Here is a 248,501-nt window from a genome sequence, read left to right on the forward strand (position 1 = left end):
TATTCATTCGACCACTTTCATTGATCTCATCCATTCAGTGAGACATTCATTATCTCTTCATGTGGCACTCAAACTTGGAAAAAGTGAAATTTGTCATTATTGTTTTTAAAGTTCATGTGCTCAGTAATGCATGAAATTTGTGAACATAATTTGGTACCAACGGAAAGAAGAAGAGTTTTTCTTTCCTCACAATCAATATTGCACTCTCCATAGCTGACAATTATAAAATAGTAGTCCTCCAAATTGAATTACTTTTTTATGCGCACTGCATGTGGAATTCCGTACAGGAAAGTGTGACCATCAAAAGCTGTGCGTATATAATTTACTACAGGCCTAACAGATTTATAAGTGCGCATATCATTCATGATTTTATATTTCAAGTCATGAGATGACAAAAAGCCTTTGATCACAAGTTTAGCTGTCATTTTGTGTTCCTTTTTCCACGTGCAGATATCTATATATACAGTGAAGAAAAACCGATTCAAATATGTAATTTCGCATTATTCTAATCTTTTTGAACATTTACTCAATAATTACATTCAAAGAAGAATGACAGATGAAACAAACAAGTTTTATCGTGAAGGAAAAAAACGGAATTAAAAGCAGTGACTTATAGAGACATCAAAAATTGCTAAAAATGGAACATTCAGGACATGAAAGATGACGATGTTTCAGCTTAATCATTATTTGTTTTATTTTGTTTTTTATTTTGGTTGGCTAAATATCCTTATTTATAAGTCAAATTCAAATAACAAGTCATTAATGTTTATATGACAGGTATCGTGGATAATGTTTTCTACATACTATATTTTGCTTCTTTCAAATTGCTAAACAATATCGATTGGCAAAATTAATGTATACCGGTATATACTTTGTATTATTTGTGACATTTTGTTGGATGGAAATAAAGTTTAAATTGAATCGAGTTACAAGAAATAGATAAAGATTAGTGAAGATAGAACCATAAAAAAAGGAATATAAGCTCCACATGTTGCTGCATGATTCATTTTAAGAGCGTTTTGTGCTTGATTTACGCAGCTGAACGTATACAGGAGATTAACAGCCAAGTTGTCTTTTCTTATACGACGGTGATACACTAACTTGTATGTCGAAAGCTTTTTAAATTCATTTTTTATGACAAAGTTATTGACAAGAGTTAATTACTACCGTTTCCTCCCCTTTGCGTGTCTATTGAAATTAGTTCTTTCCTTCGAACGGTTGGGGTTCGGGTTCATTCCACTATTACTGCCCAAAATAATTTTCTACTTTTATATTATGTCTGTTGCTTTAACCCCCCCCCCCCACAAAAAAAGAAAGTAATAATGATGATAACAATAAATTTTTAAAAGTCTGGCATAAATGGTGTTGGCAAAAAAAAAAGTTGGTTTCGCGAGAACTATGCTGGGAGTTATATATACATCGATTATGTTCATGAAAAAATTGCAATCAATTTCGATGTGATGTGGGCAGTATAGTGGAATTGAAACAAAAATAACTAAACATCCACAATACTTTTGCAGATAAAGAGCGATGATGCAACGGGAGGTATCTATATAGTGTGTAAGTGGTTACAAAGCAACATATCGGCAATTTGATTTGCAAAGTTTTGTTTTGAGCGCGAGTTCTTTTTTTCTGGGCCTTTATACTTTTGCAAATCTTGCATTGAGTATGTAGATCGTCCTTATTTCTTTCATTGTCAACTGCCTGTCTTAAAAAAGATAACAGCATAAAAGTTCTTAAAAAGTCGATCTCAAATGCCCATCCATCACAAATAGATGCATGGCTTTTAGGCGATCATACTGCCCTTAATCAATTCAATTCAAGTCATTGATAAAAAATGATAAAAACATGCATGCATGCAGAGACAGAAAACACTACTTTCGTCACCCTCTTTTCTTTCTGAACGCATTCACTTGTGCAATCATTGATGCGTGAGTGCGCGATAAAAACATGAATGCAGAGAAGAAAATTACACACGAAATAAAGAGAAAAACAAAATGGGGAAAATAACTGTTCATTTTAGACAAACAATACCAGTCTATGGCTTACAGTCATGACAATCATGTGGTAGTTTAAATGCAGTAAAATCACAGCTGTGAAAAGAAGAGGTTTGCGAACGAATATTGCACCGTCTTTATTATGAATATTATACCAACTGTAGTAGCAAAGGAACAGGTCAAACAATTTGACATCTTGTTTCGTTTGTATTGGCAGTTGCTTTTATATCTTTCTTTTAAGTATTCATTTTGTTTTAATCCATAGCTGCTATGGGAAGATATAATATTATCTATATATACTGGTTGTATATTTCTATATAACCAGTATAGGCCTATGTAAGTGTATACGCGGTGGTGACGGGAATCCTGTTGACTGATTGGTCTTAGCGTTTGGTCATGTGGCAAAATATCACATTGCTGTATGTTGGAGACAAAACTCAGATTGAGAAAAATGTACCAGACACATCCTCACGTCATATTCATGGCATAGTGTACCATATCATGAATATAGTATTTATCGATAATATAGTGTGTATATAATGTCCTTGGCCAGACCACTGGTGTATGGAAGCACCACTTAGAAAACATATCTTCGAGAATATCAAAATGTGTAGGAGTGTTATCTAAATTGGTAGATTTTGTGCCTAGAAAATTTTTATTTTATGTATACAATGCATTAATATTACCACATTTTAATTATTGTAATGAATGGGGTAAGACATATTATAAAACTCATATTGAGAAATTAAATTTGTTGCAAAAGCGTGCGATAAGATTGATTTCTAAGAGCAATTCTCGCAGTTCAAGTTTGCCAATTTTTGTCAAGTTAAAAATTCTACCCATTTATGAATTTGTTCGATTTAATATATCAGTGTTTATGTTTAAGTATCATAAAGGTATTCTCCCAACTTTGTTTCATGATATGTTTAAATGTAATTTGTGTTTTCATGATTATTCTACTCGGGAAAGATATAGCCTGAGAATGCCATTAGCCCGTTTAACAGTTAGAACTCATTCAATTCGTTTTACAGGTGTAAATGAATGGAATTCAATAAGTCCAGATCTCAAGTCCAGCACTACACTTTCTCGCTTCAGAACATTATTCAAACAACATACTTTTAAGAAACTGTTATCCATGACTGAGTAAACTGCTTGCTACCACATTTCTTCTTCTCTTCACTTCTCTGATCCTGACATTGCTACTGAATGAGTGTGTTGGGTGTTTGCTGTGTGTGTGATAAGAACGTGGTGTGTGTGTATAGTGTAGGGCTGATAAGTTTTTTTTTTGTGTACGTTTTTTTTCTTTCTTTTCATTTTTGCACAATATGCCATTTAACAACTGTATTTTGTTATATAATCTGGTCTCCAACAACAAGCACCAGATGCTTCAAAGGGGTCCCGGCATTAATTTCCATAACATGTGCATGTATGTTTATACACATTGCTTTTGTTTTTATTGCGTACATAATGTACTTTTGATTTATTTCATGCCGAATAAATTGAATTGAATTGAATTGAATTGAATTGAATTGAATTGAATTGAACTGAATTATATTCTTCAGTTCTTACGTCCACTGCGCGCGACATGCAGCTGATTGCCTATGCTGCCTTTAAAAACAAATAACTAGAGGGATTTTAATTGTAAGCATTTTGTATTTCTTACGGTATGTTTGAGGATATGAATCAGACATCATGGACTATTTTGAGCCTCTAGTAAATTTTTTTTTGTGGATTCCTCGCTGACAGAAATTGCTTTTTTTTTCCTTCGGGGCTGCATGCGCCCCTCAGAAATATGTGCTATTCCTGTCACTTCAGAATCCATAATTTAAACTACTCAGAGGCTCTCAGTGCATGGTATACTAATTTTGTTTTACAGCCCTGCATTTTGTATGCCGTCGGTAAACATAATGACGGTCTGCACGCACGTAATATCCTTGATATCTTTAGTTGGTCTTCCCGCCGCAAGAGGGTTAATCGAGCTGATGGGGACCGCTTCCGACGGCGGAACAATATGAGCCCGAGTGGAAGTTTTTCTCCAGCCCCCAACTATTACAATGTGTCAAACATGACGTGCCCCAAACATGTACCTGTATACGTCTCATCTGAGTCATGGGCTGAATTTAGGATACGAAAAGGAAACATACAATTAGCTCTTGCAAGTTTGATCTATGGGAAAACAAGAGAAGAAGGGATTTTTTGTTAACAAAATTTATAGCTTGTATAGATAAAATGTTTCAATCGACAATATTCCATCACGACGACCATGAATCCATGGCCTAATCAATAGTGCGTGGACGTGTCCGGTGAGGATAATGATACGTCGGTTGACGGTTTCTGTTCCACAGTAATTCTTCATTTTCTTAGAACAATAATTCTGTGGTTTTCTGTACACGAATTTTGTGGTGTAACGACGGGCTAATCTTTCTTTGGAATCAGATGGTGTGTCAAAGGTTCATTACGAGAGTGCAACCATTTGTAATATTATGATTGCATCCATCTGGTAATTATCATGTGCATGTATGTACTAAAGTTTCAGTCCAGTTTTCAGTTTCGATTTATTTCATACTTCTCATAATATCAATATTACAATCATCAAGAATATTAGCACAAACGATGATTCTTGATACCATGTCAATAACAAGCGAACAAAAATACATACAATAATTAAAATGGTAGATACTGGTCGAAATCGAAATCGGGTTTGTATAAAGAGAAGACGGCACAAAATGCAAGCTTGTTTGGCCGTATAAGCCCCCAGCCAGTGTTGGTGAATGAGATACGGAGAGGGTCTAAGTTCAGACTACATGTAGATAGATTAATGATACCAAATGAAGGAAATGAGGATTGCCTATATGACAAAAACCAAACTAAATTGTGAGCCATAATTATGATCAGATTTTAATTTGTTTTCAGAATAAAACATGATTTGTGTATCATATACCTGTGATGGTATGGACAAGACTGCACGTTGTTGCATTAGAACTATATTCAGCATGAACTGCTGTATGCGGTCACTCAATAAGCGCTTATAAAGTCATCTCAAAACAAAATCATTTCAATAATAAAATACTATCTCAATAGACCCTGTTGTCGTTTTTCAGAGTTTGCCTCGTTTATCATTGCACGATCATGGATATACGTCAACGTGAAGTTCCTGTTTTGAGTTATTGTATAAATATCAAACCGAAATTGCAATGTCACGACACTTACACGGTGTATAGTCACAAAATAGGCCTTTAACATCATTAGATGATTACTATAAAAACAAAACATATTTACAAAACCAGAAGTTTAGACGTCACACTATAGATACGCAAGTGGGTCAATACTCCATCCAGGTACTATATGGTGTAATCAATAATTTCCGTGTCTTTAGTCATCGAAATGATCTTCACGATTCAATTTGAATTAAGATAATAACGTCTATGCATCACTGATGGGAATCATTTATTCTGTTATATTATAGGACCATGGGGATATCCCACGATAACATCAACTTTACAACGGAGTATAAAGAATGTATATCTTATATTGGCTAAACTTCATGTTTGCGGGAAAAAAAAAGAGATGAGGAATTTTAAGTTTATAATAGAAAGATCATCATCAAACGGTTAGAAGCCTCCGCAGTCGCGGACAGAGAGGTACAATAAATTATAAGAAAAACTCTCCCCCCCCCCCCATTGGTAAGTCCCGACGTATAGTTCAACGTATAGCTCAAGCTATATACCTATATTATAGAGGTCAAAACTACCGGCAATATATAAAACAAATTCGCCGAATAAGTTTGAAGGGGTTACAAAAACCGGGTTATACAAAGAAAAGAAGGAAACCGTATACATTTGAAGAAGCCTTGACTAATGGGGTAAAAAAAACAACAACAACCACCGCTTATATAAACTCCTGAGTAAAGTCATTAATCCGGCCACTGATCATTCTTTTAAGTAATCGTGTGACACTATAAATTTCAGATTTGGTTTGTCACTGAAGTCTGTTCGCCTATACAGCTGCAGTCTGCCGTGTGCTTTAATACGGCAGACCTCTTCATCCCCATGTATTCAGCCCCAGAAGTATATCATGACTTTCAGTTCTCCCTCATTAGGCCTGCTGTAAAAGCACCCCTTTCTTTATCTCGAGGTTTGGCTCATTACACTACAAAGAAATCAGTTAATAAAGTACTTAACAGATTAAAAGAAAATTGGTTTCAGTTTTACTCGAGGCAAACTAAATAGTATCTTCGTATATTTAGCTTGTTTCGCGCTATAGAACAGTCATGAACGTATTTTCACTGGGGGCGGGAGGGTTCTGTAAACTCATTGCTGTTCATTTATCGTTATTCAGTGTGATGGCAGGTCGGACCCCCCCCCCCCCCTCCCACGAAATGTATAAAGACGTCCAATTTTGCAAGGCCAAAAGCGTAATTTGCACATTTTTAAGATAATGGATTATTTGATAATTTAGTTTGGAGATGCTGCAGGCAATATTTGATTTAATTTCCATCTCATTCATTTTCTTATTTCCAAAAATGATGATTTTTTACAAAGTAACAATAATCATTATTATGTACAAGCAGGTAAAAGGCATATTTGGATATGTAATGCACATGTTAAAATAGACATCGAAAAGCCATAACAATTGAAATTACATTGTATTGCAAGGAATCAGGGGGGTGTTTCATAAAGCTGTTCGTAAAGTTACGAATAACTTACGAGCGACTGATGATCAGTTGCAATGTGCTATACTTACTAGAACTTCAATAATTCACCACAACAACTGATCACCAGTCGCTCGTAAGTCGTTCGTAACTCTACGAACAACTTTATGAAACAGGGCCCTTGAGGGATCTTGCCAAACAATGATCACTATACCTAGTATTTGTGCATCCTTGGTACGATAATTAGCAAGTTCACTTAATAAGGGGGAAAATTGTATTTAAAAAAAAGAAGACTGACACTGATAGATGATGTCAGTTTTTACTTTGGCATGGAGTGAAAAGTATTTTTTTTTAAATCAAAACGTCGACCTAATCAAATCGGAATTATACTTCACATACACACACAAAAAAGTTCTTGATGGAGCAGTAACCCATTGTTATCATGATTTTGTTGACATGGTAAACACATCATGATTTTGACAATATTATGTACCAATGAAGCGTATCCCCGCTCTTCAGAAGATGCATAACATTTATTGACCAACATCCCATCGAAGAGTGTGCCTGTCATGTTCGGTTGTGTTGCATCAGTAGTGTCCGTACAGACAACCACTCTTCCGTAACCGATGCACCACGGAGGTATCATTTGGCAAAGGAAGACGAGTTTCTTCTTCATGAATAGACCTAGGGTTCCCTGTATAAAGCGTAGTACCATTTGGTACCATACAAAAACCAGTGGTCATCCTTGTGCACCTGCTCCTTGTCAAAAGCTTACGGATTTCATTTTTGTGGTGGTGGAACACTACCATAGATAGAGACAGCATTAGCAGCGCAGCGCGCGTGCTGTATGGTTTATCCACTAGTTACAACAATCTTTATAGTGGGTGAAGTTCACTGGTCGTTACACACGGTGTGTTCCTACGCTGAGGATTGACCCCCGTTACACCGTCGGAATTCTGGATAAATCAAGTGTTCGAGAGGAATTAAACGTGAGTAAAAGATACTTAATTGATTAAGTGTAACGTTGTACCAATCTTTGATTTGTATATGTGAGGGACGTGCTTCCCGTTGTTGGATTGTTCAACATTTGGGGAGCGAATGGGTCGCGGGCGGCGGAACGGGTTTACTCCGAACACCCACCCCTGCACTCCTGGGGCGTAAACAGCTACGCTGTATGGTGTTGTGTACGACATCACCAGCGAGGCAGTGAGATGCTGGCTTGCGTGTGCCTTTGGATCTGGCCAACAGCCGAACCGAACGGAGGAGCCCTGGGCAACTGGCTGTAGTGTAAACTGTAGTAGCTCCACCATTCTTATGCTTTCGTTTTACGGTGTAAATGCATAAATCTGTATGTGATGTTATGATGTGCTATGTTATTGAACCTGCTTGACTCTAGTATTGATGCAAATCATCGGTGATATTGTTCAGGCACTTTTTCTGTGAAATTTGCATAGGGCAGGGGGTCTAGATGTCTATTTAATAAAATCAAGAGTTTTAGGATTTGTTCGTCTTCGTGGACTCTTGAGTCTTGGAGGCTTCTTCGACTTTGTTCTTACACTGTCTAATGTTTACTAGTGTCATCTCTTTTGGCCAAGTGATCATTCACTAACCATGCTTGTGTCCAGTTCTAACCCACTTCCCGAATTTTGTGCAAATGTGTAGAGTTTCTAGCACTCACTCAGCTATATATAGACAAAAGACTGTTGTCATTACTTTGGTACTCTATACTAGATATTACTACTAATATTTTGGCTACCAACTCTCTGCTGCATCAACTATTTCCTTGAAATCAAGATTTAGAAATATTTATATTGATATATAAATTTAGTTTGATTTTTAATTTCTTATTTAAATTCGTTTTATGTATACCGTAGTTATGGGTAAACTCGGCCTAGCGGGTAAAGTCGGCCGCCAGCGCGCACAGTACATAAAATTGTACTGTGCGCGCTGGCGGCCGACTTAACCCGCTAGGCCGAGTTTACCCATAACTACGGTACTTAACTTACCTTAACAGCACAACAAATACAATTGTATAGATACTGTGGAACACATAGATCTAGAAGTACTTAAAATACCAGCCAGCCCAGGTCAGAATTGTACAGTACACGTACACTGTACTACATAGTAGACCTACACTGTATAGGCAACAATAGTCATATTGTCTTTGAAAAAAAAGATGGAATAAACAATAACATAAGCGTTATGTGAGTAGTTCTCTATTTTGAAGCTTGTAATCAGAGTGTAGGGCCTGCTGTTTCATATTTTGGTTTTGCAAGGAAATTTGCTATGAGGTATGCATGATGTGAGTCAGTTATTGTGTAAAATGTGTTATAAAACTACCGTAATGTACTGCAACCGTTGTGAATATAGGCCTGCACTGTAATACAAAGTGCAACTGTCCATGCAAGATATCTTTCAGATGTGTATAGCATAGTTTGAGGGTGCAAGCATGTGTCAGTAGCAGTCAATTAACAGTATATATCAATTGGATATTCAGTGTATATGCCGTACATGCCTTGTGGTTGTTTTTTTGTTGTTGTGAATTTTGTGAGGTTACTGGCATGTGCAGAGTCAACAATGAATGCACCAAAACAATGCAGAGATGCAATGATTACATGTATCTTCAATATTGTACAAGGTAGGGATGTTACAAACTTTGCTTCTTGTAAACACAATTTATTATATCACTCAAAAAATAGTTTTTATAGTTGTATGAAAGACAGAAACTACTAGTTGAAAGCATCCAATCATTAAATTAAGATGTTTCATATAATGAATTATTTTTGGTGTAATCTTAAAGGAAATCTTCTACAGTACTCTTGAATGAAGTGTCATGTTTTTTTTTTTTTTTAAGTGATAATTATTTTGTATTTATTCCGATGTATTCCCATTCAAGAGATTGAGCTCCCTTTACCAATAGATTGGTAACCTCAAAACAGCAAGTGTTGCTGTTTGGATATGGAGAGCCATTTTGTATACATGTGAGAACACCATGAGAATGAGTAATGTTAAAGTTTCCTTTTCATATCACATTATACATGTAGATAACATTTTATTGTGAGATAACAAGTGCTGTCAATCAGTTGCATTGAAAACAAGTGCTGTATTTAAAGATGAGTTCAAGTACCTGTAGATGATATGAGATGACACTAGAAATATTTTTTAAAGTTTTAAAGGTAGGGAATCCCATTTGCATGCCTTAAATGAAGAGTTGTATAAATACAGTGGTATGTTGAAGAGAGTATCATTTTAGAAACTCCCATAAAGTATTGAAAGTGGAAGGTAACCTTTAGTACACTTTTAATGACCGTTAGATTTTGAATTGAATTTTTTTCGGGGCTCACCGTAAATTCCAGTACATTACTAGGCTACCTTTGCAGACCCATGCACTGCATACAGTATGTGTCCATCATGTTTATTTTGTGAAGAAAGTTCATCAAAACTTACAAACATTTCTATGTCCCTATACATTCTTGCCACACACTCTACAATGTATATGTTATTACATCAGCTCTTATACTATTAGATTTGTGTTTATAGATAAAAAATACAGAAGACTGCAACAAAAAGGCTTAAGTGTGGCTGACACACAGAACTACTGAGTAGTTGAGTTTTGTGCATTATTCAAATTGTAGATAACTGTTGACTTCCGAATTTCTCAGCAGTGGCCTAAACAAGTCCCCTGAGGTTCATATTTAATGTTTTGCTGCATTTTGGGAGGTCTGTAAAAGGGAACCCCTACCTTTAATAGACAAAATTTGAAGTGAAGTTGATACAAAATTGTTTCGACATTAGAAGAAAAACACAATGTACGATGTACTACGCTTTGAAGTCATGGACATTGCAGGTTGTCATGAATTCCTGTTTATCACTTAGAACTTCTTCTTCTTCTTTTTTTCTTCGAAATGGCATGATCAATTAATCATATAGACTGCACAGGAAATACAATCTGTAATTTTTCTGGTATTGTATTGCAATTTGCTTGGCAGTGTTATACAATTTTTTTTTGTGTGGCAGTTTTCTTCTATAGAAGGACATGTATCTAGGATACTATTTAAAGTTTTTTTTTTTCATTTCCTGAAATTGGTAATCAAATTTGAGGTAGAGGATTATTCCCAAATTTCACCAAGTTGAAGGCAGTTTCTCTTGAATCATAATACACAGGTTACAATGGTCCCTGTCAATTTAATTTTGTTGTAAACGGTCTTACAACGCACAATAGAAAAGTATAGTTTACATTCTGTGAACTGGAAAAATATTTACATTTGTAATCTAGCTTTGTGTATAATGTAGTGTTTTATAAAATCAGAAGCCAATACAGAGTGTCTCTAATCTGAAAGTCTATAGGTGAATATGTTGTACAACCTGCAACATGATGTGGAACCCATTTCCTTGCGCTGAACTGAACTGACAGATACCTACAGTGTATTATCAACCAGCTTCAAAATGTCATAATGCCCAGTTTCAGACCCTTTCCCCCATTCCTTTATACATGTTTATATCTGAATGTGACATACTTCACATTTTTGTGTCACTATTGAGATAAAATAGCTGCATGTTCTAACAATGAAATGTGAAAATATTCATAGGAAAGTTATCCCCAAGGCCCCATTGTGCATTCTAAACCCAACAAAGCCTGCAAACAAAGGATTGTAGCCCTAGTGATTTCTAATTCACCATGCACACAGAATTTTTTCTGAAGTGAGAGAGGTGGCCCTGAAAAGGGGTTACTACAATGTATGTGTAGTTTAGCATTTGATGCTCAGACAAGGTTGCCAGTGTACATGTACATTAATACACATACATTATGATGCATTAAAAATGATTTTGCTGAATTAAACTTTGATAGTTCATACACTGTACAGTACAATACATTTTAATTCATAATCAATCCTATGTGCTGATAAATTGTATGTTCTGCATGTAGATGATGATGATGTTAGAATGAGTTATTGAGTATGTCTTAATCTATGCACAAGTACCTTGTGTCTTGATTCTCTTCAGGTTGATAAATTGTAAACTTTATGTGAAATGTACAATTCAAGTGTAAAGTGCAGTGTGCATCAGGAAGTATTGTCACAAATTATGCATTCAGGGTCTTGTGAGTAATCCTGAATCAGCTTACACATGTACAGGGCCTATAGAGTGCATACATTTTGTATTGAGTAGAAGACAGCTAAAAGGCCTTTCACATTCGTGCCCTTCAGGATCTGTGCTGTTACACTGTACGTTTGTGTGAAGAGTAGGTGAAAAGCAGTTGCACTTTTTACAGTGTATCATCCCATAATGTGTGTATATACTGTATGGGTGTAAGATGAGGGTCCTATTGTGTAGATGATATCATACAATTGTATTACACTATGTACATCTTACAATAATTGTAGTGACAACAATGAAGAGCTAAAATACATGCAACTGAATGGCTGTCACTCAGTGTTTCATACAGTATGTACCATGGTAACTGTCTTGGGAACATACAAATTGCTTGCAGTTAGTATTAAATTCACCTGTGCTCTGCTCATGTTGCTCCCACATCTTCTAATGAGAGAGAAGGTGCAGGAAATGCATAATATCAACTTTCAGTGCATCATACAATGTAGCTTACAAAGTGATTGCAAAATTGTGAATTAAAAAACAGTGCTGACATGCACAATAAAGTTTAAAGGTCCTGTTTATCTTTGGGAACAGTGATTTAAAAGATTTTCAAGATATGACATTTAATGCATACTGGTTGTATCATGTGTACGTCTGTTGTCCCACAAAACATCCTATCATATAAAATTTTTGTGATAAAGCCTAAAATATAACGAGATATCTGTATTTTTCTCAATAAACCGTCTGTACATGGTTTAGTCTGGAAACATTTTTATTATGAATATTGTTCACATTTTGTATATTCAACAATACTTAACATCAATTTTACCCATTTAAATTTGTACAGTGGTTGATTCTATCCCTAGCTCACATTTTAGAACTACTATGTATTTTAAAGCACTATTGCTGGTATCTGTTTCATCTGCAAATGGTAAATTATGCCTTTAACACATTTGATGCACGCGGTATTCTGTTTGAAAGTATCCAGGACCACCTGTCATCTCAGTGGCTCCATGTGAGTTTTGTGGTACAAAGGTCACTACCAGTTTGTGGGAGTACCGTAAAGTTCCGTGTATAAGACGCACTATTTTTTCGTCGGAAAACGTTGAAAATCGGGGGTGCGTCGTATACACGGGTACAGTCGAATCGAGGAAAAAAATCCGTCATGTACACCCAATTTTATAAGGCCAACTTGGGGCCATGTATGCCCATCGACGTTTGGAAGGTAAGCAATCACTAGAACTTACGGATAAAAGAGCGATCTTTCAATCTGGACACCCACAAAAGCTGCAAATACGAGATACACTTACATCGGCCTTGTGCAGTAACGATGTATCAATCTGGCCATAGACAACAGCTGTAACAGCACTGCTGTATGCTACCGATGTCAGTCTACCAAGCTACCAACAGCCAACCTAGTAGCTGGAATACGCGATGTACAGGTATCATTACTAAATTACCGATACTGTAAAACTTATCAATGTACTAGTATCAATATGACCATAGACAAAAGCTGTAAAATACGGAGTAGGATCGACACTATGTCACCGTAAATATGAACGATGTGTGAAGCATGCATGCATATCCATGTCGTTCGTTTGCTCTTCATTTCACGAGTGCGAGACCAGCTAGGATAGCATAGCTACACTGTGCTGTAGCTAGCTAGTAGCAAGCCTTTGGCAAAGGCAGCAGCTGCAGAGAGGCTTTTGCAATGGACTCGCGTGCACACAGCGATCGGATCGAAGCGCGCTAACCCGTTGCGCGCTGTGTGTGCAAGTCCATTGCTCTCTGTGTGCGTGTGCTGAAATTATAGCGAGCTGCCTTTTGCAAAAGGCTAGCACTGTGCATACAAGCATGGTACAATAGACACACATGTTACTGGTAACAGTGCATGAGTGTAATTACCGTACGCACCGTACGTCTTGCCGTATGATCCCTCTGCTACACTTGTTGATGTTTTTCTTATTTTTCGTGATGAACCTTCCAGTCTGACATGCGTCAATATGCGAGATACCCTCTGCTATGTATGACAGCAAAGATCGTACTGTATACTCATGAGTACGATATGCATGACACATGTACCACGATTGAAAGGCGAAACAATAGCAAGTGAGTACCGAGACAAGTCTCGCATTTTGCGTCTTCCGTATTTTGTTGATACCCGATGAATACCGTTAAAAGAAAATATAAAAGGAAACGAAAAATAGAGCAAATACATGCTGCATTCTAGGGAAATATTGCGCTGAAATAACATGTATGACACACGCAATATTTGCGTGGACATTTTCGTGTGTTTTTTTTTTTTTTTTTAATTTTAGGTCCGAAATTAGGGGTGCGTCTTATATACGGGTGCGTCTTATACACGGAACTTTACGGTATCCCTTTGTGCCATTGTGTTGTAAGACTATACCGTATGTTTATCATACTCAGTCATATGACTGTGGTGCATACAAAGTGTACACATTGTACAGGGGATGTGGGTGTTATGCACGTACAAACTATCACTATCCACTGGTCATTTATAGGTACTCTTTTTGTCATCTTCTTGTATGTTTGTCTGACTCACTGAGTAAATACCACAACCTTGAACTGCTGAATCCCACTGCATCGCAGTGAATCTGGCGCAATTCTGTGCATGCCCCACTGCTGCCGCCCCTACGAATCGTTAGCATCATGGATAGTAGTACCACATGTTATGAAATGTGCTGGTTGTTCCTTTTGTGGTCTTGTCTGCGCTGCCTTCACTGGGTGTTTTTTTTAATAATGTGGCTGGGTGGGATGATGCAAACAATGCAATCAATAGATGTATTGACACAATGGGCACTATAGAACTGATGTTCAGAAGGATGTTGGAGGAGCTGAAGAGGAGATCTATCCATCCATAGGGCTCAATCCCGATGAGGGCATTCCACCTGGGGGAGGTCAACTCCTTTTGATCAAGCCTGCCTGCATTGTTTCACTAGGACACAAAGGAACAAAGGGGTCAATACATTCTTGGCCTGACACCTGGATTAATCAGATCGTATAAACACTTTATCATCATGCCCTGATGAATTAGTCTCTGAAGGCCTGAAGCTCTTTTTAAATATTTCTTCGTAAAAGATTGCTTTCAATGGTAAAGCTTCAAACAAAGAGCTTTTTCAGATTTAATCAGGAAAACAGACAATCCCTTGATATTTTGCTGGCATCAAAGCTGATGAGCCACCAACAGTCAACCAATTTTACATCGTCTCATTCTACATACAGTTTTATACATGTACTGAAATCAAGTGATCATGTTTGAAGCGGCACAAAATCAGTAGAATCTTATTAATTTGAATGGAGAAGATTCATTTATCATTTCAGAGTTGTTTTGACAAATAGTGTCTTTGATAATGATTCAAAATTATTATGACCATTGTTGTATACACACAATGTTGAATTTGCTGGGCATTTTAATAGCTGTGATGATATCAGTTACAATTTTACATTTTGATGATATGTCGTCAATGTCATGTATTGTTACTGCATGCACTATGATCCATTTTGTTGTTGTTTGTGTTCTGTGTATAATTATATGATAAATATATGCAATGTATTTTCTTTTTGGGGTGTATTTTGTGGTAATTTGTAAGCAAAATACCTTTGAAGTGTTATTGGCCTATAGTCAGTTAAATATTTAGTTGAATAGTCTTTGAGGACAAGAGAAGATAAAGAATAAGGGTAACTGCAGCAACTTGTACCCCCATGTTCTACCGTCTTTGTTTCTTTGTTGAATAGGTTACTTGGCCAAGAGCACAGTAGGGACTTGAAATGTGCCGCACTGTTCTACAGTGTAGTTTGGGCATAAAATCATGAAAAGGGCAGGTAATTTATTGTGCCTGAGCCACCAGAGAAAGATGTGATAAACTATACAGTAATTGTAAAGTTCTGCCAATATTGGCAGGATTTGGGAACTCCAAACTTGCATGATTGAGGGTGCTTCACTCTTGACAATAGATTAGCTGAGTTGAAAACAACAACAAAGAAACACAAAGTTAATAAACAGTATAGAACAAGAACAACAACAAGAGCAGCAGCAACAACAACAATTACAACAAAAAGGATGCCCTCCATTCTTTCACAGATAATTCTCAAATACATTGTATGTTGTAGGAAGATCAATAAAGATACAGCTCGTGAAGTTCTTTGTCTGATGCAGCTTAGTGCAGCTATGCCCAAAACCTGGATGTAGGCCTACTGTACAAGGCTGGTTGGCAGTAGGAGGCTGATGTTTAACTCGCCCGCAAATTTTTTGTCTATTGATTTCTTTCAGCGGTCGGGATAGGATGTGATTGGCTGATAGGGTTCGGGCCATCTGCCGAGATTTGTGTTGTGTCATTTCTGCTCCTGTTTCTTGACCCGTGTTACACATCTTTGTTTGATACTCATTCCTTCTGGTCCAGGATTGACCATTGGCCATTAATAGAGTATATTGAAGTCTACTACATATAAAGATAAATGACAAGGAATGATTTACCCTCTCAAAATCGAATAGCAATTTTAGTCAATGGGCGTAGATTTTCAAAACACTAGTGTACACTTCTACAATGTATGTAATAAAATTGCTACACAAACAATATTTTGTATAGCAGTCACACCAAAATGCATAGCTAATCGCTGTGCGATACCAGGAAAATTATTCCCTGAATGAATATGAAATTTGCAGTTCACTTTTCTGAATTTAATCTTTGAGTGCTTTAACTTTAAGTGCACCCCCCCCCCCCAAAAAAAAGAAAAGCTCAAACAAACAAACAATGTATGTTTACAGTAGTATTTTTCCTTAGAACACTGGCAGAAGATAATGTCTAATTACAGTCTATAAATGTCTCCATTTGGTAAAGATTAGCTATTGTTGCTATCCTTTGGTAGCCATATAAAATCATGCTGTGTTCACATCCATAAATAAATTAGTAACAAGGAAAGCAAGGTGTTAGACATGCTGGTATAAAATGAAATGATATTTGATATTATTCTCCATTTTCAAGTGTCATCTACACACGCATGGACACTTCACGATGACAGATCGTGTGAGAAACTGTTTAAAATAAGTTGTTGGATTTTTTTTTTTTTTTTTGGTGGTCATGTTGTATTGTACATATGCCACGTATTCCAGCAAGAAACTACTCAAGCACAATTTTTAAGATAATTTGCTGGAGACTTCTCATTCTAGAAGCTGTAAATGAGCTACCGTAGCAAACATACACTGTACTAATGTGTGCATTTTAGACTTGGTGTCATGATTGTAACCTCTGTATGTATGGATTTTTTATTTATTTTTTTTTTTTTGGGGGGGTCAATTCCTTGTAAGAAAGGTTACAACATAGGAAAGGGATGGTATATACACCTGTAGGGCATTAAAGGTCCAGTTTACCTTTGGGAGCAGTCATTTGCAAAATGTTCAAGAGATCGCCTTTCATGCATATGTGTAGGTCAGTTGTACCACAAAACACCCTTCCATGTGAAAGTTTTGCAATAAAGCCTAAGTTATAAGGAGATGTCAGCATTTTTCTTAATAAGCCGTAACGGTATACGGTTTAGTTTGGAAACATTTCTATTATAACTATTGTTCACATTTTGTATATTTAACAATACTTAGAATCGATTTTACTTATTCAAATTTTCACAGTGGTTGTTTCTATCCCTAACTCACACTTAAGAACTATTTTAAGCACTAATGCTGGGTTTTCGTTTCAGCTGCAAATGGTAAATTATGCCTTTAAGAAATATTCCTCCCACCAGTCGACTTTTTTTCAGATGCCCAATCATTTCACTTTCCTGAGAGTAAATTATGTAATTTTACTTTACCCAGGCAAGCAGGCAGGGGTGTGCAAACACTCTGATAAGGCTGTATTGTACCCCCATGAATCAAATGATACACATGTGCATGTGTGGTATATTGGAGATCCAATGTATTATCTACCAGAAATACAGTAGAAGGAAATAGATTAATGTGAAATGTCTCCCTTAAATGACACAAGTGGTATACTGCATTATAGGGATGACATGTCCATTATGGTGGTTAGTTTAATAGATAAAACATGGAGTTACATTCACTATAGCGGTGGCATTCGTGTTGATGCCTTTGGGAAAGTAACAGGATTCGAGATGACCTGATTTTTTACGAAAAAGTGTCCTGCGTTGAAGGAATTCACAAGGAATACATAGTCTCTGCTCACGCCCACCCACATTTCATTCGATATGGAGCAAGCTGTTTCTGAGTGCTGCAGGACTGAAGATGAAATCAAGTAGCAGGCAGATGCTGTGCATTGTGATGTGTTAAACCAATGGAGGTTCAAGGAGGGGGGTGGGGTGGGATGAAGATTTCATTCCTAATGTACACGTAATTCGATGCCGTGACTTTGTGTTGCTAGGGAGTGTCCCTACATTCTGCCATTGTGCAAACACAGCAGTCGAATGATAGACCAAGTGTGTGTCCGTGTGTGCTGTACGTCATGCAAGCTTGAAGCGATGTTATTTGACCAGATTAAATACCTGGGGATGTTGATGTTCTGTGTGTGTGTGTGTGTGTGTGTGTGTGTGTGTGTGTGTGTGAGTGTGTGTATGTGTAATTTAAAAAAAATTTTGTTTATAAAGATGGAATAAGCAGAATTGTCATCATTAAAGTAATAAACTAAAAAAAATGACTCTTTGCTGGTGAAGGATTTTGTGCTGATGTTTTTCTCCTGCATTTTTCTTTCATATTCAAAATTTGTCTCAACATGTTGTACATTGTATTGTGATGAATTTTTGTTTTATGATAGCAAGGCACATAACAGAAATGAAGTAGGACATTTGTTTTGTCAAAATGATGATTTTGATTTCTTAATAAAATATGACCATTTACTTTCCTATCAGTAGTAGGAAGAAAGGAACTGTAGTCTGTAGTCTGTAGTCGGCACAAAGAGTGTGGATTTGTTTTGTGTTTTATTTCATCAGTAACCCCTCCCCCCCCCCCCCCCCACCATACAATGTGTGCAGACCTGTACAGAACAGTGGCATTCACACTGACACAAATTAGTAGTATCCATATCTCAAGATTTGCATGGCAATCCATATCTTGAAATTGTTTGCCAGGGTAAACATGAAATTCACGCTAAATAGCATTATCAGCAACATGATCCAGATCCCAAGAAATCTTGCGATTATTTTGAAATTATCATGGTTATTCGAGAAATATCGCAATAATTTGCACCGCGACAAGTGTCTGAACACTGGAGCAAATAATCGTGCAGTTTCCTATCCCATAATTCAAAACACACATTGCGACAGCGCATGACTACAAGCGCAAGGGTCATCATTTCGTTAGATTTCAGGCATCTGCATGGTTTGGTCAACAAATTACGCTTTTGGCAATTGCCAGGATATTTCTGTCCATCTGAGCGGGTGTAAACATCACAGTGTTTGGATTGTGATCAACATCCTGCTATTTTGTTTGTGTGAAGAGCACTAGAGTATATTCTGTACCTGTATGAGGAAGTAGAAACTGCCCAGCGGTGATCAGATTTTGGCCAAAGCTACATGTATAATGCCGTACATGTATAAATTGTTCAGGTACAACTGTACTTTGTAGGTGTCTTGCCATCGTGCACCTTGTTTCGTGGTATACCCTATTCGCAGTCACTGGTCCATTTTTGGCGTACAGGTTTCCGATCCATGCATGATCAGGATGTGTCAGACCCGATGAGTCAGGTGCCGGCTTTTATGGCGTTGCTCGCCGCGAGAATGCGTCCATTTATCTCGGATGATGAAGATGATGAATGATGTCATGGTGGAAACTAATTTTGCTTTCGTTGTCATTATTGATCTGGGGCAGTATTTCACGGTGGTACAATTTAAAATAAGAGGGGGAAAATGTTAAAGGTAAGGGGTTCTCTGGGAGGTACAAATGTACTAGCGTTTGCTGAACTGGTGATGATGATGATAATGATGTTGTGATGGAATAGATTTTGCGTACACACGTCATCATTATTGATCTACAGTAGGACAGCATTTGACTATGATCCAGTTTGAGATACAATTGTAATAAAAGAGATGGTTAAAGGTTTTGATATTGGGCAGCATTTATGCTGTGATTTGGTAAAGGGTGCACAGTATAAGAGGTTAAGGGTCAAAGGTCATCAGATACAGGTGATAGATGATTTTTTTTGAGGAGAATTTGCTCAATGAAGGAGAGATTACAAGTCAGAATCAGTTTGACTAGGGATAATTTGAGCAATCTGAATAAGTGGGTAGAAATGAGAATAAGAAAAATAATTTTGCAGTTTGTGAGGTTTTTCATGGCGTAAACAGATGTATGATGCACATCTGCAGCATTACACTTGTGCAGTTTTGTCGGTGGTCATAATTTTGCAAATGTTTGTTTGACCTGCCCGAGGCATTAGTGATTATCTCTGATACTCATCTTCTGAAGCATACGCATCATATTTGAAACCTTTCCTTCAAAGAATGCATATCATGTACACTGGCATACTGTATGTTCCCAGCATGAAATCTGCAAAACTCATCTACACATGTGTACCTGGTGAAGTGCATGTAGTTGTTGCATAGCAGGGTCAAAAGTTCATGGTCTGTTTTTGAATGCCTGAATTGTCAGGTTCATGTTGAGCTTGCTGTTTTTGTAGTATTGGCAAATTTTCTGTGTAATATTGTGACATTATTAACAGGACTGCTGTTATAATACACTGTACATACAAGTGTACATGTAGCTTTTGTTCTTTTTCTCCCACTTTATTCCTGATCCCGTCTTGTATCACACTCGGTCACAGCCCTTTAGTTACTTTGTAAAGAATACATGTTTGTGTACTTTCTGTATGTATTGTGGTTTATTTCAGTATCCTTTCAAGTTTGCCAGATCTTGATTATTTTGATTGTAGGAGAACATAACCCAGTGTATTTGTTTAGCCAGGGCTGTACACTAACCCATGTTTTTCTACTATCCACTGGTCCAACCTTTCTGTCGGACAAGGTACCCACCTTTTTCATGTTTTACTGGTCCATTCCTGAAAAAGTTACTGGTCCAACAGAGATTTTTACTGGTGAGGGACCATTTGGACCAGTGCCAGTGTGCAGCGTTGGTTTAGCTGTTTACATGCAAATGTGCATATTCAACACTTCAGATATGATTGCTGGTGAAAAATTTTTGTTGTTCACCAGCACATCACTTTGATACAAAAACAAACAAACAAACAACTTCTTTGAATTGAATTGAAAATTCTTTGAATTTTACATAATAGGAGAATCATTTGTAGTGGTGTCCATTGTTAGGAGTCTACTGTTTGTTGGTAACTTGCCAAAAGTTGGAATTTTTTTCTGAATGTATGTAGGTTGTCATAATTAGACCTTGTTATGTGTAATGGCATGATCCCCCGTAATTTGAGCGGATAGCTAAGGGAAGAAGACGGCAGGTGCGACAAGGTGTTGCGCCGATCTAATTGATATGTCCTGCGACGACTCTGAAAAAAAAAAAAGACGGGAAAGCCATCGTCAACCGCACTGCGGTGGCCTCACGCTGTGGAAATACTGCCGGCATTACTCACGCGAGATGCGGCACAGCGTTTCCCATGCTGCTGTGAGGAATGGACGGCGACCTGCGCTTGTCGCAGTCCCTAAGCCGAGTGGCTTCTTGACATAGAGGTCGGTGGCTTGTGGTTTCCGTTCGGTACCTGCCACCTTCAATACTGTGTGTCCCATGCTTAAAGATTCCTTGTGAATTTGTAGTTGTATATTCATAACCTGGGTCATGGACATGTATGTAACTGTTTTTTAATTCTCTACTTTGTACCATCTCTCATATTCTAAGGAAACCCTAATGTCCATGATCTGATTGTTGTGCATTCTTTTGATTTTGGTCATACATGTGCCTCTCAGAGTACGTTACTCAGATGACAGATAGAAGCAGTGTTCCTCAAGACGGCCTTTGTAACATAATAGATACAATGTCAGGAGCATCATCAAATCCTTCAGTTACATTTGATATGAAGAAATCTGCTGGAATGGCAAATAGTTGGGCTAGTCACCAAATGAGCACAGTAAAGTTTAGATGCAATCCTTCAGAATAGAAACTGAGGAGAAGTACCTTGTAGGAAGGTTCAATGTGGTAATTGATAATTTTGATAAAATTTGAGGGACATTTTAATATTATCATACAATGTATGTTCCAATTCTTGCCCGTCACTGCAGATATATGATATAGTCACACAGAGAGGAAATAAACAAATCATCATGATAATGGTTCAGAACATCTGCTCAATAAATGCATTAGTTGGAACAAGAAAAGAGTCAGTTTTTAACGATGGCCTTATCATGGGGGGGGGGGGGGGGGGGGGCATGTCTTAACCCGTTGAGGACGGTTTGATTTTGCTACAACACGCATTTCCCATAGACACCTGCCCGAGTATACTCGGGACTCGTCCTCAACGGGTTAAGCAACACTACACACTGGCACTGGTCCGACGGTGCAGGGCCGGTAAAAATCTGTGTCAGGCTAGTAACTTTTTCAGGAATGGACCAGTGAAAATAAAACCCCCAAAACTGGGTCCTACTGGTCCCACAGACAGGTCAGACCAACTACATTGTAGAAAAAATGGGTTAGTGTTCAGCCCTGCAGAAGTATTCTGGTGAAACGATAATGTGTGTGCGATCCGACTGTGTGGCAAAGGTCATGCACTGTCATCAAACACAATGTTGACTTTTGTCTTTACATGTACATTATACATGTACAAATGTATGTTTGAAAGACAAGTGAGCCAAATTCATCATCATCTTCATGTACAAATCTGAGCATGGGGCCTCTCTCCCTTTTTTGTATCCTCTATACTGTCCCCATTTTGTCCTGTGCTCAGGGAGAGAAGAGTGCATTTGTATTTGAAGGGAATGTTGCGTGTACACCTATTTAACCCTTTCTTTGCCAGGGACTTTAAACAGTGTGTACAATGCTGTGTTGTTGGTTGTTGTTTTTTTTTGTGCCAGTCAGCACTCAAAGCTTGCAGGGGTCAAAATGTCAAACCTCAGTTCTCTACGCTGTCTTCAGACATAGAATTGCATCACACGATCAAGAGTGCATAGACTCAATGTGTGCCCAGTAACCCTTAGCAAATACATTACACATCATTCAAACGATAAAGTTGTGAATACAAATGTATCTCAAGTGAAGTGATAGGTGAGAAGCGAAGCCTTCCCCCCCCCCCATTAATATTTTATCCTTTGTATGACCAGTAGGACGACCTTGGGAAGTGGTTTAGATTTTGGGAGGATTAAAAAATGCAGGGAAAAGAAGGAAATGGCAGTATTTACCAGAGTCAGTTTGATATTTATAAATAGGTATCGCCCACAACTGGCCAGGAAAACATGTAGGAAGGACATGCATTCTATATTGACTGATGCGTACTTCCGTAGTTAACACTCAGATATATATGGATGTGTGAAAACAACTTCCAGGGTCAATTAACCCAGTTTGCATGTGACATATGAGCAGCAGAATTTACTACAGATCTACTGGCATTTCCATGTTTCTCTCAGATATTTTTTTCTTACAGTGTATATATTTTCAAATTTGGCAATTTGTCTTAAGTACTCTACTGCAAGTTAGTATTCACTTAATTTGGGTGTATGTGTACATAATGTATGCCATTTCCGTGTTTACCACTACATGACTTTTTTTTTCAAACTTGTATAAACAAATATCAGTCAACTTCTGTGTAATGCATTTCCACCTTTAAAGTACAAAGCATTGATTTCTTCACTAATTTTGATAATGGTCATACACTATCACTTTAATAATGGCATGCAATATACAGGGTCTGTGGAGATCAGATTATTAATCTTTTGATAGAAAGGAGATAAAGACAGAAAAAAGAAAAAGATGTAAAATTTTGTATTTAAACATCTGATTATCAAAGAACTCCCTTGTTTTTCTCTCTTGGAAAAAGCCTCTATCTAGAGTCTTTTGTTCCCCTCAAATCTATATAAAACTTGATGCAGTATGCCGAAGTAGGGAGACAAGGTCTACTTGATGTCAGAATGTGCAGCATTTGCCATAATATGTGACTGAGTACAAAGAGTACCACTCAAATGAGAATCTCAGTTAATTAAGCAGAGTGTTTTTATGATGTTTAAAACACAGTGCCTTTATATAATACCACTATACATTTTGGTCATTTAGTTTCCTCTATACCATGAATACCTTTAGAAATTTGATGTTCCCATCAGTGGCGTTGAGTGGCTTCATATTAATAGAAAATTTCAAGGTGACTGTTGTGGAAAAATATGGAAATTATGAAGGAGATATGTAAGCAAAAAGCATGTATCCATGAGAGAGAGAAAGGGAGACCCAAAATAGCATAGGCTTTGCAAGGCTAATATGAAGGCGTTTATGCCTGATACGTATCAAGCCATGCCATCATACAAGTGGGATGGAATACCCACTCATGTCTGACTCGTTCACTGAAAACATGGAATATTTTATGAATATCAGCTCCACTGTATACCTGCTTCATACAGTATGTACTGTAAAGCATGATATTTTAGTGGCGTGAAAGTTTTGCGACACAAAATTTTTGCGAATGGGAGCCGACGGCCTTATTTGCAGCATGAAATTTTTGTGAGTTGGGCATATAGTGTAGACAAGAATTATAGCATGCATTTTAATTTCTTGAATCTCAGCTCTCGCGAAATTCGTGAAATTAAAATGCATGTGAACATTCCTCGTTTTACAGTATTTGAGATGTGCCAATATTCTGTAGAAACATTGGAATATGTACAGAAATATCCTCCTCCAAGAAATTGATGACATGTGAAGTTCACGCAAATTGGCCTTGTGCAAGAATCAACTGTGTAAGAGTTTCTGCTGGTACAGAAGTATTCTGGTGAGATGATAATGTGTGTGCAATCCATGATTATGTGACAACAGTCATGCACGGTCATCAAACATGATATGAACTTTTGTCTTTTAGTACAATATGTTCAGAAAACAAGTGAGCTTGCATTGGTACTGCATATGAAAAATTCGGGGGGGGGGGGGGCTTTTTTTTTTTGTTACCCAAGCATTTTCAAAGAATGTCAGGACCCTTCTTTGGTGTAGTCACATCAAAATAAACTCTATGAAAACTTAAAAGAGAAAGTGTTGTACAACTTTGTAAGTTGAATGATTGCAGCTACAAATGTACCATACTTCTAAGCAAAACCTGGCTCTTACATGCTTTAGTACAGGTGAAATATTTATGTGACTGCTTCAAACTGACCTCTTGGAAAGGGTGGGCAATGCATGTTTGGAGGTGAAATCATTGATTTTTTGCCTCACCTCTAAGCAAACACACATGGAACATGTATTTGCTTATTTAACCACAGCACAGACATACTGTGGATTTTTTTTTTTTTTTTTTGGGGGTGGGGGGAGGTCTTTTCTATGACTTGCCAGCATAGATCTTTGAAACCACAAGAAGAAAGAATTGTACCATGACTTTTGTTTTCTGTCATGATCGTGTCGTGATAAAGAGATCAGAGAGTGTGCAAGTTGCAATAGTAGCCCAGAAGTTGTCTCTAGACCAAAACTAACTGAATTGCAGACATTTTATATTGACAATAGAAAATTGAAAAATAGTATAGTCAGGTATTCAGTTCAATGATCCTGCTAGATTGTAACTTGACCAACTGGCAAGGATTATATAAAAATATTCAATTTAAAGATTTAAGAGCGTAAGCCACTTTCCCTCAATAGTACCATTGTTGCCGAAATTCCATTATGTCGAGAACATGAACAAAAATAACTCCGGCTTTTGTGATTGCGAACATGCATTCATTTACATTGAGATAACGACATAAACGTTCCTTTCTGCCACTTATGTAGAACAGATGGTTCAGTATTTATGAAGCTATTGTAGCTTTAGGGCTCGATGTTTTCAGCAGCACACTTTGCGCTGACATATTTTCACCATACAGTATGCACCTAGCGATGAGATGTTGTATTGTTCTCATTGACTGTGGCTGAACCACTTCAGTGATTGATTTTCATTCATTTATCGTGCCCATTGTGTTGAGAGCAAAGAAAGTACATTTTGGGTGTCAAACCATTTGGTGTTGGGTGTACCTGTGTTATTGTGGCCGAGATTACTTGCGGTCAACAGAAAATTTGTTTGGATAGAGGTTAGTCATTTGGGTCACACGTACATATCTGGAATGCCACATTTAGGTTTTATTTTATACATATTTTTGCAGTGGTTTGGCATTGCTTGCAAACAGTGATTTACATGATTGTAAATAGAGTAGAACCTGAGGTCATGAAGTTCACAGTCAACTATTATATCCATGGACTTTTGTTCCTTAGTTGGTAACCAAGGCAACATGTTGGTTGTACAGCATTTCAGTGTTACACCAGAGAGAGAGAGAGATGTACAGTACATGAATGGATAGATTAAAAGAGATGTAGAGATGGATAATCAGAGATAGAGATATACAATGTATTATAGCTCAATAGATAGAGATAGACAGGTATAGAGATAGAGAGAGAGCGAGCAAGGGGGGGGGGGGGTGGGGAAACAGAGAGGTATTATTATCATGTGTTATTATCATATATTCAACCAGGTAAAGAATATATGATACACATCATAAGCATGGCAAACATAAAACTAAAACCAGAATGAACAGTACAAAGGGATACACTGTATTGTACATTTGTAACATGTAATACAAAATAAAAAGGATATGGAGACAACATGTGGGTCAGGGCACACAAAAGTAAAGACATTTTAACTATTTGCTCGTAGGCATGTGAGCCCACACATGTTGCCCCTAAGAAACATTTAGCAATCATTCAAAACTAAAACAATATCACTTGACCCCTGCCCCTTAACCCCATGACCCACATCAAGCTTCAAAAAATCCACTAATAATAACATCCAATTTACAAAACATAACTCTAGACTGTCTTCTAGACATGAATAGCACAACAATAAAATTCCAACATAAACATTCAACCACTGACTCCATGGCCCAGATCACTCCTTATAAAATACTGTAAGACTAGGAATGTTCGCGTGCATTTTGATTTCGCGAATTTTGCAAGAGCCAAGATTCGTGAAATTAAAATGCATGCAAAAGTTCTTGTCCTACTCTATATGCATTGAATGTCAGAGGCAACTTGCGAAAATTTCATGCCCCGAAAAAGGCTGTTGGCTTCAATTCGTGAAAATTTCATGCCGCGAAAATATCGTGTTTACAGTGAGTGTGCAATAAATCATTATGTACACAATTATATTCTACAACACCTTGTGTTTTCTGGAATGAGTCACCCGGAGAGTGCGTATTACATACATTCCAGTGGGTGTGACTTAACACATACCATTGATCCAATTGTTGTACAGAAAATTGTTACATTGTACATCACTGCAGTGTTACGCACGCCAATCCTGTTTTCAGAAAATTGCCACATTAATCCAATAAAATGTTTGCTTAATCTCATTGCCTGATGAGTCACATATTTCTCCATTGAGAGTTTGGGTGAATTTGAGTGTGCAATTCCACACAGTTTAAACTGAGTATAATTAAGCTACATTGTTTGTGTACATGGATTTGTTCTGTGGAATTCTGGTTTTGTCATGTTTTTGTACTATAAAAACCTACCACAATTACCCAAATTACTGGTTACAACATAATGAAAGATGAATTACAATGTGTACCTACCCTAATTTTTCGGTGTTTATCATGAATTTGGAGAGGAAATTAACACCAGATAATTTGTTTGCCATTTCATTTACATTTTTTTTATATGGGGGGGGGGGGGGGAGGGGGACCAGAAACATTTGTAAATTGAGCTGGCAGCCTTATTGCAGTGTAGAACTAGCTTGAATTTCTTGCAGGCATTTTACTATTGCGAATTTTGGCTTGCAAAATTTGCAAGACTTTCATGCATATGAACATTTCTCATTTTGCAGTAGATATTATCTTTTATTTCAAGTTGCAATTTCTGCAGCAACTTTCATATCATAGAGCAGACATGAAACAAATCAATCTTCGTAACCATTGGATATTCCTGATTTATAGAAATTTTATTTGTTTAAATAGTGAACTCTTTAAGTGTAAATTTATGTTTTTTTCTGTGGTAACTTTGTTTTACGGTTGGTTACCTTTGGTCCAGTTAAGTAGATTATAATGAAAGAGCTTTGATACAGAATGTAATTTTCATTATCTCTTGGAATGATTCTGCATAATCCAGAAGTTTCAAAAGATGTTATGATGGTGCAAAGGAATCTTTATGAGCTCTGACATCAAACCAGTGTTTGAAGATTCTACCAGACTTTGCCACTGTGATGCGCTCTTGTGGTTAACTTTAACCCTGTTCTATCTGGGCTATTTGAGACCAAGTTTTTACTGGGGGGGGGGGGGGGGGGGGAGGGGGGGACGGGGGGTCAATTTGAACCCCCCTTGGATCTCAGCCACCGATGGCATGATCGCTGCCAAATTTTGCCTGAACACAGAGCCGGATGTCAACTACATGATTATAATATATGGTCGCACAATCTAAACTTTTCATTTTTTATCTTTAGTAAACGATTTATGCTAAATTATGCATGAAATCATATTTTTTCCTGTAACTCCATTAAAAAGACTGAAGGTTTGCTAAATTTTTGCTTCAGAATCTTTAAGACACATCAAACAATTTCCTTGAAAAAAAAAATAGCGTAATCAAGATTAATTTCTTTTTTTTAATTGTTTTAATTTTTTATGTATTTTTATCAACCTTTTGTTTTCTATTGTTTTTTGCCCAAATTTGTTGCAGGCACTTTTCAAGCATATCTACATAAGAATTTATCAATTTCAATCATAAAAAGTTGAAATAATCTAATTTGTATCAATTTAACAGAAAAAAAACACAATTTGCAGTGGATTTGAACACAATATATCACAAAGTTTTTTTCAGGTTGACATGCATATGCAAAACATTACATAACTTCAGAACGGTGTATCCGGACGTTTTGAGACAAAACTTCGTCTCCAAAATCTTCGAGTGATCCCTGAGGTCACTCCAAAATGAGTGAAAATGAACATTTTCACTTAAAATTCACTCCAATTTCACTCTAAATTCACTCTTTTTTGTATTCACTCTTTTTTGTATTCACTCCTTCAAGAGTGAATATCTTCGCTTGATTTTTTTTAGAGAGTAAACACGGAGAAATGTTGTGATTCAAATCATCAAGTAAACTTTAAGGTTATTAAAACCCTGTTGAAAAGAATTATTACTCGGAATGGAGAGAAATAATGTTTGATTCAGTTTTCTCTGAAAATTCAAAATCATCCAGAAAAGCAATGTTGGAAGTGGCAAACAAATAAAGGATGCACAAACCCCCATATCTGACATTTAATGATGATGACTTTGATAGTAAATCATATTGATATAACCTGCCTGCAAATATTTCCCAATGATTGTGTGGTACGAGACATCATAAGGGACAGCCCCTCTTTTACCCCAGCTACTGTTTGGTAGATGTCGTTTGATAGGTCTATCGTGAATGAGAGAAAAATTTATCAAACCACAAGAAGTGCGTGCAGGCACATTGTTCCTTTTTGTTTACTCCGTATCCCCAGTACTGAGTAGTGTGAACAATCTCTTTAACAGAGAAACATGGGCATTTCATTAGAAAAGCCTTGTTGAGGCACATTGAGAAATTCAATCGAGGTCCTTTTGCAGTGAAGCACAGTTTTTTTTTTATTTTGCCAGCTCTTAGGGATGCTATCAATGGAAGGAAGACATTGTATTGATAGTTATTGAAGATAATCTAACATGGCTGTAAATTATATATTTTATGACACTCCACATCATGTTTAGAGCAAATGTCATGTGTATTGAGTCACTCATTACAACTTAATACAAGACATGTGCTGGAAGTACTTGTACATACTATGTATTTTGTACTGCTCATATAAATGTGCACTGATACACATAATCTTGATCCTGGAGACAACTGAAAGCTATTAGCCTCATTCAAACACAGGAATTATTGATTTTTACATTGTGATGCAACAATCAATTGTATTTGCCACCATTCCCACACACCCACCAAAAAATCACTGAGCTGCAAATGAAGCGCTCTCCGATCCAAACTGTGTGTGCCTAAAACCTCAGCCTGACCTTTGGCCCCTGAGTGTGTGAACCTAGTGTGGGGAGATGAATTATGGGATTTTGAAATTCGACAGTTTCTTTGCATGCCATTCACACATGCCATGCAAGGCAAATTATTTAAAAAAAAAAAAAAAATGGCAGGACAGATTTTTACATGGCAATGAGTGTTGTAGGATTTCCCAATTTTTGGCAAGCAAGCTGCTTATCTCTGAGTTATGAGTGCAAGGTGTCATTTACGCTGTAAATTGCCAGTGTTCTGCTACAGGGTCCCTTTGCTAACATGATATAAAGGCATAGTTTGGGAAGAGAAATGTACTGCAGTATTGCATGCCATTGTCTGTACACTTCTGTCTCAAAAAATTAAAATGTTTGGATGTGTATGGACTTGTGTATGGTCAATCTTTCCTCAAAACCCTATGCTGTATCCATATTTGTGATTCTTTGTTCCTATGCCATGATGGCTTATACCATCATTTAATTTTACAGTGATGAGCAGTTTCCATGGCAATGCATTAAATGCTCACAGTTTATGGAGCATTCACTGCTGTTGCCATGGAAACTGCCAAGGTTTATTTGTGCTTCTGAAATTTTTAAAGGTATTGAATTAGAGCACAGTGATTTGGCTCACACAGAGAATCACAACAAAGTCAGTGCTCCATTACAAAGAATACACTGTACTAATGCAGCTGATTAATGTTTGGGTAGACTAATGCATTTTATCATTTACACTGTATGTCTTTAAGTGTTTTTACCAGGAAGATCTTCGACGTCACCAGAAAAGACAGTGTGTTGCAAAAGCTGGCCTAGGCTTGAATTCGTCAGAAGACAGTAGAGATAGAGATTTTGCCATTTCCTACTGATTTTATATAATATTATGACAGTGACAATGTCACTAGATTTATTCTTGACCTTTTTAACCACCTGGAAGAAGAAAAAAGTTGCTAGAGGTTTTAAAGTTTGGCCTACCTGTGATAATCTTAAACTTGGACCTGAAGGTATGTAGGGGGGGGGGGGGGGGCTGATAATTGATTGTTATAAGACAGCAATGGCATATGACATCATGATTACCTTTCTGGATAAGCAGGACATTACCTTATCTCAAGAGCAAACACACTCGTGATTATGTCCGCAAGATCATGGCAAGACGTACACCTTGGTATCAAACTCCAGCAGTTCTGCAGTTTGTTCTCCGGGTTTGTACTGACAACTCAAGCCTCAAGGGTCTGGACTTTGAATATTCTTTGCAGTGAACACCCCTGTCTTGCCAAGCTCTCTTTAATACTCATAGATACTAGCTTCTTGCCTTCTTGCTGAAGTTGTTCTTCTTCTGGCTAAGTCTGCCTCCTTCAATATTAAAGCTGAAGATTCTTGCAGATCTGCCACAAACAAACTTGAATCCTCAATCACCAATCTATTCACTCATAGTGCTATTAAGGTCCTGTTTACCTTTGGGAGCAGTGATTTTCAAAATGTTTAAGATATCACTTTTGTTGCATATGTGCCGGTCAGTTGTATCACAAAGCGTTCTACTACATACAATTTTTGCAATAAAGCCTTAAATATAAGGAGATGTCACTATTTTTCTCATTAAACCGTAACTGTAGACTTTTTAGTCTGGAAACATTCTTATTAAAATTATTCCTTACATTTTATGAATTTAACAGTATTTAATATCGATTATACTGGTTTAAATTCTTATTTTGCTTGTTTCTATCCCTACAGGCTGTAACTCACATTTTAGAATTATTTTGAAGCAGTAATGCTGGGTTTTTGTTTCATCTGCAAATTGTAAATTATGCCTTTAACTTAGCTTATCCCTTCCAGTTCTCTAGAGAAGAAGATTCTCAAAGAGATCCTAAATTTGGGGGCTTTGCCCCCCCCACTAGTGGTATTACTTGTCCGGTCAGGAATGACATCATATACCGTTTGCAAAGATTACTGCATGCACACAGGAACAGTGGTTGCCAAGCTATACTGTGTGAGGGGAGGACTTTGAACTGTTGTGGTAGGTTCTTAGATATTATATCTAATTGGGCATTGTTACGACCTGACCGCGTCAGTCTTCTTCGAGGCAAAGGTGTACCGTCTTATCAAAATTGCCAGCATTTGTATGTGGACATGCCAAGGAGTGTAGACTTGTCTGTTGATTCCCATTCATGTACAGGATATTAATCTACCAGTAGCTATTGTCGTAAGTGCATATTGAGGTAATGATGTAGGCCTATGTGTTTCGTGTCTTGCTCATTGTTTTATATTTCAGAATACCTTGTCTACATTTTGAGTGTGCCTAAGACCGTTTGTAAACATTAGCTTTTTTAATGTTAGTGTTCTGTGGCATCAATAGGGACAGTGGTATTTCAAAGAATTTTCTGTTCAAGATGTACTGCCCCAGACTTCGTAACAGTTTCCACTGGTGCAGGCAGGATATAGATGATAAATAATCCATAACCATGTAAGTTCATGTATTTCTCTTGTTCTCTTGTTCTCTTGAAGAGAAAGCCACCAATTTGCCAAATCAGAAAGAATAATGATTGTGCTTGTGCATACTGTTGATGTTCATAGACTGATTCTTCTAAAAAATGCAGATGCTGCAAATATGTATACCTCTCTATACCTTCTTTTTTTGTGTTTTTACAATATGAACATATGACTATCACGTAATTATCGATGTTACATGGTATCCGAAGTAAGTTACAAAGAAAAAGAGAAGACAAAGAAATATGTGAAGCACATACATCATGCACTTATACTTGACTATCTGCTGGCTGCATGTCATGAACACATTCAGGAGAAGTTTCAGTTGTGATGGAGAGATGTACACATGTATACACATGAATAAAAATGATTTATGATTCCTCTCTTTTATTTCCTCCTCTTCTTTTCAGGTACTGAAAGAGCTGTGGATGAGGGAGAACTGAACCCAAAGGAGGGCTCCTTAAGCCCCTTCAACTCGTCAAGAATTTGTTATCAACCTCAGCTGGAAGAGCAGGGTTGGAGAGGAATTGGAAAAAGTTGGATCACCAGTGTGTTACTAGAGAGAGTGCAAGAACAGGAGGAGAGGTGTATTCTTCTACTGTCAAACATTGTCTTGTATAAAAGACACAAAACTCACGGCACAGAATGGCATCAGTACGGACTACCAGGCACTATTGGTCAGTGCAGATTTTATGCCTATGGATTGCCGTCTTCCTGCTAGTATCTCCAATGGGCCTGTCAGCCGCCCAGCAGCCGCGGCTGTGTCCGGACAACTCCTCGGTCATCTGCTGGGGCGAGCTGCCGCCGATTCCCGCGGACGTGTCGAGAAACATGAGCGGGGGCAGTAGACCAGGAACGCTGGCCTCCATGGCCCAGGGTTTTGTGGACATGGTCCAACCCAGAGGACTCCCTATAAGTAAGTATTTTTCCACTTTATACTCAAGAATTCCAGAGCTTTTTTGTCAGACTTTAGTGAAATTTTTCCTGTACTGTTTGTTTTACTGACTCTTCTGACAAGCGCCAAATTAAGCATGGGAAAAAGCTAGCTTTCCTTTAAAATTTCCTGAAACTACGATCAAAACAAAGAAGGGGGTGGATATTTTGTAGAAATATTTTGACCCCTGGAGGAGGAATCATGTTTCAGGGGAGAAAGATGGCTGGTAAAATAATCTTGGCAATAGAAAACATACATAAATCTTCATGTCATTGTCTTTTGAAATAGTCCTTGGGGGAGTTGTTAAGAAAAAACGAAAAACAGGAGAGGAGAAATTGAGGCATTAGAGCTGCGGTCTTCCCCCATCAAGTTCAATGGGTTGTGATGGATAACTGTTCTACCTCCTCCATCATCACCAAGCAGCATCTAAAAGCAAAGATGCCTGGCCTAAATATAAATCATGCTGCACTTGGCATACCATAGCAGTTGGAGGTCGCACCAGGGTCTTGCTTTGATGTTGGTTTTTGCTGATTTGGGGGGGGGGGGGAGGTAAGGGGGAGGGGGCAGACAGGAGGAGGGGAAGCGAGTGGGGTGGGTGAGGGAAGCAGAGAGGGAAGCAATGTGGCTGCTCCATCCTTCCACCCCCTCTATTCTAAGAATCCTTATTTCCCCCCCCCCCCCCTTGGGTGAGATGTATGCATTGAAGAATTCACATTTCATTCTAGCAAGAATCACAACGGAATTTGGTCTAAGGAGGGTTGGCCATTTCAGAGAACCATCAACCAAGAAGGCATCAGTTTGATTACTTCAGTGGGTGAGATGCATACAGGATGTGGCAATGGCTAACATGTGTCAAGTATTTTTTCCTGTCAAGTCATCCTGTCAGCAAGCTCCAAAATTGTTTTTAATGACAGATAAAGAAAGTTTCTTTTGCTCAATTTTCGTTTGTGGGGGATATCTTTTTCAGCAACTCATGATGACATCTGAAATAATGACTCTGCTATTTACAACTTTTTCGTTTGGGAGAGGAAATTTATCTGATATATGTTTGATGGGTGCGTTGTGTTTAATATCCTCACCGACTCATCTCCAGTGTCTTTCCGCTTGGCGACTGTCCCCGATCATCCCGAGAAATGCTGTCACCTGTTTCCGCGTTGACCCCTCACCTCAAATTTCCTCGTGCCTCCCTTGACGGATAATTACGGGAAGGACGATGACCTTTTTGGATTGAATTTGTCCTGTGAAAAAGCCTCAAGGATTGTTTAGCAGCCTTTCTTTCTACAATCATGACCTGAGAAAACCATTTTCTCAGGGGAAATTCTCTGATGATAGTATCCAACCCTGCTAGTCTTTAACTACAGTGTATGCAAAATACTTTGATTTGAGACGATTTGAATGCTGTCCGCACTTACTTTTTGAAATACTTTCAAGAGCTATGAAATTGAGTAGTTCACCAATATGATCATAACTGTATTTGATTTGAAATATTTGTGGGAAAAATTAATAGGGAAGCAGCTGTGGGGTGTTTGAAATGTAAAGTGGATTAAAGTTTTATGAGCCATTGGTTTTCGTAATGGACCGTAATTGATCATAGCATGCATGTCACTGTCTAATAAATCATCTTTGATGTGTAATTTAGTATGTGAAGTCCAAGTAGAGACAAAGACCCCGTTTACAGTGCGAGGCTCGGCTGCGGCTCGGCCGCGGCCGTCCCCAGCCCCGCTTCAGTGTAAACGCGCAACAGGCCAAATGCAAGGCCAAAATTGGCCTCACATTTGGCCTCGCTCTGGAGGTGGTCTCGGCCGCGACCGAGCCACGGCCGAGCCCGGCCTTTTCTTGGCGTAAACGCAAACTGGGCCAAATGCGCGGCCAATTGCGCGGTCAATTTTAGTCTGGCTTCCAAACCCTCTGCCTGTATCTTTCGCTATTCAGGATATTAACCCCCTCAACGTCGAAAACTAGTATAGTTTAAGGTGGTTTTGTCCTGCAAAGGATTCTTTCCTTCGGCAAAGGCCTTTGCCCGAACGGCGACTTCGTCGCCACGGAATTTATTTGGCAAAGGGTCTGAAAACCAGACAATACCAAATTGCATTTGTTTACAAGCAAGGCGCCACTACGACAAAATATTGAAAGGTTTGAATCAAAAGCGCGGCCGAGCCCGGCAGTGTAAACGGACAAAATTGCGGGGCCGGCCTCGCAATTGAGGCTGGGCTCGGCCGCGGCTCGGCCCAGCCCCGCACTGTAAACGGGGTCCTAAACAGCTGATAAGAAGTGAATCCTTTTATAACTTTGAGAGTATGTCCAAGGAGGTTTTATACACTGGAGTTTCAACTGGCTGTAATTATTCAAACAGTTGTCAGATTTCTATTGATGTACAAAAGAATTCCACAGGTGCACTTGTGCCTTTGAAGATTGATGTTCCAAGCCGCTGTCTTGCTGAGCAATCTGAAGATTTATTTTGAACGTTATCATAATGTTGGCCATATTTTGCTTATTCATTTATTAAATGAAATGAAATTTCAATTAATGATAAAGCATGTAAAACAAAAGTCATTTCCGTCCAAAATTTGCGCAAAAGAGTAAATCAGAGCTGTATCATGTGAAAATATTTGAAACTGAACCATCCTAGAAAGTTGGTTTTATAATTTTTCCGCTTAATTTCCACAAGTGAAAATAATATGGAATAATCTTCAAGTATAATCTTTATTGATAGATATCAGATTAGTGCCTGGGTATGCCCAGTCGAGTAATTTTCATCTTTATTTCAGCATTTTTTGCTCGATTTCTATTCGCGCGTCCTCGTTTCTGTACTACCTACATTTTATGAGAAGGGATAGCGAAAAGTAGTTACCATCACAAAGACATATCTTCCTTTGAAAGTGGCTGGTGATTATGCAATGAGACACGAGTCAATTGTCTTCGTATCTGCGCAGCAGACCTTGTTTGGCACATGCTTCAATCTACTGTAGCAAAGGGAATAAGACAGTTGTGACTCCATTCTCTAGAACCTCCTTGGTATGTCAGAGGAGTGATGATAAGCGACGGTACAGCTACTAGTACCTCCCGGAGAACTCTTCTCCACCAAGATGAGGGAGCGACCATTACTTTCTCTTCCACCTGTTTCTATACCAGGGTGAGCCTGGTGCGATGGAAGTCATGTCCACCCCTGGAGGGCGGGCGGGGAAAGCAGGGCAGCCATGGCGTGACCCCTCCCCCCCCCCCCCCCCCCTCCACCCACTTTCAAATGAACTGAAGAGGAACTTCAGTCTTGGGTCTTGCCTAATGTCTGAAAATGTCAGAATCGATTTAAAGGGGACCCTCTTCCCCTCCCCCTTGTCAGGCATACAGTCTAGCTGTATTTATTTTGCACATTCCTACACGATTGTGTTGTACACTGTAGTTGTAGGTTGTACATGTGTCTACATGCAAGACTGCTGAAGAAATGCTTTTCATACCATGTAGGGGTCCTACATTTATAATGCAACTGTTGCCCTTTTCCAAAGGATGCGATGATGTACCAGATTGTCCGTATCACTGAAAGGATTTGGGTTTCACAGCATAAGCGAATATAGAGGGCTAGTTTCTCCTTTTATATATTTATATTTTGTTTGCCTGTGAATCAATTAATTTGTGTTTTATTTTGTAGAATTACATCTGTATGATATTTCTCTGTGTGTTGCATGGTAACATGAACTGTTGCTATGTCCCAGAGCCATTGATCTTGGAGAAACCTTTATAAAGAAATGCACAATAGAGGAACATCTGAGAATGTCTTTTAGCTAGAATGGTGGGCGTAATATTTACACAGATGACAGGAGCAATCTGTCATGCGTGATACCTATTGAAGTGTTTAGTTGGCCTACTGCAGTGCAATCAGTTGAAAAGCAAATTATTCATCCCAGTGCTATTTACATGTAGACCTACAGTGTAATTTGTCACCGTCTCTCTTGCCTAATTGATGTGACCTATAATGATTGTCAATATCATACGGATCATATCTTCGCTGGAATGTAAATGATCCATGTTTGAATTATTGCAACACATTAATTAGTCTCTGCCTTTTCCCAGGCCCGCTGCTTATGATCGTAGTGAGATGAAATGGGCTTCCTTGTTCATGATGTAGAAGGATTGTTGTTGAAAGTGATACAAATAATCTTCTTTACAAGCAGGATTGATATTGCAATCAAAATCTGCTACACTACACCCTGAATCTGCTTGTAGCCAGCTTCCGAAAGGAATTTAACCTTAGTGGTTTCAAGTCAGAGCTTCAGTCTTAGTTTCCACTTTCATTTTGTTATTGTTTGTTCTGTGTGTGTGTGAGTGTACCAGTATGTCTAGGTATGTGTGTATGTGCGTGTGTGTGTGCGTGTGTCATATTGCTTTTTATGCATTTTCTTCTGATGTTCTTATAGTGACCTGACATGTATGAACTCCATCATTTGCCAAGGAAGTATAAGTTTTCAATAGATAGATAACCCCACATCCTGGTATCACACTGACCAGTACCACTACAAACCAGCCACACCCCTGTTTACTTGGAACAGCCTTATCAAATCAACCACAGTGGTGGAATTAAAGGGTCAAATCACACAAGGCATGTGATAGTGAGTGTTACTTAGAATTTATTAGGTGTGCTTTCGATACTTTAAAAAGTGGTTCATTGGCTCTGTGCTAAAAGTGTGTTTCCTGCATTCCCCCTATTGTATTCATCCAATACATGTACGACTACCCATAGAAAATATCACCTATGCAGTGTATCATGCACATTTACCTCATGAGTCTTGAAAATTATTATAGTCTAACTTTTATGTTATAATGTAAATCATGTACTTTTTTTTTAATTTCTACTTACTGTGACCTGAAGAATTGAACTTATAGAACACTTAAACTCAAAAGGCCATTATTGCAATAAAAGAGTTTTTTTGGAAGATTATATTCAGTAATTCATTTCTCTTGTCTAGATCTTTAAAAACTGCTTGTAATATGGTAGGTAGAGAAGTGAAGTGTTCAAAGGACTGCAAAGGAAAGTGTTTTTCAGTTTGTACCAGTCTCAAAGTTTATACTTGTGTATAATATTAACCCACTTCAGACCACAACCTCAAACACATGACATTGACCTTTTATGGATAGTCAAACTGGTCATCAGTAGAAGCGACAGCCAAGCTTTGTCCACGAAACGTGGTTGTGTCGTAGGCGTTCCATGACAGCTGATGTGTTGGCTTGTTATACTCAGTGCGCACGTAATGTGTGACAGCTTGTGTAAATTGATTGTGCCATCCTGTACCAAACAGTGCTTAACACTACAATAGAGTTTTTATAATATCTACAATGTATGGTTCTGTACCAAGTAGCTCCATGTGAATATTGTGTATTTTTATTCCTTACTGGCAGCTTCGACTTACACTCTATACAACTGCGCATAAATATGTCATAATACAAGAAGTTCTGAGAAGATTCCTCTCCGGCTCATTCCATAAGCAACATTCAGAAAACTGCCACATTATCTTTTACAAAGCTTTACTCTATCAATATTTCATTTTATTTAGCTTTTATTCTCTTTATTTTTTATTTTTGTTTTTAACAAAAATTCAAATCAACACTCTTGGGACCTTTTGCTCAATATTCCAGTGCTGTTCCTTGTTATAATTATGTTGAGTGCTGGGTATGATGGAGTTAAACTTTAGTGTGATATACAGCCTGTATGGGATCATTCTGGGCTGTAATGTTGGTTAGTGGCACCAGATATATACTGTATCATATGTTGTATAACTTGTGGTATTTATATTTTTGTAAATTTAGCAAGGGGACTGATATCAGTGTAAAAGAACAACTTACACTACAGTAGCTGTATGGAAATATTGCCTTCCATATCATAGCTGTGCTGTACATTGTATATAATCGTTGCCAAGTTAGAAACCACTAACTTTTCTCTTGAAAATTGATAACATGTATTTCTTATCATGTCTTTGTGGTTCTTGATTGCAAACTCATCCTCTGAAAAAAATTGTCCAGTTCCTGAAATGACACTTGCAAAAGAGTAAGAGAGAGAGGAGTACCGTACTTTTTCTTTCAGATGATATTAAATAGAGACATGTGATTACAACTAGGAAGTATTCTACTTCTTTGTGTTCTTGTATTCCTAATGAACAATTTTGGATGTTTTATAACAATTGATGACAAGACGAAATCATTTGGATATGGAAAATCATGTTTGATGATATAGTAATGCTTAAAAAATTGAATAAAAAAGAGGGGTTCTGTAGCTCTGTTGTATACTTTATGTATGACTTTGGTATGATGTGTTGTAGGCAAATTCAAAATATTTGTTGCTCTGTTGCTGTTAGTTTGTAAAAGCCATATCAATCAAAGTACAGTGTATGATTATATTTACTGTGTGGACTTTTTTTTTTTTTTTGGGGGGGGGGAGGTAGGTGGTACAAGGGGGTGATTATTACATATAGGCAAACTCACAGCATGATATTGTATAAAATTCACTGGCAATAATGAAATGAAATGACATTTATTTACCAAATAAACATCGTCAACATAGTAAAAACAGTCAATAGTTAAAGTACAGTTCTGGCAAAAAAGAACTGGCAATAGCATGCAGGCTAGTCGAGGCCAGTTCTTTCAGTGGTATAGATTATATTATACGAATAATTTATGAGTTGTGAGTGCATAGGGCACGAATATCGCACGAGGCGCAAGATGAGCCACTGGTCTATTCAACAAGGCGCGTAGCGCCGCGTTGAATAGACCAGTGGCGAATCTCGCGCCGAGTGCGGTATTACGTGCCCCAATGCACGAACAAAATCATAAATTATTCGTTTTATACAACACCTTGTCCACAATCACAATACAAAATTAGTGACCGCCAACTCAGGAAGGCCCAAAAATAAATGTAACAATTAGGCAGAGAATTGTAAACCACCCTGTGTACTGCTTTCAAACACTCGTCATGATTCGACCACACAGTCACAGGAATCACGAACTCCGCAGGGTCTATACCCATTCTACGCTAACGTTAGATCGAGTTAGGCCTGGCTGTTAGGTCGATCTGAGATGTCGGTAGATCTAGTAGTAGGTCTAGACTTTGTCTATTTCCGAAAATGATTTTGTATAAAAACACAGAAAAATAATCAAATTACGGTTTCTCAACTTGAAATGAAGTCTTGATGTTGGGATCACTGTGGTCCACGTAGCAGATCAGAGTCAAAAGTAAAAACACAGCAGTACCGCTAGGTGTATACAGGCCGCGATACATGCAACTAGCTAGGTAAAGTAACTGCGCGTACACGTTAACGTTGCAGTACTCCGCCGCGCCTGGTCTGTGAGACTTACCGGCAGCGCAGCGCAGCCGGCCAGCACGTACACTGTACAATGTAGTTTGCTGGCGCTTTGCCACGGGTGTGAGCCACAGAACTCTGTGAGCGGCCATGCATTAGTAGCCCCCCGCGAAGCCGTGCTATAGTACCTTCGAGCCGTGCTATAGGCCCATGCCAGGGGCCTATTGTATGGCTGTCACTCTCAATGAGTTTGATAGGTATTTTCTATTGAATGTCATGTGACATGTTCTTGGCCAATCACAATTCGACATCATTCTGAGGTGTTGTATAAAATGTATTTGCAATTTTCACATAAGCAATGTTACACCTGTACATATGTGTACATATCTACCGGTTTTCATACATGTGTAGTCATTTTTCATATTAAAGGAAGTCAGTTGCAAAGAAATCATAAAGGTATTTAATACTCAGATCCTGTAGAATCCACCTCAGAACTTGCATTTATATACATACAAATGTACATAATACATTGTATAAAATGAGACGTAGTATACACACAAGTATAAGCATGCATATGCAATTGTAATGTGTAATTTCAAAACCTGTATGCTGCAAGGCATCCATGCAAATTGCTCATATTGTACACTTGTGTGCTGCACTGCCAGGCATCTCCCTTTCGATATGACTTCTGTATAATGAGGACTTCATGCCATTGTGTAGAATAGGGTGGAGTACCCTGCGTTGCTATGACAACTAATGGTATGTGATGCAGCCATAGAGGGCACACCCTTGTGATGACCTGCAAGTGCAGTGATTGTCTTGTCTTTTTTTTCCCCACCCCTCTCTCTTCTTTTCTCCCTCTCTTCCCCTCCCTCCCTTCTTTTCTCTCTCCTCTCTCTTTTCGTCTCTTCTTCTTTCTCTTCTTATCTTTCTTTCCCTCTCTCTTCTCTCTCCCCTCTCTGTCGCTGTTCATTTCCTTGAATTCTCTTCTTTTTTCATTTTTCTCTATATATTTTAGTGTTTCTCTCCTCTTGACACTATCATTCTCTCTCTTCCCACTATCTTTCTCTCTTCTCTTTCCTTCTTCCATATTTTCTCTCCTTCTCTCTCTCTATTTCTCTCCTGTATGTGTAGTCATATACAAGTTTTTATGTATTTCGGGGGTTCCTCCATGCTTGTCCAGACATTTCTGACGAAGAAGAGGAAAAAGTCGTGAAATAGCTGGAGGATAATGTTCGCTTGGCCATGTGTATTTACAAAGTTATACATGTGAAGGATATGCTTCAGTGTTGTGATTGCCTGTGGAAGAGGAAACAAACCTTAGAATGAGATGTCTGTTCGAATAAGGTTTGAAGAGAGAGCCTGCCATATTGAAAGGCATGTTGCTGTGCATGAATTACAGTACATGTATATTCCTGTGCAGAATTTTACAATTTATGTATTTCAAATCGTGTGGAAATTGAAATAAAACCCAGAAGCGTCATTTGGCAGTATGAAAGCACTAATAGTCTTTCCATAGGTAGAAATCCACACACAGTTGTGGTGCAGAGGCAAATTATGTGGTCGATGTATAATGTACAGTGTAGGCCTACTGTATGTGACGAAAGTTGAGAGACACATTAATCCTGCATAGTACAAGCAATAAGACTCATTTCAACTTAAACATTTGTGAACAAGTAGTCATATTGTGTCTTTAATGAAATGAATCCAATGCTTTTGTTATTGAAATTACACGGACATGCCATTAGGTAAATTGTTGAATATCAATACAAATCTTGTTACAGATGTAAGTATCACTTACGAAGTCTTGAATGATGGTAGTGATGGTAATGTTGATGATGATGCACAGAAATTCATAGCTTCAGTATTCTATTTTTTTTTCTGTACACAGAATAGAAGATACTGCTCTCGTGCCAACAATTGATAAAGTCATACTACATGTAGATGGTCTCTTTCGTACATTGTATACAGGTAGGCCTATATACTGCTACTGATGTCCTTAAAGTGAAGGTCATATAAACATTACATAATATTATTAATTTATTTATTAATATGTCTTAATGTACTAAGTACTGTGTAGATATTTTGAATAAGTTGTATAAAAAATCTAAGTACACGATTAAGTATTCATTGTACCCTTATTACAAACTCTTTAGCAAAAGCCCATGCTCTGTTTAGCAATCTGTGCCACATGGAGATAATTGAAAACCAACATGAAAACAGCCACATTTGTCAAAATGGTAGTTTAGGCAAGATATTGTATATAAATTGACAACTAGTGCTTGCACACCATCACTTAATCCGCTGTTTGTGCCCCTTGACCTTTGTCCATGCATATCAAACTCGGAAGACTCCCAAGGAAAATGTCATAGTATACAAAGTATAGATACAACACATCATGAAGGGATGCTAGCCAGTGTTAATTTTTAACTTGAAATCTCGAATACCAGCATGGCAAAATGTGCACTCTGTGTTCCCGTCCATGCGCTATACGGTCAACCTTGCTTTAAGTCGATCTCGCATATGGTGAATAATTGCCTAATTCCAAGGTCTTTTCCAGTCCTCTTCTCTTTATAACTATTGATTATAATCCCTCACGAGTGGAATTTTCTCAAAGTCGAAGCTAATTCTTCAGTCCAAATAGATTCAACTTAAAAAGCGAGGTTGACTGTATACAGAGCTTTTGTTACGGTTTTGGTGTGGATGTTTCTTCTAACAGAACTGTAACAAATTTTGTATTGATTTGATAGTGCAAAGTCTTGTATTTTTCATGATTTTATTTAGAGGCAACTTTTGATTTAGACTTAAAGGATAGTTTGAGTGAAAGAGAGAGTGGGGCATCATGCAATTTTTGTTTATTATTTACATGTACTACCAGCATTAATGGACTTTTTTTGCACAATAAATTAAATCAGACATGTGCTCCATCATCATACTACTACTGTAGCCACAGAGTTGATCTTTGCTGCAATCAAGGAATCCAGCAAACACACATTGCACCTTGCATAGGGTATCGATAGCAGAGTGTCTTGAAAGAAAATGTTTTTAAGGTTTCCTCAAAACACAGCTGGAAAATAATTTTAGAGAAGAAAATGGTAGGAAAGCAAAAAACTGATGTAGGATTTCGCACATAGTGGGAGAGAAAAAAATATCCTGCGCTGTGCTTTATGTTGTATAGGATATGCCAGTTTGTGTGAATTTGATCCCACACATTCATGGTTGTGGATGCATCACCCAATGATATGAGATCAGGCACAATCGCGAACTAGCGCCGTATCATGGCTATCCCCATTCTTCGTCTTGCCTCAGTCATCGAGTTCGTACATGTAGATTCTCTTTTGGTCAAGATTTTCACGATATCCAAAGCAAAACATGCCAGTACGTCCTGACTGTGAGTCAGTGTGACCATACTGATTGACAAATAGTCAACAGACTGACAATATTAGAAGAAAAAAATGTTGAATTATAACACCAGGATGTAGTGACAAATGTGCCCCGCAGAACGGTGCTGCAGTAGTCTAGAAACGGGTCCGATCGGGAACGGAGGAAGCACCCTAGATATCAGACTTGACAGATTGAAGGAATGAGAGGAGATGATCTAACACAAATATCAAATCGAGAGATGATTTCTGAAGTGCTATTTAATAGTGGATGGAAGTTGGAGTGCTGCGAAATGAGCAATTGTGTGAAATGAAGACCGCATGTACTCAGCAGATTTTTTTTTTGTTGGCCTTTTACCTCCACCAAGGGAGGAGAATATGTTTTCAGCATTCGTTTGTTTGTTTGTCTGTGTGCAAAATAGCTCAAAAAGTTGTAAACGGACGTGGATGAAACGTATGGGAAAGGTTGAGAATGACACAAGGAACAGGTGATTAAATTGTAGTTGTGATCGAGAATGACACAAGGAACAGGTGATTAAATTTTAGTTGTGATCCAGGAATTTGTATAGATTTTATGAAGGATTTTCAATATTTTGGCAGGTAGGGTCAATGAACTTGAGAGTTCAAGCCACATTTTTTTTTAGGTTTGCATATATGCGCACTAAAGTGAGTGCTCTAGTTTAGAACTGCTAGGATAAAGCACGCCTTTCAGCTGGAAGTTGATGACATAACAAAAGGCTTATTATTTGGGAAATGGGACAATTTTCAGCATGCATATGTGTGGGTGGAAATCACTGATCTCTATGGAAGATTGGTAGAAATCACTGATCTCTATGGAAGATCAGTGGCGGAAATGAGCTGCTTGGCGGAGGTCCGCACTCTCCGAGTGCTTCTCTAGTTTTCATCTGTGTACACTGTATTTCACTAGCTTACAAAGTGCCTTTGGTGATGGCAATGACTTGCTTTTGTAAGGAGGTCTATTAGTGAGTGCAGAAATTTGAAATGATGTTCGAAACAAACCACATGCATTGTATGCAACCCTGCATCAGAAAATCCACAAAACTCCAGTAGGCCTAAAGATGCCAGTTTGGGTCATCTTGACTCATTTTGGGTTGGGCTTTTTGTTTTCTTTTATAAAGCATGAAAGTACAGTATGAGCAGTGTTTTTACACATACATGTAGTACTAGTAGTGTTTTTATGCCCATTCATTTTTTTTTTTTTTTTTTTGTACAGGTTAATTTGTCTATTTTCTACCATAGGGAAAGTGAAAGTGTCCATGAAAACCCTAATTAGAAATGGAAAACAGTCAACAGTAGCTTTGATAATATGATATACATTTTATTCATGAAAAGAATTTTCTTAGTGAGTGTCATCGATCTGAGTCTAAGATTTTTGGTTGATCTGACAGTTCCTTTCCAGTGCATTCTTGGTTGCCATGGAGTTTTGAATCCACTGTCTGTTTGATGTTTATAGTCTCCATGTCAGTTACTTTCTGTGTGTTTGTGTGTGTGTTTGTGTGTATGTTTTTGTGTCTGTTGCAAATCCTCTTTAGAAATACATGTATTTTCATGTGAAATGATATCTTTTTAAATGAGTGGATTGGAATCATTGATTATTGTCTACAAAGTTTGGGACAAATTTTCACTTTCAGTCATTTTCACATCGTTTCTGTCTACAGGTTACATCACAAAGACGCTGAACCTTACGCTGAATGGCGACCCGAGTCAGTATTATCAAGATAACTGGAGAACGGAGACAGTAGAGGTAATTTGATTCATTTTGTATCAAATGTGGTAATTAAAGTCTTTAATATTCTAATTGATGATGATGTTGAGTAGTTTTAGGTGGGGTTATATAGTTTAAACTGCTCTATTTTGCTTTGTGCATACAAAGCCCAATAATCTTTAGCTTTGAAATGTAGGTCAACAAATTAGGTTAGAATAGATGAAAGATTCTCAATTCTTAAAAGTTTTCTGTGATTTTATCGTGACAAAACAGACAGAGACTAGCCAAAGAATAATTTAGATGTCATTGTTTATGTTTTGTAATTTCTGAACTGAGGGATTTAGAGTTTGAGATGGTGATTGGATAATAGAAATAATTAATCACTTTAACAGAATTCTTGTGTGACCTAATAACTAGATATGCAAGAAAAAATTGTGAGAAAAATTTGCAAAGAGTACCAAGTATTAATTAGAATCACTTTCCTGATCGAAGCCAAACTTCCAATGAATGTTTGCATTACCTCTTGTCAAATAGGTTTTCTTATAACAGAAAAAGAAAAGTAGGGTGAATTGTGAAATGATTATATAAATACAATGTACTGTATATATGCATCTGTATGTAATATGAAATCTTTGATTATTCAAAATGGTCCCCCTTGTTAACCCTCCCTGCTTTGCTTGTTCGCCAGATCATGGGCGAGTTTGTCGGTATCATCGTCTGCCTCTGCATTGGGCTGCTCTTCATCCTCGTCATGCCCTTCACCGCCCTCTTCTTCTGCTGCTGCCGTTGCTGCGACAACTGCGGGGGGAAGCGGGTGCAGCGGGAGACTAAGAGCATGGGGTGCAAGCGGGTCACCCTTAGTCTCTTCTTCCTCTCCATCACCGGTATCATTTGGTGAGTTTGTCCCACCTTCAGACCCTCCCGGGACCGGGGACCGGGGACCTGTATCTCACAATGTCATATGACTATGGCTTCGTTTATCAGCTTTCCCCATGTGTAAAATGTGTTTCAATAACCACAATCCAAATGCGTTTGCAAACGCCTTTCAGATTGCGTTTCTTGAGTTGTTGCGTTTATCAGCTCTGTCGTGAATCGATTGGGAGGCCCTGTAAATGCGCAGCTGCACTGCGCAATTTGATCTGAGGAGCAGAGATGTTTAGTTGGCAGTGGTTGGCAAGCAGGTCTGAGCTACATATATGCCTTTAAAAAAAGACATTTCCTTTATCAACTGTACAGAAACACGTTTCTGGCTCAAACGTGTGTGTGATCGCAGTCCAAATCTTAAGCGAAATTATCCATGTGTCCCATGCTTTTCTAGATTTAGCCTAAAGATAGGATCACAATTGGCACAGAATGTCCTCAGATTTAGCCAAATATATGGGATCATGTTCTCCACTCTAAAGAGATCATACATTGTGATGTCATAAATGAAATTTACAAACTGCCAGGAGAGATCATGGAATTCTTAAAATATGGATGTACGTCAACGCCACCATAGAGACATCAGAGATTGTAAACTTCAAACATCAAAGAGCAGAACTGATGGGATAACCCTGATTATCTGTGAAGAAATGTAGAATACAGACAACTTGTGTGTAGGAGGAAATGATGGCCCAAAAGGCCCTGTATTGAGAAGGATGAGGTGAAACGGTGCCCTTCTGAAAAACATAAACAGGAAAGAAATGTAAGATGCAGATATCAGATAAGAAAAATGTTGCTACCGGGCAACTAATTTAAAAAGAAGAAGAAGAAGAAAAAAAAAACTGTTTTGTGGGAGAGTGAATGAATTGAGAGGTCATGTCTTGAGCTACATGAGGAATCCCCCCTCTACGTTCTTGTTTACTCGCAATCTGACGTGTTTCACAATCGTCTGCGGATTAGGCGAGCCACTCCAGACGTTGCTCATTGATGTTGATGGGTGCATTGGTTGCCGTGGCAACAGGGAAATGTATCAAGAAACCAGACGCAATGTTTGTCAGGCTCCAGTGCTGTATAGACTGTTCAAAATCATCTGTCGATATGCGCATAACACCAAATGTGACCCGCGACAACGGTTTCAGGCAAAAGTCGCAAGAGAAAATTCCCTCCTAGGCGGGGTACAAAGATTTTGACCATTATTTTTGTCGATTTAGGTTTTTTGCAGAAATCGAATCTTTAATATGTTTTCTACATCTACACTAAATTTCATAGCTTAAGACTAAATTTTTCCTATCGAAAATGGAATTTTGAGCACCCTATGTTTGATCGCACTCGTCAGTTTCGAGCTTCTTTCGAACGCCGCGCCAATATCCTCAGCGTTGCTACGGCGCAGGGTCTCGCATGCGATTGGCTGGTGCATCGCATACATTTACATAATTCGGCTTTTGGAGACACCGGTTGCAGCGTTTGGGGAATGCATTGTCCACGTACGATTGTACGATTACATGCTCCATTGCTCTTGCTATACTTAGTGGTTTATATACCCTCGGTCTGTAGTGCGTGGTCTTCGTTTGGCTTTCTATCCAAACTATTCTACCGCAATGTTCGACAATGGAAGTGAAACAAAAATCATGTAGCATGACATAATCGTGTGGAAAGAAAACTAAATATTCTCAAATGTGTCTACTTGTACTGTAGTAAAAATTATGATAGCAGACTGACTCAATGGAAGGTACAGATGAGAGGAAAGGAGCGGTCACATGTAACCAATCATATTCACATACACGTCAAGATCGCACCAAACGAACAAGTCGTGTTTGCTTGTTTGTTTGTTTGTTTGTTTGTTTTAATTCACTTAGCACCACTGAACAAAGCAACATATGCATGTCTTGTAAAAGCAAAACAAACAGGAAGCGTGACCCTTGCCAGCACTAGCAATTTTCTGCCTTCAAAAGGCACCACAATGAAAACGCGATTTGTAAATGTGTGGATTCGCCACAGCTCCTGTTACATGCACACGGCAGTGGCATGTGGATGCCATTGCGTAATGCGTGCACCATACACATGTACATTGTACATGTACACCATACGACGTGCAATTATCGTATTCGCCATCTTGAAAGACGTACTGGTAAAAACCCGAGCGAAATGCATTGTTAATCGGCTCCATACGCTGAGCTCCGAGGAAGGTGCCCGGGATATTTGAATCTCTCAGTGAGCCAATCAGAAGGCGATGTGGTTGCTAGAGGCGGAGCTTAACATCGATTGGCACCATCGTACGGATGGGTGATTCTCCCCTCGCATCGCCGCTCGGACATTGTCTTTGAGAAAGAGGTGAATCTTCAAAGCCTGTTTTCTCGCAATTTTGTCAGGCTAACAACTTAAAAAGTGCATTTTATTTCTCTTTCTATGCCCACTTATGGTGCCGAAGAATACAAGTGTTTTATATCAATGCAAAGCTTAGGAAATGGGCAACAACATTCAGTGAAAAAATGAATTTTCAAAATTCCCGACTTTTGCCTGAAACCGTTGTCGCCGGTCACAAATAATCAGTGAGTCGGACAGGAAGGTTACATGATGCACTAAATGGAGCGTTTATGACATGGGGGGGGGGGGGGGGGGGGTGGAGTTGTAGATGAATATTTTGTCTGACATTGCTTGACATTGATTGAATGAATTGACCTTACATGAATTTTCCTAACTGCCAACTTTAGTTTGTGGCTGATCCATAAGACTTAATTAAGCAGGAAAATAATTCTCAAACATGATGAACATTAAATAGAGAATGTACTGCAAGAAAATTAGTCAGTTTTATTCAAGTCATTTTGTTTGTTCTACACTAAAGTTTGGTGAAATTCACTGCGTTGAAAGTTTAATTATATTGAAGCCATGGTTTCAAAAAAGCAATTATTTTCAAAGTTTTAAAGGAAGAATAAAAAGAAACAGAAATACATGGACCTTATGTATACATTGTAGTTCTACAAACACGTGCAAACTCTTTCAGTGTATTTTTTCATTCATTGCATGCCTATGCAGATATTCATGCTGAAATAAGGAGAAGAATATAGTTGCTTGGTTATACTTATTTCGTCACCATTTCTTGTTGTAGAGTAATCAATGTTTACAGTAAAAGCAGACCGTGCTAGAAATGTAAATCTTGAACCTCTGTGAATAATAAGTTGCTTTCTGTTGCACAGTCATCTCTCTCATCAGATTTTAGTTTTTGTTTTTAAGACCACGGTTCCCGTAGTGACGGCTGTCTGTAGTTGGCTCACACTATCAATTAATGCCAGTATGCTTGGCCAAGCAATGGCAGGATAATGAAAGGCAGAAGAAAAAAACTTCAGCTCCAATATTTGAGAAGATTTCAAGTGTTTTTATACCCAGAAAATTGTGCATAAGAATGGAAAGGATAAACAAAACTTCACATCTCTTCAAACAATTTTGTGATTATGCAAATATTATGTCAGAACTGGTAACGTGTCACAGCTCTGCTGTGCGCTCCTTCTCACGTCATCCACATTTGTTTGTTTATTTTATTTTTTGTCTATTGAAGCCACAGTCATATTGTTGAAGTGTTCTTGCAGAATGTACAAGGTACTGATTTTTTATTTATTAGATTTATTTACATTGTTTGTACATTGTATTATTATTTTTTTTTGCAATAGTTCTCATCGAATACATCTTTTCAAGCATGAAATTGCAATAGTATTTTTCAGTGCTACAATATAACTTTACTGGCTTAGGGACAAAGTGCATTCGTACAGCTCAATGATAGATTCTTTGTTTTGGGTGAGAAGTCAAGTAGGACGATTATAAAGTCGGGGGGGGGGGGGGGTTAAATTGATGGATTGATTGACATGCTCCCACCCCACTCCCTGTTTGAGGAACAAAGTTTGTTTGTTTTTTTCTTTGTTTGTTTGCAGAGTCAATTGTCACAGACTTTTAAGATTGTGATCACGGTAATCATTGTGTGCAAAGTCTCATCTTTCTATTTTATAGCTACTGTACATCTTTACCAAATGACAGGAATAGGGATCAGGCATAAATAACATTTTTGTGACTAGTTACACAGATCCTTCTAGTATAGCCTATAGTTTCAGATCATGTGATCAGTGGTAAAAGCATAGCTGACATCGAAGGGGCTGAAATGTTGCAGCCTATCACTTCACAATTTAAAGTAGCTGATTTTTGTGAGTGTGTGGGGGGGGGGGGGGGGGTTGGGATATATTCCTCAAGTCCACATCTTGTGGATTCTACCAATGATTCTTAATCACTCCACATCATTTGGTATCATTTGATGGCATGGTCATGTACTGCAAATGATTTGCCTGAGCTGAGAATGGGCCCATGGTTCGTGTATGCACACAAGGTAAACCTGTGTGTTCTATGTCATTCCAAAGTTTACAATTCAGGGGGGGGGGGGTTAGAAAAGGTTTGATTTTTGTGGGACACTTACTTTGCTTGCTGCCTGCGTGACGAGACGAAGTATGATTTCTCAAACAAGCCGTTGAAGCCGTTGAATGTTGCACAAACATAGTCTTGCGGAGTATGTTGACATTGCATGTGAGGACATTGTTGATATTTGAATGGTGGTGCTTTTATGAGAAAGTGCATTTACATCCCCCTGCATACACCAAGGACCCCACTATCATGAAATATATAGAGATATGATGTTGATTCAAAGGACACGTAAGGCTTGATTTTATGATCATGTGACAAGTGGGAGATAGCAAGAGATTTCTGCAGTTAATTTGGTGTGAAGTTTGTGAAATAGAATCTTCCACCATCATGTCTCAAGCTTGTATCAGTCATTAGATCTTGTAGGAATATGAAGCAAATGTCCTACATCGTATTTAAAAGGTTGAACCACTCTCATATCAGAAAGAGCGATCTACCCCAAGCGTAACTTGAGAAGGGTTACTGGACTGGGATTAATATTCAGTCTGGAAAACCTCTTTGAGCTGCTCGTGCCCTTGCAAGGGTGAAAGTGTCTTGCAATATTTAAATCTGACTTGGTGAAGGTGATGGAATTATGCTGATTTTCAGTCTCGGCATCATCGATACCCCTCATGTCGCTAAAAGAGTTGCTTGTTTTTCTCATCACCAGGGAGGTGAGATTGGCCCCGCAGATTAAGCATTACTGTCTCGAGGGGGATCGCGCCAAATTGCTGATTTTAATTGATGACGATTCTGCTGCCTCGCGAGGTCCTCCTTCCCTGATCGCGATGTTGGGAATTATCGAGTGGGAAGGGAATCATGTTTTGCCAGGAAGGAGGTGGGGAGATGTGTCGGTTGGAGTGAATGTTAACGGGACGGATCATCGCGAGTGGGTTGAAGAGCTACCTCGAGGGGGCCTCTTTTGGCCTGAAGTCGACACTTGTGCCCATCCCAATAACGGGGAGGGCGTTTGTACCCGGGGTCCCAGCAGCTACCCAAATTTCAACAAATTTCATTCAGAGGTGATGCACCAATAAGAGAAAGAAAAAAAGCAACAAGTATTATAAAGATGTAGGAATATGACACCTGATGATTTTTAAGAGAACATATCATCTTATGGTGTTGAAAGTGTAAATTGTTAATTGGCAAACCCCTAGTCTTATCAAACTATTTTTGTGATAATAACTTTATCTGTTGATGAAATAATTTTAGAGACTTTTATCATCCATCATTTGTGAGGAATTGTACTGTAACAAATATTCCAGAGACCAGAGTGTTTTGGTAGTAATTTTCTTTTGGATACGGCCTGTGGGTCAGATCCTAGAATTTCTACATGGTCCTACTCTAATAATTGATGGTTTTTGTTATATATAACGAATAGCACTCTTGCAGCCTGGCTGCCCCTTTAATTCCAGCTATATTGAGAGCTTTTGCTAGCAGAGAATCTGCTGAGAATAGACAGAAAGTGATTGACAGTATATGCATGTCAGTACTTTTGTTTCTCTTCTTTTTGTTTAGCCTCTCCTAGATCACAAGGCCAGGTAGCGAAAGTGCATATGTGAGGTACGACAAGATGAGGGTAGTCAGTCACACTTGATGCAGTGTTTGATTGATGTAGTAATTTATCCCAAGGTCTCGTCATGTCACGAGGAGAAACGAAACTTGCGAGACAGGCGCGCCTCTGTTTGCCGGGTTAAAAATGTCTTGTAGATGTGCAGATAAGTAGTGGTGGCATTGTGTGCCATTATACCAGAAAGAAACCTTTATCATTAATAGCATAACACGCTATGAAATAAAAACTAAAAAATGGAATTGTGAGCTCCCTTTGAATCAAGGAAGTGGCTGAAAATATCTGGTTTCGCATAGCAAGTATGCAGAGAGCCCTATCTGTGTATCTTTTGGAGGATGTTGAAGTTTTTAAGCACTGTAGCTGGTTCACAACATACAATGTAATAGCATGTTCCAAAGCAGCTTTTAGAAATAATGCCCTAGAAAGAAATGCAGACCATTCAATACGGGGAAGATAAAGAATTAATCTTAATCTCTTTACCTATGTGCAGGGTATATAATACAGAGATATGATGACATTTTGAATGATCAGAGTCGATTGTATTATTATGGGCTGTGCAACATTCTTCTGGTTTTGAGTGAAAGTCGTCATGATTGTGAATTCCTTTTCAAACAGTAGCTTTCCTTTTAAAGCCAACTCTCATATGAACAGCAAAGAGTTCTCTTGAGAAAATTTGCTCTGCCCCTTGTGCCGACAAGGAAATACGCACATACTGTTCTCATCAAGCAAAGAATTCCCCCTCCCCCTTTCGATTCAGTTTTGCTTGTCATATTCACTGCCATTACTGCTCGTTGCTGTGACCATTACAACTCGCATTTTCTTTTCCTTTTTGTGGAGGAGTGGAGGGGAGGGTAGGGTAGGAAGTCAGCAGACGATGGTTAGATCTGTCATACACGGAAAGTGAGAGTCTTTTGATCGTTTGGAGATGTAATCCCCTCTATCGGAGCATCTACTCTCGGAGGTGGATCGCAGCGAGAAGAAGTCACGGAGGTGACAAGCGGTATTTCGCGGGGAAGGCGGGATTATCCAATAAGGGTCCGTGCCATGAGCCGAGTCGAAAATATTTTGCCACTTTGCGACGAGACAGGCTTAGAGATGTCACAGAAATTACACTCCGGCTCCAGATCACAGTGGTTGAACAGGGGGACACGAACGAGGGCGCTTTTTCTCAAGAGATAGATATTTGCAATTTTCTGTGATGTTGAAGATGAAAGAGGTATTAAATGCTTTGGTCTTCATGTAGCCAACACCTTGCACGGTGACTTTGTCAGTAAGTACCCCATTTTAACTCAAAGTGAAGATGTGACTCTTAACTCCCGTCAGTGTTTGCTTCATGGTCAAGCGGTTATAGCCTTGTGTACCATTTGATTCTAGTTTTGAAAATTGTAGAGGAGAATATCATTTGATTTCATTTGTTATTGCATGAAGCCTGGAAACTGACAACCCATCCTGTTTTACTGAATTTGATGACAACATTCAATTTGTGATGACAGTTTAATAATTTACTAAATGTCAGGAATATGAAGTTGACCCCTTCATCTTTAAGTGAAGATATGGGATACCAGGGTCTTTAAAATATTGGGAGAAATACGTAAATTCAAAGAATACTAGTCATTTTCAACACTTACATGTAGCAGCTATAGTGCTCTGTTGATAGCTGCCCTTACAGTGGTTTGCACCTTTTGTTAAATAGAATAAAGGTTTGCTTCGTTTCAGCTACAAAACGTCCTATCATCAATTTTTTCCCTGTGATCAAAATCTGGTTTGAGCCAACTTGACCACAAAGTGCGCGCATTGACCCCTGGAGCGGTGTGGCATTGAAAAGTCATGTTTGTGTCACTCGGTTATGTTTCATACGCTGTCGGTAATTCCCGTCCGAACAATCCGCGCGGTGAGAAAGCATAACAAGTTGTAAGAGGAGAGGCCATCTTCCTCCTTTCGTACCGCAAAACACTGGCCGGAGGAAGTGCCGCGAGGAGCGAGACGGCTAGAATTACAGCTTCGTGATTCAAAGTCCATCAGCATAGAGCCATCCGAAAGCGAATGCTGGAACCAGGAAATGAAGTTTGAGTTCATTAAGTAGATTCTTTTTTTTTTTGTGCTGAAAGAGAAAAAGGGTTGGTGTCGAATTTTCCTCAAACTTTTTGTCAAAGCCTAATGTGTTTGAATGTAATGAATGGAATGAGAGCAGAACAGGGGCATTTTTTTTTTCCTCTTTAAGGCTACAGTAGACCTTAATCCTCAATATATCCTGTCATTTGAATAGGAACTTGTGGCACTTTTTTCCTCCCAGCAGAACATTGGTTCAGCAATTGCCGTGCTTATTGTAACCGATCCGGGATATTGAATACTTCCTTCCTTTTTCATGAAAAGAGCACAGAGGGCAACAAAAGGATTTTCGCCTACACGTACAGTTTCCATGTGGGGACAGTCCATACCCACATGTGGCTATGGCCTCCTTACACTTTCCATGCTTTTTTTTTCCAAAGCCAGCAAGTGAAAATGAAGAAACAAGAAATTGTTGATCAGTTGCAAAGAAATTGATCGTTTCAGCAAAGATGGTGCACATTGCGCTGTACACAATGCCATGGATAGAGGGCATTAAGCTCTTGTGTGGCTAACTTGGTAACTCAGCGATGGGGAATCTTGTCTGCATTGGTAGACTATGTCTTACCCTTCGTAAACCGCTTCTTAGGGCCCTTCCTTTCCAGGTCAGAGGAAAGGGGTTCAAAGAACTCGCGGTCCTTTATTTCGCTCCTCGCAGCTTGGTCGATTGGTCGGGTCCAGGAGCCAGTGGTGGTTAGGGAAAACCCGAGGTTGCCAATCAAACGGGATTGTTGGGAGACAAATCAAATTAAGTCCCCTCATTAGCGGCGATTAGGGCTGGCATACCAGACATGTCATTTAGATTTATGGCTTGCCAGTAGAGGAAGTTCAAGTGCTACTAGGAAAAAGAGACTTTACCTCGTGCAGTGTAGTTCAGTGTTGATATGTAAAATGTTGCCAGGAGATCAGAGATACTCTACAGCTGTATGTAATAGGCCTGTTGGCTTTACATTGCATACAATGATCCGAGTTTTTGCAGGTTTTTATGCCATGAAAATGAAAGTGCATCGATGAAGACTACATCGAGAGAGTTGGCAATATCATGATTGTCAGAAACCATCTTTAATAGCATTTCTTTGTCATGCCGTGACCTATTTGATTTGCAGCATATGATTTATCATCAGCTCAGAACATGATGGGAGTTAACTCGAGATGTGTTAATGGTACTTACGCCCTTTTGGTCCTCAACTGACCTACTGTCCCCAGAGTCCTTTGAAGATATGCCACAAGAGGCCTCATTACTATATGAAGAGTTAAAACTTTTTGTTAACCTGGATGTTAGTTACGGTGTCATTTTGCTACGTGCCGAAATTGGCTCTGGTAAACGGAAGAAAAGTCAAACAAGCAAAACAAAGAAAGTTTTGTCAAATTGGGCACTGCATGAAAAAGTGTCAGGATCACAATTCAAGTTTTAATGTTGTGTCATGCAACAGTGATGCTGTTAACTCCTATATCAGATAGACATTTTGATGATGTCACTGCCTCATAACTATTCTATCAGTCAATATCTAAAGATCATCGAACAATTCTTCCTGTTGATAATTCAGCAATGTAACCCCCTTCCGTTGAACTAGTAAGTTACTAATACATATATCCAGAGATGCCAACTGCTATTTTTTTGCATAATTTGGTACTGTTTTGCTAGAAATACTGCAGGCTTCATGGAAAAATATGATTTTTCTAAATTTCTATTAAGTACTTACACATGCAGGCAAGGTAAATATACTCCTTTTCTGCTAGAAATAAGTATTTTCAACTCTCAGAATATTGTAATGCTGTTTGAACAAGCTTGCTAACCTTGTATTGTACATATATGAAGGTTTAGTCTCTACAACCAGTCACTTCGGGGATAAATGCATATATGTAAGATGTGCCTGTTACTCTACTGTGGCATGGGGATGAGACTACTAAGTGGCATAATATTTTTACACTCCTCACTACCAGTGACAAAGTTCTTGACCTTTTGACCCTTAGTCCATTTGTTATCTATATAATATATACAATAAAAATGAAATTGTTCAGGCTTGATAAAGTGAAAGGGTCTGATACTGTCACCTTAAGGGATCAGAAATTTGTAGGTGTTCAGAAAAGTTGTTCAAAAAGGAGAAAATAACCCTCGTAGTGGTGACCCAGTCTGGGACAAATTGGTCGTAATGAGGTGAATTATCGACCATTAGTCTGTGGCTGGGAAAACCCATGTTGTCTTAGAATGAACTTCATACAGAGTGGAATGCTGTATATGTAAAAAGGTACAGTACTAATGGCACTCAATTGAGAGTCTATACACAGAATTGTATTGTCACAAGGGCAGGTATTACACATGGCTTATAGTCTATGGTGTGGTGGGATGAGGATAGATTAAAAAACAAACAGACAACAAACTGTTGGCCATGTTTGTATTGTTTGGGAGGGTATTTCTTTTTTTTGGGGGGGGGGATGGGGAATGGAGATGATGGAGATTTGGTCACAAAAAATTTTAGTTTTTTTTAATAGTGATACATGAAAAGAACCTCTGAAGTGTCACCTGTGGTGTTTTGTTGTTGTTGTTGTTGTTGTTGTTGTTTTTGATTCTTCCTCTATTGTTTTGCTATTGGCTTTCTGTGAAGAAAGATTCAAACATCCAATACTAACTAATTCTGAGTATGAGATATAGGAATTTACAATGTATATGAAAACATGGATTAATGAATGAGTATATAGGTTCCTACCTGTACATGCAAGTGGTAGAGTAAATGGTTTATGTGATATATATTCATTACATATCTGTCAATATACTTATCTGTTCTGCTTACAACATATTGTTAGTCATGAGCTGTGCCTGGATTCCAGGAAAGTATTATATTGGCATGATGTCAGTGGAAGGATCAAGGGACCATCTCGCTAGCTAACCGGGGGTGTCAGACTAGGGGATCACCTCGATATATTTAGGGTTTAATTTGACTGGCAGCTTGCAAATGCAATTAATCCCTCCCAATTAGCGGGATGGCGATCTCTTAATGCTTTCAGACCGACAAAACACGCAGACAAGCTATCCAGTTTGAAGCCACTGGTCTACCTGTGTTTTACAGGCAACTCTATGAGACTCTGTGGAAATATCGATTATTAACTTGCTGAGGACGGACTGATTTTGCTATATCACACATTTCCCATAGACACCCGCCCGAGTATACAAGTGTTGTACTTAGGACTCGTCTACAGCGGGTTAATTCCCCCCCCCCCCCCTAAATGTGACTGATCGACACTGATGGTATAAAGAGTGAGCCTGGTGTTACGCTTCTTTCAAAATGTATTTCAAGGGGTCGGAAAATAATAAGGATAGTGGTGATGATGATAATAGTAATAGTAATGATAATAATATCAACAGCTGCAGAAAAAAAAACCAACAACTGTGCAATCATACAAAATATAGTCAGCATTTCTATATTATAGTGGAACCTACTCTAAGTACTATATACGCCATATATTTAGCGAGTCTAAATTTTCGTGAATCGGGACTTCCCGAAGATTTTGCGAGTGGTTAAATTTGCGATCGTGGAGTACTGTACTGAACAGAGAAATTACAGACATGTGCGTCACATTCATATCGGAATCTGAGTCAGTATATTCGCATGTCTTTAATTTCGTGAATAGCAGCTGACTCGCAAAATTTGCGAAAATAAAAACCTCATGAAATATTTGGCGTATGCAGTAGTAGATGTTATGTTCACATCAGTTTGTTTCATGAGAGAAAAATATGAAAAGTTTGATCACAAAATGTTTGAAGTGCCACTTTTAAACATAACAAAGAATATTCTGAAAGTTATGATTGAAAATATCCCATATTGTCATCATTTTCTTTGTTTGTTTTTTAGCAGCTGTGATGGCAAATATCTCTAACAACAAGAGAGTTAGCTCATTTTGTCACTAAACTCTTCATATTTTTGTTTATGAACACAGACATTGATATTGTTTCAATCCTTTCCTGCTTCCCATGTCAGTTGAACAAGATTTCAGCATTTTTTTAAAAGATGATTTTTGTAAAGTCTGAAGTTTTTGTGCTTTCTTATATTCATGTACAATTGAAAGTTTTCTGATCCAAATTATCACATCCAATTGCTGAAAACATACAATGTGAGTGCTCTGTGTTGCTTGACATAATATGTCCTTGTGTGAAAACAGTTGGGGAAAATTAGTGCCACAAAATGCCCTGAAGAATGTTGGAACAAATTGTAACATGTATGTAATATTTTCTCTTTTGCTTATGCTTTCTTTTTTTTTGTATGACAGTGCTGGTATGGCCTTTACAAATGTGTCCAACGAGTTCATCAAGACGTCAGTGAATGAGTTCAAAGTCACGGCAGACACTTCGCTGGAAAACCTCGCGTCGTATTTCAACGGAGCGAACAATGTGAGAGAAAAAAAAATTGATGGGAACATTATGTGACAATGTTCTCATGTCCCTTTATTTTCTAGTGGAATCACGGACAAGATTAAGAGAATGTCCACATTTTGTCTTCTTCGTTGGATAGTGGGCAGAGAAAATGATTTCACATGAAAACGTGTTTGTAGTGCTCTATATTAACAGATGAACAGATATGAACAAGATCATTGGCATGCTAAATGCTCTGAAGGGAAATGAATTGCAGTATATGTTATGTACAGGTCCCTTTCTAAACAGGTATTCTCTAGAGTAGGTTTGACTGTAATGGGCTGTTTATTTCATTCCGTGTAGGTTGACTTTGATAATGTATGAAGTAGAGTTGCTTGTGATACTTGGTATGGTTTTGTTTGTTTGTTTTTTTTTTGTCTGCGTTCACTGTGGCTGAGCAGCAAGATATCAAACATAATTGACAACCATAGCAATGATTATCTAACCTTCAAATTAATATATGATCCATATTGTATGAAGGCGTTTTGTATCCAACATGCAGCAAATATTCTACAGAATGTACTAAAAAAAAAGACTAAAATATGTTTTATTGATATGCCCACTGGTGTACAAAATTGTTGGTTTTGATATGTTTTTGTAACTGTGTCTATTCTCTTCTCTTTTGATCTCTTTGCCGCCAACAGCAAATTGACTACATGGTAGCCACAGAGTATGTCTTCGTTGATACCTTGTTGCGAGACAATTTGAACAGTAAGTACGAAGGGTGAAAAGAAAAAATTCTTTGATCACGTTAATGAAACAAGACAGGCTAAATGCATTGGCAACAGCAACGGATGAACCATATGCTAGTCTGAAATATGATATCATGTTGAGATTGAGTCATTCTGTTTTACAAACAGCACAGGAGAGCTGTATGAATTTCCTCTGATTTCACACAAAAAACAGAAAATTTGAAGGCCTCACATTTGCGTGAGAGAAAACAGGAATGATCTCTTTCTGCGAAGAAAAAGTCCCATCGTGGCAAGACGTGTCATCGCCTTGTGACAAAAGGGAAATAGATGAATTGAAAGAATAAGTGTGCGTGTGGCGGTGATAACCAGTTACATAACAGAGCTTTTCTTTGTAAGATTTGTAATGAACATGCACAGCACTTAGATGTAATGCTCATTCTCTGTGCAAAGTATGCAGTTGTCACAAACTGTAAGTTGCTCCATATTTAATGTGTTTGCACTTGCTGTATTGCATTTTTCCAGCTTTTTTTGTGTGCGTGCTTAATTCGTCCAATGACATCTGTTTGTGGGTGACATTCCGTAGAGTGCCGCTAATGGATAGGAAAGGAAAAACAAATCACAAGCTGTCCCCCAAAGCATCTACTATGAAAGCCTCTGGTATCTATCTGTCACTTAGGCTTTACAATATATCAAAAGCTTGCTGGCCATGAATATTAAGAACCAGAGGAAATAATGTTAAATGCCTCTGTTTTGTTTGTTGAACATACAAAGGTGCATATATAGCAGACATTGTATATTATGCCCCACACATTGATGTGTAGTTTAAAAAGAATGGATGTGCATGTGACCTTGGTTACATGTACCTGTCTTCTTTATGATGGATGTAGCATGTGTCTGCAGTCAGCTTTTGATAGCAAAAAGGAAGAAACCTGTATTGCAGAGTTAGTTTGTGAAATGTGAAAACCATAATAATTTTGGGATTTTTGTTCTTAGTCCAGATTAACTTTTTCCATCTCACTCCTGTAGGATAGTCTTGGTACAACAGAAGGCAACAAACTGTGTAGATGAGTTGCACCAATGCACACTGTGTTTATGGGACTCTTGTGATCATGTTTCGATAGCTACTTCCTCCAAAGTAATCATGCTCTCAACCACATTTGAAAGCTCTCTTCCACCTGCTTGGATGTTTCACTCAGTTCTCGTTTTGTCATACCCCCTGCGGACACGCTCAGCCTCGGGGGAAAAACAAGGAGAAGATTGATGATGGAATAGAATTGAGAGACAAGAAAATGAGAAGTTTTTGGGGGAGCGAAAAAGCATTCATCAATAGTCTATGGGACGGTCTGATTTTGAAAAATGTGTTTTTTATTGCACGGGAAATGTTGTCAGGACATCTTTGAGGGTCTGATCCATCTTCATGTAGCTACACCTCTAGTATTGTAGCTTATGATGATAGGGCTTTGCTAGGATGCTCTTCTCGGATCCTTTGGGAGGTAATAAAAACCCCCCACTGAACACTGATGAGTCATGTCGCGCTTGTCAGTGCTGTGCCAGATGTTGGTTAAAAAAAAAAAAATGTTTGAGTTGAGCACTAATATCAAGAGTGCCAGTAATGCAGTGTCTGTGGTTTATGACCACAGAAATCATGTCAAACTGCTCTAATATTCTCACTGCCGGAAATAAATTAAAATGGGGAGAGAGACAGGTAAGCGTTTAAAATGACTGGAATCTCTTGAGTAGATGACTCTTTTAGTGAACACCCCTCCTTTACAATAGTACATCCCAGTACTGTAAAATGGGAAATTCTCATGCGTTTCGTGCAGCCAGAAACTCGTGTGAAAATAAATGCACGCAAATATTTTTGCTTGTTCCATGTAACGCTATTCAATGTTTTGATTCAGCAGCATTAAAAACACACGAAATTCATTTTACTCTGCCCGAGCGTGAACAATTCCTTGCGGGATAGTTTCTGCTTGTACAGTATGGTGAGAAGAAATAGATAAATTTTATTTTGATGCTAATTGTGTAATGCAGACCTCACATTTGGTTTTCTCTCAGTATTGCCTGAAATCATCAGGCATCATTTTTCTCTTTTTTTTTTTTTTGGGGGGGGGGGGATGGTTAATTATAGTAAACTGCAAAAAAAAAAAAAAGACTTTCCCCCTTATAGATAAAGAATAAACAAGATTGTGAGGGGTCTGTACATGCAGGTGTAGATCTTCATTGTAGACTAAAATGCCCAGTGGCTGTATCTTTTATTTCGCATCAGCATGACCTGAATATACAGCACAGGGAAACGAGGGGAAGATGGTGACTGCTGCTACAAAGTCTGGAGAAAGCTCACAACATGTTTCTGGTTTCGATGCAGCGGTGTCATTTTTAAGAGCGGAAAGTAGTAAATTGAAACAATGACCGTGAGGATTTAGACGGATTCATCTCAAAAGCCCCAGCCTCTGTCTTTACTTTCAGACAAGACAAACCATAAACATAGAAGCTCCGGGGATTATGGATTGTGTTTCGCAAAAGGCCTTGTTTTTTTTTTTTCCTTCTCTTTTTCAAAGAAGGATGAAAAATAAGCTTAAACCGGATGTGAACTCAACAAACAGACAATTATCAGACTATTTGCAGACAAAAATAGATTCTGAAACTGGTAAACAACTTGTTTATGTTGTCTTGCTTTGGGCAGTAATCCTCATTTTTCGCTGGTGAGCTTTAGAGTGATGTTAGCTTAATATCCTACACTGTAGCACTCACTGTCAAGTCATTCTTTAGATACATCATAGTGTCCAATTTTGTGATCACAATTTCACATTCTAGCTGCTACAAAAATTGGTTGTACAGAAGAGAGCACATGGATATATTGTCTATGTATTGCAATAGCAAAGCAAGATTTAAAAAAAAAGAAAAAGAAAAAAGGCCTGTTGACAGTAGAGCGTAATTGTGCCGGTGGTAGGAAATATGACAGTTTAGAATACTGAATAGTCATCACATCCAAGAAGCATTCAGTAGCTGCCTCGATGGACATGTTGGTCACATGACTGTCATAGATGGTGTAATTCTGCTCATTTTCTGTGGCATAAATGATGAGTTGCTATTGCCAGATCTTTTGAAATGTTTGTTTTGTTTTCATAGTGCTGAATGCTTTGTATTTGAGGTTATTACACTGCTTTTGTAACAGAGAAACTTTATTCCACCGCTTAGATTCTTAGAGAAACATTTCCGTTGTCCCTTCTCTTTTGAAAGGGTTGCATACAGAACAAATTAAGCATTTGTAGGCCAAAGCAGACATAAGTCATATGATGGAGATCGCCATTTTTAGTCACCAGCAAGAGATTGTGTTGAAAAGCTTACTGGTGCCTATTTAAACTTTCCCCCATTTTCAAACGGCTTCAGAAGATGAGAGTGTGAATGTTTGATTTCTGATATGTTGCTTCCGTGACTGAGTATAGGCCCAACATGATGGCTCCAAAAAGAATGTTTCATCCTAACATTTGCCTGAAAATAGAGAGACCCATTAGGGTAAAAACTCATTGTGCATTGGAAGGGTGACAAGACTTGATATAGCAGAGATGAATTTTAGTCTGAAAATAATTAAAAGCTTGAATTCACCAACTCCTTCCAAGGCCAGATCCTCCCTCTGCACTTTATTGGGCATGTGATCCGAGCAGCTGTTTGTTCACCAAACTGCAATCCATCATTTCATGGTTTCCCCCTGCCCTCCTCCCTTGAAGTGTAAAATTAGATGTGCTAATGAGATATGTAGGCGAGATAACAGGAGTCGGCCTATTCTCTAAGTGGGGAAGCAGATTATCATGAAAATTTTCTTCTGAAATGTCCAATGCTTCATTGTCATATTTTGACATTGCTGCTAGGTGAAGAAATGTACAGTAGAGATACACTGTTTCTTCAAAACTTGCATATTCTATGCAAGTGCATGAAATTGGATATAATTTGGATCACATGTACTTATGTACAGTATGTCCCCAAAAAAATTACAACGGGAAACCCCATTCGATTTGCTTCAGTGGTCAAAGAGAAATGAGGAATTTTGTAGAGGATGTCGGGAATCTCTTTTGTCCAAGTTCTGTCTATTATTCACGCACTAGAGCATTGAATTGCTAAAATTGGAAAGACTAGACTAATGACATGCTTTACAATAATCTACATTTCTCTGTAACTCTTAACCAAATTGAATGGGGTTTTCTGCAAAATAGAGCTACGATGTTATATTTTAAGGCCCCGAAGTAGCACAGGTCGATCATTTTGGATGTTATCAATTCGAAAATTTGATTTTGATTTTTGAGGGACATACTGCAGTATGTCTCACAAAAATTACAATCAGATTTTCGCATTGATAACATCCAATATGATTATTTTTTTTCAATGCTACTTCAGAGTCTTAAAATATAACATCTTAGCTCTATTTTGCAGAAATCTCCATTCGATTTGGTTAAGCAGTCACAGAGAAATGGGGATTGTAGTAAAGCATGTCATGAGTCTGATTCTTCCAAGTTTAGCACTTCGATGATTTTGTGTGTGAACAATAGACAGAACTTGGACAAAAGAGATTCCCGACATCCTCTACAAAATTCCTCATTTCTCTTTGACCACTGAAGCAAATAGAATGGGGTTTTCTGTAAGATGTGGGCAATGAGTTATAGTTTCATACCCTGAATTTGTATTTAGATTGATGCAATATTTTTAAAGATATCATTGCATAGGGCCCCGTTGTAATTTTTTTTGGGACATACGGTATTATGTACATGTATTATTCTGAAGTACTTCAGTGCGGGATGTGTCAGGATTTATGGGGTTCTTGCAAAAGATTTATTGTGTGTGTGTGTGGGGGGGGGGAGGGGGATGGGGAGGGGGAGGGGAGGGGGAGGGGGAGGGGGAGGGGAGGGGGAGGGGGAGGGGGAGGGGGATGATCAACCTGAGGGAGCATGCCATGCCAGTCCACCTGTATTGGTTGGAGTGAAAAAAAAAAAATGTGTACAGCTCTTGAACATGGAAAGAGTGTGTATGCCTTGGCTCTGAGAAGAAATCAATACCCGATGCATTTTGTCTTTTACCACATAAATCATAGTGAAGAGTGAATGACATTGACTATGAATGTGTCTGCAATTGTGTGATGTCATGCAAAGAACAGACGTTTCACATTTTCTATCTCTTTGTGAATACTAATCTTTTTTTTCCACTGCTGAAACTCTTGAAAGGACAGTAAATGGATGTGAACGTGTCTATTGGCTTTTGTGTTTGATCCTGTTGTGCTAATCGATACATGGCATACAACTGTATGTGATTTCAAGCTAAGCATATATGATTTCAAGCCAAGCATACACAATGTCTGGGAAAAGAGACAGCTGTTACTCAGGTGCTTTGGTTCTCCCAGCTGCAACACGGTACTGACAGATATTCTGACTTTTACCTACAAAGGAACTTTAAGTGTACAACCACTCCATGTTCAATGTTAATTTAATAAATAGACACGAGTCCATTTCTATGTATTATAATTTTTATCACAATTGAATGAATGATATGAATGGTGTGATATTTTAAACTTTTATATACCGCTTGTATTCATTATTATGTTAATGTCGATTGCAACAGCACATGCAAATGAGATTGAGTGATAATACATGTATTATCGCCTGACATCTGTCCCATTGGTCTTTATTGACGAATATCACTGAAGTTGTATTTTCATTGGGTTATTTCCGACTGCATCTCCCTGTTCTTTCAGAGCCATTGCTGCAAAGTCATTTGACATGGCAGTAATTGGATGTGATGACTATGATTTATTCTTCATTGATTTGTCAAATGAAAAAGAAAACAAAAATCAATTCAGATTTGTGTACAGGTCAGTGAGGGTCATGTGAGGCAATGTCATTACGTCATCACCATATCTAATTTGCATATGTTCCCTGAAAACGTGAAACTTAATGAAACTTTGGCAAATTCAGTATTAAAGTGTAATATATCTAAATGTGCTTTGTACTGTTCAGTGTGTTGGATTTTACTGTATTCATTAAACCAACCTGAACACTAAGTGGCATTGCATTTCAACAAAACGGCTGGCGAGAATTGCAGCACACTGTATTTGGCAGTTGTTATAGTAGCTGGTGGACAAGAAGAAATTAGGTGCCAGCTTTGGAGAATGTCCATATTAAGTGTAACTGTATTATTGTTACCATGGCGACTGCAATTATTATAACTTCAGATGATTGCTAATCCCCATATCTAGCATAATTTGGTTGTCCCATCCATCAGCTTGCCGATTGACTCCCAAATCAACTTCATCTTTCCTCTCCTCTCCCTCAGACATTGGCACAGAGATTGGTGAGCCCGTTCAGAAGTACCTCAACGATGAGGCTGGCCTCAAAGAAGTTGAGAGTGGCATCGCCAACATCTCGAACAGTGAGTTTCTTTCAGCAAGGTGGTACCAGTGCTACCACTCTTCGATCCACTGGTCATTCCAAACTCTTGAGAAACATCTTAGATTTGTATTTTGACACGTAGACAAGGAAGGATCCAGTCGCAAATACAGGGTAGCAGTGCAGTATAGATTTTGTCATAGTTTGTATTTCTGACATGAATAGATAAATCATTTCAATAGAGCTGGCATAGTCTAGTCTTCTTAACCTATTGCATTATCATCATCATCATCATAGTCTGGATTGTAGTAGTCATTGCTAATTTCATCGATTTTGTCAGTAAATTTTGCCAGAATAATTGAACTTTTGAGGAAATATTGTCATTTTTCAAGAAAAATTAGTCCATTTCTCATGGCTTGAATTGTGTTTGTATGTTTGTGTTTTCAGTTTTGAATGAAATGGAGAGAACCCTAGTGCAAACGAGCAGTCTTCAGGCCGAACTCGTCAACCAATCATCCGTCTTGGAGAACGAGCTTGACCAGGTGGTGGCTGAACTCAACGACATCAATGACCAATGCAGTAACTGTGTGCCGAACGTTAATGAGAGCTTGAGGGTGACCGCAGATTACAGCCAGGTGAGTTGAAAAGTGAACAACAACAACAACAACAACAACAACAGCAACAACAATAACAACAACAACAACAACAACAACAACAACAACAACAACATCTATGGTGGCATTAAACAGTCAAAACCCATCATTAGATGCCGATGAAGCGACATGTGGAAGGTGTAGTTGCCAACATTGTTGCAGGAGTTGTCATCCAGTGGCTGTTTCACAGAGAAGTTTGCGATCTTCGGTGATGTTTGGTTGTAGGTTGAGCTACCATAGCAATGATCTCAGTGCTTACAGGAGATTTGCTGCTTTTCAGCTGCTGCCATAGCAACTCCACATATTCAACTGTTGTACAATCCTTTGTGAAATAGTGCTATGGTGTGTATGAACTACCGTCTATCAAAAGATCTAGGTGTGTAGGCATTGTGTTTTTTGACGTGTGCCATTTTGATCATGGCCCCTGCCAACAATAAATTTCTGTGTGATGAAATTTCGGAACTTGTTCACATTGCAAGACTTCATGTTCACAATTTTGTAGTAACTGCAAAAATTGTATGGTTCAGCTCTATATTTCATTTTTTTGTTCCATTTCATGAGAAGATAGCAGTTGAAAGGAGTAGAACTTATTTAGGTATGAAAAACTGGAGAAATGCTTGATACTTAAGAGTAATAGCCTTAGTTTTGCTCAATTTGAGAAATTTGCATTGACTGCCTCGTCCATGGAGGCATGTATTTTTACATGCGGAGTCATTTGTGTTAAATCAAGATCCAAATCAGAATATTTTCCAAGCGGATAATAGCCACGCACTGGGTAACACTGCGAGTAAATTCTGGACATAGACTCGGGAATGAAAGACTGAGACTCGGGAATGGAAGACATAGACTTGGGAATAAAAGACATTGACTCTGGAAAGAAAAACATAGACTCAGGAATGAAAGACATAGACTCGGGAAAGAAAGAAATAGAATCGGGAAAGAAAAGCATAGACTCAGGAATAAAAGACATAGACTCAGGAATGAAAGACATAGACTCAGAAATCAAAGACATAGACTCGGAACGAAAGACATAGACTTGGGAAAGAAAGACAGGGACTCGGGAATGGAAGACATAAACTTGGGAATGAAAGACATAGACTTGGGAATAAAAGCCATAGACTCGGGAATGAAAGACATAGACTCTGGGAAAGAAAGACATAGACTCAGATTGAAAGACGTAGACTCAGGAACAAAAGACATAGACTCAGATTGAAAACGTAGACTTAGGAATGAAAGACATAGACTCAGGAATGATAGACATAGACTCTGGAATGAAAGACATAGACTTGGGAATGAAAGACATAAACTTGGGAATGAAAGTCATAGACTCGGGAGTAAAAGCCGCAGACTCGGGAATGAAAGACATAGACTCTGGGAAAGAAGACATAGACTCAGATTAAAAGACGTAGACTCAGGAACAAAAGACATAGACTCAGATTGAAAAACGTAGACTTAGGAATGAAAGACATAGACTCAGGAATGATAGGCATAGACTCTGGAATGAAAGACATAGACTCGGGAATGAAAGACATAAACTTGGGAATGAAAGTCATAGACTCGGGAGTAAAAGCCACAGACTCGGGAATGAAAGACATAGACTCTGGGAAAGAAAGACATAGACTCAGGTTGAAAGACGTAGACTCAGGAACAAAAGACATAGACTCAGGAATGATATTGTGCTTGAGTACTAAGATGGCAGAGCGCTGACCTCTTATGATGGTGATGGATGGTCGAGAAAAGCCTCAGTAATAGAAACAAAATCTTAGGGGAGTTGTACTTTCATGCCATGTGGTATATACCTATGCAATGACGTTTCATACTGAAACATTCATCCTTAAAAAGCAAGACTGCATTCAGGGTCAAACTGCTGGTAAATGCGTCATCGAAATATGACTTACAGAGCCATGCAGATAGGAAGTAAATCAAATTTGTCATCTCTTTGGCGTGGGTTCACAATCTTTCCGCTCCAAATTGTGCGTTGACCTGTATATTAATAGAAATATCCTGGGCATTGCAACCTTTGAAATGTCAGTGGAAACAAAACAAGAGTTTGCCGTTAACGCTGGAAATAGTCAAGGATTTTTGCCCTAAATTGGAGGGAAATGTAGAACAAAGCCGTTGTCATGTTAGCCGAGATTCTGGAAGTTGTAGCATTTTTTTCTTCTTCTCTTAATCTTTTCAAAGCGTCACAGAATTACCTCGCTGACCATAAATTAATATCTTGCCTAAGCTCTCGTCTGAGCTCCTTGTTTAAAGACTAGCCACTTAGGATGTCATGATAGCCCACGATGACATGAACAAGTGTCACTGATCAGTGTGAGTGAGGTCACATTTCTGCCACTGTCTAACTTTGATGTGCTTCTACAGTATGCTTAGGGTTACATGGAGTTCCTTTCCACCTTGCTCTATTGTCATTCTTGGATTCCTGTTGTATGTTACATCTGATGTGATTCACACACAGATTGAATTGTGGATTTTCATATCTTTTTGGAAACACTTACCAATTATAGCAACTTGAAAGAAATCTATTCAAAAATTCCTTGTGATTTAAGTTAAATCATTTCAGCTTCCGCATATCATGATTATGATCTCCAGTGATTTTGATTGCTGTGATGGACAATTCCTTTTTGTCCAAAGTGTAAGAGCTACTTCCCCAGTTCTGTATGCTTTTTAATATTACTTTTAAAAAAATGTTCAGATGAATTGTGATGCAAAGTTTCTTTGTAATGGTGTAATGGAATGGTGGATTGTCCATTTTCACATCACATAAAAGGTTACAACACTCGGTGCATTCCACATAAGATAATTGACAAGATTCTTAGTTCGTAGTTGACAGTGAGTGGAGCGATCTTATACGAGAGTCTGACATGATGTGGTCTTGTGCTCTGATGAAGAAGGAGGTCAAATTGCAGTGTTTCCTTTCCATAAATCATCCGCCTGGTTGCCGTGGAGACAGATTGACGGACATCTTGCTCGCAGTGTATAGTGTATAACTGCTTGGCTTAGGGTGCCGAGTTTCTTTTCCAAACCCGATCTTTGGAAAAAGAGTTCCGTCTCCCCCTGTATTCTTGGAAGTCATATTTCAGTGCAACATGGTGATTAAGGGAGATTAATAATGAGCCTGATAATGATAATGATAATAATAATAATGATATGACACATTCATATTGTGCCATATGTCTAGTACAACTAGATACTAATGTTGGTCCCTCCTTCTCTCAATATCTCGTGATTTGATGGTGGTGCTTGTGATGATAACTATTTGTCAAAGGTTGCATTTACTTCATGATTTGATGGTGCTTATGATGAAAATTAGCTGTCCAAGGTTGCATTCATATTCTACACATATCCTTCCCTCTCTCTTCCTTGTTGTCTTATAGATTCTTTCCTCATTCTTGTATGTTTTTTTTTCAAGTTGAGTGTCATGGCCAACTTTACCTTTGACAAAACAAAAATGTCCACCAAATTCAATCAAACTAGGAACAAGCTTAGATTTGGACTGAACGATTGATATTCTGCTTAAAAATACAAGCTCAAATTGTGAAATTACACTCTCCTATCATGCTTGATATTTTTTGTATGATATGCAGTTAATGCTGATGTGATGTGATAGTTAAACATGGGGGGGGGGGGAGAGGGTTAAAGGTATGTATTAAAATGTTTACATTTGTGACTTGAAGGTCAGGGGTCAAGGGTTACTGTGGAGCATATCATCATTGCAATTGGTGCAGCGGAAGAAAGAAAATGATCAACTGCACAAAATGAATTCATTGACGCAAAGGAAGACATGGTAACATGCTTATGTCAGTGAGCTCAAGTGATTGATTGATATTTTTTTTTTTCAGGGGGGAAGGGAGAGGGACCTTTTTGGATCCAGCTCTGGTATCTCTTATCAAATTCTGTCAACCTGTCTCTTTTCATTGTCATCTTGTCTCGTCAGTCTATTCTTGTTCACCAATGTCGTCATGATTGGCTGAAAGGGACGTAAAATGACGAGTAGAAGATTATGATTGCCAAGTTTCGGGATTTTTGTGGTGAACAAAATCAGAAAAAAGAAGAAAAGATCCCCAAGGAAAACAGAAAACAAAAAGTCAACCCATACCCCAGACTCATGTGCGTCTTGGTTGCCGTCCAAACCGAAGGGGAAGCGTCAGCTGACTTCGGTGGTTGTTTTGCGGGGCTGATGACTGTGTGTTAGCGGGAAACGGGTTTTCTTCCCTCCGCAGCGATTCACAAGAGAGGGGCAAGCACCGGCAGAGTTGTCAGGCCCGCAGGCACTGAAGGAACCGCTTGATCTATCCCTGGTCTAAAACTGAGTCGTAATTTGCATATTGTCGCAAAATCGGTCACATTTCCTATGTGCCATGTGGTAATTGGTCAGATTTGAAACCCCAAGTTGCCTCTTGCACGGTTGAGGCATCCCTTGCAAAGTGTTATGGTTTTTGGGGTCATGTTATCTCCACTGAGGACAGATTGAGATCATGGGCCCCCCCTTCCCCCCCCCCCCCCCCCAAGAACTTGAGAGAACAAACTCTGAAGATGGATTGTTGTATTATTCTGTCCCCATATAGAGAGAACTACAGTAAAAAAATAAAAATAAAATAAATACAAAAGACAAATGTCCGTGTTCTTTTAGTCCTTTTTGTGTCTTCACCTCAAGGAACATGATTTTGAGGAACTTATAAATGAGTGATTGTTATAGCAATGATGCAGTGCATCAAGATATACTCTCTGTGCCTACCTGCCTGTTTGGTCAGCCAATTATGATGAAGGCTGTGAACGGAAGGAATAGTCTTATGTCAAGGTGTTCTCATGATGGGGTCGTGCAGGATGTATGGAAACCTTCGTAGCCTTGTGCCAGCTTCTACTGAAAATGATTTATATTTTCCACCCCCTCCACCCCCTTTTATACATGCCAGCTTGCTTGTCATGTTATTCTGTCTCTAAAATGTCAAACAGTATTATAAAAGAAAAGCAAATACAACCCCCCCCCCCAAGTCATCATGGCTAGGTTATCACTCACACAACTTCTTGCAATGGGTACAACTTTGTCCCTTTGATTTCGCATCAAAACAGGAAATTTAACAAAGATCTGTATGTAGGTCAATAGGAGCCATAAGAGGCCATGATGTCATCAGCATCTAATTTGCATATTTAATCGTTCCTGGAGGGCTGGAATCACTGTTTACATGAAAACATAAGATTCCATTGCTTGCTTGATATCAGTGTGACTTCATTGAAATTCTACCATTTGTTCGACAGTAAAGCCAGCTTGAACATAGTGTGAAATTGTACTGGAAAGAGGTTGATGATGAATGTTCATTATTTCTGTGCCCAGTGGTAGCCAGCAGTTTCATGATATGACCCATCTAGTCACAGAAACTGTATTTCTGTGATTTAGTGCTATTTTGTGTATACTGAATCTCTTTATCATTCTTTTTTAGGGTTTGAAACGTAGAATGGATTAGTCCCACGTTGTTTGTATCATGTTTGAATGATGTTTGTATGCAGTATTCTTTAAAGCCTCTCAATCAGTAGGATTTTTCACTGATTCTTAAATTGGCAACATATTTCAGACAAGTGGAGTTTCTGTCTCTCTCAAATTGGCAAATTTTTGTAAACTGCTTTCTGGTTTTGTGCACATTTGATGAATAGAACCAGTTCAATCTAATCTTTCTCTCACTTTAAGATGTGCAGTGAAGGTCAGAGTTCCCAATTTGAATGATGACAACATCATGATGATTTTTGCACCAAATTCTGCCAAGACTGAATGTGTCAAGTGTGATGATATAGCAGATACATTGTAGTAGAGTTTATTTGAAACAGTAAGATAAGTGAAATATACTATCTTAGGGATAGAATTTATTTGTAATGACCTCTCATAACCATGGTTCTTTTTTTTTTCCGTGTCTGTTTTTGTGCCTACAGTTGCCATCATTAGATGCACAGATTGAAGGTGTGCAAGAGGCTGTGAATGCCACAACCAGCATTTCCACGGAGGTAAGGTTTACCAAAGGCTTCGTATATTGCCAACCGTTAAATTTTTCTTTGTGATATTTAAATTGATTGATATCAAGTCACTGTTGATGCCTTAAAAAAAAATCATGTAAGACCTCTACCCTGAAAAGCAAATATGAGAATGAAAAGAGCTGTTGAAAATTGTTTGCTAAAAGATTTTCACTCTTTCACTCTTTCAAAAAAATGTTGTATAGTTTTGTGAGTATAACTTGCTCGCTACTGACACTGTTTCTGGACGGGTTTAGAATATACTTGGTCACCAGCTTCCAAAGAATCGATGCGAGACTCACGTTTGTTACTGGTCTGCATCTTCAGCTCTCCGTGGTCCACTCGCTCTCACGACACACGTTTGTTCACGGACTGCTTACTTGTACAACCAAGTCCACAGTAAATAGGGAGCCCAACATGTGACTTGAAACATTGTCGCTTGGCTGATGCTTGAGGTTAAAGAGTAAAATTGTGGTTGTTTAGAAAGCCTGGTGAAAACACAAATACATTTGTAGATATGATAAAGAGAGATAGACCAGCAACAAATACTTGCTCATATTTGCAAGGATTTAAACAGACATGAAAATTATGTATTTATTCACACACACACACACACACACACACACACACAAGAAAGAAATTATAATTCAAAACACTGAATGCAATATTGGAATAGAAGATGAAGTTTGAACACAGGACAGACTATCCTTTTTAGTTTCCCTGTTTCCACTATGCTGTGATTTGTAGCTTTTTTTCATGGGGGTGGGGGTGGGGAAGGGAGGTTGTTTAGGAGGAGGGGAGAGTGGAAAAACAATGACAAAAAACAAAAGAAGGAGAATATTCCCAAGAGATGATGATTCATCTTGCCGGTATGCTACAGCTGAGGTTGTAACTTCCACCTCGCTCTAGTCCATGACATCACTATGATTGAGAGTCCACTGTCACTGATTGGCTGCATGTTTAAAGCCTACTTGTTCTCATAACTGCAGTATTGCAGTGACAGACTGGCCGTTGGTATGACAGTGGATCAAAGCCAGGCTGTTTAGTAGACTTCCTTAAATTTTGAGTGTGTTGTCCCACTCACCCAAATCCATGTTAGTGAATCATAAGAATTTGCATTGTCGTCATCACTGGGGATTTAAAAGCTTTGTGCAACGAATACTGGTCTAGCCAAGTTTGTACTGTGCAAGGATCTTGGTTTCCTACATTACATGAATCATTCAAAGCAGTTGCAAGATTTGTATCTCTTTCCAGGGCCATACTGGGGCTTTAAGCATGTGTTTTTCATGTCCAGGTTATTCCCCTCCTTAGCATCCTCCCTAGTGACCTGACTCTGCTTGCTGCTATGTGTACTCCCCCACCCCCACCCCACCCTGTCCACCCCCTCCTTCTCTTCTCTGCTTCCCTTAGTATGACCGCTTCACCAAATTTTAAAGACCACTGTCTGTATGATTGTGTTGGGATTGCAAGCCCCCCCCCCCCCACCCTTTAACGATAACTTGCTAGCATATGCAGTCGTATGCTGCATTCTTTGTGTGGATCTGTGTCACACACACACATACACACACGCACATACAAAATCCATATCCCTGAATGCTTGTGATGAAAATGAGAGATTCTGAGTGATGACAGTAGACATAGCCAGTAAATGCCACCAATATGCTACACCTTCACCTCTTAGAATCAATTCTATATATGTGACCATGCACCTCAAAACGAACATAAAGTCGCACACACTGATTTTGCGTGAGGACTGAAAATAAGTGAAATGGGTCAACCTAGCCGAACTTGACTTTTTCAAATTTTCTGAAAGAGCGGGTCTTCTTTTACATTATGCTCAAATTTGGTATCATAAAACGGGTAGGAAAGTGTGTTTTTTTAGTAGTTTATCTCGAACATTTTTGGTAGAATGGTGTGATTACGTGTGTCTTTAGAATCCCTTTTTCATTTCTGAAAAACCTTGTCCACACTCTTCACTTTCAACTCTCATAACTTTTGAAAGGATAGTGCTACTGCTTTGAAAGTTGCCATTAATTATGGACAGAATGTGTTAATGAGGCATGCTTAATTTCAGTTTAATCTGATAATCCCTTCATTGTTGTTACTCTGGTGGTTTACTTCCTGTTTTTTGTCCTATTCATCACACAGCCAGCACAGTTTGGTAAAGATTAAGCGCTTGAATAGACACTGTACTTCAGAGCCTCTTTTCTCAGTTCACACTTTTCCTGAGCTTGTGCTTTCTTTCCAATATTTAGATAGGTTAGGAGAGTCCATTTGATTTGAGTTATACGTCATTTTAAAGCTTAAAGTCTGCTCTTTCAGAATATGCTCTTAACTAAAAATTCATGTCTGGCGACTTTTTGTTTGTTTTGAGGTGCAGGGTCACATATACCTGGACTCCTGTTGAATAGTGCTCCAGTTTTTGTTAGATTTCATCTCATGCTCCCTCTCAAAAAAACAACAACAACAACAAAAACACACACACGCAAAAACCAAAATAACCCACACCTAAAATAATGATGCTAGAATACAATGTAGATTATACACCCATTTTCACATGAGTAATAACAGTTGAATTGCCATCATAAATGCAAACACTTGTTTTCAGTGGCCATGATCCTGTTCTGGGGGGTTGATTTGCTACACATCCATTAGTTTCCTTTGATCATTGTCAATGTCAGGAATTTGTGTCAAGTCTCTTGCTATTTCTAATGTGTTCCTTCCTTTCCATTGCTTCAAACCTCTCCTACATGTACACTGTATATGCTCTATCTGAAGGGCCTTTGATAAAAACTTTTTTTTTTTCACCGTTTCCACTCATTTTGTCTCTTGGTGATTGGTGGAAATTTCTTCCCATCTTCCTTGCCAATCGCTTTCTATAGCCAACCTCCAACCCCCATGTATGACAACCTCTCTCTGCTTCATGCAACATACCTTTACCCCTCTGATTTTGTCAGTCATTCTGTTATACCCTCTTTTTTTTGGAGGGGGGGGGGGGGTACCAAATCTTTCTTCACTTTGAGAAGCCTTTAAAAACAAAATATCGCATATTTCCCCTTTTTGCCAATCTCGGCCACTGGAAATTTGCTAACAACCCCCTCCCTTTTTGACCTGTCACCAACATCCTCACCCACCCCCTTTCATATCACACACATCTAATATTCCCTTTTGCCCCCTTATTTTGCCAACTGCCGTAACCCCCTTTCTCTGCATCATACCCTGAGCTACTTTTTTCTTTTCCATTTATGATACCTGCAATCAAAATGTTCATCTCTTTTTCAATATTTTTTCATCCCGTTAAGGAAAAGGATGCAGTCCCTCCCCTCCCCTTCCTATTTTGCTGACAAATAACGTCCTCCCCACCCCTCTGATCCCATGACTACCACCCCTGGCTCCACCCCCTACCACTCCCCAGTGCCTTGCCCGCTGATCCCAGTCCCTCTCAAACTTCCTGAGTACATCCTCTTTCAGGAACTACTTAATACCCCCTTTTTCCCCTGTTCCTCTGCCTTTCTGCTTAACTCACCCCTTCTTCTCCAGCTCTTTCTGTTTTTTTTCTCTCTCTCTTGTTCTCCCTCTCACTCGCCCTCAATCTCTCTCTTTTTGTCTCTTCCACTTCTGCATTCAAATTTTCACACATTTTTGTTTTGTTTTTCCTTGATCTTTATTTAAAGAGTCCATTCAAATCATTCATGAATTAACAATTTCTGCGTATAGCATGAATAAAAACAATACAAGTGCTATTCAAACACACGCACACATACACACACACACACACACACATACACACACACACACTCACCGTTAGTGCACATACCTTTTTCTCCTTATATGTATTCAGATACACATACATGTACATTCATTTCTGTCAATCTGCCTGTCTGTCTGTCTCTTTGCCTGTCAGTCAATCTGTCTGTATGTCCGTCTGTCTGTAAAGTCTCTGAAGAGAGACGTGTTGAGTGGGGGATAAGGATGGGGAGTGGTGTGAGTCAGCGGGGGTGAGTCGAGGAGGGATTCCCTTCTCATCTTGAGGTGTCACTTCAGTTTTTGTGTTGTGTCATCCTCTAAGATTAGGAATGTCCAAAGAGTTAGGTTCATCCTATTAAAAAAAAAAAAAAAAAAAAAAAAAAAATCCTTTCATCTCCCATGGCCTGACAAGTTTCAATGCACACAAAGCTGTAAGTGAGGGTGTTTTACCAGGAAAGTCAAAGTGTTCGAGAATATATAAAATATATATTGATCACCTAACATTATGTGTGTGTGTGTGTGTGTATATATATAATATAAATACATACAAAAGCAACTTGGTTTCCTACTCTGCCTGTTTACCGCTTGAGTTTTCAAGCTGTCTATAAAATCATTATTCAGCAGTCTAAATTAATGATATACAAAAAGCTGTACCATCTTTTAAAATCAGAGCATGATAATGAATGTCATGGTTTCTTTATGATTGGATATCAAGAAGATCCTGTGACATGCTGAGTGAACAAGTGCTAATAGTCTTTGTCATGCAACTTTAATGGGAGTTACTTGCTCAGGGACTAGGATTTTATGTTTGTGTATGTCTGTGTGTATGTGCATAGGCAAGTCATATAATCTACAAGCGTTTCTTCACACTAAAGATTAAGGATATGGCTTGAAAGGGAACCTGAAGCAACCTGTTTAGAAAAAAACAAACAAGAATGTAGGCCAAGGCATAAATGGTATCCAAACATTTCGAAAGTAGCCTGTTATGGTGTATATGAGCTGTGCTTATCTGACCATGCAATGCCTTTAGTTCAGAGTTTATCTGTGAGGGCACATGGAGTGAACATATCTAGTACGTGCATATGTGACAAAACACATCTAATGGAAACACAGTGCAGATGTACTACGTATAATGTACATGTACAGCACATGTGGCATGCGCAGTGCATTTGCCCAACACAATACATATGGCACATAAGTGGCGCACACATCCATCACAACACACATGTCACAACAGTAGAGACCACCCGCGCAGAGAGTGCTTTGATGGAAGAGTTTCCCATTCATCATGATACCCACGTCATCTTATCTCTTTTCTTCGCCACGAGTGATCCCGTTTGGAGGCACGTTATTAGTATGAAATCATTTTGGGATGATCATGATGGCCCCAGGTGGGTGAAACCATTCATGATCTCACACGTGTGGTTCTGAGTCTCATCCAGGACAGACCCAGCCTGGCCTGGCCTGGCCTGGTCTGCCTGCCTGCCTGCAGTTGTATTTCCTAGGATTTCTTCCATGTATGGAGAGAGACAAGAGCTAATGCCATTTTGACTTTATCTACCCTTCCCTCTCCTTCTCTCCCCTCCCCATCCCTCCCATACCCCTCCCCATCCCTTCCATACCCCTCTACCCTCTCCCCTTCTCATCCCTAAAGTTTGCATTCTCCAATTTTTTGTTTGTTATGATTTGGCATTTGATTCATCTTTCCATACTCCTCCCGTCACTCTCCCCCCCCCCCCATTTCAGCTGATATGGCGGGGTAGGTGTACCACCAAGCCCACCTCCAGTCTTGTTACTTACTGTTCTTGTGGTTGAATCACAGCCCCTAATCCCCATTAATTCAATTCCATTTCCAATTGTTGGTGTCACCTCTCAATTTCCTTTCCCCGCTCCCTGGAGCTGCAGCCGTGTCCCAGCCCCGCAAATCCTCACAATTGCACCGACTTCTGAGAGAGTGGGGGGCAAAGTGATACTGCTCAGCATCTGCAAGTATTCAACACAGTGGGTGAAACAAAGATACTGCCCCTGCAATGTGGATTCCAGTGAAAAATTGCCATAAATCATTCTCTAGTATACAAAGCTGAGTATTCAGTCATTATCCATTTGGGCTAAAAACTTTCGGTATTATATAGATGCATATGGCAGAACCCAGAACCAAGAGCAGTGCTAGATTCCCGAGCAATTCACTCATCTATTTTATTTGTGGTGCATGCATTAATCATCAGAAAGTTTCAGAGAGCTGTAAAATTTTGTCTAAATTGTGTATCAGGTAGTTTTGTGGCAGATTACAGTGTTCTTTCTCTCAATCAATATCACAAAGTAGCTGGAAATTTAGAGGCTACTGCAACAGAGATATGCTCACATGTGGAATATCTGAATACAATAAGTCATAGTTTGTATTCTTCAGAAGTGTATGAAAACTATTCATTTTGTAAAAATGGAATCATTTACATCTTAATGTTGGCACAAGGTACTGTATATTTATATTTCAGATATTGTTGTTTGTGACAAGTCATTCATGCAACCCCCCCCCCCCCAAAAAAAAACACCCCAAAACAAACAAGCAAACACCAATTCCAGAAATTTATAACATGGAACATACGTACATGAAGCTTAAAAAAAGGGGGGGGGGGAATCAAGTTTCATGCATTCTTCTATTCAAGTCATAAAGGAAGTGCAATGTGTGGGATGGCAGAGTTAAGCCTTGACGTAAAAAGACAATAAAAGCCGGTCCTGAGATCTGTAGTGTAAATTTCTGCTGCCTGCTCCAATAACGTGAGTAATAGTGGATCGCTGATTGAGTTTAATGGACGGTGGCGGTTTTGGCAGGGAGTTTTAATAATCCCCCTCTCTAGGCTATGGATGAGTGATACACCATGGCATGCCATACCATACTCTTCTCTCTCCTTGGTTAGGGGAGATTGTAGCCGGAGAAACAAAACACCTTTATCACAGAGGGGTGAGTGTCCACCCCTCCCCCTCTTGAGACTCTATGAGGTATCAGATGTATTCCTCTTATGATCCCTCCTGTGGGAACCATTTAACACCCTTCTTTCCCATCCTCTCACCCCCTCCCCCACTTTATATAGCCCCCTTCATACCCCTGTGTTTTGTCCCCTCTTCAGACGAAAACCAGTTTATAGCAAAACTAGATAAAGAAACGACGTATAAAGAATCATCGTATAGCCGACAGACCATTCGGATGCTAATCTCGACCGTTCTGGAAAACATCGTATAGATGTGCAGTTTCTCAATGCGCATGCAATCAATGCGCAGGTATAGGGTCAACTTTCGTGCGTGCTCCCATTAAGCCCCGCCCAGTTATACCGTTCTGTGGTCGTCATACGTTCAGACGCACAATGGACATGATGGAATGCTGATTCGTTATCGAGTTCTAGTTCGAAACGATGCTCTGACCGTCGTTTCGCTATACGTTGTTTCAATATACATCGTTTTGTTAGTCAGCGTTCATACATATAAATTCATCGTAAAGCTATACCATTCTACGTAGTACAATGTATAATTTTTTTTTTGTATCTGAACACCCTGTTAGTCACTAGGTCTTCTTGTCATCAGAGGTACAGGTTAGTTTGTGTGCTGGCTTTGAGAAGTCAAAAAGTTGTCACCTTCTGCCTAAAGTAGACTGTTTACTGTGGGGGGGGGGGGGGGGGGATGGTGTTGATTTATGAGCTACCTTTGACCTGAAGTCATCACCTTTATCAGTGTTGCCGTAGTAACCACTACTGAGCACAAGTTTTCTGATCTCATCAAGAAACACTGACAGAATATCTTGCCCCATGTCTCTCACTATATTGGTCATGATTAGTAGGCATTGTAGATGTCAATTTTACTTCAAATGAGTAATCCTGTCAGAGCTGACTGAGAAGCAGATGTACAACTTCCATACTGATTTTGTGCTCCCAATAAATACCTTTCAAAGCATAGCAAGTACAGCAAGTGTCCACTAAAAAATAAAAGAAAAGATTGAAATCCTCACATTTTTTCTAAGCAATGATCTTATATTAGTGCAACCTGAAACTTCTTGCTATAATTATTATGTTGTATCTCATAGCAAGCAATGGTGATGCCTTCATTCTTTTATGTCCTATTTATACCTAAGTGTGGGTATACTTCATGTTTCTTCCAAAATGAGTTGATCTAGTAGAGTTAATGAGTCTTTTTAAGTAGTTCTGTCTTGGTCGCTGATATAACGTCGCTGGGGCGACAAGACCTCGTCTCTACAAAATGTCAAATGTTCAGGAGAGTAAAAAAACATGGCAGCCAAAGCACTGCATCAAATAAGAGAGCCTTTCCTTTGACATGCCGTGGTGGCTTTATTTTTGGGGTACGACAGCTAGGATGTGGACATGACATCAACTGATTATCTGAACATTAATCCAATTAGAGTAATTTTCACCCAAATTTCAGATACAAGGTGATAAACTTTATTATCTTTTCTTCACTCTGTTGAAGAATTCTTCTGTTTTTGTTCCCTTAACCCGTTGAAGACTAGTCCCAAGTATACTCAGGCAAGTGTGTAAGGAAAATGTGTGGTATAGCAAAATCAGCTTGTCGTTAAGGGGTTAAATGGAACAGCTTTGTTTTGTTTTGTTTTGCAGTGTCTTGGCTGCCATAAATTCTTGCTATATCTGGATTCTTGTAATGAGGAAGCTATCAGCTTTCAGGCAAATTCAACCTGACAGGGCACTTTTTGAATGTTACAAAGTTTGTTTGTATTTTTTAGTTTTTCTGGCATGTGAACAGCATGATTTGGCTTCAGATCCCATTTAGTCGCAGCATTTCTACAAATGGGATGAACTGAAAGCATTGTGAACTTTAAAGCTTGGTTAAATAAGCAGCTTACTATTTTGAAAAAAAGTGTATTTTTTGTTTCTGTAACCAAAAAAACAAACAAGGAAGAATGCTTTTTACATTCATCATCTCTGGACAATCTGCATCAGAATTCTTCCTCTTTCTTTTTGCCTCCTTCAGTCCATTCTCTGTCATTTCTCACACTGGTTTACCCCCTCTTCCTCTCCCCTCCATCACCTTCTTTACCCCTGAGTGCTGTCCCATGTGATCAGAGAGAGACAGTTCTCAATGGACTAGGGCAATGCCTCCTCCTGACTTGAGTACATCCTTGGTCAGGAAATACTTGGTACCCTGTTTTTCCTGCCGGCCTAGTGCCGGCTGGATGGGGGGAGGGCCATCCATTGGAATCATGGATGCTCTCCCAGCTGTCGACTCTCCTTCAATCTCTCCGTTTGAATGATAAACAACCTTCTTGTCACCTCCTCCTCTTAAGTTTTGGTGGCTGTTTTTAGTGTTGAAATCTAGAGCATTGCATTGTTTACCATATTAACATGCCAGGAAGATCTCCCCATGAGAGGCATTCTTTTCAGAGTCATGATGACTGCAAAAGTTTTTTGAAAGTACTTATTGAACAGATCTTCCAGTACCAAGACAACATCACTTCATTTGAAAATATATTTTCGCAGTCCTCAAAATAATGTTATTTTTTGAATGTGTCATCCAAAAATACTTTATTCACCTGCAAAAAAAAGAAGAAGAAAATAAAATGCAAAGAGGTAGTTAAGGGTAGAATTAAAAGGATTGACTCACATTTGCAAGTATCTGAATCAGTGTAAAAAAGGCAAGATTTCTCATATCAGATGTTTCTAATTTTTTTTGCCAAGAAACATTTTAACAAATCTTTGTATCAAGAATCAGTAAGGAAAGTGATTGATGACTGTTAAATTCTCGACCATTGATTGAATGCTGTCATTCTCACACATTGTTGTAGCGAGATAGTGTTACGGCTGACATTTGGAGAAATTCTTGCCTTGCGGGGATTTTTGTTTAACTCGAAACATACAAACATTTTGCTTTATAATTCTTTATTTTTTCAGAGATGTTTGAAATCATTACATTCTGGATTTGGTTTTATTCCACAAAATGGTGAGGTTACTGGGTTAATTTAGTTCATAAACAAAAATGTGAGAATGAAATTGAATAATGCTATGATTGAAAATTATGCCTGCCGTGTATATTTACTGACAGATGTAATTGCAATGCATGTATTTCAAAGATTATTTTTACTGTATAATTCTATTTCCTTGTTTTATCTCTTGTATCGTTCACACAGATTGATGCTGTTCTAGACGACATACCCAACCAGATCACAAACATGACGGAAGACACGGTCAGTGAAGTGATCACACAGCTCGACGACGCGTCGAAGAACGTTAACTCGAGCTTCAGGGATATCAGCAATGTCCTATCAGATGTAAGCGAGCAGGAGTGCAAGCTGAGAGAAGAGCTTCGTCCTACATCATACATTTTATATCTTTCTCATCCATTGAACTTTTAGTCTTTTGCAGACCTCCTGACCATTCTGAATTTGGAGGAAAGAATCTGAATTTTGACTATTTTCAACTGTTGTTTCAGTAGAATTTTCCAATTTTTCTTGAAATGTTACTACACACTCTTATGGAAATTACTCTTTTTTTCCTACTTTTGAGCCAAATCATCCCTATTTTGCAGTCAGAAAGGTTGGGAGGTCTGCTTTTGGTACCATCACTGTCGGGCAACATTGTAGGTAGCTGAAGGGTTAAACAAATGGGTAGAAGTGTTGGTGAGCAGGTCTTGCACTCAGTGTGTGGTCAATCCTGACAAAGTAACCAAGTTCAGGGTGGTTGTCTAGTTATCAAATTTCAGAGAAAATGTGCACCATCTTCACATCCTTTACACCTCTCCCCACCTAATGTTTGAGGAATGGGGTCAGATTTACCGTAAAGTTCCGTGTATAAGACGCACCCGTGTATAAGACGCACCCCTACTTTCGGACCTAAAATTAAAAAAAAAAAAAAAAACACGAAAATTTCCACGCAAATATTGTGAGTGTCATAGATATTATTTCAGCTCGAAATTTCCCTAGAATGCAGCATGTATTAGCTCTATTTTTCCTTTCCTTTTATATTTTCTTTTAACGGTATTCATCGGACATCGGCAAAATATTGAAGACGCAAAATGCGAGACTTGTCTCGGTACTACTCGCTATTGTTTCGCCTTTCAATCGTGGTACATGTGTCATGCATATCGTACTCATGAGTGTACAGTACGATCTTTGCTGTCATACATAGCAGAGGGTATCTCGCATATTGACGCATGTCAGACTGGAAGGTTCATCACGAAAAATAAGAAAAACATCAACAAGTGTAGCAGAGGGATCATACGGCAAGACGTACGGTGCGTACGGTAATTACACTCATGCACTGTTACCAGTAACATGTGTGTCTCTTGTACCATGCTTGTATGCACAGTGCTAGCCTTTTGCAAAAGGCAGCTTGCTATAATTTCAGCACAAGCACACAGAGAGCAATGGACTTGCACACACAGCGCGCAGCGGGCAAGCGCGCTTCGATCCGATCGCTGTGTGCACGCGAGTCCATTGCAAGAGCATCTCTGCAGCTGCTACCTTTGCCAAAGACTTGCTAGCTAGCTAGCTAGCTATTCTGTAGCTATGCTATCCTAGCTGGCCTCGTGAAATGAAGAGCAAATGAACGACATGGATATGCATGCATGCTTCACACATCGTTCATATTTACGGTGACATAGTGTCGATCCTACTCCGTATTTTACAGCTTTTGTCTATGGCCATATTGATACTAGTACATTGATAAGTTTTACGGTACCTGGGCCCCGTTGCAAGAAAGTTGCAATCAATTGCAAATAATTGCTAATTTTGAAACAACCATTCTGATTGGCTCAGAGTCTGCCCTATTAAGAAGACATGCATGCAACAATGATTTTGATTGGCCAGTGACAATCAGTTGCAAGTTGCGTTTAAACGCAAAGTTTCTTGCAACGGGGCCCTGGTATCGGTAATTTAGTAATGATACAATGTACCTGTACATCGCGTATTCCAGCTACTAGGCTGGCTGTTGGTAGCTTGGTAGACTGACATCGGTAGCATACAGCAGTGCTGTTACAGCTGTTGTCTATGGCCAGATTGATACATTGTTACTGCACAAGGCCGATGTAAGTTTATCTCGTATTTGCAGCTTTTGTGTGTGTCCAGATTGAAAGATCGCTCATTTATCCGTAAGTTTTAGTGATTGCTTACCTTCCAAACGTCGATGGGCATACATGGCCCCAAGTTGGCCTTATAAAATTGGGTGTACATGACAGATTTTTTTCCGTGATTCGACTGTACCCGAGTATACGATGCACCCCCGATTTTCAACGTTTTCCGACGAAAAAATAGTGCGTCTTATACACGGAACTTTACGGTATTTCTCTTCCCCCCAGTTGATGCATACAAGTGTGACGTGAAGGAGAAATTGATGAGGTGGACTGAAGCCTGCGTGTTCGCTGCACATGGTCACAGCTTTCATTGCTGCAACTAAGGGGTCATGTGATTTATATCAACTCCTTCCCTCAGGCATGAAGAATATTGTTTCATGCAGACAGTGTAGAAGGAGTTAATGTTGAGATCTCAGAGAGAAGCCTTAGCTTGTCTCGTTTGAGTGCCAGAGGGTTGATGGGACTAAAATTAGATAAAGTCTGTACTGCCTCAAGAATTTATATCTATTTTCATTTTTAACTGAGTATTTGTTATATTTTCAACTGGTTAATGCACGTACTACGCATAAATTGTACCATGTACTTGCAAGGAAATGTGAAACGTTTACAAGGAATGTTTGCCAGTGAAAAGAATTCAAACAAATGTGTGTTTTGAATACAAAAAAAAAATGCTGCCTTGAATGCATGTTGACACAAGTGAATCTTCATGCTTATTTCAGCTCAAGTGTATACTTTGAACTTTTCTTTTTGTTGTTGTTGTACTTGTACATGTATGATATTAATCCCTGCGTTCATTTCTTTTCCATTACCATACAGATTTCTACTCAAGTGTCTAATGCCAAGCAGAATCTCGATGATGTATGGGATGACCCGGCACTTGTTTACACACAGTACTTGTGAGTATCACAGAACTTGCTACATGATTTCTAACAGTGGTTTTATCCATCCAATCATTGGAGGAATTTTGCTGCAGAGATAATCATCCTGTCTGTCGCCAAATTGGCAACGTTTGATTTTGCTGGCGTACCTTATGTTAGGGGAAAGATGAGATGAAACTGATTGAATATTTTGACATCTGCATGAAATCTGAAAAGAATTAGAATTTAACAATGATGTGCCAATGTTAGAAAGGAACAGGAACTTCAATCTCTTAAAATTGCAATTTATAACATTTCCTGCATCACTGAACTCATTTCCCTCCACCTGTTCTTCAGATATTACGCCCTGATCGGTCTCACGTGCACCGTGCTCCTCATCGTCATGTTCAACGTCATCGGCCTCACCATGGGAACCTTCTCCTACAAGAACGTCAGCCCCACTGATAGATCCCGCATGTCCAACGCTGGCGGCAATGTGCTCATGGCGTAAGTGTTGTTGTAACCCCCCCCACCCCACCCCAACCCCACCGCATGGCTTACAGATTACCTCCCCCCTCCCACCTCAACAAAAAAGTAAAAACAACAAACAAAAACAAACATGAGAAAATGAGTCTGGAATGTTTGATAGAGAAGCATATCGTCCTGGGATATTCCAATCACTTATTCATTCATTTATTTTCACATTTTGTTTGTTTGTTTGTTTGTTTGTTTGTTTGCCTGCTGGACAAACTTGCTGAACTGGACTAATGGTGCTGAGGCCCTAGAAGTTCTTGAGCTCTTTGACTTTGTCATTGACCTGAGCTACTTTGGCACTCCCAGGAAGAAGATGTAGCAGTTTGCATTGCAATGGATTCATCAGCTTTCATTTGTAACTGATGTTAGTTGTGATTTAAACATTTAAAGCCTATGCACATGCATAATCAGTTAATTGTGTACATGTAAGCATACACACATACGTACATACACACACACACACACAATGACATGCACACACTTGTACAGCTTCATGATGATGGTGTTGTAGATGGCAAGATCCAGATTTTGTGAGCGACTGGCGATTCGTCGATAGGATGAACAGCCTAACATGGACTTTGGTCAGAAACAGAAAAGATTGTCAAGTCTTGTTTTGACCTGAATCCAGTCTTATCACCAACATGGAGCTTGTAGTATAGGTGATCAGTGGAATGGTATAAAGCCAATCCTACCCAGCCCTTGATGATCGTTCAGAGGGCAGAGACCCCATCCCCGGCCAATCAATCTGGGTCACCAGTGGAGCATATCGGACACACAGCTGTAAGGGTCAGTCGTCTCCGTCCCGTCCACTCTAGTCCTGGGTGCTTGACAGGTCTGTCCAGGCACATTGATCGAGGTCAGTGGCCACAGGCAGGCCTAGTATGGCAAGCAGATGACCCAAGATCCCAATGTCCAGCAGTCTAGTAGCCCCACCCCACTACTGCAGTGAGGGGAAAAGATTGAAGCCCCCCTGATTAACAGTTACACATCTGCGTTTCGAGTGGAACATGTAGCTTTTTGTGTAGCTTTTTGTTTCATTTATTTTTCAAGTTTAAAGCATGGCTTTCTTCAGTGTCCAATCCGCCATGACCAGTTATGTGGTCATTTACTGTATTTACCTTCAGAATAGAGCTTTTTGTGGATTTTGAATACACTATTACAATATTCATAGCCCATCCATATCCTTTTTCCTGCACAAGGTCCAGGTTGTGTGAGTTGTTTTTCCACTGCGTCCTTCAATGAATGAACATTACTTTGGAGAATGATCATGGACGTTGAAGAAGCCAGATCTACTTGATGAAGTCCTGTGTGTGTACCAATGTACCAGTAGTTCAAGAAGTAGCAGCTAACATAGATCATAGGTGGAGTGATTCTGAGCAGTAGTCATGGCAAACATGATTGAACATAGGCAAGAAGAGCATTTTCTTCCTTTTAAGTGAAGTCACTTTCTTTTTGTCTGTTTGTTTGTTTGTTTTTTTTTTCATGACAGGTTATACAAGTTGTCTTGCTGAAGGAATTAATTGTTCTCTTTTATGGTTGGAATCAGATTGCTTGTTAGCACTGCCGACTAAATAAGGTGTCTTGTTGAAGAGGTTTCTGGTTCCTTTCTCTTGTGAGTGGTTAATTTTAAGCACTACAGCTTAAACAAGATGTCTTGGTGGCAGCCCCAGCTGGTCACAATTACTACTCTCTCTGACCAATACATGATGGGGGAAGGGGGGGGGGGAGGGGTCAAGGGGGAGCGAAAATGTAGAACAGGTGATTCAGAGACAGGGGGAACACCGAGAAACAATTTTGGTGTTACCCAACACCTTATCCCCGCCCTCATTGCCTAAGGATACGTCTGTGTTTGCTGACCGTGACGAGAAGACTGCATTCTTGAGTTCCGCTTCGGCGACCATTCATTGTCGTTATTTGATGGGAGCTCTTCAAGAACTAGCTCTTCATTGTCAGCCATTTTCATCCACTGATTTTTTCCTCTTGTTTTAGATAAAAGGCAGTAATTGGATTAATATCCCAAATTCATTCATATCTCCACCTTCTTTGCTGAAGAGTAATGATGCAAAATCCTCAGGGATTTTGTTCTCCGGGCCAGAAGATGACAGAGGAGTTTTCTCAGACAATGGGGGAAGATGAGACGAGTAAGGCAAGCAGAGATCCATTGGACTTACTCCCTTACATCACGGAGGATGTCCTTTCTAATCAACCGTCGCATTCCACGGGACCAGGCAAAGTGGTGGGGGGCATGTTGAGCAGTTGAAGTGATTAGGAAACTGTCGTTATTCCGCAAAGGAGAGTACAAATTGTTCGGGAATTCTCTTTCCAGACGACAGCAACAGCTGTGAAGGCTAGGTAGAGTGAGACATGCCAACCGTTTGAACAGCATCAAACTGTTGGTGGTAAACATACCCTTGCAGATCAATTAGCACATGCTGTTCATTTAAATCAGCTGTGACTTAGCATTTTGGGCAGAGGTTTGTTCCGTGTGCCATTGAAGATACATGAAATTACACATTGGTGATAAATCTTTGTGGTCAGTATTGTGTAAGCTGATACCTTGGCTGAACTATGTTTATTCACAGTCCACGAGCAAAATTCTGTTATGTTCTTATCATAATCCATGGGAAAGAGAATCTTATAGGCGAAGGGGTAATGCAGGCCCCTTGGGAATGATTTTCTTATTTTTTATTTATTTTTCTATATTTCTAAAGAATGCATCCTTGATAGTCAAATATTTGTACATATATATGCAAATTCAAAAGCAGTATGACTTACATGTATCTGTTTGTTTGTGTGTATGTGTATTCTAATGGGCTTGCTTCTCATTTGGCACACTTTGCCCTAAGTGGGAGTTAGGATTAGGATCTATCCCTTGTCCTGTTTTCATGCTGCATCCACTCACCCCATACCTCCCATCCCCTCCCCCCCCCTCCATTCCTACCTTCTTCCCGTTCCCCATCTCAGTTATATTCCTCAGAAAGGTGTGACTTGCAGTTTGAAATCAAAGACTCTGATGATACTGAGGATTATCTTGAAGTCAGCATGCTGTGAACATTGCATACTTTGTTTTGTGATGTGATTTTAAGTTCTCCCTGCTTAGTGGCAAGCCCATCAGACAGCAACACATTTATTTATAGAGCAGTCAGAGTTGATAAGAAGTACCTGATTTATGAGTCCCCCTACTTATCTCACCTTTAGGGGGTTACACTCTCCCATGGCTGGCCCATGAAATTCCATGCAGACAAGTCATCTCCTGCCCTCCTAAAAATATCGCATACAATCTGTCAAGTCGACCTCCAGACATTGTTAACCTCCAACACTACAACTACACTTTGTATAATCAGGTTACTCGCCTAATCACATGATGTACTGTTGCAGTCCACTTTTCTGGCGTTGGTTCTTTCTGTGTTCAATCGTGGACCTGGGTCAATTAAACCAATTCCTTTTGGGGGAAGCGTGTATACCATGTAGTAATCCAGTGAGGGAATTACACAATAGCTCTGTAATAGTGGGTTAATTATGGGAATTCTTCCAGGTGTTGGATCTAATTGCATTCCAAATTTGTGAACTTTCAGACTAAAGGGGGATTTGTGACACAAATATATCATTATACAAAAATACTGATCATCATTACTGGCTAAAATTTGCTTGAGATAACTGTCTTGTTGGTCCCCCACCCCTTGAGGGCATTTTCAAGATGCTTTCAAGATGCTTTCAAGATACAGAGGGTGTAACATGAGCAATAAAAGCTCCTCGAATTGCCAACTTGCAGCCATATTCAAACAATTGTCATCTTTCCAACTTCAGATTCTCACTTTTGGGAATCTGTCACTTGTTAATTTTTGATCGTTGCTATTGCCTAAAATTTGCTTCAGATAAGTGTCTTGATTCCCCCCTCTCTTCCTATTTGAGGCATTTTTAAGATGCCTTAAAGATACAGAGGATGTAATATGAGCAATAATAGCTCCTTAAATTGGCAAATTCTGACAGTATTCTAACAATATTTGTCCTCTCACTTCAGGTTCTCATTTATTGGGATCGATCACTTGTAATTTTGATGGCGTCTCACCCTTCAGGGCAGATTAAGTGCTCTTCTGGGATTGACAAACGTCAAAGCAATTACCCCTCTGAAGCTAGCAGACAGTGCAAAGAGGAATACCCCTTCCTTATAGCAAACTTTTGTGTGTGTGTGGTTTTTTTTAATATTCTTGTCCAGAGAGGATGAGTGTGTGATGCTAAAGAGGGAGCAAGTGTGATTTTTATGAGGAAGACTGATAGACAGTGAAGGGAAGGCGAGGATTAGGCTTTCCTCTAGGCTGTGGATGGCTTTTCTTCATTTTTCTACATGCATAGGATGGCTGGTGCATAACCTCTGAACAGCAAGCAGTCTGGAGTTTAGACTAGGTCTTCTGGTGGTTAAGTGTGTGTGTGTGTGTGTGTGTCTGTCTGTCTGTTTGTCTGTCTGTCTGTCTGTCTGTCTGTCTGTGTATTGGCAGGATGTCTATTCCCTCATCTTAATGTGGCAGATACTTCGATACAGCAATTGGTGGATGTCCCAGTATCAGATTAGTCTCTTTTCAGACTGAGGTAAGGGGGGGGGGATGTTAAGAAAAAGTATATTGAAAGCTTGCCAAAGGTTACTGACCAAGCCAGCAAACCTGGTGCAAAAATGTATGTCAGCGTTGATGTGATGCCTTGGAAAATGACCTCATGATGGCAACAGAGGGAGGTTGTTATTTACTCTTATTTTTTTTTTTTTTTTTTTTGGGGGGGGGGGGGGGTTGGAGAGGAGGGGAGGGGGAAGGGGCAGGGAGTCTCTTTAGTCTTGGCCAGACTTCTAGTAAAACTCTTCATTGATGACTCACGGAGGGATGTTTAAAACAGCTGAGAGGACTGGGGAGGTCGTCGGTCTGGATGAAACTTGAATCTTGAGGTCGGTCAGTTGCGCCTCTTTACATCTTCCTCCCCAAAGCTGCTGCTGTCGTCACAACAGTCTAGACATCTGGCCAAAAAATGATAACGTTTCCAATTTGTGGCTTTCAATTTGGGGGCCATGTGGCAGTGCCAGTGCAAAGAGATATGCTAGAGATATGACAGGTACTTTAAGTGGAGATACAGGGGCAGTGAATGAGCTTTTGCTTTACATGGTACAACTTTGTAGGTGCAGTCAGGACTTGGATAGATGTACAGAGGTGCAAATCTGTTTATTTAGCTAACAAGGTGAGCAAGGAACACATTAAATCACACAAAAAAGAGACGAAAATATTGACACCCTCAATTGCAACACTGTCAATTGTTTCGGATGAAAAGCTATAGTGCAGCCATGTGACAAAATTGCATGATTTTTTGCTTACTGTCTAGACATCTAACCAAAAAGAGAAAAAAAAACACAAAATTGTTGTTTCCTTATCAGGGCCATCTTGCTGTTAGAACAAGAGATGTTTTACCCTGTTACCGTAAGTATGGTACATGTAGATATTCAAATGATTTCACTTTCTTCGCTCTATTACGTATTGACTTAAGACAGCAGTATGGTGTAGATGAGGTGGATCTTATCTATTCATCTTAGTTATTGCTGGATTTGTAGAGACCACTTTCTACGTGTATGCCATAGATTACTAGAAAATATTATCCTTGCTGGGTGCCAAGTATTATCCAGTACAGAATTTGAGCGATGTTAACCTCAGTAGTTATGTAAACCTTGTACAGTGCAATGCCTCTGTGGTTTTTAAATCAGCTATTTTGTGGTATTCCTCATCAAGGCTAGGGATTATTACATGATACTTTCCTCTGGTTGTTGTTGTTGTTGTTACGAGCTTTAAGAAAGAAAAGCTGTTGAAATCTTACATTTTGACATGATGTCTATTCACCAGCATATAAATATTATGCTGAAGTCACTACTTGGAGTTTGTTAATCTGTGGTTTCCCTCCTCGGAATTCCTGTTTGGGTAGAAAATACGAAAATGATCCACAGAAGATTAAACTTTATCTCAACGACAGTATTGCGCTTCCTTCAATTGTGCGGTAGCCTTGCTCAGCTCTCTGTGTGGTAGCACAGCAACATTGCTTTAAAGGTGTATGCCCCAGGATAGTGAATTTATTATGGTTCTTCCAACATTAAGCAACCGTTGTTTACAAAGCATCCACAGTGTGTTGGCTTGTTGAAGGGACGTGAGTGAAGCATACATGTATCATTACAATCAAGTTTGGGTCTTATGTGCAACACTGTATATGGCTGTTTAATATGTTCATGGACATTTCTCTGTCTCTGTCTTGCTCTTTCTCTCTCTTAAATTCTCTATTTCTCTCTACCTCATATAGACACACACACACACACACACACACACACACACACACACACACACACACAAACACACACACCACTTTTGGAAGATGTGTTAGGCATCGTAAGAGAAAAAAATACGTGCTATAATCTGTGCAGGGATTATTTGATTGTCAAACTTAACAACATTGACTGCGAAGATGCTGCATGCATATACCTTGAAGGCGGATGTGGGTCTTGAACTAGATTATTTCTTGCCTTTCTTAACCCGTTGATAACAATGATGACGAGTCCAGAGTATACTCGGGCAGGTGTCTGTGGGAAATGCGTGTTGTAGGAAAATCAGTTTGTCCTCAGCAGGTAAACTGTGAAGTTCAGCTTGGAGAGGGGGCCTGAACCACTTGTGTCATGTTGTGTGACCTGTTTCTTTCCTGAAGTGTGCGGCACACTGTCTCGGAGGTGTTTTTGTTTTTGTTTTTGTTTTTTTACCAAAGGGACTTTTGGCATGGATTGTATATACATAAAAAACAAACGTGGGGAGGAGGTGATATTGTCATCATGAGAGAGGAAGAAAGGTCACCTTATTTTCCAAGCTCTTTTTTCAAAGACTGTATCAACCATTTGGAAAGGCTGAAAGGAAGCATTGTTATTACTATCATTATTTCATATTATTATTATTATCAGCATTGATGTTGTTGGTGTTACTATCATTACTTCTTTTGCAATCTCTCATTCTGCCAACGCAGCGAAAGGTCAACTTATAGTGACTGTGACCCATAGGCCTTACCACCTGACTATCAGCCTTTCTTTTGTTTTGTTTTGTTTTGTTTTGTTTTTTTGTGTGTGTGTGTGTGTGTGTATTTGACCACTTCACTTGGGTTTAACCCTGCTCTTTGCCAGATAAGTAAAGTGAGTTCTTTTATGTGCAGAAGGTATGCCTCTCCTACACATGGGACCAATGACTTAAAAGTCTCACCCAAAAGGCATGTCAAGCACATGCTTTACTGCTGGACTGGGACTCATGTACACTGAAGCCTGCTGTTTTATCCACGTAAACTTCACCGCTCAGCCATATATATGCAGAGACTCCAACTCTCCCGTTTTCGACGGGAGATCTCCCGCCGAAAACCCATTTTTGCAAAATCTCCCGTTCTCCCGTTTGAGATTTAATTTCTCCCGCCCAGGATCTTTGTCTCCCGTTGGAAAGGATTTCTTACATATTTCTATCGTATGATGAAAAAATAAGCCTTAGATAGCACCAGAGAGCATCTAGAACCCTGGGAATTTCGCGCTTCGCACACATCAACTTTGAGTCTCCCGTTTGCTAGGGGTTTCAGGCGGGAGAATCTCCAGATCAGAAGGTACTTTGGGTTGGAGTCTCTGTATATGCCCCATAATAGAGTTACAGTTACTCTAACTATTCAGAGATATTTTTGCTGTTTAGATCACCGCTTCTTAACCGGTGGGCCATGAAACTCTCTTAGGTGAGCCACGATGTCAGCTGAAAATGAAATGAAAAAGATTCGTATTAGATCCAACCGGCCTAAAGCCCCCCCCCCCCAAAAAAAAAAATAAAAAAAAATAAAAAAAATCAACAACAACAAACAAACAGACAAAAATTGCAGGAGGCCAAAGTGGGCCTCAGGTTAAAAAAGATTGAGAAGTGTGGGTTTAGATGAACTATTCATCGTTCTCAGTCGTGGAGACCAGTGCCACATACGGTGGCTTTAAATGGTAAGCTGTTCGGCGGATGGTTAGCTGCTAAGTTTCGATTGATATCTCTCCTGCGATGAATTTCATTTCTTCTCGATCCGGGGTCCTAGCAGTGAAATATTTTTACCCCAGACGCAGGACGGGAATTCTGGTTATCAGATTTCAGGATGTATCCAGATGGCTGTGAGATGCGCTTGACCTGAATCCAAGAGTATGTTGGAACCCTGACAACTGGGCCAGACTGATTTAGGAGCCTCTTTGCGCTCATGTTCACATTTTAGCACAGTTCTCATACAACACAAAACTTGTCGAAACTTTACGTCGATGTAGGGCAATTTGTCAATCAGTTGCAATAAAAACATCTCAACAGAAGAATTTCATGAATTTGAATAACACAAAAGTAGTTCCTAACTACCAGAAAGATTTTCCTGTGGTTTTGCACCATGTGGCAGTATTGCACATAAGCTGGATGCATTTGATGGAAGTAGATGACTTTAAAAGCTTATTGTTACTCATTTAGGGATTTAGAAAATCCTTGAATTTAAACACATCAATTAAAAGTTGAAGTGATATTGGTGGACAAAATAGTGAGATGAGAAAAATGCATTAATGCGAGTCTTTGCATTCTCATGTCGTGACAGGATGAATTCATTTACATACATCTACTGAGACTGAGACCGAGCTTGTGTATGTTTAGAAAACCCCTATCTCTATCTATCAGCCTCAGCTATATAAGCAACTGGAAAGAACAGACAGAGGGGAAGAAAAAAAAAGAAGAAGAAGATCCCCATAACCTACCTAGCAATTAACCCCTAATCTTCCCGCCACTTGATATGGGACGTACGCGCCCCCGGACAAATGTCGTCTTTCCTCGCCTTAGCACCTGTTTGTGTCGTCCTTATCCAGTGATAGCTTGCTGTAACTCTCTGGCCAGGCCAGGGTGACCTCTGGGATAAGATTGTCCCCCTCCCCCCCCCCCCCCCCCCCTTCCCCCTTCCCTTTAAATTCAAACTCACATTTATGTGTTTGCTTTTGTTTTAGGTTAGTTTTGTTTTGTTATGCATTATTCGTCTGTCTTGTGGGATCAGGATTTTTGTTTTTGTTGTTGTTTTTAGAAGTGGGGGGGGGGGGGGGGGAGGAGGAGGGGGAAGGAGAGGATTCGTATTTTATGTGTTGGTAAGTGATGCCTGGAGCAGCTTCTTAGTGTAAGACCCTTAATTTCACCCTGTCTCTAATAGATACTGATAAAATTCCTTGATTTAAGGGGAGATAGTGACAGAGTTAAAAGTTGCCAAAGGACACTCAATTATTTCAGTGATGTCGGGGCGGCCTCGTAGCTTCAAGTTTATGTGATTGTTGGCTCGCTGTTCAAGTGATCGCTATCTTCCACCGCTCAGTTTTGATTGGTCAGCTTGGAATGGCCGAGTGTTTTGCAGCAGGACCGGGGAGTGTAGGTTCACTTGTGCCGAGGTGTTAAAAATGCAGTGCTTGTCAAGTTTTACCCGAGACATACGTAACACAAGATGAGACAGGATGTGACGTTAATCATGCAGCCATTTTGAATTCAGTCCCTTGAATCTGGAGGATGAGTGAGCTAGTGGCCAAGAGCTCTGAGATATGAGTAAATCTTGATGAAATCAAGAATTAAGGAGTATGTTAAAGGACAAGTTCACCTTCATAAACATAACAATTGAGAGAATGCAACATTATTAGTAGAACACATCAGTGAAAGTTTGAGGAAAATTGGACAATCGATGCAAAAGTTATGAATTTTTAAAATTTTTGTTTTGGAACCGCTGGATGAGGAGACTACTACAGCTTGTGAGTCATATGCGTACAACAGTATAAAGAAAATATAAAGAAAATTCAACATATTTTCACTTTTTTTCGCATAATAAAAGAGCACTTGACTTGCCTCTTTCTAAAGGCAAGGGGAATAATATTACCCATAACATTTGTCGGTAACGAGTCGGGGAAATGTGTACTTTCTTTATAAGATGAAATTTTGTGAAATTCTCTTTATATTTTCCTTATATTGTTGTACGCATGTGACATCTAAGTTTTTCACACACTGCAGTAGTCTTCTCATCCAGCGGTTACTGCACAAAAACTTCAAAAATTCATAACTTTTGAACGGATTGTCCGATTTTCCTCAAACTTTCAATGATGTGTTCTACTAATATTGCCACATCCTCTCAATCCTTATGTTTATGAAGGTGAACTTGTCCTTTAAAATGCCTGTTTGGGTAATATAAAGAATCCAAGATGGTTCTTGCAAAATCGTTTGCTTCTGCTATGAATATTTTCTAAAAATGTTAGTAACATGTGGGGGGGGGGTGGGAGGAGGGATTTGGAGGAATTTTTTTTTTCCATGTGAGTGTCACTTTATGGCAAGATTCTTTTGTACAACACAGCAAAACACAAGGGATGGAAGACTCATTAAAGTTGGGTTGCAAATTAAAAAAACCCCAGCATGATATTAACTTCCGCATTTAGAAAAGGAAGAGGAAATATTCATAATTATGACATACTTAATGTGAAGTCATGAAGGGATTAACTTTGGTCGCCTTTCCACAAATTTTGACCACGTTTGAACGATATGATACACATCATCATAAAAAATGCTGTGATTTTTCAAAACCAGACTTACAATCTTTTTACATATTTACGTCAGGATATGATCGTATCGATGAATAATTTGGTAAAAGGGAAAAGGGCCGGTAAGCGCATTTTTCACTTTGTCATGATGAGATGGCATGTGTGTGCGACGGTAACCGTAAACGAGAACGCCAGCTCTTCCTGCCGTATCCGGAACCCATAGTATTGTGCCGCGGTTACTCACAGTCAGACTGCCTGACATTTCTGAAGGAAGTTGTTTGTTATGCCGCTTGATTCAATCAAAGATTCATCCCTCAAAAAAGAAAAAAAAAATCCCAAACCAAGAATGAGATGTGGGTGCCATTCTCCCTTGTCTTTCATTATTCTACTTTTTTTTGATAGCTAGTGCCCTCACGTACCATTGACTTTGGTATTGAGTCACACTGACAGTCACTTTGTGGACGTGTCGTAGTCGCACATTAGTGGCATAGATCATCGCGGCTGAAATTGATGCCGACTTCACTCAAATCCTCGTCTTCGCTCATGCCTCTGAATCGGGAAGTTAGGGAAGTCTTTAGATGGCAATCGCGGAAAGCGTTGCCGCTCCTGCCGATGGCGGTTGCCGAAAACTTTAAGCTTGTTGCGGCGACGGATAGGCTTTACTAGAAAAGTGCCTGTTTGGGGCTTTAATTGTGCTCTGTGATTTCTCCTGATAGACAAATTGTGTACTTTATAGTACAGTTTTGTATGTGTATCAGACTGAACAGGGAGGTGGGAAGAGACTGAGCAAGGACACATTTTTAGTGTCATGTAGAATCCCCTACCCAAAGAAATGATTATGATTTGAAGTTAAACTTTGCGTGTTCCACATTTGTGTGTGTATGTTTAGGCAGAACAGCAGCATATTTTTGTATTACATCTATATCTTTATCATGTTTTTAAAGGTACAAGTCTAGTAAGGATATGTCATGCTGTTAAGGGCAAGGATGGGTTAGGGGTGATACATTTGACCCCCACTCGTGTGCCCAAGGCCTTCTTGATGAGTACTAGTGGACATGGCAGCATGTGTCCAAACCGCGGCCATAAGTTTGTCTTTTCAGTCAGCCCATCTCTGACGAGGAAAAATACACGCATGGCACATCCTCTTCCCCACTTCCTATAAAGTCCATTCCAGATCTCTAAATCACCCTCCAACCCCTACCCCCATCCTTCCCTCCTTCTGTCCAGGAGTGTCTGTCCCCCCCCCCCCCAAAGGATTCCAGATCGGAGGCGGGAAATGGATTGCAGATGAAGTTCAGTGTGGGATGAGGGATTAAGATGTGTGATAAGAGGGACGGGCCTATCAAAGCCATCATCTGTAACGTCCCCATGTATGACTTATCCAGCAGCAAGCACCAAGTACGATTTTAAATTGAGGGAAAGGGGAAATACTGTATACGCTATAATTTTCGCGTACATAAATTTTCGCGAATTGCCGATGTCACACATTTTCGCGAGTGGTTAAATTCGCGATTGGGGGACCAGAGAAAATATGAAGTGGCAAAGAAGGTGTGAATTTTCAACTTACTAGCATACAGTAAGAATGATACTAGTTATACACTGCATGAAAAAGACTTGCCAAACTCTGCGAACTAGTAAGTTAGAATTCAACATTTTTGAAGTGGAAAGTCTATTGCGCTAGATTTCTGACGAGTGGTCCCCTTGTGATAATGGATTGGCTCTCTACAGTATTCGTAAGTAGATGTGGACGTGCGTAAACAAGCTTAGCCAGTATGGTCTGTTCGGTAAGCCGTGACATGGTATTCTGGTACTGAAATGTTCGTATCATCAAGGCAAGGGATTCATTTTGGAAGGTAATATTTTCGCGTGTTGTTAATTTCGTGAATAGCTCCCGACTCGCGAAATTCGCGAAAATAAAACCCCCGCGAAATATATAGCGTATACAGTATACAAGAAAGAAACAAATCTATAGTGGAGTAAGAAATCTTGCACCATTGGTTAGTTCCATTGAGTAGACAGTGCACTAATCCCTCTTCCTCCTCCATCTTTCCTTTTGGGATCGATTCCGGCCCACCCAGAATTCGCAGAATATCAGATCCGAGGCATCGCTCGTGGGATTTGCAACACGCCCCGACAGATGCCATGCTGCAATGATGGGTAGAAATGTTTGATCTTGATGCTTTATCTCAAGGTTTTCCCTTTACCACTCTGTGTGGCCAGACGTCTGCATGGCCCCATTCACATCCGCAAATATCGCAATGTTGAAATATCAACATGTTTGGTGGGTGCGCGTTCACATTACAACAGAAAGTTTTGAAGTTATATCAGTGAAGAAATATTGTGAGCTTGTGCCACCCTAGTGGGCATTTGTAATTGGCTTGGTGTTCTTGTCTCATGAAACTGGCTTAGTGATAGCTTAGAAGGCTATGACCATGGGGAGGAAACCAAATACTCATAAGTAGAAGTCTTTCAAGAAAAAGAAGATTTTTTTTTCCCTGAGTATTGTAATACGTTGCAAATTGCAACATTGCAAACTTCTCCCAAAGTTTGAAAAATCATGCTTCAGTCTGAGATTTCTTTCTTGGCAGTGTTGTGATGGCTTTTATCCGGTCTGCTTAGCAGACTTTCTCCAAATCGCCACAGTTTTTTGACTGTTGGCATGAATGGTCCTCCTCTGTATCTTTCTGCTACAGTGTCTTTATAGACAAATGAAAAGAAGTCAATAGAATTATGGTTTCATTGCAGCTCCTCTTCATTTTTCATTAAAAGTTGTATCTGAGAGTTGGACATCTTGCAGACATGGGCACCTTGCATGTCAGATTCATTTTATGTGATTCATTAAAAAAGATCATGGCTGGCTTCAAAGTGGATTAAATATTTAAGGCTTTCCTTTTTTTTTTCTCTCTCTCTGTCTCTCTCCTTGGCAACTTCCCCAATCAGTATAGTTCTTTCATGCCTGTGCACATGACAAGATGAGTCAAATTTGAAGGTTTACAGTTGTTTTTTTGTTGTTGTTGGAATCAATGAATATGTATGAAAGAATTCCTGATGTGCAAAATTCTCATAGATATTTCCTTGTCCTTTTCAGTTAACAGACTGAGTACTCATATCAGACAGCAGTTGAATAGGGGAAGACAATTGATGAAAATTGCACCCCACTTCTTATTGACTTACATTGTATCCTACCTCTTAACCTGTTGAGGACGGACTGATTTTGCTACGACTCGCATTTCCCACAGACACCTGCCCAAGTATACGCCGGACTCATACTCAACCGGTTAATGGCTTACATATTTGGGTCTTATAATTTCACTTCTTACTGTGATAGCACTTCTCATCATGTAGAGGTTGTGCTTTGCGCTGATGTTCTGCGGCCTCCTGATATACACTGTAGGTAGGCATTGCTGTTTGAGAGGCAGAGGAGACTAATCCTGCACTGTGGTGTAAAAATGAAACATTGTATTTTGCCTCGAAGCACAAGGCTTTGTGCTTCATCGTGTTTGTTTTATCAAACACAAAAGTGTTTATAATGGAAGTACTTACATATGCTGTCTGTCTGACATTAAAAGAGATATATAAAATATACCGTATTTTCATATTTTTGTTTTCTTCTGCAGGGGAGTTTTCTTCACCTTCCTGTTGGCCCCATTCCTGATGATCATCACATGCGTTCTCTTCACACCGCTCAGTGTCGTCACGCTCACTTGCGCACCCCTGCTCAGCTACGAGCTCCTCAATGAGGTGAGTTTGAGATGCACAGAGACTCTCTTCACCTTCTTTCTTTCTTAGTGCAAGATGGCCTTCCTATTTAATATTAATCATCTTTCGATACTTATTCTCTTTTGTTCATTCATCTTTATCTATCCATTTCCTTTCATGCGTTCTTCTGTATCTGCTTTCTCTTTTTTATTCTTCTTCCATTTCTCCTTCATTGTCTTGTTGTTGTTTTTTTTTTGCTCTTTTCTGTTGTACCTTCTCTAATTCCTCTTTCTCATGTACTTCTTCAATTTTACTTTCCTCATCCTTCATCTCCTCATCCCCTCCTTCGTCTTCTTCCTCCTTCCATTTTCTTCCTCCTTCTTTCCTTGTCTTGTTTTTACCCTTTCCTCCATCTATTGTCCATTCTGAAAATTCTTCCCCCCCCCCCCCACCACACCAGACAGATGTCGTGTTGAGCAAAGGTCAAGCGCAAAATTCCTGTATTCAGCCACATCTTGCTTTGTTGAAATTGTAATATGAATGTTAACATCGTGACCTTCTGGTCAAAACTTGTCGTATTCCTGCAGACGATAGACCAGCCCAATGTCGTCGTGGACGGCTACTACTTTGGGGATCTCATCCTGCAGAACTCCTCCATCCCTCTGACGTCCACTGGCATCTTGACCGAGTGTGACGAGGGGGCCTCGGCGTATAGCGCCCTCATGCTGGACTCCCTGTACAACTTTGATAGCATTGCCGAGGTCAGTGATGTATCTGTGTACAGTAGAACATTGATGGCGCTGTGCTCTGAAAGGTTTTTTTTTCTCATTCAATTACTTACAGAAACCAGAAATTTGTAAATATTTTTCAGTGCTACACTGTATGTAATTAGTGCTCATCATAGAGGGACCTTGATGTACATGATTCGTGTGATTTTGAAAAAATTGCCATTAAGGCTGTCACGACCAATGGAAGAGAGCTATGACATAGCCAGTTGAATTATCACAAAATTACATTTATTATAACTAAATTCTGTATCACAATTAAATGGTTGCCATTGCAACTGCATTATCATCACATTGACATCAATTTCCGAAAATTAAATTATCTCATGAGTTCCAACGAATATAAATGCACTTCCCTGTGTTAATCGACGACTGAAGTCTAGTCCATTCAGCGATTATAATTGACTGCGTTATAACATCATTGAAGCGGCTCGTAGGATGGCAGCTCGTGCGTTGACGGTGGTCCAAAAGGAACATCCGGCGTTCAGGAGGCAGCATGCATGCTGCATCCCCGGTGTGGGTAGACACTGTGGTGCTCGGCTTATCAACGCTGCCTTGACGGCACCATGGCATTAAAACATGTTGACCCCTCCTTCTCTGCGATGTGGAGTACGAACTCAATATTATGTAGTGCGACTCGAAGTGAAGCACGAACTCGGCTCGGAGTAGGTGCGGCACAGGGACTCGGGGTAGAAGTATGAACTCAGGATAAAACCCTTAAGAAATTGGAACAAATTTCCACTAGCTGAAAATCGTACCCAAATTCCATATATATAATAACTCCACATTTTCAATCCATACTTCATAAATCTCATATACATTTGCCATAAATTAACCTATGACAAAGTCAATTTACCGCTGGATAAGTTATCACTTACCCTGACACAAATCCCCATTTCAATTATCCGTTCCACGTCAACATACATATATCATAATTGTCAAATATCTCTGTAAAATAACATTTACTGATAGACTTTCTTCAGATTCTATCACAACCATAGTTATTAAAAATCAAATTCACTTATTCTTCAGTTTCTGCCACACATCTATCTCAACTTCCTCAGATTTTCTGACATTCAGATAATATTCTCAAAATGCAAAATAATGCTATCACTTGCTTAAGCGCTGACTGTAAAACTGATAGAAAAACTATTCAACTCACCACCATTGTGGGCTCACAACTCCTCCCAAAATTAACGGTACTCGAACTCGAGGGCCATAGCCTGTTGGCTCCTCAAAACACAAACTCGAGGGCCCTAGCCTGTTGGCTCCTCCGAACACAACTTGACTCTCTGCTGCCAAAATGAAGAGTGACTCTCTCCTACACTGTGGCAATGCAACCTGTAGCGTCGGGCGGGTCTTGGCATTCAAAGTATCCCTGACATTCGCCCTTGCCTGGAGGCGATTACGTAATACTACCTGTCTCCCTCTCTGAGTGGAGTCAATACATTTCCACTAAGCTACTTATTTTTTTCCTTTACAAACACAATTATAGCAAAAGCATTTTCTCTTGGCAACATCTTCCCGTCAAAAATATACATAAACAAATGAGAGGACTTTCTTTTTCAAATTTCTGATACTACATTATTTTTGATACTTATTTTCCAAATTTCAGAATATTGCTGTTGGAAAAACTACTTGTGACAAATATCCCCCTCCTTCAAAACAACTGCTATATTTTGAAATTAAGGACATCTACGTAAGTAATCTGCTCCTACGTTCTCCGATCCTTTGATCACTTGCACTCTGTAGTCGTAAGCTTGCAAAGCTAGCGCCCAACGCAGAACTCTCGCATTTTTGTGCTGCGCTTTGGACAGATAAGCAAGTGGGTAGTGGTCTGTCTGGTACGTGAACTTCCTTCCATACAAGTAGTACGAAAACTTTTTGACAGCCCATGCCAATGCCAGACATTCGTGCTCAACTATTGCGTACTTCCGCTCGCGATCAAGCAGTTTGCGGCTCGCATAGCTGACCGGAAACAAGTCGCTGTCTTGTTTTTGCATCAGGACAGCTCCTATGCCTATGTCTGACGCGTCTGTCCTTACCACATACTCTTCGTCTCTGTTTGGCAGGCGTAAGATAGGATACTTACAGAGCCTGTCTTGCAGTGTTTGAAATGCATGTTCCTGTACTTCTCCCCATCTTACCTTTTCTGGTTGGTTCTTCTTTGTTAGATCGGTCAAAGGTGCTGCGATCGCGGCCATGTTGGGAATGAACTTTCTATAGTACCCGACCAATCCTAAGAACGATCTCACCTCCCTTTTCGTTGTCGGCCTCGACATCGACTTCACCTTGGCCAGCTTCTCTGGAGTTGGCTTCACTCTACCTCCTTCCACGACGTGTCCTAGAAATTCGACTGATCGACAGCCGAGATGACACTTACTTGGTCGTGCTGTGAGATGAGCTTCTCGTAGTCGTTGGAAGACCCGTCGGAGATCGTCCACGTGTTCCTCCCATGTCTTGCTGTACACCAATACGTCATCTATGTAGTGTACGACATGAGGCAAACCTGCAAGCAACTTCCTCATCATGCGTGTGAATACCGCAGGGGCGTTCACCATTCCGAATGGTAGCACTCGAAATTGATACTGACCTTCTGGTGTGACGAAAGCAGTCTTTTCTCTGTCTCTCTCGTCCACGGGGATTTGCCAATATCCTTTCGACAAGTCAATTTTCGAGAAGTATTTGGCCTCTCCGATTTCTGACATGATCTCTTCTACATTTGGGATCGGTTCATTATCGATGACAGTCACCGAGTTAAGTTTCCTGTAGTCCACGCAGAATCTTACCTTCCCGTCCTTCTTCGGTACTAGTACAACAGGGGCTGCATACGGTGACGTCGATGGTTCGATTACCTTCATGTCCAGCATCGTGTTCACCTCCTCTTGTATTGTCTCCTTCATACTCTGTGGAACAGGAAATGGTCTAGAACGAATTGGTTCTTCTGTTTTCAACTGAACTGTGTGTTGTGCCAGATTTGTGTGACCTGGTACATCAGTCATCACGTCAGCGAAACCCTTCACTAATCCTACGAGTTCCTTACGTTCAGCATCGCTCAACTCATCACTGATGTGAACATCACTCACACCTTCAGTTTGCACAACGGATGGGCATTCAATGGACACAGCTTCATCCTCACTACCCTGTTCATCGATCACACGCAAGTGGTTAGCCTCTCTCACAGACTCCTCACGTGCTCTCTCCTGATACTTCTTCATCAGATTCGCATGATAAGTCTTTTCCTTACCTTTCACCCGTAGCTTGTAGTTGTGTCGTGCAACTCGTCCTACCACTTCGAACGGCCCTTGCCATTGCATCTCAAGTTTGTTTGAGCTGGTGGGCAACAGCAGTAAGGCTTTGTCCCCCTTTTCAAACCTTCTCTCTCTTGCCCTTACGTCAAAGTGTTTCTTGTACCTGAGAGATGACTTCTCAAGTACGCTCCTCGCGACTTCGCAAGTGGACTGTAACCTATCCCTAAGGTCTAAGACGTACTGATAGGTGGTCTTTACCTCTTCCTCAGGAATTTCCTCCGTCCATAACTCCCTGAGTATCGTCATTGGCCCTCGGACTACTCTACCATACATCAATTCAAAGGGTGAATAACCTGTACTCTCATGTGGGACTTCGCGATATGAGAATAGTAGCGCAGGTAGATAGCGATCCCAATCTTTGGGTCTCTCTTGACACATGCGCCTAAGCGTCTGTTTGAGCGTCCCATTGAAACGCTCGCATGCGCCGTTTGCCATGGGATGATACGGCGTAGTGTAGAATTGCTTAATTCCTACTAGACGCGCTGCTTCCCTCATGACCCCGGCAGTGAATTGGGTGCCGTTGTCTGAAGGCATTTCATTTGGAAAGCCTAGTCTAGAGAAGACCTCCATGAGACCTTCAGCTACGCGTTCAGCTTCGATAGACGGAAGAGCTATCGCCTCGGGGTAACGAGTAGCTAGATCTACAAGTGTAAGTATGTACCGGTTACCTTTGTCGGTGATAGGTTGAAGTGGACCTATGATATCCACCGCAACACGTCGAAAGCATGTGTCGATCAACTGAGGGGTAACTAAGGGAACCTTACCTACCCTACCTTTGGGTGTAGTTCTTTGGCATGCGTCACATGAAGCACAGTAGCGCTTTACATCCGACTGGATACCTGGCCAATAGAACTGTGACATCACTCTATCAAGTGTTTTCCTTGTTTGGAGATGACCAGCTAGCGGCATATCATGTGCAAGGTGTAGTACTGATTCTCGCAGTGCTTTGGGGACTACGAGCTGTTTGAAAACTTTTCCGTTCTCAACATGAGGTGACTCATATTGACGATATAGGAGTGAGTTATCGTAGAAGTATCGAACTCGTCCCCCCTTACCTACGATCTTGTTCTCACCACTCACCGCCAACCTTTTCACCTTCTCCAGCGTCACGTCCCTCTCCTGCTCCCTCAGCATCTCGTCTCGGGTGGCTGCAATCTCGATGCCGTCCGGCGTCTTCAGCCGCCTCCACGGTTGCTCCTTCCTCCCCCTCATCCCCCTAGTCTCAACACTAGCCCCGATACCTGTGTTGTGGGTGGCGTCCGTCGTCTGCTCCCGTCTCTCCGTGACGACTCCAGTCCCCTTGGCACCGCCATCTGACCCAGCATCAGTCTGTGTCTCCATGTCGACTCCTCTCCCTTGCGTCTCCATGTCGACCTCAGACGCAGTCTCCCCGTAAGAGCCCGATGCCTCCTCAGTCCTTCCTTCGACTCCAACTGGCATCTGCACTCCGTTGACGTTACCTACAATCAAGTCATAGACTGGATTATCCATACAAAGTGCTTTCACATTGCCTGAAAGGTATGGTGTATGAATATCTACAAAGGCAAGCGGGAACCTCCGTATGGTACCATCCATGAGCACGCATGGCTGGAGCTCACCTGACATTTGAGAGTACCCAACTAGACTTCTGCGGACCACAATCGCGTTGCACCCCGTGTCCCGCAGCACCGTGACACTCTTACCATTCACTCTACCCTGACAGGTAGGCACATTGTCAGGACCTAACTCATGGCCACTATTGAGCACGAGTAACTCATGCCCGCAAATCAGCTTGGCAGTGCGTATTGCGTCTGCTTTACCTGACTCTACCTCGCTGGCCGGTGCATCCGGACATAGCCCTGTGAGACAACTTCCCCCTGTCTTAGCCTTTCCAGAGGTAGGCTGTTTGGGAGGGTATTTGGTAGCTACCTCCCCTTTTGTAGGGCACTTAGGCGCAATATGACCCCATCTACCACATGAATGACACCTAGGACCTTTAGGCTGGTTAGCCCTAAATGCCGCCTGACACTTTTGATCGCTAAGACCACGCGCTTCAAAGTACAGCTCAGCGTGTTTAACGAAGTCCTGCACACTACCCGGAGTGCGCTCACGAATGAATATCGCCAGCTCGCGTGTGCAGCTTGCGAACAATTGCTCTTGTACGCACAAGTCTAATAGTGCTTCTGCAGAGTCACTACATTCCGAACGCTCAACCCAGCTTTTTGCGTACCCAGACACGCGCGCAGCAAATTGTGCAAAAGATTCGCCATCCTTTTGCTTCGCTTCCCGAAATCGCTTCCGGAAGCCTTCTGCATTTAGTGCAAAGTGCTGCAGCAGTGCATGCTTAAGGCTATCGTAATGCTCAGCTTCACTGGTGGGCAGGCGCGTATAGCACTCTAGCGCACGGCCTGTCAACAAGTTTCCTAGGGCAGGAGCCCATGCTCCCTTGGGCCACTTGCTCAAGGTAGCATGCCTTTCAAAACGCAATATGTATGCATCCAAATCGTCAGAGTTCTCGTTGAACGCTTGCATGCGTGGTAGCGCACTCTGAAACCCTTGAGAGTCAGAATCCGAACTTGAACTATGCCTATCCTTGTTACACTCAGCAATCTCCAACTCTAATTGCTTTTGCTTAGTAGCCTCTTCTGCAAGCTTCAACTGTTCTTCCCTTTGCTTCTGGCGCTCATCCCTAGCTGCATTAGCTTCACGCCGACTAACTTCCTTATCCCTTTCTTCACGAGCAAAGGTAAGTAACTTCTCACCCTGAAGCCCATACTTCTCTCCTAACTCAATGTATTCAGACAAATCCATACTTGCGTTAAAGTAACAATGTGGAACAACTTATAAACCTGAAGTGACCTCACTGTTAAACTCTAACTCAACCTTCAACAGTTAGAAATTTTCTATACCACTCCTGAGATCACTGCAGTACAAATACCTTTGTGAAGATTGTACTTCTGGCTAATCACTTTCTACACTTCACTGGTTGACAAAACAGACTCCTCTCCCGGACGTGCCCCCATTTGTCACGACCAATGGAAGAGAGCTATGACATAGCCAGTTGAATTATCACAAAATTACATTTATTATAACTAAATTCTGTATCACAATTAAATGGTTGCCATTGCAACTGCATTATCATCACATTGACATCAATTTCCGAAAATTAAATTATCTCATGAGTTCCAACGAATATAAATGCACTTCCCTGTGTTAATCGACGACTGAAGTCTAGTCCATTCAGCGATTATAATTGACTGCGTTATAACATCATTGAAGCGGCTCGTAGGATGGCAGCTCGTGCGTTGACGGCGGTCCAAAAGGAACATCCGGCGTTCAGGAGGCAGCATGCATGCTGCATCCCCGATGTGGGTAGACACTGTGGTGCTCGGCTTATCAACGCTGCCTTGACGGCACCATGGCATTAAAACATGTTGACCCCTCCTTCTCTGCGATGTGGAGTACGAACTCAATATTATGTAGTGCGACTCGAAGTGAAGCACGAACTCGGCTCGGAGTAGGTGCGGCACAGGGACTCGGGGTAGAAGTATGAACTCAGGATAAAACCCTTAAGAAATTGGAACAAATTTCCACTAGCTGAAAATCGTACCCAAATTCCATATATATAATAACTCCACATTTTCAATCCATACTTCATAAATCTCATATACATTTGCCATAAATTAACCTATGACAAAGTCAATTTACCGCTGGATAAGTTATCACTTACCCTGACACAAATCCCCATTTCAATTATCCGTTCCACGTCAACATACATATATCATAATTGTCAAATATCTCTGTAAAATAACATTTACTGATAGACTTTCTTCAGATTCTATCACAACCATAGTTATTAAAAATCAAATTCACTTATTCTTCAGTTTCTGCCACACATCTATCTCAACTTCCTCAGATTTTCTGACATTCAGATAATATTCTCAAAATGCAAAATAATGCTATCACTTGCTTAAGCGCTGACTGTAAAACTGATAGAAAAACTATTCAACTCACCACCATTGTGGGCTCACAACTCCTCCCAAAATTAACGGTACTCGAACTCGAGGGCCATAGCCTGTTGGCTCCTCAAAACACAAACTCGAGGGCCCTAGCCTGTTGGCTCCTCCGAACACAACTTGACTCTCTGCTGCCAAAATGAAGAGTGACTCTCTCCTACACTGTGGCAATGCAACCTGTAGCGTCGGGCGGGTCTTGGCATTCAAAGTATCCCTGACATTCGCCCTTGCCTGGAGGCGATTACGTAATACTACCTGTCTCCCTCTCTGAGTGGAGTCAATACATTTCCACTAAGCTACTTATTTTTTTCCTTTACAAACACAATTATAGCAAAAGCATTTTCTCTTGGCAACATCTTCCCGTCAAAAATATACATAAACAAATGAGAGGACTTTCTTTTTCAAATTTCTGATACTACATTATTTTTGATACTTATTTTCCAAATTTCAGAATATTGCTGTTGGAAAAACTACTTGTGACAAAGGCTAAAAATTTACCATAATAGACTCATCCACATGATTAGGATACAAACTTAATTACCCTCGTCATTTTCGAATAACTTGGTCATCCTTGTCACTTTTTGGCCATTTTCGTCAAGTTGTGTAGCAGCAGTGTAGATGAACGAGTGATACTGATACACGTCTTGCAAGAAAGATTTATGGAATTACAGTGTATCCCAGTGCACTTCAAGATTTTTCTGTCCATTGCTGTACTCTGTGATCACAAGTTTAACCTCTAACGAAATTGTTGGGAAGTTCTGATTCATGAAAAATCAAAACTCCCTAGAAATAGGATGTATACAGTGCTCTTTCTCATGTGTGAATGATAAAACAATAATTTACTAAAGGTATTCCATGATTGTTGTCTTTTTTTCAATTTCTGTGTCTATGTTATGATCTGTAGCTTCTAGAAGAGCTGGAGACCGAAGTCCAGAAGCTCGTCGACGAAATCGCCCCCGACGACATCACCTACGACTTCCCCTTCAACGACTTTGTCGACCAGCTCACCAACCTGACAAAGCTGACAGAGTTAGGACAGCTCAACTACACCGAGTTTGAAGCACTGGTATGACGTCAAGGTCTTTTGTGTAGTAGAATTCATTTGTGGCATCAGGCCAAACACACTCCATGAAATCAAAATACTCCTTTAGTTGAGGTCTTTTCATCACCTTTGATATGACTTTTCTTCATGTTTGTTCTTGTTTTTAAGTCAAGACCCAATTTCTTTTACCATCCTTGAGCGAGATAGGTAAAAAATTCTTGCTTTTGACTTTATAGCCATTCCTGGAAGCTTCAATTGGTTCCTTTGCAGAATGATTGTGGATATCATATTGGAATCATCCTTGAAATACAGAGATTCTAAACCCCCCGCCCCCAAAATAGGCCTTTTCCAACTTGAGCTAACACAGCATATGTGGATTGTAGAATACAGCATTATAGCCAGTTTAGAACAGGCATCCGACAATGGAGACCTGTTATTCCTGTGACACCAGAGGATATCGTAGGCATATTAGTAGACGATTTAGGTGAATTCACGTTCAAGAATCGTTCCAATTCTCCTCTGCTGCCATCCACTTGTAGGGTGAGATGACCTTGACCCTTTCTCTACCAATGTCAAAAACTGTGAGAGATGAACTTTGATGTAAACTGATGGTACAGTTGTATATTAACAAGTGAGGACCGCAACCCAAAATGCTTAGTGTTAACTTATGATTGATCAGGATCTGATCCAGAAAAAAAGAGTCAAGTGTTCTTAAATGCTGCATGCCACAAAGAGTGGTATAAAGACTTGTTGTTACCATTTTTTCAAAGTTCTGCAAAACCGCAAAGAACTGAGATGAGGTTTGAGCAGATTTATCATTCCAGTACCAAAAATGTTTTTAGTGTAAATATTTCTCATAGTTGTGTTTCTTGGTTCTCTGTTGTGCAGGAGTTTAATGACCACATGTTGCATACACAAAGCTTTGATTAATTCCTGGGTACATTATCAGAAACAGCCAGCACAGGTATTGGTTCATGGGATGACTAGAGAGGGAGATTTTGTTTGTGTTTTGAAAAATGTTGAAGTCATCAATTGCTAAAAGTTTGAAAATACTGCAAAACATTTTGTACTGTATTGATTTGTTCTGTTCTTCTCCCCTAATAACAGCTCAATGCAGACATCACTGAAGCCAACCTTACAGAATTTGCTGCTGAACTACAGAATATCACTGATAACAGACAGGTAATGGATCACTGTGAGAGAAAAATGTGCCTAAAGCCCATTATAAAAAAAGGTAGCCTATGAATAATAAGAAAGTAACAAAATGTAAGGTATGTAAACACACAAAATGAAGCAGACTGGATTTTCATGCCACCCTTGTTGCTTGCACAAATTATTTTGGGTGCTGCAAACTTCATTTAATTTTCACTTCACTTCAGTCCTTTCTTATACCTCTTGTGGTATGATTTCTCAATGCTTTTCTCCTTGGCTTTATGAGAGAAGGCAGCTGTGGCTGTTAAAACTTCACTCAAATTAGTGTGTGCTCTGTGGATAATCCTTGTAATTTTAAAATGTGATGCATGGACTAAGAATATAGTACTGTAAAACATGATATATTCGCGGCACGAAATTTTCGCGAATTGGAGCCGACGGCCTTTTTCGTGGCAAGAAATTTTCGCGAATTTCCTCTTGTGTTCAATGCATATAATGTAGATAAGAAATTTCGCGTGCATTTTAATTTCGCGAATCTTGGCGCTCGCGAAATTCGCGAAATTAAAATGCACACGAACATTTCTCGTTTTACAGTATATTTCAGAATATTTTTTCAAGCACAGTGCACTGTGGTTATAGCAAAATTTTTGTTGTAATGAAGTAAAAATTCAGGTCTCAAAATAATCATTCATATATGTCTTTATGTATAAATTTACTGTTCGGCTCTAACAAAATTTTGATATAACGAAAAAAAAAACTGCCTGTCTGGAGGACTTCATTATGACAGGAGTTGTCTGTATTACCGCTCAACAGTTATGATGGTTCCATACACTGTGCCAGGTTGAAATTTATATTTGTCATGCAATTTTTCGATAACACCCCAACCTGTTAAGAATATAAGTACTATGTGTCACATATACCATACGTCATGTATAACCCAGCGGTGTCTGTACCTCTCTCTCTGTTTCTCCATGTAGGATGTCAATCTAACAGCCCAGATAAGCGCATTGGAGCGCATCCAAACGCAGATTGTGGAACCCATGCAGGCGAATGTGGTAAGGGTTGCTCCAGACTCTGGACCAGAGAGAACTGCGATGGCATTCTAGAATCCACCTGTCTGTTCTTCTCTTTTCTCTCGTTTGTTCTTTTTAATGTCTAGTCATTTGAGATGAGATGCCAATACTGGTTACCTCAAAATTGGAAGAAAAAAAAATGTTGAAGTCTTTATAGCAGCATCTTAATGTAATGAAAACCTACCTACCACAGGCTGTGGGAACCAACAGGATAGCTGTTTTATTTCCTCTCAGCCAATCAGAGTGCCTTTTAGAGCAAGCCAGGGGAAGTAATTTGCATCCATATCCATGCTGGCATGTTTGCTAAATGTATTCATTGTCAGAATTTCATTGTTTTGTGACAGATGGGACACTAGATGCACAATTTGTGTCAAAATGGATTTACTGTATGCAGATTTTTGATGTCTTTTTTTCTTAGCCTTCCCATATCTTGAACACACACATCACACTTATTACTGTATCTCATATACTTTGAATACTGGAGTTAATTGGGAGTAATTCATGTATCTTTTTTGTACCATTTACAAATCAAAGAGCCTAGTTTTAAAAAGTCCCAGTTTTAAAACATTGTATCAATTGCCACTTTTGTCATGTGCTCTAGAAACCCATAAAGGTTTTCCCTGAGTAGGCCACTCAAGACTACAATCTCGTTCTATAAACTCGATGCTTTTCAGGCTCTATATCGAAATTGGCAGGACGTGTTCTTATACCAGTGGATCATAATAAAATCTTGTGTCTTTTATCTTTGCTGTGTGACTGCAAGGAGGGTTTGACACAAATCACAGTGAGTTAGATGGTGTGAAGTAAGAGAATTATTATGTTTACTTAAAAACGTCTACTGCGAAAAGAAAAGAGAGAAAACAAAAAATGTAAGAGAGATAATATATGCCTTAAAGTTTACAGACCAGGATCCTACCCATGCCCCTTTTTTCTCTGTCTTTTTCCTCATCTTTTTTTTTTTCTTCCCATGTGTTATTGTGTTTTCCTGGCAATAAAACACTAGGCCCAGATTCAGAATAACCTTGTGACATTGCAAATGCTGGAGATGCAGTTGGACCTGGAGATAAACCGGACTGTTGTGGCCATTGGCGTTGCCGAGGGGGCGCTGTCCAGCAATGCCACTTCGGACGCCATTGTCGGCATCAGCGTGGAGTATGCGGATAGGCTGCTGGGGTACGCCGATCAGTTCTACCTGGAAATCCAGGACCAGGTGAGAGATGGAGGGCGGGCTCAAAGCAGAAAAGAGGAAAGCTTGTACCAGAATGGGACGAGTGATTGTATGGTCAGGAATTTTTGTCCTGTGCACGAAGACAGACTCTGAAATTCTATTGCCTGACAGTAATGCCATGCAGGCTGCAATGAGAACATGGCCTAGCTGTTGCTATACTGTAAAACACAATATTTTCGTGGCATGAAATTTTTGCGAATTGGAGCCAATGGTTTTTTTCACGGCATGAAATTTTCGCGAGTTGCCTCTAACATTCAATACGTATAGTGTAGGCAAGAACTTTCATGTGCATTTTGATTTTGCGAATCTTCCGAAATTAAAATGCATGCGAACATTTCTTGTTCTACAGTAATCTTATACTGTAGTTCTCAAGTGGAGAGAGACATGCTTTCGTTCAAATTTTGTTGAGCATTATTACAAACCATTTCACCATTGGTAAGTGGCTCTCTACATATTAAATGATCCTTTACAAGATTAGCCCATTGCTTCAGACACACTGTACCACCCAACCATCGTACCACCTTTCATCTACGAGTTTTGTAATAAATGTGATACACATATAGAAAATGGAAGGAAGATTAAGTCGGTATAAGAAACTTTTTTGAAACAGTTTAGATTGATGAGAAATATTTTGTAGTTATTGCAAGAATGCAAACTTACTGCCAACCGTATTACCGTTGTGTCACATCACAATGTAAAACGTTGTAAGAAGTAAGAATACAATTTTTGTTCAGTGCTTTTGAAAGCCTACTTCCTTGTTCTTAATCTTGTGATTATATTGTTTATACTTTTTCTGACTTCGCAGGTGACATCGGAGTTTGCTCAGTGCAAGATATTATCATCGTTGTACGCGTATGCCGTCCAGTCATCTTGTGATTATTCTATTGCATCAGTGGTAAGAATGAAGTCTCTTCTACACCCACTGCAATAATGATGATAAGAGTGACTACTTGTAAAGTGTTCAGGTGGCTGCTCCTGCTGGTGCTCAAATGAACAGTGTCTGATTTTATAACCCATTTGTCAAATTGTTTGAATTGATTCAGGGTCATGCTTCTGAGAATTAAGACAAAAGACATAAAATGATATCCATAAAATAATATTTGTATCGGTGTATGAGATATAATAGGTTATGTTAGAGTTTGCTGATGTTCTTGTTGTCCATTCTATACTCAGAAATCAGAAAATTCTCTACAATTTGTGCCTTCTTGTTAGATCCTCACTGACAAAGATCGATGTGATATTGTCATATAGCATCAATAACATTGATCATAACTAGAAAAGCACTCTGAGAGCGCAGACCTCCGCCAAGCAATTACTTTCCACCGATGATCTTGCTCTTCCATGGAGATCAGTGATTTCCACCCACTGAAAAATTGTCAGATTTCCCAATATAGAAGCCTTTGTTACATCATAAGCCCTCAGCAGAAACTAGAGCACGCACTTTAATGTGCGCATGAAAACTTCAAAAATGCGCAGCTTGAACTCCCAAGTTCATTGACCCTACATTGTACATGGCAAAATGTCGAAAATCCTTCATAAAACGCATAAAAATTTCCAGATCACTACCAAAATTTAATCATCTGTTTCTTGTGTCATTCTCAACCTTTGCTGCAAGTTTCATCCAAATCCGTGCACAACTTTTTGAGTTATTTTGCACACGGACAAACAAACAAACTAACTAACTAACAAACAAACCAAGAGTAACGAAAACATAACCTCCTCCCTTGGAGGTAATTATTTGTGTGCCGATGGCTAAGGACATAGTTTGCACTCACAGCAGCAGCACTTTGATCTGATGTCTCTCCCTCTCTCTCTCTCCGTAGAACACGCTCTGGTTCACCGTGGGCTGGTGCGTCTTCTTCTACGTGCCCTCCATCATCTTCGCCGTCAAGCTGGCCAAGTACTACCGCATCATGGACGAGGAGGCGCCGTACCGCGCCCCCAAGAAGTCGAAGAAGAAGAAGCAGCAGCGGCGGCAGCAAGACTCTGACGAGGAGGTGGCTCTGGAAAACATCGAGATCGGGCCAGGTGAGGCACCGACGATGACACGGCACTGTTGTCATTTCGTCTTCAGCACTTTTATGTTTGCCTTCACCTGATCATGTGCATTCACACAAAACCACTGGAGGGGGACTAGTACAGGGCAATTACAACAGATACCGTATATGCCATATATTTTACAGCAAGTGTAATTTTTGCATGAATCAAGACTTCCAACAGTTTTGTAAAGTGGTTTGATTTGCAGTGGAAGAGTAAAGCAGTGGATGGAGAAATCGGGAAGTGCGGGTATTCATTCACACAGTAGGCACACCAAGAATTAGGCCTACTTAACAGTACTATCATGCACCTTCTTTGTTACTGTGTACTACATACCAGTACATGTACATTGTATGTGTGCATTTTGCATTCATGTTGGGATCAGTTAGTATTTTCACTTGCTGTTTAATTTGTAAGGAGCACCTGACTCGCGAAATTCACGGAAACTCTGTCTAAGTTATGGCATATACAGTGTACAAGCTTTGTATGTTTCACTGTGAGGAAGCGCATATTATTTGCAAGGGTCCACACATGTGAAATAGGCAAATGCCCATCATATGACTTGCCCAACTTTGTGTTTCCGTTTGCCCACCTGGGCAAGAGGGCTAGTGTGTATGTAGGACCATGTAGTCAAAGTTCTTGTATAGGATATGAGTTTTTAAGTGATATACAGAGCTACCAGTCAGAAATGTTTTTTCTCCATATTTTGGGTGGTTTCATCTCTATCCAAGAGAAGAAGATGTGGCTTTGATTTGAAAAAAAAAATGTGGGTTTTTTCCTGTGTGTGTCTTTACACTGAAATTGATTTTGTGAAGCATTCTTCTAGATAGCACTTTCTTTTTTAAAGAGTTCTCTCTACCTTTTTCAAGTATTTTTCCCCTTACAACCAGTCAACATGCCCCACCTAGTAACAGCTGGTAGTACATAAACCTGCTTCAAGAAAAAAAAGAAGAAGAAAATAAACTACCTCCTCCCTCAACACAAACATAATTTTAAGAAGTATAGTAGTTTTGTTTGTTTACTTTTTCTCCAAAAGGTACTTTGACATATTGGTAAAAGTCATACTGCAGGGAACAGACAAGAGTACATGTAGACCTACTTGTGAAAACAAAACAATTATTATTTAATGGAACATGTGGATCCTTCTAGATTTACTGCCAGTAGCACCCACTGAGCTGTGAATCATTGAATCTTAAGTAGCAGGCATTTTCTTTTTTGATTTTCTGAAGGAAAATTATCCCAGACAGGCCCCTTCATTCACTCCTCCTTTAACTTTTTCCCTTGCACAAACCCATCAGAAAGGCCTATGTGTCTGCTGCATGTCCTCATGTCCTCACAAAAAGGGCTTAACTCTCTCTGACACCACAGCATATTAACACCCTTTTACTCCTCACCCAAAACAATTGCACGTTGTCTTAAGGTTTGCATGCATTTCTGTTATGTTGTATTTTATTTTCAATAAGGATATGCATTTTTGTTTTGAAAATAGAAATCAAATATGGCTGTCTTCGGTGTTGTACAAGTCATGTGCATGAAATTTTGTTTGTTTGACTGCATCAACCCCATACATGTGCTGAAATCTATGTATTCACAAAGATTTTAATTCAGCCACCAAAATACTAAATCCTGGAGTACAGTAAAGCAGCAGTGCAGCCTTGCAGTAAAGAAATGAATTGAACCTCAAACTCTCCTGCTTTCGGCAGGAGATCTCCCACTTTAAGGCCATTTTCTCAAAATCTCCCTCTTCCGCCTCAGTTTGAATTTCTCCTGCTCTAGCTGTGTGTCTCCCACTTAAGATGTATTTCTCCAGCTTAAAGGGGAAGGCTAGTAACTGATCAGTGGGAATCAGTGGAAATGCTGGGAGATGATTGTTCCAATCCTTATGGGATTCATTCAAGAGTTCATTTTATATCTATTGTTGTGTGAAAATGATTTGCTTCAGAATGGTCTCATATTCAAGTAATGTGCAGTTTAATGCTTCCAGGTTAGCGTCCCTGGTCAGTGACGGAGCATTAATCTGCACATTACTTGAATATGAGACCGTTCTGAAGCAAATCATTTTCACTCAACAATAGATATACAATGAACTCTTGAATGAATCCCATAAGGATTGGAACAATCATCTCCCAGCATTTCCACTGATTCCCACTGATCAGTTACTAGCCTTCCCCTTTAAGATTTTAATAGCCTCCTCCCTTCCAACTTTAGTTTTGTCATGTGTGTTCAAAAAATAAGGCTAAGATAGCACCGGAGAGCATCTGTGACCGTAGAGCTTCAAGGATCCTTTCAGCAGGCTCCAGGCCTTGGCCGAAAGGGACGTCACACTTTAATAGCACCCATGATGTGTGCTACGTGCATATGATATTGTGTGCATTATTGGTGTGATCGTCAGAGTCTCCAGTTTGATAGCAGGCTCAGGCGGGAAAATCTCCTGTCTAAGAGATGCCTGGGGTTGTGTTCTCTGAATGGTGCCTTGTTTTCCTTTGCAGTCAATAAATATATGTTGCCATGTATTCAGCAGAAGATGCTGTTTTGAAGAAAGCACTGTTAATACAATTCTCTCTCTTCAAAGACACTGTTCTGAAGAAAGCGCTGTTAAGATTACAATTCTCTCTCTTCTCTGCAAGTCTTTTAACCTTGTCAATTCCTGGGATTAATTTTGCTCCTGTAATTACCCTCTTTTCCTCATCAAATTGGCAATTCTGAATATTCCTTCATGTATCCTGTCTTGAAGAAAGACTGACATTAAAACAGTCAACTTCATTGAATCTGCAAAAAAAATGTCAGCCAAACAATAGATAAAAGATATACTAGGCCTAAAAAAAAAAGAAAAAGAAGAAAGAGCCAAAGTGGGCCTGGGATTACAAAAGGTTGAGAAGCGTTGGTTTGTGAGGCCGATACATATAATAATTCCTCACATTACTGTCAAAAAACCGTAGGTTGATTCATATCTGTGACACAATATTCATAGAGTCAAAAGGGGCCTGAGTTTTTGATCTAAGCAGAATCTTTGTCAGAGGCAAAGAGGCAAAATGACAAACGGGTAAACACATATAAGGACTACACGCAACAGGCACAGTCAGGGGAAGGGTAGAGAAGGGGTGGGTTAGAAGTCAAGGGCAGGGAGCCCAACAAGTAAAGGAGGGAGATTAAAGCAAGAGGGTGGACAGACAAAAGGCAGAGGAGAGTCAGTGATGATCCCAAGGATCAAGGGGGGCAACCTGTGAAGAATGAAGATGAATAGGGAGGCAGCATCAAACAAGATAAGGAACAAGGAGGGATAGAGAATAGGAAAAGAGTGAAATAGCAACAGCAAGAGCTGTTCTCATCCAGCAATGGCTGCACCATAAGTTTAAAGAATGCACAACTTTTGAACAGATTGTCCATTTTTTATCAAACTTTCACAGTGTCATTAAAATGCTTTCACTCAATGCAAATGCATATTTGAGTTTCATTCCCCTTAATGGTGTTCATGCATGGAATGAACATCTACTGCTCTGGTTTATTTGTTTATTTTTTTTCTTCAAAATTTTGCAGTACTTGTGTAGGAATGGTAAATAGGCACTCTGTTTTGCATATTTCACTCACAGAAGTCTTGAACTTTCTGATCTGCTTCCTGCTGTTTCTGTACTTACTTTGTCCATGACAGCACTGAAAGTTTTTGTTCTTTATTATTTGTACTTTATTAAAGTTCTGTTATCTTGCCTTAAAAAAATAATGCACTTTTTTTTTTGTTCTTCTGCACTTAATCTTGATCCACCTAGAACTAAGCAGGCCTAAATGTGGGTGCATAGAATTGTAGCAGTATTCAAAATGTTTTTATTTTATGATCACAATTTATTTTTTATGGTGTGCTACGAAATAAGACATAAAAAGATAGTGAAATATTTTTGTTTTCTTTCAAACTAGTGATGGAATGAACCAGCACAGGCAGCGAATCTACAAATGTGACAAAATGACAAGGAATCTGAAAGTTTTTTGTGCTTCCTGAACATACAGTGTATTGTTGTAGTAATAGGGTGGTAATTCCCAGTAATGCATATTAAGTAGCATATCATTGAAATCATAGCAGGAAAAATATCCTAGTATTGGCAATGAAAGGATGAAAATCAATTGTACGAGACTATCTGTCACCTCACAAATTTACACTTAACAGTTTTGCAAGCATTTTAAGTCTGTAAAAAAAAAAATGAACATACAGTGTAAGACAGGCAAAAATCTGATCTACTTTAACAGGCTAATTCATGAGTGTACATTTGTATACCAGCTTTCTTTCTACTGAGTATGAAGATTGAGGACGAGTTTTCACAATTGTCCTTTGGTTTTATTGACATAAGAATTTAGAATTATGGCATAGCATTAATTATCAATTGCAGGTGTCTTTTTAAAGGTGCATGGTCCTGGTGGTTTAGTCAAATGCGTACGCGGGCACAGGGTGCAAGTTTCCTATAGAGACCTACTACGCTATTGACTCCTCTTTAGCGCTTGCGCTGTGGCCCACTTCCCCGTGTCCGAAGAAGTCCGATCCACTGTAGTCAGTGGTCCGATCACAGTTCGGCTCATGATTCGGCTGAGGGGGATGACAGCTCTAGCAAACTTCTTTTGTGATGCCACAATAACAAGCACATTATGCACACACCCTGGCATTACTACAGACTGCGCGATGCGCAGAGAAGACAACAAAGGCAACGTAACTTAGCAACACCTACGCACTTTACTCTTGATGACAGCTCAACTTCGGTAATCTTCGTATCAATGCTAACAGTGATCGGCATTATCATCAACAGCGCCCTCTACACTACTCGGACTGTGCACCTTTAAACCAATGTAGATTATTTACTCACCACTTTCAGTGCAATAACATTAACATGACACATAAAAGCCCACAAATCACTGTTTCACCCAATTATCTATCGCACAATGTTAAAGGTTTTGATCAAAATGAAAATATTTGAATGCTTTCGTTGATCAAGAAGAATCTATCTGTAGTGCAGTGTTTTGCATGCAATCTGGTTGATATGTGATTTAACGCCACCTTCTTCAGAACTTGCCAGATAGTAGCATTTTAGGCACAGAGAAATATACACACACAAAAAAATGTAATCTTTGAATTGTATTATTAGCTCTTCAAACTCGTTTCACCCAAGATGGATTACATAATCTACAAGTTTTCCACAGCTATTTATTCATCTTTGTAGTCCAAAATTTATTTGGGCAATGATATATCTTGGTCCCACATATTGTATTTAACCAGCCTAAAGGTATATGGATGCAACATCCATCCATGATATTCATCTTTTCAAAGTACAGAATAATGTGATTTACTGGAATATAAGAAGACTTCTTTCATCCTGCTAGAAATGGTTGAATGGTTCTAGACTCTGTCTTCCTGTAGTTTAACATGTTTCATCCTCCCTGCCATCCCCCCCTTTTTTTTTTTTTGGTGTTTTATTTGGCTATTCCTTCATCTCCCCATGTTCATATGTCCTTTCCTGCATGTTTCCCCCACCCCCATTTCCCACCACAGGTCCGCCTGATAATAGCAACTACCATCTACCCAATTACCAAGAAGCAGTGGTAGGTTGTGAGATTGTTGGGAAATCACTCTCATAATCATACAATTTCTCTCCATTTTCCCCATTATTTCAATTTTTTATTATTATTATTATTTTTTTTACATTTCATCATGTTTATTTCTTTTTTTTAAATCTTTTAATAATCGTAGTGGGTTGCTTTGGGGTTATATTGTACAGTATTAATCCCAAACGTGTGTCTTAACAATGAACGCTCATCAGCCCTGATATATAGTTTCTTCATAACATGATGTTCTCTTTCTTGTAGAAAACATCTCATTCATACATAAATACACACATACACAGACAAACGTATATACGCGTACATAGTTAGTATAATATACTCATGCGTGTATACATACATGCATACACACAAACATACAGATACATGCGTTCAAACATTAGATTCTACATGTATGTGTGTCTTTGGTATTGCTTTCTAGCCATTCTTTTTTACCAGTTTTTGTCAATTCTGTTCATTTGTCTGTATTTTTGTGTATTTCCTTCTCACATTCTCCATTTCTGATGTGTAATGAAATAATCTTGCATCATATATAGCTGGAATTAGAGTCAAATAACAGTGTATCAGCCTTCCATATGTTCCTAGTGAAAACTGTCTGCGCATATATTTGCTGGCAGTTTTTGTGTTTTTGTTTTTGCAATTTTGCAGTTGCTAAATCATCGTCTGTTTCTTCATTATCTCCTTGTTATTATCTTTTTCTGTCGAGTAGGGTAGATTCTTCAGAGCTTCAACCTTCAGTATTGCAATATTAATAAGAACAAGCAAAAGAAAAAAAGATAGGAAAAGAAAAACACTTTGAAGTGTCTCTTGGGTATCTGTCCATGCCTAGGGGTTTAATATGCACAATATATCTCTTCGTTTATTATCTTTTTCTGTCAAGTAGGGTAGATTCTTCCGAGCTTCAACCTTCAGTATTGCAATATTAATAAGAACAAGCAAAAGAAAAAAATAGGAAAAGCGAAACACTTTTGAAGTGTCTCTTGGGTATCTGTCCATGCCTAGGGGTTTAATATGCACAATATTTGTGTAAAGGTGAAAAGCAAAGGGACTGTCTGAGGATTAGTTTGTATTACTTTGATAATACTCTGAGACTTTGATAATGCTGAAAGCGGCAGTCTTGGCAACTGTTTTTGAAAACTAATCTTCTTGCGGTTCTTATGGTAGGATGGCACTAACATGCACAACTTAATCTTATTAATATGTGGTGAAAATTTCTCTCATATTTCTATCATTCATTTTGTGGGTCCTCTCCCCTACTCCCACCCCTTTTGAATTAAATGCTTTAACCTCAATTTACAGGGCTGGTGTTTATAGGCAGTAACTGCTCATTTACCTCAAGATAGCTACTTCATATCATTTCTAGGTTCTTCTTCAATGTTAAATGATATGAGAAGAGATGAAATGAGATTTATTTACCAAACAAACAAACAAACATCGTCAACAAAGTCACAACAATTAATAGTTAAGATATAGTTTGGCAAAAAAGAACTGGCAATAGCGTGCAGGCTAGTCGAGGCCAGTCCTTTCAATGATATAGATTATAATAACAATGATATAGATTATATATTGGCATATGTGCACTTTATGATGCTTATAATCTAAAGCATTTTCATTTTTTATGTCAAACTGTTTCTGCTTGCATTATGTGGCAGTTTGTCAAATGATATCATGATGATGATAAAAGAGGTGATCATGATGATATGATGGTAGTAATGATAATGAAAATTATTAAGTTGATAACTCTGTCGTAGTCCGTCATCGTGCCAGCAAGATTTCTCACTTTGCTGTCTGCACTTGTCACGTCTTTCTTCCCTCCAGGAACAGAGGATGTACGTCTGGTAGACAATGGGAGGCCTCACAGCATGATGGCTCAGCAAAACCCGCACTATGTGCAAGGTATGGGACTACACTGTTTTTCGTGTTCCACAGTGCCATGATAAATTTACAGTCCGACCTCGATTATCCGGCCATCTCTTATCCGGTCTTCTCTATCATCTGAACGATTATGAAAAAGTGATTTTAGACTCAAAACTCCTACAAAACTCACTGATTTGCTTAATATTCCCAACAGAAATATGTTGTGAATGTAACATCAAAATGTTTCGATTTCCGTAAAAAAAAAGACTTGATTTTAAGATGTTAGTATAGATTACACCACTATTGTAGTGTACGCTGCCTACCCAGCTACCACAGGGTGGGCAGGTACATGTACATGTCATGCACATAAACATTGTTCCTCGCATGTCTGGCCAAATAGCTAATCCGAATGGCTGCCAGTTCCGACATGGCCGAGTGACAGAGGTCGGACTGTAATTGATTGTACAATTGCTTTGATGTCGGGGAAAAGCCTCGCATTTCTGTTGGGATCTCACAAATGGAAAAAGACCAGAAAATGTGCATCATGAAAATCAGACCAATTCCATCGGCTTGTTTTGACATGGATGCATGGTGTTGGTTCTTGATCATTTGCAAAGATAAAAATTGAAAGAAAATCAAACATTTCTTCATGAAGATAGTCTTGATAATGGATGATTTTTAGAGAAAGCTTCAAGGATGAACTTTTCTTTCATTATTGAAATATTACAGTATTTTTTCAAATTATCATATGTACTTATATGAGGTATATGTTATTTATCTATTTATATATCTATCTATCTATTTATTTATCTGGCCATACTTTTGGTGATAAAGTATTTTCATCTGCTGCTCCCAAACTGGGGAATCAACTACCCTAAACTCTTTACATCCAGCAATCCCTTAACGTCTTCAAAACACATGTAAAACTCGTGTTTCATTAAAGAATTCCATTGTAAAGGGCATTTGAACATGTTCGTGGAAAGCGCAATACCAGGTACAGGTATATAAATACATGTATATCATTATCATCATAGTCATTATTATCTATCTCTGTCTTTTTGTCTATATTTTATGTGTTTCTTCCTATCTCTTCATCCATCTAATGTCTGTCCTGGTTTCACCGTCGTCTCTTCTTTCTTGGTGTCTTTTTATTTCTCTTCTTCTTTTTCCATTCTTCCTTTCCATCCTTCGTTCTGTGCTTCATACCATCTCCACAGATGAGCCCATCCTAGCCTACAATGACCTTGGGAGGCCTATGGCGCCACCACCAGCCTACAATCCTGGTGAGCCTTTCAATATCCCTCCACACGATTACTACTTCTGATCAACCAGCAACTCGGAAGGCAATTTTGTGTTTTTTTTCAATCATCTGTTTCCATATTCTTTTTTTTCCTCCCCTGGGGGGTAATGCCTCTGCCCCGAAGGGTCCAGGAGACATTATTTCCCGTTTTTCCCTCTCCCCCACCCCCCACCCTCAAAATTCACATCTTCAAAGAATTCCAGTCACATGTAGCCCAGTTTTAAGAGCTTTGTGATGTCATAAAGAAGTACATAGATTTTGTGTGTGTGCTTGTGCGTGTGTGCTAGAGGCGCAGATTATGTAACATCTTCCATGTGTGTATGTATCTAGCCTCATCATCTGTCTTTTTTTTTTTTTTTTTGTTACCATCCATGTGTTTTAGTGACGTGAAAGACGTGTTCAATTGCATTATTCATGAGTGCATCGTACCAAAACAAAAATATTATATCCAGCACCTCATGCAAAGAAGTGTGTACATCTCACATGTTTTAAGCATTGTTCATTCCTTAAGTGCATAACATGTACGTGAAGTAAACGGGGAAATCAGCAACGTCACAAGCCCATACAGCCTTAGACAGATCATTGTAATCGTAGTCCTAATTCCATCGGGCTAGATTTCCATATAAACATCGCTGTGTCCTCATTTATATTACACCGCAAAGTGTCAGTAGGTGTCAAGTACGTAGCCGTAGACTTGTATTTCTTTTCAGTAAACTCCCCTCCATGTTATACTCATCTCTGGGTCAGGATGACAGCCATCCGTTGTCTCATGGAAATCGAGATACCTTGCTGGATCAAGGAAAATCAAATTTGCTCTCTTTTTTTTTTTTTGTTGAGGGGGGAGGGTTTCATCTACAATGTATATCATATCCTCTGTACTAGAGGAAAATAAGATGTAATGATGATGAAATTTATTGTGTGCTGTTAAACTGAACATAAAGAGCAAATTAACGGAGTGCAGAAAAATGAGGCAAAGAAGTGCTTGTCATGTGACATGAAGAAGAGAAGATGCGAAATGGAGGTCGAAACTTAGCTACACTGTATGCCTTGAGGTTTGAGATGTAACTATGGTACCAAAGTCTGGAGAGGTGATTTCTTATTCTGGTAGTAATGGTCTCCTCACTTTTGTCGTCAACGTTTGTTTTGATTTGATGACTCGAGTGATGTCCAGTCACTCAGCTATTCCAAAGGGGTACAGATTTCTTCAGTGTTTGTGTGAACGAGACAGATAATCACTTGTGTAGGCAGAGAATTGCAGCATATGTTTACATTGATGTAGCGATGCACATGCACTTCTGCAATAGTGATGAATACTTTGAATATGGTTGACTCACTCTATATTGCACAATGTAAATACAGTAAGAGTATTTATATTTAAACCTTTTTTATTCACAATTCTGTTTTTAATGATGATGAATTCAACTCGTGTTCTGCAAGTGCCATTTTGAAGTCATGCTGTGTGTTTTTGTTTTTGCTACAGTATGAATAAGTGGTATGTGATGGAACTGTTTCCTTATTTTCTATCGTAATTCTCACACATGTAAAAGAATGATGGTGCAGTATGAATATTGAAATGGGGGGGGGGGGGGGGTTAAGTGGGTGTGTGCTGCAGGATTTTGGTATGTTTGAGCTCATCTGCTGACGAGCAGACAAATCTTTCTACCCTGTATCTCTCGGCAGCAAACTTTGATGTACATTGTAAGATAAGAGAAATATTGGAATTATCCTTTTTATCTTCTTACCAAGCAGAGCTGCAAAACAAACTTGGACGTGCTCACTGGCTACTGAGAAAGGCAAGAAATTGCCATCCCAAAACGGTTGATGGCTCAAATGTTTATGTAGCTTGCTTTCAGGGTGGGGAACTCCCCCCAAAAAATTGAGACTGAGGATATTGCAAACAAGTTAAGCTTAGATGGAGATGAGTAAAGGGTTAGCTCACTGTTTCCCTTTGCCCTTCTTGGGGAGAATATATAATGGAATAAATAGCATGATACTGCACACTTCTTCTGTTGTCAGTTGAGCATTATGGCATTACGATGTTGCTGATATTTTTTTCTCTCTGTAGTCATGTGATATTTCTCTATACATGTGAGAGGGGATTATCTTCAACATTGATCTCATCAATGTGATCTGCTCAGTTTCTCATCCAACTCTTAACATGTGATTGCCTAATTGTTGCTGTTGTAGATATGTAGAGGTGTAGTTTTTTTTTTTTACAATGTATCTTTTGTAAATATTTATATATGTATATGATGTTCTATGTGTGGTCTTCATAAAAGTGTACTCATCTGTGATGTTTTGTGGTCATTTTTTTTTTCTGAAACTCCTGAACATATGAGAGTGGTAACTCAAATAACAGTGTTTTACATGTGTTCTCTAATTATTGAATTTTAACAGTGATTTGATTATGCATTTATTTGTTTTAGACCTTTGGTTATTACATATTAAAGTAGAAGATTTTAAAGTGCTACAACATGAAGAATAACTAAGATAGCCTAAAATAAATGCATCTTACCGACTTGTCTAATATACATTTTTTTTTTTTTTGTCAAAAAGTATTTAATTGTCAAAAGGAAAGTGTTTCTAAATGTTCTTGCCAAGTTACAGTCAGGAGAAAAGATGGTATGTTTGAAAATTTTTTGCTCATGTACATGTACATTCCTGCAAAAGACATAAAAGAGTGCCATTGAATGTGTGCCAAGCCATTTTTCTTGATTTCATATTTCTGACATTGGATTGTGAATGGCCACATTTTCATTTGTGTTGTTCTTTTTCTTTTTCTTTTCATCTCATTTTGCCAGTTCCCAAAAGCTTTAGAGTATATTGACGCAGACGGGGTAATTTCTTTCTGATTCACTTGCACTGCTGAAGGCTTTTCTCCCCAGTTTTTGTGTGTGAATGTCATCTTAGGTCATTTTCCTTTTTTTTTTTTTTTTTACAAGATCTATCAAATCGATAGAGAAATCAAAAAGTTTTATACTATCCTTTCTTTGTCATATCTTAATTCTTTACAACTCTGTACATAAAGTGTTCCTTTTTACCACCTTTCATTCTGAGTGTTCCCAAATAATGCTTTAATATTACATGCTTTTAGATTATATCACCTGATCAAACTTACATTTTGTAATACATTGGGTCTTATTGTGTGTCCACATCAGAATTGTTAGTGACATCGAAAAAATGATTAATTCTGTGTAATATCTCTGTTTCCATTCTGAAATTTACAAGTCAAGTTATCATATAAGGGAATTATGTACTTAGACAAGAATCTTAAAAACTTCTTTATATCACATTCAAATTTTAAATTTGTAATGGACCTAGAAATGTTCATAACTTTACAAGTATAGTTGCAGCTCTGTGCAATTGTTGGATATTCATAGGCATGAATAAGATTGATTAGGTCATTTTAAGGCCTCTATTTATTGTTTCCATTTAACCGAGAGGGTAGTTACATTTTTGGATTCATTACAATGACAGAAATTTCTAGTGGACAAGTAACCATTCATCTCTTGCTTCATCTCTTGGAATTGAATAACATCAGTTTATAATGTCATATTTGTTACCTTTTGATTCAGTCTAACCCTAACAAGCTCTGAGTTTGACTCTAACGACATTCATTGCTATCTAACGAATTCAGAGATACATAGTTGTAGAATCCAGCTTTCTAATCCATCAATAAGTTTGGCTGATAACCTTGCTTTCAAAAAAAAAAAATCCCCAAAAGCTTAAATTAAGAATGTGAAAGACATATTTAATTCAGTAAAAATAAGGGAAATGTCACAAGCAGGTTTTACAGGAATGGTATGTGGCACTCACTACTTAACTTTTCTTAATGGACAGTGTAAAGATCTGGCCAATTTGCTCAAGAGTGATCCAGTATTGTTGCCTTTTACATCTCCATTGTCTTTAAATCGTAAGGGACATATGTCATGATAAAGAGTGCATCCAAGATATGAAGATTTCTGTTTCAACTTTAATCAAACCTTGGCGTAATTTTGGAGCAGAAATTATCTTTCTTTTCTCATGAATTTGGCAATTTTTTACTGCTTATTTTTATATTACAAAAGGATAAGCTGGAACAAACTGGTTGAATTCTGGTAAAAATCTATTTAGCCAGAACTACTGTGAGGTATGAGAGGATTCAAAATGAGTTACATTATTCAGTCATTTGGATGACTGCCTTTCGTTCCAAGGATGGTAAAAGATGATATAATGATGTGAAAGTGAAAGATGTGGAGGTTTTTTGGTATCAGAGAAAAATAAGAAGAGCTCCCATTTTGTATACACTTGCCTAAATTAAACCTCCTGGATGATCTGATGATGATATATCAAAACTGAAAGTAGACAAACAAACAAACAAACATATGATGATTTCTATGACGATATCTACTATTAGCATATAATGTAGAAGCACAAGAAATCTGTGAAATGTCAAATGGGGGTGGGGGGGGGGGGAGAAAAAGTGGACATTTTCTCTTGCTTAAACTGATACCTAAAAAGATGTTGAAGGCATTCTAGAAGTAAAAAGGAAGATAACAACAAATTAGGAGGCAAATGAGTCTCAAGAATGGGAGCCTGGCCTACCCCAACACCAATTTCTGTTCGTGAGATGGAATTTCAATGAAATTTGGATGGCTTGCAGATACAGGTGCAATAGGGTCTCATTTTGTTTTAATAGAAATTGGCGGCATGTTTCAGCCATCCATCTTAAAGGAAGGCATAATCAGTGGATGTTACTTGGGAAGTTGGTATACGGGAATTCTGTCCAATGCACTCGCATCAAATACGTGGTTCTCAGAAATTGCAAATCATGGTGACGTATATCTCCTAGAGGACATGTCGACCACAACTGGCCAAGTTATCTTGTCATATCTGATCTTATGACAGCTTTCTATCCATGAATTAATAGATCATTTTGTGTTTGGTCTGGCGGGGTGTGGTGGTCTATGCTAGCCCTTCTTGCTAGTATCTTGTTTGATTTCCAAGCTGCTTGTTGGCCTTACTGTAAGAAAGGGATTTTGGTATTGAAACGAAAATTGAACGGGTAACTTACTGCTTGTCACTTCTTGCGTTCTCTGTTTTGACTAATTGTATGTTGAGGTAAATTCATCCCTTTTTTGACTGTTGTGATAGAGAAGTTTTGAGGTTAACTGATCCCTGGAATTGCAGTGTGACATCATATTTAATACGCATTTCCCCCTTTTTTCCCTCTCATTGCAAGGGGTAGATAACCAATCTCTAACCAAGCATAGAATCCAGACATCAATATGATTGTCCTTTGAATATATTCAGACACAAACAGAAACATCTTTTCAATATCTAATGTTTGCATTACTGACCATTCAAGAAATAGATAGGGTCCACTTTGCTTGACATCCTCCCAAATACCAGAAAATACACTCGCACATCCTGAATTTTACCTCCCTCTCGTTCATGTGACTCTTTGAATGAACTATTTCTATTCATGAATACAGAGCTCTATTTAAGGTTGAAATTTGTCCATTTTAGGATTAAATTCATCAATAGATACCTGCACTCAGGTAACAAGTACTTTTTGACTTTGTATATTTATATACATTTTATTTATTCCTTGTAAGAGAGCAGAGTCGTATGCAGTGAAGCTAGTAATTTTAGATAGCTAGATGCATTTGCATACTAACCCTTTTAACAAAATATATAAAAAAAAGACAGAAAGTGACTTGCAACAAGTCTACTCATTTTGATAATCAGAGACCATGCCTACACTGTAACTCCTTCGCTATTTTTTTTTTCTTGCTATGGAATTTCCTAATGTAGCAACATTTATTGCATCTATGTATACGAATGCTAGTAGTATTAGAATTGTTACTAACATTATGGAGGGGCATTACGTCCACACATATTAAATTATACACTTCTGAATGCATCTCATTGATGTTTTTGTTTTTTCCAAAGAATGTACATTAATTTTGTGCTCCTTTTACTTTTAATATCAACCATATCCGTGCTCTTCATCATTGGAAAAATTACAAGCAAGCAACACTAGAATTTCTCGCTAATGTTGCCGCTTTAGAAGCAGATCTATTTTTGTGTGTTCAGCTTTTGTAGAAAAATCAATCCCACCTCTCAATGTGAGTGATCAAATGCAAAATTTTATGAGGAATGTGTAATTACTCAGTAGTGATTTGTGGTGCTCCAGTAGGGTCTTAATGAGGAACATTGTTAGAGAAAAATTATCTTATGTGGTCAGTACACAGGCACCTCTACGAGTGATCGCAATCGCGCAATTATTGTACAGCAACAGGATTGCATCTTTGAGGCATTAACTGTCAAATCAGAATGTGAATTCTTTTTAAAAGTGATGTATGCAGATTCCAGATCTTCAATATTTATCTTCTCTGTGAATATGAGCAAGTCAATCTTTGTGTGATATACATGTATGTTCAGCTCACAGTGTGCACTGACACAGGTAATTTTTTTTTCAAAATTGGCGAATTTGATAGATTTAATCAAAACTGTATCGACAATACATCCAATGAAGACAGCCTTCAAGAAGAAAGGAGAGTTTAGAAAAAATGTACTGTCTGTTGTTTGTCATGTAGCAGAGAAGAAAATGAGAAAAATATTTTTTACCACTTTCATAAATACTGCTACACAAGACTGCTACACAAATACTTATTACTTCAGGAAACTTGTGTTTCAATTTTGTAAAATTCGTTTGAAATCAGTCTAATTGTAAAATTAGAAATGAAAAGTACTCGAGCAGCTTTTGAACATAGGTTGTATCCATGTGCAGTATGTTCCACATGCCTTCTTTTTAATGGACTCGATTTGCATTGAAGTGGGAGATGGATTTTTGTTCAATACTCAAGAAGGCCATAGGAAGATTGAAGGTAGAGAAGTAATCAGCAGAATTATGCATACTATGTTGAATAACTTAATAAATCTTGCATTGTCTAGATGGTGACAATTATGGTAGATCCTTAAAACTTTAACTGACATGATTGTTTATAGGTGGGACTGTATACACAGTCATCGTGCATAGTGAGGTGAAAGCAGAGGGTATGGAATTAAGGACAGCATAGGTTGATGCCTTCTTTCAGTCTGTGCTCTGCAGTTGCCATGACAACGGAATGATTTGCATAGATGCAGCATCCATCTAGGTAGATGTGAAGTAATGTGTGGATTGGAAAGGGATAGTAATCTGTAGCTAGATAGCTATGAAGCGATTAAACATTGCAAACAACCTCTCTACATCTTATTACCTTGTTGACATCATATGTGTTATGAAAAAGAAATATAAAGAATAAGAAATAGAAACCAAACCCAGGAACAAGCACAAACAACAGCATAGATTTATACAAAGAAACCTCCTGTTGTCAGCAGATAGTGCCTGTTCCCACTGCTGGATGTAAATTATACAAGTTATAGTAAGATTCTTTGCTATTTGTGACTACATAGCATGTGGAAGAAATGTCATACAGTTATCACAGTCTTGTTAGAGGCAGTGCTGTCATGTAGTTTTATGTCAGATATGGATGAACCTCGGAGAAATATTACTTTTATGCGTAGAGGTGAAAGAGTTCCATTGACATTTAAACCTGGAAACTTACAATGTGAACATAGATAATATCGTGGTGTTAACAAAAGAGTGTATGTCTTGCTATGTGCAGTGTAAGTTTAAAGCCAGGGTTCTGTTTGTCTCTTCATTTAAATCTAACCATGTTTGCTGCTACTCGAGCTATTCTTCAAGTTTTATTGACAAAGTGTCTTGCCCCTAACGTCTCTTCTTCTTGTATGATTTGATTTAAAAACAAAGAATTGTTGTCATGATTTCTCTGATTTGTTTTTTTTTAATGAAATTGTTGTGCAACTTGATATATATAATATTTGCACCTCTGCATCGAATGATCAAGCACAACAGTTAATGGTGCATCTTAGTATTGTAATTTATGCACGAGGAGTTATACTGCTTTGATATGAATCTGGGGATTATTTTACTACACAGAATAAAAGTGCTATGTCTTTTTTCACAAAAGGAGAACACGGCTAGTGGCAGTCTTGTCAATGTTTCATCAGACATTTCAAGGCGGTGTGCAGCTTGAATGTGAATGACAGTGTTTGTTGATTCTGAATCAAGTTATACACAAGGAAACATGTTACCCAACACGACAAAAGAGAGTATTTAATGTGAAATTTTAAAGGGGGAAACATATTTACATGAAAATTTTGTCTTTAGAGTTGAACAAGTAGTATGAATGCAAGAGCTCTTTTTCCACGTGCACTTTTAATGATTTATTTCCTCCGTTTTCTGCTTTTCATTTCCCTGAAAACATGTTTTGTCCTCTGTGGCTAACACCCTGTTTCTCCAAATGTAAACTCTGTTTATTGTCCTCTTTTCTGATGTATCAAAAATGTATTCGTTACCTCACATATCTGCTTCCTACTGTTGATGCTCATTGTTCTTGCCCTTTGAACTGTCTTGTTACTTTTTCCTTTCTCCTAACTATATGTTCTACTTCCTTCATGCTGATTTTTCTTACCAAAATGTTTTCACATTCGAGCATTCCTCTTTCTTTCTCCCTTTGTGTTGTACAACTCTTTCTTCTCATACGTTTTCACCCACTTCCTGTTGTCTTCGTATGCAACCTTATAATGTCCTATCTCTCTTGTGTGTGTGTGTGCGTGTTTGTTTGTTTGTTTTTGTATGGCCTCTCTTTTGTTTTGTGTCTGCCTTGTGTACACTAATTACAACTCTGCGCAACACACGGAATGCAGGAAGCACTAAAGTAGCGAGAAATAAATTGGCCGTTTTCAAGAACATGCTGAGAGATCAGGAGCATTCCTTGGACAATGGTAGGATATTGCGCCCTCGTGTGATATGTGGTATTGTGGCGTCGTTTCAGTAATCAGTGATATACGTGATACCCGTTGATCTAACACACTGAATATTTTATCTCCTGTTGGTGGATAGTTGATATCACCTGGCCATAGGTGACTTTTCCAAATATAAGCTACTAAAGAATTTCTGTATTTTCATCAAAATTTTGGCAAGTATAGTTTTAATAGATGATTTACATTGGCCTTTCATCAAGGCACGGAAATTAAACCCAGTATAGTTTGACACGTTTGTGTCAGTTTAGATTTACTAATGTCTGTTTGCAACAGCAAAAAAACAAAACAAAACAAAACAAAATAAAGCAAAAACAAACAAAAGAGAACTAAAAACAAAAGACAACAAGAAAATGGATATAATGTATTTGTAAGTTATTAGTGTTCTGACATTATTTTTACCAAGTTCACTCCCTTTCCTGATATACCAAAGCAACAGTGAAGAAATACTAACAGACTAACAAATAATTTCACCTCCCTTTATCCCCCCTTCCCCCCCCCCAAAAAAAAGAGGATTCCCACCTTCTAACAAGTGCACAAAGTCTGCTAATGCTGGATGTGTGCTAGTCTTTGTTTAATTTGAAGTGTCACTGGAGAAAGGGCTTGTTTGCATTGTAATAAAAAGATCTAATTGATTGCTGATCAAATGATTATGTTTCAAATGTTTGTAGCCTTGAATGTTTTTTTTTTTTATGGCAAATTTGCATAGAATTTCATCATAGATAGTAAATCAGTTGATGTTTTGAATGATGGTTATGTAAATCAATGATACCATTCTCTTGAGTACAGGTAGACATATTAACACAATCAGATTGATTTATCATACAACTTGCTGCCAAATTATTAAGCTGAAAGTTGAAAATTACTCCATAGATTTTGTGCATAGAAATGTCATGCAAATTCTCCTTCATTGAAGAGATACGGTCCCACTGAATTGAATTGTATATTATTATACAGAGGATTTGAAATTTGCTATCGGTACACTACCAGACATATACAAGACACAAATTTTTGTACAAATTTTGTTTCACTGTTGTGACTTTATCTGGGTTCTTTGGTGACTTACAATACAGAAAATCCCAATGAAGCTTTGGTTAAGTGGTAGAAAGGCATAAACCCGGCTAACTGTGCTTTGGTAACATTTTTTGACAAGGAAAATATTTCAGTCACTCGTCATACCACTGATATTCACTGGCAATATATACTTGATACACGTAAAATAACTGCACAAAAGATTATGATGTTGGTATGTTCGTGATGTGATGTGATGTGATGTGTTTGGACCAGTGTATTATGTGTGACAGTGATTTTGGAATTGTGTAGTTATGTGCTATGTGAGTACAATGAGTATGGTACGTGTGTCCCATTTTCCAGCTGTGGTAGAATATAAAAGGGGAAAGGAAATATTCAGACTCCAAAAGCTCTTTGTCAATTGCCTTTACTACATGAGATGTAGACCCTTGTTATTTTGTAACCAATAGGTAGACTTCTGGGCAGTATTTCATAAAATTTGTCAGTCACTGACAACTGTTTTAAGCTACTGAAATCCTTGCATCTGATTGGCTAAGAACAAAAATGTCAGTCGAAATCACTGACAAAACACTTGACAAAATGCCTCCAGACCTGCTAGAGGGAAACTACATGTAACCAGAAGAGACCAAGAACAAACAAACAAACAAACAAAAACAGAAGTTTTTCAAGATTTAAAGCGACTTTTTTGAAGCCATTCTTGTTTATGATATGTCAAAAGTGTGATGTATTTTTCTCAAATTATGATTGATGAAAACTGTATATATAATCACAGTTTGCAGTCTGGATTATTGTAGGCAAAAGAGGCCACAAATATTCCCCCAAACCTCAAATCCTGGAATATTATGTAGAGGGTGTGACTGTATTTAGTTTGTCTTGTGTATTAAGTGACGATTACTACCATTGGTTACATGTCTGAAAAAAAAGAAGACCTAAAGTAGAAAAAAAAATAATGAGAAAACAATAACATCAAGTATATTTTGTGAAAGTTGTTTGATGTTTGATATTTTGGTGTGGTGTGTTTCTTCTGTTCTATAAAAAAACAAGTATAGATAGAGTACATCATTTCATGAAGTTGTGAGAGACACTTGTACTTGCTGATGAACTCAATTTTTTTTAGCAAAAAACAAAACAAAACAAAACGAAACAAATGATGAGTTTGTGCTGGCTGATAAACCAAAACTCTTCATTATTTTTTTTTTTGCAACAACAGCAACAAACAATTAATTACATTAACATATATTCAATATTGTTGGCATGTTTACAGCAAGCATATCAGCAAATTATGGGAAACACAGTATTCACACTGGTAATAAAAAGACACTGGAATTCTCAGGTTATCTTTTATTTGGTAGATTTAAAAAAAAAGGAAACAAAAAAACGTGATTACTGATGTGTATCAGCAACAGCCAGTAAAAAAAGAAAAAAAAAAAAAAGGAAAAAATGGTTCGTACAACTGATACAAATGTAGAACACCAGTGCATCCTGATGAATCAAGTCTTTGTAGAAAACAGCAACAACAATATCAGTGTCACATGTGATCATAAAGTTCGGTGAATGATTTGGCAAAGGTGGAATCTTTTTCCCCCTACCAACAAGCAGTCAATGCTGGGGCCAGCTCGTCCGGCGCTGCGACGGCGACGGGAAGCAACAGTTTTCTCTTGGAGACGTTTGGCAGACAGCAGCAGCAGTACCAGCGATCCTTCGAGGAGGGTATGCCAGCCCCCCCCACCACCAAATGTTTACTAACCTCCGCCCACCATTATTGTTTTGTGCCCCACTCAAGTTATGATTTGATAACCCCAGTGTGTAGTGTGTCAATTATCATCCAGTTTAATGATCAGCTTTCTAATCTCCGTAAGTTTGTGTCAAAAGAGAGAATGAAATGTTTAAAGTTGTGCAGACATTGCTTTGGTGATTTATACTGAGAAATTATAATTTTGACTGATATTAGTGAACAGTCATGATGTCAACCATGAGATTTCATATGAAAAGCAAATATTCTTCAATGTTATTGAGAGCGAATTATAAGGGAATATGTCCAGAAACTTGCAGTTTTCAAATTGTGATATTTCACCAGCAACCACTGGTCAGTAGTTATGTTGTATTTTTATCATTAGCCCCTGTAAAGTCCTTTAGATGCGTGTTTGTATCACACTCTTTAATGGGGATAGCAGTGACTTGTCCTCCCGTATGCCTAAGAATGTGGTTTCGAGAGTAGTTTTAATTCTGTCTGTTTTAGGGTAATGCCAGAAGATGTGACCATCACTAAAGGCATGCTATTCATGCTGCATCCTTAATAATAGCTAAGCTCATATCATCAAGTTCTTGCTATATTCTCTTGCAACAAATTAAAATCTGTGTGCCTCTCTCCTGTCTCTATTCTTCCTCGTGTTATGTCCCGTCACAAAGCTTCTGTCATGTTCAACCTTTTTTTCTCCCTCAATTCTCAGTTTTTAGGGATCTACGTAACAATCACTGGGAGGATATCCTAGGCCTATACATGTATCCTGATGACTTGGTGTCTTTCTGCAGAAATTTCATATCAGTCTTTGTCATTTGCTTCACTTTCACATCACTGCTAATCCACTATTTTGCAATAATGCCACTGTATATCTAGCTGATGTTATTATGTGTTAATATCTAGCAGTTTGTGCACCAAAATATGAGTTACATGTTGTATATGCATCCATTTACAATGCCATGTATTTTGATTAAATCATGTCTGCTCTCAAACTTCATTCCTACCACACCCTTACTACCAATCCCATCCTAAACTTGCTCGTGGTGTCATGCCATCATCCATTCACACCTCACCTCACCACCACCCACCCCCCTCCCCCACAACCCGTCCTTTGAACCACCAAACACTCACTATATAGGGGAGTGGCTTCAGTTTACCAACGCAGCCAACATGGCTGCCGCCATGCAACATGCCAGCCGGCAACCATCTTGTGAGGATCTCGGACCTTGGTGTAAGTCTCAAGTTCTGAGCAGAATGTTGCCAGTTCAGAGAGCTCGCATGGCATGGTTGATAAGCGATAACTGCTCATGTATATCAGCATGACATCAATGCTTTTGCCTTTTTTATTCTGTCATGTATGAAAATATACATTTCTCTTTGTTTCACACCTGCATTTTGTCAGCTGAGAACCAGAAGGGCACTGTCGCATTCTGATATTTGAGCGTACATAAAAATGGAAAAAAATCCATTTTCATGAAATAAAACGTTTGTTTAATCATAAGTGGGTAAATTTATATACATGTGTAGGGTCACAGAGTGCCCTTGTTACTGAAAATGAAAAATAATGTAAAATTGACATCATAATGTAGGGGAGATTGAGCTCTACAACATGATACCAATATATTGATTCCCCCCCCCTAAAAAAAAAATAATGATAAAAAAATAATAATAATAAATAAATAAATAAATAAATAAATGAATAAATAAAAAATGTGATAAAGCCCTTCTGGTTCTCACCAAACATTTTTTATATTTTTACAGATGGAGAGCCTATTTCTTGTAGCTCTTGAGAACACTTGTTATGAGAAAATGATGAAAACTGTCATCCCTGTAGGGAGGTTTCTGTCATTTCAGGGAGGCTTTCTTTCATTTAAAGGAAGAATGGCAGAAGGAGAGTGCTCAATACTCAAGTCTGTCATTTAATGCATCAGGATTACACACTGTTTTCTTGGAGTTTGGAGTAGGATCCTATATTTATGATTCATGTCACTTTTCTTTGACACAAAGGGAATGCACATCATATCTTTCATTGGCTCAAGTGTTTTATTATCCCCCGTCATTATTTCCGCATACCTGATTATTCTTTTTCAATGTTCCTCTTCCTTTTATTCTTCTCATATTCTCTCTCTCTCTCTCTGTATCTTTCTCTCATTCATTTTTTCATCCGTGAATGCACAACTTGTAATCTGTATCAAAGGAAATAATTTGACTGGTCATTCCACTTATGTTTGTTTGTTTGTTTGCTTTTTCTTTGTTGTATTAATGCTGGCCACAAAAAAAAAAAAAAAATATTGGGACATGTCCAGCCATGGTCAGACAACAGTCCAGTATTGACCGTGGGTGGCTTTGGGGCAGACAGCAGGCATTTGGTACACAACATTGAATTCTTTTGGTGGACTTAATATGACCTGAATATTTTTTGGTGTGAAAATGTCAACATTTCTTTTGAAAAGGGGTGCAGGATTTTTAGTGAAGATAGCTTTTTTTTTTGTGCTAGTTATGTATTCTTTTATGAAATGCTTTTTTATTTAACCTTGCAATATTCTGTTTATTATGATATGATAAAAAGTTTAAATAAAGTTTGAATGAAGATAAATTAATGACAAGATTTGAGGCAGATGGAGGGTTCATGATGTCAGTTGAAGAGGACAGGGAGAATTCCTGATACCCAAACAATGCTGGTGCTTATGATTGCAAACAATCTATTTTTCCAAGTCAAAGTGAAAATCTGTGGACGATGAAATTGAAGAAGAAACTAGGATTGCAAGGTTTATTTGATACTTTCTGTTAATCTTATTGAAATAAAAGAAGAAAAATATCAATAAACCAACCCAGTCTAAATCATATTGTGTGAATTCTAATGGATTAGCCATAAATTTTCTTTTCTGAGCAATTTAGAATACAAGACATATTCATTTTCTATAATCCTGCACCCATATCAATATTTATCTCTGACCTACTAATGAACTACTATCTTCAAGGAAACATACAAGTTTTGGCTGAGATGGGGGATTCAGATTTGAACTTTTTGCACGATGATGAGAACCACTTATGAATTATTAAAGAGCACGCAATTCTACAAGGAATTCAATGTTCATTTGATTAAGATCAGTTTTAAAATGGCTAACAGACCAAAAACAAAACAAAAACAAATAAAACAAAGTAGTCCTACTAAAAGGTGGGTCCCACCTTTTATCAGGAACTCTTTGTTACTGGTTATTTCAGCCATTTCAAAAGCAATATTCATCCAATAAACTTTGAATTCCTCATAGAATGATATGCTCTTTCATATTTTATAAGAGGTTTCTCATTATCTAAAAAAAAAAGTTGGAAACCTGAAAGCCCATCTCAACAAAAACTATACAATTGCTTTAACATAATGAATAGGTAATAACAGGATGCATTATTATGTGATACTAACATTGTTCATCATGTACATGCCATGAGTTCAGTGATTAATAATAATATTGTTCAAACGTTTATTCTAGAGTCATCAACAACGAATTTTGGTGTGTTTGGATACTAATGTTTTTTTTTTTTCATTTTGACTTTGTTTTTGGCCTGTCTTTCTGAATGACTGTGAGATTATTATTACCTCGTGGTTTGTTTTATTTTGTGCAATCATTTAATTCTTGTGCTTAGAAAGACTTTGAAAAAAAAAAGATTTTGCAGAAATATTCAGAACCAAAGTACAGTAGGCTTCCCTGAAAAAGAAATTAGTTTCTAATCTAAGTAATGTGACTGAAAGTTTAGAATCCTAGCTCTAACAATAGTGTGCATGACACATTGTGTCAAGCTGTGAGATTTACTTCATTGTACACTCCCTCAACCCATATTTTTCTTTTGTAAGCCATCTCTTTTGTTTATGCTTTCAAAATTCATTTGCATGTGAATATTTTTTTTCATAATTTAGCAGCAATAGGAAAAAAAAATTCTTTTGAAAGTATTTTCATTACAACATCAATGCTTTATTTTATAGTTTGTCCTTATGCATTCTGTTGTTTGGGTTGAATATGATTCTTTCCCTGCACTGTAATGATCCAACTATTTCAATTGCATCAGCTTGATCAGTGAATGCATAAATGGATTAATGAATACACAGTGGAATGAATGGAATATACGACAGAGAATGACAACAAATTTACAAATGAATGAATGAGTCATGAATAGATAGATAGATAGATAGATAGATAGATGGATAGATGGATAGATAGATAGATAGATAGATAGATAGATGGATAGATGGATAGATAGATAGATAGATAGATAGACAGACAGATAATAAATAAATAAATAAAGTGATAGATAACTACATTTCTTAGTAAATGAATAAATGTTATATAAATGAATAAATAGAACTTCTTCATTCTGGTATATCAAACCCCCTTAGAAATATAAAAGTATTCTATTCTGCATAGTATAATCTGGTGATATGGGCAGTGGTACATTTTTTTGTTATGTATATGCAAATGTCATTGGAGAAGGGAGCTAAATATGAGCTATGAATGAAATTACTTTAGATTACCCATAATGTGTGGCATTTCTTTTCCTTCTTCTTCTTCTTTTTTTTTTTGGGGGGGGGGGGATGGGAGGGGCAGTTCTTTGGCATGTATCTACGTATCATTTATCAGGTTGTGTGCCAGTCTCATTGATGTTGATCAAATGTTGTGTTTTACTCTAAGACTGAACTTAAATGGTCTATGCTTATATTTTTGTAGTTAGTGATCTGTTGAACTTCAAATGTGTTTGTGTTATGATGAAAACATTTTTTTTTTTGTCTTTGCAAAACTACTTGCTGTTGACAGTATTTGAAAGTGTCTTTTTTTTGTGTGTTATAGTTGGTTGTGTTCAAGACATATTTGAGTTTTGCTAGTGAAGCAACCAGCTATTTTGTTAGGAAAAATCAATTGTGACAATAAAGTTAAACTGGTGATAATGCAGGATACATGTGCATAAAGGAGCAGTTATGGAGACAATTCATTCAACAAAACTTTCATTTCATGTAAGGGCTGCTCTCCGTGTACATTTTTTTTTCATCATTTGCATGTTTGAGTCATCTAGAAGAAAATCTATAAGCTTTTCAGTTAGACGTGCATGCCATAGCAGGCTAGCCAGCATTCGACCATAGGTTGTGCTGTTTAGTTCTTAGCATCTATTTCATGCCAGCATTGGTAATATCCATCATCATCTTCATCATCATCATGATCATCACTGTCATCATCACCGTCCACCTGTGATTCCACCCACATACATGCCTCAATCATAGATGAGGATCATTTGAGCCCTGAGTCAGCCATGACCCACGGTAGTAGGGAGTCGTCCTTCGATGATGGTAAGCCCAACACCCCCCCTTGGTCAAATGCAGTGGTCCGAAAATCCCCAGACTCAGATCGATTAAAGCAAGTGCATTGAGCTCCAAATTTGTTGCATATCAGGATATTTGATTTAGATTGGGGATTTTGTTCATCATGAGAAAGACAATCTTACTTATTCTTTTTTTAATTGGTAATGCAGAGACAATGACAGATTTTTTCTTTGAGGTCATTATGGGTCAAGTAGGGAGAGATTTGTCAGAGAAGTACAAAATTATTTGAGACTGCTGACTCATTTCACTACTACTCTAATGAAAGAAGCATGAGAAAGGTGCACAATATTGAAGCAAAAGCAGTGTCACAACTACTTTGGAAGTATATTTAGTTGTGCTTAGTTGCAATTTGATAAAATTGCCTGATTAATTTTGGGAAACAAATATCTACATGTACTTCAAGAGAACTGGCCTAGTTTTGTTCTGCATGATTATCAATGCAAATTCCTAAAGTTTCCTTTATTATGTAGATGAGTGTCCTTGAATTACAGTTCCCCAGTGTAAGACAGCACATGCCTTAAAGTGCCATTAAAGATGTAGATATAGGTCAGATGTTTATTTTAAATACTTTTGGCCGAGAATTTGATAGTGTTTGTATATATACTGTCTTCAAACAGTTTCCTTGTCTATACATAAAGTTGACATGTTAAAAGATGTCATATCTTGGATGATAATGAATAGAGAACAAAATTTTACAGAGATTATATTTCTCATGAATTATAGAAGCCATGATAAGGACTTACTAGTAACAGAAACTATAGATGAAATTCATCATCATGCAAACCATCATTTTAGAGTTCAGAGAGAATGAGAGAGAAATAGATGTTTTTTATCACTTGTTCGCCTAGAGAGCTATCAACTTTTCTTACGCTATTTCAAATTGCAGCTTACATATGTGGTTGTCACTGTGCATAGAGCAAGAATTGTAGAAATATTTCATTAACCATGCTGCTTCCATTCATTTGCATTTTTAATTCATATAGTCTTTTCAGCCGGCGGAAGACTGAGCCCATTGTACAGGATGCCATCCGATCCCTTTTCTCATCTTCCCCCGCCTCCTCCGTCCCTCCTATGCACAGCCCTCGCTCGTACCTCCTCTACTGGATTCTACCCAGAGCCTCCGTCTCCCCCACCCCCTCCACCAACAGGCTCTGCTCCTCCGATAATCCCCATCTACTCCCTCCCCAACCACCTCCTCTCCCCGCCCCAGTCCTACTACCCGCCCCGCCGCCTGGTCCGGCAATCAGCCGCGGTGTCCTCCCCCACCCTACCCATTCACATCATACCTCCCCCGCCCACCGATCCCCCAGAACCCCCCATCCCGACATTCCCCCAGTCCCCACCATTGCCATCACCTCCTCCCAATCCACCATCACCCCCACCACCATTATCATCCTCCCCTCCCCTTTCTCCCTCTAGCCCATACCGTATACCAAGGCCTAGACCCATACCACCACCTCGTCTTAATCTTCCAGATGATTAACTCACTCTATACTAAACTGGGAAGTGAAGAGAGGACTCTCATGGAACATGCCAAAGATTCAACAAAATTCTTACCGGAACCAAAGAGTAAAATTGAATAGTTTTTCCTTAGTTGAATTATTGTTCTGCTTTACATGGACATTCAAACAATTTCAGAGTCACTCATTGTCTGACACTGTACTATAGATTCCAAGTTCAATATTGGATGAATTATCCTACAACTCTATTTGTAATTATACTTTGTTTGAAAGTCAAACTGGCCAAAATATTTCATTAAAGTTTGAATTGTTCAAGGCTGAATATTAATGTGACATGTCACATGCTTGCACTGGTATTTATTTTGAAACAAAGTCTAATCAGTATTTAGGAAATACAAAGAAATAAAAATGACACAACCAGTCATGAACTGACCTATATTATATGCAGGCTGCAACAAATTGTAAGTTCTTGAAGTCAGCCATGTTTGTTCTCAATATTTGTTTCTTTTTATTTTTTATTATGGTAATAGTATATCTGAGTAAAAGACATGAATTCTACTTTGTCGTTTCAGTGTTTATTGTTTTGCATTGACCACATTGCTTTTTGAATGTGAATTCAACTTATAGCCAATTATGTGTATATTGACTGAATTTCTCCTTCCTCCTAATATTATAAATTGGACAATGTGTGCACTCAAAGAAAAAGTGTTCAATATACTTAATATTCCATGTAGTCCCAGTGTTAGAGCTATAAATCTAGCTTTCAAAGAGGAAAATAGTTTAACTACCTCCAGTGAAGCATATTCCACCTGTGTCTTTTTAGCCACTAAAACAGGGTCTAAAACTCCTTAATCTCGTAACTTCTACATCCGTTTACCTGTCTATGTAGCTTAGCCTTCATTACCAAGCCATCCCATTCCGTTAGGCTCATCTTTTACTATTCCACAGATATCTTTAATCTTTGTAATAATGGATACAATTCAAAATTTCCCTTTCTTGTCTCCCACCTCTACTCCTTGGTTATGTCTTCCATCCCTATTAGTTCCACATATGTGTATTTGATAGCTTATTTATTTATTTGTTTATTTATTTATTTATTTATTTATTTATTTGTTTATTTATTTATTTATTTATATATTTATTCATTTATTTATATATTTGTTTATTTATTTATGTATGTATCTATTTATTTATTTATTTATTTATTTACTCATCTACCTGTTTACCTTTTTATCAATTCATCTATCTACCCATTGACCTGTGTATTCATTTACTTCTCTACCCATTAATCTGTTTATTCATTTATCTATTTACCTATCAACCCATTTATTCATTTATCTATCTACCCATTTACCTATTTATTGATTTATTTATCTGCCTATACCTGTATCTATTCATCTATTTATCAACCTATTTACCTGCATTTTTTTCTATTTTTTAACCTTTTTACCTACCTATTCACTATTTTTTTATATGCTTGTCAAAGATGCTCTTTTTTTCCTGTCCTGGTATCATCTTTTCTCATTTTATTCCTTCACCCATCCTGTCTTATTTCCATTCTTACATCCATCATCTTTACTCTCCTTGATCTCCGCCCCCCCCCCCCCCCACCCCCATCACCCCTTCCCTTCCTCCCCCTCCAAGTTGACCCAGCTTCCATTGCATTCATCAACCACATCCTCCCACTCTGTCCCTGCGAGATCATTGTACATGTACCTCCTTTGTCCATATGCTCTGCGATGCATGCCCAATGTTGCCATGGCAACAAGCGCAGCCATTCTCATGCAAATGCCAACATCATCTGAGACCACTCGTCTCCAGCCAGCATCATCCAGCAGGGTAGGCGTCATCCCACCATGCTCCTTGATGCCCCTTGAATATCCATGGTGATGAGAGGTATGAAGACTCCATGCTAAGGGATTCCATGTATATTCTTCCAGAGATTCCATGTATATTCTTCCAGAGAAGACCACATATGTATTCAAAATGTATTTACATGTATTATCCTTTTTATGATGGTCAGGGTTTTTTTTCTTCTTTTTTTTGACGGTGACTTGTTGCATCACACATACATATGATTTCTATACATGTATTATTATTGGAACTATGTAGCGATCTATTGATTTGCTTTGGTCTGTATCTAGGGCCTATATTCAATTCTGATGTACATTACCTGCTCTCCTCTTATTTCTCATCTTTTCATGGATCACTGGAGAACTGGAAATTAAGTTTTGTAACATCAAGGACATCAGCCCACATGACACATCAAATTTGTATCTTTTTTTTCCTCCAACTTGCAGAAAAACTTTTTCATTTTCTGGATTGTCTGAAATGTGATTTCTTCCCCTGAAGAATGGACTTCATTTCTCACAGCACAGAGGAATGTGGAGGTATTGAGGCATATGCTTATATTGACTTTCTGTCGATCATATCCTTCCCCACCAGGCTACCCGAAGAACATGCAACCAAACCTTCCACCGATCGAGAGTCCTCAGTACTACCCGCAGGGCTCGGCCTACTACGACGGCCCGCCCCGCGGGCCAAGCTACCATGGTGGGCCAAGCTACCATGGTGGGCCAAGCTACCCCGGTGGGCCCAGCAGAAATGCCCCCCAGAGGCAGTCGATGAACATGTATGAGTACAACACCAAGTACAAGCAGGCCTTCTGAGGGGTGCAAGGAGGAAGCATAGGAGGGCCGGTCCTGTTAGGACCAAACCACAAGAGGTGTGGCACATTGGTAGTAATGTGGACCCTACCTCTTTAATCGATGACCCGTAAATTTTGTGAAGTGATTTGTCATAGAGTTACAATGACCAGTGATTAGGGAGAAATAGATCATAAACATCTCATCTGACAGATGGAAATAAGTGCAAAATTTGCATAAATATACTCCTTTACAAACAAATTACGAAATTGTGACTGCTAAACTTAACCACATAGAATATGCTGAATTGCAAATGGATGATTCTTTATAAAGGTTGTCAATGGTTGTAAACATCTTCGCTATGGTGATCATATCAATACAAGTTCTATATCTCTGGGGTCTTCAACCAAGTTTACTGTGCTGTCAATGATTAATTGTAGTTGCACACCAATAGATTTTTTTTTCTGTAGAAAGAAAAAATATGCATTATTTTCATGATCTATGCAAAGAAAGGCACAACAAGATTAATTTATACTCTAACATCAATTGTTTAAAATTTCCATTGTTAGGTGTGGGAGACTTGACTCATAAGGATGAACATTAAGTAGAAAAAGAAAATCAGGCAGTGTGAGGTTTTTGGATGCTTTGTTGTTATTCTTAAAGATTTATTTGTGCAATTACAAGCATTAAGATAATGACCTTTGCAGAAGATTAACACTCTGAAGGCCACTGTTTCACATGGCCATCAACATCATGCAGAGACTCCAACTCTCCCATTTTCGACAGGAGATCTCCCGCCGAAAACCCATTTTTGCAAAATCTCCCGTTCTCACGCTTATGATTTAATTTCTCTCGCCCTGGCTCTGTGTCTCCCGTTGGAAAGGATTTCTTACTTATTGCTATCGTATGTTGAAAAAATAAGCCTTAGATAGCACCAGAGAGCATCTAAAACCCTGGGAATTTCGAGCTTCGCACACATCAACTTGGAATCTCCCGTTTGCTAGGGATTTCAAGCGGGAGAATCTCCAGATCAGAAGGTGCTTTGGGTTGGGGTCTCTGCATAATGTATAAAGCATATTGCTACTGGTATTAATAAGAGTACTCATAAGTACTGCTAAGTAGAGATATTTTGTGTTTGTCTTAAATGAGTGTGTAGAAAAAAAAATTGTCATATTTGCCTCAGGTGTGTACTTGTAACAATGTTTAGTACTTAATATTCTGTTTGTTCCTGTTCTCTATCTGAATAAGATACATCAGTTCACAGGGGTGGATCCAGGGATTCCGTAAAGAGGGGGTGCCTTTACAAAATTAAAGGGGGGGGGGGTGCACGCACCCCTACCCCATTTTTTTTCTTGTTATTTCTTTTGTTTTCACAAAAAATAAAGGGGGGGGGGGGCATGCGCCCGGTGCACCCCCACCTGGATCCGCCACTGGTTCAGTTCATTTTAACAATGACATGGCATTTTCTTATCTCACATTTTCCTGAGATTACAAATTGAAGACGGACAGGAAGGATGGAGAAACTTGAGCATGAGCTTGTCATATGCAGTACTTTTCAAAAATGAATAAGATGTGTGTTGTGTTTGTGTGTTGAGTAGGCGTATAGTTTGTAAGAAGTTGTGCAGCACTTTTCACATCTTTTATTGACTTTGAGTGATGTGCACATGTCAGGGATTCTTTTTCTTTTAAATTCATTGAAAAGAGATATGGTTGATATGTCACTGTGTAGATTATCCAAGATTATGAAAGATTATCTAAAATATAGTAACCCTAATAAGTATAGTACTCTCTATGTATTCGTAGAAGATTGTGTGTGGACCATTGTTCAAAATAATCCTCTGAATATTTGCAATTAGCTGAAAAACAAACAGAAGGAGAGATCTAGAATAATATATGAGAAATGAAAGAAGAATGCACTGCTCTTGCTGCATATATAATGACCTTTTGTGAGCAGCAGGGTTTAATCTTGGGTGACATTTTTAAAGAGACTTGGTTTACAAAAGGCTTGTTTTGTATGAATGTTTTCATTTTAGTTTGAATTTGAGAGCCTGATATCAACTGAATATTTAGATGAGAGTACACAAAATATAGTGTTTTATGTGGGTGTTTTTGTGTGAAAACTTTAAGGAGCAGGGCAATGTTGAAGGAACAAATATACATAGACAATGAGTGGTGATATGATTTAGGTATGCATGACTCAGCATGAGTAGAGTTAAAAAAAAATAAGAGAGGGAAAGAGAGTTAGCAATTAAGACAAGATGAGACAAAGATGTTGTCCCCCTCCCCATATGGACATTTGCCCCCCACCAATTGGACACTTGCCCATTGATTTTACTTGCCCATTAATTCTACTTGCCCAGGGGTGGATTTTGCTTCTCCCAATCAAGTAGCCATTTGGCTGTGGCTTCCTACACCTTCAGAGAGCAGAGAGAGAGAGGCAATGTAGAAAAAGGAAGTGATGTTGATGGGAGAAGATGATAGCCAGTTTGGATGGACATTTGTGATCTTTTTACTCTTTAAGCAGCATGTCAGGGTTGCAACTCTCACGCATTAAGCATGAGACTCACGCATTTTGGTCCTTTCTCACGCTAAAACTTTATTTCATTTGTATGCATTCCTATTGATCTCACTCATTTTGACTCCTAAATTATAGCATTGGCCTATGGGAGTCTCACTCTCAACTAGTTTCCAGTGTTGGCAGCCCTGGCATGTTAATATGTAAGTAGTGTTATTGTACAAAGGGCCCATATTTCACAAACTTTGGACATAGGTATAAGCCCACTGGAATAACACTCACATCGTTATAGATGTCAACACCGCCACTATCAATGTTAGCGATGTGTTTACCTTACTAATGCAAACCTATAAAGTATGCATGCATTCCTTTTGATGATGCATGAGTGATTAGTGTCAGCATTATTCAGCAGGTAACATCGCATGCAATCCATCCATCAAGCTGGGTTCATTATATGCATCTTGAGGTAGACTATAATACCTCTGCCCTGTCATTCTAACAGCATGCATAGACTAAACTTGCCCAACTATTTCTCAGAAATTCAGGCATGCCATTTCCTCAACTCTTCTGATTTGTCAGTAAAGACAGATTCTTAGTATAAATCAGGATCTTACTTTTGAAATTTTAGGATACTTCATTGTTGACCAACATTAAATTTTGCCCTTGACCTCAAGATGACGTTATGGTATATTTTCCCTCAGCAATTGAAATAAGTACTGATATCAAATGCAAAAATTTTGGCCTACTTGTCCTATATCAGTGATACCATTAAAGAAAAAGCATTATATATCCTTCTTGCTACAAATCAGTGGTTATTGTGTTCTGTTAAAGTGGACATTTTTGCGCATTTCGTGTGACCAGATACTAGTGTAAAAATAAAAGCATGTGAATATTTTTTGCTTCTTTGTACCACTATGTAGTATCTTGATTCTGCCGAAGTAAAGACACATGTATTCATCTTACTCAGCAGAGCTCAAAATATTACTCTCGTGAAAATATTCACTTTCACAGCGTATGATCACTGTATTGGTATGTAGCTTTTACTAATGTACACTTTATTCCCTTTCTTTGACTGATGATCTAATGTAGACATCAATGTGATCAAGCCATAATGTTTCACTTGATCTTGCCTTGTTTGATTTATATGTACTGGCAGGCAGGTGTGAATGTGCTTTGATTATGCAGTTTTGTTTTGTTGTATTTTGTCTTTGGTTTGTGTGTTTGTTTGTTTGTTTGTTTTTTTACAGATATTGCATTGCAGTGTGTTATTTGTTTTCTTTCTGTCTTAGTGTATATTTCATTTAAGTTCACTTCTGTTCTATGTTCAAGTTTCGTTCTAGAGATAGAGTAAAATAAAATGATATATTATTATAGAATGGTAGTAGTTTTTGTCAAAATCAGACTTAAAGTAAGAAAGCTGCAAGACTGATATTTTCACACATATCAGCAACAACAACAACAACAAAAAAGCAACCGCATACAACTGCAAGGTGGTTTTCTCATAGCATCAGAAGTTTATAGATACACACTATACAATTTATACACACACATCTCACAGAATTTCTCCTTCTTTTTTTTCAAGACATAAGATCAAAAGGAAAAGATCATATTGCTCATGCATGGCATCATATAATTTTAGTTGCTTTATGGACCAAAAACTAAATTTCTAAAGCATCTTAGTGTACCAACCAAATGAGAACCAGATCGAGTTTGTAAAATTCATCTAATTTGCTTGTGTGGCTGTGTAACCAATACCAAGTGTCAATGAAAGAATGTGCAACGTTAAGATTCCGTATCAAAACAGTCTTGTTCTGTGTTTGATTTGATAGAAACTTTTACCATTCTGTTAGCTTGAAGTAATTATCGGCCCCAATGGTTATAGTTGATTTCATCACAGAGTTGCCCTTTGCACAATATGTTCTAAATTTTTAGTTGTTATACATGTTTTGTTGATATAAAGACAAAAGCCCACCACTGTGAGGGACCTCAAGAACAGAATATTTCCTCGATATATCCAGATATTTATTTGAATTCAGATATTGTCAAATTTGATTCTGTATGATTAGTGTTGTGACAATTAATGATACATCACAGGGGTGGATCCAGGAATTCTGTAAGGGGGGGGGGGGGGCGCAACTAATATTTCTGGTGCCACTTCCGGGTTTCATTTTATTTTTTTTTATTTTTATTTCTTTTGTTTTTAACAAAAAAATAAAGGGGGGGGGGCGGGCGTGCGCTGGTTGCGCCCCCCCCCCCTTGGATCCGCCACTGCATCAATTAATGCACCAAACAAAATGATTGAAGTGTGCAAATATATTTTCTATACATGTATGTATACAGGGAACTTCTACACCTATGGTAGTTCATAGTAGTTTAGCAAGCATCAATGCATTTTGTTTTATAGTTTATTATGTTACATTAAAAATTCTTTACTGTATAATATTTGAATAGGTGTACTTTGGATGCAGGCAGATTTATGGGAATTCAAAATAAGTATTTTACTCAAATCCTTTGATGCAGGAAGCAGATTATATTATGCATTTACAAGCATAAGTATATGATGCGGTCTGTTTAATGAGAAAAAATGATTAAGGTATTGCAACAATTCTATTTTATTTGGGAAAAAGTAATATGTTTCATTTACCAATTTTTAGTGTGTAACCATGTAGTATTGACTTTGCATCTTTATTTCCTCACTTACTGTTAAAGAAAAATGACAATTGTTAATCAATGATAGTTATTTAAAGCTGTTCATTTTATGCTATGTTAGATATATATGTTACACAGACCTACAATGTATTTTGGTGATCTTATTTGCAATGGGGTACTTGTTTTTCCAAAGAAAGCATATTGCATGACTACAGTATCAGTCACATGAGATCAGAAGATAGGGCCTAAAGGATATTTACAGTGTATATGAAGTATATGTGTTGAGGATTATGGGACTTTCATAAACTTGCAGTTTTGCATATTTTTAAAGATTTATTTTGTTTACCTCATAGAGCTACTTAAGATTATACTTCAATATCACAGTTGTCGTATGTCTATTGCTTTATTATTGTATGTTATCATTTTATGTGTATCACAGTGTGTGTTGTAGTCGGGATGTACAGTAAAGATGGCATAGACATATACGTGTGTAAGCATCAAGTGGCTTGAAACTTATGAAAATAAAGGATATAATGACAGCCACAGGTTCTTTTCATCATTAGTGACTGGCCTGACTTCTCTGTATCCTGCATATAGTAAAAACTCATGTTGTCAAAGCAGAATTTACTCCATATATACATGTGGATTGAGTGAATGCAGCGATATTAGTAGAACACATCAGTGAAAGTTTGAGGGAAATCGGATAATCCATTCAAAAGTTATAAATTTTTGAAATGTTGGTGACAAGACAGCTGGATCAGAAGACTACTTCAGATGATAACAAGAAGAGTATATGAATTTTTAATATGTATTAGGCTTAAATATTCACAACTGAATGACACTCACCATAAAAATCAAAATAACAACAAAAACATCACATATGAACTACCTCATAGAGAAAATATAACAAAAATTCAACAAACTGTAATTTCATATGAAGAGTACACATTCCCTTGACTTATTACTGTCTCGGGTAATATCATTCTGAAAGAGGCAAGTCTATGGTGCTCTTCAGGAGGTCATAGGTTCGTATCCTGCTTGAGTACGTACGCCCATGACATGCATGATTTTTTTTGTCATGGCTACTACTTAAATACTGATCAATTCAGTGCTTATACGTCGATGTCGGGCAATTTGTCAATCAGTTGCATAAGCAATTATATATCTCCCTAAAGCTGAGTCCACAGTCTTTTTTATAATTATCATTATTATTATTGGAACCAATTACAGGAACCAATAAATCAAATAAAATCAAATTATATATATTACATATATATGAAGAGTTTGTTTGCAAAAACCGAAAAGTCCATTTTTGAAGATTTTGAAGTACGATCTCTGTCATAAAGTACAAAATAATACCTTTTGAATGATATATTGGTCACTACATATAAAGGTACATTTTTGAAGTTATGGTCAAAAGAAGCAAAAATTTTCTTATTATTCTCTTTATTTTTCTTGACCTCTAATCGCAAATATCTCCATTTGGCAAATATGGACTTATCGGTTTTTGTGAACGAACTCTTCATATACATATATATTAATTAATTTATTCATTTATTTAGTAATATTATAAAGGAATTAGAGTCAAATAAAAACACTGCTGGAGCCAAACATTTAGACTAACATTTCAGTCCAAATTTGTGTCACCTCCTGTTCTTTTATTTCACTCTAATTTCTTCAATATCTATTTATTTATTTATCTATCTATTTATCTATCTATCTATTTATATATATATATATATATATATATATATATATATATATATAATGCAGAAACAAACTGGTAATGCATTTTTGGCCAATAAAGAATGAATAAAAAAAAAAGAAACTATGAGTTTTTGTTTTGCTTTGTTTTGATACCGTCATAATTGTCAAGACTCCTGAATAAGGTGTAGAAAATTTGAGTTCAAGGAACTCATTCTTTATTGGCCAAAAATGCATTACCAGTTCGTTTCTTCATTTCTTCGTGTAGCCAATACATGAAATCTCAACATGTTTGGACCTAAACTGAATATATATACACGTATATATATATATGTATGTATATGTATATATATATATATATATATATATATATATATATATATATATATATATATAAACAAGAGTAAGGAGGCGGTAGACGTTGCTTAATCCTCACAAGTGATTTTATTCAAGCTTTCGGGCTTTCTGCCCTTTGTCAAGACTGAGGACCAAATACAAAACATAGATATCATATACACAAATAGAAAATGATAATGATGATCAAAACAATAGTGAAACTGATAACTACAGTGAAAGAGGCAGAGACGGTAGGGAATAATTACACAGGTGGGAGTGTATATATGCGTCAATCTTGCATAATATAACTTGCAGATATACAGTCACAAACAAGCATACAAAATATAAGCATTTACAAATACAGTGTATGTATGACTAAACATCTGCACACACGTACATACAGTGTGAAATGAGCCAAAGGTAATCACTATCAGAACTACAGAAGAAAAATTAAAGTATGATATCTCTGATCAAATAATCAAAGAAATTCCCAAGTTTGTTCACTACAAACATCATAATTATAGTGATAACCACAATATTTGAAATGAACAGTTTTGTGTCACAGTATAGGCATGCTTTACTGAATTAATGCATATACCATCCATGAGAAAACTGATAATGTACATTGTACATATGGTATTTTTGTCTTACTATGGATCACAGAAGTCACTGCTTTCATGAAATATTAATTGTCCATGGAATATATCACATCCGAAACTATTCTCCACGTTTCAAAAAACTAATTTGCAAAAACCGAAAAGTCCATTTTTGAAGATTTTGAAGTACGATCTCTGTCATAAAGTACAAAATAATACCTTTTGAATGATATATTGGTCACTACATATAAAGGTACATTTTTGAAGTTATGGTCAAAAGAAGCAAAAATTTTCTTATTATTCTCTTTATTTTTCTTGACCTCTAATCGCAAATATCTCCATTTGGCAAATATGGACTTATCGGTTTTTGTGAACGAACTCTTCATATACATATATATTAATTAATTTATTCATTTATTTAGTAATATTATAAAGGAATTAGAGTCAAATAAAAACACTGCTGGAGCCAAACATTTAGACTAACATTTCAGTCCAAATTTGTGTCACCTCCTGTTCTTTTATTTCACTCTAATTTCTTCAATATCTATTTATTTATTTATCTATCTATTTATCTATCTATCTATTTATATATATATATATATATATATATATATATATATATATATATATAATGTAGAAACAAACTGGTAATGCATTTTTGGCCAATAAAGAATGAATAAAAAAAAAAGAAACTATGAGTTTTTGTTTTGCTTTGTTTTGATACCGTCATAATTGTCAAGACTCCTGAATAAGGTGTAGAAAATTTGAGTTCAAGGAACTCATTCTTTATTGGCCAAAAATGCATTACCAGTTCGTTTCTTCATTTCTTCGTGTAGCCAATACATGAAATCTCAACATGTTTGGACCTAAACTGAATATATATACACGTATATATATATATGTATGTATATGTATATATATATATATATATATATATATATATATATATATATAAACAAGAGTAAGGAGGCGGTAGACGTTGCTTAATCCTCACAAGTGATTTTACTCAAGCTTTCGGGCTTTCTGCCCTTTGTCAAGACTGAGGACCAAATACAAAACATAGATATCATATACACAAATAGAAAATAATAATGATGATCAAAACAATAGTGAAACTGATAACTACAGTGAAAGAGGCAGAGACGGTAGGGAATAATTACACAGGTGGGAGTGTATATATGCGTCAATCTTGCATAATATAACTTGCAGATATACAATCACAAACAAGCATACAAAATATAAGCATTTACAAATACAGTGTATGTATGACTAAACATCTGCACACACGTACATACAGTGTGAAATGAGCCAAAGGTAATCACTATCAGAACTACAGAAGAAAAATTAAAGTATGATATCTCTGATCAAATAATCAAAGAAATTCCCAAGTTTGTTCACTACAAACATCATAATTATAGTGATAACCACAATATTTGAAATGAACAGTTTTGTGTCACAGTATAGGCATGCTTTACTGAATTAATGCATATACCATCCATGAGAAAACTGATAATGTACATTGTACATATGGTATTTTTGTCTTACTATGGATCACAGAAGTCACTGCTTTCATGAAATATTAATTGTCCATGGAATATATCACATCCGAAACTATTCTCCACGTTTCAAAAAACTAATTTGCAGTATCAATGATAAAACTTGTCTAGGATCTAAAGGATACAAGATTGTACGCACCTTAGCAGGACCAGTCATTGATAAAAATAGTCGACTCAAATTCGCCTTTTTTTTTCTTCGAAGATACCATGCACTCAAAATTGAATAGCTATCTTCACAGTTTTTACAGTGTAATCGCATGCACGCGATACAGTGGTGCTAAGCCGCTCGATCAGTGTACAGATTATCAATATGGCAACTGTTCGGGATAGCGACACAAGCCTGTGGCTGAACAACAAGCTCGGTGATAATGACGATCTGTGGTCTGGAATAACGAGCATTAGTACTCAGCTTCATCGTGATGTCCTCAGAAATACACACGACTGCTTTCAGAACTTGCAGCCAACAGTAAAGTTGAAATTGTTGATGGCAATTCTTCATATGCCCCGCCGAAACGTAGAGGAGGTGAGTCTGCCCCGTCTGCGACTAGCAACTGTTACAGTGTAGTCTGTAGAAGCTAGCCCGACCAGACGCTGTAGTGTAAGTACGCTGTGCGAATACAGCGACTGGGCTGTGTATACTATAGTTATGTAGAAGCTAGTTTTTTACAGTATCAATCATACAGCTCAGTGAGACTGACACTCTAGTACGTAGTTAACTACACGCAGCCGCTGTCGTGAAGCGACAGCGGCTGCACGTCTAGAATCTATTCCTTCGCAGACGTTATTTTTCAGCGGTGGGTGTGCGTTTCCTTCGTGAATATCTTTATTAATTTAATCGTGGAAAACTAAAATATAAGGAATCCCCGTAACTATGATAATCATTCAATAATCGGTAGATCTATGCGATTTTTTGTTTAATTATGTCAAAAACTCACCGAAATCCGTGGCTAAAGTCAGGTCTGTAAACGTGCGTATTGCTTCACTCCTCATCTGCGTGTTATTTGAATGGCATTCACTCTCGTATACTACAACGTAGTTAGTCGGGGAGCGGAAGTGATGAGCTAGTCGGGGCGACCCATAAAAAGGTCAAATCATTGCCGGCGCAGCACGCGCGGATATGAGTGCTGTAGCTTTACGTACGTAACACATAAAATGCACGGGCGCACGGGCGTACGTAAAACGCAACCACTTCCGGTTGCGCATGCGTAGTAGTTTGTTGATTTTGTGAAGCTCTCGAAAGAAAAGATGCCACCGCACAATCTACTCTAAAAGATTCAACAATAAACTGGTCTGGATACCAACAAAACGCCGAATTCAACTCCACCATCAGGAAAATACGCTGTAGGTGAGTGGTAAAAATTATCTTACTCTTAAAATCAAACAAAATAAAAGGCATTTTATGTGATTTTGCCGTCAATAGTGACGGTCGTTTACAACGTTTAAACACTAATAGAATACATGTCAGATCGCTGTGCGAAGCACAGCGGTCTGGTCAGGCTAATACGTAGTAGTACCTGCGCCAGTAGCTGTGCGCTGCGACTAATGCCAATGACAGTGCCTCAATTTGCAACGAATACAAGTAGACTTCTAACAAGCAAAACCACTAACAAGTTAGAGGGACTCTGTGCAACATAAAAACAACCTTTGTAATCATATCTAGTTAGACTTAGAGTCTCATGCAAGGCTAGAACTTGACCAAAAGATTTGTCTGTATCTGGTCGTTGGGGATATGTTCCGCGGAGACTGCGCTGCGTCTGGCTTCACGGATCCCCTCGGGAGAGCGATAGACCTAACAGTTAATTATAACGTCAAAAAATAAAAGACTCCTCCCTCCCTACAGACGGATCTTTCACAGATTCTTCTTTGATGACACATCTTTGCTTTGCAACCAGACATACGGTATCTTTATCCATTCTGGTATTTTTTTTTCCCTGTGGAGAGCGTATTGTAGATGAATGCCATGGATGGTTTTTCATCAAAAGTGTACTTCAACTATTTTAATATGGGCACTGAATTGGATGATAACTTCTGTTACAAGTAATTCAGACCAAGTTCAAAACTGGGTTTAAAGAATGTACTTGGTCACTATGGCATTTATCACTGAGTAAATAACAGTATTTGTCTTTTCCATGTTGCTGTTTTCACAGTGTAAGGAAGAACTCAGTGCAATCCTGCATTCAGCTTTGACAGACACTGATGAGTGGGTTGCCACGGTAGCGGACATCCTCCGGTCCTACCCGGTCTCTGGCCAACTCAACCTGGAGTTGGAGGAGAGCCATCCATTCATGGCTGAGGCCCTCCATGAGCTCAGAAGGACTCGTAAGTAACCAAATCTGTCAGAAAGTCAAAGGTAGTTTGTGTATTACAGTCAGCCATCTGTGTGGTTATCTATTAAACATCAAATGTCATACTGTAGCCCAGGTGTCCTTTCAAGCACCATAGTCCATTTCTGTTCAGGACTTGAAACATTTTGCTAATGGAGACTTATCACCAATAGTATTTGAGAGAGCATTGTTAACTGTCATTAACCAGAAGGTACAATTGTAAGTCATTTTTAGAATTCCAATGCCGGTAGTGAACATTATTTCTATCATTTTAAAACCCAACGTTACACTAAATCAGGTCACTTGTCAAACTCACATTACTTTCAGGGGGGAATGGGGGCTGGTAATTGAATGCAAATGGGTCTCACATATGCCATGAGAGCAGCCATGTATCTTTTCTGTCATATTTCTCTGCCCTGCCAGTGGCCATAACTGACAGCAACTCACTCCTTCCCATGGAATGCCAGTACCTCAACAAGAATGCCCTCAACCAGCTGGTTGGTATGCAGGCCCCGCCCGTCAAGCACTTTACTCTGAAGAGGAAGCCCAAGTCGGCGGCCCTCCGGGCGGAGCTGCTCCAGAAATGTAAGAACAACTTCTCAAACCCTGGGTCAGCATCTGCTGGCATCAAATACTTTAGACTTTACATTTCATGAGAGAATTTACCAAGTTTGTGCACATTGGCCTTAGATTTCTCCCAAATTATAATTTGCAAATTGCATTTTACATTTTACTTTTGTATCTCTGCAAGTAGTCCTGAAATAGATAAAAGTGTTCAGTTTAGTTCATAGTTTATTCGATTCCTGTAACACTCTGATAGTGAATTACAACTACTGTATATGAGAGAATAGTTCTGCCAATACTGGATAGAATGTCCCATATCATGTATGTGATGATCAATTGCCAGTAGTAACTTTGAAATGTTTCCCTTCTGTTCATGTGATATACATTGTTCATTTTATTTTTTTCAATGAAGTAGATGTAGTAATGATATGTTGATACAGACTGTAGATGTCTTTGATTCATGAATGGCACATACAATGTATGAATGTTTGCATTATTTCCTCGTGCAGCAATGTGCAATTTCAGTTTGATTGTGCTGTGTTCTGCTGTTATTATGTCATTTCGTATTGGTATTTTGTTTGCAATAATCAGCACTGGACGCCCAGCAACAACAGAAGAAACCTATCACACCGACTCCAAACAGCAAAATCCGAGGCGGGTTCAGGGGTATGAATGATGGTAAGGGTCCCAGCGTGTTGTTGGTACTTTAACTCAGTCTTCTATGACAATGACCTAATTCCAAGCTGTTGCCTTTTAAGTCGGAGGTCATCTCACGTTATCTTTTGGGAAAAAAAAGATGACATATTGTTTTCCTTATTCTGACATTTTTGGGTACCACTTTCTCCTTGTCATTTTCAGGTGGTTGATAGTGATAATTATGGTGATGTAAAGGTCTTTAAAGTGTATCTGTACGCAGAAATTTAGTTTTCCGACATTGTAGGTCATTGTACTGGTAGTAGTTTTGCAGGGAATTCAAAGTTTATTTGATCCAAAAGGAAGTATAAGAGTGCAACGTTACTCACATACAGAGATATAGCAATATATAAAGAGACATAGAGCAATCTCTAAAATGCCAAAAGTTACATGCGCCTTGATCTAAGAGTAGTCGTCTGGCGTTATCGACTGCATTCGATTGCGTAGTTCGATAATTTTCTGTACGGTCAGTGTACTAATACTCTCAAAACACGCAAACGCATGCAAATGTCCACATACGCAGCTAGGTTGGTGCTGCAACGCCGCGCCGCGCTGGGCCACTGACCAGGCAGCTGCGGCAGCATCTACTCATGCGGATGCATATGGCTCGATGAGGCAATACACAGTTTTGGGCATTTTTTGTGATTGGATAGAATTTTTTCTAGAGTTCTTGGGACATGCTCTCACACCTCTCAAATGTAAATTTTAGGGGAGAGATATTTTATGACTTATAATATTGATAATTTTGTGATTGTTGGGATAGTATTGCTTTGCAAAATGATGGAGTTCTTTCACAGAAATTTATGACTCTTTAAGAATGATAAACCCAATGGATTATAATTGTCATGGTGTTAATGATAAATTTCATGGTTATGTAGTCACAAAGGTGATAGTGATAATGATAATGAAGGAATATGGTAAGGATATATTTCCATATTTGGTAATTACCGTTATCAATATATTCAAGAACAGAGGGTTTTGAAGGATTACTCTGGCTCATACAGCATGAGTGAGAATGTTTACTTTGATGGATGTAAGTCACAAAAAGTCAGGGAACTTCAAGCTAATTGCTTAAAACACAATTTTAAAGGTAGACAAACCTCCTTGTATCTGAAATGTGATGCAAATTACTAGTGTTTATGTTTATTAATGTTGATATTTTTGATATATGCAAGGCATTCATGAAAGAGTTCATGGCAATGTGGAAGCATTTCAGTGATTAATTGTGTATCCAGGGGAGAATGAATGCTGTAATTTTTCTTTTCATGTTCTTTGTCCAATGTGTACAGTGCCTCTGAGGGGTATACCCAAAGCGACGCCAGGATTCCGCACATCTCAGTCACCTGGGTTCACCCGAAGTATGCCCCTGAACAGAAACCACAGCAGAATGACCATGAATAGGGAAGGAGGCACGAAGGTGATCAATGCGTGCCCTTTGACGCCCCCCCCCCAGTCTTCCCCCAATGCATGTTGCGTCACTGTTACTCGTAGAAAGCAAGTTAGATGTTCTAATAGGATATCTGATTATTGATGTCAGTATGTTTTGTGCATTCACAAGTGATAAGTCTGTGGGGGTTTTCACCTGTTCTCAAAAACTTCTTGAAAAAAAAAACAGAAAAAGAAAAAAAAATATTTAGCTGTTGTAAGATTTGTCATACTTTTATTAGAAATTTGCTGTTCACCAGCAAATTGTGTTTGTAATAGTTACAAGTAGCACCATGAAAATTTATAACTAGATATGTTTTACTGAAAAATTTACAAACACTTTCTTGCATTTTCAAAGCAAAAATGACAACCCCCCCCCCCAAAAAAAAAAAAAAATGATCAGAAGAACATTTGTTTTATAAACATTTGTTATTTAGAATTAATATTTTCAGATATTTTAAATTTGGCAAATAGCACCCGACTCACAAAATTCGTGGAAATAAAAATCCTGCAAAGTATATGGCGTATACAGTAGCTGGTGACAGTGAAATGAATTTCTCTCTCTCCCACAGCTCTTGGATATCAAGGAGCAGCCAATTGGTGGTAGCTCCAGAGAGGCAAAGAGGAGAAAGAAGCAAGCAGGTGAGATAAACATCTTACTTGTCATTATTTAACTTTTTCCTTTGGCTCAAACCTGATAATCTCATTTAGGCTGTTGTAATTTTGCATTTCTCATAGACACTTGCATGAGTATACTCGGGACTCATCTTAAGTGGGTAAAGAGGAGGTTTACAAGTGTAAAAGAAATATATTCGAATACTGCTTGTTTGCTGTGTCCTTTATTAAAACCAGAAGGCAATTTGAAAGTAGATGAATTGTCATTTATAGAGATATGCTTGGTTCCCTCAGGCAAGATATATACATGTATAGATACAATTAAGCAATGTTATGGCCACATAACTTCTTCTTGGGTGCCTAGAGGTTGTCACGATCATTTTCGTACAGACATCCAACCGTTTTAAACTGTCATCTTTGACTTAGCATGCTCTTGCAACCATGGTGATGAAAGCTATTTACTGCTTTCAAGAATAGGAAATATATGTAGCCCCTCCGTGGGTAACTTTCTTCTCTTTCCTCAAAGAGAAATGTATATGAATGCCTCTCTGTTTGTATGTTTGAATGTTAGAACAAGAAGCCCAGGAGCAGGCTAAGAAAGAGAAGGAGGCAGCCATGCAACAGACTCCGGACTATGCCGCTGCACTCATGTCGCCAGCTGTCCATGTAAGCGCAATATGGAATGCTGACATGTCTTTAAGGCTTTGCATATGATTCTTAGAATCCAGTCTCAGTGTATGCAAATATTTATGTGGGAGGTTTGTTTGAGAACTAACTACAGTTAGTACATACAATGAACTGGCAAAAATGTATTTATAGATATGTACTTGTAAGTTAGGTATCGCTTGTTGCTCGGGACAACAGAAATTCACAAATAGGGTATTTCGGAAGGTGTGTTATATGTAGAAAACACACTGAGCGTATCCTAGTTGCTAGCTTGTTTCAGTTCTCCCCAGTAAACCAAACATTTTTAGAGCAAAGTTTTTGTGTGAACTTCTCCCTGCATTTAAGCAGCCAAATGTAGCAGACAAAAGTGAATATGAAATCTGGACTTGATTTATAAATACTACTACAGGAATGCCAAACAATACAGTTTTATGGTACAGTGAAACCCCGTTATAACGAGTTCGGTTATAACGAGGAACCGCTTATAACGAGGTGATCGCGTCGGTCCCGTTTGCCTTTGCGTGTAAACCTATGGCAGAAAGAATCGGTTATAACGAGTTCGGTTATAACGAGATTCCGGTTATTACGAGGACATTTTCGGTGCATCATGATAAAGAAAAACATAAGCAATTTGATCGGATACAACAAGGTTCCATTTCTTGACCTGCCGCTTCCAAACACGCGACGAACGAAACATTGAAAAGCGAATTCACGCTATCCCCGTTTTACATAGTTTGTGTAGAACGCAGTAACCACTGTACAAGTGCCTGTCCCGTCTCGATCTCTGTAATATCTGAAGCGGAAAGACTCGGAAACAAACATGTTTCAGTCCCACCGTTATCCTTCTTTACCGTTCCTTCCATGTTTCTTCTAAACCACATTACATAATCATAATCATTCCATTTTCTTTTTCGCGAGGTTCCATTTCTTGACTTGCTGCTTTCAAACACGCGACAAACGGAACATTGAAAACCAAAGTCACGATATCCATGTCTCGTTCCCGTTTTGCAGAGTAGTTCATGTTTTCTTCTAAACCACGCGATAAGACACAGAAATACCTTCCGATGTTCCTACTAATGATAAGCTATTGAATAAAATCATTCGATTTTGTTTTTCGCGAGATAAGCGTGCGTGATATTAGGTCAGACCACAGTGCAAAAACACATAACGCATTCAAAAAATTTTCATGTAGCGACACTCGTGGCCAAAATGGACAATAGTATTTGAATGCGTGTGGAACTCATCATTATATCCTTTCCATTTTTAGTTCCGACTTTCAGTTGTTTTGCTTGCTAGTAACTATGAGTATATATGATTAACACGATTAAAGCCGAAATAATTAATGAAATCATAGCAATCCCGCCGGGTTACAGTAGCGTAAAAATAGTTGAATAACGCATGTTAGTCCACTTGAGTCGGTGTTTAGAAAAAGAAACAAACGCATTTAACAGTTTGAATAGATCTGGGATTGTTCATTATCATGTATCTACAAATGATATAAATACGAGTGTGTATAGTGTATGATTAAAGCCGAAATAATTAATGAAATCATCGCGATCCCGCCGGGTGACAGTAGCGTAAAATAGTTGAATAGCGCATGTCAATCTACTTAATTGAGTAGGTGTTCAGAAAAAGAAACAAACGTATTTAACAGTTTGAATAGATTTGGGTTTGTTCATTATCATTTAACACTGCATTTCACAATGAAGATTTTTCTTTCTTTCAGAGTGGCCTATGAGGTACGGATTTGCGTAAAAAGGATCACAACCTTCCAAATTCAACACTGTCACATATTTTTCAAGAATGGGTGTACAAAACGCGAAGAGAATTTCGAGAGAAAATAAAGAACGCATTTTTTAGTCCCTTCGGACGCAACGATCATACATTGTATAGGATTACAGCCGAAATGATTCACGAAATCATCGCATTCCCGCTGGGCACCAACAGCGTATAACATACCTCGCAAGTTACGATAAACAATGCGTGTATGTTACTCTGTTTGCGCTGGTTTTTAGAAAAACTTAACAAACGTATTTTATACAATCTGATTTTGTTCATTGTCATTTTACACTGTACACTGTCTTCAAACGAAAAACATTCTTTTAGAATGGTTCGATACAAGAGGAAGAGATAGGTGTCGAAAGAATCCCGATTATGATCCTGCCGAGTAGACCTACTTCTCAAGAACATAATGTGCAACTATCATGCGAAGAGATTTTTGGAAGAAAAGCAAAGAATTGTCGCATGTCAGCCCCTACTTTTTTCCGTATTTTTTATGTATCAATTCACAAATAATTTCCCTTTATTGTCTCAATAGTAACGATCCATAATTGTGTAATAACAACGCAAAGGATGTTCTTAAGTTTGATTGACGGGTATGACGTCGTGCTTATGTTTTTCTTTGTTTTTGATGCGTACGGTTATAACGAGGTACCGGTTATAACGAGGTAATATCGCCGGTCCCACGGACCTCGTTATAACGGGGTTTCACTGTATTTAGTATGATAAACAGAGTGAAGTAAAAAAAAAAAAAGGAAAGAAAAGAAAGCCAGTATAAACTGAAGAAAAGTGCAGAAAACTGCATCATCAGAAAGATATACTACTAAATTCCTGCAACCCCTACAAAAATGCTGAACGATGAGCCTAAATGGATGGGAAATGCGCAGATGCTTTACAATTTTCTCATCAGTGTTGATAAAGTAGCAACATTTTATTTTTTTTTTTTTGGGGGGGGGAGGACATTTCACTGGCCCAGGGCCAACAGGCATGTTGTGGTGTCAAGATTTCAAGAAAATCTGATTTTCCTCTCCAAAATATGATGTTTTTTTGAAGGATATTCTGTCTTTTTTTTATGTCAAGAAGTTGGCATCTCTGCTATTACCTGCTCTTTATCTAGAAACCACCTACCACCACTGCAGCACCTGCCGTCACTCAACCCCAGACGCCATCATATGTTCCCACAGTGGCACTCTCCAAGCCGACCACGCCCACACCTACTCTCCTTGGATCGCTATGTGAGTCTTCTGATGTGTTTTGATGCTCATGTTCATTCTCTTTCAGCCATATGTATGACATCATCATGTAGTGATTAGTTTAATTGAATAAACAATCAATTCCTCTTAGAACTCTTTGCTCTTTCATATTTTCTCATTATCTCACAAAAAAGTTGGAATCCTGAAACCCCATCTCAACCGAAACTATAACATCCCTTTAAAATCATTGGCTTAGAATCAACAGTAGTCTGGGTTAGGTAAAATTGATCGTAAATAACATAGCTGTTTGGCATTAAATAAAGGAATAGTGAGGCAAGGCTCCCATATATAGATATGTACTTTCAATTAGCAGGTCTGTATGGATTTGGGCATTATATACTTGTAGATTCCATAACCTCGAGATCAAGGACAGAAGTAGTCTTGAGACTAGCCTTGATGATTTTGCTGTCGAACAGGCTGGCCTGCAAAAGATGTAAAGGTTAATTCTGTGGATTTATATCCTACTATTAAAGGCATAATTTACCATTTGCAGATGAAACAAAAACTTAGCATTAGTGCTTCAACATAGTTCTAAAATGTGAGTTATGGATAAAAACAACCAATGTTAAAATTTGAACCAGTTTAATCAATGTTAAGTATTGTTAAATATACAAAATGTGAACAATAGCTACAGCTGTATAGACTAAACCGTCTACAGTTACGGTTTATTGAGAAAAATACAGATATCCCCTTATATTTTAGGCTTTATCACAAAAATTTTATATGATGGGATGTTTTGTGGTTACAACAGACTTACACATATGCATATCTTGAAATTTTTTAAAATCACTGTTCCCAAAGGTAAACAGGACCTTTAAGTAGAGTTGGACGTGTAAAATTTTTGGTATCATCAATGTATCCTGCATGTTCTTGAACCTCCAGCCCAACCTGCACCCTCCTCGGCAACCCTCGCTGCCCGGGAGAACCTCACACAGCAGCTCCACCAGTCTCTACAGCAGCAGACTACCTTCCGGGCGCCGTCAGCAGCTGGTGCAGCACCGGCCACCACCACCAGCCAGACACCCACAACCCCAGCTGCCAGTCCTGCCACCACCACGACGGCTGCGGCACCAGCTGCAGCAGCTGCACAGAACCCCTACGGTGCACCCAGCACCGTGGGTGCACCAAGTGGCACCGAGGGAGCATCCCAGGCACCGCCCCCTTACCCAGCACCGAGCATGGTACCAGCTGTGCAGCAGCCTCCTGCTGGCCCCAAGAAGAACCTGTCTCTCACGGTAAGAAGCAAATTTGGCTCAGTCATTTTGTAAGAGCTTTCTACTTGTGACCAATACCCTTGAATTTCTCGTAGCATTTTGTTTGGAAAAGGAGGAATGGATATTCCAGCTACCTCTTGTTTGTAAAGTATTTTATGTTTAAGGAAAGATGTGTTTTAGGAGAGATTTAAGGTATTCGCAATCTCTCAAACAGCCTTCAGTATATATGCAGTGGTGTTTGTAGAGCATAGTGGTATTGTTTTAAATTACCCATGGAAATACCTCTCCTATCATTTTTTATTTTGTTTACATCGAACTGTTCAGCATGAGTGATATTGATAAACCTATATCTTCAAACGTAATAAATAGACACATATTTTGGCAAGCAACAGCTTACAGAGAACTAGTAATTCTTTTGGGTGCTACAAATATTGTTGTGTTGTTTGTTTTTGTTTTTTGAATGTTCCTGAGGAGCCAAGCGGGGAATTACTATAAATATATGGTAGTTACCTGTGCTGAAGGATCATGTCTATAGCTGGAGTAGTTGAAGTATTGTTTTGCTTGTTTGTTGTTGTTTTTTTGCACCTGTACTGCCCTGAAAATACTGCAATGCTGTTTATAAGGATGGCAGCCCTAGGCCTGCCTCAGGCTTCAAACATACAAGCCCTTAGCATCCACAGATCTGATATTGTATGTGTGGAGTTAAGGTATTTCACGTGTTCTGACAGTTGTTCTTGATATGTGTATTTTCCGTCCTGCAGAAAGACCAGATGCGCAGCGCTCAGGAGATGTTCCGTCAGTCCAACAAGGTCACTCGGCCGGAGAAAGCTCTCATTCTTGGGTTCATGGCTGGAGCCAGAGGTAAGGGACTCTGTGCCCTTAATGGGACTGGAGCATGGGGAGACTATGTAATGGGAGTTAAATCACTCTTCATTAGCTGTCCATTGGGGTACAGTATACAAATGACGCACAGGTCTGAGTCCGTCAGTCGGAATTGTGTGCATAAGGTAACTATGGAATGCTTAACCCACGAGGCGAAGTCGAGTGGGTTTAGTCTAAATTCCATAGTTACCACATTCACACTATATTCCAACTGACGCACGAAAAGACATGTGCGTCATCTGTTTTATAGAATGGGTAATTTTCTTGCCAAAAACCCATTTTTCTATCTTGTTACCCGATGACAAATTTACTGGATGCATTTCCTTTTGGCTTGCCATAGACGAGAGCCCGAAAACCATGCATCAGTTTTTACTGGACGCATGGTTTCTCTTCAGAACCATGCATCAGTACCATGCATCAGTAAAAACTGATGCATGGTTGTTTTAGCCAATAGGCGTCTCGTACTGAGTGCACGAATGCTTGCTTATTGCGCGAACCTTTGTTACAAGTACGCGTACTCTTGCTACAAGTGCGCGATAACGTGTTTACCACTGTGACTCAGCGTGCGGCCAGTAAAAATCAAGACATAGCTCTCTACCAATGAGATCGCAGGATTCTCGATGCCCATTCTATGATACATTTTAAAACCACGGCTAGCACGAATAGAATACTTTTGCCCATCAGTGAATGATGTGTGCAATAATTACAAAGTGTATGTTCATTGGTTAGGTTCAACTTCAGTCGAGATTCTTCAGCTGTGTGTTTGCTGTGTGTAAAGATTTACACATTTTGTTACGGTGATTCCCAACTGTATCAGAGTTGAGACGACCTTTGCAATACATCATCTCCCCACGCTCAAGTCCCTCTAACTTTCATTATGATACTTATCCTGTGGTTAGGTAATAATTTCTGCAGGAGAACACTGCTGCACTCACATAAAATTCAAAACTCATCATTACCTCCGCCAAGGAGGTTATGTTTTTTTGCCGGCGTTGGTCTGTCTGTTTGCCTGTCTGTCTGTCTGTCTGTTTGCAAAATTTACTCAAAAAGTGGTGAATGCGTTTGGATGAAACTTACAGGAAAAGTTGATAATGACACTCAGAACAAGGATTATCATTGGCAAAGAGGGCTACAAATGAGGGAGTTCAAGCTGTGCACATTTGATGTGTACATACATGCACTGATCATGCGCTCGAGTGTATGCACGAAGAAGCTGATGAAGTAGACTCCAAGCTGAGACACTAGAAAGACTTTGTCATCATTGGGCAATTTTTAGCATATGTGTATGGGTGGAAACGAGGTGCTTGGTTGAGGTCTGTTCTCTCAGGTTCATATGTTTATCAACGACTGGAAATAATTTCATTACTTGTGTACCTGCTCCAATCATGGATACTTCGTCTGGCATAGATTATGGGATGGTACGACATAATTGATGGTACGACATAATTGAATCTACAGGGCCCTATACTGCACCATTTTAGGTGACTCACTGGTATCAGAATGACCATAACTTAGTTTATTGCTGTTGTTGATTCGTTGCATTCATGTCATAACTGTTTGAGTAAAACAGATTTCTTCCACAGGAAAATTAACTCTTTCTGAAAGTTTCTGATGTCAACATACTAGTATAGTCTCAGTGCGACTTTTACTAGGTATTACAGAAAAGCTTGGAAAAAGAAACTCCTCATTCTTTCTCCTGATGTGTATGAGATAGTAGAGATCATTTTAATGCAGACTGTAGAATTATCGAACATGATGAGAGTGCATTGCAGGGTCTTGCTGCTTAAATATCTGACTGAAAATCTTCAAATACAGTCAGCTCCACACAAGTCGATCTTGACGGGACTGAGAAACACCTGTTGACTTGGGCAGTATATTCAACTTCTGTTCATACAGAGGAGTAACACATATACTGCTGTAAATGTAAATTAGGATTATTTGACATATTATATATATGCAGAACTTATGCGGAGTTGACTGTATTAGGAAAATAAGCGGCATAATTTAGCTTATGGCTGTTCAGGGAGCATTTCATGAAGTGTTTTGTCAGATTTTTTGTTTGTTTGTTTGTTTTTTCAGACAAACTGTTATAAGCTACACTGTACAGAAATCTTTGCATCAGATTGGCTAAGAGCAGATTTGTCTGATAAATTTGTCAGACAAAATGCTCCATGAAATGTCCCCCAGAATCACTCTTTTTGCATTGTATTCAAACTTGATAATCATGGTGCAAATTGACAGCTGTATGCACAAGGCCCAAGAACAAAGTTGTGTAAACTCCTGCAAAGTCACTCATGTAGATACATTATGGTTTTCTTTTTGCCTTTGTTTGCTTCCGTGCCCTTCAGAGAACCCATGCCCCCAGCAGGGTGACGTTGTCACGATCAGGCTGAGCGAAGATGTCGAGGTCCTCCATGAGCAGACCATGGCCGTCGGCACCTTCTTTGAGATGAACTACGCCACGGGAGAATGGAAGCGGTACAAGAAATACAAGCCCCTTCAGTCATCATAGAGGCCGTGTGGTTAAGACATTCGGACACTGGTAGTAGTCTCGTCAAGTTGAATAACTGCCAAGTGTTGACTCTTTGGCATGGTGTCAATCATCCTAGTGGAGTCGGCATCATCAAAACATTGGAGACAAAAGAGGTGATAGACTTGTGTAACTGTGATGTTCAGACTTCTCTCGAGTGATGGACAGTGATGAGTAATACCAGCATTGCGTACAATTAAATGGATATTGTAGCACAGACATATTGATGAAGACATTACATCATGTACTGATCTGCAGACCGGTGCTGACAAAGCAAAGAACCGACATGCTTAGAATTTCTTGTTCAAGTGTGAAGAAGGTGCAAACAAGGGTACTACCTGCAAATTGGCACAGTATACACGTTTACACTATGGTCATGTGCCAATTGGTTCATGATTACCAGGGCTATTTATAAGTGTTGTCTACTTGTTTGTTCCTTTAAGGGGGTATCTCACTGAGCGGCGAATGTTTGCGAACGTAGCGAATTTAGGAATTCGCCAGGGTTCGTAAACGGTTGCAAAAGGTTCGTTAACATTCGCAAGAAAGTTCGCAAACGGTTTTTATTGTCGCGAACGGTTTTTCTTGTCGCAAAGAAATTTTGAACATGTTCAAGATTTCTTTGCGAACCTTTGCGAATTTGTATTTTCGCTGACAGTTGCAAACATTCGCAAACATTTGCAAAACACTCGTAAGAATTCGCAAACAGTCGTAATACGGTGTCGCTAACATTTTTATATGATTCACCACTGCTAGCGAACAAGTAACCACATGATTCCTATATAAAAGCTTCTGAAACAGACAAGGTTCCACTCTAAGAAAGTTTTTGAAGCTCTTGACATCTCCATCATGATTGTAATTGCTTCAAAAGCTTTTCATATTGACTAAAGTCTGTCCTCTGCAACAAGCACTCTCTGACTCTCTTTCTTTTTTTCTTCCTTTCTTGTTTTTCTTTATTTTATTTCTCTTATGCTGCACAATAGCTGTAGCAGCAGCCTGACAAAGCAGCTCTTCAAGGATAGCAACACCTTGAGCCTCTTCTTGGCAGAAATTTATTTTCATATCCTGGAAATCCATCTTGAACAGTTGTCACAAGAGATCTGAATTCAATGGAAGGTTTTATGTCGTTTTATGGGTCTTACTATACACAATCGCCTGGTACTTTTCTAGGTCCAAGAACATTCGCAAAATTGTCGCAAAGGATTTGCAAACAGTTGCTAATATTTGCAAAACTGTCGCTAACATTTGCAAAATTGTCGCTAACATTTGCTAACATTCGCTAATAGTCGCCACCTGTGTTCGCAAACACTTTCGCAAACATTCGCTAAAGTGTTGCTAATTGTCGCTAAACATCGCTAAAAGTCGCTAACTGTCGCTAATGGCAGAAGCGAACTTTGATTTTTCGCAAACATTCGTCAGAAAAGTTGGCGAATCTAAAATTCGCTACGTTCGCAAACGTTCGCTGCTCAGTGAGATACCAGCTTTAATGTTTGTTGACTCGGCTGCATGTTGAGGCTGAGTGTAAGTGAAGGATACACATGTGGATTGTGTTGTCTAAACAGAGATGAAGAGAAAAAGAAATTCAGAACCACAGTTTTTGAATATGAGACTGAGAGCTAATTTAAGCATCCTTATTGGTTCATTGAAAAGCATAGTGGAATGCTGTTAAGTGGCAAATGTGCTGGTATGACCCAATTTGTGTGATTTTTAAATAATTTGGATGTCAGGTAATCTAAAGTGCAACCAAAATTATTATATCCGTGAAAAATATGAATGTATGAATCTTCTCCTGTAGCTTTAACAAAAATTGTGTCTCAATGTTTGGATAAGTGTTTGAACAAAAAATGCTCCATCCCATATTCCGATGTGCAATAGGCATAAATCCTCTTTGTATCTTAGTTTGAATAGATCCACGATCTTAATAGTTACCTGTTTTCTTTATCCCTCAAATTTGACAGAAAGACTTAATAAGAACTTTCATGTTTGAAATTTGATCTCTATTTTGTGAGGGAGTTTAGGAAGAGAGTATGTTGATGTGTGTCAGTCAACCGAGACGATGGGATCTGATGCCACCGTCTATACCAAAAGACACTGCATTATTGGTCCCCCTGCACTCAATTTCCAATTTGGTATTTTCTAACTCCGCAAGGCACACCCTCATCCACATCTTTTCAAATTCAAAGTGCATGCGTGCTTCTTCTATTGCATTAGACTCTGTATGCCAACAACTTCTGGAGTCTCTTTTGGAGACTTGTGAAGCAAAATCGATGTTACAACTGGGGCTTAAACGGAGGGTTCTCATTAGTGACTGGGTGCTGGAGACCTAATGGCCCACCTACCTTGGGCAACAGAAACTCAGTTTTGGGCATGTTAGATAAATAGGGCTTGCCATAGAAATATAAAGGGGGCAATCAAATGAGTACCCGTTTGGATAACTGGTGTGATATTTTTATAGTGCCCCTAGTGGTAGTGGTATTCTTCATGTCAGACATATCCAGAGAGAGTGTTTGGGGAAGGATTTTTTTTCTTTTTTTTTTTCTTTTTTTAAACCATGGACATTACAGAAGAGGATTGAGGGCTTGCAGTATCATGTAAGTTTTGTTTGATGTGTTGTTAGTACCCAAGGCCACATGAAGTCATGTTTTGTTGGATATATTACGTATCATGTATCACAATTTTAGTTCAAGTTTGTGTTGCCAGGAAATCTGATTGAAAAACATGCTACTGTAGATTGGGTTGTGATCTACGCAGACAGCTGCAATATGCGTATATTGGCTGGACTGTGCTGTGTAGTTACATATTTATGTTGTGTATTTGATGTGCACCTTTTTGAGTTGGAGGTTTGGTGGGAAACAAGCTGTGCTCTCTGAGAGTGTTGCTATGACTGAGAAATGATTTGAAGAAGAGTCGGTGTGCACAGACATGTTGGGAGTCAGCACAGCTAATTTAACATCTTCACCTGAAAATGACTGAAACAGAAAAAAAAAAATGTATCCAATGTCAAACAGATGTAAACAGCTTGGCTAACATAGCTAGAATACTTTACCTGATGGAGGTTAACTGATATGAAATGAAGATGAAATAATTGGAGGGATGTTGGAGGTCTTCCCACCAAATACCAAACCCCATGTTTACTTAATGTTGGATGGCACATGCTAAAACTTTGGATGACAAAAAAAGAAAGAGAGAGAGAGAGAGAGAGAGAGAGAGAGAGAGAGAGAGAGAGAGAGGGAGAGAGAGAGAGAAAAAAAAAGGACCATAGAGCCTTTTGGAAGACTATTTCTTTCAAAAATTGGCATAATGACTGCAGAGACATACATTGTATATGCTGGAATTGGACAGTGTACATTGCAATGTTACGAGCATAAATATTCCAGCATTTTTTTTTTTTCTCATGATGATTGATTTAGGCTTTTAATCATCAAAATCGAGTCTGATGGCAGCCAAATCTGTTTGAAAAACAGAAACTTGTCTTGAAAGACTTTGTTTGGAATAGAAATTCTAAGTTATGTTAAATTCAATGGTTTCTGCGTATTGCACAAATGCAAATGTGTATGAATAAATTGATATTTGTAAAAAGGAATTGTTTTCATTTTTTTTCTTTTTTGCCATTGATTGTATTATATGTGTATGTGCCTGGCATTGTATGTGTGTGTGTGTGTGTGTGTGTGTGTATGAGTGTTTGTTTGTGTGTGATTATACAAATAGTTGTTGTTCATTGTGGTCGTTTTAACATATTTTGATTTCTTGTAATGCACAGAAGTTTTGCTGGTATGAATGGAGTTTACCTTTGTCATCAAGGTAAAAAAATTATTCATCTAACGTAATGCACGCAGATACAGTAATAGATCATGTACGCGGATAACGTTACACCAACACTCGCACGAACCCACGACTGTCGCTGTAACATTCGCAAGCCTGGTAACAAAACACTAGTATGATGTGAAACCGATCAATTTCATGGTACAACATTGCCGTGATGATGTTTTTGAAACCCTGCACAGAAAGTAACTTGATATCCCATTTCCTTCTACTGCCTCTCACTGGAGATAGTATTCCCCTTAGAGCTGCTGACCTGTTATCATAGAATTGTAGGCGTCATTGAATCAGGGGGGCCCTGCAGTTTTGGTAACAATGCGTATGACTATTATTCTGATGACGATTATTATCAATGTCATGATTATTGTTATAATCAGCAGCAGCAGTAGCAGCATAAAGACATTTACCATTTGCAGATGAAACAAAGATCCCACTTTAGTGCTTCAAAATGGATCTAAGATGTGAGTTAGGGATAGAAGCAACCAATGTAAAGATGTGAATGTATATCATAAATATTAAGTATTTTTAAACATACAAAATGTGAACAATAGTTATAATGAAATTGTTTCTAGACTAAACCATCTACAGTTTTGGTTTACTGAGAAAAATAGTAATATCTCCTTAACATTTAGGCTTTATTGGGAAATTTTTATATGGTAAGGTGTTTTGTAATACAACTGACCTACACACATGCATCAAATGTGATAACTCAAACATTATTTGATGTTCCCAATAGTAAACAGTACCTTTAATATTACATAATCATTGATCATGATGATATTATCAGCAGCAGCGTAATGATATTCATGGCGATCGTTGTATTTATTCATTTGTTTTTGCAGTTGGTTAGTTAATTACAACATTCTCCGATGCTTTGAGAAAGTAGTTCCCACGATCAGACCCCAAAGGTCACGCTCATTAATCATTCATAAGCTGACGCCCCCAACTATATTAAATAGAAAAATAATGAATATGCATGATCGGGGAGGTGGGGGAGGTTCCCACATCCCGTGTATGACCTCGTGGGTCGCGTTCGCAAGCTCACGCTTGCACGGTCGCAACTGCCAAGAACAATGATCACCAAGTTTGATCAAGGAGGAATCCTTTAATTGATTTGATCATTTTGATATCTTTGCGTTTGAAGGGGATGATGAGGGATATTTACAGCTGAAACTTTTTTTTTGTCGTTTTTTTTTTAAATGGGGGAGGTATAAAGAGGGGCACGGAAAAAGAAAGGTTGAAAAATACACTAATGTAATATATTATTCACGTAGAGTGCCTTTATTACAGTGGAAGTTCATTTTGACTGTACTTCATCTGAATTAATATTGTTGTAATTAATGATGTCATACAATTTTATGGCAGGTATAAATGATAATATAATGATTTCCGCAGCATAATTTCTTCAAAAATGACTTGGCGCATAAAACATGAATACAAAGAATGATGTTGATATCGTGACTTTCGTGGATATAAAAATTACATTCAAAGCAGTAAAAAATGTTCCAGGCCTTATGACCTATTACTTGAAAATAAGGTCTTATGACCTCTTACTTGAAAATAAGGTCTGATGACCTGTTACTTGAAAATATCACATTCATTTCACCTGCTTTTATGGAATATGCGTGCATGGTGTATGCGGGTATGCAGACAGAAAAAATGAGGCCACTGTAGAATATGGTGAGGCGACAATAGAATAAGGTCAGGTAATTGGAAGAAGTTAGAGGGTCGTTTTGGATGTTATTAGATCTTCTCCAATAGCGGTAGGATCTGGAGTGCCTCAAGGGTCGGTTCTTGGGCCTTGCCTCTTTCTGCTTTACATTAATGACTTGCCTGACGGTCTAGCGTCAAAGGTTCGCCTTTTTGCTGATGATGCAATTTCCTACATGACCATTGACAATCAACATCATACGCAAAATCTTCAAGAGGACCTAAACAAAATTAATAACTGGGCGAAAAAATGGATGATGGTTTTGAACACAGATAAGTGCAAGGTTTTGACAATATCCAGGAAAGAAGAAAGGTGCAACACGTGTATCATCTAAATAACGCCCCTCTTGAGTCTGTTGAATCCGTGAAGTACTTGGGTGTAACCATCACTTCTGATTTGAAGTGGACCCAACACATCAATAATACTGTCAACAAAGCCAATAACGTCCTTGCATTTCTAAGACGCAATCTTCGCATAAAATCTTCTGATGTTAAAGCCGCAGCATACAAAACGTTGGTTCGACCAATAGCAGAGTATGCTTCCACAGTTTGGGACCCATTTTCCAAGAACCTCATCCACAAAGTGGAAATGGTCCAGAGAAGAGCGGCGAGATTCACTTTGAATCGCTACCATAATACCTCAAGTGTCACCAAAATGCTGCAAGAACTTGATTGGACCACTCTGGAACAGCGCAGAGAAAATGACAGGCTAATTATGATGTACAAAATACACAATAATCTTACTCATCTTTCAGTACAGGACTATAGCATCAAACAGGTTACTCAGTTGACGAGAGCCACGCAACTACACTCCTATCAGGTACCATACTCGAGAACCGAATCGCATCGCCATTCGTTCTTTCAAAGAACTGTAAGGAGCTGGAATTCTCTGTCGTCAGAAATTGTTTCAGCGCCATCTGTGGGATCATTCCGTAGGCGACTAACGGTTGATCACAGTGGCTAGTTATTTTCTTCAAATTTGTTATGTGCTTGTAAATATCTGTAAATAAACTGTATTATAATGTAAATAGCACAGTCTGCAAGAATCTTCAGCCTATTGAAGGAGGCAGACTTAATCAGAAGAAGAAGAAGAATAGGTGGGTATTACTTCATAGATATGAGCGCCGGACATGATAGCACAATTTTAGTAATATTCTTCCCAATACGACGCGTGTTCTATATACATGTACTAGTAGATTAAAAGCGAGGCGACAGTACACTGTAAAAACATCGGTGTTAGATTTAACACCACGGGTATTAAATCTAACAGCGATCAAACTTCAATAAAGGACCACACCCACAGGTGTTAAAAACGCACTGTGATGGTGTTGAAAAGTGTTCACCTGACACTTCGTGGTGTTAATTTGACACTGTATACCCCTGGTGTTATTTTGACACTGTACTGGTGTTAATTCAAAAATGACACCACGTGGTGTTGATTTGATATTTGTTGGTGTTAATATCAATGGTTTAACACCCGTCCAGCTTCAATAAGAGACCACACCAGCTGGTGTTACTTTGGTGTAAATTTATTTTCAAATTTTTTCAAAAATCTAGTATTTTAATGTAAAATTCTTGATCGTCTTGTTAAAATTAAAAATCAACAAAAAGTGCAGTTACTAAGAAACTCTTCAAAAAAAAAAACAGTTTAGAATTTGGAAATGACACCCGGAGGTGTTAATTTAACACCATAAATGAGCACCGAAAATTTAACACCAGCTCGGTGTTCACTATTTAACACCGGACTTTTTGCAGTGTAGAGTGATATGAGGCGACAGTAGAATGAGGTTTGGTCATTGGTGGATTTACCGATGAAAATGAATTTCTAACATAAGTTTCTGGTAGTAGAGTGACAAACTTAAAGGCTTGGTACAGTTTCGGTCGAGATGGGACTTGAGGTTTCCAATGTGTGTGTTTTTTTAAAATGATGATTATACTATTTGAGATAATGAGAAACTCTTATGAAATATGAAAGAGCATGTAACTCTATGAGGAATTCAAAGTTTATATGATCAAAATTGGTTTTGAAACGGCTGAGATATCCAAAACTGAGCAATCCTAATAAAAGGTGGGAGCCACCTTTTATTAGGATCGTTTTGTTTTACTTTTTTTTTTGATATCTCAGCCAATTCAAAACCGATTTTCGTCAAATAAAGTTTGAATTCATCTTAGAATGGTATGCTTATTTTCAACACTTGATTTTCATGAAGTGGTTTCTAAGTATCTCGCAAAAAGTTAAAAGCTGAATTATCGCCTCAGCCAATACTGATATCATCCCTTTAACACTTGCAGCCTTGCCTTATGTGTTGCGATGTGATTTGAGCGTGGAAAATGACAATATCGTAGTATTATTCTCCCCATGCCTAGTGCTTTGTAGGCCTATATTTTAGATTAAATAACGAGACGACAGTAGGATGAGGGATGGTCTAGCCATACCTGGGAGGTTGGAACCTCCCACCCTCCCTACATGTATTCATTATTGTTCTGCCAGTTGGGGAGCCAGCTTATGAATGATGAATAAGCGTGACCTTTGGTGGCTAATCGTGGAAATACTTCCCTCAAAGTATTGTCGCCTCATTAGTGCCTACCGCAATAAACTTGAGCTTTTGATTTAATTATATAGCTCCCAAACGTGGTTCTAAAAAATCGACCCCAAAAAAGGAAGAAGAAAAAAAAAAGAATCCACTCAAAACGAACTAATATGGAACGCTCGTACTCAATGTCTGATGTCAGCACACGAGACGCAAATGTAATGCTAGCGTGCCACGTGCGTCTTATGTCTACGTGATCTCACGATACAGTATTTCCTTTCTCATCGAAACTAACGATTCAACGTAAAATCTACAATGAGATGTCCTACGTATCGGGTTGCATACGTAGATGTCTGCTTTCCCCCTCCTTTTCCCACTGTCTTCTAAGAAAAGAATAGATCACTGCTTATTATTATCTCTTACGAATTATAAATGTATTTTCTGACTCTCAATGCGTAAATGTCACAGGCGTGTATATGTCATAATACTTTTGTGTTCATCCCTTTCGGGGAAAGCCACTGATCAGCATACTACTCTATGCAGTACACGTATGTTGTCGTAAACCCGATACAAATTTACTTTAGTTCCCTTGCTTTTTAATGCCTTGAGCGTGTAGGCCTATGATAAAAGTATGTGTGTATGGATACGTTCTGTTTTGGAGGGACCTGACTGTTCATTGACCAGCGCCTCAGAGAAATGATATAAATAGGAGTTCAATGTTCTGTATGTCCTGAATGGAGACATTAAATCCGTTTTTAGTCATTTTGTTTCTGTTGATGTTTTAAGTCTATTTGTATGTTTGTTTTTATGCCTCCGCCCAGGATGCCGGAGGCATTCTGTTGTTGTTGTTTTTTTTTTTTCGGGAAGTCCGTTTGTGAGTTGTAGATCTCGCTTGGAACAGATGACAGTTCCTGAAGTAAACAAACCGCCCGAGGAATACGAGGCTCGTGACGTCATAATCACGCGTCCATTGCAGGTGGTTTTCAGTGCCCGCGGGATGCCAAATGATTTACACTTGTACTGGCATTCAGACGGTTTCAGAGCTTTCGTAAATAAGTGTGTTCAGTTTTTTATCCATGCTGTTTTCCTTTGTTTTTGACGACTTTCATTTCCAGTAATTTTTGGTCTTCCATGAACGTTTCCTGTAGATATTTTTTCTTTCAATTGACGAGAGATACGTCATAATACACGTCACTGAAGCATCGCGCTTCAGGAGTGCCAAACCATTATCTGATTACTCGAACACGAAGATCGTTAGCATATCGATTTACGTTTATCAAGAGTCAGCTGGCGAACGTATTATAGCGCCATCATGCGACGACTAGGATTTCACGAGCAACGTCAGCGATTGACAAGTTCATCGTGACTTTCACAATACTATACAATAATTTCTTGCGCTATATCTGACTCTCTTTTACGGTATATCATTGTTGTTTCTCTCTCTCTCTCTGTCTCTCAATTTTTCTCTTTTTTCCCCTCTTATTTTCTTGCATTCTTTGTGCTCATTTCCTTATGGTTTTCAGTATTCCATGATACTTTTACGACGGAACAATGAAAACGGGTCTATTGTGAGATGTCTTTGTTTCTTATGTGATAGTGTTGGGTTTCTCTGTGGATGTATTTACACCACTGTCTGAAAACTCATGACACGCACCTGCTCCGGCTGTATGCGAATGATAACTAATGCAATAGGGTAAACAACAACAGCTACCAAATGAAAAGGGGACCGTTCCTTATAGAATAGAAAGACAATGTGATTATTTGGGTTTGTGTGTGCAAAATTCTCTCAACGCTCCACGCTGTACCTGATTACTCCTCGAACATATATTATGCTAGCGTTTTGTATTATCTGCAACATCTGTCATTTTGAAGGAGATTATATGATAGGAAAAGTAAAAATGAGATATAAAAAAGGAGTGATCACTATGACAATGGGTTCCTGTGATGGCAATGATGATGATGATGATGATTAGGATAGTCATGATAATGATAATAATAATAATAATAATAGTAATAATAATAATAATAATAATAATAATAATAATAATAATAATAATAATAATAATAATGATAATAATAATAATAATAATAATAATAATAATAATAATAATAATATTAATAATAATATTAATAATAATAATAATAATAATAATAATAATAATAATAATAATAATGATAATAATAATAATAATAACAATAACACAATAATAGTATCAGCAATAATAACAATAACAGTAACACATATCTAGATAATCAATGTAATTGTGCCAATGAAAGAGTTACGATGACGATGATAATGATGACGAAAATAATGACAGTGACGATAACAGACGACAATAATAATAGTGGTAGTGATTATAGTGACGATTAAAATGGCAACAGTGAAGAGGATACGGAAGGATTTTGATGATGTGAATGATGATGATGATGATGACGATAAAAGTGTCTAAAAAGAAACGGTCATCGAAGCTTCAGAATACAGATTACGAAATCAGATGGACCAAAGGAAAGTGAAGATGAAGAATGCAAAAAAGAAAAAAAGACCTAAGAAAAAAAATGGATACCAGGTGGAGAAGTGAGGAAAAGAAAGGAAGAGAAATATAGTATATGGGAGAAAAAATGATATAGGGGTGTAGAACGGGGAAGCAGGGAATATGTCGAGGAAAAGAAAGAAAGAGCGAGCTTGGAGGATGGAGAGGAAGGGAGGGAGAGGAGAGGAAAACAAATTGATGATGATGATAAGGATGATGATGATGATGATGATGATGATGATGATGATGATGATGATGATAAAAGTGTTTTGTGTCTCTTGCATCCGGCCCTGATAACAGTCTGTTTCGCGCGTTATATATCAGCACGTCGTTGACCTTTCTCTGGAAAGTGTGTCGCCACACCTGTTGAAAATGTTCCTCCTCTACACGGGATTTAATCTATGGACCAGTGTACATTTTAATTCGCTCTACGATAACCTCCACGAGAGTGATCGATTGTTTGTGGTCTGGAAAAAAAAATCGCAACCACAAGTGTTAGCACATCTCGGAGCCAGTGACGTTTAAACGAATAATATTACCCCTATGTCAACCTATGCTCGCGAGAAGTGATGGAAACCAGATGCGCTAAGATTGATATTAGTGAAAGTGTATGATCCAAGCGAGAAGGAGAAAAGCGATTTATTCATATGATTTTCCCAGTGTATCATAATATCGTCACCAATTGACGTCACAAAACAGAGATACTAATTCATTCTTATACTTACATATATATATATATATATATATATATATATATATATATATATATTTTTTTTTTTTTTTTTTTATACCAGGTTTAGTGGAATAACGGCCAGCTGTTGAATTTGAGAGTATACGACAAATACTTGTTCGTCATAACATGTGATCCAATTTTGTTCAACGTTTGCATATGTTTGGTTTTGCGGAATAGTATATTCTAAACGAACAAGGTCTTAGGTAAGTTGTCTTGTTTATCAAAATGCATTCATTCGTCAGTCCCTTTTAATATTCAATTTCATGTCGGGGCCAGACAGACAGCTAAAGTTTGATCCATATTAGATATCAAGCCAGCTGAATACATAATCACACACCACATCACCATTTTTGGTGATGACGTCACCAAAAATATGAAAAAAAAGAATGAAGAAAGAAAGTGAGTAATAACAACATCAACACCAAAGACTGGTTAACAGTCTGGAATTTTACTTAAAGTGCTTCTTGATGTAAGTTACAAATATAACACAACAGAAATAATAATATGTGAAATAACATAAGAGTAATTTTACATCACCAGATACATGCTGTGTCTGTATATCGATATATCTCCCTAATCATATCAATAACGGTCTACATAAATACAAGTCCGTAGTTGGTAATGATGTAATTACGTGACTAATGTAGCGAGGATGGAAATTGCAGTGACATCACGTAAGGTGATATAATTCAAGATATTTGACTGGGTGTCGACGCAGCTGGAATGAAATAATGCGTCTTGATGAGGACAATTTTATACAGTGTATAATATTATGACATATCATACACTATGCTGCTTTGTCTATCTTTTTGGCACTAATTTGCAGTTCCTTGGGAGTTATATTTCCCCTCTAGACAATACTTGGGGAAAATATAACTCCAGCTGATACGTCGAGTGTTATATTACACTTCAAAAAAAAAACTATGAACAAAAACAAAAACAATCGATATCCGTATACTATAGCGTGATGACTAAATAATGCCATACAACATGTATGTTTGTACACTGTATGTATACATGTTTATATTTCATATGTAATATATCATCTACATATTTTGTACGCGTATGTTTGCCATCTGTGACTTAGGTGAATTAATTCCTTGGCCTTTGGATGAAAATGAGGCTGCAATTCAAAATTCAACAAGCCTCTACATTTCTTTTTGCCACACGTGGAGGGGGGGGGGGGGGGGGGGGGGTGGTGCGGGGAGTTAATGTAATAGCTGACAATTACATTCCCGTGATACAGGGGTTTGTTTCTTCGTAAACGTATAGTGAAAGTTAGCGGGGATAGGGAGAGGTTGTCACATTATTGGGTCTGTTTCTGAGACAACAAAATGGAAAAAAAAATACCTTTGCAAGAATCATCAAACGGACATGGCTCTGCTGACGCTTCGGGGTTTTTCAAGTAGAACAAATTAAAGTAATTGATATTTGAGTATTTTAAAGAAAAAAAATGAAACTGGGGACTTTTAAGAAAGAATGATGAAATTGAAATTTGAGTCTCAAGCAGGAGAGCAAGGATGAAGCTGCCTTTTAATCCTAAAAGAAAGCCCCTCTCCTCTCAAAAAAAAAAGATGATGAAATTGCCCTTTCGAGTTTTTAAGCTCATCACACTAAATTAATCGACCTCAATAAGATCAGCTGCCTATGAGGCCGGATGACTTCTTTTATATGATCTGTGTTTTTTTTCTTTTCTTTGTGTGCGTGCGTGTGTGTGTGTGTGTGTGTGTGTGTGTGTGTGTGTGTGTGTGTGTGTGTGTGTGTGTGTGTGTGTGTGTGTGTGTTGTTTGTAATTCAAATTCACATTCATTCCAAGAAGTCAAAGATAAAGAAAAGGTTCGCGTATGATAAGTATGCAAAGCATTTCTCTTGTTCTCGGCTGTATCTCTCCCACACGATGGACCTATCTCCATACCTCCGAACAGCGCCCTTCTGCCGATGAATCATCCACAACCATTGAAGACGGACAATTATATCTGACACACGGCCCGACCACCCCCGTACAGATCCCGCCACTCCGGTTATCACAAAGAAACAAAAAGAACAAAAACAAAGCAAAACAAACCATCCTGACCGTTCACTTTTCCTTCCTATGAAGATGCCTTAGTTCTTTTTTTTTCTTTTCCGATTTATTCTATCACGTCTCTCAAATGTCACTGGGTGTAAGAACTAAAGAAAGAGGAAGTAAACGACAACAACAACAACGAGAATGCTTCGATGGGGAGCTGAGGAGGATGTAGTCAGTGTTTCTCTTTGATGTTTGCTCTTTATTCTATATACCCGCTGTATTGATTATTGGAAATCATATCATATTTAACCCTCGGTGTGCAACATTGATTTCTTGTCCTTAGGTTATGTGTGATGAAATTTGTCCACACTGTTGACCCATTGGCACAGGATTGGAAAAAAGGCGTAATGCGTCGGATGTATTGCATAATAATGAGAATGAAACGATTGCCATCTTTTTGTACAATTCATGTAATCTAATATTTGCACCAACTTGGAATTAAGTAAATTGTGTGTAAGATGTTTGGATATTATTCAATAAATATTTAGATAAGTGAATATGGGAAATACTATAAATCAATGAGCATAAAGGTACAAACACAAACAACAAACACCCATATATAAGACTGTATATTTATATACTAGTAGGTGATATGTATGTATGTAGACATATATACATAAATGTGTATAGCCCTATATACCTGTATGTTTACTTGTTCATGAATCTTCAATGTTATTGCTAGTATCTGTATACGCAACATAATATCTGGCATGTAGTAAATGATTGTCATATTTCGGTTAACATTAGTTTAAAAGAAAACACGCGTATGAAAATGCAATATATGTTACACGCACTTACTCGCACATGTTCGAGGATATTGTAAACTCGTTTGTTTGGCCCTCCGTTTGTTTGAGAGCTTCATCGTTTTCCCATTATAGTATCTGACGTATGGCCCTGGGATTGCAATAAATGCTCTGGGCCTGATATCACAATTGTTCCAACACCTCTGTTGTAAGCACATCTCACAAAAAATGCAAATGATTCTTGGTGAAGATAAGCGATCGTGCCGAGACTGACAATGGTGTGTATCAACGAATTATCAAGAAGGAACGATCGAGCGCGAGACTTCATTCTCAGCATCGTTAATTTAACAAGCAGTGAAAGTGGTAATTTTCTTTGAATTTGCTTTGTTGTCCGTCAGACAATGGCGCCGTGCCAAAGGCGCGAAATTCGTGAATGAAGTTTGTGAATAGCGTACCAAGTTTTTGAATCAGTTCTTCCCCCCCCCCTTTTTTTTTTTGAAGATTGAGTTGAACCGCCCACTGCAAAAAAAATCGTAACGGTATAGCAGTTTACAGGTAAACATGGTGCGTGGAGCTATCGTGGTTTCACGAGCAACACGCGCGCTTTTATTGATCCCAGTTTGATTGGAAAGAAATGAAACAGAAAAGTATAGAAAAAGACGAACGTGATTGTCCATATTTCTTTCTTTCTTGGCGGCAGAGGCATTAACCGCCTGGTCACACTTCGCTCACCCACTGATAATCAGCAGATTCACATGGCCACCGATTTATGTGTCATTTTTTGTTTTTTTCTCGGTATCGTTAACCAATCTGATGATGAATTCATGTAATATTCATTTTCATTGGAAATATTTTGCTATGCGTTCAATGTGCTTGTTAATGAAGAGATAATCCTCGCGGAGGAGTGTTTAACATGGGAGTAGGTGACGAGCTGTCGTGTATTTGATAGTTGCTTTTTGTGTTGTCGTTGTTGTTTTTTCTTCTTCCCCCGCCCCGCTCAATAATCCTTTATGAATGATAGTTACCGAGATATGGGAGCATCTAGAGTCGTAGTACTCCAAAAATAGACACAACGTCACTATCATTTTGCGAGGCAATTTGACTTGCAGCAATGGACACATTATACACATGAGTAAGTTGTTTTTGTCGTTGCTGCTGTTGTTGTTGTTATTGTTATTTTTTTTTAAAGATCAAGACTAAATCAGCGAGAAATTGCCCGGCTCCGTTATTTTGCAAAGACGTGGTTGATTGATAACCATGATAGAACCTATAGCAGCAAGCAGTGGTAATTAAGTGCCATTTTGCTGGAAGTTTGTGACGGCTTTCCGTGGAATAATGCACATCAGATGCAGTTAGAAGGAAATGGTAATTTGTTTCTTACAAAACTGAGCTGTTTCCGTCATTTGATTTATTTTCTGTTTGCTTTCCGTAAAGTCAAATCACCATTACACGTCAATGCAAGTGATTAAATCACTTCATTGCCTTCCAGTGCAAATGAATATACTAATTTAGATCAGTTTGTTTGTGTATAAAACATTTTGTGCTCGATGTAGGTGTATACGGCCAAGCAATGTCCTGTTTTATATTACACTTCGTCGGCTATAGGATTGAACTTGCACTCCTAGTATACGAGAGCCATATTACTTTTCTTCTCAACCTGTTGAAAGTTTCTAACTTCCTTAACTTAATTTCCACCGCCTTCAAAGTGCTCAAAACCGAGCAGCAAAGTTGTTTGTTTGTTTTTTCTAGCCAAGAAGCGTGACAATGCCTCTCCTCTACTTCGACAATCACACTGGCTCCCTGTGCAAAGGCGAATCATGTACCTCATCTGCTTTTATCTTTTTCCTGCCCCCTTAATGTAAGTTTGATATTATAATTTTGCGAAGTATTGTGATACATGTTTACTCTTTGTAAGAGCGCTATATGTTATGTATTGTATTGTATTGTATTGTATTGTATTGTATTGTATTGTATTGTATTGTATTGTATTGTATTGTATTGTATTGTATTGTATTGTATTGTATTGTATTGTATTGTATTGTATTGTATTGTATTGTATTGCATTGCATTGTAAGGTTAACAGCAGAGAGGACGACCGTTCATTTACTGCAATAGCAGTAAAGGAATAGACAAACTTCTAACCTCCATGTAATCTGCTAGTTTAGGAAATCATTGAAAACTCACCTTTTGCCTCGAACAGAATCAGGTACTAATATTGTGTATCCACCTCATGAAATCTACATTTAGTAAAATGTAGTTATGTTAGTGGTAAAAGTACATAGAGATATTAGTGATAATAGCGATGATGATGATGATGATGATGATGATGATGATAATGATAATAATGATAAGAATAATGATGATAATATAATGATACTACTATTACTGCTACTACTACTACTACTACTGCTACTACTTCTATACTACTACTACTACTACTACTACTACTACTACTACTATTACTAATGATAATAATAGCAATAATAATAATAATAATAATAATAATAATAATAATAATAATAATAAAATAATAATAATAATAATAATTTGGTGCAACTGGGAAATAGGGAAACATTAATAATTTGCTCTGAAATCTAGATTCTGGGTTTGTAAAGAGACATTTGTCTTTTTGATAGAAAATTTATCTCATATCATCGCTGTGCAGCGCAAAAACTAAATTACAATTACTTCTACAACATACTCTACTCAAAGTATTTGCTTTTGTTTCTAACTGACAAAATATGTGCCGAGTATTTCACTAATATTATTAACACCTATACTACTAGATTTCAGTTATACCATTCCTCCATTGGTTCCAGTATTTTGTGTCCACTCAATTCATCGAGAATGGCCACTGTATCTCATTAAGATGTTTTTGTTTTGTTTTGACAGACTGTGCTTACTTTAAGAGTCATGGGCATTCATCAATTAATTCAAGTCTCGTCCTGTGTACCGTTGCAATTTTGGACTGTGATGATGCAGTATAGGGTGTGATTATTTGTTTATTCGCTCGCACTTGTGAAGTGTTTGTGTCTGAGGTTAGAAAACAGCCCAACAAACAAGTTTGAGTTTCCGCGTATATGGGGTACCGCGCTGTCCACATGTCTGTTCTCTCCCCCCCCCCCCCTCCCATTTCACACTGCTCTTCTCCTTCCTTTAATAGCTAGAAATAGCCCTCGCCGGGGGTAAGGGGCACAGAACTAGCCGCGGAGGGCAAGGCAGCGAGGCCCTTCTTCGGACATTGTGCAGCTGATCGATCACTCCGAGCATGAAGCTGCAACACATGTGTCGTAGCTCCGTGATCCGAGTCACAAATTCAAGCGAGGTCAATCATTTTGTCAAAGATTCTGTTGTAAAGGTTAAACAACAACAACAACAACCCCCAAACAAACAAATAAACATCATACCCCCTTTTTAATTCAAACGTTTCCTGGTATTCACAATACAGCTGTATTATGAAAAAACAACAAAACATCACAAAATACATACACGAACACACTCGGGCGTATTAATTAACCCTCTTCTGATGCCGTTACTATTTCCAAGAAATTTCATTTGCAAATGGCCGTGGGTGTCCAACTATTACAGCACATCTGATAAAAATCCGACCTATACACTCGCGTATTTGAAAAGGTGAACGGAAGTTTTCCTTGAATTCTCCGATTTCCTTTTCTTCATCTCTTTTCTGCAGTGTAGAATAATAACACGATTCACTGTAAAAGTCTTTCAATTCTTAATTTCGGTACACTTTTTGTTTTTTTCTGCCCCTCCGTGCCCGTTCTTTTCCCCCTTGTAATGCCTTGATAGTTCTTTTAAATATTACTTGTAAATTATTACGCGGTTTGTACGAGTTTTGAAAAAAAATGGTTCACTGTATTACGTTAAGATTGCTTTAGTGAAAGAAAACATTGAAAGGATATAGCGATGTCTTCTCATGGGTCGTTTCGTTGAAGTAAAAGTTACAAGCCCCCTCCCCTCCTCCCCCTCCCCCCCCCCAAAAAAAAAGAAAGAAATGGAATGTGAATTGTCGTGCACAACCAGCAGAAAGTTGAGCGAATCTGAACAATTATTATAATACAATCATAATTACCATCTCATACACTTCCTTATCGGCCCCCTATAAAAGATAATTTTGTCACGCAACATTTTCTTGATAATCTTTGCATGCTATGTATGTTCCACTTTGTTGCTTTATACGAATAAAAGAAACATCACATGATTTGTTTTTTCCAGACTTGAAAAGAACATAAAAAGACATTCCACAAAGCGACTACCATCAACATTAAATCATTTTTTTCATGTTTGCTTGATTGCAAAAAAAAAAAGGCAAAATTCATATAGAATCAAGCCATGTGAATCCCAATCCAATCATATCCACCAGTATCAAGTCATATCAAATCAAATCAAATCAAATCAAATATCAAGATTATTTATGTAGTCAACAGAGACAGTCACATCCACATATTCTATACATACATACATATTATATTGGCCGTATGCATTGAAATGATTATTATAATAATACATATCGTTAGACAAAATTATATGTAAACATGCGTACCGATAGATAAAGAATGAACACGGCTGATTGTCTGATATGAATGGAGTAAGTGAAATGTCAAGAACAATCTGCGTCAAAATGATATCGTATCTTAAGGATAAATAGGAAACGCATTTGTCTGTAGTTTTTAACTAGTGTTTTATCTATTTTTATTTGTATTTTCTGTCTTTATGCAACAAGCCTTCTATCTTAACCCCTAAATCAAATTTTGGCCATTTCCAGACTAGGCTGAAAACAATAACGCTTCAGTTAGATTCATACAGGTTAATTGATTACTAAGCGTCGAAAAATATCACTTTTAAAGGTCTGAAGGCGGGAGGCCAATTAAGAAAATTAAGGAATAAAGGAATTTTGGTGAAATTCGCCGAAATCGTAGGAGGGTCAGGAACTATCTGTCGAGAGTAGACAGTGCATTGTTACGTAACGCTTCTGAATGAACGGAAAAGCGAGATTACATCCAGCACTCGGGGTTATATACTGGGAGGCGGGGCCAGAAGTTCATTGGGGGCTTGGTCGCATCGAATTGAGGCGGGGTCAACAGCTCGCCCCTCGATGGACTGGGCGGAGACATATTTTCGACAGGTGGCATCGGGGTGCAACATGAACGGGGGGCCTCCCGCAGGAGATTTCTGTGACCACAGTTGCCTAGCAACTGTTGCTGAGGGAGCTGGCAGGAAACGCTTTCTGGAGAGGGATTTGAGGCGCTTCCCTTGTTGTTCGTGTGAAAGATGAGGGTGAGCAGATAATAAGGTCATTGTAGGAAAAAAAATTGAAGAAACTAAGGAAATTGTGAAATAACAAGATGACTTTTTAAACTACTATTATTAGATTTTGTTGTTTTATGAGATCTGGAAGTGCACTTATTGCTCCAGCTGCCAGTAACAATTCATTTCACCCCCCCCCCCCCCAAAAAAAAAAAAAAAAACCGCAACAAGACCATAAAAAAGGACTGGTTGCGCATACAAGGATTATAGTTTTGACTAAGATTGGACCAATTATTCACTTTTCTTTTTAAAATCTCCGTGACATGCCTAAACTCCAAATGAGTCGGTCATTACATTATCATTGTTCTAAATCTAGATTCAGGGTTTTGTAAAGAGACTATCTACATAGATTTCTTTTTTTTTTCAGTGCGTGAGATTTTGTCGTTGTTGTTGTTCCTTAAAGCTCTGTCTGATCTTGAATTGACTGACAGCGCAAGGTGTATCAGTGTGTATTGAAATACTGCAGCAATGAGAGCAGGCATCACAGTACGTTGGCACACTAGTCGTTATTTATGTGCATATTCGCCCTCTATAGGTCGTCTGTAGAACAGCGTGAAAGTTGATACTGAAGTACATGACGCTGTTGTATTGTATTGTCGACATTGAGAGCCAAGCGTTCAATTAGACAATGAAAACTAGTACAGTAATTATATTGTAGTCTACTTCCTCCACCAAAGTATCGATAACTTTGTTTAATTATGATCACATGTCTGCTATTGATTACGTCTGACTTCTTTTTTTAGAACCTGCAAGCAGTCTTCATCTTTATCATCATTGATTAGCTGGATCAAGAACACCTTCTTTATCGTGACATATTCACTGGTATCATAATGCCGACTCAAGATAAAAATTTGTTCTTAAAAAAATCAATTAAACAATTTAAACTAGCACGGCAATTATACATTGTAATCTATTTCCTTTGCTGAGGTATCGATAACGATAACCTTGTTTAATAATGGTCACATGTCTGCTATGGATTACGTTTGACTTTTTTTTTAGACCTTACGAGCACAGTCTTCGTCTTCATCCTCAATATTATCAAAATGATTAGCTTGATCAAGAACACCTTCTTTATCGTGACATATTCACTGGTATCATAATGCCAATTCAAGATAAACATTTGTTCTTAAAAAGATTTCATTTAGACAATTTAAACTAGCACAGCAATCATGTATTGTAGTCTATTTCCTTTGCTGTGGTTTATCGATAACAATGTTTAATAATGGTCACATGTCTGATATGGATTACGTTCGACTTTTGTTTTAGACCTCGCGGGCAGAATCTTTATCTTCATTATCAATGTTATCACAATGACTAGCTTGATCAAGAATACATTGTTTTCATGACATATTCACTGGTGTTATAATAAGAACTTAAGATATAGTTTCTTTCCGAAACAGGAGTTCTTATGCGGCAATATTCATATGGCGTATAAACAGTCTCTATAAAATTGTGTTTGTTTCATCTTAGCAATCCATACTACAACACGAGAACCCTGATAAGCTCCCCCCCCCCTTTATACTTTTGGCTCTACCAATATTCATATTGTAGAATTTGCAGAGTGAACAACTTTCTCTAAAGATCCCATGCTATGGAATAATCTATTGGGCGATTTGAAGAATTTGAAATCCTCGAAACTATGATTTAGAAATAATCTCGGACGCATTCTCTTCTTTATAAAGAAAAAAAACTTTGTTAGTAACTTTCTGTCGGTTCCTTTGTCACTTAATGTCTGCGTATCATATTTTGTGTCATTTTGTATCATGCGTGCTTATTGTAAGTAGTTGGTAATCTTGACCGTTAATGCATCATTTGGGGGTTTTTCCTAACAGATCTAATGGATGATTAGTCCTCCCAAGGAGAATCGGGAACTTGAGTTTTAAACAGCTGTCAGTTTTCTATGGATGCGCAAAAGAATTCTACACAGGTGCATTTGTGCCTTTGATGATCGGGGCTCGATGCCGCCGTCTATCAGAGCAATCTGTAAATTCACGTTTAACACTAATATCATATTGGTTATATCTTGCTTGTTCATTTATTTTAATGATATGACTTTTCAAGGGGTGATAAAGCATACGAAACAAAAGTAAATTCTGTTCAGAAATATGCGCACATTGCGCAAAAGTGTCAATCTGAGTTATACTCTCTCTAAAAAAAAGGGGGAGTGACAATGTTCACTATTGCAGGAATGAATAACAGAAAAGAGTGAGTTTAGAGTGAAAATGGAGTGAATTCTAAGTTAAAATGTTCATTTTCATTAATTTTGGAGAGACCTCAGGGATCACTCGAAGACTTTAGAATGATCCCTGAGGGACACTCCAAAATAAGTAAAAAAAAAAAATATTTCACTCCAAATTCACTACGATTTTACTATGAATTCATTCTTTTCTGAATTCACTCCTTCGGGTGTGAACGTTTTCACTCGTTCTTTTCTTAGACAGTATGCTGTGGAAGTTTTTGCAACTGTATCATACCACTGGAAAGCCGATTTTATCATTTTTCTGATCACTTATGACAAATGAAACAGATATGGTATAATCTTCAGGTATAGTTCTTTGTTCATTTACATGTCATATGTGTAAAACTTGTAAAGTGGAGTAAATTTGATTTTTATTTCACAACTCATCACGCAATTTCTATTCGCGCATCCCCGTATCTGTACCATATTCACGTACTGCTCAACTTTTATACGAAGGGATTGCGAAAAGTAATTACCATTGTAAAGACAGTCATGTCTTTTTTAGAGATGGGCTCTTCATTATATATGCAATGAGACATAAATCAACTGTCTTCTTCTCTCATAGGGCAGTTGAAGATTGGCACATACTTCAAATATTTTTGAGTGGCAGCATCGAACATTGTCTCTTTGGAGTCCCAATAAGACAGTGTGACTCCATTTCTCGAACCTCCTATGTCCTCCTACGGACTATGATAATGTTTACCTTATGATATGATTGTCACAATCAGTAATTTTCTTTATGTATATAGAAATTGAAATGATTGACGAAAATAATGATGAAGGTGATAATAATGATGAGGATGGTCTTAGGAAATGAGTTTGGCGATCGACACTTTATCATCCACATTATTGATGTTTTCATCAAATTTGTCATCATCTTCATCATACATCGACATCATCACTCTCACCATCATAAACAATCAACGTCATCATCACCACTATCAAGGTCTTCGTCAAAATCTTCACGAGCTCAGCTTCATCGACATCATCTTTATCACCATCATAAATAATTACCGTCATCATCACCACTGTATCAACGTCTTCATCAAGATCACCACGAGATCGGCAACATCATCGACGTCAACGTCATCATCATCATCATGACTTAAAGGACAAGTCCACCTTCATATACATGTGGATTGATTGAATGCAACAATATTATTAGAACACATCAGTAAAAATTTGGGGAATATCAGACAATCCGTTCAAAAGTTATGAATTTTTAAAGTATCTGCACAGTCACTGCTGGATGAGAAGACTACTACAGTGTATGATGTCATGTGCGTGCAACGACATAAAGAAAATTAAGAGAATTTCACAAAACTTCACTTTTTGAATAAAGTACGCATTTCTTCAACTTGTTACTGACAAATGTTAAGGGTAATATTATTCCCGCTGCCTTCTGAAAGAGAGAAGTTAAGTGTTCTTCTGTTATGCTAGAAAAGTGAAAATATGTTGAATTTTCTTTATTCTTTCTTTATATCGTTGTACGCATTGTGACATCACAAGCTATAGTAGACTTCTCATCCAGCCTTGAGTGAGCAGAAACTTCAAAAATGCATAACGCCGGTTTGAACAGATTGTCCGATTTTCCTCAAACTCTCACTGATGTGTTCTACTAATATTTCTGCATTCATTCAGCCCACATGTTTACGAAGGTGAACTTGTCCTTTAAAGGTATTAGCCCACATTTGCAAACCCACGAAAATCAAAACTGCATAAAACAGGTCCAATATGACTTCAAGTACAAGTTATAGCAGTAACATACCTCACCTGTTGCTCTTTGTCTATACCATTCGATAAAAGAGAGAAAATCATCGTTTTAAAATCAATTTTCAAACCGGGTCAACCCGACCCAAAATCGAATTACGAGCGCGGGCTAGCTACGTACATGTAACTTACACATGTTTGCATGCATGTAGTGCGTACGTGGACCGGAGCTAGCGAGCGTTATACGCATGCATACGGTGCATTTTCATTTATTTTTATGAAAGTAATGGACTAATTGGAACGAAATTTTGCACAGGTGTTACTGCAATCATACCCAAACTCCATGCTAACTATGAGACCAATTGCTGCAGCTTTACGAATGTGGGCTAATACCTTTAATGAGAGATACAATCCTATACTAAAAGGACCCCACCCAAATGCGAACAACTAAATTTTATCAGGGTAGCATGCGTCTGTGCTATTTCCGCCTGTCGTCATCAATATCGTTATGACGAATTAAGAGAGCATTATTACGCTGTTCGTAAGAATGATAAAATTGTATCTTTGCATCTTTGTTTGAAGCGTAGTCCGTTCTATGGCGTATCTAAGCTATTTAATAAGTAGTCTACCCCCAAATATTCGTATCATTAACCACTTAAGCTTTTTTCCAAAAGCTATTCAGAAAGTAAATTTCAAGATAGTATAGTATTTTTTTTTTTGCCTCTCGTAAGTAACAAGTTAAATATCGTGTCTTTGTTTTTACTGCCTATATTGATTTATTTGTACACTCTTAATTTTATTTCTGTGGTCACCAAAATGCTCTCTTGCCATTTCCATTTTTTTTTGTGTGTTTACATTGATTGTTCTAATTTCGATTTTGCTCATTACCATGCCATTCACGTTTTGTTTAATCAGTTACTTTTTTGTACCCGTTATATTGTTTATTTGTGATTCAGTTTTGTTAATTCTTATGCAGGGCCATGCTGAAAAAGCAGCTTTAGAGCTGATGGCGGGCTTTTTACCATGTTGAAATAAACACAAACTAAACCAAAAACGAATCTTTACGTTGTAATGACTAGTTTTCATCATTTTGATTAGGAAAGGAAAACAAAACAAACAAACAAAAACAAAAAACAAACAAACAAGAATAACATTTGATCACCATGGCCATGAATTTATCTTTGAATACAAAGAATCATTGCCCAATTACTTCAGGTGAGAACAGAGCGTCAAATTTTGGGGTTGACCACGCTAATGGCCAAGTTTAAAAAATCCACGTTAAAATGGTTATATTCTTTGACCTTTGTTCGTTCAGCACCTCTGACTTGATTTACGATTTCTCTTGTGTCATAGTGAATACATTATTCACTACCATTTTTTATTTTACCGTACTGGAAATCCAAAGAATCGATGATGATTGGTGTAGCACTATAGCGACAGTGTAAAAGGCTTTGGAATCAAGCTGAGAATGTTCCCAGGTCAGTATCTTCTAAGATGGATAGTCAACATTCTTCATCTTCATGCACCTAGGATGCAAAACCTGATGTATAGGTGGATCGAAGTCTGGTTAAAACTTACAGTTTATAAAAGAATATCATCAATAATCGCAATTATGAATGGCCCACATTATTGTTATTGAATTCGTCGCAGGCGAGCAGTATAATTATGAGGCCATGTTCGAAAGGTAGAGTGGAGTTCATATTCCCAGCATCAGTGTCAATTTAGAAGCGTTTAAAAAGGAGCGATCAAAATTAATGCCGTCGCTCTTGAAGCTCCCTCGCACGTTATCATGGCGATACACAATACCTTCCTATAGTGTAGAATTCAAGGACAAGTCACTATTTGATTTCTGCAGGTATACACTCGAGTGCTACATACCCACCCCACCTGCTTTGCCACGTATACAACGTGTGCAGACGGCGGCAGAGAGCTGTTCGCAAAGCTTTTATTGCACTGAACTACGTCACTCCATCCACGTCAGACATGAATAGCATCATCAGGGAAAGGCATACCAACCGCACAAGATGCAGTAAATGAAGACCGAATGGAATACACAGAAAAAAAAAAATGAGAGGCATGATGGAGTAGTTATGTACTTTTGAACGGACACGCAGTGCGTTTGCTTTAATGCATGTAAAACGTTATGATATACAGAAAATAAATATCAAGATATCAATACGTACACATTCCAATGGTTTACACCGATACATGTATAAACCGATATCTACATCCGTCTCTATGTCTCCATCTGTGGAATATATTCATATATAAATATAATAAAATTTCACCCAGGCAATTCACCAGAGGTTCATTGGTATAATCTTATTGGCGATAAAATACCGATGAACCTCTAGTCAACTACCTGTATGAATGTCATCATTATTCTACGCCCTGCCTGCACATCTAATACTTACCATGCTAATAAAGCCTACAGAAAGTACATTTACACATTAAAAACATATAAAATATATATATATATATATATGTTACGTATATATTAGATATACTGTAATTAAAAATATATATATACATTATATAAATATATATTATACGTATATATATACATAATGAAATATATATATATATATATATATATATATATATATATATATATACAGAGAGAGAGAGAGAGAGGGAGAGAGAGAGAGAGAGAGGGAGAGAGAGAAGAGAGAGAGAGAGGGGGGGGGGGACAGAGGGAAACCAAAAATAAGTCACAATAAAATTCAGATCTGACACATTTAAATAATCGAGTTGTGTTTCAGGAACCACTAAACTCCCAATAAAGGACTGCAGAATGGTCTTTGTGAAAACCTCCCACATATTGCAAGGGTATAGTCTTCATAACGAACAAATATGATAACTCTTAAAATTATAGTAGTTCTACTATACAATATTTACGTAAAACAATATATATATATGAGTATGAGTATGTATATATATATATATATATATATACAAATATACATATACACTTACATATACACACATGTTTACACACACACACACACACATACACACACATTTTTCTTAAACAGCCATGCCTCTTTTAGTTATTCTGGAACTTGCTTTTAGCGGATGTTGCTGTTCTGCATGAAACTAGCTCCCAACTTCCACCTCTGCTAATTTGTGGGCCAAACCCATCTGCCATTATGTACACTTCATCGTTACGTGATGGCAGGCCTGATGAGACTAGACACAAACAATCTCGCGTCAAGGTGTGAAGCTCTGCCTTTCGCGGCTACCAGACGAGAAAGGATGACAGAAAGAACAGGAGCGGCAGATCCCGATTAAGATCACAAAGACGTAATTGGACAATGTGTGTTGTTTTTTTTCTTCTTTTCTTTTTTAAACAAAATAATGCACCGTCCACTGACCATGACTTGCCAAATGACGTCAGCGGTCAGACATATAGCACGCATTTTGACGAGTCAGTTGAGTTACGGTGCTATCTTTATCATTCTTTATGTATTTCCTCTCCGCTACGCACAATCTTCATGGTGATAAATCGTCCCTGCAGAACAACCTGCCCGTTTACAACAACAACAGAACCCCAACTCAAGTGTATAATTGAAGACGTTATCACAGATGTTACCATGTCCATTTCTCGAAGAGCAGAAAAGGAATGAGAAGACGGACAAGGAAGTGGAGGGAAAAGGGGAGAAGAGATGAGCAAAGGGAAATAGAGAGAGGAAGAAAAAGAAAAGGAAAAGGAAAGACCTTCTCAGTCATCAACAACTTAGTAAAAATTGACTTTGCTGCTGAAGTCACAACTCTCCAAAGATTGCGGGGTCCTCTTTGCCTAGTTTTCCATTTCCACCTTCCTTCCTACATCCTGGAAGATCTTTCCCCTCCTTCCTCCAAGAGTATTAAGGTCCAGAACGCCACAAGCCGACTTCCCGCTACCGATACCAGAAGAAGGATCTGGATGTATCCTTCCTCCCCCCCCCTCCTCCTCCTTCATCCCCATCCCCACCCCGACCACGTGCCCTTTTGTGAACGACTTCCAGCCCAGAAAAGGTCATCCGCCACAAACACAACATCCAGGAAGGAATACAAGAAATCGATTCATGATATCCACTGCCGATGAAGAGACGTTGACACTCGATCAAAGTGTAACGACACGACGGCGAGAGAGGTCCTCGTTTCATCACCCTCTCCTACACGAATCGTGGTTTCCCCGAAAAGTGCAGGCTATAAGAAGCTAAATATAGATGACTTTTCGGCCGGTTACCTACAGTATCTAGATCACGTCTCGCTCTTCCGAAATATTGTCTGCTTTTGGCAGATGACATATCGGCGAGACCCTCCACTCAGCCGCTGAGTCCTCTTCAGCGCATGTTGTTTGTTGTTATGATTTGATAAGATAGGTATGGCTAAATGTCAACCGCATTTTTCAATACCATTATCAACAGTTAGCATTGATAGGCTATTACATCAGAGCCGCTGCCAGAATAGTCTTCGTGTCAGGCATACCTTTTTTATATTTTTGCAGTCCCCTTCAGGAAATTCACACCCACGAGAAAACTCAGGAATCGAACATCACACCGGTAATGTATCAGCGCTTTGATACTTCTCCCAAAACTCGGACACCGAAAAATATACTGTGTCTTTGCCCTTTTCTGTTAACTAGTTTTCCCTTTTCACTCCACTTGAAAAGGTAGTAAACTTAAGAATGATTTTACAGAGTGAGCACGAAAAGTTGAACATCTATGAGGAAATATCAGGACGCCTTCCTGTCTAATATAATGCAGATATTGGATGAGATGAATTGACTTCTGCGAAAAAAGAGTTAGGCATGACCGTCCTCTTTTCCAGCCAGTATAGGTTACATCTTCCACTTTGCAAATGATTCGTCTGTAATTGGAAAATACGCCTACTACAAAAGGCATTTTTCCATTATATTTACCAACAGAGTCCTGAATACAGCCAAGAGAATTACCCATAATCAAATTACCTTAAAGAAGGATTAACACGACTCAAATTCAAAGTTGAATTCAATTAACGAAAAAAACAGAAAAACCAACAAATGTTCTATCACAAATTTGAATAAAGATAGAAGAAAATCTGTAAGGGCTAAAACAATACTTTTGCGAGGAAAAAAAAGTGATCACGACGGTCATCGCCACACAGTAATCCAATTAATATGTACATAAGAACATCATCCGGATAAGTTTGGTGATAACTTAGCTCCTATAATGTAACTCCCTTTTTAAAAGAAAAACAAAAGTTATCATTGCAAAAGCCACCACCACAATATACCCTTTTTAAAAAGTACAAATTTCAAAATCATTATCAACCGAGGAATATCTTGATGCACTGGATTACTTGCCTTCTTTTCGAGTTTATTTCAAGCAGGGTCATTAGTATATAAAGCTGTGAAGATTACTAAAAAAGCCCCTAACTTAACCCATACTTGACCGATAATAGTTAGAATGTCACTGTTTTAATCCTTTACTTTGACCTTGGTTTTGTTTTTTGTTTTGTTTAAGGAATCAGCTTGAAGTTGCATCACACCTGTATTAAAGGGATAGTATAGTACTGGTTGAAGTGAGAATTTAGCATTTAACTTTTTGCAAGATATTTAGAAACCACTTTATGAAATGTTTGCTCTGTTTTGAAAATCTTAGCGATTTCAAATCCAATTTCCATCACGTAAACTTTGAACTCCTTTTAAAATCATATGCTCTTTCAGATTTCATAAGCAGTTTCCCATTATGTACCTTAAAAAAAAATCATTACCAAAGAACGTTGGAAACCTCAAACCCCATCTCAACCAAAACTGTACCATCCCTTTAAGTCCCTGTGTGTCAACCACCTCTCGACATGTTTAAACAACAGTCAGTTTCGTCATCAGCAGTCCCCGTTTACGTATCAGACTGATGGGTGTGGCACTGCCAGTGAAGTGCTGGCATCAACTGGTATCCGTGTACAGGTGTTCTTCTCATCAGTTACGTTGACTTGGCGCCAGGTTCTGTGGACAGTAAAAGAGAAATGAGATAATCAAACCCATGATGATTGTGTTAATAGGTAAGAATTTTTCTGTATTTAAAGTGACGAAGCTTGGAAGCAGTATGGAACCCTACACTTTGAACAGAATTGCAGAAAGTTAGTGCAACAGTACGATGAATTATGTACGCCATACACATACACACACGTACATACATTACGCGTATACGTATATCATCTTTTATACATAATGTATGTGTATGTGTGTGCATATAGTGTTGTGTGCATTTTTATTTCACAGTTTAGAGAAATACATGTATCGTGATAATCACAATGAACACAATTGGCAGTTGATAATCAAAGCAAACGTCAATTCATTCATGTCCTGTTGTGTAAACTCTTGGATATTATCAACGATTTTCAATGTCTCATTAGAAATAATTGTTGTTTTTGAAATGAGTGAATTACTTCTTAAATAATAGGAAATGGGGAAAATAACTATGCATTACTATCTGTAGATGTTTCTATGTGGATGGACGTGATATTGATAAGGGACAACAGCAGGTAGTTTAACCACAAAACACACGCTAAACCTAAAAGGCTCGGGTAAACAGAAAACATGGCTGTTTGTGACGTGTTTTGTAACATTGAGAATAACATACGTATTGATGCCACTGGAATATACAAACAAACATTTCGCGGGTGTGCGGTAAATTAGACTTCCACGCAGTCAGTATATTGTTTGCCATTATTGGCCCTGTAATTGGACCTCCAAGGTGAGGATGAGCAGTCACATAAAGATGCAATTGACATGTTCGTGCTAATGAAAGGATAAGACACATGCTTGACCTAGCTATTGGTGTGCGTCGGAAGGAAGTCCAAACATCGCATTTACATAATTATGACTGATACAGCCTTGACCTTTTTTTTTCATTATTTCCTATAACAATCTATAGTGCATTTATTTTGCATTTTCCGCAGTGATATACACAACATAAAATCGGAGCATCGCGGTTACCTTCTTGTCAACAGGTGCGACAAAAGCATGAGAATTTGAAGTCATATTATTGATTGGTATTTGCATACAAACATATCATTTTGATGAAACATCAGCTATAAGCTATTTCCGTCTCGCTGGAAAAGAGCAACATCTGCACAGATTCCTTCACGCGAAAGTGTTTCTTTCAGGCGATGTGCGTCATACACCAAGTATCCCTTTTCTTTTCTTTCCTTTTTCTCCCCCTCCTCCTCCTCCCTGACACTATTATAGACGGTGATATGTGATGGTAAACATCAAATGTTGATTACAGAATGATTGAAAAGGTGGCACAGGGGTGCAGTATAGTGTGATCTGGCATTGACCGAGATAGAGAGATGGAGGGGGAGGGGGGTGGGGTCCGGATAGGAAAAGTGCAAACAAGGGGGAACTGGCATCACCTCCTGCAAATCAAGCGCGATGTTTCATTTCTTAAATGCATCTAAAGAGTATAGCGACTCTTGATAGTCACTGATTTCCACTCCTTTGCATTGGGTCGGTACGATGAATCACCACGTAGTATATTCTCCCTATGACGTTTCACGTTCAATCCATGCGTTCGCACATGGACTCCCAATTGATGCCCTTGGATAACACAGTGCTCCCGATATTGCGGGATTCGACATCATTCACCTTGGATTACGACAGTACGCGATGGAAACTGACGTCTTTGGCGTTGGTTTTTGAAAAGGTATCTCATTTTCTGACGGCATCTCCCATGAAGTGCACAGTACTCAAGGACAGAAGGGTCTATCTACTTTTCACATATAGGCCTACACATACACATACAAGCGGGCACTTCGAGATTGGTCATGTAAGCGATAAAGAAAGTAAATTTGAAAGTTAGTTTCCACCGTTTTTCTTATGTATGTATAGCTGCTGAGACATGTCCTTATATCGTCATAGCTGATGGTATCTTTTAACCTACCTATGTTTCGACCAAGATTTGCTCGAATCTGCTTTGTTTTATGAGTAAGCATTAACAAGCGCAACTAAAATCACTTTGGTGCAGTGATCCTCAAATAAGTGCAATGGTAAGAGACACAGCACTGAAAGTAAGGACGGGAAGTAATGGAGATGTACACCGTGTAATGTAATACTAACTTTACTTTCAGCACCAGAGAAAGATTGTTATTTATATTTCTTTACAGCAATTTTGATAAGAATGATTCATTTTGAAAGTGTGACTTACTCATCGGCCTATAGAAATCAAGATCGTGAGAATGATAGCATTGTGTATCGCCTAACATTTTCAGACATTTTTCATTTTCATAAATGCAACACAATCATATACGCCGACAGTTTCCGACCCAGTTGACCATTTTAGTGCTTGATTAAATCAATAATGCGAATATAAGAGCGGCTCAGTCATCGACCTAATTATCTAATAATTTATTGTGCGCTGATTGTGTCAAAATGTCATAATGGCCGAATGCTTTCTTTAACATCAATTTTCGTGGCGGAAAAGCAACCTTTCCGGGCGTGGCATTTTTCTGATGGCGTTTTGATTCCGGAGTAAATAAGATAATGGAGGGATGCTCCCCTATTCCAGCCTGATGTGGACTTCCACCCGGATGGAATCGTGAAACTCTCGGTTCAATTTCATCTCGAATTCATCTCGAACTAACGGACCACAAGAGGGCGAAAAAAAAAACAACGAAAGAAAGAAGAGGAGAAAAAAGACGGAGCAAAATTAGCTCACACAGGGCTAAAAATAAGGAAGCCCGAACGTTACATTGTATCGCTTTTCGCTGCTGCCGCTTTCCGTGCGTCTCACTTTTCTTTGGCGGTTATTTACGAGGCTAGGGAGGCGCCATATATAGCTCGGCAACGATAAAGAATGAACGCACGTAACGCTTCGCTTTCATGTGGCCAGCTGCCTGTATGTACAAAATAAGACGTCTTCTGCCATTCACTCGGCTCAGTTTTTGACGTGTTAGCCGTGGCTATTATTATCCCTCTCGCGCGAGAAAGACACCGAGGCAGGAGCAGTAGAGAGAACGGGAGAGATAGAGAAAGATGGAGAGAGAGCGAGGGAGAGGGAGAGATGGGTGGTAGCACAAAATGCAGGATGAGCTGTATAGAAAATCACCTAGTCTAGACCAATACTTTTACAGGAATGCTAAAGTTTTATCTTCATCTTTTTAAAGATGTATGGAAGCTACATTTTAGAAGACAATCTTAGGCACTCTGGAATAAAGCACTTACATTATAACAGGCAAAGACGTTCGAAAATAGATGTTGTGTGCATGGTTGATGCATTAATTAAAATATAGCGGAGTCTGTGAGGAGACTAGTAGGCAAGCAAGCAGCACAGACGATAGAACAGCGGCGAATAGAACGTGATGACGTTAGGGGCGAGAGTGCGTCAATCTACACAGAATAAATAGCAGGCAGGGACGGCGCCTCCAGAAAGGCAGTTAGTTTCGCGTTTCCCTTCTTCCGTAGACGTAGAGTTAGCGACAAAACCTTAAAAACAACAGCTTAAAGGGTAAATCAGAGCAATAATCAAGTGCTGGCTGACAAACAACGTTTGTATCGATTTTGGAAACCCGCGTACACACGCTGTCAAACACACTCCTACACACAAACGCACACACACACACACACACACACACACACACACATACACCCGTGTTCTCATCACCAACAGTGTACGGAAGCGCATAACATTAACTTGGACGTGCCAATGAGCACTACATGCATACCACCTTCTCGTATAGTCTATACAATGCATAACAATGCACACACACACACACACACACACACTATATATATATGTCTATTAGTATGTATATGGCTAGACTTTTATGAGTGGGAGGAGCCCTTTTAATCACGATGATATTCCAGTTGGTGTTTATATACTCGATACGGGGAGATTGTCTAAAGGAGGATCGACTCGAATTATCTCGAGTGATGACAAAACAAGGGCACTGTGAGGCTGGATTTAGCGCTATGCACTTCCCTGTCTGCTTATCACGACATTGTGTACACCTGCCGTATGCCTCAAACAAGCAGGTGTATTCGATTCCAGCATAGTAACATGTATCTAATAAGAGGGATAAGCGTAGAAAGACTATCGATAAACAAGCCTATTTTTACATCTCCTCAAAAAATAGCACCAGTGGGGTGAGAGGTATTCGTGTGGTGGAGACTGGCACCCGAAACCGATAAAGTTGCCCTACACACCTGGTTAAAGCACTGAATATAATTATGTACTATATAGTATTCATATCACGTAGTTTTCTACTTTTATCTCTGACCCCTCGTGATAAAAAACGTTTTGAAACTGACGCTGCCCAATGTCACTGTATACAAACTGATTGAAAATTTATGACTATCACTGGAATAGAAACTTTCTTTCTTTTTTTTTTGGGGGGGGGGGGAAGGGGGTGGGTGGGTTTTGTTGTTTTGATAATAACGTCTTTTTTGTTTTTGTTATAAATTGCAATGACAAGCCACATACAATATAACTTCATTATTTTTATTGAGAAAAAGAGAGAGAAAGACGGTGAACAGAACAAAAATGAATGAAACAAAGATGATTTCAACTCCGTTTTTATATATGGTAGGCATATAACACAATTTTATGGATATGCAGCTATATCAACAACGTCTGTGTGATTGAGTGCACATAGGATCACATAATAACATGTTATTTCGAGTCAAGTATAATACCGGTCGTTTCATGACGCGACTATATAGATAAAGTTTAAGTTTTCTTGACTTCCATTCAAGATGGGACAAAACAGGAACACGACAGAAGAAGAAGAAGATTTGTTTGAGCACCAAGAGTTTCTTCGCAGATTACACATTGCAGGAGATAACACTGTACTATGTTTCTTCCACTAAATTTCATTCTGTGACAATTTCTTGATCAAGTGCATTGCAATAATGCCGCAGCCCTTAAGGTTGAAGTCAAGTTTGCAATCAAAGTCTCATTACCGCATGGAGTCGGGGCGTTTGCGATTGCTGAACACCAACGTGCAAGTTTTGTTTGTTCAATCTGTTCTTGCTCTGTAGTCGTGTGTACAGATGATCGAATCCAATCGAACAGAATTGCATTTTGTGATTAGAGGAAAAAGACTTGTTTTTTCTTTCTCCCCCTCCAAACAAAAGGAATTTACTCCAATTGCAAACCGAATCCAATATCGCATCTCATCAAATCGAATCAAAACCCTGTACTGTACTTTCATTGAATACTACTTCGGAAGGTAGGATATGTGAACACAAAGCAAAAATATATTATGAAAATTGATGTGCATACACCGATATTAAGATGTCTTTATTAAAGTATTAAAAAAAGGTTTAAAGAGATATGATTCTGATAAAAGAGAAAGCATTGGGCAGAAAACTTCCGACAAGGTGGGACGCAATAATTGATCTGAAAACCATCCACTCGAGCAATTCGAAACACTTTTGTTGGTAAACAATCATCGGAAGCGCGCTCCACGATGCTGATATAAAGTGACTCGGAAGTACGTGTCTCGTAAGCATCGCTCACTCATCACTGCGAGGACGGTAAACGAATCAACCTTTTCACCAGTCCACAGTCGAACAGACGTACCTGTAAAATTCATAATGCATATCATTATTCATATACCGAGTGCGCGTGAGCCATCAAATACCATGCGTCGTCCGCCGAGAGCGACCGCTAGCGCGGGCATTGTGACGTCATAATAAGTGGTGCTCTCTTATGTATCCCAACATTACACTAATATCGTATTGTTCTCACCAAGACGCACAAGGTTATGCATGCTACGTCTATCAAGCCGATTTCGACGAGGCGTGAGTGCGAGGTAAAACACGCACCTTATCGTCGGCACAGTCAACGCAAACGGGGAGTTAAGACGAGGCTCAACCAAAGCCACATCATTACATTTACACGTCTACATCATGTCCTCCGCAGAGGCACTATTACAAGATGACGTCACACTCGGTGATTTTGACACTAGGCCCTAAATACGTAAAGAGAGCTTGGTTTTTGGTTGTTTTTCCCGAATTTAGTTGTTTTTCTCCGCCTTTCCCCTTAACACCGTCATGTTCTATAAGGTGTTGCTTGATTTATCTTTAGCCTCCATACTTCCTCATATCTAACCCATATAGTTTATGTTTTTTTTTTTAAAGAACACCTCCTTCATAACCTCTAATGAAACACACACACGACACATTACGCACACAACACTCTGGTTTGGTTACGCAAACACACTATGCGACATATTATTTTTCATCACATAGCCGGGGTAGACAGCATTTCCTATATCGTGAAGCCGTCAAATGAGTTAGTACACAGTTACACACACAGTTACACAATGTTGATACACACTACCGATGTACATTGCAGATGACTTCATATACTGCTTTAAAGCGCTCCCTTGCAGACCAGTTCCATGTTTGCTCTACGCTGGTATGGCAAGGTAAACGGCGCCCTCGGAAAGACGAACATATTTTCTCTCATCTACGAAATTTTCCCAGCACACTGTCGAGTTTAAAAGCGTCTTTGTCTACTTCCCAGAATCCATTGAAAACAGAAAAAAAAATGTCATGTTCGCTTTAACTCTTCAAATCTGTGATTAGCGGCATCTATGATATGTAGACGACGAAAACAGTTCCACTTATATAATGTTGTGATACCTCCACCACCACCATTACTACTACTACCACTTATACTACTACTATCTATGATAATGACAATACTGATGATTTAATGGTGATGATGATATAATGATAAAAATCATAATAAATAACAACGACAAGAATTACAGAGATAACAGCAGCAATAGTATCAATAATGACAATAATTTTAAGTACAATATAGAAAAATGATAAGAATTTTATAACTATTATGTTCCCATTTCGTTAGAAGGTATATTAACTCAAAGTGGAGGAAGAATCTATCTTCAAAGTTCAAGACAAATCAAGACAGAGACAGACAGACAGACAGACAGACAGAAAGAAAGAGGGCCAGAGAAAGAAACGCAAAGAAAGAGAAAGTGGAAACGAATCATATGTAAAAGAACAATGGTATGTGAATATTGATATTACATCGACAGATTAATATGTCTCTTATTGCTAAAATTTGATTAATGTTGTTTTGGAGCGAATGCCGTTTCAACGAGCACAAGCTTTGCATAAACTTTGCTCTTACAGCAAAATTTGTGGAAAAGTTATACGCATAAAGAAATGAATATACGAATATAATAATATTATACTTGCGTTATTATCATTTATTCATGTATTCTCTCTTTTACTTCCGTGAGTCTCCCCAAACTTTCAAAAGACATGTGGGAAGAGAGTAGGAAGTAGGAAGAAAAGTTGTTAGGAATTCTTTGCGCGAAAAATACGGTCGCGCTTGTCGAGGTTCGCGGTAATGGCGAGAAAACAACATCAAAATAAAAACACATTAAGCTCGCCCGAACGACGAACGCGGCGGGATCGGCCCGCTAATTTGCGGCGCAAGTCGCGGCGGTATGATGTCATACCTGTGCCTCATAACAGGTGATTAGCAATTTTTGCGGGAATCCATTTCGCGCTAAGGCTTGTCGAGTAAACAAGTGTATACTGTACAAGAAGCGATATTAAACGGAAGAAACGCCATAATGAAACTTTATAAAGATTTTATTCTGTTTGTTGTTCCTTTCTAACACCAGTGTTGTTGTTCTGCGCCTAATTACAAGAAAACAAATATGTGGCGAAGTTTTGAAGGAAAAGGAAGTTATCTTCATTTTTTTTCTTTTGAATTTTGTCACATCCTTGAATTACCCTTTCCCTGACCGATTGGACAAAGAAGTCAAACAAAATAACAATTCAGCATCTTCATCGGTGAAGTGCTACTATGCGAATTGTTTTAAACACCAAATATAGCCATGCTTTTAAAACATTTTCTCGCGAACCTCCCAACAGCGAACTTTTGTTAATTCCACTCGCTAGAATAAGCATAAACACAATTTAGGCTTGCTTAGAGTTTGGAAGAAATTGTAAATTGTTTTAAACACCAAATATAGCCATGCTTTCAAAACATTTTCTAGCGAACCACTCAAAAGCGAACTTTTGTTAATTCCACTCGGTAGAATAAGCATAAACACAATTTAGGCTTGCTTAGAGTTTGGAAGAAATTTCAAAAACAGAGGTGCCTACGACTCTAAAAAAGAAAAAGAAAAAAAAGACAAGTGCTGATACTGCTGTGTGGGACTATCATACAACAATAATCGTGTGTCTAAAGCAAATTACCAACAACAACTCCACTTGTGAAATTCTCATTATGTTGTAAAACTGTTGCAGAATAGCCATGCTCTGGTTTGGAACAAAAATAATAACAACAACAACAAAAATCATTGAAAACGTTAGTCTGCCATTAAGGTTTAGTTCTAAATTCTGCTATTTCCTGCTTTCTTTGGTGTCTATTGTGGCTCGAATTAAGAAAAAAAAAACTGACTCTAAACTAATGCGAATATTATTTTAAGTCTGAAGACAGCTTACAGCAATTTCCATTTATGGAGAAAAAAAAAATATATTCCTGACATCTCGCGGCTATATATCATGAGGTCATTACCATTTAAAAGTCTAAACTCATGAAAAAGGCAAAAGAGGTCCGAGAAGACCAACTTAGCTCTTAATTGAACAACATCCACCACTAAGTACATGTTCATGTATGCACATTATTACTTCCTTTTTCTAAATGTGTAGGGGAAATCCCAACAGTTCCGAACTTACCAAGTGCATGCTTCATCGTTAACTACAGATGCAAATAAGGGCAATGATTTCCTTTCCCATTTGAAATCCATCTCTCGACGATTTTTGAAAAACTCCCGACCGTGTGGTGTTACGTCAAACATACAAACCGGGAGGAGTTTCATTAAAATGGAATTTTATGACAAGAAATTTGGGGGGATTTAAAATTCAGCACGTTTCAGCACGTGAGTCGTCACAACAAGATTATGCAAATTATGATAATTATGGAGTTTCGACGTCATCTCCTTAAAAATCTACTATGCTTCCCAAAATTTCACTTGAATTAAGAAATGTCCAGCAGAAGAGAAAAAAAAACCCAAACAACTTCCTATATTGTTTGTATCCAATATCCTTTTGATAACCAAACGAGTTTAACTTTTATAAAAAGTGTATAATGTTGTTGCTGTTAAGTGATGACCTTTAAATGTATTTGATTTTTACAACATGTGTTTGAAAAAAAAAATTGGGAAAGCAAAAAAAAAAAAAATGACATCATCACCTAATCTAATTTGCATACATGGTTCTAACTCACTATTGTTGTTTTTGCGAAAACTGTTAAATATTAACTTTTATAACTTCTTTTAACATATAATTCATGTCCAAAGCTAAACCGTTTTGTTTGTATCATTTACTGTAACAAAGTCAACATAGGAGTGACATTGCGCCTGAAGTCCTCTTAAATGATATATGGATATAACTAACATCCATATGTGAGTTCATGAGGTCCCATTCGATTCCAATCAAACCCACCCCAAACATATGGCGGATCTGCAGGGCGGAAGAGGATGTACGGCATTACTTGTTTCTTCCTGTTTTTGCCCTTAACCTCATTGGCATTTCCTATACACAGATTCACCCAGATGGAAAGGTGAAATATAATGCAAAAACGTATATAAAATTTACCATTCAATTCACCGACGCTACAGGGTTTTATGACAAGGCAGACGCACCTCCTTCCTTTTTTTCCCCTTAAACGCGGGATCAGCTTTGAAAAAGAACAGTCAAATTCATGTCAATTATTGAGCCGCATTCTTTTTTCATAATGACCTCATATCGCGTTTTGGATAAAACATGTTTAATTTCTGTCTAATTGTAAAGAGCTAATCATTGCACCACAAATTCCGTCGTTGTTGTTTTTTTCTAGCGAAACAAGGAACACAAGTATCTCGCGCAATGCAATCACTGTTCCGTGAGAGATTTGGACGAGATTGGACCATGAAAATTTGAGATTGCAAGCCTCTCTTGCGCGGAAAAGTGATTACTATACCTCGAATAATCTTATGATGACAAATCTTATCGAGCTCACATAATAGCGAACGCAGAGCCTGAGGAGATCACCACAATGAACTTATTATGTTGTTCATCATACAAAACAGACAGACAAACAAACGAACAAACAAAAGCCACAAAACTGAGCGTAGTTCAAGAAGTAGTGAAAGGGAAAAGGTATGAACTGACATTAAAAGAATCAGTGACGAATTATGAGATTAGCATTCGCCTCTTATTTTTCCCACTTCGGTGAATTTCCATGTGCAAGGTTGCCCACATCTCAACAACCATTAACACCAATTACGTCAGTGTTTGCAGGTGTATATATATATATATATATTTTAACTTTCACGTTTTAATCTCCAGGAATTGTGCTGTCCATTTCTTTCTTTGTTTAGTATACAAAGAAAAAGCTTTCTAGTCTCTGTTTGCTTGATAATTATTATTTTTTTTTTTTTGGCACTCATAGTTGGCAGCGGGCGCCAAACGATTACAATCTTCCCGCCTTCACCGTATATAGTGGTAGTCACCCACGGGTAGTCACATTATACAGGGTGGAGTTCAGCCTGCTGAAGTACAACGTGACCTTAATGCTTGCAATCTGCGTCTGGTGTTTCTACCATATACCGCGTGAAAACATTCGGGCAAAACACGTATTTTACATATCTGAGTACGTAAAGTCATGCGGCATATAGTGTAAGTATAATGACGACATACAGTGTGCGGCATTACTCAAGGTAACTGTCGATGCAAACTAACGTAAGTGATTAGATAGTCATCTTCAGTCACACTCCAGATGAGGATAATGATAATTGTCGAAATGGTGGAAAATCTGTATGTATATATATATATATATATATATATACTCCTAGATGGGTCATTTGGAAGACATTTCCATTTGTTTTATATGCAAATTTTTATATACATGTTCGATGGCAGTTTACGCAATGGAGACACGAAAATTGTCTCCCTAATGACCAGTTGTCTCCCTAATGAAGACACTTCCCCCCAATATGTCTCCCTAAGGTGCCAACTAGGGATATATATATATATATGACTATAACATACATATATCTATTATATATATATATATATATATATATATATATATATATATATATATATATAATATCTTGCATAGACTTGACTTTGTTTGAAAACCGTAATTGCTGACTATAAATCGGATGTAACATTATCCTACCTATACATCGGTTGATAAGATCATAAGAACAATGAGTACTTCTTTTTGTTTTATCGGGAGCGTGATAAGGTGTGCCACGTAGCCAACGCCCTTAGCGAAAGCTTTCATTACAAGTACACGCAGTGCGACCTTTTTCGAACGGAAAGACATTTTGTTTTGATATGAAATTTCCAGATGACATGTTATAGGTAATTATGACACAGATTTTCCACATCCGTTTGTCTTGAACCATAGTTTTTTTTTTTGACAATGCCGACAGGAAAGTGAATATGTTATTGTTACCAACCCATTACAGTGATCAGGAAAGTAATCACTGAAGTAAAAGAAATCGTAAATGTCAGCCTGCACTGCCCAACAGATATGACGAAACTATTTCCGTACTGTGGTCGAAGAAGTAAACAAACCTTGAGTCGATTATGATACTTGTTTTTTTTCTTGAAGGTCAGATATCGAGACTTATCTTTCATTTTGTTTTTTTCATTTTCCCCTTTTTTTGACGTAAGCGCTCGGAGGAAACGGAGTAGATCAGCCGAGCATCAACGCGCCTTTCGTTATCTTCGTGACGACACGAGACGTACCTTTGGCGTACTGTACTGCTCATTTCAACAAGAAAGTCATCCATCCTCGTATGAGCAATAATACTGATGTTAGCATGGCGTGTATATTATCAAATCTTTTCTCGCCTGTATCTACATCCGGGTCACCATAGGCTAGCCTGTATGTGTAATGCTCTTTTCTCATCAAGTTTGTAATTACATGATAATTATGGCACGCTACGAATAGACATACATTCAATTTCTCCACCCCCCACCACACATTTCTATTTCTGGGAGTTTGATATCGTGTCCGTTGACATTTCACATCTTCTGTAGCAATCTTCTGCATGGAACCTGGCACCTAAACAGCCAAGAAGAAGCTAGACGTCAACACTGAAAACTTGAACTAGTCTGCCACATGCTGGACTATAGCATCAAACTAGTCCTGCATGATAGTCTAGCCAGACGGACTAGTTTCAAAGCTTGTCCTGTATGTAAGTCCAGCAGGACTGACTAGCTTTTATATCAGCCCGCCGACCAATACAAGTTTTCAGTGAACGTTTCCGTTACCAGTCCCCTGTAAGAACAGGAGGTGGAATATTTTTGTACTGCCCAAGGTTACTGGGTATGTCTGATCACGGGCAGCTGTATACTTCATGGCTGAATAAATCCACGCGTTGCTATGAAATACGCATTTCTTGGTGTATCGTGAACCCATTATCATGATTTAATTATTGTGTTGATATCTGTGCAATCATGGTGGAAATTTCATTGCAGAATATTGGGTTATCATTGAGTATTGCTTTCTGGAATGATTCTTTGCTTTCGAACCTAAACGTGACGCTAAAGTTGACCGCGGAAGTGTCTTTCCAAGGTCTTCATTCACTATCGCTTTGGTTAATTATAGGCTGAGCTCGAATTTCAAAGCTTTACTTTCGATATAACCAGTACCCATTACATATACACACACACACACACACATACACACACATACACACACGCACACACGCATACGAGAGAGAGAGAGAAAGAGAGAAAGAGAAAGAATGAAAGAACGTGCGTGTGTACAAACGTCATGAATCCGCGCGAAATCAGTCCGTGAAAGGTATAAACTAACAATTAAATTCTACAAGAAAAATTCACCTCAATACTACCATTCACATCATTCTAATATCTTATTTATTGTTAAGGTGAAAATAGTTTGGATTGTAGTGGATATATACACATCTTTTACATTTTTTTAAAGTTTTAGACTTACCAATAGAAGGTTCAATGTTTTCAATAATTGTTGCTCAAGTTGAATGATTGAATGATTAATGATATTGATTGACTGATTTTATTTTCCGTATATAAAAACACAACAACAACGGCTGGATGGCCAATATTCAGCGATGCCAACATGGCATCGCTGGTCTTCCATGGGGTCTAAAACATGAAATTACAAATACAATTTCCACTAATGAATTATATACTTTCTGGTCAGTTTATTCTGTCTTCATTTGTTGAATATAGTATGAAATACATAAGTTGAAAACATGAAGATATGAAGTACATTGATTGAGAGAAAAAAATAGTTTAAGTTGATAAACGTAGGATCGGTAGAAGGTGGCTGAGAGGCGTCAATGGGTGACGCCGAATATGATAATAATTTGTGAGCTACTCATTAAAAAAAACCCGATGAATCATGACAAGTCTTATTAAATTCGCTGTCACAAACATAGTTAACGCAAGATCAACAACGGCAAACCAAACAAAATGCAAGACTAGGTATTCAGAGGGGAAGTTGGACAATAAGACCCTAAAATAAGCAGAAAAATACTCAAACACTAATCACAACAATATCTGAAATTCGGAAAAAGGGGGAAAGAGTCGGGCTTATCCATTTGCTATTTTCTAGGATTTTAGATATCAAAACGCTTTTACCCGGAAGAAACGTCTTCATAATATAAACGCAGTGACTGAAGCTATTATTGAATGTCGCCACACATTAATGTGTGATGCCATTGAAAGTGGATCTACGTGCGCAAATGTATACTTTGGCTGTCGTCCATATATTTCTAAAAATAACAGTTGCTAATGGTCATTACACTGGGTAAATTGTTCATCACATGCGAAGATTGTTTTCTATTCTCGAGCTATTAGAACGCAATAGACCGAAGTGCATGTCGTTTTGAGTGCTTTCAGACGCAGGTTTACTTATTCCATTTAGGTGTATTTTCTATTTTTAGGAACGCGTATAAAAGAATTCAAAGAAAGAATACAAAAGTGATTATCACAAGTTCAAGAAATACAAGAGAGTGACGAAATGCTCCCCCTTTTGTAGAAAAGAAACTAAAGAAGGAATTTAACGAAGTAGTAAAAATATCTCCATCTCATTACTGAGCATAAAATGGTGTCATTTATAACTACGTAATTAACAGGCTAATCAATTCTTATACTACAGCTTGTGAGAAAAAATGTGTTGTATAAGAATATTCGGTAGTTTGAAGTCATTTGTTAAAAATAAAATCGAATAAAGAAATTATATGTTATTCCTTTCTTGCGTTTCAATGACCGTAGTCTATAATGACAGAAATTATGAAAAATGTGCCTCGAAAATCTCTCTCGAGTAATTTCGTCTTAAGTTCTCCATCCTACAAATCAAGCCTGTCGTGGAACCCTTTTCATTCTATGATGTGCATTATGGATTTTAATAATTCATGACTAAGTTGTTGACTGATGAAGTGTTTACGTCTGTCATACCCCACATTCGGGAAAGCCGTTTTAGGCTCATGATTCGGCCTCTCCAAGTGCATCGCAGATACGAAATCTGCCATGCATTACAACGTATGGTTTATAAGTTTTAGGGTGTATATATGCAACAATATATTGTGAAAGAAATAATCTGATATCAGTACTTTAAAAAAAATACAAAAGTCATATACATTCCCCTCCTTTCTGTGTGATAATCATCGCTTTATAGATATTTTGCGTGAAAATTACCATTCCTCTGTTTGTTTTAAATCCATTCCGTTCTATTTATGAGTGTTCAGATTAATGGGGAGACGTGTGTGTTGATAGCCTTGTTATCTCTTCTAATTATGCATATTCTGTCAATTCTACATTATTTTTTTGAAAGATCTAAGTCAACATTAACACTGACTATAGAGTTGAATGGCTGCCCCATGATTACTATCATGACAGACCAGTGCACTTTCATGGTGGGTAATTATGGTGAAAAAATAAATGATACTGAAAGATAATCATGGTTAAGAAAATACATTGTCAATACTACCATACTCAACATCATTTTGATGATAAAACAAAACAAATTAACTAACACGGAATTTCCATTAATGGTGCAACTGGGCGTATAAAATTTGAACTTGCTTCAGACTGTATTTGTATTTAAGGATATCGCAGCGGGGAAAGTTTTATGTCTGACCATAAGATTCCATTTCTATGTAAATAACTAGAATTGCAACTTCATTCACTGATGCTTATCAGGTAAAGTGGATGTCCGACGAGCCTATAGGTTTTTCATATTACAGCATATATTTACTAGTGCAAATATACAATGCCAAAATATTTACAGTTATTTACTCTTTTAACTTCAGATAATATTACAGTAATTTCTTGATAAGTGCAGGCTGCTGCCCCGACCTCATTGCACAAAAAGCTCTTTTCAACCTAAAATGCTAATAACAATAATACAGTGTACATAAAAATGCATTGTATACGGCCAACGGAAGTAATGTCTGATACCAAGCGATTAGCCAAAACAAATCTATGACAGGAAATTTTAAGGCGTTTCCATGGCAACCCCAAAATATTTGACAATGTTACCGATATAAAAAATCTAAAGTCACGCCACAATGACTTTGAATCTTGTGGATCTATTCTATGTATTCATGAAAATATTTGCTACATCTTTTCATACAACAATGCAGCTCTTATTGGTCTTTCATCCATCAGCAAAGACATCTTTCAGGCTCAGTGAGCCGGGCAATAATAGCCTTCCCCATTTGCGTCATAACGGTTCCATTTATTTTATCATCATTATGAATTGAGGGTGGGAGAATGAGGTGCTGATAGTTTGTCAGTATAAAGTACACAAGGTTCATCCGCCCGTTTTTCTTTCTCTTTTATTTTTGCATTTAATTCAAAGATAAACCAGAAAAAAGTGTAGAAATTTCTCTGTTTACTTTGAACAAGCAAAGACTAACATACTTTGAAAGTCGATTTGTGTGTGTGTGTGTGTTTGTGTGTGTGTGTGTGTGAAAGAAGTACGGTAATTCTAAAAGAAAAATCAGAGAATCTTTCAAGTGGATATCACCCCGATCTACGATAGCCTGTCGTGTACAGTTTATTGTCCATCATCATTTCACATGGGCATAAGTCCATTGACAAAATTGTCGCCTCATCCTAAAAAAAAAAAAACAAAAAACAATAATAAAATAACATACATACACACACACACACTTATAAATGATACTACAAGCATTGAGTGTTTATTCCGGGAGTATTGATTACTGATCAACATTTCATGCCACTTACTCGTAGATTTATCCAATATAGGTAAATCTGGTAGATGAATACCCAGTATAATGTGGTATTCTGTGTAACCCAGGGTAGCCTCATAAACGATTAAAAATATTGTTCTTCCCCCGGTTCTGCCATTATTTGATTCCCAGCGTCGGTTGGTTGTAAGTCTTGCATCCGGGTCATATTGACCTTTTTCAAGGAACATTCGCAGCGGGACCCGGCCGGTTGTGAGCTCAAGCACTCTTTAAGACTCTCCACTATGTCAGCAGCATTTAACAAGCGGAGCAAAATGCCGAGGAATATCACACCCCTTCGACAGATTTACACAATGCAGATCTTATTTTGAAATTTAATTATCGAGTTTCGTGTCTCGAAGGTTCATTCACATTTCTCCTCTGAATTCTTTGCCACCAGAGATGCAAATACTGTAGGACCATGAAGGTAGTACCTCCATAGTAGGACCATTGACAGACTTCCCCTGTGTATTATCAAGTATCTGCTCTTCAAGAAAAATATTAATCATCAACATGATGTTCATGATTGCTTTTACCATTATTATACCAATCATTTTGCAAACAATGCGCTCTTGCGCCGGTCAATGTTACTTCAGTCGATATCATATTACTATGCACAATTCGACCCTCTTTTTGGTATATTATGTTACATGACTCTCTTAATTTGCGAATATGAAGACGATGACGGCAACATTTACATCGACAAAATGCCAAACTTTCAAAACAAACGACAAATTTCTAATTATTGAGGAAATACGGACTTAGTCATTCTATCATCCTCACAATGAATCAATGAAAACACTATATACGGAAAGGAGATATCCAATCGTTTGAATATTTCGATTTCCGTGTCCTTTTCCAGGAGATTATAACCAGAGGATTTCCATGCTAAAAGAGGAATACTATCACTGACAATCTACACCACACATGCTGTCTAAAGAAAAAAAATCTAAATATTGACGGTCGGTGCTTGATCAAATTCCAGCCGGAAACTTCAGAGCAAATTCCTGAAAAAACAAACAAGTAAGCAAACAAATATGGACACGTACAAATTGAACTACGTAAAGCTCTTAGTTCTGTACGTTCACCTGATTAAGACATCATTTTCCCCATCTTCTTCCCGTCCTATCAGTTTCGCATTACAAGTGCGTTGTTGTTTTTTTGGACCCTGTAGATTGGCTGTCGGCGTATAGAGGTCTATTCCTAGCTCAGTCACGAAGCTGATACTTTCACTCTCATTACCATGGCGGCTAAATCGAGCCAAGCTCAAACATTTCCGCTTTCAGTCCCATCGTTCATCAAGAATCACGTGCGATAAGATATACTAGTATTATCACTGTCATGTGCCATGTCATCATCTTTTGAACATACATACACACACACACACACAAACACACACACACACACACACACACGCTCAAACACACACATTTATACTACGTTGACATATAACATTATGTATGATTATCGTGTGTGTGTGTGTGTGGGTTGTTTTTTCTGCAGCCAAGTGTCAGTCTATGTGTTGAATGTAAGTTATATGTATTTTTTGTCACGCATCGATCGTGGGTTTTTTTTTTCTATTCATACATCGCTGATTGTATATTGTGTTTACACATTCAAGATGAATGAGTTTTTTTCTTTTTGGTCATGTGAAATAATATAAATCAAATAAAGATTACTGAAAAACGAAAAGTGTGCATGTGTGTGTGATGTGGATTTGTTTTGATGAGTTTATGTTCTCATTTGTAGATATATTATAATTATGTAACTAGAAAAAAATAATATTCTCTACAAATGAAAAAAAAATCATGTGACGAAGATGAAACTCATTTGCCCACAACGATATTCACTTCGTGTCATGTGGTGGCAATGAACTACATTCTCTTTACTTCCTCCCAAACAAAGGAAGTGCTTTTGTCCTAATAGGAGCGGAGGCGGTATAAGTTTGCCTGACCCCTATGTATGTGCGGGTCGGACATTTTAAAAGGACATAATCTACAATCTAATTAGAAAGAAGCCATGTATTCTCCGGTAGCAAGGCCCAAAGCGAAGCTGTGCAGCGAAGGCCATGACATATCAATATGTTGGTGTCTTGCCTTCAAAGTGAGAAACTTCAAGCCTCCATTTTACCATCAAGAACGTCCTCTATCAAGTTTGCAAACCTATGGTTTCATCAACGTTTCCGATGCCTTGGTGCATGAACTTCCGTCCACAAGGTCCATAAGGAAAAGTGGAAATGAATTTCTTGGCAACCAAGGAACAGGAAGGAGCTCCACTCGCAAAAAAAAACAAAAACCCCCTCATTCTCTTCAAATAATACCAACTAGACTGTTATATAAACGTGGATTGATTGGTTGATTTTGTTTGTTTGTTTGTTTGTTTGCTCATTTTTATTCATTTATTTATTTTTTTTTTTTGCAAAAATGATCACAAATGAAAAATGAATACATTAGGCTTCCTTGATAAACGACATGGCGCCAATGGTGTACAGCTACAGCAGCACTGGTATGCGTATTTACCACTTGCTGCAAACAAGGTATGTCTCAGCTCATTGGTGACTTGGCGCATAACATTATAATGATGAAAATTCCTCAGAAACACCTCTAAAGTTAAAGAACTAAAACTGCGTAGGTAAGCATAACACTTCCGGCAGGTTCGCGAAAAGAATTCAAACCACCCATGCTGTTGTTAATGTTGTTTGTTTGTTTGTTTGTTTTTTGGCAAAACTCAATTAGCAAGAAAAATTCAATGTCTACACTTTTTTTATCTTTGGCCAGTCCTTAAAGAAGGATGTTTAGCTCAGTGGATGTTTCATTTCTATAACTAAAAAAATGCAGATATTAATATCAATAATGAAATTGGCTGAGAACTGTGCGTAACTATATTTGAATTAATCCTCTTCTCTTCAAGTATATCTATTTCAAATTTTCCAGAAAACGCATCCCACTGCCACGAGCAAAAAGACATAAAAAAGACTAATATGTTAATACTGAAAAGTGAGTTGGATTTTTTAGCCGTGAATTTCCTCACGTCACTATATCATGTCAAAAAAACATGAAACACAGGCTATCAAGACGTCTCATGATTATTGTTATTGATTAATGTTATTGCATTCAAAGGGGCTTTTGAAGATCTGAATTTTAGTAACGCTCTTTAAACTTCATCCATTTTCATTCATTTATCTATTCATTCATTTATTCATTCATTCATTCATTCATTCATTCATTCATTCATTCATTCATTCATTCATCCATTCATCTCCTCTTATCCAATTATTTTATTCATTCATCAAATCATCCACCAATTCGTTCGTTCATTTATTCATTCATACATTAATTCATCTATTCGTTTTTTTCATTCATTCATTCATTCATTCATTCATTCATTCATTCATTCATTCATTCATTCCCTCATTCGTTCAATTGTTATCTGTCATGGACCGAAAAAACAACGCTGACACCACTGTGCTTGCATCCTGCTCTTTGCCCTCAAAGAAAAGGGTTGTTTTTTTTAACGCGCGTTGAGTTAGTTATGACTTTCTCACAGCATTTCATGTCCTGTCCGAGGAAACAGGGTGTTTTTTTACCTCCTACTTGAAAGGGCCGTATGATAACACACAGCCATTGCTCAGCCGGACTCGCCGAGTGTTAAAAACCGAGCCTTTTAACTGCAATGCGGACACGTTTACCGTCAATGAGCTATCCTGACACCCTTGACACACAAAATATCCTTTAAAGTCTATTTTCGAGACGATCGGGTCCATAATTTTACAAAAAGTGATCGCATATATATTTTTGAAAATGTTGTTTTAGAACAACGGGATGCATTGTCTTGAATTTCATGCATCTCTCAAGTATCACCTTCACCTTTTTTCTTTTTTGTACGCTCCGACAAAGGATATAATGTGTCTGTTTTGCCTTGCCATTCTCTTAATTGCATTCTACGAGGAAAAACCGTGTCTTCGACATCCAATGTTTTTATCCAATTCCAGCTCTATTTCTGGCCCCAAAAAATCAGAAACTCGCCGCAAAATGCGTCTCATATTAGACCTAGCAATTCTTGACGTTCAACCCTCAAAGCTGACTTTCATTCCCTATTCTATAACTGAGCTCGAAATACACCAGCTACGAGGACGTCCCAGTATGACGTCAAATTGACGTCACACGCACAGGTTGTTTTTATTAGGCATCCGCATCAGTGCAAGTGGTCGAAGGATGTGCGGGTACATCAGCTATCGAGAGCAAGCCTGTGTGTGTAATGTGTGTGTGCGTATGTGTGTGTGTCGTGTGTGTGTGTACTCCTTATCTACAGAGAGAGCCGCCACTACGTATGTACGCGAACACGGGAAGACGCAATACGTATCCACGTATAAGTGGCGTCTCAACTTCCCCGACGGGGTCCGTGCTAACAGCATTATGCTAATGCATTTCGAATCCAACAGGCTCAGCGCAGCGAGCTCGCTCGCTGTGTGCAGGTACATTGAGAAAGACGTACTTCCATGCTATGACGTGATATCGGTGCTGCAAGATTAATACTCAACGGTGTGCCCTTGCTGCAGTTTTCCGCGTCCCACATTAAAATATTAATCGATTTTGATGACGTGAATAGGCATAATTATGTCAATGAGGAATTTATGAAAATGAAATTGGAGCTTGAGGGAGAAACGAAAGGGACTGGAGAAAACATGAAATTGACACCAGCGAGTCTTAACTGCATCAGATCTTTGCGTAAAAGCAATTAGAGAGGGCCATTTTCCGTTTTGGCTTCGTTTCGATTTACACCATCATATTTGCTTGTTCTCAGGGTAAAGGAGTGGAAAGTACGACGTGATGGATAAAATTATCATTGAAATACCGAGAAAATAGATAATTGTTCCCAAAAGAGGGCTAAATGTTAGCAATTTTTCCTCGAATTGTAAGAATGTATGACTGTTTTGCGTATATTCGTGTTTTGCGTTGTCCTTGCATTGAATACATGATTTTTGATGATTGACCTGATGTTGACATTTATATGACGCATTTATCGAACCTTTAAGATGGTGTAAAAAAATCAACCTCTGGGATTTGTGTGATACAACAATAATTATTATTTGTCATTACTATTTTCCAAAATCGTCGCTACATACATAATCGATCGGGCACCACAGCAGAAAGTGTTTCTATCCTTTAATGAGCTATTTGTCATAAATATATCAATATCATGTTTGTATGCATTCACAGCATACACATGTTTTTTTTTTTTATTAGAACAGTTAATTCAGCTGCCAGCACGAATTATTTCAGGTAAATAGAGGGTTATCATTTTTTCTTTAAAATATCTCTTCGAGAGTGGCAACATTTTCTCAATTTGTATAAACGTTTTTTGTAAGCTTAAGTTTTCCTTATGTAGTAAGCTATATTTTGCAACGATGAGAAAAATGAAAAAGAAAAAAACTAACGAAACTGAACTAAAAAATTTACGTTAGCATACATATCAACTGTCCATGGTATGCCATATACTTAATTGGTGCAGAATTTATTCATTTATTTTACTTATCTCTTTATTTCGATTTTTATTTCCACAGGGTAGTCTCATCAAGACCAGCAGGTCCTGCTCTTCCAGAGAGCCCTGCCCATGATAAAAAATACATAAACATTCATCCTAACTCAAAAATAACATTCATACATAATTGAACAGTAAAAACATTAAAATCTACACACTTGATTACTTGTTAAAAATTCAAAACAATCAAAAATCAAATCAAATCATCTCAATGAATATATTTTCTTTACATAAAAATAGGAGTAAAATGACCCATCCCCCCAATGATTACGAAACCAACACGTCCTACGTAAACCCTGATACGATAATTCCTCTAAAACTGACTTCAGAAAATGTTTGTGATATTCTACTGAGTAAGCTATTTTGTGTAAAAATCCAGTGTTTGAAAACGACGGCCTGTCACAAACAATGTATAACTCTACAGTGCGTATAAGCCTAGGTAACCTATACCCGGTACTTGTACAAATACAAAAATAATACAAAACTTAAAATACGTACAACATCTATGCACACACTGGGGGGAAAATAATGACAATGTGTACAATTTATATCACACATGACAGTTTTTTCATGATCCTTAGGTAGAATCTGATATACGATGTCTTTACGAAAACAATATGGTAAAATGCCGATGAAATATTATTTTTTGTTCGTGAAAATATGACTTACTACACTTCACATCACCCTGCACCAGATATCATCAATGTATGCATGCATGTATGCATGTATGGTGTGCTATTACCCGCAGTTTTATCGTGACATAAAATATAATGCTGCATTATACATAACTATAAAACAGATAGTCGGAAATGACTATTGAGCCATATCTTTTTGTTCAATCATCAGTACAAAGGGCATAAAAATGTCAGACAGGCAAACTATGGGATGTTTTCTAAATACGGAAAATCTTTTTCTAAGATTTCGCCAATTTTCCAGAAAAAATGTCCCTCAAAATAGCCACGTAGATGCCATAAAAACTAAGGATTCATGAGTATTGAATGTCGGTCGCTGCCACAAAGGGACGGCTTCTTCCACATTATAAGCATGGCTGTGGCGCCCAAGCGCACCACAGCGTATGGCGTTTCAATTGACTTTTGCTATCTATGCCGATGATGACGTAGTTCGGACGCGCTTCATAGAAGGTCGTTCCACTCTTTGCACGTAATGGCCCACTGCCCCAAGTACACACACACATACACACACACACACATACATACACACACACACACACACACACACACACACACACACACACCACACACACACGTCTAAGGCGAATTACGCTCCTATCTACGTACACAGCCACTTTCCCTCGTGCTACCGCATCAATACAGCATGTGGCGCGGTGAGTACTTCTTCATATAGCGACGCAGGGCACTTGCTTGCTATATTTTTACGTGAGGCAGCTATAAATAGATGCCTCTCGCACTGAGATGTAATTTGTGCATTATTGACGTCATTCTGCATTGGAGGGCGTCCTTGACGAAAAAAAATGGATACCCTTGTCACGTGATCACTTCCATCATCAATTAGTTGTCATTGAAAATGACCACAATTCCATACTTAATGTAAGAACTTGCTATTTTCTCTTTTTTTTCCCCCAAGAGCAAGACAAGAGGGAAATGTTTGAACCGAACCTTTTGGAAGAGAGAAGAGTGGCAGATAATTAAGAAATGTGGACGATTTGGACGATATACACGAAAGATTATCTTTACATAAAATATCCTCGGCGTGGGTAGATTTCTTCTTAGAATATGTTCAGTTTGACTGATGTCTCATAAACGTTGGCAAGGGAGTTTGGTTGAAGACGATTGCGCGTCATGTGATTAACAGATTTGAGCGGGCTTTACTATGCTTAATAGTTCTTTCCACGAGTTTTCGTCTTTTTATATGACTAATAGCGGAATGATGTCACAGCAAGAAAAAAAAAAAATTACCCAGAGTATTACACCCTTTACTACGTCACTCAGAAGAAGATGCCAAAGCACAAGATTATAAAAACACTTGAAAGTCTGATATCTAAACTACATCCTGTCAAAAATAATATCTTTATATTAAAAAGAACATGTCTGTAGTCCCTAATACTTGCCTGTGTGTAATCTTCAAAGCTGCAGTGATCAAACTGTCTTTATCTTTGCTGATATTAGCTCTGCATTGTTTGAATAACGGTAGCCGTAAAAGACATGAAGACATAACAGGAGCTAAAGAGCGTTTTTTACTGCACGTAAATGAAAAATATCCGAGGCGTCATTTGGAAAAAACTGTCCAACAAAGCCATGATAAACATACCTGTTATTTTGTTGCTATAGCACAGCTAGATATCTTCCTGCAAGTTATGTCAATCGTAAAAAAAACGTAAACAATCAATCGTAAATAAACTTAATTTTGAATCCACAGAATCATGCATGTAACCTTGAGTTTTTATGGACCCCTCCATACCCCTTGCAGGTATAAGTCTTCGAACGAACACATGGTATGCACGAGTCACGTATGACGTATTAGTATTGTAATGCAGGCCTACATCCATTATACGCACATATTGCATATTCATTTTGGAAATTTAGCATATAAACAGGTAGGTTTACACTAATTAAATACGAAAATCATATTAACGAGGAAAAAAAAAAAAACCCATGAGGATCAGGGGGAAAACACTGATATAAAGAGGAATGAGTAATAAACATGGCAGAGATGTTGTAAGTCCTGGTCAAGCAATGCTTATCGAGAGCTATTGAGGGGCACTGTTATAACTCGAAAATTATATTGCTGATGACTAACTGATCATTATTATCTTATGCAAAGCTTATCGTCGTGCAGCGAGTCGAGTGGTAAGCCAAAAGACAAAGTCCAAAGTTATCAACAGCACTTATGAGGACCGTGTTTTTGGCAGTGCTATACAGACAGGCAGAAGAGGACATACATCTTACATATCACGGCTTCTTATACAGAGCAATTGTATGCTGGTGAAGACATGCTTGATGAAGCTCCTATTGGCGACAATGAATAATAGCTGCACAATACATGCATGGAGGAATTTAAACAGATTATCGGGCATTTGATCTAGGCATTTTCAACCTTGCCCTTGTTTACCAGACAACTAAGGCAGAAAAAGTCAGAGGAGCTTGAGAGACAAAGATAGAAGAAAAAGAAGAAGAAAGAAGAAGAAATGACTATTGATGTCGTATATCATTGTAATGATCGCAATGTTTGAGGATTTCGGAGACCTTATTTTACATTTTGTGTATCAAAAAAGTTCAGTCATCTGGTTAAGAGCCTCTTTATCGTCGTGCATCATGGGTACTCCATCACTGTGTATCTGTTTCCCCTCCGCATCAAGTTCACGATATTAGTTTCTGCTTTGAAGGTTTTGGTCATATTGAATTCAAGTGAATGGAACGGATCGGGATCAATGATTTTAAATGTGCTTGTTTTCTGAAGGTGAGGCCGGATTAACGTCATGGCCATACCAAATAATCGCTGAGCGTGAATGGCAAACATTCTTCTCTTCTACCAATATTGCAGTCCAAAGAAAGTTCCCTGGGGGCTTTACCGGTAGATGGCAGACCTGTACATAGTATTATTCATCCCCCCCCCCCACTGCCAGTTTTTCCTACTAGCACGAAAAATAAAAGACATGTGTGATATTAGGTCGAGCAGCAGAAAGGCGTTAACATCATAGAATGAAATGATTGTGTTAAGACCATTAAAAAAATATCATGCTCATCGTCATACCCTTGCCACAAGCGTTCATGTCATGATACTTGTTTTTATCTTTAAGGCTCGATCTGATTCAAATGATTAATTGCTATGATAGAAGTAGAGTATAATTCCTTGACAGGATGTAATATAGAATATGCACCGTAGCACATTGCAGGTAGGCCTATGGACAGCAACAGCAAACAGACGCAGATACACACACTCGCACACATACACAACTAAACAGACAGACTGATAGGCGGACATACAGGCGCACATAGACAAAGGGTATCGAAAACCACATCCACTATAGTAAAAAGCAGGACAGCACAGGTGGTTAGGTATGATATTTTGCCACAGAGTCACGACACGCTTCTACGACCGCGCTGTACCAACACACCGCGTTTTACTCCAGGAAGCGCAGAAAACGTATGTGTACCATCTATGTGCATTCGGGCACACAGTTCCTATGCCTGGCTGCACGATGAATAGGGACAGAGCGAGTGGCACATACATTGTACGTGCAATCGTATAGATAGGCATAATGCACATATACCTGACATGGTACTGAGACTTGAGGCCTATGCGTTATCACCGATACATCTCTTAAAGTGACAGTACTGACACATATATCTTTAAGTCCTGACTCTCAGTTGGTTAGAGCTCGTATATCTGCTGAATAATCATACCTACACACAAACAAACAAACGCACCCATATTCTATACATACAGACATGATTTTGCAGGTAACAATTTTCACGATTATTAAACTACTGAACAAGTCTTCACGACAGTATATTCACAGGGAAGTGATGCTATTTATACTTCACTCACTCCTGTAAACATGCCTGGAGATTAACTCCTGTTAGACACTGATTATCATTTCCACATTTCTTCACTATGTTAATGCATAAGGGAGCTGAGAAAAATAATCGCTAGGAAATGAAGCATTGGGATTTATCAGTCCATGCCAATGAACAGTATACGGGCTCATTATCATAAATCATGCTATGAAAATAGGCCTGTACACACATGCGGACAGAAGGTCAACCCTGTTGGGCGCGTACAAACACGTTTAATTTCGATTTGTTCAACCCAATTACGAAGTTAGCTGGGAAATATATACAATGGGGAATACCAAGGGAAGAATGACGATAACACGTAGGCCCTATAATGAAAGTTTTCGGACCCGACCCCATAATGAAAGAAAATTTATTGGCTATGGGACACATTATGACGAAAATGGCAGGCAAACAGAAACATAGATTACCAAATTTGCAGATAGAGACATAAATCCCCCCAAGAAAACAAAAAACAAAAAATAAAAATTGAATGAAAATAAACAAAAATGAACGCCAACAATACACGCACACACATAAATAACTACATACCTTAACACTAGACTGTGTAGAACCTTTTTTTTTTGTACAGTGTCAACGTATTACATTCTATTACACAAAACGTTTTTTTTATAGAAATAAGTCATCATGAAACATGACCAAAATTATGCCATCTATATAACGCATGTATATGGGAAGATAAGTGCATTAACCATTAATGATCAATGGTTAAAAAAAAGTGTAGGCCTACATTCATGACATATACTTCTATTGCTTAGGCACACCTGTTTATAATCACATATCATTAACCGTGTTGGATGATTCTTACATATCAATTAGCATCAGCGAAGACGTTTCGAATTACCATTCTGTCCTTACAAGTGTATACCAGGGAGGTGAGAACCTCCCTTGTGTTACGAAACGCATATCATATCATTACGTACAACGTACACGCAACTATAATACGTAAGCGCCTTTACAAACATGGACACACACACAGAAAAGCACTCAGGGGCCTCGTGGTATATACGTAATTTTGTCAATTATCACGAAATAATTTAAAGGAAACAATAGCCCAAATATCAATGTAAATCAGGCGAAAGCAGCATTAGTAGAACACATCAGTAAAAGTTTGCGGAAAATCGTTGAATCTATTCAAAAGTTATGAATTTTTAATGTTTCGGTGCCGTCATCGCTGGTTAAGGAGACTATTACACTTCATGACGTAATTACGGACAACAATGTAAAGAAAATTCAATACATTTTCACTTTTCTAGCAGAATTACAGAGCACTTGACTTACCTCTTTCAGATATCAGGGGGAATAATACCCTTAACATAGTCAGTATAACAAGTTGATGGAATGTGTTCTTTTCATGAAAAATGAAATTTTGTGGAATTCTCCTGTTTTCTTTCTGTCGTTGTCCATATATAACGCCGTCATGAACTGTAGTAGTCTTCTCATCCTGTAATGACAGCACCGAAAATAAAAGAATTCACAACTTTTGAATCGAATGTCTGATTTTCCTCAAACTTTCACCAATGTGTTCTCCTAATATTGCTGCTTTCACTCAATCCACATTTATATTTGGGCTTTGGTTTCCTTTCAAGCAACAATAGCACTTCGATACGCTAGTAGTGGGAGGGTTAACGGCTGTTCAACATGTGTACATAATATCTCAAGGACAGCACTGTTCTTTCCATGCGAACCACGCCTACCTCCGAAGTGTGTCGAAGTTACCCGAACCAGCTGATCGGGACGATAAGGTCCCAAAGGACGCCCTTTCGTGCGGTCTCAATGACAACGTTGCGAAGTTTGGCAGACAACACCATTCCTCGCATACCAGACCCCAATATTTTTCACCGCCAAGGAGTATCCATGGTAACCAATGTGGACTGTGGACCCAAATATTGCACTTTGCAAGAGTACAGCTCGCACCCGTAGGAAGAGAAAGAGAGAGAGAGACAGAAAAACAGAGAGACAGGGAGAGACAGACAGGGGGTGGGGGAGACGATTACTATCGTAGTCAGAAAAAAAAAAGTAACGGGACCACTCGGAGTATAGTAGTTCGCGCCGATTGTGTCCCTACTCTGAACTTGACACAACGGTGGCTCGGCATTCAAGGTCTGACAAAAGCCCTGATATAAAGTTTGTTTGTGTTTGGTCGAATAGTTCCTCGGCTGCTTGGCAACAGTTATTGTCTGCCGTTTTGGCGGAACAATCTTCCGCTGCCCTTGGTTTTTTATTGGAAGTCAACAGAGGATGGCATGATGCTGGTTTCTACAGCAGGTCTGGGTATACAATCAGACCAGACAGGAAAAAATAAATCGCTGATTTCTTCCATGGCATAGTTTTCGGAAGTGGCCTTCTTGACACGTATTGAGGTCGAATCTTCCATTCACGCTTTGGTCAGAAATGCTTTGCTTTCTTTAGGTCTATTCTTATCTTATCGAGAAAAACTTTCCTCATTAACGAACACCTGAACGCGTTCTTTCAAAGTGCACCGAGGCTGTTGCTTTGGTTACAGATATTTTGGACACAAAACCTAGCGTTTTATTTTCACAGAGGCTAAATCAAGAAAGTAACATTATTTTTGGTTCCAGGCCGCTATTCACATCATTGCTAGTAGTGCAAGTATATCAACACACAATAAGAATACAGAAACTTCTAGTCCTATATTTCGCAATGATTTCACACTAATTGGTGTGACTTTACTTTCCAATTTCCAACAGGTAATATTAAGGGGTGAATTGGAGTGAGAACCGAAAGTTCGTATATCAACCACTGTTCTTCTCTCTCTTCTCTATTCTACTCTATCTTGCAAGGATAAATGACAATAAGTCTTGGTTATCAACCCGGGTAATATAGGCCCTATAGTTATATAATCAACCTCCCACACGTCTGCTAGATGCTACCAAAAGTATCATGCAAGCATGACTGGTGACACGTTACTATTTATATACTTTTTCGTTTTCAAATTTTCATTCCTATTTCAATTCATTTCACAACTTTTTTTTTTTTAAGAACACAATGTACAATACAAACGAAAATACAACAATCACTCATAGGTTGTTGTTGTTGTTTTTTTTTTTAGTTTCTGAGGAAAATCAACTTTTACATAAAAATTCAATCGATCATTTAGATGCAAAACACAGTACTGTTAATACAGTCCTGTGATTTGTTTCAAACATATTTTTTTATTTTGTTGGAGGGGCGATGTTGATAATTTTAAAGACGTTAAGTAGAAAACGGCTGAACTTTTTTTCGTCCACCGGAAATCGCACACGAAGTAACACACAGTGTTATATAGTACGAAGCCATACACGTCTTCTTGATTGACCAAGGCAGCCTTACTTAATCACGTCCATAACCTCGAAAATTGCAAATCGTTTGTTACTGCTTCATCTAATGATAGGATGGTATCAAGCCCACATTCTCCATGCACAAACTGAATTACTGTATACATTGTCTAATCATAGCACAGTGAGACATGCAGAACGAGAGCATATCCGGGGTCATGCAGTGCTAGCCTTACTTCAAGGAGGTGGGCGGCTTCCATTTCGCCTTCATCGTTTCCTATTCCTATTAGCACGGTGCGAATTTTCAGGTGATCATCTTATTGGTGTCGAAAGGGGATCTGCTTCAGACTAGTGAAAGCACAATATTGCTGGTTGGCATAGCGACCAAACGCAGTGGACTTATACGACTATAGATTAACCACAAAAAGCCATGCCTTAATTGCTTCAGGGTTCCACGTCTAGTACACGTATTGGACAAACTTAAAAAGAATAACAGATTACGTCTCACGTGGTGGGTCATTCTCTAAGATTCTATTCATCGTCTCAATGTCTCAGTGATGTTAGGAAATTGAACGTCCTTCAATAACGCCATGCACGGGACGACTCACAAGACTCAAGCTGGGCTGGAAAACAACAACAACAATAACAACAACAACAACAACAACAACAACAACAACAACAACAACAACAACAAACAACGACAACAACAGACCAATGATATAGGCCTATCCCCTAAACCTTTCCCAAGTTATCCAACTCGACACCTTTACCCACCCAATGATTCGTTCTTCTCCTTAGAATTTGCAGAACATTATACAGTATCACTTGTACCTCTCTTATGCCACCTATTTCTTCTACGCACTTTCACCTAAAAGTAGAGCTGGATCGTACAATAGGTTGTTTCATTGTTGGGTCATGTTCTTCACAGTACAGGCATGCAGGGGAAGAAAAAGTCCTATATATATTAAATTCCGTGAGAACGGTGCCCAAATCATTACACAAGTATAAAACTTTAAGACAAGAATGAACAATATTCGTTTCGAAATCAGCTGGTGATGGTGTTACGCGAGTGTAGTAATTGTCGATCTTTCCCTTTGTTACTGGGATTACTAAGTGTAACATCATATTTGCCACGTGCGATTTTCCAGAATTTGCTGATAATATCCAAGCAACCGGGGAAAGGATAGGGAAGCGTTTCCGCTTTGTCTGAAGCAGGCTTTCCGGTAAACTCAAACAGGTTTCGAACGCAGGACTTCTACACGGTGACTCAATAACCCGACAGACGTTCGTGCTTGTCAAAGTTGTAACTCGCGTGATGCAAACATTATACATGTATTAGAAGCCGAAAAGCAAACGTAGATTTCTCTTTTTTTTTCTTATTTGATACTATGATAGCTTTGCCCTGTCTCATTATTACTTTCTTTCCTATAATTGGATAAGATCCTGTGATTTTTATCATATTAATCTATTCTTGGGTAAGATCCTATGATTTATATCATATCTATCTATCTATCTATCTATCTATCTATCTATCTATCTATCTATATCTCTCCATCTACTAACAGGGATGAAATGACAATAATCATCCCGATGAACGTGGAGTGACGAGGCCTTATACATCTAGTGTCTTCTCTGCCCAACTGAGTGGTGGTTATAATTATCTTGTTTATCTTCGAAGATATCGTTTGTTTGTTTGATTTTTTCTTGGTATTTTTGCCGTTGATTATCATAGTGATTGCAGGAAAGGACTTACAACGAGATAATATCATGTCAAAGTGTTTTCATGATAAATTACTTTTTTTTTAAAGTTATTCATACATGTAAAAATAGAACCATATTGGCATTTTTGACAGTTAAATCGCACGCAATGTTGGTTCACTTTCTGAAAGGAATTCTGACAAAGGCATTTTTGAAATAACTATATCTGCAAGATTATGATAAGTACTGTACGAGAGATGAGAATTCTAAAGAAATCCTGGACCCTAATAAGTGCATTACATAGATATCATGACATCAAACATACTATATGAAATCAACTTGAATACTTGAAAATGTGAGCGAGAAGGATGAAGAGCTTAGTGGACAAAGAGTGGAATAACTTAATGAAACTTTAAAAAACTTAGGTTTATTTAATAACAATATTGAAGAAGTCTCAAATACGACTTGCTTCTGCATGCCGTCACTTTACAGACGGTCCAATTGGACACTTCTAGAGCTATGACCAACTTCAAAAACTTTATCACACACTCGACACAAAAGAGCGTACCTCCCCCCCCCCCGCCTCACACACACTCATACATGCACATAATCTTCACTCAAAGAAACTATCTCGCATTAATTATTTTTCGATAGAGATAAAGTGTCTCTTGCTCAACAATATCTGTGGGGAAAATTATAAGGAAATGTTCCCCCATACTCATATAAGTGTAATTTCACACCAGTTTCAAACAGATTGCAAACGTGGAAATCTTCAGATTGGGCATATTTTCATCTTAATCGGACTTCAAATATGGCAGCTATAATTTTTTGTGGTTTCACACATCTCCATACAGAAAAAGTCATATCCGTTGCAAACCACAAATTATGCAAATTAGATGATGTCATAGTAATATCACCTCACCTCTCACTCATAATAGTTTGAACAAGAAAAAAAAAATGACAGTAATAATTTTTGGTCGATCGTTCCGAAACTACAACTATTTCCCCTGAAGATCATCATTAGGTCGTTATATTCAACACAGACACGCAAACACACACACAAACACACACACAAACACAGACACATACACAAACACATACACACAAATTCATATGAAGAATGCGACACATTTCAATGCCATGTCAAACAATAGGAACTTCAGGGGAAGCTGTCTTATTTGCATATAATTGGAGATTTAAGTGTCCAAATTTGCAAATGTGGTTGCGACTATTATCCGTGCTTCATAAATACTGTGAACCTTTCTCCTTTTACGTCTCCTCTATGCAACATTCTCATTCACGTCTCTGATTACGTTGAAACATGCACTCTTCTACTTATTCAAGTTTACTCTGAAAATCAAAGTACGAGTTTTTGTTGCTGTTTGTGTGTTCAAAGAATCAATATATAGGTCAAATGTAATCAAATATCTGGACTGGTGAAGGAATACAATAATCGACAGGCTATAGTTACTTTATAACATAGTTTGGCGTTGTCAGCGTAAATTATTTTTATCTATTTTGGGGGATCAAAACAGAAAGCTTAAAACTATATACTCATACGACCGTGCAGCTGGAATTATGGTGAAATGATGATCAAAACTTGACTCACACTTGACTTCAAAACACACGCTCCTTCAGGCGGAAGGGATCCACCTTCGGTGAAATAGGCCTTCGTTCTTTTGGCAAACAAACAGGAATTTTGTCAGACGGTAGACAAGTGCTTCGGAAAGCAGTGTACGGGATAAACCACGGGGCAATGCTCACATGGCCCATACAGCGTGTCCTGAAACGCGAGTTATTTCCACACACCGTGTAGCCCAATAATTGTCTCTGTGGACCTTAGCACTGTGGCAACGCTGAAAACAGCACTGGATCAACACATACCAAGAAGTGACATCACGCACCTTTTTTTTTTCTTTCGATATCTTTCTTTCTTTCTCTCTCTTTTACAGCCAGGGAAACTAAACATGCACCTTGGAGTTTGGTGTGCTGGCAACGGGAACCCCTTGGGTCAGGTCATCACCCCTGTATTAAGCGACATTACAGCCGCAGAAAGTGGAGACGTTCGTGGCGGATACAGGGCGAGTCAGCAATAGTCGATCCATCGAATCACATTAGCTTTGCAAGTTGCAATAATTTGTCGAATGGGCAAGATTACCCGACACTTTTCAAGACGGACCCACCACTGCCCAGGTAAACAGTGCCGAAGCATTCTCAACGTTCCGTCATTTTTCAACAGAGGGAAACGTTTACTCACGGGGGAAACAAAAAAAAGCGTGTCAGCAATATTATTCACAAGGATTCAACAAATTACCGAAATGACAACATTATGATATATTACGCTTCCTCAATTTCAGACCTGTACCACCAATGCCAAACCAGAGAACCACAAAATCCACTCTAGTCCTTCAGTACAGCAATATTTAATATTTCCTTTATGGAAAAAAAAAAACATGGAGAAACATCCGTTGACGTCGCTGATACGGTAAAATGATACAATCACAAAGACAAAACGGAATCAACATTTCCCCCATCATAATCATACACGAGGAGCGATCGACAACACATTGTTTTGAACTGCAAACAATTGCGAATTATTGATCACTATTACCAACGACGACTGTGGTTATGTCTCCTTAATCAAAATACAAACAAGCGGAGGAACGTTGCCAAAATCGAAGACCACAAACTATGGTGCAACAAGTAGATAGTCACCGCAACTAGTCACACTCTACTCGCGTGCATTACAACATTATTAATTGCTCTCCTGGATGACCTTACTTGACCTTTCGAGGGCCTCTCGAGAATCACTCAGCACATCACAGTGATCACATAGGCCGAAGAATCTTATGCCCTACTCTTCCGTCATCTTCACCATACTATATGTATATCATTACATCATAACTGAGTACATGTATATCACAAATGCCATGATTATAAACTGCTATCTTACAGTGCTCTGTGAATCGCCTCTGGACCATAGTGTCTGAATCATACCTGATTAATACACGTTCCCTATACCCCTATAGAATAATATGCAGCACCCCAGAAAAAAGAGGGTGGAAAGCAACCATGCGTTTGGGAAGGAACTAACTGAATTATAGGACTGTCTTACATCATACATAACTATATTAAGATCCGATTTGAGTTGAAATTTTCAGTAGTTGCGTATAATTTCATCGCTCCTATTTCTTACAACGATAATGATGAAAATAATAACAATGATGACGAGAACAATAACATCAATAAAAATAGGAATAATGAAGAACGTGAGAGTATATTACAATTATAACAAAGATAACAAAAATAATATAATGGCATTATCACTGTAATGTTATCACTTTATCATCACCGTCATAAAAACTGTTTAAACCATCTTCACGGCTGTCATCCTTATAGTTATTGTATTTTGAATACATCGATGTAGATTTTAATTATTGTATTTCTAATAGTTATACCTACATAAAAGATGGTGCCATGAAATAGTTCATGAAGGTATTATTTGTATTCACAGTTCTATAATCTTCAGGCAGTGATAGGATATTGCGTTTGACAACCTCGATTGCCTTTTCCAATTAATCAAAATGATACAACAGTCCTCTTCAGCGGGAATTACAATTGTACAATAAGGTTTTGACATGATGATTGCAGGAGTGTTGAGCTTATACCAGAAATGTTTTAATGGCAGACGTTTCGTCGAAATATTGTGAGCGTATAACAAGAAAAGCTGCTTTTCACGTCTTTCTGGAAATATTTATGGAACAAAAAAGACTGGAATGCGGTTACTTAATATGACACAGTGTGAAGTGTAGATTATCAATGTGATTATAGATTACGAGTTTTTTGTTTCGTTTTGTTTTCATTTTTCTACTGCAGGGGAGTGGGTCGTAAGCCCTTTTCAAATCCAGGCTCGACTCGATACGCACTGGTAAGCTTGGACTGAGAATACAAACGCCACTAAGGGTCAGACTATTTTGTCCATTCGAAGGCCGAGGAGTGTCCTTCTAAGAATAAATAGCCATTCACAATCGGATTGATTTGGGGGACTGATGGAAAGGATCTATTGTTACGACACATCCTTCACAATGGATAGAGAGTGTCCGTACCTAGAAAACAGGGCTCGGTTATCTAGAAGTCGTTGGATTAGCACAAGGCGTGACCGTCTAAACGCTGGGACACGTCAGCGAGATAGCTTCCCCAATTTCTACACACCCTGTCCGATTTTTTTCCCCTCATGCCCGCTCGCTTCGACAAGACTGACTGCCCTAGCAGCGGTATTATGTACTTATGATTCATACAAATACTGGGATTGCCAAAAAAGTTTGTCATTGTAGGCCCCTCGTGCTAAACTTCGTGTCCTTGGCAACGAGAGAAACGGGGTGACTAAACACAGACTCGAGACAGCGGCCTGGCTGGCTGGGTTTCTGGCGAGCCGATTTCGTCTTTGCCATGTTTCATTTCTTAGGAAACAGTTTCTAGGTGTTTTGTTTTTAAATGCTGTTCATGGAAGTAATAATGATCTCATGCAAAGTTAGGCAAAAACATGATTATGTCACAAATTGATATTGCATTGATGATAAAGGAGCAAAGAAAACGGGATTCCATCGGGATGTTCATTATATCTGCTAAAAATAATGGCTTACCTACACTACATCAGATACTATTCTAACACTCGGTATGTTTGCAGGAAATAAACCTCTACACTTGATACATGGGAAGTAAAAATGTAACCGCTGCTATATGCCCGACCGCAGTGGTTCTTGTGCGTGATATCGGTAAATTATGCAGATGTAAATATAGTATAGTTTTGCATATCAATACACTGTTTGTGAAGGAAGTCATTTACTTCCTTCTTTTAACTTGGCGCGTGAATGGTCAACGCTATCAAAACTAACACTCGACTGAAAATAGTTATATGGCCTTGGCAAGTGTATTCTATCGTCTCTATTCATAGTGTGATTCCAGAGATTAATTATTATGCATGCAGCTCGACTGATGACCAACGTCGAATATTGGCTATTTGCCTAGGTACCTATATGAACATGAACACGCGACTAAGCGCTAATTAGGAACCTACAAACTGTACATAATTACAGGCTTTGAACAACTGATAAATATTATTTTGATCAACACCTGTCCAACGGTAAATTTGAGTGTGGTGGTCGTATTGCTATACAATGAGCACTAGCAGGTCTGTTGTACACATTGTAATTCGTGGCTTTACCATAGACCCGCCTGTAGAGGTCATTATTCCGTAATCATTGGACAGGTTGAAAATATTTAATTTCTATTTTGACAGGTTAATTTTTTGATCGGTCTCGAGGATGGAGATGAGGTCATGCTGTGCTTGGAATACTCTTCGGATTTCTTTCTTTCTTTGCATTAAATATCATGTGATTGCAAAGGGGGTCGATTTCAGTGAGAAAAAAAAAATTCTCCAGATAACTCAGATTGGTAAAGAGCATTGTATAAATGAAATAAATCATATTTCAATAATCATAATGTCAACACATCTCTCGTGATAAAATCCTCATTTAACCTTATATGTATTGTCCCTGTTGCAATGATTGAGTTTGTTGGTGTTTAATTTAACCGTGTCTTAAGAAAACTGAGAAGTGAATTTGCTATAAAACATCACCTGAGACAACACACGAAATACCTCGTTCATGTCCTGCCTGTGTAACTACATCGGTCCAGGGGCTGGTAAATAGCTGTGGTCTACAATCCCCACAACCCATGAATGTGTTATATCCATACACCCTAATTTACACGCCTTCCTTTGTGCGTGTAAACTCCATAGCAATATTTCTGCTAAAGCCCCTAAACTGCACGTAAATACCCCAAAAGATGTGAACTTATCATTTGACAACGTCATTTACCAGAAATCAGGAGGGAGTATATACCAAGTCATGCACATACGACTGAAATGAAAACTCGACAGCCGCTGTCTAGCGACTGCTCGAAATGCATTTCATACGCAGTAAGTGAGTTGTGAACGGAGATGAATACACACGGCTTACGTTTTGCAAAATTCGAATATGAACGTGATGTATGGGAGTGGGAGAGTGGAAAACATTACAGTGTCGAGGTAAACGGCCACGAATTCACGATATAACGATTCGAACAAACAGAACACTTACCGAAGGCAAAATATCCTCCCCCACTGGTTGTCATATTGTTATGGTGTATGGTCGCGTGTCGTGCGAGTGCCATCGCAGACACGTTACGTGCATAATCACAGCCTACAGCCTAAACCTTCGTATTCTATGTTGGAAATGCCTTTCTCGCCTAAAATTAGACAATTGAGAGACGAAACAAGGTGCATTGGAGTGAGATGGGTGAAGGATGTATATTTAGCGAACGACAGCTAAAATTGGGGTGCAACTCTGGAATGGGATAGCCCTCAGGTGAGATGAAAAAAGGAAAGAGCATTGGCACACCGTCTAAAGCAGAAACTGTCTGCATACAACACGCGAGTGCGCTGGCCACAGCGTAGCCGAGCCAGTCACTCGGGCACAAGGGATAGCAAGCTTAGCATACAACAGTATAGTTAATGAGATCGAAATTAATCTCATTGTAATAACAATTCGGAAAGGTTCGGCTCTCATTGGAATGCTAATAGTAAATATTTACACCGTTGCCACCCCTGTGCACGATCCCCCCTATTTGGAATTTCTCGGTAAGGCCCGAATGCATGGCTGCCAGTTCGGCTGAGTTCGGCCACTGATTGGGCGGAGCTTATGCTAAGGAATCGGAAGTAATGCAATGCACACTTTGTACGTTCCTTTGATAGGCTTCCCTAATATGGTACGTGTCGGAAGTGCCGAACCGAACAGGCCGCGCCCAATTCTGGGCTATTCTATATCTTCGGATTATAGGGGGATACCGTAGTTGGAGCATAATTGTGTCTCTAAATTATTCCTTTATTCCAATTAAGTGTTCATTATGATGATTTTACTATTATTAAATACTTATTTATTGCAAAAAACTATGCTCTCTGCACTTTGATGTTGCCAAATAAAAGGAAGACATAAGTAATAGAAAGCTAACACCCCCATAATTAGAATGTACGAATCCCAAATCTTTAGATTGTTGCTAGGTAATGGCTGTGGACGTTTGACGTCAATGTGCGTCATTGTACCACGTGATTCAAACGTCACAAGGGTCTGCCCTAATTTGGACGGCGGTTCTCATGAATGAAATCGAATAAAAATACTTGTACCTCGAGTCTTCGGCATTCGACAGTTCGGATTTACTCGACTCCACATCGGCAAAAGTCGTAACTCTGTAGCTGTTTGGAAATAGAGCGTTTACTCTAACTGAGGTTCATGTCACAAGTGACATTTCGCCGCGCAAATTTTGATCATCGTTTGATCGACCCCACAATCACCTTAGAATTTTTTTCAGACGCATGAGTAAGAAGTCAACAGAATCAGGCGAAATGCGTATGGATCTGGATACACTCTCGCAAGTGGCGCTGAGTCAGTTTGATACTAGTCTGTTTAACAACACCTTAGCCTCGCCGGCTGAGCCGACCCCCCTCTCAGCACCCGATGCCCTGAACTTGGCTACGACTATGGCCGCGACTCAGAGCTTCAACTTCACTTCTGATCTGCCTACACTCGATGGTGGGTGGCTTTGTACTACCTCTTTCTCCGAGTTAATTTAGATATGTCTCGTCTCTCTCACCATCGTCCCACTAGTTTGTGTCTCCGATAGTCACTTTTCCATCGCTCCTCATAGCTGTTAGGCGCATTATTCGATCAGCTCTCGCCATTACTTAGTCTGCTCTCTCTCTCTAACTGGACTTACTTGGCTTAACCACTCAACAATAATGCGGCGTTTCTACTATGGTGATTTTCCGAGCTCTACCCCGTGTTTACTCCGCTACCATTCAGATACGTCACACTTACACGGCCAGCTTTGCAATTTGTGCTCTGTTCGTGAAAATACTTTGAATTTTCCGTGCTTTCTCTACTTATCATCATAGGATTTTGAATACTTGGAATTATCTCTCCGACTTTTACGTTGTGCAGCTTCTTATATCTCACTCACGGCGTGTGCCTCGAACCGAAGCGAAGGCACACACGTGTAGTGTTCGATCAATGCCCAGCCCCTGAGCGCCCTTGGTGTTTACTTCAAGCGAGTGACATTGTTCGCGATACGCTCTCGGGGCGTGTATCGCTCGTGCCTTTGATAGAGCTTAGGCAAGCGTGTAGAGCAAAGCGTATTGCTGGGTCGAGTTCAGTGTGACGTATCTCTGTGTGTAGCCTATTAGGTTTCCCTCCCAACTTTTTCCCCTTCATACAGTTGTGTGTACAGCATTATCGGTGTTCACTTCGTAATGTTATCATTCGCCAACGCAGCGCACAGCTGATCGCAGTGCGGGCGGGTATCCAGTGCTGGTCACTGTACGTTCATAGTATTACACACTGGTCTTACCAATTTCCATGTCATAATTAAATGGAATTATAACGCTTTGATTTATTGATTTTTTTTTGAACTGCTATCTCTTCATGGATCTAAGTCTCGTTTATTCCTTCTACTACTTCTGCAATACAGGTACGATGGAAGAGTTTGAATTCAAGCCACAGGTTACTGAGGCTGGCTTTGTGGAAACGGACCATAACATGAACAACCAGCGGGGCGAGCCGGGCGTCATGAGTGGGTACCACACCGTCCCGATGAGCAACGTTCAGCAGCCCGCTCACATGTCACCGGTGTCCTGCAGCAGTCCTGACAGCTCGCCAACCCCCAGCGGATGGTGGACGCCTACCGAGCGCCCTTCCACCACCATGTCTAGTGGTATTGGAAGCATTATCACCACATCAAACAGCCTGATCAACGAGGCCGTCGCAGCCGCGCAGCCCACTGTCACAGGCTGCGAGACGGCATGCTTCACGCCCAGCACTACCAGCTACAACATTGCTGCCACCCAGGCGATGATCAGCCCTCAGGAACTCTCCACCCACAACTCTCCCTACACGACTTGTGCCTACACGCAGTCAGCAACCTCGCTTGTTCCGACCACGGCTTACGATCAGCTCCCGGAGAACTTATCAGTGCAGTCGACTATCGTGCAGGCCGGCAGCGCTCCCTTCGAACAGACCGTTAAAGTTGACGGCGTGCTGAAATATTCCTGGCCAACTGCCCCTGACATGAGCTCGGCTTTTGGTCGCCCAAGCGTCACGCAACACCAAATCGTAAAAATGGGTGTGCATACAGGACAGAGTACTAGCCCACAGCCACAACAAGCCCCAATCTTGCCCTCTAGAACCCAGCAGCTTTCTCTGACCAACGCTCCACCTATGATGCTGCACATATCGCCCGCGGACATCATCTCCCAGCCGTACCCGACGACGCAGAGCACCGTCGGGAAGTCGACGTCCAAACCGCGGAAGTATACGAGCCGCCCTGGCAAAACTCCGCCCCACGAGCGGCCCTACGCTTGCCCCGCCGAGAACTGTGACCGCCGCTTCTCGAGATCCGACGAGCTTACGAGACACATCCGTATCCACACCGGTCAAAAGCCATTCCAATGCCGAATCTGCATGAGGAATTTCAGCCGCAGTGACCACCTCACAACGCACATCAGGACCCATACTGGCGAGAAGCCCTTCTCCTGTGAGACCTGTGGTCGTAAGTTTGCCCGCAGCGACGAGAGGAAACGACACAGCAAAATCCACCTGCGACAGAAAGTGAAAAAGGAGGCAGAACTCATGAAATCAGTTAATACGTGCAGCTACCAGCAGACCCCAGCCTCAGCCTCGTCCCCTCCAATGCCCGTCAGTGCCCCATCAGCTGTAACGACCTCTTAAAAACTCTCTTTGAGGACTTATCTACGAGCCTAAACCTTGTTTTTGCTTTGCGTTTTGCACCCCTCCTGCACGGATTCGGTGGGAACGTCGGCCTGTGTCGTGCGGTACGGCCGGGCGGCTCTGCCCCGGCCCGACGTCGTGAACAGGGCCCTCAACTAATCTTGCCGCTGAGAGAGCCCGAGCGAACCTACGCGTGGTGTGGACTATAAACTCTCGGATACACGTAAACTCAATGGATTGTCTGATCATAGACTTTTGCACAACTCAACCTGGTTAATACGGAGAAATTCCGTCACACCATTATCGTTCATTGTTGTATCATTGAGTTTTGTTCGCAATTTATTAAGCCTGACCACTGTACTGTGTCGTTTCGTTTACCAATATGGCTTGTGCGATTTGTGAAAACCCGTTGCAAATTTTTGACCTACAGTAGGTGCTGCTCAGCGGTATTGTCATAAGGTGACTAAGTCAAGCTGCTCTCCAATATTTCTTTTTTTCTATAGCTTAATACAGAGCTTCGGTATAACATTCAGTAAAAGCACTTGTGCTTATCAGTTTGTATTCAGAGAAAGTTGACTTGATACTTCATGTTATTTTTTTTTCTTTGAAGCGAGTATTATGCTGTGCATAAAGAAATCCCAGCAGTGCTGGATAATTCTGTATACATGCTCGCCTGCTTCCACTGTTTAAAAAAACCAAATATCTCTGTAAATTGATATCGCTGCTGGCCAGTTGTATTTCTGTTAATATGAAGCAAATGTATTTCGATAGGGACAAACCGCTCCCTAATAACAATATTCATGATAAATTCCTTTAAACAGATTTTTAAGAGAGAAGATTCTATGAGAAAAACAATGACACTGTCATCAATGATTTTATTCGCACATCAGATGCTCTGTATTTATGAATCAAATCAATGCCACGAAAACTACCTACGCTCCAAAGAAGATTCAGTGGCATTATTGCCAATTTTGTTCTGTTTGAGCAGGATATATATCATTCTTAGCCATTTCCACATCGACGAGGTAACCCAACTCAAAGACGAGTTGAGGAGCAGCAGTCGATGATGTTTGTATGTCTTGGATGCATTCAGAAATATTCTACGCAATGTGTGCAGTCGCTCAAGAAGCTAAACTAATCTTCATTAAGTCACTGTGAAATGGAAGTCATTCATTCATTGAATTTGAGTGTTATATTGGTACGATGATAATCACGTTCAGCTTACCATGGCGTTGGTTTCTTTATATGTAGTGAACAGCCGTGTCAAGTCGTGCATTTCAGTGGATTTTTATTTTAACGAAAAGACAAGAAGTTGATAAACTCTAGTTCATCAGTGCCTCACACATATTATCATGGTGGATTTTCGCTAAAGATGACATAGGAATTAAGTCATGATACGGGTTCAATTATGTGTACCTGGAAAGGGTGAAAACACTAATACGTTTGTCTTGTCCATTGGTGTCTTGTCAATTTATAATTTCTGATTCAGTGAAGTTTTCTAAGTTTTTAATGTGCTGGTCGATTTCTTCAATTACATGCGTGTTAAATGTCATGCACAGACTTGTAAAATTTGCACTGGTTCATTGAGTGTTAAGATGGAATCGCTGACGCAGAGAATATGTATTAATTCCTTTACCTATACAGTCTCATTTCTTTTGCATAAACTTGGATTTAATCGTTTTTTTCATGAATAAATACATTTGCCAATATTCATCCAAGCCAAACGACAAAATTCCGACTGCAATCGTGTTGTATTGAGAGTTGTTCTAGAAGTTTCAAAAGAGGTGGAAAGACCAATTACAACTCATAGTTTTCACAAACAAATTTCTTACTTTGCTGGAACCAAACCTAAAGCTTAGACACCATGTATCTTCCAATGTGCCTTTTTTTAAGAACACAAATTGCAGGAAAGAAAGAAAAATAATGGAAAACAGGAAAATGACAATGTATAATTTCATTCTGATATTAGCTTGCCTTGCAATACGGACTAACCGGTGGAGTAATTCATCACCTTCCTTCTTAATTGAGAAATATAAAACGTGCGCAAATCCATTCCTAGAGCTTTACGTAGACCTCATCTTTTGGTTCTGTCTCAATTCCATGTGTACTGTTGCTCTCTGTTTGGTGCCTACAGCTTACTGTTTTGGTGTAAAATTTTGATTTTAATTTTACATGTGTATATAGATATCTTTATATTTATACACGTCAGGATTTGTTATATTGTATCTTTGATACTATGCATTAGCGCCCGTGCTAATCTTGTCTCGTCAGATATTACACGGTCATTGTTTGTTTACTGGGGAAAATTCCGCGCTTGTACATACTTGCAATGTCGACATTTATTATTATGGTATTGTATACCGTGCATGTAGAATGGGTGTGGAAGGAGGTATACAAATATGGAGGAAAAAAAATAATAAAAATATTTTTGTCATGAAGTGCACAAAATATGAAATACCATTTCTCTGAAGTTACTTTGTAAGGTGTGATTTAACCAAGCCCTGCAGTGTGCGTGACGATTGGATTGAATGCATTGTGAGTTCGTTTCAAGTTGGAGTTGCTGTTGAATGTATGCGAGAAAATCAGCGACAATGTTACTGGAGCCAATACATTAACATGCCATGTTTGTAGACATCATTATTAACTGGTTATGACAGTATGTTTAGGAACCCATGGTAAGGTAGTTGCATGGCAGACATAAGCATTCAGCGTTATTCTCATTCGCATGAAGCAGAAGAGGTCACCCCGAATTACTATCATTTTTTTTTTTCGTTATTTCATATGTGGCAACATCAGATATAGAGTTACTTTCGGAATGCGTAGGCTTAATTTATTTCACAACGCTGAGAAAACATATCTAATGAGCTGAGCATCAGTGCTTAAAGGGGTGGAAACAGACAAACAGAAGGGAGAAATAGAGAGAAAGAAAGAAAGAAAGAAAGAAAGAAAAAAGAGAGAGTGGGCATGGAACTGTAACGGCCAATATGGCCCCAATTGTGTCCAATATATCTCGCTATGTGTGATGCCATGCATAATGAGAATGTGATCTGTTTTGCCTTCTTCTGTGCATATGCTTAACATACATAATCATACTATACTGGGGGAAGAATAATATCCAATGTAGAGTCTAAAGGTGCTTGTGTAGGAAGGAATATACAGTCATGATAAACAGCACCACAAAACACCTCCCACGGAGCTAGAGCGAAGGGAAATCGTGGGGGAGGGGAGGGGAAGGGAGAGTAAACAGACTATAGTGGGCATGCAGACAGACAAAAGGACACATACACACACACACACACACACAAACAGACAGCAATAGAGTTCAGAGAAACAGAGAAATGGGACACTCAATAGCTGATAATACAGAAACACGTATAATACCTTTTTATGGATTTGATAGGATTCTCAAAGAGATAGAGAAATGGACATGGAAAGAGTGGCTTACCTTTGGGACCTATCATTGAAATAAGAATGTTACGCTGAAGTCAATAAACAATAATAGTTACATATACATGTACATAAACACAAAATACTGCCATGATCTTGCCGGATATGGTTTTAAAACAGAGGTTTGATGTACCAATAATTTTAGGGTTTCATTGGTTATACTGGAAAACAACTTAATAAATAGCTCTGATTCTGACTTGCGATTACATATGGTTCAAATATGTCACCACAGGCGATCGGAAATCAAACAGGAAAACTGATCTATCCAGCTTCTAAAGAATATGAGCATTAGACCAAAGCCTTGTCAAGACACGGGAAAGATGCCACAGTGTTTCATCACATTGCGTTTGTTCTCCACATATACCATGTGCCCATATATAGGCTCTGCTGTCGGTACTTCATAAACGGGCATTTGACTGCACTCAACACAGTCTGATGCATTGTAAGCGGATCACTGTTTTACTCCAAAATATTCTTGCTGTTCGTACACATATCACACAGTTTTCAGAGACAAACACACGACAAACCCGATGTACACAAGCACAAGCTCCCTCTCTCTTTTTTCCCCATCTCTATCTCTCTCAACTAATGGCTTGATTGACAAAGCAGAACCAAATGATCGAGAACTATGACGATGCAAAGTGATTCAGTCACTAAAACGCGAAAATAAAATGACTGAATATGCCATGGAAAACAACTCCAAGCACCACACCAAGCAGCTGTTCAGTACAGTTATTTTCCCCCAAACTACTCGAGATGCTGCATTTTGCGCCATTTTGGGATTCGGTTCTTGCCAGGGTATTCGGCCACACACACACACACACACACACACACACACAAACATACACGCAAAAAACATCCATATACATCTACGAAAACCAAAGAGAACGAGGTTTACCGTTTTCCGTTCTGGATTTTTTCTTTCTTTCTTTTCTTATATAATGAGACAAGCCTTTCTGAGGTTCACACACGAAAAGGGGCATGTGGATTACTTTGCGTGGGTTCGGCGTGTGTGAGATACTCTCATGCCCATTAAGAATAGGATTCCTCACATTGTTACTTATCCACACAACACACAACGCAAACTGAACTTTATCTTATTTGATTAAAAAAAATATTGTGGAAGTCACATGTTTGTTTTAGCATGTTTCAGACAGGACAGACCTCAGCCCCTTTATAATGAGCTGCAACTTAAGTGCAATGCACAAGAAACTGTTGATAAGCAGGCAGATGTTACCAGAGCTCGTACTGTCATCCCGCCCGAAGTTATCCGAGAGTTCATTCATTTTCTTTCAATTGCCGAGCAACTTTGAAAAAGGAGAGAAAAAACCCCACTTATATCAAACACTGAGATCATCTGAATTTTTTTAGCAGCCTGCCGAAACACTTTGAGTTCCATAATCATGAAGAGTTCTTCTTTCAGATATCATCAAGCTGTATTTTGTTCTCCTTTGCAGTCCTTTGCAGTTACCACACCAGCAATCAGTGCACATTTTTGTGTAATGATGTATTATTTGATAATGTTTGTAACTGTGTTTCATCTCTTCCCATCTCCCTGGTTTCATTGATATAGCTGATTCTGGGTGCATGCACTGGTCGGCGGGAGGAAGGCCTCAAGCTTCGATGATTAAGTTTGCCTCAACCTCCCCCGGCAACCAGCGGTATGCACTTATAGAATCACCACAATTTTTATATCAAGCAATATGATTTTCTGTTTGTACTCTTTGTCCGCTTGTATTTTATGTTGAATTGCAAAATAAATGATAACAAATAATAATAATAATTATTATAGCGCATAAAATCATTCTTGATGACTGCTCGACTGCACCCATGGTGAATGCAGAATGTGCAACAAAAATTTCGTTGCAAAAAACACAAAACAAACACACACAACAAAGCAAAAAAAAAAAAAAGCCAACTACAGCAAAAAAAACCAATAATAATGCTTATGAAATGAGTCCTGATCATAGCATCATTGAGACTTGACTTCTCCGATAATATTAATATCCTAAAAGAAACAAGAAGAGCAAAAAAAGGAAACAAGCTGATTATGCATACCTGCAATCGATCCTAAGTGCTTTTGTAATTCATTCGTCCATGACTTTACATCAAAGGGAACGCTTGTCGAGTTCTCAAATTGAAACCTGTCCTACGCATTGTTGGTAGGAAATGGACACACCTTACAAGTTTTTGAAATTGCTCTCTGAATTAATAAAATTTCTTGCTTAAAATCATGCGGTGGCGTGTGATGATGGCGCGTCAGATTAGAATGATATCATCATCATAGTATCATGATAACGACAACGACGACGACGACGATGATGATAATGATGAACAACATTTGTAATTTGTCTGCATAGAACGTTCAAAGGCGCCCGGCTCCAAAAATGTGCTACACGTTATTCCCAATTATTGGAATTGTATGAATGGTATATATAGTAATATGATAGTACAGTTGTAGTAGGTTATAGCATTGACCTTATAGTCTGCAAAGAACGTTCAAAGGCGCCCGACTCGTAAAATATGCTACACGTTATTCGCAAGGTTGCCGGAATTGTATGAATGGTATAGTAATATGATAGAAGTAGGTTATAGCATTGACATTAGTTATCTGCAAAGAACGTTCAAAGGCGCCCGGTTCCCACGATTTTATGCTACATGCACATTATTCAGTATTCCCAAGGTTATTGGAATAGTATGAGTAGTAGTAGTAGTAGTAGTAGTAGTAGTAGTAGTAGTAGTAGTAGTAGTAGTAGTAGTAGTAGTAGTAGTAGTAGTATAGTAGTAGTAGTAGTAGTAGTAGTAGTAATAACAAAAATGATAATGATAATAATAGTAATAATAACAATAAAAATATAACAAATAGTAATAGTCATAATGATGATAACAATAATGAGAGAGAAAAAAATCAGAACATCTGATGCGATGTCTACGCATAATATGATTGTCAGAGAGAAATCTCTGTGTGTCGGGGGAGGGTGTCGTTCTTATGAGCTCTGTATGGGCTAAGGTCCCACGACCCCTATAGTGGTTTTCTTGGGTGCTGTTTCGTTTCTTGCTCTTTGTTTTTCGTTTTTGTTTCTTCAAGTGAAGCCTAGCAGTTTAAGTTGCAAGACAGAATTATTTGCAAATGAACGGCATTGTTTTCTCCCGTAGCCAGAAAAAAAAGGTCTTACTAATGAGTAGCATTCAAAGTTTGGAAGCCATGCAAAGATTAGATAGACTATGGGAGGTTTTTTTGTGGGTTATTTTTTCAAAGTCCGTGTGTTACAGATTCAATTAAATTATCTACATTTGATCTGACTATATCTGTACATTACATTTCGTTACGAATGTGAACATGATATACCATGGCGTGTTGTGGGGGCCATTCCACGAGACCGACACCCACGCGTCATACAGCCCACGAGTTCGACATTGAAAAAAGGTCCATGAGTCATACAGCCCATGAGTTCGACACTAGATAAGGGGCTTAAAGGGACTATACAGTACTGGTTGAGGTAGGGATTCATGTTTTGAACATTCCTAAGTGAGATTAATGAAAAGCCTCTTATGAAATATGAAAGAGCATGTAATTTTAAGAAGGATTCAATGTTTATTTGATGAAAATTGGTTTTCAAATGGCTGAGATATCCAAAAAAGTGCTAATAATAAAAGGCGACATGCCACAACTTTATCAGGATCTCTTTGTTTCACCTTATTTTTGGATATCTCAGCCATTTCAAAACCGATTTTCATTGAATAAACTTTTGATACCCCTTAGAACTGCATTCCCCCTTACATCTCATAGAGTGGTTTCTGAATATCTCGCAAAATGTCAAAAGCTAAATCTACACCTCGACCAGAACTGTACACACCCTTTAATGTGTCGGTATCACTGGTCTTGTTTGCTTGGCGTCGAACTCATAGGCTGTATGACTAATGGGCAGCATAACTCGTGGGCTGTATGACTCATGGGCTATATGACTCGTGGGCTGTATGATTCGTGGGTGTCGAACTCGTGATGTGCACCCTCGTGGGCGACATTCAAGTATCTTGCATCATTACAACTATTAGTTGGATACTGGAATATGTGATTACTTTAATGTTCTCTTCAGTTGATACAGGAGAAATCTTTAAATGATCAAAATTAGGGAGTAGCAATACCAGCTGCCTTCCTTCTTTTTTTCTGCACACAGTGATCTTTACGTTCACCTTTTTATTTTATTTTCTTCTTCGGCCTCCCTTTTATTCCCTTTTGATGGTTTGCTTCCGATTCATATTATGCACAATGTGAAAGCTCACAACCTTAAACAAAGTGATGAGAACAAGATAAATTATCATGTTTTCCAATGGACTACGTCAGGGAGAAATGAGAAATTAAGAGCTAGTATCATATGCAGCAGCTAGAGCGGGAACAGTACCACAAGGCAAAATCGTGATGGCACTTCCACACTTCTTTCTCAGACTCCAATGTTGCTGAAAAAAAGGTCTACCACCCATCACACATCCGCTCACTTCCTTATCCAATTTTTCCCTGCTGATTGCCCCACGTACTCGCCGCGTCCACATCTCGCCTTGCCGCGCGGGATTATATACCCGTAACGTCATTTCGAGTTGCCTGTATATATACGACATTGGCGTTTGCCGTAATTATGTTCACCTCGAACTATCCCTACAACCCGTGGAATATCAATGGCTTCATGTCGTCACCAGATGAGAGGTAATTCCTTGATTTCCGCCGGATGTTCAGCCCTTGATCTTCTTCCGTTTTCCTCCTGTCTAAAAATCAGAGCTCTGCTGTGATTTAACCTATTAGTCGAGGAAGCAGTATGGGACTTTTTCTTCTTTCTTTTTTTTCCCACTCTCTCAATGAAGGCAACAGAAAACACCGAAGGGGGAAAGAGCATTTTCTGCCAACCGCTTTCGACAAAATAATGTTAAAGGGAATTGAATCAATTTCCTCCACATGAGATAGATAACAAGATACTCCTGTTAATTTCTCGGTTTTACTTTAATCACATTAGAATAATATCATTGTTTGATATCGTTCGTTTTTCTTTGTTTAGATGAACGAATTGGTAAGACTCGAAATCGGAATAAAACAGGGGCAGATGGAAAGGCAGAATAATGCAGAAAGACAGAGATGTAGATGGACAGGCAGATGAATGGAGAGAGAAAGAGAGAGTCGGGAGAAAAAAAGATGAATCTGAATTTTGTTTGTTTGTTTGTTTATTTTGCTGTGTTTTTGTTTAATTTTCCATCTGAGAAGATGGCTGGATAACCCATATCTATTCAGATGCAGTAGCTGGTCTTCCATGGGGTCCACAGCTGTACGTGAGGCGGGACCATTTTACCGGGTTATGCAGCCTGCTCTTTGCGATGAATGACTGAAGCGGGATCTTTTACGTGCATGAGTTGTGACTCTCTCATACGCAGGACCTCCATTTCATGTCCTATCCGAGGGACAGAGTGTTTTACCTCTTACCAGAGGGGACGATAGGATTACACACAACATTGCCCAGTTAGACTCGGGGCTCGAATCCTGGGTATTTGGATCTGGAGGCAGACGCGCTACCGACTGAGCCAAATCACCGCCCTATAATTACTTAGAGAAGAGCATAGGGCATTTTTTTTTCACATCCTACAGTCCAGTAACTGTCTTATTTCATTAGCAAACTATACTTCGCAAATTGTTTCATCTAGAAGCGGAGGAGTGGACCAAATGGCGAAGAAAATAATGAAAGCAAAGTGGAGGAGTTGTTTAAGGAGATGCAGAAAGTGATTCCGCCCAGCAACCCTTATTTAGAAGTATATCATGACATTCCATTCCCCCCTTATTCTAGTGAAAGAAAAACAGTGTGTACAGGTTTGCATCCTCATTATTTTTTTGTACGCCAGCAGGGATATAAAGTATAGCTTGAACCATAGCGAGGCTTGTTGGATCTCGATCGCTTTTGATCGTCTCAAGAAGTTCTTTAAAAATGACCAAAACGCTTCAGAATCTATGAACATCCGGCCTGAAGCTAGCTGACATTTCGTGATGGCAGGGGGACGTGATCGATGAATCTACAGGATCGCCTCTACGCTGGAGGGTTAATGTACCTATTGATATTGACTCCAAAGATGAAGTACATGCGAATTAGCCGGTCCGGTTGAGTGGCTTTATTATCACTTGCGTATAGTTCCGGTCACTGCAAGAGTTGAAATCCTTTTATTGTAAAGAATGTCCTGATACACTTCCGCAGGCCCTGGTCTGCGATAGTCTTATCCATGTAAAACGACAGAATGGTGCATATAATTAGCCGACGGCCTTAAGGGACAGCAAAGCCAAGGAAATCCCACGGAGGACAATGTCCCGACCAAGAGAAT

General features: G+C 38.6%; 4 protein-coding genes across 4 annotated transcripts; all 4 read left to right on the forward strand.

Moving 5' to 3' along the window:
* Positions 1-32,746: 32,746 nt before the first annotated feature.
* LOC139719876 (prominin-1-A-like) lies at positions 32,747-146,137 on the forward strand. The gene is made up of 22 exons (XM_071631264.1): positions 32,747-33,266; positions 45,630-45,715; positions 46,365-46,570; positions 58,977-59,097; positions 59,763-59,829; positions 66,132-66,227; positions 66,632-66,819; positions 72,766-72,837; positions 82,736-82,876; positions 85,492-85,571; positions 85,890-86,039; positions 100,278-100,401; positions 100,947-101,120; positions 109,355-109,516; positions 110,600-110,674; positions 111,622-111,699; positions 112,721-112,927; positions 113,751-113,840; positions 114,769-114,973; positions 122,396-122,473; positions 123,652-123,717; positions 144,649-146,137. Exons 1-22 carry the CDS (start codon positions 32,996-32,998, stop codon positions 144,870-144,872), a joined length of 2,961 nt encoding a protein of 986 aa, XP_071487365.1. The 5' UTR covers positions 32,747-32,995; the 3' UTR covers positions 144,873-146,137.
* On the forward strand, positions 132,536-142,226 carry LOC139719078 (uncharacterized). The gene is made up of 6 exons (XM_071630518.1): positions 132,536-132,569; positions 135,237-135,347; positions 136,517-136,613; positions 137,695-137,747; positions 140,645-140,710; positions 141,727-142,226. Exons 1-6 carry the CDS (start codon positions 132,536-132,538, stop codon positions 142,224-142,226), a joined length of 861 nt encoding a protein of 286 aa, XP_071486619.1.
* Positions 146,138-154,505: 8,368 nt separating the features above from the next.
* LOC139719357 (negative elongation factor A-like) lies at positions 154,506-168,327 on the forward strand. Its single transcript, XM_071630775.1, has 11 exons — positions 154,506-154,727; positions 156,352-156,523; positions 156,952-157,113; positions 157,684-157,770; positions 159,075-159,202; positions 159,783-159,852; positions 160,397-160,491; positions 163,388-163,505; positions 164,406-164,758; positions 165,499-165,598; positions 167,968-168,327. Exons 1-11 carry the CDS (start codon positions 154,515-154,517, stop codon positions 168,129-168,131), a joined length of 1,662 nt encoding a protein of 553 aa, XP_071486876.1. The 5' UTR covers positions 154,506-154,514; the 3' UTR covers positions 168,132-168,327.
* A 67,814-nt stretch (positions 168,328-236,141) lies between these two features.
* On the forward strand, positions 236,142-239,863 carry LOC139719885 (uncharacterized). Its single transcript, XM_071631273.1, has 2 exons — positions 236,142-236,513; positions 237,448-239,863. The coding sequence occupies exons 1-2, from the start codon at positions 236,297-236,299 to the stop codon at positions 238,701-238,703; spliced, it is 1,473 nt and encodes a 490-aa protein (XP_071487374.1). The 5' UTR covers positions 236,142-236,296; the 3' UTR covers positions 238,704-239,863.
* The last annotated feature ends 8,638 nt before the right edge of the window (positions 239,864-248,501 follow it).

The sequence above is a fragment of the Diadema antillarum genome, unplaced genomic scaffold, assembly GCF_040938485.1.
Source record: "Diadema antillarum isolate AM-2024a unplaced genomic scaffold, OU_Dant_1.0 scf00000009, whole genome shotgun sequence".
Classification (NCBI taxonomy): Eukaryota; Metazoa; Echinodermata; class Echinoidea; order Diadematoida; family Diadematidae; genus Diadema; species Diadema antillarum.

Bases quoted from the DNA above. Each gene is read 5' to 3' on its own strand.
- LOC139719876 (XM_071631264.1), top strand. From the start codon at position 32,996: ATGGCATCAGTACGGACTACCAGGCACTATTGGTCAGTGCAGATTTTA. The intron at 66,228-66,631 runs GTGAGTTTCTTT...TTGTGTTTTCAG, and splicing joins CATCGCCAACATCTCGAACA to TTTTGAATGAAATGGAGAGA. The intron at 109,517-110,599 runs GTATGACGTCAA...CCCTAATAACAG, and splicing joins ACACCGAGTTTGAAGCACTG to CTCAATGCAGACATCACTGA.
- LOC139719078 (XM_071630518.1), top strand. From the start codon at position 132,536: ATGCTGAGAGATCAGGAGCATTCCTTGGACAATG. The intron at 132,570-135,236 runs GTAGGATATTGC...ACCAACAAGCAG, and splicing joins GGAGCATTCCTTGGACAATG to TCAATGCTGGGGCCAGCTCG. The intron at 140,711-141,726 runs GTAAGCCCAACA...TAATTCATATAG, and splicing joins GGAGTCGTCCTTCGATGATG to TCTTTTCAGCCGGCGGAAGA.
- LOC139719885 (XM_071631273.1), top strand. From the start codon at position 236,297: ATGAGTAAGAAGTCAACAGAATCAGGCGAAATGCGTATGGATCTGGAT. The intron at 236,514-237,447 runs GTGGGTGGCTTT...TCTGCAATACAG, and splicing joins TGATCTGCCTACACTCGATG to GTACGATGGAAGAGTTTGAA.
- LOC139719357 (XM_071630775.1), top strand. From the start codon at position 154,515: ATGGCAACTGTTCGGGATAGCGACACAAGCCTGTGGCTGAACAACAAG. The intron at 156,524-156,951 runs GTAAGTAACCAA...CTGCCCTGCCAG, and splicing joins CCATGAGCTCAGAAGGACTC to TGGCCATAACTGACAGCAAC. The intron at 157,114-157,683 runs GTAAGAACAACT...TGCAATAATCAG, and splicing joins GGCGGAGCTGCTCCAGAAAT to CACTGGACGCCCAGCAACAA.